Here is a 239690-nt window from a genome sequence, read left to right as displayed (position 1 = left end):
ATTAACTAATGGGATAAATTTATCATTCTACCCTGAAAAGAAGATGTTTGAACTAGACAAGAACCTCAGTTCCAGATGTTATATATCCGATCATGTCTGGGTTCAGAACACATAGGGTCGTTTGGTCAGATTCAGCTTAGAATTGGGGAAACAAATGCAGCCAAATCTTAGTTAGGTTAGGATCTAACTAATCCAACCAAACCCATAAAAAATGATCCTTCTGTACCACAAAAATGACACATTTTCTAAAAAAAACCCATAATTTGCCAAAATCGGCCCGATGACTAAAGTCGCAAATGTTGAGCATTAAAATAACTATTTTAACCTTTGCATGTACGGACCTCCCGATAATATGTGAATTTCCTCTATAACATACTTTGCTATTGATTTTGGACCCAAAAATTGAAGGATTCCAGAAAAACATAAAAAAATAACAAAGAAACTAGACATAAATACCTTCCTAATGACATTTGAATAATTGAAAAATGATAAACGAGTGCTGAAATACAACCCTAACAACGTTTCAAAAAAGGAGATGAATAGGTGCAGTTGCGCCTAGCTCAATTATTTTATGCTATTTTCTAGCCACATATGCTAGAAATTAGGAAAACAATAAAAAAGACAACATATCACACATTAGCTTTCCCGCGCCACCAAGATCGCCTTGATTTGATGAGGGTTTGGGAGAAACGTCCTCTAGAAGATAGACTTTTCGGTTGTAGCGCATCCTCTCACTAAAAGGTAGATTTACATAATTTTTTTGGTGGACCTCATGAAGTTTGCATAAAATAAAATAAAAATTGACCAATATTTGCGAGGATGATGAAGTCCGGATATATCTTATGCGAGGATGACGAAGTCCTCATATATTTTATGTGAGGATAAAGAAGTCTACATATATTATGCAAGGATAAGAAATTCTGTATATATTTTATGTAAACATCTTGAGGTTTTTCTTATAAAATATATGCAAACTTTCTCATCCACACATAAAATATATATGCAAACTTCCTCACCCTCATAAAATTTGATCATTTTCTCTTATATTTTATGCGGACTTCGTGAGGTCTGCAAAAAAAATCATGTGACCCCACCTTTTAGTCAGAAGGTGCGATACAATTGAAAAGTCTATCTTTCAAAGGATGTTTCTCCTAAACTGTTCATCAGTTCAAGGGATCTTGGTGGCGTTGGAAAGCTAATACACTGATTTGTCTGTCCTTTTTATTGTTATTCTCAATTTACAATGCAAGAAGCCTAAAAACATCATAGTAACTGAGCTAGGCGCAACCACGTTTGTTCATCTCCTTTTTTCAAAACGCTGTCGGGGTTGTATCTTAGCGCTCATTCATCATTTTTCAGTGTTTCAAATATCATTGGAAAAATATTTGTCTATTTTTTTTTTGTGTGTGTTTCTCCAGAGCCCTTCAATTTGGGTCAAAAATCAGTAGTAAAGTCCGTCATAGAAGAAATTAGCATATCCTTAGGAGGTCCATACATGGGAAGGATAAAATAGTCATTTTAATGCCCGACATTTGCAGTTTTGGTCATAAGGTGAATTTTGGCAAATTATAGGTTTTTGGGAAAGCACATCATTTTTGTCGTACAATATAATCATTTTCTACCCAATTTACCCCTTTTCATAAGAAAAATGTTTATAGGTGTGTGTGAAAGCGTGCACACACGATCGTGTGCCTACCTGCTAGTACAAATTAGAACAAGACAAGACACGACATCAAGGGCATCATGATATACTCTAATAAATGAATGTATTTAGCTTATGATACACTCTAATAAATGGCTCTTTCGAACAAGGCCGCCATTGAGTTCAATACCCGTGTGTGCATCCTTTGCCACAAGGCTGAGGTGCATCCTTTGCCACAAGGATGAGGTGGCAAGTGCAGTCAGGGCACCTGCTTGATCAACAAGGTTTTATTGGTAGAGGCCAGCACTAAGGTCGGCTGGTTTGACACCCATTCTGGTCACAACATATGAGAATCAAGTTTTCCTTTGGTATAACAAAAAAAGGACAACAAAAATTGATTGTACTATCCTCCAAAAATGGTGAGTTTTTTAAGATGCTTAGAAATATGTCAAAAATATCAAGGTGAAAGTACGCTTTCATAAAAAGGCTAATGAATAGGGAGTCATGATCACATATAAAAGTATTTCGGCATTCCATAGAGTTTCCTTACAAGGTGGTGGAAGGTTTTGACAACAGTTTTGGTGGTGTATTTGCGGTGTAAGGCCATAAAATGGGTGAACTTGGTGAATCGGTCAATTACAATGTAGATGGCCTCTTTTTTGTTGAAGGGAGGAAGGCTTTCTATAAAGTCCATGAAAATGTCGATCCAAACTCGGTCCGGAATGGGCACGGAGTGGAGGTAGCCGACGGGCTTGATTGCCTTGTATTTGTTTTCTTGAAAGGCAAGACACTTTTTCAAGAATTTCATCACATGGATTTTCATCTTGGGCCAATAAATTTTGCCCTTGATTCGTTGAAGGATTTTGAAGATCCCTTCATGTCCACCTTTTAGTGTTGAGTGAAAATGGTTGAGGAGATCGGGGATGATTCAGGTATCTTCGAAAAGTAGGAATCTCCCTTTGTAAAACATCGCTTCACCCTTTACTTGGTGATGGGGGTGTCCACTAGGGTCCTCCTCGAACAAACTCCAAATGTGTTGAATCCTTTTATCAACTTTTTGAATTTGGCAAGCCTTTTCTCATAGAGCACACATCACTATGGAAAGCATATTCAACATTGCTCCTCTTTCTCCTTGAATGGCCCTAATTTTTCAGTTGGCATCCTCAAAGCTTTTGTCATTTTTCTTGAGCCTTCGAGCACTTAGCCAAGTAGTTTTTTCGTTCCTTTTGAAACTCATCCACATTTTTCTAAAGTTTCATTGGACTTTTCCTAGGGACCGAAGCCAACTCATCCCTAGGACTACTTCAACTCCTTGGATAGGGAGTAAGTAAAGGTCCACCTTGAACCTTGAGTCTTACATCTCAAGATCCACTTTTTGGCAAACACCCATAAATTGAATTTGGTTGCTATCTCCTACCACAACCTTGAACAAGGGTTGTTCCATTATTTTGCACTCAAGCTTTGGTACGAATCTTCCCTTATAAAGTTGTGAGTAGATCCAATGTCAACCAATACATATACTTGTAGCTGGAATTGAGAATCGGGACTCTGGAAAAGGCATGGAGAGAGATTCCATGGCCTTGGTTTGTTTTCTCCTTAGATTCTTCCAAAGTTTGTATTGGGTTGTCCTTACTTGCCTCTTCTTCGCTTTCTTCCACCACATACATTTTAAGGGCTTTGTATTTATATTCTGAGCTCCACTTCTCATCGCAATCATAGCATAGCCCCTTACTAAGTTGGCTCTCATTTGGGATCTACTAACAAATTCAATTTTAATGGGAGGTCCGAATTTATTTTTGGCACCTTCTTAATTTGCGTATAAGGTCCCGACCTATAAGGTTAGACTTCTTCCATCTCTCTTTGATAATTTGTGCCTTCACAAAGCACTCTTTCAAGCTATGGGGGTCTAGAGCCATAATTTCGATACAAATCTCATCTTTGAGACCTCCCATGAATGCGTCTATCAAGGTGGGTTCAGACCAATTACCATACATGGTGCTCAAGTCCTTGAACTCGACTTGATAATTTTATATGGACTCTTTTTTTCTCAGATTTTTCATCTCCACATTATGGTTAGCATATGGAGAGAGTCCAAACATTTTCAAGAGTTCTCTTTCAAACTCTATCCAAGTCGGTGTTCCATAGCGTTGCTCAAGCCAATGATACTACCGGATTGCTTCACCTTCAAGGTGAGCAATGGTGCATCCTAACCTTTTCTTGTGGGGGATTTCTTGATTTACATAGAATCGTTTGGACTTATACAACCAATCATGAGGATCTTTCTCTGAAAAAATTGAAAAAGGAATCTTCACAAGCCGCAGTAGGGAGACAAGGTTGTTGGAAGTTCTTAAACTGAATTCGAAGCCTCTCGAGCGCTGACCAAAGATAGACTTGTGTATCTCCTCTTCATCGAAATCCTCATACTCCTCTTGATTATTGTTGCATCTACCTCTTGTTGTTATTGTTGTGGATCTGGAGGGCCTCTTGGATGGTAGTGTTGAGCTTCTGGACCACTTAGGTGAGGTTGGCTACAATAGTCTTAAGGTTGGTTATACGTGTTTCAACACCATCTATTTTAGAGTTGATGACTTTCACATATTGGTTAAAGGTTTCAAGGTTCAACTCTTGGTTTTGGTTTTAGGGCTTTTTGGAGGGCATTAGAACATTGCTCTGATACCGGTTGATGCATTCTGATGGGCCTAGGTTCAAATTTTATTGTTTAAGTGAGGTTGAGTTAGGTTTGGTTAAGTCAAGGTCAACTTTGTATAACAGTTTTGGCTATGGTTCTTGAATGGTTTAAAGAAAATGTGGGTTCTCCTAAAATAATAGTGCAATAAATGTTGAGATATTATAGCTTAGAACATGTCAGAGAAGCTTTGGTTAAAATTTTAAATTCAAAAGATTCGGAGTTGCAAAGATACAATTTTGGAAAGTTCTGAGTTTATCAATGGATTAAATTCTGTTCAATTTCTGACAGACTTTGAGAGAGTAATTTTTCTCAGAATAAAATTCAAAAAAATTACAAAAAACTGGTTATGCTAAGGACAAGTTAGCAAGGGTCTGATTAAAATTTAGGAGTCTGGGTCAGTCTGATTTGAGAATTAAAAATAAGCAAAGTCAAGACTTGGGTTTGAATCAGGTTTGGTTATGGATTGAGATTTGGGCAAAACAGGTTCCATTATGAGATTTAATTCTCCTTGACGGGGAAGAATTATGATCCAATTTTTGGAACGTAGTTTAAGGAGATGTAGGGATGACTAGCGTTAATTTTGCAAGTGTGGACTAGGTACGTTTTGGGAAAAACATTATTTTAAAGGAGTTAATTTATGAAAATCCTAGCAACAAACAGTTGGGTCCAAATTTGAGTTTAGGAGAGGTTTAGATTTAGAAGGGGGTTTAGTAAATGGGTTCTGAGGACTTACATGGTTTGGGAAAGATGTCCTAAAGTTTTAATTCTCCATTATGAGATTTAATTCTCCTTGACGGGGAAGAATTATGATCCAATTTTTGGAACGTAGTTTAAGGAGATGTAGGGATGACTAGCGTTAATTTTGCAAGTGTGGACTAGGTACGTTTTGGGAAAAACATTATTTTAAAGGAGTTAATTTATGAAAATCCTAGCAACAAAATGCTGGGTCCAAATTTGAGTTTAGGAGAGGTTTAGATTTAGAGGGGGGTTTAGTAAATGGGTTCTGAGGACTTACATGGTTTGGGAAAGATGTCCTAAAGTTTGGAAGAGGTCTGGACCATCCAGGCAAACTCAGAAACCTCGCTTGATACAGAGATAGCCCATGTTCACTAGAGAGTTGTTGCAGTTCACACGCCTAACACTTAGGCAAATTCCAGATCTTTGGAAGATTGTAACCACCTTAGTAACCAGAAGAAGAGCCAAAGATAGACCGAATGAGTTAATGGGGTAGGGACTCATAAAGGTAAGGAAGGAGGGAAGAGGGCCTACGGGCTTAGGGGCCAAGGGATAGAAGAGAGAGATAGAGAAACTTCTAATAAGGAGGGCAATTTCTTGAGAGAGAGAGGCAAACTTGATTTTATTTTTATATCCTCTATTACACCAAGTTAAGCCTTTTTTATATGCCAAGGGAGCTCCTACATAATTATATAAATTTAAGTAAAATAAAAGCAAATGACCAACTACTCTAAGCGTTAACTAATATACTAAATATAAGAGGCTCTTGTGTTTAAAAGATATAAAGGAGGGAAGCCCAAGGGTCACATGATTTTAAAGGCCTTCAAGGCCTCTTGGATGGTGCTAATTAGGTGGAACCCACTAGCCAAGAGTGGCTTCTAGAGGGGATGCCCCATATGGGTCCAACTTAGCTTTAATGAAGTGGATGCATCGATGGGGGTGCGACATGACTGAGGTGGCTACATGGCATGGATGATATGGCATTTACTTGAAAGTTGTTGCTTGTGGCTGAGGTGAATTGCATTATTTGGAGTATGGGTGATGGATCTGAATCTTCTTGGATGAGATCCATTTATATAATTTGGACATTCAGAGTTGGATTGAGCTCACCCGAATCTTGGTCCGCATCATCCCCTCCCCCTTGAGATTTGCCAAATCCCTTAGGCAAAAATCCTAGATATTTTCTTCGAAGATTATAATCAAACTCCTAAGTAGGAGTTTCTTCTGCATCCAAATCTATGAGGTGTTTCTTCACTTGCCGATTGGGTATCTTTCAAGTCTTGAGAATCCAACTTGGCATATGAGGTTTGGTCACACTGGGCTGCAATTCCTTCATGGGGGTCCCCATTGTGTGCCTTAAACCTAGACATATGGAACACTAGGTGAATTTGGACCGATTGGGGTAGTTTGAGTTTGTAAGCGACAAGTTTAATCATCTTTAATAGTTGGAAAGACCCATAATAGCGAGGAGTAAGTTTGTGAACATCTCACTCATGCTCAGGAACTTGATTTTTGGATCTTCTTTTGAGCCATACGCAATTCCAGTTCTCATCATGGAGTTGTTGCATTCAGTTTTGTGCTATCACCAAATTTTCCTTCAAGAGACGAAGGAGTTCATCTCTACTTCTTAATTGTTGGTCCACCTCATAGGACTTGGCACTTCCTTCGTCATAGGACAAGGTCTTATGTACATATGAAAAAGAATGACAAATTATAAATGACATATGAAAAAAGATACATACATACATATATATATATATATATATATATATATATATATAAAATTGCCCTTAATAAAGATAACCCTATTTGATGGGTTCTACGTACACTTGAAGGGTGTATGTTACTGGATACTCTGCGGATTATGGGTACACTTACAAAGTGTATGTTACCAAATATCCTGGTACCTAGGTACACTTGAAGGGTGTATGATCCCTGGTCTACCATGGAAGGAGGTAGGTGGTACAACCTCCAAGTGACAACGTAAGATAATCTTTGTAAGAGCAAGGTGTCTCACCAGGTCTCCCACCACTCGGGTGGTAGAAGACTTAGATTGTCAATATATCCTAAGTGGTAGGTCCTGTGACTACTTGAGTGGTATAGGATGCATCCTAGCTTTTGCCATCTTTGTGGGGTTTCTCTCAAAGAAGCTCTGCCCGCTTAGGACTCTGATTAAGTAAGTCACTTGGGACATTAAAATACATAATATAATAAATATTCCTTGTAGTGTTCTCTGGCTCGATGATTTTCCCACTGTGTACCCAGTGAAAGTGTTAAGAGAAACAAATACCTTATACTTGATCATAAAACATGTAGCCAAAACATGCCCTAATAAATGCAAACAATCAATTAGGGATATTTGCATGTTGCATGACATTAAATTGGAAGATAAAATTGTTTAGAAAGTCATATGTAAGATTATGAATTGGCTTTGGTTAAAACTATTATAACATGCATCGATTTTGAATCTATGAGCATGCAACTAATGATTCATATAATTGATCATGGTTATGTATTTAATTTTGCAATTTGATGCATGAGTAATTGTTACAAATGCTTAACTGATGCATTATGGTTATTATGATTGAAATGCATATGCCATGAATGGGGATAGTATTTTGTGTACTCATACTATTATATAAGCATGCAATGTTAGAGTACTTTATTGAGACTTGATGAGACTGACCCCATATTTAATTATTCAGATAATAAGTAGTTCATGTTTTGGTGGAATGATGGTAGGATGTAACAGACGGTGCCAAGAATCAAACATTTTTAGATCTCGAGAACTTGATTTAGAAACTAGTTATGTTTCTAAGACAATTTTATTTTGATGTATTAGGACTATTAATTCTAATTTGAAATTAGACAATTATGTTTGCTTAAAGATTGGTTTAAAATATGGTTTATGAACCGTATGATATCATGTATGTTTCGTATTCAGATTCTTTAGTTGAAACTGAATTACAAGTGGATATGGACCCAAGTCCAAAACAAAATTCTAATAGTCCCACACGGTGTTCAATTACCTGTAACCCTCCCAAGATTTCTAACAAAAAATCGAGAAAAAATATTTTTGTTGTATTCTGGTTTCTTTGATAAAAAAGTTCTTGTCTTTGTTTGCCTCTTCCTCGAAGTTGATTTTATTGGGCTATTTCATGCTAGCGTTAGAGCACAAATTGACCCTTTAGAGCTTAGTCCAATTAGAGTAATGTCATAAACAGGGTTTTTGACTTTAGATGTCTCTTTCTCGAGCTTTGTTCTATTGGGCTATTAAAAGCTAGCGATTGCGCACAAGCTGGCCCTTTAGAGCTTAGTCCGATTAGAATAATGCTATAGATAAGGTTATTATCCTTGATTGTCTATTTTTCAAACTTGGTTCTAGGGGCTATTAAACAGAGCTGATTCCTTAAAACTTAATTCGATTAGATCAATGCCATAGGTAAGGCCTCACATTAATTTTCTTGTTAAAAAAAATGGCTAAGTTTTCGGGTTAAGAATTTTAGGGTGTTACAATTATGATATCACAATTAGTTAGAACCTACTACCAAAACTATCTTTGAAAAGACAATTATGGTATCAAAGCAAAATAAAAATTTTGGTTCATGACCCATCCAACAATATGTCATCGCCAAGTATGATCTAGGTTTATTTTTTTATTCTGATATATATGTTTGATAATGAATATTGCTTGATTTATGTACAAGAACCTAAAAATGTCTAGGGATGTCACTCGATAGACACGACTACTAGGCATGTAGTCAAGTTAGACCTAGGAATTTATGATAATCTCTTTTTTGTTTTGTTTGGGTAGATGACATGGTCAGCATTACGTAACACCATGGAGAAAGACTGGGTTGCAAAGCAGACATTTCAACGAAACAAACCCGAGCAACAATCTAGTAACTCAAAGAGTATGAGCAGGAAGAACTTTGGTGAAAAGAGGTTCACCCCATCTACTAAGAAGCAGAGACCGAATCAACAACGATGCCCAAAGTATCACCATATCCACCATGGACAACCATACCCTCGCAACACTAGCGCATGCCTTTACTGTGAAAAAGATGAATCATTTCGTCAGAGGGTGTCGCATGAAGGTGGCCAATATGCTTGTGATAGCGGAACTGGGGTGGTGCTAAAATAAGGCCACCTATTGACTTTCATAAGAGTCTCAAACCATGCCAAGGCTTTATCAACTTATGAAAAGAAAATGCTCGCAATCATGCTCGTTCTCAAGAAATTGAAATCATATTTGCTCGAAAGATATTTCGTATTTTGTACCCACCACCAAAGTCTCAAGTACTTAATGGATAACATATATCAACCCCACTCCAACAAAAATGGGTGGCCAAGATGATGAGGTACAACTTCAAGCTACAATACAAGAAGGGATAAGAGAACCATGTTGCTGACACTCTATCCCGACAATTTGAGAAAGAGATATTAGAAGCCTTTGTAGCGACATCTGGAGTTGTGATTGCCGATGGATTCAACTTAGAAGATTTCTTGCCTAGTGGACTAGGCAATTTTCAAAGCGGAGTGGATGATATGTCCTCTAATGGAATTATGTACTACAGATATGTCCTTTAATTAAATTTACAAGCCTCCACCTTCTGTGATAAATAAAAATCAACCTAAAGCTACAAGCTAAGAGAATAACCTTTCCAAGGCATCATTATTTTCTTTCACATGGTAATTCTTCTGATTCATTGTTTAGATGAGGATTGAAGAACACGACAATAACTTGACCTTGCTCAATTGCAACCAGATAAGCTTAAACATGCCTTAGTAGTGGTTACTGCTTATCCAAACCAGCAGCTGACCTCGCTTAATTACAACTGATAAGCTTATACATGGCTTAGTAGTGGACTACTGCTTATAATCCAAACCAGCACCATACTTCCAAGCCTCCAGATGCCTTCTCCACGTAAATTTTGCCTTGTTTGGAAGTTTGTTTATCCAAGGCCTAAAAACCAAATTTGTGCAAGTTTCTCATATGATATCACACTTTTCATTATCAAAGCATAAAGGAGATCATTTGAGATGCCAAATTTACCTTAGAATGGGGCCTACAGAGATTGAAAGAAATGTATAGTAACCAAGGAAAACAAAATGAACGAACCAATCAAGAATTATTGGAATTCCAACCTGCATATGTAGCAAGAAGAGCTTCAAAAACAGTGGATTAACTTGTGTAGAAGACAAAAACAGCAATCACAACACAGGATAATTAACTTTCCGTGGGATAGAGTCAGTAAAAGAAAATATGCAAAACAGGCCCAAATGAAATAGAAAGGAAATGGATCAAGAAACAGTGAAAAGAAAAAAAACTTTGCACAGTTGGGAAGATTCCAGTGTGTTTCTTACATATACAATTAATATGGAATAAACAATCAGAGACCAAACTCACATATTTAGCACGAGGAAACCTTGAATTAAATAATTTCCACATGACAAGCTTAAATATTAGCATTACTGTAACAGGAAATCTTAATGTGGACACAGGATGATCACGCAAGCCACGTGCAGCTAGCTGGGACGACCCAGGCAAAAAGAGGGAAACAAACTAGTTCAGAAGACAAAAGAGGATTGTCCAACTTGATTAGGAATATCCTTCAACAAATAAACAATACTTATATTACGGGTTGTAATGATATTGCAATCAAAAGAACACTCTCAGTATCACTAAGAGCATACAAGAAAGTGCTTAAGCATAAGCCCTCAAAGGGCAAAACACAAGGCCACTAGGGCACACTCACAATGGCCCGCAATAGCACACGAGCAAACACAATATAAAAAAATAACATTTTATTCACATGCTTAAGAAAAGCGTACACACAATATGGAAGAGATCCCATATTTATAGAGAGCATAATACACAAGGGAGCTAGCCTAACTAGCTGTTGGGTTAGTCCCAATGGCTAGAAGTAAAAAATAAAAAACAAAAAACAGAAAAATAAATGTACAAAAGTGCCCCTAATGCGCATCACCTATTACAACAGAATGAAAAGACAAAAATGCCGCTAGTGGGCATACCTTATTACAAATATAAAACAGCAAAAGAAAGAATATACATATATATATATATATATATGTATGTATGTATGTATAGTATATACACATTAATAAATGTATGTACATACATATATAACTATACAAATTTAACAATCCCCCTCAAACTTACGATGTGATAACTAGAAGTTTGCCAAGAAGAAAAATGAAATGAGGTGAAGGTAAAGCCTTAGTGAAAAAATCTACCAGTTGACATTCTAACATTCAGAAGTTAACTCAATTGTTCATCTCAAATATTTTTCTCTAACATAGTGGCAGACCGTCATTATATGTTTTGTTCGTTAATGGAATGTGTGGTTGTTCGCAATGTAGATAGCGCTCTTGTTGTTGTAGCACATCTTCGAAGGAATAGAGATAACAACTCACATATCTTTGAAAAGACTTCTCAACTAAATAATCTTCATAGTTGTTGTCATAACACGATATTCAACTTTCTTTGAAGACAATCAGCCCTTTTGTCGCTTCTTGCACCTCTAAGATATTAGAGTCTCCTAAAAACACACAAAATCCAGTAGTTGACTCTACCGTTAGGATTTCCTCTCCAATCTGCATTAGTATAAGCAATTAATTCCAAAAAATAAGAGGATAAGAAAAACCTTTTAGTTATAGTATTTTTTATATATCTATCCTCAAGATGACACTTATATGCACTGTGGTTTTGAATGCAAGGCAGGCTCGCTTTATATGACTCAACTCCTTGCAATAGTGACATCTAACATCATTCATGTCACTATCAGATATCCTTAGCTTCCCAATGCTATATCCATAACTGAATCTCTGGATGAAAAGTTCCCAAGAGATTTCATGTTACTCTTCAACAATGAGCTTTGTTGGAGCATGGGTAACAAAAGGTAGGAAGGTCCTGTGTAACATGGCACCTTCACACCATCAAACTCAGGGTGAAGTACCAAAAGGAACTCTATCGATTTGACTGTGTCCCTAGAGTGATCATCAATACCTATCCATGTTCTACAATCCTTGCATTTACCACAATTCTCTGCTCCACTAATCCCAGAATCCATGCTTGTACTCTTGCATTATTCATCCTCCACTCATTCATCAGTTTATCATAATCAGCATTTGTGGCCTTTGGTTTGTCGCTAGTCCCATAAAGATAACCACCTTAGCATTTTCTTTAATCGCTACAGACATAAAACCTGACCAATATCCATAATTTGTTTTATCAAGTTTCACAGGAATCAACTGGATGGATTCACTTTTCTCTATACTCACACTAACACCCAACTAAAATATTAGGTTTTTTTTTGTACAAAAACATCAATAACAGCATACCGATATCCAAAACAGTGTATATCACGATATACAAATAGTAACTTTCACACAAATCTCAAAACAAAGGACCAAAAACACCTAGTCAATACCACTAAGCAAGTGAGAATCACCACCAAACTTCACAAAACTGGGAAACCCACAACCAGATGGCACTATTTCTATATCAGAAGTGAACCAGTACCTATTTCAGCAATATCAAGATATACAACAGTCGGCACAAAAAAACCTACCCAAATCGAAGTTAGCATCAGAAATAGAGCCTCAAAACATAAAATCACCAAAATGATACCCAAGATTGGTATCAATCACTTCCTTAGGTAAAACCAACCAGATCACAACCAAATACAGCCAACAAAAACTGCCGACAAAATCAGAATCGACAGATTACTCAAATCTGGTCATTGTTTACAACTATTTCCATAAAATCAGAGAAAATTGATAATAAATCTAAATCATGTCCATGTTCATGATTTTTTATTCAAATAACTCCTAAAATGAAACACTACCAGTCTCCTACCTCACCCAAGTGAAATCCCTCTTACCATACACAACGCCAGAAAAGAGCCTTGCAAACCGACATGGGACTGTAGTCAAGTTCTGAATAAAGCCTTCCTTCCTCTAAGACACTCACATTGCTCAGATTTGGTTTGCATATGGTTCTGATACTATATACAAATTCATGAAGCCATGAAGAACACCAGAACGAAGGAGCAATGAGAAAGGAAAAATACTTTCCCTCATTATAGAAAATAAGAGAGCTACAACATATAAAGGTCGATCCCCTTATTACAACATCTTGACTATATATGGACCAAAATGACCCTCACTTCTTGACCACAACAGATTTAGAGCTAAATTACACAAATACCCTCAAACATACATACTAATACAAGAACGGTATTACCCACAACAACACTACATAGTATTATATTCCTCAACAAAATCCTTACTCATGTACACTTGCAACAAAATAGATCATCAACCAACATGATCAAGACAGGAAATGTTTTGGCAAACTTATTAATTTTCTTTGAAACATATATGCTGAAGAAAGGTCTTTCTGAACTTAACAGTGCCAACAGGTGTAACAAACAAACACAATGCACGCACACACACACACACACACACACACACACACACACACACACACACACACACACACACACACACACACACACACACTCCTAGCTGTTGTATTTGAATGGCACTATACACAAACAACTGTTTAGCTGTAATCTGGATGGTGTAAAGGACAATATCAAGACATGATAAGGTTAATGAATGAGATGCAAGCATGGCAATATCACATGGTTACCTGCTTGAAAATAGATGGAAGGATTTGGGGTTGTTTTAGCATAACAGTTCCTAATGTCTTTGCCAGTGGCCAAAACTGCACTACATCCTGTCAAAATGTTGTAATACAAAGAAGAATTCTTAATTTCTTTCTCAAAAATGGACAAAATCTTGAAAACACAAGGAAAAACTGAGATTTAAAATGCAACATAAAATTCTCATACATGAAACCAAAGTACCTGAAGGAATGGATAAAGAACTGAATCCCCCAGATTCTGAATAAAGTTTGGAAAAAAGTCTTAAAAGATCTGCTAGTTCAGCCAGCAAACTAATCCACAAGATTATTCAGAAATATGCAAACCTGCATAGATTGGAAATTGACATAGAGAAGTTCATTTATGAAGTTGGGAGACACATCTACATTTGGTTGTGCTGACATTGCTCTTTGAAACAGCCAAGATGAGCTCAAATTTGGCTGAAAGGAAATATCTAATTAGAAATGGTTATTCAAGCAGCAAAGAAAAAAAAAATCAATATAAATCTCCAAAGAATAGAGGACATCACAAACCATATAGGGATTCAACAGTGATAAACTGGGTCCATCCAAGAAATCACCACTTACTGCCTCATAAATTCCTTGTTGAAGAAAAAATACAGCAAATTATTAGAAGATAACAATGAAACTGGATACAGATTCATCAATAGGGAAAGGAAAGTGGCATGAAGATTGGAGAAGTGTTCCAGAACTCACAGCATTTTGAAATGATGGAAGTCCAAATTCTAACTTCACTTCTATTTTATAACAAATGAAGGTTTATCATAGGGAACAAAAATAAAAGCAAACAAGGAAACCTCCTGTGATCAAATGAAGAGCAATTACAAGGGAGTTAACTAAATGACTTGAAAGAGGCACATATATCTCCACTTGAAGGCCATAAAAGTAGTTAGAACAAGAGAATTTAAAAGATCACTTAACACATTAATTCTGTGAACTGAAATCAATAAGACTTTAACTCATTAGCTCTAGTGAGAAAAAATATAAAAAGTTTTGCCTTTTTCAAAATAAGATAGTAGGTTGTTTATTTTGCCATAAGTTCAAATAAGCTACAGTAGAAAGATATAACGAAGCTATTATAGTAGAAGTATGCATATAATAAACCAATTGATATTCTAGATTGTATGAATAAGAATCTATTCATCAACGAGGAAAGTTGTGTGAAGATGTGACCTTGGAACTCATGCCCTGCAAGACAAGCAAAGAGGAGAAAGAGAAAGTGAGAAAGAATATGGTGATATCCTCTCTGTAGGGTCGTCCCTCTCATTATATTAAGAATATATGGAAATATTACAAGAATACCCTTGTACACAATAGCATAAGACAATGGGGGTATTTTATAACTCAAATGACTAGTATACCCCTATGATAGAACACACGACTTCTAACATGCCCCCTCAAACTGTACATGGGTTTTGAATGACCACAGACAGTTTACTTTTCAAAAACCAATGTCTCATAGATGTTAAAGGCTTTGTGAATAAATTGGCCACTTGGTCTTCTCCTTTGACAAATAAAAGCTGAATTTTCTTGCTCTCCACTTTTTCACGAACAAAATGCTGGTCCAACTCAGCATGTTTCATTTTTCCATCTTGAATGGGATTAGTTGAAATGGCAAGTACACTCCTATTATCATAAAATAACAACAAACGAAAAACTCTTTGATGCAAAGTAACAAGCAAATGTCGAACTCATAAAACTTCAACTGTTACCGCTACAATTGATCTATACTCCGCCTCTGTATGGACCAAGCAACAAACTTCTGTTTTCGATTGGACCATAAAACAAGATGACTTCCTAGAAAAACGGCATATCCTATCGAATTTTCTAGTTGAAGGATCACTTGCCCAATTGACATCATAATAAGAAACAATAACTAAAGACAGATTTGGAGGCTTGTCTTTGAATTTTCTATAGATCAGCCCATCTGCAATAAAGCCCTTGATATATCTTAATATCTGTTTCGTGCTATGTCATAGGGATTCGACCAACCAGGTGCCGCACCCGCATCGATGCGACGTGATGCGGGTGCGGCACCCGATGCAATCAACCCAACCCTGGGTGCAATCAACACACCTAGGGTCATAAATGTCCAAATTTTGATCTTAAAAAAAAAAAGAGCCCAATGAAATGGGCTGAGAGGAGGATTAGGGGAATTTTTTTTTGCCCTCTCCTCCCGACCTCGACGCTGCGACCCGTCTCCTGACCCCGACGACAGTGACGACTACGAGCTACCACCGTCTGGTGACGCCTCCTCTCCATCTCCAACCCAGGTATGCATTCTCTCTCTCTCCCCTCGTCTCTCAATCTCTTCAGAGAACACAAAAAACCCAGGTTCTGCCCACTTTCTTGTTCTGTCCCATTCTGCACAATTCAAAATCATAGTTTTTTGGTGTTTTTTCTCACATTCAACACCATAGATGCGATATATAGGTTTTGATTAGTGAGAACCGGCTTTTGGATCACCGGAATCTGACCTGTATACAGGTTTTTCCAGTGATTCAAAATCAATGGCTATGAAGGTATCAATTTTTTTTGCTCATAAAAACATATTTTTTCATCAAAAAATCATGATCCAAAAGTCTATTCTCACTAAATCGAGCATGCTTAACACATCTAACGGTTCAGATCTATCATAAGACACTTCAAAACTATGGGGCAAAATGAGAAATGAGGCCTAATATGTTCAGTTCTCACACATATATATATATATATATATATATATATATATATATATATATATATATATATATATATATATATATATATATATATATATATATATTGGATTCCTTTAAAACACTTATTTACATGTGTTTAATGCTTAATCCAAACCTGTAGATATGTTTATAATTGCTTACTCACTAAGCAACATGCTTTGGACTGAATTAATTTAACAAGAAATAGATAATATTTTAAAATTAATAAATAGTATTTTTTGTTATAATATTGTCATTTGAAAATATCACTAATTTATGGCAATATTTTCAAAATGTGGGTGATATTTGTGACACGCACACACACCAGTTAAAAAAGAAAGCATATTTGTTGGTGGTTTTCCTAAATCCGAACATGCATGTAGATGCATTTATCATACCTTGTTACTAGAAAATATGCTTTGATATTGAATTAATTCAACTAAAACATTTGATTTTTTATCACAAAGTTTTGTTGCAATATAAACAGTTCATTTTAATTGGATCTCTTTAGAAACCCATTTAAACATAAAAGATACCTAATTTAATGCATGTTTTTCACTAAATAGACTATGAAGAATATATTTGCAGTTCAAGTTAAGTGAAAAAAATATGTCTGCACTTATATATATTTTTTACAATCCCATGCTTAGGAGTCCACTTTAAATTAATGTTATTGTTATATATTTTTCTCGTACCTTTCAGTATTTATTTATATGTGTTACTACTATATTTTTTATAACTTATTGTATATGTTATTGATCTTGCACTCAATATTATCAATCTTGATTTCGTGCATAATTAATTTTAATATAATATTTTTTTGTTTTCAGGACAAAAATGACGGATAAAGGGAAAGGACTTGCATCATCCTCATCCCCACATGTAAGTTCTGCTGCTAGTGTTGCTGGTAGTTGTAGTGAGAGTGTTGATTCAAGTTTGTTAGCTGCAACATGTGATGATGGGGGCTACTATTGGTACATGTGGATAAGCTTGCAAAAACTGGAGGAGGTGATAGAAACAAGAGATTTCGATGTAAGCTTTGTGAAAGAGATTTTGTTGGGTCTTACACAAGAGTTAAAGCTCATTTGTTGAAGATATCAGGACATGACATTTCAGGATGAAAAATAGTTGATAGGCAATGCAAAAACAATACAAGAAAATACAAGATGAATATGAGAAGAGGAAAACAATGAGTGATTCTTGTGTAATTAATGCACCCTTTTAAGCGATCAAGAAGATGCTCAAAAAAGAAAAGAAAAATAGATATAGGAGGTAGACGAAGATGAACGATACAAGCATCATTCAATACATATAAAAGGGAGGGGATGTATAAAAAAAATAGGGAGGTATTTTTATTCTAGTTTACTTCCATTTAATGCAACTAGAAATCTTCATTGGAAGAATTTAGTTACTTCACTGGTAAATTATAATTTGAGTGCCTATATACCTCCAAGCTCAGAAAAGCTACGAACTACACTTCTTGCAGAAGAGGGGGCAAATATTGAGAGATTGCTAAAGATTAAGAAATATTCATGGGAACAAAATGGACTTTCCATTGTTTCTGATGAGTGAACATATATTCAAAGGCGTTCACTGATTAATTTCATTGTTTCTTCGCTTAGTGGCCCAGTATTCTTGAAAGCAGTTCATGCATTTGAGCAATATAAAAATGTTGAGTATTTGAAGGGGTTGTTTATAGAAGTAATAAAAGAAGTGAGTGATCAGAAAGTAGTGCAAATCATCATAAACAATGCTCCAAATTGTAAAAGTATAGCATTGAGTTTGGAGAGTTAGTATCCTCATATTTTTTGGACTCCCTATGTAGCACACATGGAGAATCTATCCCTCAAGAGCATCTGCAACCCCCTAAAGAAGAAGAAAATTCACCAGCATATGCTCTATATTCATAGATTGAGGAATTAGAAAAAAATATCAAAAGCATTAGGATTTTTGTTATCAACCACCATCAAGCTAATGCTATACTTAATAGGCATTCTGACATGAAATTGTTGAACATCGCTGAAACATGTTTTGCATCCATCATTGTGATGGTGAAAAGAATTAAGAAAGTAAAGAATGTTTTGGTTAACATGGTGACTGATGAGAATTAAGCATTCTACCGTGTTGATGATGTTGTCAAGGCTCAAGAAATTAAGAAATTCATTGTTGATGATGAGTTTTGGGATAGAGTCATATACTAAATTCAAATTATGCAACCTATTTGAAAAATGTTGAGAGAAGTTGATAAGGATGAGCACATGCTTTACAAAGTTTATGAAATGTGGGATAATATAATTGAAAAAATACAAGTTGTAGTCTTCAAGCATAAAGAAAAAAATCCTTTATTGGATGATTCATAATTTTTTAATCATATTCATTGAATTTTAGTCAGAAGATGAGATAAGAGCAACACTCCTTTGCATTGCATGGCACATTCTCTTAATCCAAAATATTAAGTAAAAAAGTAACAGAAAGGTGGTATTGGTCGTGTCCTTCCAAATTTAAACCCAGAGCTATCAAGGCATAGAAATATGTGTATGACAAGACTTTATCTAGAATCACATATTCTAAATCAAGTCACACAAGAGATTGAAAAATTTGCATCTTCGATATTACATGGATAGACATTACTAGCGAGAGAGGAGAAAAATATAAATCCTATCACATGGTGGTCAACATTTGGATCAAAAACACCTTCTCCAACGTCTTGTATTGAGATTGTTATCTCAGTCTGCTAGTTCATCCTTTTGTGAAAGAAATTGGAGCACATATTCTCAAGTCCACAACATGAAGAGAAATAAACTCACTAGCAAGTGTGCAGAGGACTTAGTATATGTTCATTATAATCTTCGACTACTTTCACGAACCAATGATGAATACAGGTACTAATTGCTCTCTTAGTTATTTGACTATTTCTTAGTTTTTTCATTTAAATATACTTATATTTAACATTTTCAAATTGAGTTTGTAATGCAGACAATGATCATCCAAATTTTGGGATGTAAACCAAGAAGAGTGTGACTCAGAGGGAAAGCATGATTTCAACATTACAAACATGGATTTATCGGAGCCCAGTCTACTTTCTTATGATGCATTTGATGATGAAGCAGAAAATTATTATGATTCATTACCTCATCGTTATATACATTGTGTAGGATATACTTTTGGTATGTAATTATGCATTGTTTGCTTCTTTTATTAGTATACTGTGTGATTTACTTCTTTTTGTTTTATTTATTTGATTGTTTTTATAATATATTTAGGTTGATTTAATTGTGATAGTTTTTATGATGAAGAACATAATTGTAGATTGTTAATTTGATTTATTGCATGCATGATGATGAATTGATTTGATGATACTATGAAAATTGTTTTTTATTTCATTAGAGTTATTGTTGTTAACTGTTAAAACTTAAAAATTATATATATACCCTCCCGCACCCCGCACACAAGCTTCTTTAAAGTGCCGCATAGCTGCACCCGTACCCATGTGACTGTTAAAATATGTACCTAATCATTTAATGTAATTTATATATATAAGGTAATACATATACATATATTAATATATATGTATATGTATCTACTTATTATATATATAAAATATATAAATTCTACTTTGTTTAAGCCATAGGGGTAGTTTAGTCTTTTCCCCTGTTTTACGCACATTCAATTTATGAATGTGATTGTAATTTAGTTTATTTTTCTTTTTCTTTTTCTTTTTTATTTCTTTTAATTCTAGTACCAAAAGGTACCTTGGGGGGCCCACTCAAATAGACGTTGGGCCCCTCCAACGTCTATGAGTGGAGCCCCTCCAAGGCTCCTTTTTGTGGTTATAAATAGGGGCTCTCCCCTTTGTATTTCTTCATGGCTTTGAGTCAAAGCCCAAGTGTTTAATAAATTGATTCTATTGTTTTTATGCCTTTGTGCATTTGTGGGTTATTTGTGAGTTGTGCCTTTGTGCACAAGTGTTCTTAAGTGTTCTTATTGTGCATTCGTGGTGGGTTTATTATCAAGAATATTAAGGTCTTGATCTTAGTATCTTGGTGGAGATACTTTTACATGATATTAGAGCCTCATTGAAGAAGGAGGATAGTGCATCCCGCCACTTGTGAAGTACCTCGGTAATCGTGCCCTCAAGTAAGTGAAGTTTTGAAGTATATCATCTTCTTCGGGCGATATTTTAGAAGCAACTTTTGTCAAGAAAAGTTGGAAAAACTCTTAAGGTACACATTATTTTCTATCATCTTACCTCTCTAATGGGTGAAAAAGACTCCCACTTCTCCCTTGGGTTTAAACTTAGTGGTTCGAACTATCATGTTTGGGCAGGCAATATGGAAGCCCATATCAAAGGGAAAGGCCTTTGGGGATACGTTCAAGGTTCCATATCGGAACCCGAACCCAAACTTTCTATCATAGAGAAAGGGGATATTAAGATTCTTGAAGGTGAAGATAGACAAAAGGCCCTTGAAGAATATTCAAAAAAGCATGATGAGTGGGAAATGAAGAACTTCAAAATTTTATCTTGGATTTTTTCGTCTGTTGAAACCAAGATCAATGCCAACATCATTAAGTTTAAAAGGGCCTCCGAAGCTTGGTTGTACCTTGAAAAAATGTATACTTCAAGGGACTTATCACACAAATATTATCTGTAAAGACCATAAATTTTATACTAAACTTAAAAAATTATGTGGATTTGGGCCTGGGATCCGTTATTAGATCCAAAAGAAAATTTCGTATATTAGAGTATTTTAGTAATATTATATAAATAATATTTAAGAAATTAGATATTTCAAAACCACTGTTGGACCCAAGTGGATCCAACTCCTGGATCCACTGCTATCCACGCGACCCGGATCCAAACCGCAATCGGATCCGGCATCGCGGGTCGTGGTTCGGACCCGACTCACACTATGTTAAATGAAAAGGGAAAAAAAAAGGGCAACCCGATATGGGTTGCCCGATAAAAAGATTTTTGAAGGGGGGGGGAAGAAACCTTCTCCCTCGAGACATCGGGTGTTAGGGTTCAGCCGAACCCTAACACATAAGGAGATGGGGAGGTGGGGGAAGCACACGCAGCCGCCGGGAAGGTAGGTTTTCCTTCCTTTTCGGGTGGCCTCCCTCCTACAAAGAGGGACCCCCGAACCCCCTTTCTCCTTCTCTCGCTATCCCCTTTCTCTCTTTTCTCTCTCTTATCTCTCTTCTCTCTCTAACCCTCGGATTCCCCTCCCCCGAGCTCGGGCTTGCTGTTTGAAGCCGTGTCAGGAGGCGCAACCGACCTCCTATCGTAGCTGCCGCAACCTCCTCGCCGGAAAATGGTAGGGTCTGTAACTTTTTTCAGGTCAATCATGGGTTGGTGGGATGTGGGTTGTCCAAAACCCAAACTGTCGAGTAGCAAATGGAAAAAAAATCTCCTATTGGGGTTGTCTGTCACCCCAAACCGAAAACCCCAAATTTTTAATTTGGGGGTTTCGGATTTCTGTTTTTAGGGATCGAGCATGTGTGTGGGGGGGGGTTCAGATTATTATGGAAAAAAAAAAGAAGAGAAAGAGGGGACTGTCCGTGTGCCACAGTTTCGTAAGAAGAGAGACTTTTTATGCAGTTTGGGGGAAATCGTGATCTGATCCTATCCTAAAATTTTTCTTTTATGGGTTATTACCTGCGTATGTCTTTTGGAATTTCATGATTTAGTTGATCTACCTTATTGAAATTTGTGATTTCAGTTGTATACACATTCCTCTGAAATTTCTGGTATATGTATATATACATATAAATATATATACATTCCTGTAAATTTATGATTTAGCGTCGTATATAACCTTTGGGACTGCATGACTTGGCTGGGACTATATTCTCTTGAATTTTAGAATTTATGCTGTGCAAATCCCTTGTGTTGAATATGAAATTTGGTGTTTTATGTTTTTAGAAAATTCCCTGTAACAGAATTGATACTTCTGGTAATTTCATGCAAAAAAGTCGATGCTTGATCCGTTATCACCAATGTATTTCATGTTTGCATCTGATATAGGTCCAGTAGCTGTTTCTTTTTGTTGATTCTGCATAATACGACATGCGGTTTAATACTTAATAATCCTGTAAAATGCAGTAGAATGGCTGAAACCATTGTTTGATGTATATGCTGTATGATGGCTGAATTGGAAAAAAAAATGTGTTTAGTTCATGCGGCTGAATGAATTTTGGTTCTATCTTTTATATTTCTGTGTAACCCAGCGTGCTGTGCATCACTTAGTTAACTTGTGGGATACAGTAGAATGGCTGAGTGGTTCATGTTGGATTTTAGAATTTCAGTATGCTAGCTGATTAATACCTAATTGTCACTTCTCTTGTGCACGAACTTTCTTGTGTTTGTATTACTGACTTAGGCTGAATGGGTTTTACAGTCTTTGTTATTTTTGGCCTAGATTCCACATAAAACTGCAAGTTCTCTTACATTCCAACTTCTACCTTAGAGTAGCAGTTGTACACCAATGATAGTTTTAAATTCTTAAGATAATTCCTTGATCTCTTCATATAGAAAATGAGTGAGACATATCAAAGAAATGTTATGTATTGACATTGTATATTGGCCGTACTCAGAGTATGTGAATTTCTTTTCTTTGGAGCATTGTGAACAGAAAGGAAATAATCTAGTGGTAACCTAAATGGGTAAATGATTAAGTAAGTCATGGTTATTCCTTTCTACTAGGGGGGGTTGTTTAGGAAACCTTGCTCAATGGGCGATACGGGTTAGGTATCTAATGTAGGTACGTGGTTTGATTCAAATATATTGGTAAGAAAATTAAATATTAACTTTTGTGCTTGAATGGTTTAAAGGCACCGGAGCACTCTGAGTGAGTTTATGAAAACAATATGGAAAATGATGGGGTTGATTCATACACTTGGGTACAATGACTAAGGTTGGGAATCTACTACTGTGGTAGTAGCAGGGTTGGGGAAGAATGCCCTACACCCTGAAAGGTTAACTAAATGGAAAGATTTACTCACTCAGATTCGGGCTTACCTTGGAGAGGGTAAGTGGTACAAAACTCCGGGGACATAATTTTTAGTTTCGAGCTAAAGTGACTCGTTGGTCCCTAGTCCTCGGAGTTGGAGGACCCCAGACTACCAATTTTGTCCTATGTGGTAGTTCTTTGTTCTTCTGCAGAAGTTAGGGATGCATCCTGTTTTGGTTTTGGCCTTTGGGAGTTTCTCTCGGTCACTGGCCGCTCCCTTGGGATTTCAGTCACGGTTAGAATGTTCGGGTTAATAAAACAACCTTGAATAATATACCCCCGAACGTTCTCTTCTGTGATGGTTGTCTTGGCCCGTGTGTACCCGCGGGATAAGAAAAGATAAACATTAACTAGAACAGTTAGGTATCATTGTGTTGGAATCATTAAAGAGACAATGACTTACTCTTTCATCATGATTTATATTCGGTGCTTATGATGAAACGACATCCTAAACTGTGTATATATTAGTTAATTGAATTCATATTAAGGATGTTATTCATGTTAGTGTAAGTTCTGCTTTAATTGCTTAATACCTTACTTAATTGTTGTAGTTGTATAAAATGCTTTTTGTGCTTAAGTATAACTGTTACATAATCTACCTTTCTATTCAGATATATGTCTATTATTGCTATTGCATCGAATTCCTTATGTGTTTATGTTTAGACTGAAATTCAAACACGGCACCCACATCACACTTGACACATGATCTACTTGCAAGAATAATTACAGTTTTCCTACTTAGACGTGGTAGTCTAATTCCTATAATTCCTATTATTTTCAGGAGAAGAGTAGTTCTATGAGCGATGCGGAATGAGGCGCTGACCAAGACTTGATCTATTTGTTCCCTGGCGGTTCTGCTTTCTTTCAGATTGAGATTTTTGTTTTGAGACTCACAATGTGAAAACTCTGATGTTGGATTTTATTATTATTGAAGTGGAAATAAATGGTGTGGTTTGCTTTTACCTTTCTGTATCGTTCTGAAATGCTTAACCCGGGAATTATTAGTTGTTTCCGCTTAAAAAAAAAAATCCTTGAAAATTTGGGTTAAATTTCGGGGCGTTACAGTTATGGTATCAGAGCTTGGGAACAATAAATCAAAGTTCACGGTCATGCCACATCCTGAGATCGCTCTGTGAGTATATTTTAGTTATTTTACTTTAGTATTCATGATAATTACATTGTTTCTCCTATATAAGTATAAATATATACCTGTAATGATTTTTGAAACACTATAATGCAAAGATAGTAAAACTGTGTGTATTGAAATGGTTATTAGATGTACCGTCGATCCCAAGCTAGTTCGAGCACGGCAAACGAATGGCAGGACCAAAGGGGTTTCGTGATGGAAACTCTCGGTAACCTGGCTCAAACCATGGACACTCAAATGCGCCACCAGGCGGAGTTAGCCGCAGCCATAAGCGAAAGGAATAATACGAGCACAATCACGTATGAGAAGTTCTTGAAGTTGAACCCGCCTACCTTCTCAGGCAAGGCCGATCCTGAACTAGCCGAGAGTTGGATTGCAGAGACAGAACGAGCTTTTCGGGTTCTGTCTGTTCCCGAGGATAAGCAAACGGACTTCGGCACTTACCGCTTGACGGAAGATGCACAGAAATGGTGGGACACAACCCGAACCATCCACTTTGCTGGAGTGGATACTATTCCATGTGAAGATTTCAAGCAGACATTTTTAGAGATATATTTTCCTCAGTACGCTCGTGATCAAAAGCATCAGGAGTTCTTGGAGCTTACTCAAGGAAACATGAATTTGGTGGAATACACTACCAAATTTCGGACCTTGGAGCGTTATTGCCCAAATTTGTTCGCGAATGATAAAGCCAGAGCAACTAGGTATGTGCGCAGACTCAAGGACGGATTACGACCACGAGTGATGATAAATCTGCCGTCGACTCTCGCACAAGCCATCGAAGTGGCTACTATGTTGAATGAAGAATGGGAGCGATCAAGGAAGAGTCAAAAGGACACACCGGGAAAACGGGGAGCCGGTCCGCCGCAGCACCACGGTGGCAAGAAGTACCAGCCACCTTACAAGAAGCAAAAGTACAATGGTGAAAATCGTCCTCCGCAGCAACAAGGACAAAATCGGGTGTGCCAGAAGTGCAACCGGTCCCACTACGGACAACCTTGCCCTAGAGACACCGGAGCATGTCTCTACTGTGGGAAGATGGGTCATTATGCCTGTCAGTGCCACAAGAAGATGGCGGATATGCAGAAACATAATGCCGGAGGAGGGCAACAGCATCAACCATCTCAGCCGCAGCAAACACCACAGCAAAATGCACAGAAGAGGGTGCCGGGATGAGTATATGCCACCACTGCGGAGGAGTTGGAAAAAGGAAATCTGGTACAAGGTACTGTAATTGTCAATGGCTGTGCTGCACTTGTTCTATTTGACTGTGGTGCTACACATTCGTTCATATCTATAGAGTTTGCAAAATTACTTGGTGCACCTACTGAATCTCTGAAACATGAATTATATGTGTATAATCCGATAGAATATAATTCGGTATGTGTAAACTACATCCCTGATGTCATAATTGTACTTGAAGGGCAGAACTTACCTGCTGACCTAATCTTGCTCGATATGACTGAATATGATGTCATATTGGGGATGGATTGGTTATATGAACATTATGCCAACGTTCTCTGTCGCTAAGGGAAAGTGGTTTTGTCCCGACCAGGATTGCCAAAGGTTGAGTTTCGGCTCTCTAGACCTGCAGTGAAGGGTCGAATTGTATCGATATTAAAGGTTCAGAAGTATATGCGACAGGGGTGCCGAGCATTCCTAGTAAATATATTCTCCTGTGAGTCGAAGGTCACACCATTGGAAGAACTTGAAGTGGTTCGTGAATTTCCGAAAGTGTTTCCGGATGAGTTACCTGGACTACCTCCACCACGTGAGGTGGATTTTCATATCGAGTTGGTGCCTGGGACGACACCGATCTCGAAAGCGCCTTATCGTATGGCCCCAGTAGAGTTGGAGGAGCTGAAGAAACAACTTAAAGAGTTGATGGAGCAAGGTTTCATTAGACCGAGCGTGTCACCATGGGGAGCACCAGTTCTTTTTGTAAAGAAGAAAGATGGTTCTATGAGGTTGTGTATAGACTATCGGATGTTGAATCAAGCAACAGTAAAAAATAAGTATCCCCTACCTCGCATTGAAGACTTGTTCGACCAATTGCAAAAGGCTAAGGTGTTTTCAAAAATCGATCTTAGATCTGGGTATCAGCAACTCCGGATCAAGGACGAGGATGTTCCTAAGACGGCCTTTAGAACAAGGTACGGTCACTACGAGTTCGTAGTTATGCCATTCGGACTGACAAATGCTCCCGCCGCATTCATGGATTTGATGAATAGGGTATTCAGAGCGTACTTGGATACTTTTGTGATTGTTTTTATTGATGATATACTTATATACTCTGAAAGTATAGAACAACATCGTGAACATTTGAGGATCGTATTGGGGACTCTCAAGGAACACCAGTTGTTCGCCAAATTCTCCAAGTGCGAATTCTGGCTCGAGAAGGTCATGTTCTTGGGTCATGTCATATCGCGAGATGGAGTCGCTGTGGACCCGGCTAAAGTTGAAGCTATATTAAATTGGGGTCAACCGAAGAATATCAGCGATATCAGGAGTTTTCTAGGATTAGTAGGCTATTATAGAAGATTCATTCAGGACTTTTCACGGATTGCTATGCCCATGACCAAGCCACTGAGGAAAGGAATCAAGTTCGAATGGACGGATAAGTGCGAGGAGAGTTTCCAAATCTTAAAGAAGAAGCTTACCACCGCACCAGTGTTGGCTTTACCTTCAGGTCATGGTGGTTTTGTGGTCTACTCAAACGCATCAGGTACTGGGCTGGGATGTGTTTTAATGCAAAATGGTAAGGTGATAGCATATGCCTCTCGCCAATTAAAGATTCATGAACGAAACTACCCAACTCATGATCTCGAATTGGCAGCCGTGGTGTTCGCATTGAAAATATGGTGACATTACCTGTATGGGGAACACTTCGAGGTATTTACTGATCACAAAAGTCTCAAGTACCTGTTTTCCTAGAAAGAGTTGAACATGCGACAACGACGATGGTTGGAGTTTATAAAGGATTACGATTTTACCATTTCCTATCACCCAGGAAAAGCAAATGTGGTAAATGACTCTCTCAGCCGAAAAGCTGGTTGCAGTTTGTCTAGTCTATTGACAAAAGGGTGGAATTTGGTGGAGGAATTCATGGATTGGAAACCGTTTTCAGATGTCGTGGGAAGTATCAAGTTATCTAATTTATCTGCTCATCCGGAGATCCTTACAAAGATTATTGAAGGTCAGAAAGAGGATCCCCAATATGAGAAATTGAAGTCACTAGCCCAACAAGAGAAGTCACATTTCTCACTCAAGGAAGACGGCAGTATCTGGATGAAAAAGCGACTTTGGGTCCCTAGTGATCCCAAGTTGAAAGAAGAACTATTGGGAGAAGCACATAGGTCCAAATACACCATACACCCAGGGGGCACAAAAATGTTTAAAGATTTACAACGAGGGTATTGGTGGAATGGAATGAAGCGTGAGGTCGCAAGTTATGTCAGGAAGTGTTTGACTTGTCAGCAAGTCAAGGTGAAACATCAGAAGCCTGGCGGAATGATGCAGCAAATGGAGATTCCACAGTGGAAATGGGAAGAAATTACCATGGATTTCGTGGTGGGTTTGCCCAAAACACGGAAACAACATGACGCTATATGGGTAATAGTGGATCGATTGACCAAATCGACTCACTTTCTACCCATACGAATAAATCAATCCCTCGAGAGCTTAGCAGACTTATACATCAAAGAGGTTGTTCGACTGCATGGAGTACCAGTTTCTATTATCTCAGATCGAGATCCTCGATTTACTTCTCGGTTTTGGGGTCAGTTGCAACAGGCCTTGGGTACGAAACTGAAGCTGAGTACTGCTTTTCATCCCCAGACTGACGGACAATCAGAGAGGACTATCCAGACACTAGAAGATATGCTGCGAGCATGTATGCTGGATTGGAAAAGTGAGTGGCACAAGCATGTTGTTTTAGCCGAATATGCCTACAATAATAGTTACCATGCGAGTATCGGCATGACTCCTTTCGAAGCTCTGTACGGAAGACCCTGTAGATCGCCGGTGTATTGGGACGAAATTGGAGAACGGTCGATAGAATCACCAATTGTGTTACAACATTACACCCAACAGATCAAGATGATAAGAGATAGACTGCTCACAGCCCAGAGTCGACAAAAGAGTTATGCAGATCAAAGGCGCAGGGAACTCACTTTTGATGTGGGGAATAGGGTCTTTGTGAAAGTATCACCCACCAAAAGTGTGTTTCGTTTTGGTAAGAAAGGAAAATTGAGTCCCAGATATGTCGGACCTTTTGAGATTTTGGAACGGATTGGAGAAACGGCTTATCGTATAGCCCTACCTCCTCAGTATGCTCAGATACATAACGTATTCCATGTATCTATGTTAAGAAAATATCTTCAAGATCCGTCGCATGTCATCCAATATGAGGACGTAGATATAAGGGAAGACCTAACAATGAAAGAAAAACCAGTGGAGATATTGGAACGAAGTGAGCGAGTCTTGAGATCAAAGACCATTCCTCTCGTTAAGGTGAGATGGCAACACCATGGCATCGATGAAAGCACGTGGGAACCGGAGGCTAATATGCGAGAAAAATACCCCAAGTTGTTCGAGTAAACACCGACAGGTAAATTTCGAGGACGAATTTTTTTTTTGGAGGAAAGGATGTAAGACCATAAATTTTATACTAAACTTAAAAAATTATGTGGATTTGGGCCTGGGATCCGTTATTAGATCCAAAAGAAAATTTCGTATATTAGAGTATTTTAGTAATATTATATAAATAATATTTAAGAAATTAGATATTTCAAAACCACTGTTGGACCCAAGTGGATCCAACTCCTGGATCCACTGCTATCCACGCGACCCGGATCCAAACCGCAATCGGATCCGGCATCGCGGGTCGTGGTTCGGACCCGGACCCGACTCACACTATGTTAAATGAAAAGGGAAAAAAAAAAGGGCAACCCGATATGGGTTGCCCGATAAAAAGATTTTTGAAGGGGGGGGGGAAGAAACCTTCTCCCTCGAGACATCGGGTGTTAGGGTTCAGCCGAACCCTAACACATAAGGAGATGGGGAGGTGGGGGAAGCACACGCAGCCGCCGGGAAAGTAGGTTTTCCTTCCTTTTCGGGTGGCCTCCCTCCTACAAAGAGGGACCCCCGAACCCCCTTTCTCCTTCTCTCGCTATCCCCTTTCTCTCTTTTCTCTCTCTTCTCTCTCTTCTCTCTCTAACCCTCGGATTCCCCTCCCCCGAGCTCGGGCTTGCTGTTTGAAGCCGTGTCAGGAGGCGCAACCGACCTCCTATCGTAGCTGCCGCAACCTCCTCGCCGGAAAATGGTAGGGTCTGTAACTTTTTTCAGGTCAATCATGGGTTGGTGGGATGTGGGTTGTCCAAAACCCAAACTGTCGAGTAGCAAATGGAAAAAAAATCTCCTATTGGGGTTGTCTGTCACCCCAAACCGAAAACCCCAAATTTTTAATTTGGGGGTTTCGGATTTCTGTTTTTAGGGATCGAGCATGTGTGTGGGGGGGGTTTCAGATTATTATGGAAAAAAAAAGAAGAGAAAGAGGGGACTATCCGTGTGCCACAGTTTCGTAAGAAGAGAGACCTTTTATGCAGTTTGGGGGAAATCGTGATCTGATCCTATCCTAAAATTTTTCTTTTATGGGTTATTACCTGCGTATGTCTTTTGGAATTTCATGATTTAGTTGATCTACCTTATTGAAATTTGTGATTTCAGTTGTATACACATTCCTCTGAAATTTCTGGTATATGTATATATACATATAAATATATATACATTCCTGTAAATTTATGATTTAGCGTCGTATATAACCTTTGGGACTGCATGACTTGGCTGGGACTATATTCTCTTGAATTTTAGAATTTATGCTGTGCAAATCCCTTGTGTTGAATATGAAATTTGGTGTTTTATGTTTTTAGAAAATTCCCTGTAACAGAATTGATACTTCTGGTAATTTCATGCAAAAAAGCCGATGCTTGATCCGTTATCACCAATGTATTTCATGTTTGCGTCTGGTATAGGTCCAGTAGCTGTTTCTTTTTGTTGATTCTGCATAATACGACATGCGGTTTAATACTTAATAATCCTGTAAAATGCAGTAGAATGGCTGAAACCATTGTTTGATGTATATGCTGTATGATGGCTGAATTGGAAAAAAAAATGTGTTTAGTTCATGCGGCTGAATGAATTCTGGTTCTATCTTTTATATTTCTGTGTAACCCAGCGTGCTGTGCATCACTTAGTTAACTTGTGGGATACAGTAGAATGGCTGAGTGGTTCATGTTGGATTTTAGAATTTCAGTATGCTAGCTGATTAATACCTAATTGTCACTTCTCTTGTGCACGAACTTTCTTGTGTTTGTATTACTGACTTAGGCTGAATGGGTTTTACAGTCTTTGTTATTTTTGGCCTAGATTCCACATAAAACTGCAAGTTCTCTTACATTCCAACTTCTACCTTAGAGTAGCAGCTGTACACCAATGATAGTTTTAAATTCTTAAGATAATTCCTTGATCTCTTCATATAGAAAATGAGTGAGACATATCAAAGAAATGTTATGTATTGACATTGTATATTGGCCGTACTCAGAGTATGTGAATTTCTTTTCTTTGGAGCATTGTGAACAGAAAGGAAATAATCTAGTGGTAACCTAAATGGGTAAATGATTAAGTAAGTCATGGTTATTCCTTTCTACTAGGGGGGGTTGTTTGGGAAACCTTGCTCAATAGGCGATACGGGTTAGGTATCTAATGTAGGTACGTGGTTTGATTCAAATATATTGGTAAGAAAATTAAATATTAACTTTTGTGCTTGAATGGTTTAAAGGCACCGGAGCACTCTGAGTGAGTTTATGAAAACAATATGGAAAATGATGGGGTTGATTCATACACTTGGGTACAATGACTAAGGTTGGGAATCTACTACTGTGGTAGTAGCAGGGTTGGGGAAGAATGCCCTACACCCTGAAAGGTTAACTAAATGAAAAGATTTACTAACTCAGATTCGGGCTTACCTTGGAGAGGGTAAGTGGTACAAAACTCCGGGGACATAATTTTTAGTTTCGAGCTAAAGTGACTCGTTGGTCCCTAGTCCTCGGAGTTGGGGGACCCCAGACTACCAATTTTGTCCTAGGTGGTAGTTCTTTGTTCTTCTGCAGAAGTTAGGGATGCATCCTGTTTTGGTTTTGGCCTTTGGGAGTTTCTCTCGGTCACTGGCCGCTCCCTTGGGATTTGAGTCACGGTTAGAATGTTCGGGTTAATAAAACAACCTTGAATAATATACCCCCGAACGTTCTCTTCTGTGATGGTTGTCTTGACCCGTGTGTACCCGCGGGATAAGAAAAGATAAACATTAACTAGAACAGTTAGGTATCATTGTGTTGGAATCATTAAAGAGACAATGGCTTACTCTTTCATCATGCTTTATATTCGGTGCTTATGATGAAACGACATCTTAAACTGTGTATATATTAGTTAATTGAATTCATATTAAGGATGTTATTCATGTTAGTGTAAGTTCTGCTTTAATTGCTTAATACCTTACTTAATTGTTGTAGTTGCATAAAATGCTTTTTGTGCTTAAGTATAACTGTTACATAATCTACCTTTCTATTCAGATATATGTCTATTATTGCTATTGCATCGAATTCCTTATGTGTTTATGTTTAGACTGAAATTCAAACACGGCACCCACATCACACTTGACACATGATCTACTTGCAAGAATAATTACAGTTTTCCTACTTAGACGTGGTAGTCTAATTCCTATAATTCCTATTATTTTCAGGAGAAGAGTAGTTCTATGAGCGATGCGGAATGAGGCGCTGACCAAGACTTGATCTATTTGTTCCCTGGCGGTTCTGCTTTCTTTCAGATTGAGATTTTTGTTTTGAGACTCACAATGTGAAAACTCTGATGTTGGATTTTATTATTATTGAAGTGGAAATAAATGGTGTGGTTTGCTTTTACCTTCCTGTATCGTTCTGAAATGCTTAACCCGGGAATTATTAGTTGTTTCCGCTTAAAAAAAAATCCTTGAAAATTTGGGTTAAATTTCGGTGCGTTACATTATCTCCAAAAGAAAGCTTTGACTCTTCAACAAAATGATTTGTCTATTCGAGAATATTTTGCCGAATTATCATCTATTTGGGACGAGCTTGTTATGCTCGAACCAAAATGGAGCGGAGAAGTTATTGAATTAAGACACAAGCAACTAGAGGAAGATCGATTTTTTAATTTTTTAAATGGTCTTAGACCCGAATTTGAGCAAATTCGGTCCTCTCTCCTATCCGCTTTCACATCCCCTTCTATTGAAGATGTCATCACCAAGCTAAGTGGTGAGGAAACACGTATGGGGATTAGTAAAAATAACCCGAGTATTCTTGCTACCCCTTCTCAAAGTGATTATTAAGTGGTTAATGCCGTGTCAAGACCCGGAAATAACTTGAAAACCTACAAACCTCCACATTTCAAGAATCAAGGGCAAGGAGGAAATGATCGATATGACAAGAGAGACTATAGCAAATTAACTTGCCATTTTTGTAAAGAACCGGGGCATATCAAACCCCTTTGTCCTAAATGGAAGAAATTTCTTGCCGCGGCTTTAGCATCCCAATTAGAAGAACGACCTTCGTCATCAAATGAGTCTCTTTCGCTTCAACAAATTGTTGATGCTCTTCAACCTATTCTCAAAGGAGGCATTTCTGGAGCCGCTATGTCATTCTCATCCTCTCTCGGTAAGTCATCTTGGCTCCTTGATTCCGGTGCCTCATTTCATATGACTCCAAGTCCTTGTTTTCTCTCTGATTATTCTAAAAATTTTCTTTCATCTTTTGTTTTAACGGCGGATGGAACACCTCTTGAAATTAAAGGAATGGGCAATTTTGAAAAACAAGACTTCTTTATCCCAAAAATTCGTCTTATACCAAAATTAAACTTAAATTTACTTTCTGTTTCTCAACTCTCGGACCATGGTTGCGATATAAGGTTTTCTTCTAATAAATGTTGGATACAGGATCGCCAGTCCAGAAAGTTGATTGGGGAAGGCTCTAGGAGAGGCGACCTCTACTATGTTGATTTTCTTAAAATTCCCAAGGATCAATTTTGTAATGTTGTTCAAAACAAAGATATTCATGTATGGCATAAGAGATTGGGTCATCCCAACATTGTTAAAATCTCTTATTTGCCCTTTATTAAGCATCTTTGTAATGAAAATTTTGTTTGTAATGAATGTATTCTTGGAAAAATGAAAAGTCTCCCTTTTCCTCAAAGATCTATGTTTACAACAAGACCTTTTGAAATTGTTCACTCCGATGTATGGGGTCCGGCTCCGGTGATATCTAAGGGAGGTTTCTCATACTATGTTATCTATGTGGACGATTTCACTAGGTTTAGTTGGATATATTTTCTTAAACATAAACATGAAGTTTTCTCAACTTTTAAAACATTTCATATGATGGTTTTAAATCAATTCAATGGAAAGTTAAAAATTCTTAGAACCGATTCGGGTGGCGAATATCTTTCCAATGAATTCAAAAGTTATCTTGAAAATTATGGAATTCTCCATCAAAAGTCTTGTCCTAAAACTCCCCAACAAAATGGGTTGGCGGAACGAAAACATAGGCATATTATTGAAACAACACGAACTTTGCTCATTTCACAAAATATTCCGAAAAAACTTTGGGCGGAGGCCGCCCTTCTGTCTATCTCATAAACAAACTTCCATCTAAAAACTTGAACAAAATTTCCCCATTTGAAAAATTATACGAAAAAGAACCTGATTATAGCAGGTTAAGGGTTTTTGGATGTAAATGTTTTGTCCTTACTGATAAAAATGACAAACTCTCCCCTAAGGCCATTCCTTGTGCCTTTTTTGGTTATTCTGAAACCCATAAAGGCTTTCGCTGTTATGATATTAAAAGTGATAAACTATATGTTTCCAGAAATGTAAGCTTCTTGGAAAATGTTAGTGGTTTCGAGAAACTTGAAACTAATGACGAGAATATAGACTATTCTTTTCTGTTTGATTTATTAACTGAAGATGATGATACTAGTGATGATGAAACAAATCAAAATGACTTGAATAATAATGAAACTCATTCTGATTCCTCAACACTTCATCAACACATCAATGAAGAATCACATAGAGATCCTATGACCTACTCTCATAGAGATAGGAATACTTTTAGAAGTGCCCTCGAAAGATATGATAATGAGCCTACCCCTTTGAGTGAAGAAAATCTTCGTAGGACCGAAAGATCAAGAAGACCCCCTTCTAGGTTCATCTCATATGAGTCATTTTCACCAAAATATAGAGCCTGTCTAAGCGCCATTCACTCTTACATAGAACCTAGGGATTTCGAGGAAGCACAAAAATGTCCGGAATGGATAGTCGCTATGAATAATGAACTTGAAGCCCTAAAGAAAGCAAAGACATGGGAGTTTCAAGACCTCCCTAAAGACAAGAAAGCAATAGGGTGTAGATGGGTGTTTAAAGTCAAAACTAAGAGTGATGGGTCTCTTGAGAGATATAAGGCTCGCTTAATTGCAAAAGGATATGGTAAAAAATATGGGATTGATTATGAGGAGACCTTTGCCCCGGTTGCTCGGATGGTCACCGTACGATGTCTTATTACCGTTGCTTCAATCAATAAATGGAACATCTATCAGATGGATGTTAAGAATGCGTTTCTAAACGGAGATCTAAACGAAGAAGTATATATAGATGCTCCTCCTGGAATGGAGTCTCCTAAAGGGAAAGTGCTTCGTCTTCGGAAAGCCCTTTATGGTTTAAAACAAGCTCCCAAGGCTTGGTATGATAGGTTTAACTCCGTAATGTTAGAAAATGGTTTTTCATCATGCTTTACTGATACTGCTTTGTTTGTTAGAAAATCTAATGCAGGGATTGTTATTCTACTACTTTATGTGGATGACATGCTTATAACTGGGAGTGACTCTAAAGGGATTAAAAGCATAAAATCCATTTTAAAGGATAAGTTTGAAATGTCTGACTTGGGTTTCTTAACTTATTTTTTGGGTATTGAGGTAGCATACTCTCATAGAGGATATTTTTTGTCTCAAACTAAGCTTGCATCTGAGATTATTGACAGGTCAGGTATTATAGATGATAAAATTTGTGAAACTCCAGTTATAGTAGGAGCTAAAATGAAGATTGATGATGGTGTTCCTCTCTCCGATCCTACTTCCTACAGGCAACTAGTAGCATACGACAAGTCAGTTTCAGCATGCACCAACTTCTGTTCACATGGGTGCTATCTTATGTGTCGTAAGATACCTAAAGAACACTATTAATAAGGGAGTTTTTTTGTCTTCTTCTTCTGAGTTAAAATTAATCGCTTATACTGACTCTGATTGGGGAGGTGACCCAAATAACCGGCACTCCACCACTGGTTTTTGTGTTTTCTTAGGAGACTCATTGATCTCGTGGAGATGCAAGAAGCAGCAAAAGGTGTCTCTATCATCAACTGAAGCCGAATATCGTGCCATGGCGACTACTACCATGGAAATTGTTTGGATTCGTCAGTTGCTGGAAGACATGGGGATCAATATTGAAGGTCCTACCAAGCTTTGCTGTGACAACAAAAGTGCGATTTATATTGCTAAAAATCACACTTTTCATGAGCGGACCAAACACATATAGATGGATTGTCACTATGTTCGGGAGGCGTATCTCAAATGAACCATTGATCTTGTAACGCCCCAAAATTTAACCCAAATTTTTAGGGATTTTTTTTTTCAAGCGGAAACAACTAATAATTCCCGGGTTAAGCATTTCAGAACGATACAGGAAGGTAAAAGCAAACCACACCATTTATTTCCACTTCAATAATAATAAAATCCAACATCAGAGTTTTCACATTTAGTCTCAAAACAAAAATCTCAATCTGAAAGTAAGCAGAACCGCCAGGGAACAAATGGATCAAGTCTCGGTCAGCGCCTCATCCCGCATCGCTCATAGAACTACTCTTATCCTTAAATTAATAGAAATTATAGGAATTAGACTACCACGTCTAAGTAGGAAAACTGTAATTATTCTTGCAAGTAGATCATGTGTCAGGTGTGTGATGTGGGTGTCGTATTTAAATTTCAGTCTAAACATAAACACCTAAGGAATTCGAAGCAACAGCAATAACAGACATATGTCTAAATAGAAAGGTAGATTATGTAACAGTTATACTTAAGCACAAAGAAACAGTTTATGCGACTACAACAATTAAGCAGGTAAGGTATTAAGCAATTAAAGCAGAACTTACACTAACATGAATAACATCAACATAACATCCTTAATATGAATTCAATTAACTAATCTATGCACAGTTTAGGATGTCGCTTCATCATAAATACCGAGTATAAAGCATGATGAAAGAGTATGCAAATATCTCTTTAATGACTCCAACATAGTGATACCTAACTGTTCTAATTAATGTTTATCTTTTCTTATCCCGCGGGTACACACGGGCCAAGGCAACCATCACAGAAGAGAATTTCCGGGGGTATATTATTCAGGGTTGTATTATTTACCCGAACATTCTAACTGTGACTGAAATCCCAAGGGAGCGGCCAGTGACCGAGAGAAACTCCCAAAGGCCAAAACCAAAACAGGATGCATCCCGAACTTCTGCAGAAGAACATGGAACTACCGCCTAGGACACAATTGGTAGTCCGGGTCCCCCGACTCTGAGGACTGGGACCAACGAGTCGCTTTACGCTCAAAACTAAACACATGTCCCCAGAGTTTTGTACCACCTACCCTCTCCAAGGTAAGCCTGAAACTGAGTGGGTTACTCTTTTTATTTAAATTTATTTCCCGAAGTACAGGGCATTTCCCCAACTTCCTTCTACTACCACGGCAGTAGAATTCCCATCCTTAGTTTATTTACCCGGGTATAAAACCATCACAATCCTTTGTTATATTTATTGCATAACCCACCCAAAGTGCTCTGGTGCCTCTAAACCAGTCAAGCATGGATGTTAAAATTTATGTGGTTATTAACCCTTTTTAACTTGAGTACCAAGGTAAAGCCTTCCAGTACCTGGTGATTCACAGGCCAGCCTTAAACCATAACAACCACACATAGATGAAAATTTATTCTTATTTATCAATCACTACCATGGTTTTCTTAAACTAAAAGAGTGGTTACAACTCTCTTTGACTGGAATCGTCATTAACTTAGCTCGGCCCTTTATAAGGATCCATGGTGATAAAATTTACTAAAATGATAATTTGCACATTCACAAACCCACTATTGATAGTTCCTTAATAGGAACGTGAGATTTCTATGCATACCATTTACAACATGTCAAAGGGAAAATAGGCATCTCCTAAAGATCTCGAACTAATTACAATTGTCGAAACTAACATATGCAGTGTCTACAGCCAATATACCAAAACAAATCCTTTTGATGTGCATCACAATACATGCCGAAAATAACAGAGCATGTAACTTATTCTACCTATTTCAGTTATATAACACAGGAATTCAAAAATAAAAATCCAATATGAATCACTCAGCCATTCTACTATATCCCACAGATTAACTAAGTGAAGTACAGTACGGTGTGTTACACAGAAAATAAAGGAAAGAACCAAGAATTTATTTAGCCGCATGAACTAAACACCCCTATTTTTTTCAGTTCAGCCCTCATACCGCAGATACATCCAACAATGGTTTCAGCCATTCTACTGCATTTTACAGGATTATTAAGTATTAAACAACATGTTGTAATATGCAGAACCAACAAAAACAAAAGAACAACTACTGGACATATACAAGACTCAAACATGGGCAGCACCTGGGTTTATCATAAGTAATTCAAACTAAAAACACAGGATTTAAACATGCATTTCCATTGATTAATCATATGAGAACAAATGTCCAGATCCTTACGGTATTCAAGCATGGTCATACGTGTACAGACTGTGTGTCAGTCTACCCGAATGCATCATTTCTGTTACTGAAAATTTTCCAGAACATAGTACACCAACCCTCATGATCCCCATTCCTCTAACATAGACAGCTCATAGAGGCTGCATATTACAGGTCATATACTGATGTAAAAAACCCTAAAACTTCCTACTTGTTAATCCAGTTACACATAACCAAAAGAACTTGTAACAATTTAATAGGATACAAATGAACATTCAAAATTATCATACCAAGGGCGTGGCTAACCTCTTTATGTATATTTTCTTTTGTGAGAAAAGCAAAACTTAATTTCTCTTACCCAACTCCAGACTGAATCATACTAGGGGATTAATTTACAACTTTTCCCTATTATAACCCATTCTGCCCCATTTCGACAGGTTACACGTATGCCGACCATAATTTAGTTCAAAGAATAATCATGTAACAAGGATTTCCATAATTTTTTTCTTTTTACTTTTTAGCATAATCGAAGTTACATCATACAATAAAAAAAACTATTTGCATAACACTGAATACAGGTTCCATAACTTTATACAATATAACGATCTGGGAAGATAAACCCCAGATTCCTAGTTTAGATTTGGGGTTCTATTTTTTTATTTATTTAAAATATTTTTTTTTCTCTCAACAACCGAGATCCCCCAAATTAGTTGATTTGGGGATAATCGGACAACCCTTCATACTTGACCCCAAACTCCCAAGAAACAATCAGGGAGATCTACTCATGGACATTGCGTTTGTAGAAATCCCCAACTGTCACCACACCACTCGTGATTTGGGGATGTTCTTTTCCCCCACTCACTCATACCCCGAGCACGCGAGCTACCTACACAGAATAAAAAAAACAGTAACCTACCATTATCCGGCGAGGTTGTTGCGGCATCCACAAGAGGGTCGGTCGGCCTGGACAACACCACCACCGGCGAGGTTGGCTCCTCACTGCAAGGCCTCGAGCTGCAGCCCGAGATCGGAGGTTGATTCGAAGTTTAGAGAGGTAGAAGAGAGTGAGAGAGAGAAAGAGAGGTTCGAGGTCCCCCTATTGTAGGTGGGTGGTCTCCCGAAAAGGAAGGAGCTCCTCCTCCTCCCGGCGGCTGCGGTGCGCTCCCCCAACTCGCATCTCCTTATGTGTTAGGGTTCGGCTGAACCCTAACACCCGATAACTCAGGGGAGAGGGTTTTCCCCTCTCAAAACTTTTTATCGGGCAACCCATATCGGGTTGCCCCCCCTTTATTACCCCTCTTAAATTTTAACAGGGGGGTGGATCGGGTCCGGGTCCGAACCACGACCCGAAATGCTGGACCCAAATTTGATTTGGGTCCGGGTCGCTTAAACAGTAGTGGACCCAAAGGTTGGATCCACTTGGGTCTGAACCGAGTATTTGAAGTATTTAATTTCTTTAAATATTTAATTCTATAATATTACTAAAATATTTTAATATCCGAAATTTTCTTTTGGGTCCAATAACGGATCCTAGGCCCAAATCCACATAATTCTTAAGTTTTTTTTGTGTAAAATTTGTGGTTCTTACATCCTTTCCTCCTAAAAAAAAAAATCGTCCTCGAAATTTACCTGTCGGTGTTTACTCGAACAGCTCGGGGTATTTTTCTCTCATATTAGCCTCTGGTTCCCACGTGCTTTCATCGATGCCATGGTGTTGCCATCTCACCTTGACGAGAGGAATGGTCTTTGATCTCAAGATTCGCTCACTTCGTTCCAGTATCTCCACTGGTTTTTCGTCCATTGTTAGGTCTTCCCTTATATCTACGTCCTCATATTGGATGACATGCGACGGATCTTGAAGATATTTTCTTAACATAGATACATGGAATACGTTATGTATCTGAGCATACTGAGGAGGTAGGGCTATACGATAGGCCGTTTCTCCAATCCGTTCCAAAATCTCAAAAGGTCCGACATATCTAGGACTCAATTTTCCTTTCTTACCAAAACGAAACACACTTTTGGTGGGTGATACCTTCACAAAGACTCGATCCCCCACATCAAAAGTGAGCTCCCTACGCCTTTGATCTGCATAACTCTTTTGTCGACTCTGGGCTGTGAGCAGTCTATCTCTTATCATCTTTATCTGTTGGGTATAATGTTGTAACACGATTGGTGATTCTGCCGACCGTTCACCAATTTCATCCCAATACACAGGTGATCTACATGGTCTTCCATACAGAGCTTCGAAAGGAGCCATGCCGATACTCGCATGGTAACTATTATTGTAGGCATATTCGGCTAAAACAACATGCTTGTCCCACTCACCTTTCCAATCCAGCATACATGCTCGCAACATATCTTCTAGTGTCTGGATAGTCCTCTCTGATTGTCCGTCAGTCTGAGGATGAAAAGCGGTACTCAGCTTCAGTTTCGTACCCAAGGCCTGTTGCAACTGACCCCAAAACCGAGAAGTAAATCGAGGATCTCGATCTGATATAATAGAAACTGATACTCCATGCAGTCGAACAACCTCTCTGATGTATAAGTCTGCTAAGCTCTCGAGGGATTGATTTATTCGTATGGGTAGAAAGTGAGCCGATTTGGTTAGTCGATCCACTGTTACCCATATAGCGTCATGTTGTTTCCGTGTTTTGGGCAAACCCACCACGAAGTCCATGGTGATTTCTTCCCATTTCCACTGTGGAATCTCCATTTGCTGCATCATTCCACCAGGTTTCTGATGTTCTACATTGACTTGCTGACAAGTCAAACACTTCGAGACATAACTTGCGACCTCACGCTTCATTCCATTCCACCAATACCCACGTTGTAAATCTTTAAACATTTTCGTGCCTCCTGGGTGTATGGTGTATTTGGACCTATGTGCTTCCCCCAATAGTTCTTCCTTCAACTTGGGATCACTAGGGACCCAAAGTCGCTTTTTCATCCAAATACTGCCATCTTCCTTGAGTGAGAAATGTGACTTCCCTTGTTGGGCTAGTGACTTCAATTTCTCATATTGGGGATCCTCTTTCTGACCTTCAATAATCTTTGTAAGGATCTCCGGGTGAGCAGACAAATTAGATAATTTAATACTTCCCACTACCTCAGCGAATGGTTTCCAATCAATGAATTCCTCCACCAAATTCCACCCTTTTGTCAAAAGACTAGACAAACTGCAACCAGCTTTTCGGCTGAGAGAGTCAGCTACCACATTTGCCTTTCCTGGGTGATAGGAAATGGTAAAATCGTAATCCTTTATAAACTCCAACCATCGTCGTTGTCGCATGTTCAACTCTTTCTGGGAAAACAGGTACTTGAGACTTTTGTGATCAGTAAATACCTCGAATTGTTCCCCATACAGGTAATGTCGCCATATTTTCAACGCGAACACCACGGCTGCCAATTCGAGATCATGAGTTGGGTAGTTTCGTTCATGAGTCTTTAATTGGCGAGAGGCATAAGCTATCACCTTACCATTTTGCATTAAAACACATCCCAACCCAGTACCTGATGCGTCGGAGTAGACCACAAAACCACCATGACCTGAAGGTAAAGCCAACACTGGTGCGGTGGTAAGCTTCTTCTTAAAGATTTGGAAACTCTCCTCACACTTATCCGTCCATTCGAACTTGATTCCTTTCCTCAGGAGCTTGGTCATGGGCATAGCAATCCGTGAAAAGTCCTGAATGAATCTTCTATAATAACCTGCTAATCCCAGAAAACTCCTGATATCACTGATATTCTTCGGTTGACCCCAATTTAATATAGCTTCAACCTTAGCCGTGTCTACAGCGACTCCGTCTCGCGATATGACATGACCCAAGAACATGACCTTTTCGAGCCAGAATTCGCACTTGGAGAATTTGGCGAACAACTGGTGTTCCTTGAGAGTCCCCAATACGATCCTCAAATGTTCACGATGTTGCTCTATGCTTTCTGAGTATATGAGTATATCATCAATAAAGACAATTACAAACGTATCCAAGTATGCTCTGAATACTCGATTCATCAAGTCCATGAATGCTGCAGGAGCATTTGTCAGTCCGAATGGCATAACTACGAACTCGTAGTGACCGTACCTTGTTCTAAAGGCTGTCTTAGGAATATCATCGTCCTTTATCCGGAGTTGGTGATAACTAGATCTAAGATCGATTTTTGAAAACACTTTAGCCTTTTGCAATTGGTCGAACAAGTCTTCAATACGAGGTAGGGGATACTTATTTTTGACGGTCGCTTGATTCAACATCCGATAGTCTATACACAGCCTCATAGAACCATCTTTCTTTTTCACGAAAAGAACTGGTGCTCCCCATGGTGATACGCTCGGTCTAATGAAACCTTGCTCCATCAACTCCTGGAGTTGTTTCTTCAGCTCCTCCAATTCTACCGGGGCCATACGATAAGGCGCTTTCGAGATCGGTGCCGTCCCAGGCACCAACTCGATATGAAAATCCACCTCACGCTGTGGAGGTAGTCCAGGCAACTCATCCGGAAACACTTCCGGGAATTCACGAACCACTTCAAGTTCTTCTAATGGTGTGACTTTCGACTCGCAGGAGAATACATTTACTAGGAATGCTCGACACCCCTGTCGCATATACTTCTGAACCTTTAATATCGATACAATTCGGCCCTTCACTGTAGGTCTAGAGAGTCGAAACTCAACCTTTGGCAATCCTGGTCGGGACGAAACCACTTTCCCTTGTCGACAGAGAACGTTGGCATAATGTTCATATAACCAATCCATCCCCAAAATGACATCATATTCAGTCATATCGAGCAAGATTAGGTCAGCAGGTAAGTTCTGCCCTTCAAGTACAATTATGACATCAGGGATGTAGTTTACACATATCGAATTATATCCTATCGGATTGTACACATATAATTCATGTTTCAGAGATTCAGTATGTGCACCAAGTAATTTTGCAAATTCTACGGATATGAACGAATGTGTGGCACCACAGTCAAATAGAACAAGTGCAGCAAAGCCATTGACAAATACAGTACCTTGTACCAGATTTCCTTTCTCCAATTCTTCCGCAGTGGTGGCATATACTCGTCCCGGCACCCTCTTCTATGCATTTTGCTGCAGTGTTTGCTGCGGCTGAGATGGTTGGTGTTGCTGTCCTCCCCCGGCATTACGTTTCTGCATATCCGCCATCTTCTTGTGGCACTGACGGGCATAGTGACCCATCTTTCCACAGTAAAGACATGCTCCTGTGTCTCTAGGGCAAGGTTGTCCATAGTGGGACCGGTTGCACTTCTGACACACCCGATTTTGACCTTGTTGTTGCGGAGAATGATTTCCACCATTGTACTTTTGCTTCTTGTAAGGTGGCTGGTACTTCTTGCCACCGTGGTGCCGCGGCGGACCGGCTCCCCGTTTTCCCAGTGTGTCCTTTTGACTCTTCCTTGATCGCTCCCATTCTTCATTCAGCATAGTAGCCACTTCAATGGCTTGTGCGAGGGTGGACGGTAGATTTATCATCACTCGTGGTCGCAATCCGTCCTTGAGTCCGCGGACATACCTAGTTGCTCTGGCTTTATCATTCGCAAACAAATTTGGGCAATAACGCTCCAAGGTCCGAAATTTGGTAGTGTATTCCACCAAATTCATATTTCCTTGAGTAAGCTCCAAGAACTCCTGATGCTTCTGATCACGAGCGTACTGGGGGAAATATGTCTCGAGAAATGTTCGTTTGAAATCTTCCCATGGAATAGTATCCACTCCAGCAAAGTGGATGGTTCGGGTTGTGTCCCACCATTTCTGTGCATCTTCCGTCAAGCGGTAGGTGCCGAAGTCCGTTTGCTTATCATCAGGAACAGACAGAACCCGAAAAGCTCGTTCTGTCTCGGCAATCCAACTCTCAGCTAATTCAGGATCAGCCTTGCCTGAGAAGGTAGGCGGGTTCAACTTCAAGAACTTCTCATAGGTGATTGTGTTCGTATTATGCCTTTCACTTATGGCTGCGGCTAACTCCGCCTGATGGCGCATTTGAGTGTCCATGGTTTGAGCCAGATTACCCTGAGTTTCCATCACAAAACCCCTTTGGTCCTGCCATTCGTTCGCCGTGCTCGAACTAGCTTGGGATCGACGATACATCTAATAATCATTTCAATACACACAGTTTTACTATCTTTGAATTGTAGTGTCCCTAAAATCATCACATGTATATATCTATACTTATCTAGAAAACAATGCAATTATCAGGCCTAATAAAGTAAGAATGATAAAAATATACTCACAGAGCGATCTCAGGATGTGGCATGACCTTGATCCTTGATTTATTGTTCCCAGGCTCTGATACCATAACTGTAACGCCCCAAAATTTAACCCAAATTTTTAGGGATTTTTTTTTTCCAAGCGGAAACAACTAATAATTCCCGGGTTAAGCATTTCAGAACGATACAGGAAGGTAAAAGCAAACCACACCATTTATTTCCACTTCAATAATAATAAAATCCAACATCAGAGTTTTCACATTTAGTCTCAAAACAAAAATCTCAATCTGAAAGTAAGCAGAACCGCTAGGGAACAAATGGATCAAGTCTCGGTCAGCGCCTCATCCCGCATCGCTCATAGAACTACTCTTATCCTGAAATTAATAGAAATTATAGGAATTAGACTACCACGTCTAAGTAGGAAAACTGTAATTATTCTTGCAAGTAGATCATGTGTCAGGTGTGTGATGTGGGTGTCGTATTTAAATTTCAGTCTAAACATAAACACCTAAGGAATTCGAAGCAACAGCAATAACAGACATATGTCTAAATAGAAAGGTAGATTATGTAACAGTTATACTTAAGCACAAAGAAACAGTTTATGCGACTACAACAATTAAGCAGGTAAGGTATTAAGCAATTAAAGCAGAACTTACACTAACATGAATAACATCAACATAACATCCTTAATATGAATTCAATTAACTAATCTATGCACAGTTTAGGATGTCGCTTCATCATAAATACCGAGTATAAAGCATGATGAAAGAGTATGCAAATATCTCTTTAATGACTCCAACATAGTGATACCTAACTGTTCTAATTAATGTTTATCTTTTCTTATCCCGCGGGTACACACGGGCCAAGGCAACCATCACAGAAGAGAATTTCCGGGGGTATATTATTCAGGGTTGTATTATTTACCCGAACATTCTAACTGTGACTGAAATCCCAAGGGAGCGGCCAGTGACCGAGAGAAACTCCCAAAGGCCAAAACCAAAACAGGATGCATCCCGAACTTCTGCAGAAGAACATGGAACTACCGCCTAGGACACAATTGGTAGTCCGGGTCCCCCGACTCTGAGGACTGGGACCAACGAGTCGCTTTACGCTCAAAACTAAACACATGTCCCCAGAGTTTTGTACCACCTACCCTCTCCAAGGTAAGCCTGAAACTGAGTGGGTTACTCTTTTTATTTAAATTTATTTCCCGAAGTACAGGGCATTTCCCCAACTTCCTTCTACTACCACGGCAGTAGAATTCCCATCCTTAGTTTATTTACCCGGGTATAAAACCATCACAATCCTTTGTTATATTTATTGCATAACCCACCCAAAGTGCTCTGGTGCCTCTAAACCAGTCAAGCATGGATGTTAAAATTTATGTGGTTATTAACCCTTTTTAACTTGAGTACCAAGGTAAAGCCTTCCAGTACCTGGTGATTCACAGGCCAGCCTTAAACCATAACAACCACACATAGATGAAAATTTATTCTTATTTATCAATCACTACCATGGTTTTCTTAAACTAAAAGAGTGGTTACAACTCTCTTTGACTGGAATCGTCATTAACTTAGCTCGGCCCTTTATAAGGATCCATGGTGATAAAATTTACTAAAATGATAATTTGCACATTCACAAACCCACTATTGATAGTTCCTTAATAGGAACGTGAGATTTCTATGCATACCATTTACAACATGTCAAAGGGAAAATAGGCATCTCCTAAAGATCTCGAACTAATTACAATTGTCGAAACTAACATATGCAGTGTCTACAGCCAATATACCAAAACAAATCCTTTTGATGTGCATCACAATACATGCCGAAAATAACAGAGCATGTAACTTATTCTACCTATTTCAGTTATATAACACAGGAATTCAAAAATAAAAATCCAATATGAATCACTCAGCCATTCTACTATATCCCACAGATTAACTAAGTGAAGTACAGTACGGTGTGTTACACAGAAAATAAAGGAAAGAACCAAGAATTTATTTAGCCGCATGAACTAAACACCCCTATTTTTTTCAGTTCAGCCCTCATACCGCAGATACATCCAACAATGGTTTCAGCCATTCTACTGCATTTTACAGGATTATTAAGTATTAAACAACATGTTGTAATATGCAGAACCAACAAAAACAAAAGAACAACTACTGGACATATACAAGACTCAAACATGGGCAGCACCTGGGTTTATCATAAGTAATTCAAACTAAAAACACAGGATTTAAACATGCATTTCCATTGATTAATCATATGAGAACAAATGTCCAGATCCTTACGGTATTCAAGCATGGTCATACGTGTACAGACTGTGTGTCAGTCTACCCGAATGCATCATTTCTGTTACTGAAAATTTTCCAGAACATAGTACACCAACCCTCATGATCCCCATTCCTCTAACATAGACAGCTCATAGAGGCTGCATATTACAGGTCATATACTGATGTAAAAAAACCTAAAACTTCCTACTTGTTAATCCAGTTACACATAACCAAAAGAACTTGTAACAATTTAATAGGATACAAATGAACATTCAAAATTATCATACCAAGGGCGTGGCTAACCTCTTTATGTATATTTTCTTTTGTGAGAAAAGCAAAACTTAATTTCTCTTACCCAACTCCAGACTGAATCATACTAGGGGATTAATTTACAACTTTTCCCTATTATAACCCATTCTGCCCCATTTCGACAGGTTACACGTATGCCGACCATAATTTAGTTCAAAGAATAATCATGTAACAAGGATTTCCATAATTTTTTTCTTTTTACTTTTTAGCATAATCGAAGTTACATCATACAATAAAAAAAACTATTTGCATAACACTGAATACAGGTTCCATAACTTTATACAATATAACGATCTGGGAAGATAAACCCCAGATTCCTAGTTTAGATTTGGGGTTCTATTTTTTTTATTTATTTAAAATATTTTTTTTTTCTCTCAACAACCGAGATCCCCCAAATTAGTTGATTTGGGGATAATCGGACAACCCTTCATACTTGACCCCAAACTCCCAAGAAACAATCAGGGAGATCTACTCATGGACATTGCGTTTGTAGAAATCCCCAACTGTCACCACACCACTCGTGATTTGGGGATGTTCTTTTCCCCCACTCACTCATACCCCGAGCACGCGAGCTACCTACACAGAATAAAAAAAACAGTAACCTACCATTATCCGGCGAGGTTGTTGCGGCATCCACAAGAGGGTCGGTCGGCCTGGACAACACCACCACCGGCGAGGTTGGCTCCTCACTGCAAGGCCTCGAGCTGCAGCTCGAGATCGGAGGTTGATTCGAAGTTTAGAGAGGTAGAAGAGAGTGAGAGAGAGAAAGAGAGGTTCGAGGTCCCCCTATTGTAGGTGGGTGGTCTCCCGAAAAGGAAGGAGCTCCTCCTCCTCCCGGCGGCTGCGGTGCGCTCCCCCAACTCGCATCTCCTTATGTGTTAGGGTTCGGCTGAACCCTAACACCCGATAACTCAGGGGAGAGGGTTTTCCCCTCTCAAAACTTTTTATCGGGCAACCCATATCGGGTTGCCCCCCTTTATTAACCCCTCTTAAATTTTAACAGGGGGGGTGGATCGGGTCCGGGTCCGAACCACGACCCGAAATGCTGGACCCAAATTTGATTTGGGTCCGGGTCGCTTAAACAGCAGTGGACCCAAAGGTTGGATCCACTTGGGTCTGAACCGAGTATTTGAAGTATTTAATTTCTTTAAATATTTAATTCTATAATATTACTAAAATATTTTAATATCCGAAATTTTCTTTTGGGTCCAATAACGGATCCTAGGCCCAAATCCACATAATTCTTAAGTTTTTTTTTGTGTAAAATTTGTGGTTCTTACATCCTTTCTTCCTCAAAAAAAATTTCGTCCTCGAAATTTACCTGTCGGTGTTTACTCGAACAGCTCGGGGTATTTTTCTCTCATATTAGCCTCTGGTTCCCACGTGCTTTCATCGATGCCATGGTGTTGCCATCTCACCTTGACGAGAGGAATGGTCTTTGATCTCAAGATTCGCTCACTTCGTTCCAGTATCTCCACTGGTTTTTCGTCCATTGTAAGGTCTTCCCTTATATCTACGTCCTCATATTGGATGACATGCGACGGATCTTGAAGATATTTTCTTAACATAGATACATGGAATACGTTATGTATCTGAGCATACTGAGGAGGTAGGGCTATACGATAGGCCGTTTCTCCAATCCGTTCCAAAATCTCAAAAGGTCCGACATATCTAGGACTCAATTTTCCTTTCTTACCAAAACGAAACACACTTTTGGTGGGTGATACCTTCACAAAGACTCGATCCCCCACATCAAAAGTGAGCTCCCTGCGCCTTTGATCTGCATAACTCTTTTGTCGACTCTGGGCTGTGAGCAGTCTATCTCTTATCATCTTTATCTGTTGGGTATAATGTTGTAACACGATTGGTGATTCTACCGACCGTTCACCAATTTCATCCCAATACACAGGTGATCTACATGGTCTTCCATACAGAGCTTCGAAAGGAGCCATGCCGATACTTGCATGGTAACTATTATTGTAGGCATATTCGGCTAAAACAACATGCTTGTCCCACTCACCTTTCCAATCCAGCATACATGCTCGCAACATATCTTCTAGTGTCTGGATAGTCCTCTCTGATTGTCCGTCAGTCTGAGGATGAAAAGCGGTACTCAGCTTCAGTTTCGTACCCAAGGCCTGTTGCAACTGACCCCAAAACCGAGAAGTAAATCGAGGATCTCGATCTGATATAATAGAAACTGGTACTCCATGCAGTCGAACAACCTCTCTGATGTATAAGTCTGCTAAGCTCTCGAGGGATAGATTTATTCGTATGGGTAGAAAGTGAGCCGATTTGGTTAGTCGATCCACTATTACCCATATAGCGTCATGTTGTTTCCGTGTTTTGGGCAAACCCACCACGAAGTCCATGGTGATTTCTTCCCATTTCCACTGTGGAATCTCCATTTGCTGCATCATTCCACCAGGTTTCTGATGTTCTACCTTGATTTGCTGACAAGTCAAACACTTCGAGACATAACTTGCGACCTCACGCTTCATTCCATTCCACCAATACCCACGTTGTAAATCTTTAAACATTTTCGTGCCTCCTGGGTGTATGGTGTATTTGGACCTATGTGCTTCCCCCAATAGTTCTTTCTTCAACTTGGGATCACTAGGGACCCAAAGTCGCTTTTTCATCCAAATACTGCCATCTTCCTTGAGTGAGAAATGTGACTTCCCTTGTTGGGCTAGTGACTTCAATTTCTCATATTGGGGATCCTCTTTCTGACCTTCAATAATCTTTGTAAGGATCTCCGGGTGAGCAGACAAATTAGATAATTTAATACTTCCACTACCTCAGCGAACGGTTTCCAATCAATGAATTCCTCCACCAAATTCCACCCTTTTGTCAAAAGACTAGACAAACTGCAACCAGCTTTTCGGCTGAGAGAGTCAGCTACCACATTTGCCTTTCCTGGGTGATAGGAAATGGTAAAATCGTAATCCTTTATAAACTCCAACCATCGTCGTTGTCGCATGTTCAACTCTTTCTGGGAAAACAGGTACTTGAGACTTTTGTGATCAGTAAATACCTCGAATTGTTCCCCATACAGGTAATGTCGCCATATTTTCAACGCGAACACCACGGCTGCCAATTCGAGATCATGAGTTGGGTAGTTTCGTTCATGAGTCTTTAATTGGCGAGAGGCATAAGCTATCACCTTACCATTTTGCATTAAAACACATCCCAACCCAGTACCTGATGCGTCGGAGTAGACCACAAAACCACCATGACCTGAAGGTAAAGCCAACACTGGTGCGGTGGTAAGCTTCTTCTTAAAGATTTGGAAACTCTCCTCACACTTATCCGTCCATTCGAACTTGATTCCTTTCCTCAGGAGCTTGGTCATGGGCATAGCAATCCGTGAAAAGTCCTGAATGAATATTCTATAATAACTTGCTAATCCCAGAAAACTCCTGATATCACTGATATTCTTCGGTTGACCACAATTTAATACAGCTTCAACCTTAGCCGGGTCTACAGCGACTCCGTCTCGCGATATGACATGACCCAAGAACATGACCTTCTCGAGCCAGAATTCGCACTTGGAGAATTTGGCGAACAACTGGTGTTCCTTGAGAGTCCCCAATACGATCCTCAAATGTTCACGATGTTGCTCTATGCTTTCTGAGTATATGAGTATATCATCAATAAAGACAATTACAAACGTATCCAAGTATGCTCTGAATACTCGATTCATCAAGTCCATGAATGCTGCAGGAGCATTTGTCAGTCCGAATGGCATAACTACGAACTCGTAGTGACCGTACCTTGTTCTAAAGGCTGTCTTAGGAATATCATCGTCCTTTATCCGGAGTTGGTGATAACTAGATCTAAGATCGATTTTTGAAAACACTTTAGCCTTTTGCAATTGGTCGAACAAGTCTTCAATACGAGGTAGGGGATACTTATTTTTGACGGTCGCTTGATTCAACATCCGATAGTCTATACACAGCCTCATAGAACCATCTTTCTTTTTCACGAAAAGAACTGGTGCTCCCCATGGTGATACGCTCGGTCTAATGAAACCTTGCTCCATCAACTCCTGGAGTTGTTTCTTCAGCTCCTCCAATTCTACCGGGGCCATACGATAAGGCGCTTTCGAGATCGGTGCCGTCCCAGGCACCAACTCGATATGAAAATCCACCTCACGCTGTGGAGGTAGTCCAGGCAACTCATCCGGAAACACTTCCGGGAATTCACGAACCACTTCAAGTTCTTCTAATGGTGTGACTTTCGACTCGCAGGAGAATACATTTACTAGGAATGCTCGACACCCCTGTCGCATATACTTCTGAACCTTTAATATCGATACAATTCGGCCCTTCACTGTAGGTCTAGAGAGTCGAAACTCAACCTTTGGCAATCCTGGTCGGGACGAAACCACTTTCCCTTGTCGACAGAGAACGTTGGCATAATGTTCATATAACCAATCCATCCCCAAAATGACATCATATTCAGTCATATCGAGCAAGATTAGGTCAGCAGGTAAGTTCTGCCCTTCAAGTACAATTATGACATCAGGGATGTAGTTTACACATATCGAATTATATCCTATCAGATTGTACACATATAATTCATGTTTCAGAGATTCAGTATGTGCACCAAGTAATTTTGCAAATTCTACGGATATGAACGAATGTGTGGCACCACAGTCAAATAGAACAAGTGCAGCAAAGCCATTGACAAATACAGTACCTTGTACCAGATTTCCTTTCTCCAATTCTTCCGCAGTGGTGGCATATACTCGTCCCGGCACCCTCTTCTGTGCATTTTGCTGCGGTGTTTGCTGCGGCTGAGATGGTTGGTGTTGCTGTCCTCCCCCGGCATTACGTTTCTGCATATCCGCCATCTTCTTGTGGCACTGACGGGCATAGTGACCCATCTTTCCACAGTAAAGACATACTCCTGTGTCTCTAGGGCAAGGTTGTCCATAGTGGGACCGGTTGCACTTCTGACACACCCGATTTTGACCTTGTTGTTGCGGAGAATGATTTCCACCATTGTACTTTTGCTTCTTGTAAGGTGGCTGGTACTTCTTGCCACCGTGGTGCCGCGGCGGACCGGCTCCCCGTTTTCCCAGTGTGTCCTTTTGACTCTTCCTTGATCGCTCCCATTCTTCATTCAGCATAGTAGCCACTTCAATGGCTTGTGCGAGGGTGGACGGTAGATTTATCATCACTCGTGGTCGCAATCCGTCCTTGAGTCCGCGGACATACCTAGTTGCTCTGGCTTTATCATTCGCAAACAAATTTGGGCAATAACGCTCCAAGGTCCGAAATTTGGTAGTGTATTCCACCAAATTCATATTTCCTTGAGTAAGCTCCAAGAACTCCTGATGCTTCTGATCACGAGCGTACTGGGGGAAATATGTCTCGAGAAATGTTCGTTTGAAATCTTCCCATGGAATAGTATCCACTCCAGCAAAGTGGATGGTTCGGGTTGTGTCCCACCATTTCTGTGCATCTTCCGTCAAGCGGTAGGTGCCGAAGTCCGTTTGCTTATCATCAGGAACAGACAGAACCCGAAAAGCTCGTTCTGTCTCGGCAATCTAACTCTCAGCTAATTCAGGATCAGCCTTGCCTGAGAAGGTAGGCGGGTTCAACTTCAAGAACTTCTCATAGGTGATTGTGTTCGTATTATGCCTTTCACTTATGGCTGCGGCTAACTCCGCCTGATGGCGCATTTGAGTGTCCATGGTTTGAGCCAGATTACCGAGAGTTTCCATCACGAAACCCCTTTGGTCCTGCCATTCGTTCGCCGTGCTCGAACTAGCTTGGGATCGACGATACATCTAATAATCATTTCAATACACACAGTTTTACTATCTTTGAATTGTAGTGTCCCTAAAATCATCACATGTATATATCTATACTTATCTAGAAAACAATGCAATTATCAGGCCTAATAAAGTAAGAATGATAAAAATATACTCACAGAGCGATCTCAGGATGTGGCATGACCTTGATCCTTGATTTATTGTTCCCAGGCTCTGATACCATAACTGTAACGCCCAAAAATTTAACCCAAATTTTTAGGGATTTTTTTTTTCCAAGCGGAAATAACTAATAATTCCCGGGTTAAGCATTTCAGAACGATACAGGAAGGTAAAAGCAAACCACACCATTTATTTCCACTTCAATAATAATAAAATCCAACATCAGAGTTTTCACATTTAGTCTCAAAACAAAAATCTCAATCTGAAAGTAAGCAGAACCGCCAGGGAACAAATGGATCAAGTCTCGGTCAGCGCCTCATCCCGCATCGCTCATAGAACTACTCTTATCCTGAAATTAATAGAAATTATAGGAATTAGACTACCACGTCTAAGTAGGAAAACTGTAATTATTCTTGCAAGTAGATCATGTGTCAGGTGTGTGATGTGGGTGTCGTATTTAAATTTCAGTCTAAACATAAACACCTAAGGAATTCGAAGCAACAGCAATAACAGACATATGTCTAAATAGAAAGGTAGATTATGTAACAGTTATACTTAAGCACAAAGAAACAGTTTATGCGACTACAACAATTAAGCAGGTAAGGTATTAAGCAATTAAAGCAGAACTTACACTAACATGAATAACATCAACATAACATCCTTAATATGAATTCAATTAACTAATCTATGCACAGTTTAGGATGTCGCTTCATCATAAATACCGAGTATAAAGCATGATGAAAGAGTATGCAAATATCTCTTTAATGACTCCAACATAGTGATACCTAACTGTTCTAATTAATGTTTATCTTTTCTTATCCCGCGGGTACACACGGGCCAAGGCAACCATCACAGAAGAGAATTTCCGGGGGTATATTATTCAGGGTTGTATTATTTACCCGAACATTCTAACTGTGACTGAAATCCCAAGGGAGCGGCCAGTGACCGAGAGAAACTCCCAAAGGCCAAAACCAAAACAGGATGCATCCCGAACTTCTGCAGAAGAACATGGAACTACCGCCTAGGACACAATTGGTAGTCCGGGTCCCCCGACTCTGAGGACTGGGACCAACGAGTCGCTTTACGCTCAAAACTAAACACATGTCCCCAGAGTTTTGTACCACCTACCCTCTCCAAGGTAAGCCTGAAACTGAGTGGGTTACTCTTTTTATTTAAATTTATTTCCCGAAGTACAGGGCATTTCCCCAACTTCCTTCTACTACCACGGCAGTAGAATTCCCATCCTTAGTTTATTTACCCGGGTATAAAACCATCACAATCCTTTGTTATATTTATTGCATAACCCACCCAAAGTGCTCTGGTGCCTCTAAACCAGTCAAGCATGGATGTTAAAATTTATGTGGTTATTAACCCTTTTTAACTTGAGTACCAAGGTAAAGCCTTCTAGTACCTGGTGATTCACAGGCCAGCCTTAAACCATAACAACCACACATAGATGAAAATTTATTCTTATTTATCAATCACTACCATGGTTTTCTTAAACTAAAAGAGTGGTTACAACTCTCTTTGACTGGAATCGTCATTAACTTAGCTCGGCCCTTTATAAGGATCCATGGTGATAAAATTTACTAAAATGATAATTTGCACATTCACAAACCCACTATTGATAGTTCCTTAATAGGAACGTGAGATTTCTATGCATACCATTTACAACATGTCAAAGGGAAAATAGGCATCTCCTAAAGATCTCGAACTAATTACAATTGTCGAAACTAACATATGCAGTGTCTACAGCCAATATACCAAAACAAATCCTTTTGATGTGCATCACAATACATGCCGAAAATAACAGAGCATGTAACTTATTCTACCTATTTCAGTTATATAACACAGGAATTCAAAAATAAAAATCCAATATGAATCACTCAGCCATTCTACTATATCCCACAGATTAACTAAGTGAAGTACAGTACGGTGTGTTACACAGAAAATAAAGGAAAGAACCAAGAATTTATTTAGCCGCATGAACTAAACACCCCTATTTTTTTCAGTTCAGCCCTCATACCGCAGATACATCCAACAATGGTTTCAGCCATTCTACTGCATTTTACAGGATTATTAAGTATTAAACAACATGTTGTAATATGCAGAACCAACAAAAACAAAAGAACAACTACTGGACATATACAAGACTCAAACATGGGCAGCACCTGGGTTTATCATAAGTAATTCAAACTAAAAACACAGGATTTAAACATGCATTTCCATTGATTAATCATATGAGAACAAATGTCCAGATCCTTACGGTATTCAAGCATGGTCATACGTGTACAGACTGTGTGTCAGTCTACCCGAATGCATCATTTCTGTTACTGAAAATTTTCCAGAACATAGTACACCAACCCTCATGATCCCCATTCCTCTAACATAGACAGCTCATAGAGGCTGCATATTACAGGTCATATACTGATGTAAAAAAACCTAAAACTTCCTACTTGTTAATCCAGTTACACATAACCAAAAGAACTTGTAACAATTTAATAGGATACAAATGAACATTCAAAATTATCATACCAAGGGCGTGGCTAACCTCTTTATGTATATTTTCTTTTGTGAGAAAAGCAAAACTTAATTTCTCTTACCCAACTCCAGACTGAATCATACTAGGGGATTAATTTACAACTTTTCCCTATTATAACCCATTCTGCCCCATTTCGACAGGTTACACGTATGCCGACCATAATTTAGTTCAAAGAATAATCATGTAACAAGGATTTCCATAATTTTTTTCTTTTTACTTTTTAGCATAATCGAAGTTACATCATACAATAAAAAAAACTATTTGCATAACACTGAATACAGGTTCCATAACTTTATACAATATAACGATCTGGGAAGATAAACCCCAGATTCCTAGTTTAGATTTGGGGTTCTATTTTTTTATTTATTTAAAATATTTTTTTTTCTCTCAACAACCGAGATCCCCCAAATTAGTTGATTTGGGGATAATCGGACAACCCTTCATACTTGACCCCAAACTCCCAAGAAACAATCAGGGAGATCTACTCATGGACATTGCGTTTGTAGAAATCCCCAACTGTCACCACACCACTCGTGATTTGGGGATGTTCTTTTCCCCCACTCACTCATACCCCGAGCACGCGAGCTACCTACACAGAATAAAAAAAACAGTAACCTACCATTATCCGGCGAGGTTGTTGCGGCATCCACAAGAGGGTCGGTCGGCCTGGACAGCACCACCACCGGCGAGGTTGGCTCCTCACTGCAAGGCCTCGAGCTGCAGCTCGAGATCGGAGGTTGATTCGAAGTTTAGAGAGGTAGAAGAGAGTGAGAGAGAGAAAGAGAGGTTCGGGGTCCCCCTATTGTAGGTGGGTGGTCTCCCGAAAAGGAAGGAGCTCCTCCTCCTCCCGGCGGCTGCGGTGCGCTCCCCCAACTCGCATCTCCTTATGTGTTAGGGTTCGGCTGAACCCTAACACCCGATAACTCAGGGGAGAGGGTTTTCCCCTCTCAAAACTTTTTATCGGGCAACCCATATCGGGTTGCCCCCCCTTTATTAACCCCTCTTAAATTTTAACAGGGGGGGTGGATCGGGTCCGGGTCCGAACCACGACCCGAAATGCTGGACCCAAATTTGATTTGGGTCCGGGTAGCTTAAACAGCAGTGGACCCAAAGGTTGGATCCACTTGGGTCTGAACCGAGTATTTGAAGTATTTAATTTCTTTAAATATTTAATTATATAATATTACTAAAATATTTTAATATCCGAAATTTTCTTTTGGGTCCAATAACGGATCCTAGGCCCAAATCCACATAATTCTTAAGTTTTTTTTGTGTAAAATTTGTGGTTCTTACAGATCTTCCATATGTCACGTCCGAATATCAATTGACGGACTTCTTCACTAAAGCCTTGTGTGCACCGCGCTTCAACTTTCTTCTTAGCAAACTCTCGGTCATCCTGCCCTAAGTTTGAGGGGGGGTGTTAAAATATGTACCTAATCATTTAATGTAATTTATATATATAAGGTAATACATATACATATATTAATATATATGTATATGTATCTACTTATTATATATATAAAATATATAAATTCTACTTTGTTTAAGCCGTAGGGGTAGTTTAGTCTTTTCCCCTGTTTTACGCACATTCAATTTATGAATGTGATTGTAATTTAGTTTATTTTTCTTTTTCTTTTTATTTTTTATTTCTTTTAATTCTAGTACCAAAAGGTTCCTTGGGGGCCCCACTCAAATAGATGTTGGGCCCCTCCAACGGTCACATTTGTGACCGTTGGAGGGGCTCCAACGTCTATGAGTGGAGCCCCTCCAAGGCTCCTTTTTGTGGTTATAAATAGGGGCTCTCCCCTTTGTATTTCTTCATGGCTTTGAGTCAAAGCCCAAGTGTTTAATAAATTGATTCCATTGTTTTTATGCCTTTGTGCATTTGTGGGTTATTTGTGAGTTGTGCCTTTGTGCACAAGTGTTCTTAAGTGTTCTTATTGTGCATTCGTGGTGGGTTTATTATCAAGAATATTAAGGTCTTGATCTTAGTATCTTGGTGGAGATACTTTTACAGTGACATAGGTTTCATGGCTTCCACATGACTTTTTCGAGGAGAGTGCATAAACTATGAAACTTGATTTACAACATAAACCAAATCTGGTTTAGTGAAGGTTAAATATTGTATCACTCTAACCAAACTTCTAAAACTTTCCACATTCTTAAATAATTCATCTCCTTGCTAGTTATTTGTTAGCTTAATATTCATAGCTACAAAGAGTCTGGGCAGGTTTGAAGTCAATCTTACCAAAATGAGTGAGCAAGTTAATTGCATATTTATGTTGTGTCAAAACAAGAGCATTCTCATTTTGATCCACCTCTACACCAAGAATGATAGTGATGTGTATCCCATAGTAGTGTACAAATAATTGCTCCATGTGACCATTATGTCATCAACATAAACAAGAATGATAGTGATGTATATCCCATCGTAGTTGTTGTGGTCGCTACCTGCAACCCCAGGATTTATGTAACGGTACATCTCAGTGGTTTGGGAGGTATAGAAAAAATAGGGTCTAATGGCTAAATCGGGTAGTGAAAAAAGTGTGTGTGTTTCGGGTCTGGATCTTATACCAGACCCGAGTCCATTCATGTATAGCTTTGTATTTTTTCTTTTATTCCGGGTCTGCATATTATACCAGACCCGAACCCACAATGTACACTCAAATATTAATACAGTCCTTAGGTCACGATTTCATTGTTGAAATCGTGACAGCCGCGGCCTCTTCCTCTTCTATTCCTTTCCATTTCTCTCAACGCAGGCTGAAGAGGAGATTCTAAGATGATATCAGAGCTTAGATCCACTTAGGGCTTGAAGGGGGTTTCCAAAGGTGCGACCAAGGTTTGAGATCTCTCCATTTCTCTCATTTTCTTCACTTTCGATTTTCTCCATCTCTCTTCATCTCTCTTCTCGTTTCTTTCCTGAAGGATTCACATCTCACGTGAATCTCTAAGTCATCACGTGAATCGTGAATCTAAAAAAAAAACTCGTCTCACGTGAATCTACTGTTTCGCGTGAATACCTGAATCGTGAATCTCAAAAAAATCTTGTCTCACGTGAATCTACTGTTTCGCGTGAATACCTGAATCGTGAATCTCAAAAAAATCTTGTCTCACGTGAATCTACTGTGTCGCGTGAAACCCTAAGGTTCACCCATTTTCTTATTCGTCTAGCATATTCAGATCTAATTGCTTTTGCATCAGATCTGGAATATTTCTCCCCTGCACATCCTTCTGCCATATGGGCTGGAATTAAACCTTTGCTGTTCAGATCTGATATTTAACATCTTTTTAATTTGCTTTCATTTCTACCAAGTGTCTCGTCTTTTTGGCATATTTTCTTCTCGTTGTCACAACTGGTACTCAATTAACAATTGTTTGACAATGTTATCTTCATCTGTTTTTGTCCAGATCTGAAAACACAATTAGTTTTCAACTTTTGTTCAACGTGTGAGGAATCTCAGTTTTCAATTCCTATTGCGTCAATCTCAGTTTTATAAAAAAAAAAGGAGGGAAGGAAGGAAAAATTCAGATCTGATTCTCTTTTGAATCTAACAGTCTCTAATCGCTAGTTCCTCGAAGGTTGCTCAGCCAAAAAAAAAAAAGGTGCGACGAGCTAATTTTTTTGGCAGCAAACTGGGCACTCCGTGAACACTCGAATATCCTTGTTCAATTCCTCTTCCTCCATGGATTCTCACTCTTCTCAATCGAGTCTCTCTTCAAGTTTCCTCAATCAACTTGTTTCCGAAAAGTTAACCACCTCAAACTTCTTAATTTGGAAGAGACAAATCATACATTTTATAAGGAGCCAAGGTCTCTTAGGTCACCTGGATGGAACCACTCCAGTCCTGCCAGAATTTGTTACGAGAGAAGAGAAAGATGATAAAGAGGCGAGTTTAATTGTGTAAGTCAAAAATGCAGAATATCCCACCTGGGAAAGGAAAGATCAATTAGTAGTTGCATACATCACTTCTACATTCAAGAGGTCTTGTTGCAATCCCCGACAACTGTACAGCCCTGTAACTTTGGGAGAAGTTGGTCTAGACGTATTCACAAGTTTCACAGACGATGATGGTTTTTATCAAGAGGGAATTTCAGCAGCTGAGAAAAGATTCCATGACCATCATGGAATATCTCAACAAGATGAAGACTATCACAGATCAACTTGCAATCACAGGATGTGCCGTGAGTGACAGTGATATGGTGCAACAAACTCTCAGTGGATTGGGACCCGACTACAATATGATCGTCACTTCACTATTGTGTCTACCTACTCTTCCTACTTTTGATGAGTTGCGAGCTAAATTGATTCAGTATGAAATGACTTTGAAGGGATTTTCTGAAGAAATACATGCTTATGCAAATTCCCAAGAAGTTTTTGCCATAAGAGTGACTTATGGTCGAGCGCGAGGGGGACAAAGGCGAAATGGACACGGAGGATGTGGATTGCTTCCCATTGAAAATATCTTGACTCACACGTCAGAGACAAAGGCCAATCCCCACTTGCTTCCTTTGTAATAAAAGGGGGCATATCAAGGCAAATTGTTGGCACAACCCTGAAAATAAAGGAAAGACTCCACAGACAACAAAAAAGAAAGCCCACTAATATCAGAGACAATGGAGAGATTAGAGATCTGTTAATATCTACCCTGTCAAAATTGAAATTAAAGCAAAATGATCAAGGCACATGGTTCGTTGATTCAGGGGCGGCAACTCACGTGACTGGTGATGCAGGTAAACTTTCTAAACCTATCCCTTATTTTGGCAAAAGTAAAATTGTCACTGGAGATAGATCCTATCATCCTGTTTCTCATGTTGGAAAATCTGTCATTCCCATGTCATATTCTACTCTTGAACTTACTGATGTCTTTCATGCTCCAAATATCAAGAAAAATATTGTCTCTGTTTCTAAGCTTGTTGATGATAATCATGCTTCAGTCGAATTCACTCCCTTCTCTGTGCAGGTCAAGAACCTTCGCACGAGGGAAACATTCGCTGAAGGAAAGAGACGAGGCGATATGTATGTCTTTGAAGAAGCCCCATGTCATCCTGTCCACCCTATTCATTTGGATTTGAAGCCTTCATTAGAGTTGTGTTCCTTCTCTTCAGCAAATGTTTTTAGTATTTCTGAATGTAATAAGCCTCCCTTATGGCATAGTCGATTAGGACATTGTGGTAGTCATTTTATTGAAAAATTTGTTTCTAATAATCTCATTCCAAAAGAAAATCTCAATGTGGATGAGAAAAGTCAGAAGTGTTCCAGTTGTCTTTTATGGAAAAGTCATGTATTGCCTTTCCATTCTATTAATAAGAAAGCTTCAAAGCTTTTTAAGGTAATATGTTCTGATGTATGGGGACCTGCCCCAGCTGCCTCTAGATCTGGGAGCAGATACTACCTAATCTTTATTGATAGCTACTCTAGATACACCTGAATATATTTCATAAAAAATAAGTCGGAAGTTTTCCTTTTGTTCCAAAACTTTCTTTCCTTAGTTAAAAATCAATTCTCCGAGTCCATCCAATTCTTCCAATGTGATGGAGGTGGGGAGTTCTCATCTAGTGACTTTATTTCTTTTCTTCAAAATAATGGGATAGGAAGAAGGGTATCCTGCCCACACACCCCTCAACAAAATGAAATTGTTGAACGAAAACACATGCATATCGTTGAAAGTGCCATGAGTATGCTCCATGATAGCAATCTTCCCATTAATCTGTGGATAAAATCTTTTCATTCTGCTATACATGTGATAAATAGATTGCCTATGATTGTTCTAGAAAACAAGTCTCTCTATTACTGTCTTTTTGAGCTCATCCTGGTTATCATGATTTGCGTACTTTTGGATGTGTTTGTTATGTGCATATTGATCGGTCCCTAAGAAACAAGTTTCAGGATAAAGCTCAAAAGTGTAGATTTGTAGGATATGATGAAGACTACAAAGGATATAGATGTTATTATGATCTCGTCAACCGACGTATCAGAATCTCAAGAAATGCCATCTTTGATAAACACAATTTTGATCACAAAACTGGCATGTGTATTGTCATGGGATTAAATTTCCGGATTTCGTTAAGTTTGGTTGAAATATCTTTATGCATGCAACAAAATGAAATTTGCACATGCTTGCATTTAGTATGTAATGGGTTACCCGAACTGGTATTGCATAATTGAATTTTCATGTGCATGAAGATAATGAAATTGATATGCTATTACATGATCATAATGGCATGAGTGTTTGTATGGGTTGATGGGTTTACACTTGGTTTGATTCGTGCCAGAGAATGACACTGCACACATGTCCAGGCTGTTTATAACATGCATGTTCATGGTAGTAATGCGTAGTCGTTTTTTATGTATGTAAAGACCAGAAACCATCATGCCTTGCATGTAGTCAGTGACATGATTCGTAAATAGAAGCATGCAATTAACCTGGATATATGTGAACTCGTGCATATGCTTATGAGTTTATTGTCTCACACACATCTCGAAAGTTTGCATACACGAATGCGCATTGAAAAAAAAACATGTAAAAAGAATGCATAAGTGGCATACTCTTTATGATTTTTGCTTATGAATGCAGTGATGATCAAATTGGATCATCAGGGGCTGGGTGAGCCTCGAGAACCGGTTGTTCTCTGTTTTAGTTATTTTGATGCATTGCAACAAATCAAATGTGATATTATTGTTTTACCGCACTGTTCTTTGTTGTCACGGGCGGTAGTCCCGTGAAGAGCTTGGCATGCTGTTTTGCAAGCTTATGTTATTAAAATTTTTACATGTTGATTTGCAAATATAAAAGAGATGAATTAATAACAAGATAAAAGAAAATAAAGAACAATGTAATTCATTTTTCTCCTTGATGTCCCTGCTTTAGCGTGGGAATCTTGGATGTTGCGGTTTGGGGGAAACCGTGAGGATACAAAAACTCCGTGTGCGTGTTGTTGTCCCTGAACCCGATATTGAGGTTCTTCTCCTTGCCACGGTTTTAGGGAGAGTCCGCCACTTTTCCTAGGGGTGGTGTGTTTTGACACAGCTGTTGTTGTTTGGTATACCAATAAAGTGGCGCCAGTGGATGTTTTTCATGGTGTCCCCGACTGTGGATGCTGTTTTCCAAGGTTCTGATGGATGGTGTTGTTTCCTGATATCGGTCGAGGGCTAAGTGTGGAACCCGATAATAAAATACAAATTGTGTGTTAAGTTACCCCGGGAACCCTACTTGACCTCGGAGACTGTACCCGTTTGATGTATCCGCGGCCAATGGTAAATTAAAAAGAGGAATTTAAAGTTGTGTGCATTTAATAGGACATGCATATGGAAAGAGGGGAACTTAAATGAAAGATAATAAAATGGTTCATGCATTGCACATAAATCATTCATATTCTTGCTATGCATTAGTTCATGCATGTTTACCTGTTCACTTGGTTGTTATATGTTGATCATTGCATGGTGTTGATTTCTTTTGCATTTAATTGCCTTGTTGATTTAAATTGTGATCAATGTTACTTACTTCGTGTTCCCTCATGTTTAATGTTTAATTCTACATGAATGGTTAATTGTCTTATGATTTGATTATAACCGTATTCCTCAAAATATTATATGGATCTTATTTATGCTCTTTTTCTTATTTGATTCATTAGGAAAACCTGTATGCAGAATTCTTCAGATTTCTGACCCCCTCATTTTATTGGTTTTTCCCAGACACAGGTGATAAGTGAAATCGACTCGCTTCTGAGGGGATACGAGGGTCACATTTACTTCAGACGACTTCACTTACGGACATAGTGCTCTACTTTTGTTTTCTTTTAGTTCTTATTTCATGCAAGTTGTTATTTCACTTTTGATATTGAGTATGAGACTCTTATTGATTCATTAATAAAAGAGTTTAGTTGGGTGGTTATGAATGATATATGTAAGTTTGTTTGTGGTGTGTGGTTATCCAACTGAAATTGGAACTGTAGGGACCCCAGGTCTCTGGGAAGTTTTCCGCAACTCTTAGAAAAAAAAATTGCATTTTTTAAAGGTATGAGTTGGGGTCGTTACACCTGAACTAGTCTCAATTGTTTCTACGATTCGTGCCTTATGCGTGCCTGCATGCCAGCTAATATCGAAACATAAAATAACATGTTCTCACTATTTGTTGAACTGTCTATGCCTGTTGTGGCATTACACTCGTCAATCAAACTGCTTACATAGTTCTTTACTTGAAATAATTAGCTACTCGTGCTAGTTAACTGCATATAACGTTACTTACATCATGTGTTGTATCTTTCCTTCAGATTAGTTGTACTTTGCATGTGAAATAAATTGCTTATACTAGAGTAGATTTACTTTCTCGCATTTCAATTACACGTTGATTACTGCCTTTAATGAAATAAATTGTTTATCTTATGAATATTCTACTTTATTTATTTTTCATTATCTATTTGTTCACCTATCGGTTTGTTATGAAACTGACCCATTTCATGGGCAGGTGACAAGTAGGACTTTACAAACGGCCGATAACGCGATGCAACATGGCTCAAGATCACTCTCTTTCTACTGGCATCCTGGCTATTCTTTGTGGATAAGGTTGGTTTGTAAGCTAACGTGCCCAGAATTGTCAACTTGTCTTCCTTTCTAAAACGAAATTGCTTCCGCTGAAGTCTTTAAAACCAAACCCCGAAATTTGAAAGGTTTTCTCTAAATGTTTTCAAAATTTACAAGTTAAAATTTTGGGGCGTTACACTCTTGCTTCCGCTCGTACGCGTGTGTTGTGCATTGCTTATGCGCTAAAAGGGCCTGCTTTCAGTATTTGCGATTACCCGAAGCTACATCGCGGGGGCCTTTGCTTCCGAGCATGTGACACAACACTTGTCATTTCGATAACAACATAAGCATTTGTCATCCAAAGGCCCACTAGTGATTCATACATAACAACTACACAATTAATATATTTAAATGACATTGCAAAATTTAAGTAGACAACAATCACACACAAATAGAAGAATACCAATTCGTATTCACGGTACATTCACCTGAGACATAACACCAATGCATATTTATGGCTAAAATCACATGCACATCGTAACCAAAATCAGATTTATAATGCCAACCGAAAATCCAATTACTAACTTGACTAAAAACCAATCTTTTATAACCAACCAGATTCAGCTTTTTGCTTCAATTAAATTCATATTTAACTCAATAACCAAAACAAATCAGATTTACATATCCAAATGGAACTTAGATTTAGTCAAACTAAATGAATTCAGATTTCTAATCAAATTCCAAAACCAGATTTTGAACACAAAATTTGCAGCTTAGTTGATTAAATTCAAGCAAAAACAGATTTGGATTTGTCAGCAAAACAAAACACAGTTTTATTTCTTTAAAAATTCCAAATTTAGTAAACTAAGAAAGACTCATGTACATTTAAATCTAAACCTGATTTAATTAATCCGGTAACACTGATTTTTTACAAGTCAAATAAGACTCGGATTTTTCTTTCTTATAAACTCTCAATTCAAATGTTATTAGATCATAAAATCAGTTTAGACTATCTAAATAAAGACGATCAGATTTTACTAAACCACAAAACCAGTTCTAATTTAATCAAAAGAAAAACTCAGATTCAATTTTTATTTAACCATACTCGAGGAAGATAATTTCACATGCATGGCTAAACAGGGCATCGTTATTACTTATTTATTTATTCTCTTTTTTTTCTTATTTTGATCCGTCTATATCTTCAAAAAAAGAGAAGAATCGGTTGACCCGATTTTTGTTATGAGTCAGCCCAAACCCAATGTGGATTGGGTTTGGACTGGTCTAGGACTCAGACCATACCCACCAAGGAAAATTGAACCGTTCGATTTCCCGTGGTGGTCCAAACCGAACCCACCAAGGAAAATGGACAACTCAGTTTTCCTGTGGTGGTTCAGTCCCAATTCCTCGTGCAATATGGGTTCAGATCAGACCGTTGGGTTTAGTCCAAAAACCTAAACCCAAACAGTCCAAAGGATCCGATCCTGACCCCTCGTAAACATCTCAATACAGGTTCAGAAGAATCGCATAAACATCATTCAATAAACGTACATGCAAAAATAGTTTATTCTATTAAAATTTAACTAGCAAAGATCAGTTTAAGCCATTATCATTAAGTCAAGTCATGGAGGCTCTTCAACCCCCCTTCAAAGTATCCATTTCCGGTGCCGCCATATCAACTTCCTCTCCCTCCAGTAAGATTCCTTGGCTTTTATATTCAGGCGCCTCCTTTCATATGACTCCAAATATTTTTTCACTTTTCGAATAAACAAAAAATATTTTACCTTCTTTTGTTTCAACCGCAAATGACGCTTCTCTTGAAATCAAAGAAGTTGGAAACTTTGAAAAACAAGATTTATACCAAAATTAAATTTAAATTTGCTTTCAGTCTCTCAACTCTTGAACCATGGATGTGATGTTAAGTTCTCATCAAATAAATGTTGGGTACAGGATCACTGGTCCGGGATGTTGATTGGGGAAGGCTCTAAAAAAAGAGATCTATACTAAATGGAGTTTCTACAAATTCCCAAATATTCTTTTTGTAATATTGCCCAACATAAAGATATAAATGTTTGGCATAAAAGACTTGGGCATCCTAATGTCATCAAGCTTTCCTATTTACATTTTGTTAAAGATCTTTGTAAAAGTGACTTCACTTGTAATGATTGTATTCTTGGAAAAATGAGAAGTTTGCCTTTTGAACGAAGCTCTATGTTTACAACCAAACCATTTGAACTTGTACATTCGGATGTATGGGGACCGACACCCGTCGTATCTAAAGGAGAATTTGCGTATTACGTTATTTTTGTTGATTATTCTAGATATTGTTGGATATATTTTCTTAAACATAAGCATGAGGTTTTTGCATCATTTAAGACATCATATGTTGATTAAAAATCAATTTAATGGTAACTTAAAAATTCTTAGAACCGATTCCAGAGGTGAATATCTTTCAAATGAATTTAAAAATTATCTTGAAAACAATGAAATTGTTCATAAAAAATCTTGTCCCAAAACACCTCAACAAAATGGTATACCCGAAAGAAAACATAGACATATTATTGAAACCACTAAAACTTTGCTTATTTCTCAAAATATTCCTAAAGGATTTTGAGCCGAGGCAGCTCTTGCATCCGTTTATCTTATAAATCGTCTTTCTTAAAAAAATTTAAATAAGATCTCACCTTTTGAAATTTTATATAAAAAACAATCAGACTATAATAGGTTGAGAGTCTTTGGATGCAAATGTTTTGTTCTTCAAAAATGATAAACTCTCACCAAAAGTCATATCTTGTGCATTTCTTGGATATTTCGAAACACAAAAAGGTTTTAGATGCTATGATATTAAAAAGAATAAATTATATGTTTCTAGGAATGTAACCTTTTTAGAAAATATTAGTGGTTTTGAAGAATGTAAACCTCGTAGAGATAATGTGGATTACTCTTTTTTATTTGAGTTGTTATCTAGAAATGATGATGTGTCTAGTGATGATGAACTCTTATATAATGATCTTAGTGATAATGAAAATATAGATAACAACTCTCCTTATCAATCTCTTGATCAACCTACCGAAGTGAGAACAATTAGTGATCCTATCACCTTTACACATGGAGATAGAAACACTTTTAGAAGTGAAATTGAGAAATATAGTGAAACTAGTGAACCAACCTCCACAAATAATCTAAATCATCGTAGAACCAAAAGAGGTAGAAGAATTCCTTCTAGATTCATATCCTATGAATCATTTTCACCTAAATATATAGCATGCCTTAGTGTCATTCATTCATATGTAGAACCTAAAAACTTTGAAAAAGCCAAAAAAAATTGTAGAATGGAGGGAAGCCATGGATAATGAACTTAAAGCTCTTAGAAAGGACAAAACTTGAGAATTTCAAGAACTACCTAGTGGAAAGAAGGCAATAGGATGTAGATGGGTTTTTAAGGTCAAAACCAAGAATGATGGGTCACTTGAAAGGTATAAAGTCTGTCGAGTTGCTAAAGGGTATAGTCAAGAATATAGAATATACTACGATGAAACTTTTGCTCCCGTTGCGTGTATGGTTATTGTTAGGTGTCTTATTATTATTGTCTCAATTAAAAAATAGAACATAAATCAAATGGATGTTAAAAATGTCGTGTTAAATGGTGACCTAAATGAAGAAGTTTATATGGATGCTCTTCCAAGTATGAAAGTTCTTAAAAGTAAAGTTTTTCGCCTATGGAAAGCTCTTTATGGTTGAAACAAGCTCCCAAGGCTTGGTATGATCAGTTTAATAACTTAATGATAGAAAATGGTTTTACTTCATGTTATACTGACATTGCTTTGTTTGTCAAGAAATCCAATGCAAAAATCGTGACTTTATTATTATATGTTGATGATATGCGAATTAAAAGTGACGATTCTAAAGGGATTAATAGTATAAAGTCTATACTAAAAGAAAATTTTGAAATGTCAGACTTAGGATTTTTGACATACTTTTAGGAATAGAAGTTGATGGAGATGTAAATCATAGGATAAAGGTTGGGTGGATGAAATGGAAAAGTGCTACTGGAGTGCTGTGCGATTGAAAGGAAAGTTTTATAGGATGCTTAGATGGATGTGTGGAAATACAATAAAAGATAAGATTCGGAACGAAGAGATACGTAAGAAGGTAGGTGTTGCACCCATTGAAAATAAGATGCGAGAAAATCGTTTACGGTGGTTTGGACATATTCGGCGAAGGCCTAATGATGCTCCAGTTAGAAGGTTGGAGAAATGGGAAAATATATTAGTTAAAAGAGGTCGGGGTAGGCCTAGGAAGACTTGGATGGAGATGATAGGAAAGGATATGAATGCTTTGAACCTCACCGAGGACATGGCGTTGGATAGAAATGATTAGAGGAAAAGGATTCATGTGGAAGACCCTAAATGAATTTCTTTTTGGTTCATATCGCTGACCCCAATTGTTTTGGGATGAAGGCGTAGTTGTTGTTGTTGTTTTAGGAATAGAAGTTGCCTACTCTCACATGGGTTATTTCTTATCCCAAACTAAACTTGCATTTTAGATTATTGATAAGTCAGGAATTACAGAAGATAAAATTTGTGAAACCCCTGAAAATGTAGGAACAAAGTTAAAAATTGACGATGGTGTTCTCCTAAAAGATCCCACTCCTTACAGGCAACTTGTTGGATCTTTAATCTATCTTAGCATCACTAGACCTGATATTTCATATGTCATTCATGTTGCAAGTCAATTCCAGCATGCTCCTACATCAATTCATATGAGTACAATTCTCCGAATTATCATATATATAAAGGGATCCTTAAATAAGAAAGTATTTCTATCTTCATCTTCTGAGTTAAATTTAATTGTTTATACTGACTCTGATTGGGAAGGTGACCCAAATAATTGTCACTCCACCACTGGTTTTTGCGTATTCTTAGGTGAATCATTAATTTCTTGGAGATGCAAGAAGCAACAAAAGGTGTCCTTGTCATCTACTGAAGTCGAATACCAAGCCATGACAACTCCAACCATGAAGATTATTTGGATCCGCCAGTTGTTGGAAGACATGGGGGTTCTTGTTCAAGGACCTACGAAGTTGTGTTGTGATAACAAGAGTGCAATCTATATTGCCAAGAACTATACTTTTCATGAGCGCACGAAGCATATCAAGATAGACTGCCACTATGTTAGAGAAGAATATTTGAAGAAAGTTATAGATTTAACTTATGTAACATCATAATATCAACTGACTGACTTTTTTACTAAGGCGCTTTGTTCTCCTAGATTCAATTTTCTCCTTGGCAAAGTTTCAGTCATCACACTGTAAGTTTGAGGGGGAAATTGCATCTCATATATATATATATATATAATACCTTCTAGGGGTAAAATTGTCTTTTCACATATAACATGCATATTCACTTGAATATGCTTCTTTCTTTTTCTTCTTTTTTTCTTTTTTTTCTTTTTCTTTTTGTTTTTCTATTGTTTGGAGGGGTCCACCATATAGACATTGGACCCCTCCAACGTCTATATGGGAGCCCCTCCTTGGGTCCCTTATGGTCTATAAATAAGGGGCTTCCCCCATGTAATTTCCAAGCTTTGTGTGCTCTTTTTCTCAATAAAAGATTACTTTTTTATGCATTTGTGCTCCTTTGCAAGTGTTTCCTTGTGCCTTTGTGCACTTATTTTCTTTGTGAATCTTATGGGTTAATCAAGTCATCTTTGAACTTGATATTCTTGAAGATATTTTCACAAATACATCACCATTTTCTTTTCATTTTTTGGGCAATAAGGGATCTCTAGGGAAAAGCAAGAAAAACAAAAAATCAGATCTATTAAACTATTACATAGACAGATATGATAAATATCCTAGAAAATAAGAAGAATAAATAACGATATAAAGAGGGATTTAAAGAAAGTAGAAGTAAAAGAAAGAAAGATTAAAGAAAAGAAGGCAGAACTAAGAAAGGAATAGATAGAAAATAAAAGGAGGAGAAGAAGATCATATTGATGTAAGAGGAAGATCAGCCATGACTCAATGAGGACTTAACTGTGTCCAGCTCGGATACCATGTGAAGACATCACCTTGGAACTCGTAGAAAAGAGAAAAAGAAAGTGAGAAAGAATAGGGCAATACCCTCTCTCTTGGGTCGTCCCTTTCATTATATTAAGAATATATGGAAATATTACAAGAATACCCTTGTACACAATAACATAAGACAATGGGGTATTTTATAACTCAAATGATCAGTATACCCTTATGTATAGAATACACGGCTTCTAATAAGTTATTGGCTAAACATGAAAATTTTCATAGCATAGCAGGAGCACTTCAGTATTTAATAATAACCAGGCCAGACATCACTTATGCAACGAATCGGGTTTTTCAATTCATGAATTCAACAACTAATGCTCATATGGAGGCTCTAAAGTTATTTTTTGGATTTTATACATGCAATACATGATTATGCACGAGATTCTGCCATGAGGTTCCTATTAATGTCGAATTTCAACAAAAATACAAAAAGAAAATTAGCAAATTTGTGGCTATTAGGAAAATAATAAATTATGATAAAAACAATGATTGCATGCAGAACATATGGAGCAAAAATAACCCAAGCTTATTAAATTGACCTTATTTTATGATCTTAATTAACATTTGCATAGAAATAAACATATTACTAAATGATACCTGTTGCAAGTCTGTTAAGGTTCCGAGTAATGCTACCAAAACCACCAAATGAAACTGGAGACTGTATGCCACTAGCATCACCAACCTGCAAAACTAGCTCAGTAAAAACTTAAAATTATGCATCCACCGGTATTACTCAAGAACTTACATAATAATAAGAGTTGGACTAGAATTAACCTAGTAGACATTGTTATGAAATATGTATTTTTTATGTCTTATACTTTTTTGGTATACACCCAAGTATACTCAAGTGTACTTATGGGTATTGTTTCTTTGTATTTATCGTTTTTTTGTATTCAAGTTATACTCATGTATACCTATTAGGTTTAGGGTTTAAATAAAGCATACTTTTAGGTTTAATTTAGATTTTATTCTTATTTTGGTCATTCTTAGGATGATCAAATAATTGTTTTACTTTTGGTCATATTTGAAATGGCCAACTAGCTGTTAGACATATAGTTGGAGAGTCTGTCATAAAACAGCCGACTGGGTGTTTATAAGATATTTTACCTTGGGCCGGCTGGCAGCCCAGCCAAACTGAGTTTGGCTGGACTGTCAAGCCTTGGTCACTCGGGTCAGCCCAGCCATGTGTTGGCTGGGCATGATAAAAAAAAAAATCCTTGGGTTGGCTGGCAGCCAGCCTAGTGGAGCTCGACCGACTGCCAGGCCTTGGAAGCCTGTGATAGGCGGTGCACAGGCCCAGTTTGGGCCGTGTGTCACCCTGCCTGGCTATGTTTTACAAGAAAAAAATTCTGAGTCTTAATTGACTTGTAAAAATCAGTTTTGGTGGATTAATTAAACTGGGTTTGCCTGGGCTGGTTCCTGTTCAGCAGGACACAGACCCAACCGACCTGGTTCGGCTGGGTGTTGAGTCCATAAAAAAAAAAGATATGTTCATATATATATATATATATATATATATATATATATATATATATATATATATATATATATATATATATATATATATATATATATATATAAGAGGTTTAAAAGAGATTTTTTTTAGACTCAGTGTTGGCTTAAACCTGGAATTCTAAAGTTATATGTATGTTAACTGAGCAAGTGCACATATAATAAAAGTGTGTTCAGTTATATGATCTAGTTTTCAGATTTTGTTGGGGTTTATCTTTATGCATGCTGACATTGAAACTTTTCACATGCCTACTTGGCTCACCCTGCTTGCTTTTGTTTTAAATGCAAATCGGCTGTCACATGTATACACAACTTCAAAGGTGGAATGTTACAATATGTGCTTATGTGGGAGTGTGTCTCATGCTTAATAAATGAAAGCATGCACATGGCATAGTGGAGCCCGAACCTCTAGCCGACGGGTCCGCAAGGCGATTAGCCTACTTCAAAAAAAAATGTGTATATTTAACACCTTGTGTTTGTTGAATCAGGAATTTGAAAGTAATAAGCATGATGATTCTTAGATTTACTATGTGGATGCATTACATGCTAAAAGTGAAAGATTTCACATGCTTGAACTTATGTGACATGCCTAAACATTATGCTATTGTGAAAGTTGTTCAATCCTGTATAAATGTTCACATGTACTTATGAATCAGGAATGAATGCATGATTGTTAAGTGATTACATGAAAGCACTTGCACATAAATGGTAAACAAATGCATATGACTGTGGTAACTCATGCACATTGTTAAATTGGTACGAACGAATATGCATTTGAAAACATGTTGGTATCATTGCATATATTGCATATTGTTATGATTTTTGCATATGGCGCATCGATGATTCAAGTGAATCATCGCAGGCCTGGAGAGCCTCTAGCACTGGACGCTCCTTTATTTACTTTTTAAATGCATCGCAAAAATCACATTTATTGCATTGTATTGCACTGTCCTATGCTTTCCACGGGCAGGAGTCCCGTGATGGTTCTCGCAGGGGTAGATGCGAGCTTTTACTTTTGCTTTTGCTTTTGCATGCTGAATTGCAAAACTCAATAATTGACTTTTAATAAAAAAAAAGGATAATGAATAAGAACAGTATAATATATGTTCTGAGATCTTACATCGGAAGAATTAGAATCTTAGAGATTCGGTTTTGGGGGACTACGAAGATACAAAAACTCCGTGTGTTTTACTTTGACCCCTGAACCTGATATTGAGGTTTTTTCTCCTAGCCACGATTTTAGGGAGAGTCCGCCACTTTACCTGGGAGTTGTGTATTCAACACAACTGTTGTTTTGGTATACCAAAAAAGTAACACTAGTGAGCGTGGAGGGTCTATGGTGTCCCGACATTAAATGTGGAGGTCTAATGTTCCGAAGGTAATTCGATCGAGGGTTAAGTTTGAAACCCAATAATAAAATACAACTTGTATGCTAAGTTACCCTGGGAACCCTACTTAACCTCAGAAAATTTTACTCGTTTGGTATATCTGTGAGAAATGCTAATTAAAAAGATGAACTTAAATTTATGCATTTAATAGAGCATGCATACGAAAAGAAAAACTTTAAGAGAAGATAATAAAGTTTTCATGCATTGCACATAAATCATGCAGAATCTTGCTATGCATTAGAACATGCATATTTTACCTGTTCCCTTAATTATTACATGTTGGTGGATGTGTGATGTTTAATTTCTAATGCATGTTGAATGCCTTGCTTAAATTGTGACCCTGTTATTTGTTAAATGTTCCTTCATGCTTAACAAATGTTCTCTGTCACATGAATGCTTAATTGAATTATGTAATTGTCATAATTGCATTCCTCTAAACTATTGCATAGGATCTTATCTGTGTTCTTTATGCTCATTTATTTCATTAAAAGGATTCATACGCAGAATTCTTCAGATTTCTGACACACTCTATTTGTGGTTTTTTCGCAGCCGCAGGAGACCAGTGAAACGACTAGCTTCTAGTAGAGCTACGAGTGTCACACTTTTGCTGGATAGATCACAGAGGGACAACGTGGCTCAGTCTTTTTCCTTATTTACTTTTATGTCATCAAAATAACTCTGATATGTCTTTTGCAATGATTGTTAGATACTCTTTCTTTCATGAATAATAAATAATGAGTTCTATGCGTTGGGATAATAAGTGTAAGCTCTATTGTGGTTGGTTGTTTTATCCAATTGGGAGTGAAACCGTAAATGCCCCGCGTTTCTGGGAAGATTTTCTCAATGGATTGTAAAAAAAAAAAATCTGCACTTTCAAGGGATATGAGTTAGGGTCGTTACACGCAGTATACCCCTTTACTGCTCAACAAACCGAAACTCCCCACATTGGCGATCCGAAATCCCCAAATCTGTCGATTTGGGGTTCCCAGCACCTCAAGCCCCCCAAATCTGCCTCTCACTAAGGATTCCACTAAAATATTTCATGGAAAGCGAATTTGCACCCTTTTTCTCACTCAAATTCAAGAGGGGAACCCGTACCTCAAACTGACACTTGGGGGCTGCTGCCGTTGCAAGAAGGGGATTTTTTCGGCCACTGATCCTCTGCCGTGAAGGGGCGATTGGGAGTGTACGGAGGTCGTCGATGATCGATGGTCACCGGGAAGCGAGGCAGTGGATATGGAGCCGCTGGAGGAGGCGGGGTGTCAGGCGAGATCGAGGATGCCACAGCGAAAGGAAAGTCGCTTCCACCAGCCTCGGCTACTCCGGCGCCGCGAAGGGGTTTGAGAGGGAGAGGAACAGGGAGAGAAGGAGAACGAGGTCGACCGAGAGAGTGGGAGGAAGGGATTCGAGGACCCCCGCTTGTAGGAGGATGCCCGAAAAGGGAGGAACTCTCCACGACGACTGTGCTTCGCCCCTCTCCCCATCGCTTTGGGTTCTCGGCTGTGTTAGGGTTCATTAGAACCCTAACACCCGATTTATCGGGCAAGCCTCTATCGGCTTCTTAAACAACAACCTTTTTTTTTATGGGCACGGCCCGGGTTCGGACCCAAGACCCGAAAACAAACCTCTAGTTGAGTCCGCGCCTTACTCATACGATGTGGATCCACAAGTTGGATCTGAATGGATCCAACAGTGGATCCTTGAGTTATATATATATATATATATATATATATATATATTTCCTATGTTTATTATTATTATTTTTTTATATAATAATAATATTATTATTTATTTATTATTATTTTTTTCTAATAGGTTTACATGACACTATACGTACATAGTACATACCCTTTTATGGATCCTGGATCTGAAAAACGGATCCCAGGCCCATTTTTCAGATTTTGCATTATTTTATTTTATAAACAAAAGTAATTAGCGAAAAATTACGGTTATTACAGTTTCTTTGTATTTATCACTTTTTGTATTCAAGGTATACTCATGTATACTTATTAGGTTTAGGGTTTAAATATACTTAAACTATACTTTCAGGCTAGTTTAGGTATTTTTCTTATTTTATATTTATTCTTATCTTAATCATTCCTAGGATGACCAAATAATTATCGTACTTTTGGTCGTATTTGAAATGACCAGCCAGTTGTTAGTCATAGACTATGCCTAATGGCTAGTTGAACTCTCATCCAAGTAGTCGTTAACATTAGGCTAACACTCATATATATATATATATATATATATATATATATATATATATATTGATAGAAGCACCAAACCCTAGGTAGAGAGAGAGATAAAGGGAAAGATAAAAGAGAGAGTGAGAGGGAGACGGCTGCACAGAGAAGAAAACACGTTAACTTTTTATTAGGGATTCTCTCTATGTTAAATAGAGAGAGGCTAAAAGAAATAATTACATCTAAGCCCATTATGAAAACATAATTTCAAATAGCCTCTAATATAAAAAGACTTAACTAGAAACCACCTATTCTCAACAATATCAAATAAACTTAAAACTTAAAACTTAAAACTTCTTAATCTCAACACTCCCCCTCAAGCTGGAGCATAGATATCAATCATGCTCAGCTTGTCACAACATTTTGAGAAATTTGGTTTCGCCAAGGCTTTGGTAAAAACATCCGCTACTTGATCTTCGAAAGATACATGATCGGTGCAGATAAACCCAGCTTGAACTAGGTCTCGAACATAGTGACAGTCAACTTCAATATGTTTAGTCCTTTCATGAAACACTGGGTTGTTGGCAATATATGTAACAGCCCTATTGTCACACATCATCAACATAGGTCGGGATACTTTCTCCTGAAGCTCGGTCAAGACTGATTTTACCCACATAATCTCAGTTGCAGTCTGGGCCATTGCTCGGTATTCAGATTCGGCACTCGACCTGGCTACAACGGTTTGTTTCTTACTCCTCCAGGTAACAAGATTTCCTCCTACAAACACACAAAATCCAGATGTTGACTTCCTATCATCGACAGATCCTGCGTAATCTGCGTCAGTGTAAGCAACCACATCCAAAGATGGATTCCATTTAAACAACAGACCTTTACCAGGAGATGACTTTAAATACCGAAGAACCATCATAGCTGCATCCCAGTGAACTTTTGTAGGTTTGTCCATGAACTGACTGATTTTACTCACGGCTAATGAAATGTCAGGTCTAGTAACAGTCACATATAGCAACTTACCCACCAAGGATCTAAAGCTGGCACTATCCACATAGTCAGACTTCTCATCGAACATGTGAGTTTTGGGATCCATTGGAATATTAGCTAGCTTAGCTCCTAGCATTCCAGTCTCTTTTAATAAGTCCAACACATACTTTCTTTGAGACAACACTAAGCCCTCTCTGTTTCTTGCAACCTCGATACCCAGAAAATATCGAAGGTGACCAAGATCTTTAGTAACAAAGTGCTTCTGAAGGTGATCTTTTGTTGCAAAAATATCTTGGGCACTGCTCCCTGTTAATATGATGTCATCGACATATACCACCATAACAACAATTCCAGTACTGGTTTTCTTGATAAACAAGGAATGATCTGAAGCTGACCTGACAAATCCAAAGTTCGACATTACCTCAAATAATTTGTGAAACCATGCCCGCAGACTCTGCTTCAGGCCATAAATAGCCTTCTTCAACTTGCACACCTTCTGACACTCCCCCTGAACCTCGAAGCCTGGGGGTTGTTGCATGTAGAAAGTTTCATGCAAATCCCCATACAAAAAGGCATTCTTGACATCCAACTGAAACAAGGGTCATCCATGGTGCACAACAACAGAAAGAACAAGACGAATAGTGCCAAGACGAGCAACTGGGGAGAAAGTTTCAAAAAAGTCAACCCCATAAGTCTGAGTGTAGCCTTTTGCAACCAACCGGGCTTTGTACCGTTCAATCGACCCATCCAAGTTATATTTAATGCTATATACCCATTTGCAGCCTAAAATATCTGCATCTGTGGGAGGATCAACCAAGTCCCAAGTGCCACGAGACCAGAGGGCATCCATCTCATCACGCATAGCCTGCATCCAGTTGGAGTCGACTAGAGCTTGACTGTGATGAAGCGAAACAGACGAGGCAGACAAAGCAGAAATAAAATTCTTCATAGATGCCCCAAGATTAGCTTCTGATACAAATGGCGTAATGGGGTAAAGAGTGCACTGTCTCTTTTCCTTGCGCAGAGCAATGGGAAGATCAACATCAGATGTAGGGCAACAGTTTGCTCAAAAATACTTACCTGAGGAGGAGGTGATGGCGGCATGGAGATAGGAGGCACTCTGTGCGTGTAGACTATGGGAGGGTTTCAGAAGCGAGACACACCCGACACTTGAACCAAGGACTGAGGAGGAAGCGACTCTAACGGAAAGGGAGGAATCGGCAGAGGAAGGACATCACCAAGGCTCTCCTATAGTCTGGGAGTAGTACTTGAAAAATACGGAATAGACTCAAAGAAGGTAACGTCCGCACTAACACTCTTTATGAGATATAGGGTCGTAGCAACGATATCCTTTTTGGTTCTTAGGATACCCAAGGAAAACACATTTAATAGACTACGCAACAAGTTTATCTCGATCTGGACCCAGCTTATGCACAAAACACACACATCCAAAAAACTTTAGGAGGGATAGGGAAGAGAGGAGCCTCTGGATGGAGAATTTGAATAGGGATCTGGTCTTCTACAGAGCTTGACGGCATGCGATTTATCAGAAAACCGGCTGCCAGAACCGCATCGCCCCAGTATGAAGCAGGCATATTGGATTGAATCATAAGGCACCGAGCAACATTAAGGATTTGTCTATGTTTCCTCTCAGCCACCCCATTTTGCTGGGAGGTATGGGGACATGTAAATTGAGGTTGAATCCCATTACCAGAATAGAATTGAAGTAAGTCTTTGGATTTGAACTCAAGAGCATTATCAGTGCGAACAATTTTAACACATACATCAAATTGAGTTTTTATCTCGGCAATTAAAGATTTAAGAATGACAGGACCTTGAGACCGATCTTTTAACAGGAACACCCACGATAACCTTGAGAAGTCCTCAACAATAACTAGATAATAACGACACTGAGACCTATTCAGAATCCTACTTAGACCTCACACATCGACATGAAGAAGATCAAACAATCCTTGACTTGACGGACTCTGACTAGAGGGGAAAGAGCTTCGACAATGTTTTCCCAATTGACATGTTTCACACTGAAAAGAAACTGAGGGAGGTATATGAGGAATGACACGACGAAGTTTGGTCACTAGAAGGTGACCCAAACGATGATGCCACAATAGAGGACTTAGGATGATATATCAGCAGAATAGGCCGAAACTTCTGGTTGGTGTAGATAATACAGACCACCTTCCTCATAGCCGCCACCAATCTTTCTCCCCGTCAGCAAGTCCTGAAAGGTGCACCCCATAGGATAAAAAATCACTCTACAATTCAAATCTTTTGTCATTCGACTGACGGATAGTAAATTTTGTGGAAACGAAGGAGCATGAAGAACATGCGACAATTGAAGAGTGGGGGTAATAGACATGCTTCCCTGCCCTATAATTGGGGAAGAACTACCATCACCAAGACGTACCCTCTTTTCTCGGAAGGAGGAGGAAAGGGGGGGGGGGGGGAAGCTCGACTTTATAAAGGAGGGGAAGCCCTACATTCAGGTTTTTGTTTTCTCCCACTCGACCTCCCTCTCTCTCTCACGATTGGTGCACACACAGTGGAGGAAGGAGCCTTCACGGCAGGAGCTTCGACCTTCCGCACCCGTCAAGGCTCTTGCGAGGATTTCCCTTCACGGCTGTAGGGGGGGAAACACCATCGGCCTGCACCTCTTCACGACGGAAGCCACCAGCCGCCGGAAATCACCGTAAAAAGGTACGGCTATTCTTGGAAATGGGTGACGGATCAAACGTGGGTTCGATCTTGTATGAGGGTTTGAGGGTAGGATTTGGGGTTTACATTAGCCCTAAACCTAAAACCCCAAATCGGTGAAATTGGGGTTTCGGATCTTCCATGTGAGGGGTTATAGGGGAAGCCCTAACTCGGATAGAAATGAGGGTTTAACTTGTCAATGTAAATCCCTGATTTTACATGCGTGCTCTACACCGATTGTGGGTTTGGTGTGTAGTAATTTAGGGAATCAGTGTGGAAGCACCTGATTTGCCTAATCTAGGGTTTCATCTGTCGATTTTGGGGTAAACACGATTCCCGTAAAGAAAATCTGATTTCTCCTGTACAGGGGTGTTGATAGAACTAAAACCATGAATGTTAAGTTACTTTATGCGTAGTATCTTTTTTACAGTTTTCATTTGATTTCAATAGTCTTGATCATGGGCTTTATACTAAGTTGCAATAGTGGGTTAAATTTTGTGTATGTATGAGGGGGTCTCATATCAGCAGCTCGGTTCACCATAATTTAAGGGCTGTGAAGTGTCATTTTTATCATGGGTCTGCTGAAGTCTATGATTTTTCTGAATTGTGTTAAGGTATTGAGGGTTGGACTCAACCAGTTATGAGTGTATCAAAATAACTCTTAAATTTCATTTACAGTTCATGAGAGCAATGGTGATAGTTGGGGATTTATAGTGACACTCTTAAGCCGATGTTTCTGAAATAATTTAAGTATACATTCTGCATGCTTTAAATCTAAAACAATTACATAATGCACTTTAAGATGTTGTTCATTTTAATGTTATGAGGATTTGCCGGGGACACCCCCTGTCAACAGATGTCTGGGTACCAATGACTGCCATTATTAACATTACTTCTAAATGCTATTACTGTTTCGCCATAATCGGCTGCTAATGGTGTGTTTTCTTTGTATAAAGACCACCAGCCGTAGGGGATTAGCCTGTTTGTTTCTTTTCTGTTTTTTTTTATGATGGTGTATGTGCAGTAATATGAGCAGGGGATGTGCTGGATGATCTCATCTAGCTAGTCCAGCCAGCAGTCTAAGTAGGGTGGACTACTTAGACAGTAGGACGAAAGGCCCGGGAATGGCAAGCCTAACTACTCCATCATAGTAGGTGCTGGGATTTACATAATTGCTGATGAATGGATGAATGATAGCATTTCATTTCATGATAGTTAAATGTGAGCTTGGTTAGTATACTGCTGTTTGTATTAATTATGAATGCTTGTTGAAATATGTGGCATGTTACATGGAAGTATGTATTGTTTAAAGCCTCATGTGCATATATGGATCAATGTGGGTTTTAAAATGTGATATCATGCATGGATTGTTGTCATGAATTTATGAACGATGGATGAATGCATAAGAGGTAGGGGGTGTCATAGAGAGACTTGTACATGGATAGTACATGCATATGGTGTGGTAATTTGTGCACTTTATTAAGGAAGCTGGTTTTGTTTCCACATTGGCTGCATCACTTACACAACGTAAGATGGTGGCATACTACTACACTGTTCACATGGTATTCGTGGGCGGGAGTCCCATATGAGTTTTCGCAGGGGTGTATGCGAGCTTTACACTTCACTTTTGCATAGGGTGTTGCAAAATTTAGAACTGAATTAAATAAACACATAATAAAGAACAGTGTAACTTTTGATCTGAGGTCATCCGTCTGGAGAATGGAGATCTTAGAGTTTCCAGTCCTGGGGAGGCTGTGAGGATACAAAAACTCCGTGTGCGTGAATTTTGGTCCCCAGAACCCGATATGGAGGTTCTTTCTCCTGGCCACGGTTTTAGGAAGAACCCGCCACTTTACCCGGGAGTGGTGGTGTTGGTCACAGCTGTGAATTTGTTTGGTACCAAAGGAAGTGGCACTTGTGGGCGTGGGGTGTCCCTTGTGTCCCCGACATTAGATGTGGAGGTCTAATGTTCCGAGGGTGACTCGGTCGAGGGCTAGGTTGGAACCCAGTAATAAAATACCAAATTGTGTGCTAATTTACCCTGGGAACCTACTTGACCTCGGGGTTTTTACCCGTATGGTGTATCCGCGGGCGATGGAAATTTCAAAGAGAAACCTAAAGTTGTATGCATTAAATAAGGTCATGCATATGGAAAGAAAACTCAAACTTAAATATAAGATAATAAGGAAGCCATGCATTTTCTTCTTTGCACTAAGTCATGCATCAATTGAAATGATCTCTAGTTTATGATATGGTAAATGTATGCAATTCATTTCTTAAAAGCATGTTGAAATGTTTTATTATTGCTATATGTTACTGTCTTACTGTCCTTTAGTCGTGAGTATGAATAATCTGTTACACTTATGCAGGATCGGATGTTGCATGTTGGTTGTATCTGCACTCACTCAAACCAACATATGAAATCTTACTCATGATCTTTGTCTCACCTAATTTCCTTGAAATAGTAGTGCTCAGAATTTTGTTCTGACCCTTCTACTTCGTTGGTTTTACAGGAAATGGAGAGCAGTGAGAGATGAGCTGTTCACTATGGATGGACGAGGTTCACATTTTGGAGTGGATAGTTCGGCAGTGGCAGAGGGATTTTATTTTTGTTTTTGACTCCATTGTTCTCTTCAGTTCTTGTACTCTTTGGTTGTATAAAGAATGGTAATAACAATTTACTTCGGTTCATAAATAAATGGTTGGTGTTACTACTCATTGATGATGATTGTCAGTACTTTATGGTGATGGGATATCCAATGGAAAGTGGAACTGTGAGGACCCCAGATCCTTGGGAAGGTTTCTGTATATAAAAAAAAAAAAAATTCTTGCATTTTTGAAAAGGAAGGAGTTGGGGTCGTTACAGGTTTGGTATCAGAGCCACCACAAAAGACTGAAAATTTTTATCATTTCTAAGTAGTAAGAGATCTTTATTTTTGTAAGAGAGCCCTGCCCGAAACATCCACTGGTTGTGACCCGTCCTCCAGAGCAGTCATCCTCACTGGTAAAGTTATTTAATATTGTTATTTAAAAGTATATGAACTATACATGATTGGTTGCATTCATAGTTCGATGTGTTTGATTAGTATGGAATTAAAATTTTAATATATTTTTTACGAACGTTCTTGTTCGTGATTAAACCCGAGAGGGTAGGTCCACTATGAGACTAATCATGTTAATAATGTGGGTGTCATAGATGTCACATTATACCCGCAGAGGTGCTTCGTCATCTACTGCTACTCCCGCAAACTGGCAGGAGCAGAGAGACTTTATGATGGAAGCCATTCACACCCTGACCGAGACTATGACGGCTCAGGCAAATCAGACTGCTCAGGCTTTGCAGGCTGCACAGGCCATGCAGGCGGCGCAAGCTGCTCAGGCAACGCAGGCTGCTCAGGCAGCACAGGCGGCTCAGGCGGCGGCGCGTGACCATCCGGTCGACATTGGTACACATGTGGGTGGTGTCTCATTCGAAAGGTTCCTGAAGTTGGACCCGCCAACTTTTTCAGGAAAATCGGACCCAGAAGCCGCCGAGAGCTGGGTCGAAGAAATGGAACGAGCGTTCGACGTCCTACCTGTTCCCGAGGACAGAAAGACTCCATTTGGCACGTACCGTCTGCAGGGAGATGCCAAGAAATGGTGGGATACCCTACGAAGGGTAAAGTTCACCGGCCAGGACGGGATTCCCTGGGAATTGTTTAGGGATGAGTTTTTGGATGCATACTTTCCTCCTTATGCTGAGGAACAGATGCAAAGAGAGTTCCTTGATCTGACTCAGGGAACCATGAGCCTGATGGAGTACACTACCCGGTTCCGGAATCTCGAGAAGTATTGTCCGAACCTCTTTAAGAGCGAGAAGGCAAGGGCGGCCAAATATGTGCACGGACTGAAAGATGGGTTGAGGACTCGTGTTCTGACTAGCCGGCCTCCTACGTTGGCCGATGCTATCGAGTCAGCCACTGTCCTAACCAAAGATTGAGAGAAGTCACGAGCTACGTTTAAGAAAGGAGGCGGCAACGAAGAAGGTTCTTCTGGTGGAACAAGGAAGAACCCACCAACTGGGGGTAAAGTGCATGGTGGCAAGAAACAGCGGACCCATGGTGGGGGACAATAGGGACGACCCCAGCACCAGAGGCAGCAGGGGAGGGCCTCGCCCGTGTGTCGTAAGTGCGGCAAGAGCCATCAACCAGGCTTCTGTCCATTGTTCAAAGGGGTTTGTTTTCAGTGCCAGCAACCGGGGCACATTGCTCCCTTCTGCCCAAACAAGCCAGCAGCCGCAGGCCAACAACAACAGAGGCCCCAACAGCAACAACAACAAGGTCCGCGCAGAACCAATGGGCGAGTCTACGCTGCTACAGCAGCCCCTCAGGACGATCAGCCTAACCTGATCGAAGGTATATTCCTAGTTGCTGATCATCTTGCACGTGTGATGTTTGATTCGGATGCAACCCACAGTTTTATTTCTTCTGCATTTGCAAAATCACTCAATTTAGTTCCTTCTAGCCTCGAAAAAGTTTTAGATGTGATGTCACCAATGGATGTTTCCCGCGATATGCGTTGTGATCGAGGGCCATGAATTGTCCGCTGATTTGGTTATTTTGGATATGACCTTTTATGACGTTATCCTGGGTATGGATTGGTTATCAAAACATAACGCGACTCTCCAGTGTCGGGGCAAGAAAGTGATCTTGGAGCGCCCCGAATTGTCTATGTTGTTTTTCCTTCCGCAGAGACCGACCAGTGGAGTAAAGATTGTCTCCGCCTTAAAGGTATCCAAGTATTACAAGCAAGGTTGCATGGTGTTCTTGGCTAGTGTATCCGCTCAAGATAATCAGGCGATACCTTTAGATCAGTTAGATGTTGTCTGCGAGTTTTCAGACGTTTTTCCTGAGGACTTACCGGGGCTTCCCCCGCAGCGGGAAGTTGAGTTCTCAATTGAGCTAGTGCCTGGCACGACACCAGTCTCTCGCGCTCCGTATCGTATGGCACCTGCGGAATTGGGAGAATTAAAGAAACAATTGCAGGAACTTCTGGACAAAGGATTTATTAGACCAAGTGTGTCTCCTTGGGGAGCACCGGTCCTTTTTGTTAAGAAGAAGGATGGTTCTATGCGGCTTTGTATTGACTACCGCATGTTAAATCAAGTGACCATAAAGAATAAGTATCCCCTGCCGAGAATTGACAATTTGTTTGATCAATTGAGAAAGGCAAAAATATTCTCAAAAATTGACCTTCGGTCGGAATATCATCAGCTGAGGATATTCCAAAAACAGCTTTCCGGTCCAGATATGGGCATTATGAGTTCTTGGTGATGTCTTTTGGACTCACTAATGCTCCTGCGGCGTTTATGGATCTAATGAATCGTGTTTTTAGATTATGGCTGGATTCTTTTGTCATCGTGTTCATTGACGACATCTTAATCTACTCGGAAAGCGTGAATGATCATAGGGAGCATCTGCGTATTGTACTGCAGACGCTGAGGGAACATAAGCTTTACGCTAAATTCTCAAAGTGCGAGTTTTGGATCGATAAAGTAATGTTTCTCGGTCACGTAATATCAGAAAAGGGTGTTGAGGTTGATCCAGCCAAGGTAGAAGCTGTGTTGTCTTGGGAACAACCAAAGACAGTGACTGATATAAGAAGTTTCTTGGGATTGGCAGGGTATTACCGTCGATTTATCCAAGACTTTTCTCGTATTGCATCACCAATGACTAGGTTGTTGCAGAAAGGGGTAAAGTTTGAATGGTCCCCTCGATGCGAAGATAGTTTTCGAGAATTAAAGAAACGGTTGACCACGGCCCCAGTTCTGTCATTGCCTTCCGGTACGGGTGGTTTGGTGGTATACAGCGATGCGTCAGGGACTGGGTTAGGATGTGTTCTTATGCAGCACGGAAGGGTTATAGCATATGCTTCCCGACAGCTGAAGGTGCATGAGAAGAATTATCCCACGCATAACTTGGAGTTGGCGGCAGTGGTCTTCGCGTTGAAGATTTGGCGCCACTACCTCTATGGGGAACAATTTGAGGTTATGTCCTATCACAAGAGCCTCAAATATATTTTCACTCAAAGGGATTTGAATTTGAGGCAGCGGAGGTGGTTGGAGTTCTTGAAGGATTATGACTTTTCCATCGCTTACCATCCGGGTAAAGCGAATGTGGTGGCGAACGCGCTCAACAGAAAGGGATCAGTCACAGCGGCAATCTTGATAGAACGTAGTTGGGATATGGTCGAGGAGTTTGTCAGATGGCAACCTTTTGTGGATAACTCTGGGCGCATCCTTTGCTCGGGGATGCAGGTACGACCGGAAATATTGGAACGGATCGAAGAACTTCAGTCGGAAGATCCAGATTTTGAGAAGTTATGTGAGGGTGCTAAGAAACCAGAAGCACAATTTCGCAGAACAGAGGATGGAGTCATCATGTTTGGGAATAGATGGTGGGTCCCGAAGGCTTTGCGAGAAGAGTTATTAAGTGAAGCTCATAAGTCTAGGTTCTCTGTTCACCCTGGCTCCACCAAGATGTTCAAGGATCTTCAGAGGACGTACTGGTGGAATGGAATGAAGGGGGATGTAGCGGAATTTGTGTCCCGATGCCTCACTTGTCAGCAGGTGAAGATCGAGCACCAAAGACCTGGTGGACTTCTGCAGCCACTAGAGATTCCAGAATGGAAGTAGGATGATATTTCAATGGACTTTATCGTAGGATTTTCTAAGACACGACGTCAGCATGACGCCATTTGGGTAATTGTGGATCGTTTGACTAAGAGTGTGCATTTTCTTCCGATTAGGATCAGCCAGAGTCTGGAGAGCTTGGCCGACCTCTACGTAGAGGAGATTGTTAGGCTCCATGGTGTGCCTCGTTCTATAGTGTCAGATCGAGATCCAAGGTTCACATCTCGATTTTGGCGGCAACTGCAGAAGGCTCTTGTTACTACCTTGAAGTTCAGTACAGCCTTCCATCCGCAGACTGACGAGCAATCAGAACGTACAATCCAAACTCTCGAGGATATGTTGAGAGCGTGTGCCCTGGACTGGGCAGGAGATTGGGATAAGCACGTGAAACTTGCAGAGTTTTCATACAACAATAGCTACCATGCTAGTATTGGGATGGCGCCGTATGAAGCTTTATATGGTTGACCATGTAGGTCTCCAGTGTGTTGGGATGAAGTTGGGATTAGAGCGGGGGAGTCTTCCGAAATCATTCAGCATTATACGGATCAGGTGCGCTTAGTACGGCAAAAGTTGGTTGCGGCTCAGAGTAGGCAAAAGAGCTACGCCGATCGGCGGCGTCGCGAGCTCAATTTTGAGGTTGGCGACCACGTTTTTGTTCGGATCTCACCTACGAAAAGTATTTTTCGGTTTGGTAAGAAAGGAAAATTGAGTCCTAGATACGTAGGACCTTTCGAAGTTCTTGGTCGGGTCGGAGAAACTGCTTACCGTATAGCACTTCCTCCTCAGTTTTCGCAGATTCACGATGTGTTCCATGTCTCTATGTTGAGAAAGTATGTACCAGACCCCTCGCACGTGATTCGTTATGAGGCAATCGAGGTACAACCCGACTTAACTACAGATGAAAAGCCGATAGCGATTGTGGAACGCCAGGAAAAAGTGTTACGCAGTAGGACAATCCCTTTTGTAAAGGTGCTCTGGCAGCATCATGGGTTGGATGAATGCACGTGGGAACCCGAGGCGGACATGCGCCAACATTATCCACACTTATTCGGTACATTCTAATTTCGTGGACGAAATTCTTTTAAGGGGGGTAGGATGTAATATCCGGAAGAATTAGGGTATATTTAGTCGATTTGGGTCTAGGACCCGATATCCGGACCCATGAAGGAATCAATAAATGGGTGTTAAATTCGGATTTTTATAATAAACCTAATTAGGAAAATACTCAGGTATTAGGGTCGGATCCACAGTTGGACCCGCAAGGATCCAACTGAGGATCCGTTAGCACAGAAAGACCCGGATCCGAGTATATGTTGGATCGGGTGTTGCGGGTCGCAGGGTTTGGACCCGGACCCGAGTGCGAACATTATGAAATAAAAATCAAGAATCGTGCCTCAAGCACGATTCTTGCATTTCAAGAAGGCGAGAAAGGTGAAAGGGGGAGGTTACGCCGAACGTAACTAACCCCTCTTTCCTCGGAAGGAGGAGGAAAGGGGGGGGGGGGGGGGGGGGGGAAGCTCGGCTTTATAAAGGAGGGGAAGCCCTACATTCAGGTTTTTGTTTTCTCCCACTCGACCTCCCTCTCTCTCTCACGATTGGTGCGCACACAGTGGAGGAAGGAGCCTTCACGGCAGGAGCTTCGACCTTCCGCACCCGTCAAGGCTCTTGCGAGGATTTCCCTTCACGGCTGTAGGGGGGGAAACACCATCGGCCTGCACCTCTTCACGACGGAAGCCACCAGCCGCCGGAAATCACCGTAAAAAGGTACGGCTATTCTTGGAAATGGGTGAGGGATCGAACGTGGGTTCGATCTTGTATGAGGGTTTGAGGGTAGGATTTGGGGTTTACATTAGCCCTAAACCTAAAACCCCAAATCGGTGAAATTGGGGTTTCGGATCTTCCATGTGAGGGGTTATAGGGGAAGCCCTAACTCGGACAGAAATGAGGGTTTAACTTGTCAATGTAAATCCCTGATTTTACATGCGTGCTCTACACCGATTGTGGGTTTGGTGTGTAGTAATTTAGGGAATCAGTGTGGAAGCACCTGATTTGCCTAATCTAGGGTTTCATCTGTCGATTTTGGGGTAAACACGATTCCCGTAAAGAAAATCTGATTTCTCCTGTACAGGGGTGTTGATAGAACTAAAACCATGAATGTTAAGTTACTTTATGCGTAGTATCTTTTTTACAGTTTTCATTTGATTTCAATAGTCTTGATCATGGGCTTTATACTAAGTTGCAACAGTGGGTTAAATTTTGTGTATGTATGAGGGGGTCTCATATCAGCAGCTCGGTTCACCATAATTTTAGGGCTGTGAAGTGTCATTTTTATCATGGGTCTGCTGAAGTCTATGATTTTTCTGAATTGTGTTAAGGTATTGAGGGTTGGACTCAACCAGTTATGAGTGTATCAAAATAACTCTTAAATTTCATTTACAGTTCATGAGAGCAATGGTGATAGTTGGGGATTTATAGTGACACTCTTAAGCCGATGTTTCTGAAATAATTTAAGTATACATTCTGCATGCTTTAAATCTAAAACAATTACATAATGCACTTTAAGATGTTGTTCATTTTAATGTTATGAGGATTTGCCGGGGACACCCCCTGTCAACAGATGTCTGGGTACCGATGACTGCCATTATTAACATTACTTCTAAATGCTATTACTGTTTCTCCATAATCGGCTGCTAATGGTGTGTTTTCTTTGTATAAAGACCACCAGCCGTAGGGGATTAGCCTGTTTGTTTCTTTTCTGTTTTTTTTTTATGATGGTGTATGTGCAGTAATATGAGCAGGGGATGTGCTGGATGATCTCATCTAGCTAGTCCAGCCAGCAGTCTAAGTAGGGTGGACTACTTAGACAGTAGGACGAAAGGCCCGGGAATGGCAAGCCTAACTACTCCATCATAGTAGGTGCTGGGATTTACATAATTGCTGATGGATGGATGAATGATAGCACTGTAACGCCCCGAAATTTAACCCAAATTTTTAGGGATTTTTTTTTTCAAGCGGAAACAACTAATAATTCTCGGGTTAAGCATTTCAGAACGATACAGGAAGGTAAAAGCAAACTACACCATTTATTTCCACTTCAATAATAATAAAATCCAACATCAGAGTTTTCACATTTAGTCTCAAAACAAAAATCTCAATCTGAAAGTAAGCAGAACCGCCAGGGAACAATGGATCAAGTCTCGGTCAGCGCCTCATCCCGCATCGCTCATAGAACTACTCTTCTCCTGAAAATAATAGAAATTATAGGAATTAGACTACCACGTCTAAGTAGGAAAACTGTAATTATTCTTGCAAGTAGATCATGTGTCAAGTGTGATGTGGGTGTCGTGTTTGAATTACAGTCTAAACATAACCACATAAGGATTTCGATGCAATAGCAATCATAGACATATATCTGAATAGAAAGGTAGATTATGTAACAATTATACTTAAGCACAAGAAGCATTCTATGCAACTACAACAATTAAGTAAGGTATTAAGCAATTCAAGGAGAACTTACACTAACATGAACAACATCCATAATATGAATTCAATTAACTAATAAATACACAATTTAGGATGTCGTTTCAACATAAGCAACGAATATAAAACATGATGGAAGAGTAAACAATTGCCTCTTTAATGACTCCCATACAGTGATACCTAACTGTTCTAGTTAGTGTTTATCTTTTCTTATCCCGCGGGTACACACGGGCCAAGGCAACCATCACAGAAGAGAATGTCCGGGGGTATATTATTCAGGGTTGTTTTATTAACCCGAACACTCTAACTGTGACTGAAATCCCAAGGGAGCGGCCAGTGACCGAGAGAAACTCCAAAAGGCCAAAACCAAAACAGGATGCATCCCTAACTTCTGCAGAAGAACATGGAACTACCACCTAGGACACATTTGGTAGTCCGGGTCCCCCGACTCCGAGGACTAGGGACCAACGAGTCACTTTAGCTCGAAACTAAAAATTATGTCCCCAGAGTTTTGTACCACTTACCCTCTCCAAGGTAAGCCCGAATCTGAGTGAGTAAATCTTTTCATTTAGTTAACCTCTCAGGGTGTAGGGCATTTTTCCCCAAACCCCGCTACTACCACAGTAGTAGATTCCCAACCTTAGTCATTTTACCCAAGTGTATGAATCAACCCCATCATTTTCCATATTGTTTTCATAAACTCACTCAGAGTGCTCCGGTGCCTTTAAACCATTCAAACACAAAAGTTAATATTTAATTTTCTCACTAATATATTTGAATCCAACCACGTACCTACATTAGGTACCTAACCCATATCGCCCATTGAGCAAGGTTTCCCAAACAACAACAACCCCCTAGTAGAAAGGGATAACCATGACTTACTTAATCATTTACCCATTTAGGTTACCACTAGATTATTTTATTTTTGTTCACAATGCTCCAAGGAAAAGAAATTCACATACTCTGAGTACGGGCAATATACAATGTCAATACATAACATTTCCTTGATATGTCTCACTCGTTTTCTATATGAAAAGATCAAGGAATTACCTTAAGAATTTAAAACTATCATTGGTGTACAGCTGCTACTCTAAGGTAGAAGTTGGAATGTAAGAGAACTTGCAGTTTTATGTGGAATCTAGGCTAAAAATAACAAAGACTGAAAAACCCATTCAGCCTAATTCAGTAATACAAACAAAGTTCGTGCACAAGAGAAGTGACAACTAGGTATTAATCAGCTAGCATACTGAAATTCTAAAATCCAACATGAACCACTCAGTCATTCTACTGTATCCCACAAGTTAACTAAGTGATGCACAGCACGCTGGGTTACACAGAAATCTAAAAGACAGCACCGGAATTCATTCAGCCGCATGAACTAAACACATTTTTTTTTTCAGTTCAGCCATCATACAGCATATACATCAAACAATGATTTCAGCCATTCTACTGCATTTTACAGGATTATTAAGTATTAAACCGCATGTCGCATTATGCAGAACCAACAAACAGAAACAGCTACTGGACCTATACCAGACTCAAACATGAAATACATTGGTGATAACGGATCAAGCATCGGCTCTTTTGCATGAAATTACCAGCAGTATCAATTCTGTTACCGGGAATTTTCTAAAAACATAAAACACCAAATTTCCTATTCAACACAAAGGATTTGCACAACATAGATTCTAAAATTCAAGAAAATATAGTCCCAGCCAAGTCATGCAGTCCCAAAGGTTATATACGACGCTAAATCATAAATTTACAGGAATGTATATATATATTTATATGCATATATATATATATCAGAAATTTCAGAGGAATGTGTATACAACTGAAATCATAAATTTCAATAAGGTAGATCCACTAAATCATGAAATTCCCAGAGACATACGCAGGTAATAACCCATAAAATAAAAAAAAAAATTGAAAAGGGACAGATCATGATTTCCCCCTAACTGCATAAAAGTCTTTTTTTTTTTCCATAATAATATGAAACCCCCAAATCGCGGATTTGGGGCTTTCGGTTTGGGGTCGACAGACGACCCCAAATTGGGAATCCCCTTGAACCACAATGCACATATACAACTATTTAGGGATTCGAGAATCCCCTGACAGGACTCAGCCAAAATTTTATCCCATTCGCAGTCCCTCACACTTTATTATACGCACTCCCCTCCCTTAAACCAATCGATTTGGGTTTTAGACAACCCGCACCCGACCAAAACCCATGATTAACCGGAAAAACAATCACAAAAACCCTACCATTATCCGGCGAGGGTGTTGCAGCATCCACGAGAGGGGGTCGGTCGGCTTCTCCCGGCAAATGTTTCGAACAACAGGCCCGAGCTCGGAGGCGATTCGAACGAGAGAGAGAAAGAAAGAGAGAGTGGGATTGAGAGAGAAAGAGGTTCGGGGGTCCCCTTTTGTAGGAGGGTGGCCACCCGAAAAGGAAGGAAGCTCCTTCCCCCGGCGGCTGCGATCTCCCCCAACTCCCAGACTCCTTGCGTGTTAGGGTTCCATTGAACCCTAACAGGTGATTTATCGGGGGAGGGGTTTTTCCCCCCCCCTTTTTTTTTTTATCGGGTTGCCCCTCCTTTTTAACCCTGTTCCTGTTTTCCCTTTTTACAGGGTGTGGGTCGGGTCCGGGTCCGACCCGCACTCGGGATCCAACCACGTGTTGGATCCGGGTCTTATTTAAAGATGTGGACCCATAGTTGGGTCCAAATCCCACCTAATAATCTATTTATATATATATATATTATTTATTTTCTTATTTACGTATATATAGATATTTATTAGGTTTATATGTATAAGGGTATCACTTAAGTATGGTTCTGGATCCGAAACTTGGATCCGTGCCCAATTCAACCTATTTTACGCATAAAACATTAAAATTTTTAATGGAAAAATTTGCAGTTATTACATTCTTTCCCCCTTAAAGAAATTTCGTCCTCGAAATTTACCTGTGGTTGCTTACTCGAAAAGGTTGGGGTACTTCTCCCGCATATTAGCCTCCGGTTCCCACGTGCTTTCATCGATGCCATGGTGTTGCCATCTCACCTTGACGAGAGGAATGGTCTTTGATCTCAAGACACGCTCGCTTCGTTCCAATATCTCTACTGGTTTTTCTCCTATCGTTAGGTCTTCCCTTATATCTACGTCCTCATACTGGATGACATGTGACGGGTCTTGAAGATATTTTCTTAACATAGATACATGGAATACGTCATGTATCTGAGCATACTGGGGAGGTAGGGCTATACGATAGGCCGTTTCTCCAATCCGTTCCAAAATCTCAAAAGGTCCGACATATCTGGGACTCAATTTTCCTTTCTTACCAAAACGAAACACACTTTTGGTGGGTGATACTTTCACAAAGACCCTATCCCCCACATCAAAAGTGAGTTCCCTGCGCCTTTGATCTGCATAACTCTTTTGTCGACTCTGGGCTGTGAGCAGTCTATCTCTTATCATCTTTATCTGTTGGGTGTAATGTTGTAACACGATTGGTGATTCTATCGACCGTTCTCCAATTTCGTCCCAATACACCGGCGATCTACAGGGTCTTCCGTACAGAGCTTCGAAAGGAGCCATGCCGATACTCGCATGGTAACTATTATTGTAGGCATATTCGGCTAAAACAACATGCTTGTCCCACTCACCTTTCCAATCCAGCATACATGCTCGCAGCATATCTTCTAGTGTCTGGATAGTCCTCTCTGATTGTCCGTCAGTCTGGGGATGAAAAGCAGTACTCAGCTTCAGTTTCGTACCCAAGGCCTGTTGCAACTGACCCCAAAACCGAGAAGTAAATCGAGGATCTCGATCTGAGATAATAGAAACTGGTACTCCATGCAGTCGAACAACCTCTCTGATGTATAAGTCTGCTAAGCTCTCGAGGGATTGATTTATTCGTATGGGTAGAAAGTGAGCCGATTTGGTCAATCGATCCACTATTACCCATATAGCGTCATGTTGTTTCCGTGTTTTGGGCAAACCCACCACGAAGTCCATGGTGATTTCTTCCCATTTCCACTGTGGAATCTCCATTTGCTGCATCATCCCACCAGGTTTCTGATGTTCTACCTTGACTTGCTGACAAGTCAAACACTTCGAGACATAACTTGCGACCTCACGCTTCATTCCATTCCACCAATACCCTCGTTGTAAATCTTTAAACATTTTCGTGCCTCCTGGGTGTATGGTGTATTTGGACCTATATGCTTCCCCCAATAGTTCTTCCTTCAACTTGGGATCACTAGGGACCCAAAGTCGCTTTTTCATCCAAATATTGCCATCTTCCTTGAGTGAGAAATGTGACTTCTCTTGTTGGGCTAGTGACTTCAATTTCTCATATTGGGGATCCTCTTTCTGACCTTCAATAATCTTTGTAAGGATCTCCGGATGAACAGATAAATTAGATAACTTGATACTCCCCACCACATCTGAAAACGGTTTCCAATCCATGAATTCCTCCACCAAATTCCACCCTTTTGTCAATAGACTGGACAAACTGCAACCAGCTTTGCGACTGAGAGAGTCAGCTACCACATTTGCCTTTCCTGGGTGATAGGAAATGGTAAAATCGTAATCCTTTATAAACTCCAATCATCGTCGTTGTCGCATGTTCAACTCTTTCTGGGAAAACAGGTACTTGAGACTTTTGTGATCAGTAAATACCTCGAATTGTTCCCCATATAGGTAATGTCGCCATATTTTCAACGCGAACACCACGGCTGCCAATTCGAGATCATGAGTTGGGTAGTTTCGTTCATGAGTCTTTAATTGGCGAGAGGCATAAGCTATCACCTTACCATTTTGCATTAAAACACATCCCAACCCAGTACCTGATGCGTCGGAGTAGACCACAAAACCACCATGACCTGAAAGTAAAGCCAACACTGGTGCGGTGGTAAGCTTCTTCTTTAAGATTTGGAAACTCTCCTCACACTTATCCGTCCATTCGAACTTGATTCCTTTCCTCAGGAGCTTGGTCATGGGCATAGCAATCCGTGAAAAGTCCTGAATGAATCTTCTATAATAGCCTGCTAGTCCCAGAAAACTCCTGATATCACTGATATTCTTCGGTTGACCCCAATTTAATACAGCTTCAACCTTAGCCGGGTCTACAGCGACTCCGTCTCGCGATATGACATGACCCAAGAACATGACCTTCTCGAGCCAGAATTCGCACTTGGAGAATTTGGCGAACAACTGGTGTTCCTTGAGAGTCCCCAATACGATCCTCAAATGTTCACGATGTTGCTCTATGCTTTCTGAGTATATGAGTATATCATCAATAAAGACAATTACAAACGTATCCAAGTATGCTCTGAATACTCGATTCATCAAGTCCATGAATGCTGCGGGAGCATTTGTCAGTCCGAATGGCATAACTACGAACTCGTAGTGACCGTACCTTGTTCTAAAGGCTGTCTTAGGAATATCATCGTCCTTGATCCGAAGTTGGTGATAACCAGATCTAAGATCGATTTTTGAAAACACCTTAGCCCTTTGCAATTGGTCGAACAAGTCTTCAATGCGAGGTAGGGGATACTTATTTTTTACTGTTGCTTGATTCAACATCCGATAGTTTATACACAGCCTCATAGAACCATCTTTCTTTTTCACAAAAAGAACTGGTGCTCCCCATGGTGATACGCTCGGTCTAATGAAACCTTGCTCCATCAACTCCTGGAGTTGTTTCTTCAGCTCCTCCAACTCTACTGGGGCCATACGATAAGGCGCTTTCGAGATCGGTGTCGTCCCAGGCACCAACTCGATATGAAAATCCACCTCACGCTGTGGAGGTAGTCCAGGCAACTCATCCGGAAACACTTCCGGGAATTCACGAACCACTTCAAGTTCTTCTAATGGTGACTTTCGACTCGCAGGAGAATACATTTACTAGGAATGCTCGGCACCCCTGTCGCATATACTTCTGAACCTTTAATATCGATACAATTCGGCCCTTCACTGTAGGTCTAGAGAGTCGAAACTCAACCTTTGGCAATCCTGGTCGGGACGAAACCACTTTCCCTTGTCGACAGAGAACGTTGGCATAATGTTCATATAACCAATCCATCCCCAAAATGACATCATATTCAGTCATATCGAGCAAGATTAGGTCAGCAGGTAAGTTCTGCCCTTCAAGTACAATTATGACATCAGGGATGTAGTTTACACATCGAATTATATCCTATCGGATTGTACACATATAATTCATGTTTCAGAGATTCAGTATGTGTACCAAGTAATTTTGCAAATTCTACGGATATGAACGAATGTGTGGCACCACAGTCAAATAGAACAAGTGCAGCACAACCATTGACAAATACAGTACCTTGTACCAGATTTCCTTTCTCCAATTCTTCCGCAGTGGTGGCATATACTCGTCCCGGCACCCTCTTCTGTGCATTTTGCTGCGGTGTTTGCTGTGGCTGAGATGGTTGGTGTTGCTGTCCTCCCCCGGCATTTCGTTTCTGCATATCCGCCATCTTCTTGTGGCACTGACGGGCATAGTGACCCATCTTTCCACAGTAAAGACATGCTCCTGTGTCTCTAGGGCAAGGTTGTCCATAGTGGGACCGGTTGCACTTCTGGCACACCCGATTTTGTCCTTGTTGCTGCGGAGGACGATTTCCACCGTTGTACTTCTGCTTCTTGTAAGGTGGCTGGTACTTCTTACCACCGTGGTGCTGAGGCGAACCGGCTACCCGTTTCCCCGGTGTGTCTTTTTGACTCTTCCTTGATCTCTCCCATTCTTCATTCATCATAGTAGCCACTTCAATGGCTTGTGCGAGGGTGGATGGCAGATTTATCATCACTCGTGGTCGCAATCCGTCCTTGAGTCCGCGGACATACCTAGTTGCTCTGGCTTTATCATTCGTAAACAAATTTGGGCAATAACGCTCCAAGGTCCGAAATTTGGTAGTGTATTCCACCAAATTCATATTTCCTTGAGTAAGCTCCAAGAACTCCTGATGCTTCTGATCACGAGCGTACTGGGGGAAATATGTCTCGAGAAATGTTCGTTTGAAATCTTCCCATGGAATAGTATCCACTCCAGCAAAGTGGATGGTTCGGGTTGTGTCCCACCATTTCTGTGCATCTTTCGTCAAGCGGTAGGTGCCGAAGTCCGTTTGCTTATCATCAGGAACAGACAGAACCCGAAAAGCTCGTTCTGTCTCGGCAATCCAACTCTCAGCTAATTCAGGATCAGCCTTGCCTGAGAAGGTAGGCGGGTTCAACTTCAAGAACTTCTCATAGGTGATTGTGTTCGTATTATGCCTTTCACTTATGGCTGCGGCTAACTCCGCCTGATGGCGCATTTGAGTGTCCATGGTTTGAGCCAGATTACCGAGAGTTTCCATCACGAAACCCCTTTGGTCCTGCCATTCGTTCGCCGTGCTCGAACTAGCTTGGGATCGACGATACATCTAATAATCATTTCAATACACACAGTTTTACTATCTTTGAATTGTAGTGTCCCTAAAATCATCACAAGTATATATCTAAACTTATATAGAAAACAATGCAATTATCAGGCCTAATAAAGTAAGAATGATAAAAATATACTCACAGAGCGATCTCAGGATGTGGCATGACCGTGATCTTTGATTTATTGTTCCCAGGCTCTGATACCATAACTGTAACGCCCCGAAATTTAACCCAAATTTTTAGGGATTTTTTTTTTTTTCAAGCGGAAACAACTAATAATTCTCGGATTAAGCATTTCAGAACGATACAGGAAGGTAAAAGCAAACCACACCATTTATTTCCACTTCAATAATAATAAAATCCAACATCAGAGTTTTCACATTTAGTCTCAAAACAAAAATCTCAATCTGAAAGTAAGCAGAACCGCCAGGGAACAATGGATCAAGTCTCGGTCAGCGCCTCATCCCGCATCGCTCATAGAACTACTCTTCTCCTGAAAATAATAGAAATTATAGGAATTAGACTACCACGTCTAAGTAGGAAAACTGTAATTATTCTTGCAAGTAGATCATGTGTCAAGTGTGATGTGGGTGTCGTGTTTGAATTACAGTCTAAACATAACCACATAAGGATTTCGATGCAATAGCAATCATAGACATATATCTGAATAGAAAGGTAGATTATGTAACAATTATACTTAAGCACAAGAAGCATTCTATGCAACTACAACAATTAAGTAAGGTATTAAGCAATTCAAGCAGAACTTACACTAACATGAACAACATCCATAATATGAATTCAATTAACTAATAAATACACAATTTAGGATGTCGTTTCAACATAAGCAACGAATATAAAACATGATGGAAGAGTAAGCAATTGCCTCTTTAATGACTCCCATACAGTGATACCTAACTGTTCTAGTTAGTGTTTATCTTTTCTTATCCCGCGGGTACACACGGGCCAAGGCAACCATCACAGAAGAGAATGTCCGGGGGTATATTATTCAGGGTTGTTTTATTAACCCGAACACTCTAACTGTGACTGAAATCCCAAGGGAGCGGCCAGTGACCGAGAGAAACTCCCAAAGGCCAAAACCAAAACAGGATGCATCCCTAACTTCTGCAGAAGAACATGGAACTACCACCTAGGACACATTTGGTAGTCCGGGTCCCCCGACTCCGAGGACTAGGGACCAACGAGTCACTTTAGCTCGAAACTAAAAATTATGTCCCCAGAGTTTTGTACCACTTACCCTCTCCAAGGTAAGCCCGAATCTGAGTGAGTAAATCTTTTCATTTAGTTAACCTCTCAGGGTGTAGGGCATTTTTCCCCAAACCCCGCTACTACCACAGTAGTAGATTCCCAACCTTAGTCATTTTACCCAAGTGTATGAATCAACCCCATCATTTTCCATATTGTTTTCATAAACTCACTCAGAGTGCTCCGGTGCCTTTAAACCATTCAAACACAAAAGTTAATATTTAATTTTCTCACTAATATATTTGAATCCAACCACGTACCTACATTAGGTACCTAACCCATATCGCCCATTGAGCAAGGTTTCCCAAACAACAACAACCCCCTAGTAGAAAGGGATAACCATGACTTACTTAATCATTTACCCATTTAGGTTACCACTAGATTATTTTATTTTTGTTCACAATGCTCCAAGGAAAAGAAATTCACATACTCTGAGTACGGGCAATATACAATGTCAATACATAACATTTCCTTGATATGTCTCACTCGTTTTCTATATGAAAAGATCAAGGAATTACCTTAAGAATTTAAAACTATCATTGGTGTACAGCTGCTACTCTAAGGTAGAAGTTGGAATGTAAGAGAACTTGCAGTTTTATGTGGAATCTAGGCTAAAAATAACAAAGACTGAAAAACCCATTCAGCCTAATTCAGTAATACAAACAAAGTTCGTGCACAAGAGAAGTGACAACTAGGTATTAATCAGCTAGCATACTGAAATTCTAAAATCCAACATGAACCACTCAGTCATTCTACTGTATCCCACAAGTTAACTAAGTGATGCACAGCACGCTGGGTTACACAGAAATCTAAAAGACAGCACCGGAATTCATTCAGCCGCATGAACTAAACACATTTTTTTTTTCAGTTCAGCCATCATACAGCATATACATCAAACAATGATTTCAGCCATTCTACTGCATTTTACAGGATTATTAAGTATTAAACCGCATGTCGCATTATGCAGAACCAACAAACAGAAACAGCTACTGGACCTATACCAGACTCAAACATGAAATACATTGGTGATAACGGATCAAGCATCGGCTCTTTTGCATGAAATTACCAGCAGTATCAATTCTGTTACCGGGAATTTTCTAAAAACATAAAACACCAAATTTCCTATTCAACACAAAGGATTTGCACAACATAGATTCTAAAATTCAAGAAAATATAGTCCCAGCCAAGTCATGCAGTCCCAAAGGTTATATACGACGCTAAATCATAAATTTACAGGAATGTATATATATATTTATATGCATATATATATATATCAGAAATTTCAGAGGAATGTGTATACAACTGAAATCATAAATTTCAATAAGGTAGATCCACTAAATCATGAAATTCCCAGAGACATACGCAGGTAATAACCCATAAAATAAAAAAAAAAATTGAAAAGGGACAGATCATGATTTCCCCCTAACTGCATAAAAGTCTTTTTTTTTTTCCATAATAATATGAAACCCCCAAATCGCGGATTTGGGGCTTTCGGTTTGGGGTCGACAGACGACCCCAAATTGGGAATCCCCTTGAACCACAATGCACATATACAACTATTTAGGGATTCGAGAATCCCCTGACAGGACTCAGCCAAAATTTTATCCCATTCGCAGTCCCTCACACTTTATTATACGCACTCCCCTCCCTTAAACCAATCGATTTGGGTTTTAGACAACCCGCACCCGACCAAAACCCATGATTAACCGGAAAAACAATCACAAAAACCCTACCATTATCCGGCGAGGGTGTTGCAGCATCCACGAGAGGGGGTCGGTCGGCTTCTCCCGGCAAATGTTTCGAACAACAGGCCCGAGCTCGGAGGCGATTCGAACGAGAGAGAGAAAGAAAGAGAGAGTGGGATTGAGAGAGAAAGAGGTTCGGGGGTCCCCTTTTGTAGGAGGGTGGCCACCCGAAAAGGAAGGAAGCTCCTTCCCCCGGCGGCTGCGATCTCCCCCAACTCCCAGACTCCTTGCGTGTTAGGGTTCCATTGAACCCTAACAGGTGATTTATCGGGGGAGGGGTTTTTCCCCCCCCCTTTTTTTTTTTATCGGGTTGCCCCTCCTTTTTAACCCTGTTCCTGTTTTCCCTTTTTACAGGGTGTGGGTCGGGTCCGGGTCCGACCCGCACTCGGGATCCAACCACGTGTTGGATCCGGGTCTTATTTAAAGATGTGGACCCATAGTTGGGTCCAAATCCCACCTAATAATCTATTTATATATATATATATTATTTATTTTCTTATTTACGTATATATAGATATTTATTAGGTTTATATGTATAAGGGTATCACTTAAGTATGGTTCTGGATCCGAAACTTGGATCCGTGCCCAATTCAACCTATTTTACGCATAAAACATTAAAATTTTTAATGGAAAAATTTGCAGTTATTACATAGCATTTCATTTCATGATAGTTAAATGTGAGCTTGGTTAGTATACTGCTGTTTGTATTAATTATGAATGCTTGTTGAAATATGTGGCATGTTACATGGAAGTATGTATTGTTTAAAGCCTCATGTGCATATATGGATCAATGTGGGTTTTAAAATGTGATATCATGCATGGATTGTTGTCATGAATTTATGAACGATGGATGAATGCATAACAGGTAGGGGGTGTCATAGAGACACTTGTACATGGATAGTACATGCATATGGTGTGGTAATTTGTGCACTTTATTAAGGAAGCTGGTTTTGTTTCCACATTGGCTGCATCACTTACACAACGTAAGATGGTGGCATACTACTACACTGTTCACATGGTATTCGTGGGCGGGAGTCCCATATGAGTTTTCGCAGGGGTGTATGCGAGCTTTACACTTCACTTTTGCATAGGGTGTTGCAAAATTTAGAACTGAATTAAATAAACACATAATAAAGAACAGTGTAACTTTTGATCTGAGGTCATCCGTCTGGAGAATGGAGATCTTAGAGTTTCCAGTCCTGAGGAGGCTGTGAGGATACAAAAACTCCGTGTGCGTGAATTTTGGTCCCCAGAACCCGATATGGAGGTTCTTTGTCCTGGCCACGGTTTTAGGGAGAACCCGCCACTTTACCCGGGAGTGGTGGTGTTAGTCACAGCTGTGAATTTGTTTGGTACCAAAAGAAGTGGCACTTGTGGGCGTGGGGTGTCCCTTGTGTCCCCGACATTAGATGTGGAGGTCTAATGTTCCGAGGGTGACTCGGTCGAGGGCTAGGTTGGAACCCAGTAATAAAATACCAAATTGTGTGCTAATTTACCCTGGGAACCTACTTGACCTCGGGGTTTTTACCCGTTTGGTGTATCCGCGGGCGATGGAAATTTCAAAGAGAAACCTAAAGTTGTATGCATTAAATAAGGTCATGCATATGAAAAGAAAACTCAAACTTAAATATAAGATAATAAGGAAGCCATGCATTTTCTTCTTTGCACTAAGTCATGCATCAATTGAAATGATCTCTAGTTTATGATATGGTAAATGTATGCAATTCATTTCTTAAAAGCATGTTGAAATGTTTTATTATTGCTATGTGTTACTGTCTTACTGTCCTTTAGCCGTGAGTATGAATAATCTGTTACACTTATGCAGGATCGGATGTTGCATGTTGGTTGTATCTGCACTCACTCAAACCAACATATGAAATCTTACTCATGATCTTTGTCTCACCTAATTTCCTTGAAATAGTAGTGCTCAGAATTTTGTTCTGACCCTTCTACTTCGTTGGTTTTACAGGAAATGGAGAGCAGTGAGAGATGAGCTGTTCACTATGGATGGACGAGGTTCACATTTTGGAGTGGATAGTTCGGCAGTGGCAGAGGGATTTTATTTTTGTTTTTGACTCCATTGTTCTCTTCAGTTCTTGTACTCTTTGGTTGTATAAAGAATGGTAATAACAATTTACTTCGGTTCATAAATAAATGGTTGGTGTTACTACTCATTGATGATGATTGTCAGTACTTTGTGGTGATGGGATATCCAATGGAAAGTGGAACTGTGAGGACCCCAGATCCTTGGGAAGGTTTCTGTATATAAAAAAAAAAATTCTTGAATTTTTGAAAAGGAAGGAGTTGGGGTCGTTACATTCCACCTCAACCGCAGATGGCTATAGGTTGCAAATCAAGATCACACCTCCAACGCGATAAAGATGTGTCTATTGTTCAGACTATCACACATCAGCCACTAAGACAACCAGTAGCAGTACTCAACACAGAATGTAATAACCAGATTTTTAGGCATTTATTTAAATATATTATGATATATGGGCGATTTGGGCTTGGGATCCAGTTTCGGATCCAAGACCCATAAAGGGGTATTTATGCTTAAATATTTGCGTTATATTAAAATAATATTAATGTTAGTAATAAAATAGAAATATACAAAAATATATATAGAGAGAGCGAATTCGAGGATCCACAGTTGGATCCACTTGGATCCAACTTGCGGATCATATTGATGGGGGTTAAATTATATGTATAAAGTGAAATTCAAATTAAATAAATAATTAATATTAATTATAAGAAAAATAAAGAAATAAACAACTGTCGGACCCACAGTTGGACCCGCAAGGATCCAACTGAGGATCCGCTAGCGTTTGGCGACCCGGATCCAGTTGTAGACAGGATTTGGTATCGCGGGTCACGGGCTCGGACCCGGACCCAATTTCACTTTTTAAGGAGGGGGCGTGAAACAGAAGCACCATTCTTGTTTTCAAGAATGGGAAAACAGAAAGGGGAGGGGGGTTACGAGGGCGTAACCAACCCTGTAACTCGCAAAAAGGGTTCGGTGGGCCGATAAAAGGAGTGGAGAGGGTTTTTTCCCTCTTCACTCAGTGAGTCTCTCCTCCCCCATCTATCTCGTCTCTCCCTCTCGTTTTCGTGCGCTCTGGAAAAGAGGTGGTCGCCGACGAACTTCGGTCACCAGCAGCCACCACAGGCCACGACAAGCGCCCTCTGTCACAGCAGCAACGTGGAGCAACACCAGCAGCTTGGCCTTCTGTAAACACACCAAATTTTTACCTTCATCCAGTGTTTGTCCATTTCATAAGTCATCACAGATCATTGCATGTCATTGCTTGTATTCTGCATAGCATTGCATGTCATTACATCTCATCTTCGAGATCCAGCACTCCTATTTCAAAACATTCAATCCAGATTTGAATTTTAAAGCTTTATTTCAAAATCAATTTCAAAATCTGGGTTTTTATTCAATACTCTGTCATTTTCCAACCCCAGGACTTTATATTTCGAAATATTTTCTCAAGGAAACAATCTGGATTCATTTCAAATTCAAATTTTAATCGATTTCAATTCACAGATGAGACCCATTGTGGTGGTGTCGCTTCTGAATTCCTCTATTCATTAAATTTCTCAAATTTTTGAAAGTTTCAGTCCGATTAGGACTCTGTCTCAGAGTCCTAATCCAGTCAGGAGTCTGTTTTTAAGTCTGTTTTACTTCCATTTTCAATCTTTTCCGTTTGCTTTCAAAATTTAGGCCATTTTACAGAGTCCAGTTAGTTCAGGACTCTATTTTAGAGTTCGGTCGAGTTAGGAGTCTAACCCTGACTGTGTTTTCTGACTTATTTCATCATTTCTTGATAAAATCTTTTGAAAATTCTTTCATTTAGCTTTTAAAATCTAAAAACTCAGAGTCCTAAGGGTTCAGGACTCTAACCCGGAGTTCCAGTTCGCTTGAGACCCTATTTTCAAAGATCTTGAATTTCAAATGTCAATTTTAACCCCTTTTCAAAGCCATTTTCAGTGTTTATTTCAAAAATGTTCAAAATTCGATGTGGGCCCACTCAGTTGGCACCATATCCAGAGGAATTCTAACTCAGTTAGGACCTTATGCCATTTCAAAAATCCTAATTTTAAGTTTACTTTTGAAAATCTTTTGAAAACTCCTTCAATTTCAAGTTTTAAAATCACTTTTTGAAAAACTCAAGTAGGGCCCACTCGGGGTGGCGCCATATTCGAGTAAGTCAGGGCTAGACTAGGGTTAGTTGATGTCTTGGTTAGTGTTAGAGGTTTAGAAGAGTCAAAACCATTTTGAAAACTCATTTTGAAAATTAGTTTTTAAAACTAGTGTTTTTAAATGTTTTTAAAGGTGTTTTAAAAACCCAAATGTGAAAGATGCCAAGTGGCATCACATTTGGGGGTTTTCTAGGTTTAGTTAGGGGCTAATTAGGGATTAATTAGAGTCCCACCTAGGTTAGAAAACCACAAAAAATCGTTGCCTTTAGTGGATTTATTAGAAAGAGTCCTAAAAAAATGAAAAACCTCTTAATTAACCCTAATTAAGTGACTTTTTGAAAAACTATAAAAAGGGACCTAAGGGGGGCCAAAAGGGGGGCTCTTTTCTCTCAAATTTTCGTGGCCTCTCTCTCCTCTCCAGCACCTCCACCTTCCTCCATTGCAGCTGCAAGCACCAAGGTAATATTTTTTAGTTTTATTTAATACTTTTTCATGTTTTAAATCAATTTTAGCCATTGGTGTCATCCCCTTCATGGATTAAACCATGGATTCAACCTCAAGAACCTCAAGAACGGTTCAAGAAAGTGATCTAACTCTTTTTTGTGGTGTTTACAGGGATTCTAATCCATTAGAATCAATTTTAGCATTGTCTTTTGTATTATTAACCAATGAAATACATGATTTACCCTTTTAATGGGTCAAATCCATGTGTTTAAGGGTGAAATCAAATTCCAGCCATTGATTCCTTGATTTTATTTTATTTATTTATTTATTCATGTTTATTTTACGTTTCCCAGCATAGAAATAATTTTTATTTGCTGTTTTATGGTTTGTTTTATTGTTTTTCATTAATTAATGCATATTTTCTCAAGTTTCTTAGATTTCTGTGTATTTTTAGTTTAGAACAGAAAAGAGCATGCTGTTTCGGATTGAAATACTAGTTGTTTATTTCTGATTTTTTTATATGTGATGCATGCATATGTGATTGAACTACTGTAAAAAAATCAGAGGTTTTTGGATTCGGGAACCCTGTCAAAAAAATCAGACATCAGGTCGGGTTTTTAAAACTTTAAAATCGTGGTTAAAATCAAGAAGGTAACTTGCTGTGATGATATTTCTCTCATCTTATATCCGATTTTAGATCTGTAAAGTGCTATGGATTCACATTGAGTAGATCTGTCTTCTGTGAAATTTTCGGATTTTTTGATCACTGTTTAATATTTTTCCCCTTTTAGAGAATCTGTTTTTAAATTTAAAGCTCGTTAGGGTTTACCAAAACCCTAATCAGACTTGTGTTAGTCATAAATCCCAAACCACAGATCCGATTTTAGATCTGTAAAAAGTGAGTATTATTATTTTTCTGTCTACTGTTCACCACTACAATTTCAGATATTTTTGTTTAGAATTGCTATTTATGTTTGTATTTTCAATCTGAAACAGCTGTTTTAATCCCTGTTAAAAGTGATATATTTTAGCTCAGATTGCCGGAAGGGTTTCTCCCTAACCGGAGATGATTTTTCCGATCTGTAAATTGGGAAATCTTTGTTTTTCTTCTTAGTTAGTCTCTGTAAAATTTCATAAATTTCCATGGAGATTTGACCCCTGGTTCAGGTCTTGGACTGAGACTGGTTGGTGAATTAGGTCAAAAATAGCATATTTTAGGGTTTAATGCAATTTTCGGATTAATTTAATGTCAAAAAATTATTTTTATAATTCTAATTCAACATTAGGGTTTACAAGTGCAGGAACCAATTTTTATGGATTTTGGAATCCATTTGATGGCTGAATTAAGCAAATTGCAAAACCGGGTTCCTGAAAGATCCAAAAACACTGCTAAAATCACAGTTTTTGTGATATTATTGGATTTTCGTGCATAAGCATATATTTTTAGGGTTTAATCATGTTCATAATCATATTAGGATGCTTTAGGTTTAATTTTGTGCTCATTTGATTTCATTTAGTGCATAAAACCTAAGCTTTTACCAAAATCTATTTCTAAAAACCCTGGTTTCAAGGCCATAGTCTTGCTATCGGGGGCAATTTGGTCATTTGACCTAAATTTCGAAATCCCTACCCCTAATTTCATATTTTTAATCATGTCATAGCATATTTGGTTTGAGTTTATTCCATTCAAATTCCAAAACTTGCATTTTATCAAAATATCTTTCTAAAAACCTCAATTTCAAGGCCATAGTCTTGTTATTAGGGGTATTTTGGTCATTTGGACCCCAATTTCGAAATTTCATATCTTATCTTCCTTATTTATTCCATTTTATTTCATACTTTATCATTTTGATTTAAGGGAATCATGGAAAATGCTTATATCTAGCAAAATCCAGTAATTTCTAGATATTACTGGATAAACCTAGAAAAGCCAACATATTTTCATTAACCAAGTTTTCTAGTTTTGCAGGTACATTGAAGACTTTATTTTTCATGTATTTAAATTTCAATAGTGATGTAACTTGTAATTAAACTTTGGAATAAGAATTTACATTTCCTGCTTAGCTTAGGTTGCATTGCATATAGTTTATTTTTTTAAATAATGTTAATGTGTGATGGATGATGATTCATGCATATTCAAACTCACTATGGTCTACACGAATGACACATGCACTAGCTTCTATGAAGTTTATAAACTTGGTGGAATTCGTATTTATGGCCATAGTCAGAATATGAATGATACCCAGATTTATGATCTTCACATTAGCCACATTCAGCCTACACTCTTAGGCTAACTTCAAAATGCACTGCATTTCTCAAAAATACAAAAAGTATTTCTCAATTCCTCAAATTCATATTCATTCATTTCATGTATTTGCCAATTCCAATCTCAATTCAAAGAAGTTCATTTTTTTTAAATCCCCTAAGTCTTATAGCAAAATCGATTTTCCCAAAAGCATTGAATTTCAAAGAATATTTCAAGTGTTTTTCAAGTTCATAAACTCAATTTTTCAAGTTATGCAGTCAATTTCAAAGTTTGAATTCAAAGAATTTCATTTTCTCAAAATTTTCTAAGTCATATGGAGAAATCGATTTTCTCAGAATATGAAAATCTTAAAGTATGTTTCAAGTATTTCCCAAGTTCAAAATTCAAATTTTCTAAGTTAGAATTTCAATTTCCAAGTTTGAATTCAGAGAAACCAAGTCTCTCAGAGTCGATTTCACCAAATGTCAAGGATTTCTCAAAATCGATTTTTATTTCTCTCAGAAATATTTTTTAAGTTCTAATTCACGATTTTCCATGTGATATCATTTCCAAGATTTACAAAGCAAACATCATGTTTTCAAATGTGCATTTTTTGAAAATTCATAGCACATGCCTGATTCTATGTGCATTTAGAAATTAGAATATGATTTAGACAAGTTGAATAGAGTAGAGCATAAGATTGATCCTTGGTTCAATTACCCCTGTTAAAGGTGGCAGGAACGGTTGAACCTCGTACGGACAGGCGAGTCCCATTCTACGGAATTTTCCCGCATTTTAAAAACGGAGGCGAGTTATTTTCAAAAACTTTTTCAAAGGTCAGTTTGATTTGCAAAAGTAAAATTTTGCGATGATAACACCTTCGCGTCTCCAGCCTTCGATCGCCGGGAAATCATAAAAAAGGTACGGTGCTTCTTGGATTTTGGGTGAGGGATCGAACCTGAGTTCGATTTCGGGTTGCGATTTGAGAGGTGGTGGTTCTTGGCTGCCGGAAAATCCTTAGGTGGTAAGGGTATTGGGTATTGGGTTTTTCGGTGGTTACGACCTAGATTTGGGGGTTTTCGTGTATAACCTTAACCCGAAGGTGGGGTGGGGGTTATGGCTTCCGAAAACCCCATTGTGTGTGATTTGAGACAATGTCCACAGGAAACCCCCCATCGATACATGTATCTTTCGTTTTTAAAAGGGTAGCAAGGGGTTTTCAGTGGTCTGGCAACCGATTTGGAAAAAAAAAATTAGAGTGTAGCCCTAAATCGATACCCCGATTTTGGGGGGGGGGGGTCCCTGGCTGGGAACCCGTGAATATGCATAAGATGAGAAAAAGAAAGGTGAAATCTCAAGCTGGAGGTTCTTGAATGATTTTAGTAAGTTGGCAGGATATAACTTAAATGGCGTAATTTCTGTTAGCCAAATCGCTTAAATCCATCTATGTAAATCTTTAAATCTTTGGATCGTTGATAGCTATTTACAGACCTGTTGCTACTCGATTATTTCGGGGTTGAATCATTACCTGTCTTTCCTATTACTGTTTGTTTATGCACTCACTGTTTTTTTTTGTTGGGACATAGTGTCTATGCCTGTATTTTGAAAGGGGGGAAAAAGGGGTTGTCTGATGGCCTGCATATAGGAAATTTTTGTTGATTTCCAATAAATTTGGAATTTGTGCTATCCTCAAAATGAAACACTGCTAGGTATACCGAAACAGGGGATAGATGTGTTGATGATGCATCTCCATACCATGATTTGTATTAGACTAAAAGTCAGTATGCGTTCCAGCTATATATATATATATATATATACATATATATACACACACACATGTCCTGATTTCTATTGGCAGGGCTGATTTCCATATGTTTTCATAGTTAGCCGAATGATGTTAATCAGACTTCCTATTTTCATAAATGAATATACAAAGTCCTAAACCATTAAAACATGAATAGTGTAATACACTGCTGCTAGGTTCATGAACTGTTAAAGTCCGACAGAATCTTGCATGCATTACCTAATATTTGTTGTAGGTTGTCTATTGGCATAAGATGGTGTTTGAGTGTGGTTATGCTCAAAGTTTGTAAGATGCACCGTAGGATCATTGCAACATAACCTGAAAATTTTCAGTTGTGTATAATATTGCTCATGTTACACTGTTTAGAGAGGATGGACACATAAAACTCTAGCTGAACATTATACTTTTGTCTAAAGTCCATGTGTTATTTAAAAGCTTGTGTATTGGATTGTATGGAAACACTTGCCGTGGAGGTTTATGCTTTCACTTGACTGTTATGATTATGGTACGCATGAGTGTGAGCATGATTCAATCATTAGTAATTCTTCTTGAACATGTACGCTTGATTATTGTGTGAAATGGTACATGTACACTCACACACTAAAAAAAAACCATGGATTTGGTTAATACCCATATGTGATGTAGGTAACACACACATATTGAAAATGCATATGAATGAATTATGACATGCATATGTTTGGGTTTATGATTGCATGAGTGTACATGCTTTTGGCACTTTGGCTTAGTGTTATAAATAAAACACTACTTTTGTTTTGTAATGTGATGCCTCGATGGCTTAAATGGACCATCATCGGCCTGGAGAGCCGTGGGTTTGGTTTTCTTTTGTTTATGTTTTTAATTGCATCACTTGAACCACATAAGATGGTTTGGCACATTACTACACTGCTCTAGTGGTTTATACAAGCTGGAGTCCCGAATGGGTCCCCACAGTGAAGGATGCGGGTTTTTCACTTTACTTTTGCATATGGTGTTGCAAACTTAAAGAATTAACTTTAATAAAGATATAATAAGAACAGTGTAATATACATTCTGGAATATCTCATCTGGAGTATGAGAATCTTAGATATCCGGTCTTGTGGAGACTGTGAGGATACAAAAACTCTGTGTGCTGTAATCTGGTCCCCTGAACCCGATATTGAGGTTCTTTCTCCTGGCCACGGTTTTAGGGAGAGTCTGCCACTTTACCCGGGAGTGGTGTGTTTGACACAACTGTTGTTATGGTACCAAGGAAGTGACACTTGTGGGCGTGGGGTGTCCCTTGTGTCCCCGATATTAGATGTGGAGGTCTAATGTTCCGAAGGTGATTCGGTCGAAGGCTAAGTTGGAACCCAGTAATAAAATACAAATTGTGTGTTAAACTACCCTGGGAACCTACTTGACCTCGGGGATTGTACCCGTTTGGTGTATCCGCGAGCAACTGTAATTAAAAAGAGGAACTTAAGGATGTGTGCATCTAATAGGGCATGCATATGGAAAGATGAAACTTAAATGAAAGATAACAGAAGAAATCATGCATTGCACATAATCATGCATTTTTCTGTTATGCATTAGATCATGCATGTTTGAATCATTCTTGATATCATGACATGATTTGGTGGTAGCATATGATTTACTTATTGAAATCATGCTGCAAGGTTTGGCTATTTAGTTTCTGATATATGGTACTGTTTTACTGTTCATGACTGGTGAGCATACGCAATTGTTGGTAGTTATGGGTATTTGAATGTTGCAAATTTTTATATCTGCACTCACTCAAATCACTGCATGAAATCTTATCCATGTTCTTTATCTCACCTGGTTTCTTTAGAAGTAGTTGTGCTCAGAATTTCGGTTCTGACACCCTACTTTGTTGATTTTTCACAGGATATGGTGAACAGTGAAGTTGGACATGCATCTGGGGATGGATGAGAGTCATACTTGAGCCTGACCGCTTCAACAGAGGACAGAGTGGTGCTTTCTTAAATTCTCCTTGCTTCTTTCCAGTTGTCGCTTTATTTTCAGTTGAATAAAACCTTGTCTTTGAAATTTTCTTACTCATTAATAAAAGAGTTTTGGTTGGTTGATATGGATGATGATTGCAACTTCGTTTGTGGTGGTTGGGCTATCCAATGGAAAGTGGAACTGTGAGGACCCCAGATCTCTGGGAAGGTTTCCGCAACTCTTAGAAAAAAAATATTCTGCATTTTACAAGGGTATGGATTGGGGTCGTTACACAGAATCCTTCGAAAAAAAATTCCCACAAACAAACTATTTTCCCACACTGTAGGGAATCACGCCTGCTGCCTAAAAAAAAAGGTAACATGCTGCTTTCACAACCCACACTTTCCAGCCAACCAGATCACGATACAGTAGGGAACCTGGGCTGCTAATATTCAGCCAACCAAATCACGACACCTGCTCATCAAATAGAATCTGAGATACAGCACACACTTTTCAGCCAACCAGATCACGACACAGCAGGGAACCTGGGCTGCTAATATTCAGCCAACCAAATCACGACACGTGATTTCCAGCCAACCAAATCACGATACAGTGCAGGGATCACGGCATCATAGCAAAAAAAAAAGTCTCGGCAGGACACGAAACCCAAACAACGACACACCATCAACAACGAACAAGGACCAACAACCAATCACGACACAGCAGGAAACCTGGGCTGCTAATATTCAGCCAACCAAATCACGATACAGTGCAGGTAATCAAGGTATCACGACAGAGATATACTCAGCAAGGAATCACGACAGGGGATCACGACATCACAGCAAAAAAAAAAGGGCAGGAAATCTTGGCAGAAATAAAACTCGGCAACAGGGAAACTCAACAAGAAGAGAGGAGCTACCAGAACTGTAGGGGGGGGGGGGGGAGAACCGCATCTTGCTTCCTTAGATCTGATGACAGATCTCCAGATCTGTCATCAGATCTTACACATAAACTTAACCAGCTGACCTTATTTACAGATGCCTTTCGATCACGCTCCCACGATAGATTGATCACGATCAATCAAGCTCCCACGATCGCCTGGCTCTGATACCATGTTGATAGAAGCACCAAACCCTAGGTAGAGAGAGAGAGATAGAGGGAAAGATAGAAGAGAGATTGAGAGGGAGAGACGGCTGCACAGAGAAGAAAACACGTTAACTTTTTATTAGGGCTTCTCTCTATGTTAAATAGAGAGAGAGGCTAAAAGGAATAATTACATCTAAGCCCATTATGAAAACATAATTTCAAATAGCCTCTAATATAAAAAGACTTAACTAAAAACCACCTATTCTCAACAATATCAAATAAACTTAAAACTTCTTAATCTCAACAATATATAGATAGATAGATAGATAGATAGATATATTAGTGTGTGGATGAGAGAAGTGAGAGAGTCAAAGAGTGATGGATGTGTGAGTTTATGTAATGTAAACATGAGATGTGTGTGTGTGACATGTAAGTATAAATATCTTGTTTATTATTAATTTTATTAAATCAAGATTTATATTTCTAGTTCTTTATTGTCCTTAAACCAGTTAATGGTTTTTTAGGCCTTTGTTAAATGCATTATGATAATGCAATTTTATATTCATTTGCAATCCTTGCAACAAAAAATTTATTATTTTGTTTTGTGCCTTGGGTTCCATGTCATTTCATGACAGACATTACACTACCTTAAATCAAGTGATTTCACAATTATCAGTGCATGTAGCAGAATAATCGCCAACAGACTCAAATCTCTGGATGCAACACATCTTCAGTTGGATTAGGTTTCATGCTGCACATCCAAGGTTGGCTTTCCAAGCCTCTTAATATCGAGATTACCAAAATAGTAACCATTATTTAACATAAGTTGAAAGTAAATAGATCATACCTGTAATATGCGATCAAATGGTGTTTGAAGAGGACTGTTAAGGTGCTCCCCAAGCATAGACAAAAGAACAAAATCAGATTGGACCAAGTCATCAAACTGATTTTGACAAATATCTAAGCACAAAAATAAATAATAAAAAAGAAGTCAAATTGTAAATAGAAAAGTTGCTTCTACATGAGAATGAAAACCGAATTGAGGGTGTACACAATCCTGAACCTGGATTGTTGAAGCTTAGCTTGATAATTAACAGACATGAGCTCAAGCAAAGCCCAAGCCTTCACAAGTTCAGAAAAAACGTACAATCATGATTCGGTCATGACCTGCTAAAAATGCTACTTTTTATGCTGAACAATTGAAAGACAACTCCATACATATTATTTTGACTTCTTAATGAGATAGAATTGTTAAAGCCAAGGTTGCTGTAAAATAATGTTGTACATGTAGGTAAATAGAGTCAAAGTTAATGAGGGTCAAATTTGTCCTGTTTTCAGTGCTTTATTCACTATTCTATTTTCACATGTTGTAACTCTTTAGCTTTTGCTTAATGAAGTTTCCAGTTTCCTTTCTCTTGTGCATACTTTCCATGTATGCAACTATGAAGCCACGAGTTTCTATAGCTGAAAGAAAGCACACACATTGTTTAAGATATGTGTAATGTTGATATTGTTTTGCATTTTTTGGATATACCCAAGTATACTTTATACTTATTGATATTATTTCTGGTATTTGTTTTGTATTACTATTGTATTCAAGGTATACTAGGGGGTATACCTAGAAGTAATTATGTTTATATAGTTTTGGTATGCTCATACTAGGTTAGATGAGGTATACTTGAGGTATACCAATGCGATAAGGTTAGAGGTTATTTTGTAAATAAGTTTCCCCTAGTGTTATTAATGGAATAACCCAGCTAGCTGTGAGGATTGTGCCCAATGGCTAGTTGGAGGAGATCCAACTAGCCATTGGGCTAGCTCTTTATATAAGAGGCAAAAGCCTCATTTGAATGTGTGAGAGAGTGATGGGTGTTTATGTAATGTAAACATTAGATGTGTGTGTGTATGACATGTGTAAGTTGTGGGTATTTACTATTCATTTTATTAAATCAAGATTTATATTTTTAATTCTTTGTGGTCCTTGAACTAGTTTGTGGTTTTTTATGCCTTTGTTAAATGCATTATGATAATGCATAATGCATTTTTGTATTTGTTTGCAATCCTTGTCATAGAAACTTTCTTATTTTTAATTTAGATTTTGTGCCTTGGGTAACATGCCACTTCATGACAAACATATCACAAAAACTGTGTTTTCCAGGATGAGTATAGATCATGGTTGCCAGTTGAGGAAGCGGGAAGCGATATGGGAAGCGGGAGCGGGAAGCGAGGCACTTTCAAAATTTTAGGAAGCGGGGAAGCGTGGGACCACTTAGGACCGATTCGGGAAGTGTCTCGGAAGCGACCTAGGAAGCGTCTCGGAAGCGAGAGGGAAGCGAAAAAAAATAAAAATAAAAATAAAAAATAAAAAATACAAAAAAATTGAAAAAAACAAGGGAAGCGTGGGGGAAGCGAGGGGGAAGCGCGCTTCCCATTAAAGGGAAACGCGTCCCCCATTAAAGGGAAACACGTCCCCCATTAAAGGGAAGCACGCTTCCCAAAAAAGGGGGACGCTTCCCCCCACGCTTCGGAAGCGCGACGTTTCGCGCTTCGGGGAAGCGCGCTTCCCCTTTTAGCTAGGCGCTTCCGGTAACCCTGGTATAGATTAAGAACAAATTTGTAGACTGAAGTGATTTCTTTGAGTAATCACATCTTTTAACTTCTTTAGGAGGGAATTCAACTTATTATATGTTGTATAGTAGGCATCCAAAATACAACCTTTTGCAAGTTGAGAATAGATTCTATGTACATGATGAAATCTATAAGTTTGTGGGTAAAAATGATGAGCACAATGGTTACATGTGTTATAACCAAGAAACTCGTAATATTCTCGTATCTGGACATGTAGCTTTGCACACAAAGCATTGCTAAATATGTCTTTATATATATATATATATATATATATATATATATATATATATATATATATATATATATATGTGTGTGTGTGTGTGTGCGTGTGTGTGTGTGTGTGTGTCTTTTAGATTAGCTTGTACATTAGGTTTTCTTTGTATTTTTAATTTCTTATTATTATTTTGTAATAGGTTATGCCCATTCAGGGTATTTTTGTCCAGGCTTATATAGTCGTTGGGACTAGCTCAACTAGTTGGGCTAGTCCAACAGCTAGTTTGACTAGTCGTGGCCAGTGGAACCTCTCTTGTTCCTCCATGTATATATATGAGAATCTCTCCCATATTTTATATGCTTTTTTCTTAAGCATTTGAGTGACAAGAAGTCAATGTCTATTCCCAGCATAACAATGAGAAACACCCATGTGCACTTGACAAGTTTATGCAAAACCAACCCATAGATGAGACCAATCTTAGAAGATCAAATCTTATATCTAAGGCCTCCTAGTAGGTTTGTATCATATGAGTCATTTTTCAAAAAACATAGAGCTTGTCTTTTAGCTATTCATGCTTTTAACGAGTCTTCGTACAAGGAAGCCAAAGACTATCCCCATTGGATAGAAGCATTGAAGGTTGAGTTAGATGCCCTCCATAAAGCTAAAACATGGGAAATTATGAACATTACTTTAAATAAGAAGGCTATAGAACGTAGATGGGTATTCAAAGTTAAAACCAAGAGCGACGAGACTTTAGAAAAGTATAAAGCTAGGTTACTATCCAAAAGATATGCTCAAGAATTGATTTCGAAGAAACCTTATGACCTGTAACTAGAATGAAAAATGTTAGGACTTATAGTTGTAGCTTCTATTAAAAACTGGCCAATTTATCAATTAGATATTAAGAATGCCTTTCTTAATAGAGATCTTGGTGAAGAAGTATACATGAACCCTCCATCTGGGCTTGATGTTGAGGAAGTTAAGTTCTTTGACTTAAGAAAGCCTTATATGGTCTTAAACATACCCATAAGGTCTAGTATGACCGGTTTAGCAAAGTTATGATTGATCTTGTCTTTATGTCCTATTATACTGATGCTACTCTTTTTGTCAAGAATGCAGGACCAAGTATCATTATTTTGCTTTTATATATAGATGATATGATTATTACTGGAATTTATTAAAAATGTTCTTAAAAAAAAATAATGTCTTTAACGCTCCAAAATCCCGAACTTGTAAACTTTTAGAAAAAAATTGAAACTTTGCAATAAATCTTTTTTCAGAGTTTAAAATAGTAGTTCAGCAGAAAACAGTGTTTGAAAGAACAAGTCAACGGACCTTAGGCACATCCAGAGTTACCAAAAGCGCCTATGCTTGAGGGGAAGCGCGCTTCCCCGATACGCATTTCGGAAGCGCGAAACGCGACGCTTCCAAAACGCACGGGGAAGCGCACTTAAGTATCAGGAAGAGCGTACCACTTTAATGGGATACGCGTACCCCTTTAAAGGGGTATGGGTGACCTTTGTTACTATTTTGCCCTTTTTTTAAAAGAAAGTTTTTTTATTAAGGGCAAAATGGAAATTTTAAAAAACTCGTGAAAACAAAACTTAAAAGAGGCTTTAGGGTTTTTTTCACGCCTCTTCTGAGTCTCTCTTCCTCCTCTCTCTCTCTCTCTGGATTTTGGCCACCGACCGACGACCTTCAGAACTATCGACGACCTTTTCTGACGTTCTGCGACCTCCACCAACTGGTGATGAGGATATTCAGGTACGCGTATCCATTTTCCCTCCATCTCTTCTCTCCTCTCTTCTCCTCATCTCGCCCACGAGATGCAGATTCACCATTCACGATTGTGCATCTGTGCATCTTCTCTCCCAGTCACGCTCCGATTTTTCCCCCCTCCACCCTTCAGCTGCTAGTGGAGTTCGTCGTGAGCGCCTTCCTCTCTACCCCTCCCCCTGCAGACCTGCTAGTGGATCGTGCTGTGAGCTCCTTCCTCTCTACCCCTCCCCTTGCAGCCCTGCTAGTGGAGTTCGTCGTGAGCTCCTTCCTCTCCACCCCTCCCCATGCAGCCCTGCTAGTGGAGCTCGCCGTGAGCTCCTTCCTCTCCACCCCTCCCCCTGCAGCCCTGCTAGTGAAGCTTGTACCCACCGCACTGATGGCCATGTTGGCCTGCCAGCAGTAGGCGGTTAGGTGAAATTCAGCCAACTTGATCCGGGTGAGTCAGGCACACACATTCTTGGTGAGACAGAGTGAGCGTGAGGGAGGAGGCTCGTGTAGACCATGGAAAGCAATTTTGGTAAGTCGCCTCCTTTTTTTCCTCTTCATTTTCGTATTGTTTGAGAGAGAAACAGTGAGACATAGTGTTCTTGTATTTGTTTTTTAACCTAATATGCTCTTTGTTCACGAATAGCATTGATCTATGACTTTTTGGAATGATAACATATTCATGTAAATAATCCTTTTCGAGCATGTGTTCTCGTATACAATTTTTGAAATTTGAGAACATGATATTTTTTCTATTCTTTGTTGACTAGTATATGCATGTTATGAATGTATAAACATGTTATTTCTTATTTATGGTCAAAATAGTTATGTCTATTGCTTTTATTCCTCTTTATTTGTCTTTCGTTTGTGCCTCGGGTTCTGTAGACTGTACCACTTCATGAAGTGGTTTCAAAGCCTTAACATGCCAATAGGCTGTGAAGCAGTTTCAAAGCCTTAACAGGGCAATGAGTTTTTCATGTTTATTTTATTTTATTTTAAAATTCTGATAGCATAAATGTGATATATATTCTTGATTTTATAGGGATCAGCTCTCAGGTTTTTAAAATTTTCAAAAAATCAATCGTGCAAAATCTTTATAAATTTTACAAAAATGTATTACCGAGCATGATTGAGCTTATCATTCATTTCTTTTTTTAATTTTGCCTGTTTTATCATAGTATATTATAGAATCATAGATCTTTCACCTCCTCAAATGATGTTTATTTTTTTGTTTTAGTAATTGGTAAATTATGAGAGTAATGATTTGTGTTCTTCACTCTTCTTCCTTTGCTGTTAATAATAGTTTTTTTAAAGTGTTTTAGACTGATTCTTATACTTTTATGATGCATGTATATTTGCTTGTTCTTTGCTTCACAATGACCATCACAAACTACGATCAAGACAATTATAATGACGATGATGATTATTTTTGCAATTTGGAGCATGTTGCAGCAGCTTGAGATAGGCACCCCCTATATCGCACGGGCAGCACTGGGAGTGCATAGGGGTATCCGTGTGTAGTGCAAATCCCCCATGGGACGTAGGCAAAGGCCTTGGGTGCGCGGGTAGGCGACTCTTGGTGCGGCGGTGCGGTCCCAACCGTGCATGGTGGCACGGGGTTGTGCAAGTGAGTGCACAACGCCAACGAATGAGTTTGGGTGGTGCTTTTCGCTATGGCATGGAATCATCAACTGGTCTTCGAACTGGGGGTCGAAAGACCTTGTCCCTTCGGTGGTGAGGTTATGTTGGGGGCGTGCCCATGGGGCCGCTATCTGCTCCATGGCACGCAAGGCTAAGGCAATTGTGCGATGTTGGCTCGGATGGCTGGAATTGAGGAGAGGTGGCTTGTAATGATGGTTGGAGGCATGACATGCATCGGTAAAGGCTTTGGGATCTGTTATGCTCCTCATGACCCGTGTTGGATGTTGGTTAAGTCGGTAGTGTTGCGAATGCATGTTTCAACTCTTGTCAATGTGCGCTTGCTTGTGGGAGTAGTAAGGCACGTTTGGCTCGACGGTTGAAGGTGCTAGCCGGTATGGGACTGAAATGAAATGGGGATCTTCGAAACACGAGCTTAGATTAACAAGAGCAAGTGTCAAGAATGACACTAAAGCATAACCCTTAAAAAGGGTATAACTGGAAACAAAATAAAAATAAAAATGTATTCATTATTGATATGAAAAACCAATTGCTTAAGAAGCATTGGAGTAAAATACAAGAAGGGCTGCACCCCTTTATATACACAGCTGAAAGAGGACTCAATAGAGCTGTTGGGCACAGTCCAACAGCTCTATTTAGAGCTGTTGGAATGTGTCAGTCCAACAGCTCTATCCAACAGCTCTATTAAGAGTTGTTGGACTGTGTCAGTCCAACAGCTCTATTGCTAGTCAAGTCTGGACAAGATTTGACTAGCAACAGTCATTCTAGTTCAAACTGAACTAGATGACATAAAGACAAAAAATAAAAATAAAGAAAAAAAATTACAGAAAAGAAAGAAATGAAAAATGTATTTATATATATATATATAATAATATAATATTATTATATATACATATATGTACAGTTTTACATTTTAACACTCCCCCTCAAACTTACGGTACAATGAGCGAAAGTTTGTCTAAGGGAAAGTGAAATCGGGGAGCAGCGAGAGGCTTTGTAAAGAAGTCTGCTAACTGATATTCTGAAGTGACATATGGCAGATCAATTATCCCGTGTAGATATTCCTCTCTGACGTAGTGACAATCCATTTCGATGTGTTTGGTGCGTTCGTGGAATGTTCTGTTACTAGCAATGTAGATCGCACTTTTGTTGTCACAACACATTTGTGAAGCCTTTGTTGCTTCAACTCCCATGTCAGCAAACAGTCGTCGGAGCCAAACTACTTCCATGGTCGTGGTTGCCATGGCTCTGTATTCAGCTTCTGTGGATGAGAGAGATACCTTCTGCTGCTTTTTACACCTCCACGAGATTAATGATTCCCCTAAAAAGACACAAAAGCCAGTGGTTGAGTGTCTGTTATTGGGATCACCTCCCCAATCAGCATCAGTATATGCAATTAAATCAAGAGAAGAGGAGGAAGATAAGAAAAGTCCTCGTGAAAGAGAGGACTTGATGTATCTGATAATACGCATGACTGCTCCCATATGAACAGAAGTAGGAGCATGTTGAAATTGACTTGCTGTATGAACAGCATGTGCTATATCTGGTCTGGTAATGGATAGATAGGAAAGTGCCCCGACAAGCTGTTTGTAAGGAGTAGGGTCTGCAAGAAGTTCTCCATCATCAATCTTCATTTTAACATTAACAACTTCTGGAGTGTCGACTTTCTTATCATCAGTAATACCAGACCTGAAAACAATATCAAAAGCAAATTTAGTCTGAGATAATAAATATCCTCTAGGAGAATAAGCAACTTCAATGCCTAAAAAATATCTCAACAAGCCCAAATCAGTCATTTCAAAATGAGATTTAAGTAGTGTTTTGATTGTTTTAACTCCCTGTTTATCGCTTCCGGTGATGATCATATCATCCACATAGAGAAGAAGCACAATGATCCCTGCATCAGAATTCTTAATAAACAAAGCAGTGTCAGTTAAACAGAATTGAAAACCAATATCAATCATAACACGACTAAACCTATCATACCAAGCTTTTGGTGCTTGTTTAAGTCCATAAAGAGCTTTTTCTAAGCGAAGGACTTTACCCTTAGGAATACTTAGACCAGGAGGGGGTTCCATATATACTTCTTCAACTAGCTTTCCATTTAAAAAAGCATTTTTGACATCCATTTGAAAAATAGACCATTTTTTGATAGAAGCTAAGGCAATTAAGGTTCGGACAGTAGTCATACGAGCCACCGGAGCAAAGGTTTCTTCATAATCAATCCCATATTCTTGGGCATAACCTTTGGCTACTAAACGGGCTTTATATCTTTCAAGAGTACCATTACTCTTGGTTTTAATTTTATAAACCCATCGACATCCTATAGTTTTCTTCCCTGGAGGAAGATCTTGAATATTCCATGTAGAAGCCTTTTCAAGTGCATCTAATTCAGCTTTCATGGCTTCTATCCATTTGATATCATTTTTTGCTTGAAAATATGTGGATGGTTCTTCATATGAGTGAATTAATGCAATAACTGCCCTATATGTGGGTGAGAAAGACTCGTATGATACAAACTTTCCTGGAGGCCTCAAGATTCGGGTTGATTGTCTAGTTGGAATGTTAGAATATTTCTCAAGTGCACATGGAGGATTAGACTCTCGTCGCCTGGAATATTGAATACTAGTATCTCTATGAACTTCTTCATTTTCAACATTAAGATTAATAATTCTTTGATCATCATCAAAGTTACAGTCAAGGTCATATTCATCAGATGTTGATGTTAGATCTAGCAAAAAGGAGTACTCAGTGACGTCTTTTAATTTTCTAAAATAAAAAAAGCTCTCCTTTTCAAGAAAGGAAACATTTCTAGACACATATAGTTTATTATTTTTGAAGTCAAAACATCTATAACCTTTCTGGTTTTCAGCATATCCTAAAAAGGCACAGGGAATCGCACGAGGGGAAAGTTTATCATTTTTGTCAGTAAATATGAAACATTTGCACCCAAATATTTTTAGACTAGAGTAGTCTGGAGAAATGTTCATAAGTTTTTCAATGGGAGTGATATTTTGTAACGAAGAAGATGGCATCCTATTAATGAGATAGGTGGCAGTTAAGGCAGCTTCTGCCCAAAAGTCTTTCGGGACTTGATTTGCTATTAATAAAGTCTTAGTGGTTTCTATAATATGGCGATGTTTTCGTTCTGCCAGTCCATTTTGTTGAGGTGTATAAGGACAAGATCTTTGATGTGTGATGCCATGCAATTTAAGATAATTTTGAAAATCTGTGAATAAAAACTCTCCCCCTGAATCTGTGCGAAAAATAGTAATATCATTTTGAAACTTGTTTTTAACCATATTATGAAAAGTTTGAAAGTATGAAAATACTTCAGACTTATGTTTGAGAAAGTACATCCACGTATGTCGGGAGAAATCATCGACAAAAAATAACATAGTAAACAAATCCTCCTTTAGAAATTACTGGTGCAGGACCCCAAACATCCGAGTGTATTAATTCAAGTGGTCTTGAAGAAAAAAAGGTTATGTTCTGAAATGGTAATCTTTTCATTTTGCCGAGAATACAATCTTTACAATCAAATGATTCAGAGTTACAAAATTTCCCTAGATTTGGAAAATGTTGGATTTTGGCTATATGTGGGTGACCAAGTCTCTTATGCCACAGTTCCAACTCTATTTTTTGAATATTATAACAAAAAGCTTTCTTCGGCATTTCCAAAAAATCCATGTAATAGAGTCCTCCTTCTCTATGGCCTTCCCCAATCAGCTTGCCTGACTGGAGATCCTGTACCCAACAACCATGAGAAGAAAAAGAAATATTACACCCATAATCAGAAATTTGAGATACAGATAAAAGATTTAAATTTAATTTGGGAACATGTCTAATTTCTGGAATAAAAAAATTTTTTGTTTTATAAATTTTTTTCAAAATTTCCTATTCCTTCTATTTCAAGAGAAGTCCTATCAGCAGTAAAGACCTTTGACACACTTTTTTTATTTTTAACACATTTGGATAGACTTTGATTATTTGGGGTCATATGAAAAGATGCACCAGAGTCAAGAAGCCAAGAAATTTTACCTAGATCAGAAAAAGATGAGGCTGCTGCGCCGGTTGAAGCTTCAGATGAGGAAGAGGCACCTTTGATGAGAGGCTGAAGAATCTCCATTAGTTGGGCCAGAGAAACTGGTGCATCCTGATCTTTAGGCTCCGATCCAGCAATTGCAGCTCTTTTTTCTCTCAGCTCCTTAAGTTTGGGACATTGTGGCCTGTAGTGTCCCGATTCATGACAGTGATGACAAATAACTTTCTTCTTATCATAGTCACCATTTTGTCGGTTAAAGTGAGGAGGCCTATATGATTGAACATGATTCCCTGGTCTAGACACGGCTAAAACGAAATCATCTTCAATTTTTAAAGAACCTTTCTGGAGACGATTTTCTTCCATTGTTAACTCTTCAATAGTTTCAACAATAGAAGGAATTTTTCCCCGGTGAAGTAGGGCCGATTTAGTGGTTTCAAATTCCGGCCTTAATCCAGTGATAAACTGGTAAAAATGTTCAGCATCGAATTGTTTCTGACGAAGCTCGATGTCTTCGGCACAATGCCACTTTGGTTCTAAAAGGGAAAGTTCTTCCCAAAGTTCGGACAACCCATTGTAATATTCACGAATAGTTTTGTCTCCTCGTGTCATCATTCGAACTTTTTCTTGGAGGTTGCACACGTGTGCAATATCTTTAAGGGAATACATATTCTTAAGGTATTCCCATGCCTTATCGGCATGATCAAATTTGGCAAGACTTGAGCATTTTTTAATGTCAACGCTATTGATAAGCCATGACATTATCTTCGCATGAGATATTCTCCATTCTTTCTATTTCTTCTCGTATGAGGCAATAGCCTTGATTTTCTCTTCTTCCGATAGAGGGACCTCTTTATCTCCCTCCTTTTTAGTAAGAGATAGCTTAGGTTCTGAATCGGAACCATCCACAATCCCCCATAAGCCTTTTCCCCATATATGGTGCTTCATGATTGAAGCCCATGTTACATAGTTCGTATCGCTTAGTTTCATAGGCATGATGGTGACTTTATCATTGTCATCCATCGATTACAAGGAGAGAAAGAATAGGGATAGAAGAGAAACAAGAAGGAAAATGAAAAAGAAAGAAAAAAAAAACAATACAACAAGATGTGAAATCTTCTCCAATGAAGTGATAAAACACTTCTCTTCAAGTGGCGAACACTTTTGCAAATGGGCACGGAAACCGAGGCAGCTTTTCCTCAAGATTTAGTACTTCCGCGGCTCTGATACCATGAAATGAAATGGGGATCTTCGAAACACGAGCTTAGATTAACAAGAGCAAGTGTCAAGAATGACACTAAAGCATAACCCTTAAAAAGGGTATAACTGGAAACAAAATAAAAATAAAAATGTATTCTTTATTGATATGAAAAACCAATTGCTTAAGAAGCATTGGAGTAAAATACAAGAAGGGCTGCACCCCTTTATATACACAGCTGAAAGAGGACTCAATAGAGCTGTTGGGCACAGTCCAACAGCTCTATTTAGAGCTGTTGGAATGTGTCAGTCCAACAGTTCTATTGCTAGTCAAGTCTAGACAGGATTTGACTAGCAACAGTCATTCTAGTTCAAACTGAATTAGATGACATAAAGACAAAATAAAAATAAAGGAAAAAAATTACAGAAAAGAAAGAAATGAAAAATGTATTTATACATATATAATATTATTATATATACATATATGTACAGTTTTACATTTTAACAGGGACGACTATGCACGTAAGTGGCGATCAGATGCACGATGGACCTTGTTTGGAAGAATTTCTTGAAAAGAAGGGTTTGCTAAGTTGACGTTCCGTTGGGTAAGAAGTTTACGTGTGGGAAACACGTGCTGTGAGGTTGACTAGGCCGTGAGGCCTAGTGCCGCACGGGCCTTCCTTGGCTTAAAATGTGAAAAATTTGGCTTTGGAAAATTAGCCTGTGACAACTGGTATCAGAGCAAGAAAGGGCAAGACGTCTTCTGATTGTCCATTTCAGTTTGAGGACAGAAAAGAAAATTGTTTTGATGAAGAAGATGAAGAAGAATATGACTTGGATGACTACTATTATGAAGATGACCAAGATGATGAACCACCTAGCATCCATAAAACAACAGTGCTATGGCGCCATGTATTGAAACAAAAGAAGAGTGGGCAAGGAAAGCAAGGTGGAACGCAGGTTTTTATGTGCAAGCACTGCAAAAATATCTATCATGTGTCATATACTCAAGTTTTTGCACATCTCATGGGATCTCCAAAGGGACAAAGTGTTGGGATTGCCTTTTGTCCTGTAGTTGCAAAAAATGCAAAATTGGCAAAGAAAATTAAAAAGCAAGTTCGACGAGTGGAGGTTTTATCAATTGCATTTGAGTTGAGGAGATCAAGAATTGATAAACCAGAGAAGCCTATTAGTATGACTACATCATTTAGTGGAAGCCGAAAAACAGTTGATATTCGTGATACCTTTAAAAAGGTAGAAAGAGATGATGTAGATCATAAAATTATAAGATTTTTGTGTGCAAATGACATACCTTTCAATGTTCTTCGATCACCATATTGAGAAGAGATGATATATGCGATTAGTAAAGTGCCTGGATATAAAACCCCATCATATGAAAAAGTGCGAACAACGTTGCTTGAGAGAAAGAGCGTGTTCACAAGAAGTTAAATGAATTTCGAGAAAAGTTTGAGGAGTTTGGAGTTTCCATTGTCTCAGACGGTTGGACAAATATCAAGAATAAACACTTGATAAATATACATGCATCAAACTTTTTTGGCTCGATGTTCTTATATTCAAGCGATTTTTCTAATGTGCAACAGTCAGCTGCAAACATTGCTGAGTTTTTGAAGACGGTACTTAAACTTGTGGGGCCTTCTAATGTAGTGCAAGTGATTACAGACAATGCAACAAATTGCAAGTTAGCAGGTGAAAAATTAAAACAAACGTATAAATATATTTTTTGGTCACCTTGTGTTGTGCACACACTTAATTTGATCTTTAAGGATTTGGCACATAAGTTTCATTGGTTGGGAAAAACATATTTGCAGAGTAAAGAAATTGTGAAGTATATCACAAATCATTCAAAAGCACTAGCAATCTTTAGAAGCAATGAAAAATTAGAGGTAATAAAGATTGCAAAAACAAGGTTTAATTCACATTATACTACTTTGAAGCGCTTACTACGTATAAGTATATTTTTTGGTCACCTTGTGTTGTGCACACACATAATTTGATCTTTAAGGATTTGGCACATGAGTTTCATTTGTTGGGAGAAACATATTTGCAGAGTAAAGAAATTGTGAAGTATATCACAAATCATTCCAAAGCACTAGCAATCTTTAGAAGCAATGAAAAATTAGAGCTAATAAATATTGCAAAAACAAAGTTTGCTTCACATTATACTACTTTAAAGCGCTTGCTTGATGTGAGGGAGAGCTTGAGGCTCATAGTAATTTCAGATAGATGGAGCAAATGGAAGCAATCATGCACGGATGAAACTATGAAAAAAGGGTTGTTACAACAAAAACAACTGTTCATGATGAAGAATATTGAGATTTTGTACGTTTAGCATTATTGATTACAAAACCCATATATAAGATCATTAAATTTTGTGATCAGGAAGGCCTTATAATTGGTGAAGTGTATGAAGGCATGGACATGTTGGGGGAAATCAAAGACAATCTAAAAGGACAATCAGATTTATATGAAATAATTCATAAGATTGTCTCAAATAGATGGGATAGAATGAATGTGCCTCTCCACAGTCTAGCCCACATGCTTACTCCAAAATATTACGAGTCAGAGTATCTCAAGATCTCAGCAGCAGGAAGAGTCAAACGAGTTTCTTCTGGTAAAAATTTTATTCTATCTATTTAATAAAGTTTAAAGATTAATGATTTAATTATTTTATTATTTCATTTACATTTTCTTGTTATAGTTATTAAACAGTTTTTTTGCAGAAAAGGATAATGATATCTTAGACGGTGCAATGTTCATGCTTGAAGTCATATCTGCTGAAAATAAATAGCTCTCTACATTTTATAGGTCACAACTTGTGGCTTTTGCATCAAGAAGTGAAAGATTTAGTCGAAATGCAGCAATAATAGATGCATTGAATCCTACAATGTTGGTGCTTAATTGGTGGCGTTTTTATGGTGGAGATACACCTGAGTTGAGAGCATTAGCCATTAAGGTTTTATCAAAACCTATTAGCACATCTTCTGCAGAAAGAGTGTGGAGCACCTACAGTTATATTCACAATGTTAAAAGAAATAGGCTCAATAAAGATCGTGTTGATACGTTGGTGTATATTCATTCCAATCTTTGATTGATTGACAGGTATAATTAAACTGTGTTGTACTTTTATTTTGGTATTTTTTTTCTTTTTTTCTATCATTGATTGTTTATGCTAATCATATTTTATATTCTTGTTATAAAAGTTGCAACAATCGCTACAAAGAAGGACCTAGCCGAAAATGGGATATCAATCCAGAACTTCCTATTGTAGAAGAAAATATGTTGAGATTAGAGGACATGCGTTGGAGAGATTTGGATGATAGTACACAACAATCAAGTACTATTTACAAATTCAAACCCAAAGATGCACAACCAAGAGCTCAATTACCTCCAATAATCATACGTACAAATGAAGCTGAAGAGGATACAAAACAATCCAACAAAGCTAGTAGAACTACAAATATACAAGAGCGACCATCAGTTCCTCAAGGCCGGATTGATCGTTTTTTTAGTAGAAGACCTAGGCAAGGTATGCTGATCTTGTGTTTTTTATTTTTACTTTTTCTATATATGTATTTTTATATTTTAAATTAAAGTTTTTGAGCATTTTCATTTTTTAACATATTCATTATAGGAAATGAAAGAAGGAGCAGAAGGCATGGTCGTGGAAGACAAGAAACACGTGATGATGCAGAAAGTTCTCGATCTATTACTGACTTGAAGGGGAAGAGAAAGATGATAGATTAATGAACTCTTGAATTCTTAATTATTCTTTTGATGATGTAGTTGGAATAGTCCCACTTAGAAACTTTAATGTTACTTTTTTTGTCATGGTCTTATAATAATTTGTTGGTTTGATATGTACTTTTATTTTGAACCTTGCATGATGAAGTGAAATAGTGGATTATGTTAATTTTAAGTTTATAGTTTAGAACTTTATAGCTTATAATTTACAGTTTACAACTTTATAGCTTAAAAATTTAACGATATCTCTATGTAATCTTTGAGTTTATTGATTTCTCATTTTCTATGTTGCAGAGAACACAAGATTTACAACAATCACAACATCAAATAACAAATCATTTGATTCATTCGTTGAAAAATGTACGTTTTTTAATCAAATTTATTTGTTTTCTTAATGCATTATTTAGTGCTTGCATGCATTTGTTAAATGGTTGCAACAAGAATGTGAATTATGATTTTTTCTTGATGTATTATTTTTTAAATGCTTGACAGTTGCAATATGATGCATTTGTTAGATAATTGCAACTTATATTATTTATTGTCTTAGATACACGTTTTATTTTGTCAATAATGACATAAATCTTATTTTTTGGTAAAATAAAAATATATAATTACATTTTTGCTTCCCTTTCGATTCTTATTCACTTTCCTTTCGCTTCTCACTCGAATCCTATGTCGCTTTCGGTTCACTTCCGAGAAGCTTCCTGGTTCGCTCCTAAGTCATCCCGCGCTTCCCGCTTCCTAAAATTTTAGAAGTACCTCGCTTCCCGTATCGCTTTCTCGACTGGCAACTTTGGGCATATCACAGGCGAACTTTCCTTTACACAATGGATTTATATCTCCATACAATCATTGAAATCACATAGCTTTAAACAAGTTTTTGATAATTAAAGTTTACACAAAAGTATTAAAAAAGAAAACCCTTATACAAAATTACAAAAAAACGTACTAAGAAGCAAAACAACAGAGACAGAGTGGGTTCTTCATATCATCACGTCATCGCGTCACCGCCTGCCGCACCAACCTAATCATCACCTGTATCCCATAAAATGGTTCAAACTTATAAAAGTCTGGTAGGTGCATAGATATCAAAAATCATAACAAGAATAACATATGCATTATTCCTTTTGCGATGTGCAGTTTCAGAATAAGTAAAATGAGCATGATAATCTTGTTTAGATAATTACTAACCTGTGGGTACGTACAGGACAAACGTAGAAACAACTGAGACTGCCTAGGGGTTTATTATTCCGTGTATTTTAGTACCCCGGACAACTAGCTGAGTCTGCTCCCAAGGGAACGGTCTAATGACCGAGAGAGAATTCTCGAGAGGCCACTTGTTATCGAGAGATGCATCCGAACTTCTACAGAAATCATTAGGATTTACCACCTATGATAATATTTGGTAACCCAGTCCCCTAACTCGGATGACCGGGGACACTGAGTCATTGCTACTCGAGAAGCATAGTTGTTAACAACTTATCCATCGGAGTTTTTGTACCATCCTATCATCTCCCTTGACAGAACCAATGAATAAATGGGTATGTCAGGTCTTATTTTATTGGACAACCCATTCAATATGCTCTGGTCTTTTAAACCAAATCGAGCATTTTGCCTGTGAAGGCGATCATCTCCATTTATGTGATTTTTCTTTTAATCACCGTGCATTGTCACACTACGAGGTTACCATAAACCTCCAGTCCAATCATCGTCGTACTAACATGTCATGCATGTCTGATAGTACCACAATGATGAGAAATATATTGGTTTCTCAGAAAGAAACCTGGACACAACATTTAAAATTTTTCAATATCTAGTGCCTTAGACTGCGAAATATTCAAGTCATTCTGGATACAGAAAGGAAGACTTAACGTACGTACCATCGAAGGCTACGTAGTCGAGGTATTTTTATTATGTTGGTTCAAGGAGAAAATTCAGTTGTGAATATGCAACATCAATATCTCTACTCCTATGAAGATATGCTGCAATAATAAGTGTTATCTATATTGCAAGCAATCACACATTTCACAAATTTACGAAGCACATAGAGATGGATTGCCACTATGTTCGTTAAGAATTCCTCAAAGAAAGCATTGAACTTCCTTATATGTCATCTGAACATCAAATTGTTGACTTCTCCACTAAAGCCTTGTCATCACCTCACTTCTTGTTTCTTCTTGACAAATTGTCCATCATTTCCTTGTCAATTTGAAGGGGGTGTTAAATGTATGTCTTATATATATTAATATGTATATATATTGCATGTGTATATCTATATATATTATATATATATTAGTATACATATATATGTCTTTAAGATTAGCTTGTATATTAGGTTTTCTTTGTATTTTTTACTTTTTATTATTTTTGTTTTTAGTATTTTGTAATAGGTTATGTCCACTAGGGGCAGTTTTGTCTAGGGTTATATAGCCGTTGGGACTAGCTCAAGTAGTTGTTGACATAGGCCACCAAGGGCACACGCAAGCACAATAAAAATTATTAATTTTGAGTGATAATAAAACAACAATTTTTATTGTGTTCATTCCTTAGTGGCTTGTGCATGTGTACACTATTGTGCTCTTGTGCTTTGCCTATTAGTGGCCTTGTGATCGTGTTCTTTCTCTTGTGATTTCATTACAAGCATAAGCAACATGGTCGTATATATTTGCATCACCAAAAAATCAAAAGTATTATGAAAGTACAGAAATAGGCAAAAAAATTAAGCTAATCACTCATTAGAGCAAAAAAATTGAACAATTCATAAGAATGGATTTTATACTGGAATCATTGCAGGTGTTCCAATTGAAAACTCAGCAAGAAAACTATTTGTGTCAACAATATGCCTCAACAAAAAGATAACATAAGCCTTTCATGATTAATGGCATCCATACCTGTCACGATAAGTAGGAAAAATTCCAAAAATAACTCTTAGTATGTCAAGGTCGCTAATATCTACACCCTAACAAATGAAAGAGAAGATACTAAGTCATATCAAAGATAAGAGGTACAATTTTGATACTCTGGAATTTGGAGCAAATGATTTTGAAAAGAAGCTACAGGTACAAGCAAATTAAAACCATTGTAACTGCACCACTTGTTGGGTCTGTATTGAATGAACAAGTTCAAAAAAAAAACTCAGTCCCATGGTAAGCAACATATTAGCATGAAGAAAAAAAGGACAGGCAGCTTGTGACTGCATCTTACAAAATTTTAAAACAGAAATTATATGATTATAGGGCATGTTTGTTTTGATCACAGGTTAATGTAGCTGCAAAAGTTGTCCTTGTGAAAGTGATTTATGTGATTCACATTCTCAAGCATTTTCTCATGTTTGCTTTTAGGTTGTGAATTAGACTTGTGTGAAAATCTAGAATGTGTCATGTCATGTCATTACTTTAATACATTCACAGCAAAGCATTAATGCTTGTGAAAGTTTTCTACACTTTTCACAAGTTTTGAGGCTTCAACATTCACAGATGAGAATCATATTCATGGGTTGCATTTTTGCATGTTTGCAATGCCCCTATGAAAGTTCTAAAATGTGATTCAGAATCGCAAAAAAACTGTGAAAGTTACAAAATAACAGGCGCTGCAAACATGCCCATACTGATCATGATCTTGATGGAACTGTTAGAATTCATTCATCGTAATTTAGATGATGCAGAAGAAGAACGTAGAGAGAAAGGGGTGGCTGCAACAAGAGGGGCGTCTTCCACACATTGGAAGTCATGCCCTACTTCATTATATATAATAAGTTGGGTTGGGTCTGTTTGTAACGCCCCCGAAATCTTAACCCAAATTTTGAGGAATTTTTTTTTTCAATACAGCGGAAACAAGTCATACCATAGGGTTAAGCATTCCAAAACATTATAGGGGAAACAAACCAAAACATTTATTTCATAATTAATGAAAAATAACATCAGAGTTTCTCACACTATCCCTAGAACAATAAATCCAAAAATCTCGATCGAAGCCTCATCCCGCAGTCGCTCCTAACTCCAACTCTTCAACTGAAAATTTATAAGAATTAGACTACAACTGTCTAAGTAGGAAATCTGTAACTTTTAATGTAGTACATCATAAATCCAGTATGTGATATGGGTGTCATGTATGGTTTTTGGCACATACAAGAATAAGTAAAAATCTATGCTACGACCGTCAACAATTTATCAGAAGTTAACTGACAGGTAACATTAATAGCAACATTTATATATCCCACAACCACAATATGAATCCATACAATTATTCAGAGAAATGCAATTATGAAAATTTATAATTCAGGTACGCATTCATACCACAAGGTACATGCATTATGCATAAAGAAACATTAAACCATACCATGATGCACAATTCTAGTACAAAAAGACATTTAACATACATTGAAAGTTAAACATAACGCATCCACCAAACATATAACAATTAAGGAAACATATAACATATCATGTTCTAATGCATAGCAGAAAAATGCATGTCTTATGTGTAATGCATGAATCCTCTTATTATCTTTCCTTAAGTTTCCCTTTACATATGCCCTATTAAATGCATTGTAAAACCTGTATTTAAAAAAGAAAAAAAAAATTATCGAACCCGAGCCGGGTCGGGTCCGGACCCGACCCGGGCCCATCGTCGTTAGGGTTTTTAAAAACCTGACACAAGGGAAAGGGTTTTGAGAAAACCCTTTCTCCTGTGCGCCGCACCCCCCACCGCGCCTTCGACCCGATAAGGGAAACCCATCGGGGTTTCCCCTTTTGTCGCCCCTCCCCGAGCTCTTTAAGAGCGTTGCGGAAGGGGAGGATCGATGCCCCGCCCCCCTTCTCGTTCCCTACAGGCGACAGCCTCGCCGGCAACCCCAACCGACGCCTCCTCCCCTTCGCGCCCTCTTCCCTCGTCTGCCTGCCGACGCCTCCTCCTGCCGGCGACCTCGAAGGTATGCCTTTTCACCGCCCTCTCCTCCTCCCTCTTCTCCTCCTCACCCCCCTCTCTGTCACCTCGCTGGGAGGCCGACAGGCGGCGCACGGCCCCCCTGCCGCGTCCTCCCGCCTCTCCTGTGCTCTTCGGAGGCCCGACAGGTGGCCTATAAGGCCCCTGTCGTCCCCTCTTCCCTCTGGGGGTGCGCCGGAGTGCCGGCAGGGGACCAATGGCCCCTGCGACACCTCCTCACCCCTGTGGGTGATAGGGAAACCGACGGGAGGTCGGCTGCCCCCTGTCACCCCCGTCCCGAGATCTCTCTCTCTGGCAGGGGTTAGCCCCCTGCTGCCTCTCAATCTCCGATAGGCAGGGGCAATGCCCCTGCCGTTTCCTGTTTCCCCGGCAGGCAGGGGCTCGCCCCTGCTGCCCCTAGGGTTTTGGCACGCAGGGGTAATGCCCCTACCGCCTTCCCATCCCAGCTGGCAGAGGCGATGCCCCTGTCGCCCTTTGTTTTGCTAGGCTGGCAGGGGCTCCCCCCTGCCGCCTCTTGGCTTCTAGGAGGGCAGGGGATATCCCCCTGCTGCCCCTTGATTCTCGGCACGCAGGGGGCTTGTCACCCCCTGCAGCTCCGTGGATTTTTCAGGCAGGGGTCGAGGCCCCTGCCATTTGTTGGTTCTTCAGGCAGGGGCTGAGGCCCTTGCCGTCCCTTGTTTCGTCAGGCAGAGGCTGGGGCCCCTACCATTCCCTATTTTTGTCAGGAAGGGGCCAAGGCCCCTTCCATTCATTTTTGTGCCAGACAGGGGCCGAGGCCCCTGCCATTCCCTGTTCTTCAGGCAAGGGGGGCTGAGGCCCCTGCCGTTCTCTGTTCTACGAGGTAGAGGCCGATACCCCTGTCCTTCATTATTCTATCTGGTAGGGGCTAAGACCCCTGCCATTCTGAGCTGGCACGCAGGGACCAGTGTCCCTGCCACTTGTTACCTTCGTGAGGCAGGGGCCGAGGCCCCTGTCGGCTGTTTTGTCAGGTAAGGACCGAGGCCCCTGCCATGCGTGACCTTGTTTGGCAGGGGCAAAGGCCCCTGCCCTTCGCTTCCTTGTCAGGCAGGGGTCGAGGCCCCTGCCATTCGCTATTTTTGGCAGGCAGGGGCCGAAGCCCCTGCTATTTTATTGTTCTGTCGGAAGGAGCCGAGGGCCCCTGCCGCCTTGCTGTTTTCGGCAGTGGCTCGTCCCTGTCGCCTAAACCTACCCATGTCCTCGTCACACCATTAATTAGATTAGCATAATTAAATGTTTCACACTCTTGCAGATTTACGCAACGGGTCCCGTTCGCGCTCCGCGGCCCGACCCTCGTATCATCTACACTCGTAGACACAAGGGGCAATAGATCTAATTAAGTTGAAATAATTAAGATGTCCATGCTAGTTGTACTTAGATTTATATTGCTTTTGCGTGGCGTATTATTCTTGTCTGCATGTTTATGAGTCGAGGTACGATTTTACTTTTAGAGTATTAATTTGCGTATTTGCTTATGTGTTGAAGGTGGTTTCACACTTTTTGCAATACTTATGCCCTTAATTGCTTGCCTATATACTTGCATGTACGTTCTTATGGGTTGATATACAATTTCATTCTTCGATTATTATTTTGCGTAGTTGTTTATGAATTTGAGGTGTGGTTTCGTACTTTTTGAAATACATATGCCCTTATTTGCATGTATACATTTCTGCCTGCATATTTCCTTTGAGTGAGGTACGACTTCGTGTCTCATGTATTACTTATGACCTTATGTGTCTGCCTATCTAAGTGGTCAAGGTATGGTTTGGCACCTCGTGTGTTATGCGTTTTTCCCTCGATGTGCGGCATCGCAAGTCGAGAGTTGTTTGTTGACATGTTATAACTTGCATATGCTCACACTCATGGTAAATATGTACTTACATAAATGTAGTCTTGTGCCTATCCTGTTATCACTTGTTTTCAAAACACTAGAAGTTGCACTTGTGCGCTATAGTTCTTTTAAAGAGGATTTCCTTCTGCAAACCCAAGGCTCTTCAAAGTGCACAACTTTTGCAAAGTTAAGTTTTAAGTCCTGTCGGATTTCGAAGTCACATATAGGCCCTCCCAGGTCCACACACTTGGGAGAAATATTTTATAACCCCGATTCGAGTTGCGACCCAATTCGAATAACCCCGATCAGGGGCATGAGCATATGAATGAGTGGGCTTCTGTTGAAGGACCCATTCTTTATTTATCAATCTAGTGTCACATGTCGATACTAAGATAAATTTTGGATGTAAGATTGATAGTGTTGTGCCTTGCGTGAATAACTTAATGTGGCATTATGGCTTTTAAGGATGAATCGTGCCAAATGAGCACTCCTATATTCTTTGGATCGTTATGAAGTTGTGTGTTGGGTGTTCCTTTTTAGAAGCCCACACACCTCCCTGGTTCAGTATAGCGTACTTTTAGACATGCACAACATGTTAAGTACTTTGTTGATCAGACGAGAGATCCGAGACGACCTTGTATCATGAAATATGCAAAATATTGTTGAAATGAATTCAAGACTTATCTTGTCAAATTATGTTGTGTTACTTCTTATGCAGATAATATATGTTGGGGTTTCTTTGGTGAAACCATATCCTTTTTATCGTAGTCGTACTTTTGACAAGTACGTTCGTACTTTTTGACAAGTACGTCTTCTTACGTTGATGAGTAGGTTGTGGCAACCTTGATGAGTGCAAATAACAAAATGCTGAGATCACTTAAATAAGTGATGTTTTCGCCTTCACCGGCAAGATACTCGAGTTGGTCGAAAGACCAGAGTATGTAGAATGGGTCTTCAGTTAACTACCCCTGATGTACTCATTCGAATCGCTGACTCCTGTCAGGAGAGAGGACAGGAAGGTACAAAACTTCGATGGACAGGCCATTAATGGCAGTTACGAGCAAAAGACTCGGCTTCCCCAGTCATCGGAGTTAGGGAAATGAGACTACCATAATTATCCTAGGTGGTAGCTCTCCATGTTTGGGATGCATCTATTGTTTATGCTGCTTTGGGGATTTCTCTCTTGGTCACCGACCGTCCCCTTAGGTGCGGACTCAGCCAGCTATCCGGGTTATCATAAAATACATAGCATAATAAACCCCCAGATCAGTCTAGGCTGTTTCTAGAGTCGTGCCTTGTGCGTACCCACTTGGCCAGTTAATATCGAAACATAATTTAAATCTGATTACACAATTTGTTGAGTTATACGCGTATGAAAGTTATGGTGTACCACCGGTTCAATACTTATGGAATTGTGTGTGTGGTTGATGAAATATTGTATTTTGCTAGTTAAATTTCTTATGCACTTCTTTGCTTGTAGTAGTTAGCCTACTTGTGCCAGTAAAATGCTTGTAATAATTTTAGCATTGTGCTCATGATAGTTTGTTCTACGACTCTGCTGAAAGTAAATTGCTATTTAATTGTCTGTCTACTTGACATATTAAATTATTCTGCTTAATTATATTCTATATTGTTCTGTCTGTGCACCTACCAGTTTTTAGTGAAACTGACCCATTTTATGGGCAGGTTTTGGATAGGTAATACAGTCTGCGATGGCACGATGGCGTGATGAGATCAAGATAGAGCTCTTTCCCTGACGTTTCGCTCATGAGGACATGTCGGTAAATTTGGTATAAAGTATCAGATTTCATATCTGCTATAGCGTTAACAGGAAACAGGGCGAGAGAGAAAGAGAGAGAGAGAGAACACAATGGCTGGGGCGGCTCACGATGCTCGACCTCCAAGCCCTAACCATATTATATATAATAGCAAAAATACAACTATCCTTGTAATATCAGAGATATTACAAGGATGCCATTAATGAGAGTAAAACAGCATGTGTTTCATTAACATACCATGCGTATGGATCTGGATCCAGATCCATACGCAAGCTATATTTTAACACCCTCCCTCAAGTTGTACGTGATTTTGGATCATGTACAACTTGTTCTTCAATAGCCAAAATTGACGTCCTGTTAACCCCTTGGTAAACAAGTCTGCCACTTGATCTTCTGTTCGAACATGACGTAGTTCTATCTCCTTCATCTCGACTTTCTGCCGTATGAAATGTTGATCAATCTCAATGTGCTTCGTTCTGCTATGCTGGATAGGATTACATGCAATGTTTATTGCGCTTTGATTGTCACATAGAAGAAAAGATCGAATAATTGTCTCCCCAAGATCACTCAATAAGTGTCTAATCCATGTGGCTTCTGCCGTGCCTGCAGCCATCGATCTGTATTCAGCCTCTGTACTCGATCGTGCCACTGCCTTTTGTTTTCTGCTGCTCCAGGACACTAAATTGTGTCCAATATATACACAATATCCAGAGACAGATCGTCTCTCATCTGGATCCCCTGCCCAATCTACGTTTGTATAAGTGATGAGTTCATGTCCTCTATGCAAATTATCGTTCTTGCGATAAACAAGTCTGTCTCCTATAGTTCCTTTTAAATAACGTAGAATACGCTTCACAGCTTCCATATGACCCCTCCGTTGGAGCATGCATAAACTGGGATACCTGATTGACAGCATAAACTATATCAGGTCTGGTAAAGGTCAAGTACTGTAACATTCCCACGAGACTTCTATACATTGTAGGGTTGACACAAAGATGACCATCTTCAGAGCTCAGCCTTTGGTGCAATACACTAGGAGTACTGACTGGTTTGCAATTCGTCATCCTGGCTCTTTCCAGAAGGTCAAGTGTATTTTTGTTGCATGAGTGTCAATGTGTCTTGTTGTCTGTCAACTTCCACACCAAGAAAGTACCTCAACTCCCCTAAATCTTTCATTTTGAAAGTTTTCATTAAAAACTGTTTCACTTCTTGCACATGATTATCTGAACTCCCAGTGATCACAATGTCATCAACATATATAAGAAGAAGTATAACAATGTCTGCCTTTTGGCAAATAAAAAGGGAATGATCCAGAGAGCATCTTCTAAAACCATAACTCTGAATTTGCATAGAGAAACTTTCAAACCAGGAACGGGATGCCTGTTTCAACCCATACAGAGATTTCCTTAGTTTGCACACCCAGGCAGTAGGGTCCTTCTCGGCATAACCAGGAGGTTGCTCCATATACACTTCTTCCTTTAAAGTTCCATGCAAAAATGCATTTTTAACATCCATCTGGCTAAGGCTCCAACCTCAATCGACTGCTAGGGATATGATGACACGAATAGTACCCATTTTGACTACCGGACTAAAAGTTTCATCGTAGTCTTCACCATATTGTTGTGTGAATCCTCGAGCAACAAGTCGTGCCTTATATCTGTCAATGCTTCCTTCAGGCTTATATTTTGTTTTATAAACCCATTTTGAGCCAACTACATTCTTTCCTTCTGGCCGAGGGACTATTTCACAAGTCTGGCATTCATGAAGGGCTTCCATTTCTTCATTCATAGCTTCAGTCCAATGACGGGATTGAAGAGCTTGAGTAAAACAAGTGGGTTCAGCCTGTTTTGTGAGCTGAGACATAAACAACTGGAAATCAAGAGAGAAGGTCTCATAACTCACCCATCGTTGAATAGGATGCTTAATGCGTGACGGCCTTTGAGCCGGATCATTGGCGATGCTTTCCACATACCTCGGCTCTGTATTTTTGTCCCGTCTAGTGTATACCTGTCCAGAGAAGCGTTCTACTGGGGTTGGCTCAACTGGAGATGATTCAACATGTATTTGTGAGTCATTCAACTCCCTACTCAAGTCGAAGGAAGGGCAATTTGTCTGACATGTTTCTCCTGTATTAGCAAAAAGATTTGCGCTCATCCATGGATCATATACTTCTAATTCTCGAGATGACAACGCTGCAGAGTCATTGACCTGAAAATTTCGTTCGTCAAAAACAACATTTCTGAAGGTCCTAATACGTTTTGTAGTAGGGTCATAGCATCGATAACCTTTGTATTCATCTGCATACCCAACAAATCTGCACTTGACAACCTTGTCTCAAAACTTATTTCGCAGAGATGAATCAATATGTACATAACATACACAACCAAAAACACGCAGCCCATCGTAAGAGGGATGTTGCCCAAATAAAGTATAATAGGGAGATTTCCGATCCAAAAGTGCCATAGGAAGACGATTTATGATATGAACAGATGTGTGAAAAACTTCTGTCCAGAGACTAACGGGCACATTGCTATCATGTAACATGCTCATCGCGCTCTCGACAATATGCTTGTGTTTCCTCTCTGCAACCCCATTTTGTTGAGGAGTATGAGGGCAAGAAACCTGTCGACTTATTCCTTTATCCCGAAGAAAGGCAATAAACTCATTCGATGAATACTCTCCTCCACCATTACATTGTAAATGCACAATATCACAAGCAAACTTTGCTTTGACCATCGAATGGAATTCCCGAAATATTTGAAAAACTTCATGCTTGTGTTTTAAGAAATATATCCAAGTATAACGAGAATAGGAATCAATAAAGACAACATAGTAACGATTGCCAGAAAGAGAAGGAATAGGTGCGGGTCCCCAAACATCGGAACAAATAATCTCAAATGACTTTGAAGTTCTTTTATTTATAATATGAAAAGGAAGAACATGGCTTTTGCAGAGTTCGCATGAGGAACATTTATTATTATTATCAGAAAATGAACATAAACTAGACTCTAGAAGGAGACCATCAGATACAAGGTTTTCAACGAAACCTCGATTACAATGTCCCAAACGACTATGCCAAATATCTGGCTTATTACAATGAGATGAATTAAAAACTGCCAATGAAGGAAAAAACAAAGACTCTGAAGGCGAAGACACTAAAGAATGCTTGGATGACTTCAACTGGAGAACTGGGACTGAAGACGAAGACACTGAAGGAATCTCCTTGAAGACGTACATGTTTCCTTGTCGCTCCCCCTTAGCGAACGTTTCCTTCGTTCGTAGATCCTTAACATAAACAGAAGAGGGAGTAAATTCGACAGAAGAATTCATATCGTCAACAAGTTTAGCTACAGAGACAATGTTCTTTTTAATATTAGGAGCAAGAAGGACATTGGACAAGTGAAGTGAGGACTTTGACATAGGGATATGTGCATTGCCAGTATGACTAATGGAGTGATAAGTTCCATCTCCCGTAACTATACTACCTTTTTCAAAATAAGGCAATAAGTGAGATAACTTACCCGCATTACCCGTAACATGCGTGGCGGCACCTGAATCAACATACCATTCGCCTTGTTCATTTTGCTTGATCGTCATCTGTGACAATGCTGATAACAAAAGTTGTTGCACATCTATGGATGGCCCTTTTGTGTCCACAGCAGTAGTGGATTTATTTTCAATTTTGTTTATTTTTCCTCTATTCTGTAGGTTGAACCAACAATCAGCTTTCACATGTCCTCTTTTGTTACATAGGAAACAAGTGGGCACTCTCCTCTGATTCCCTGTGTTAAAACCCCCTGAAATATTAGGTGTAGGCAAGATACCACGTCCTCCCTGCCCAAAACGTCCGCGGCCTCTGCCTCCTTGATGCCCTCCATTCCATCGTCCAAAACCTACAAAAGTGTCCGTGGCCAAAACTAAATGAGGACGAGTTGATTCATTTCCTTCTGCCCTTTGCTTCATAACCATCTCATGCTGGAGAAGTTTCGCTTGGAGGTCGTCAAAAGTGGGCAAGTGAGGAAGGCATGATAAAGCTGTGGTAAACATGTCAAAGTCAGGACCCAATCCATTGAGGAGTTGTTGAACTTTATCTTTATCTGCAATAGCACTTCCAACAACAGCCAATTGATCAGTAATACTCTTCAAGCGGCCTATGTATTCCATGACTGTCATGGAGCCTTTCTTCAAACTTTGAAATTCATTTTTTAAGAACATAACTCGGGATTCTGATATTTGAGAGTAAGTCTGTGACAGTTTACTCCACAGATCCGCCGCAGTGCAATCATCTGAAAGAGTAACCAACACTTCTTGAGAGAGTGTTGACGTAATATAAGCAACTAAAGACTGATCCCGCTTCCTCCAAACTGTATATTTTGGATTCTTAATGGAAATGGTAATTGTGTCACCTTTCTCATCCTTGGTTTCCTGCAAAATAAGCCGTGGTGGTATAGGGACTAAACCATCCAAATGTTCATCGAGATCCTGACTCCGTATAAAAGGAAGGATTTGCCTTTTCCATGTCAAAAAATTAGAATGAGTAAGTTTTTCTGTAACAAGCTGACTCAAGAAATTGGCAGAGGGACCGGATGATGAAGACGAAGAGTAATCCATATCAGTAGAATAATGAATAAGCAAACAAGATGAATGAAAAGAAATAAACAGATTTAAGATCACTCAATTAATCAGAAACACTGTAATAAGGCAGATACTTGTACGACCAAACAAGGTTGCACAAAGAACACTAAAACAGCAATGAAGGAAGAAAAGGAAACTTAAGGAATCAAAACTGATTTGAAATAAAAAAAAAATGAGAACCAACACAGATGATAGAGTAACAGAAAAGAGAGAACTTAGGATGAACACAGTCGATGAACACGCTGAAGGAGGAAACGTTGTTTCAGAAAGGGGAGATCACGCTGCTGCTATTCCAGAGAGTCTTCACGCTGAAGGAGGAACACGATGCTGCTGTTCCAGAGATTTCAGAGGAGGAGGAAACGCTGTTAGGATGAACATGCTACTGCTGTCAGGTGGAACACGCAGAAGGGAGTTCTGTTGTTCACGCACAGGGGGAGATCACGCTATTTCAGAACTTCTTCACGCACAGGGAGTTCTGTTGTTCACGCTGAAAGAGGGTACACTGTTTCAGAAGGGGAAGATCACGCTGTTGTTCACGCTGGAAGAGGATACGCTGGGGAAGATCACGCTGTTGTTCACGCTGAAAGAGGATACGTTGTTTCAGAAGGTCTTCACGCACAGGATGGCCTGTGCTCTGATACCATATCAGATTTCATATCTGCTATAGCGTTAACAGGAAACAGGGCGAGAGAGAAAGAGAGAGAGAGAGAGAACACAATGGCTGGGGCGGCTCACGATGCTCGACCTCCAAGCCCTAACCATATTATATATAATAGCAAAAATACAACTATCCTTGTAATATCAGAGATATTACAAGGATGTCATTAATGAGAGTAAAACAACATGTGTTTCATTAACATACCATGCGTATGGATCTGGATCCAGATCCATACACAAGTTATATTTTAACATAAAGGGTATTCCAAAATTTCTCTTTTTATTAAACCTTGAGTTACTAAAGTTGTTTTAGTAAACTTCTTCTCGGTTTCAACAAACAAATTCTCCATCATTGAAATTGCATTTCAAAACCATTTGATTTCAATAGTTGTGCGGAATTCGGCAAAGAAAAGTTTACGTTGTAATTGTAACAACCCCAACTCATCCCCTTTGAAATTGCAGATTTTTTTTTCTTCTAAAACAGTGCGGAAAACTTCCCAGAGACCCGGGGTCCTCACAGTTCCAATTCCAACTGGATAGCCATAAACCACAAAAGAACTTGCAATTAACATCCATAACTAACCATTACCTTTATTCATGAATTTAAAACTAATCTCAAAAATAAGGTGTCTGACTCAAGTAACCACTGATGACAATAAGCAAATAACAAGAACACTAGACTGAAAAACCAAAATAAGGAGTCACTCTGTCCACAAAGAAGACTGCCAAAACTCGTTGTGACTCTCGCGCCCTCGCAGTAGCTGTCGACTTCACGGATCACCTGTTCCTGCGAAAAACCAATGAAGTAGGGTGTCAGAATCGAAATCCTGAGCACAGCTACTTCTTAATGAAACAAGTGAGATAAGAGTCAAGATGAGATATCATGCAACAATTAATGGAAATACATACAAGACAGATTATAGCAATTGAGAATTTATTCATGTAAAAATCATAAATGCTAAGCATGCAAGGACAGTAAAGCAGTAGCATCTACTAAAATTTCAGCATGCAACAAGAATTAAACATTCAACACCTACCCTCATGTATTGAGTAAGGAAACCATTAAAGTATGCATGATCTAATGCATAACAGGAAAAATGCATGTCTTTTGTGCAATGCATGAATCATTTTATTATCTTCCATTAAGTTTTTTGTTTCCTTATGCATGCCCTATTAAATGCATACAACTTTAAGTTTCTCTTTTTAATTACCGTTGCCCGCGGATACACCAAACGGGTACAAACCCCGAGGTTAAGTTAGGTTCCCAGGGTAGCTTAGCACACAATTTATATTTTATTACTGGGTTCCAACTTAGCCCTCGACCGAATCACCTTCGGAACATTAGACCTCCACATCTAATGTCGGGGACACAAGGGACACCCCACGCCCACAAGTGCCACTTCCTTGGTACCAAAAACAACAGCTGTGTCAAACACACCACTCCCGGGTAAAGTGACGGACTCTCCCTAAAACCGTGGCCAGGAGAAGGAACCTCAATATCGGGTTCAGGGGACCAAAATTAGCACACAGAGTTTTGTATCCTCACAGTCTCCCCAAGACCGGATTTCTAAGATCCCCATTCTCCAGATGAGTGATCCCAGAAGGTTTATTACACTGTGCTTTATTATTACTTTTTATTAAAATTTAATTTCTTAAGTTTGGCAACATCATATGCAAAAAGAAAGACAAAAGCTCGCATCTACCTCGCGAGAGCCATCACAGGACTCCGGCCTGTGGAAACATATAGAACAGTGCAACAAAGCTGAAATATTTATGAAGCATGATCTTTGAAATGCATTGAAATGAGTAAGGGAAAATATTCTCACAGCTCGGGTTTACCAAACCCTCGATGATTCATTTTGATCACCGGAACACTAATGCAGGAATCACAATCATATGTAATGTAACAACACACATCAAGTACATTAATGAGTAAACATGTTCCAACAGTCATGTACACCACCTCAACTCCTAACATAAAGAGAAATGAGACTGTAGGTACATAATTCATGCTCAAGATTTATCATGCATCAAATGATTAGAATATTAACCTTACCAAGCACATAACCAGGGCCTGTTTTTCGATGCTAACCACCTATGTTACTAACATGGCATGATTCCCAGCATAAGAGGAGTTTTGAAATTAGCAGCTCAGCCCAGCCGACCCTATTGGCTGAGTGTGTCAGCATAGACACCGGCCCAAACAGGGGCTGCGTATGCTGTCCGGAAGCGTACCAAAAAGGGGATGCCATATGCTAATATCCCTGATTACATATATATATATATATATATACAAACATACCTATATATATATATATGTGAAAAGACTGGACCCAGCCCAGCCGATCCCATTGGCTGGGTCTGGCAGCATATTCACAGGTCCAGTATGGATCTGTGTATGCTGTCAAAACGACAGCCTATCCTATTTCGAAAACCACCATTGAATTACTTTATAGGTATATCTCTTTTTGAAATCACTAGGTACAATCCCTTTTTGTCTCAGGTTTCCCTAAATGCCCAGCTGGTTAAGCTTTAACAGTTGCTAAGCAATGATCACCAATTCAATACCATATTTACTTTCTAAGACATATCAGAATTAAACTAATGCCTATTAACATGATAATTCTGATGCAAAACTGTATTAAACAATATCAACATTATTCTGACCATTCAAGTTCAATTAAAAGATATCTATCAACGTGATAATGCTGATGCAAAACTTCATTAATCAATATCAACTTATTCTAACCATTCAAGTTCAAAATAAAAATGCCTATTAACATGATAATTCTGATGCAAAACTTTATTAATCAATATCAACTTATTCTAACCATTCAAATTAAAATAAGAATGCCTATCAGCTTGATAAATCTGATGCCAATTTCATTAAACAATATCAACTTATTCTAACCATTCAAGTTCAAAATAAAAATGCCTATTAACATGATAATTCTGATGCAAAACTTTATTAATCAATATCAACTTATTCTAACCATTCAAATTAAAATAAGAATGCCTATCAGCTTGATAAATCTGATGCCAATTTCATTAAACAATATCAACTTATTCTAACCATTCAAGTTCAAAATAAAAATGCCTATTAACATGATAATTCTGATGCAAAACTTTATTAACCAATATCAACATTATTCTGACCATTCAAGTTCAATTAAAAGATATCTATCAACATGATAATGCTGATGCAAAACTTCAATATCAACTTATTCTAACCATTCAAATTAAAATAAGAATTTGGAATAAAAGACTCAGCTAAAACTGGGTCTAGCACCCAGCCAGACCCACCCAGCCGACCCAGTTGGCTGGGTCTGGGTCACAGCCCAGCCGACTGCATACCTGGGCCCCAAATCATGCAGGAAAAGCTTTTAAATCTGTTTTTTTTTTCTTCAATACAACATGAGCACAGAAGGCGCAAGGGAGTAACAGTGGAAACTGTTCTCCATGAGATTTCCATCGACTGTTGCATGGAGATCAAATCTCCACCGATGCCCCATTTGAATCAAAAAGAGGTACCCGTACCTTTTGAAGGGTATTCCGGCTATCGGATGCTGGGGACGTGAAAACACGGTCGGCTGGGGTTGCCCCTTGCTGTTGCCGTGACAGGGACTGTCGCAGCTTTCCGGCGACCTCCTTTCCTCCGGCGTGTGCGCACCGAGCAAGCAGGAGAGATGGGGAAAGATGGGGAAGAGAGAGCCCGAGTGAAGAGGGCATAACCCTCTCTTCACTCCCCTTTTATCGACCCCAGGCCCCCTCCTTCCTTGCCGAGATGGGAGGGGGAGGTCGGTTACACCCTGCGTAACACCCCCTTCCCCCCTTTCCTTTCCTGTTAGGGTTTATCGGGTTGCCCTTTCTGTTTTAAAAGGGCTGTTATTTGGGGTGGGGCTCGGGTCCGAACCCGGGACCCGCAACCCGGCCCCAAAACAAAATGGGTCCACAAGTGGATCCAAATGGATCCACTGTGGATCCTCGAATTAAATTAAAATTTTAAAATAGAAAACTTTTCATTTATCTATTATTACCATTAAATCAAGATTTCAAATAAATAAATCCTAATTACCCCCCTTTATGGGTCCTGGATCCGTAATGTGGATCTAGGCCCGAATTGAAAAATTTGAAATATTTTTTAATAAAAATCTCGGGTTTTACAGTAATGCACTCAAGGTCCATTGACTTGTGGTTTTAAAAATATCATTTTCCGCTGAAATACTATTTAAACTCTGATTATTGTATGATTTCAAAGCTTTCTAAACTATTCTAAAAGTTACAAGTCCTGGATTTTTTTTTGGGCGTTACATGCATACAATTTAAGTTCCTCTTTTTAATTATCGTTGTCCGCGGATACACCAAACAGGTACAATCCCCGAGGTCAAGTAGGTTCCCAGGGTAGCTGTGAACACCCAAAAAATTTCAAAATATTGTAAATATCTCTTTTTTTGCCCCTGATATCATTTTCTATGCAATTAAGTCATTTTTAAATCCAAAATTCCAGTTCATTTCTCAAGTTTTATTGAAATTAAATTCATTTTATATATTTTACTTGATTTCAGATCTGGATCCATAGTCCAGATCCAAATCTGAGTCTCGTTGTCCAGCTTTTTAATTAAAATTACAGAAAATACCAAAAATAGTTTTTTAGCTCAGACAGTCCCTCCGACCTCCGTATGGATCCATTGCGTTGTATTTCTCGATTCGAGTTTGAAAACTCGAACGTTTTCTCAAAACTTGGAACCAAACCCATTCTTCTGAAGAATTTTCCCCGAAATGGTCTGAAATTCTCAGAAAAATACTTTTGTAAATATTTCTCAAAAATACAAAAAAAAAATTTATTTTAAATCCTTGTTTTTCTGTAAATTTTAAGATTTTATTCCAAAAATATCGAAAAATATAGAAAATGAAGAAAAGAACAAAAAAATAATAAAATAAAAAGAAAAAAATATAGTTTAGAAAAACCTCCTTTTTGAAAATACCCTTTTTCTAAAAAACCCCTTTTGAAAATTGCTTTTTATGAAGAATCACCTTTTAGAAAACTCTCAAAAGGAGCCCCCCCTTTTTAGAAAAATCTTAAAAGTAAAGGGCACCCATTGAAAATCCCCTTTAGGGTTTTCTCATTGGGAACCCTTCGCAAGAGGGGAGATGGCAAAAACAGCGCCGCCCTCCCTCTCTCACTCTCACTCTCACTCTCAGCCTTCCCGAACCTTCGCCCTCCTCCTTAAGAGGGGCATGACAAGGAAACCCGAGGGCACCACGTTTCACCCCCGCACCCCTCTTCTTCCAGCAGCAGATCCGTCTCCTACCTCTCCACCGTCATCCGTTCTTCTTCTTCATACTTTCTTCTTATTCCCTTGGATTTCTCCATTTTGATTGGAAGTGACCGATCTTTGCAGGAATCAAGTAAGTAGCACATCCTCTTCTTCTTCAGCAAAAGGGGGAAAAGCCAGCAATCCCTCCATTTCATCGATTCCACTACAACCCACACGAAGCTCCTTCAGATCCCCTACAAAAACCACGGTGAGTCTTCTCTCTCTCTCTCTGTTTTCTTTTATACATGTATATATATCGGGATTTCCTTTGAAATTTTCCTTATTCCATCTCATAAAGACACCCTCTATGATACCGATTTGCATATAGCAAATTCGGATCATAGATAAGCAACATTAATGGAATCCCCTGTTTCCTACATTCAAATTTTTTTTTTCTTTTTTCTTTCTTCCTTCATTCTGGTAAATGTTTGGTGTTTTCGATTGCTGGAGATTCTGGGCAATCAATCAAGCAAAATTACATAATTTTGAGGATTTGACTAATTGAAATTTTGGATAAACACTGGTGCGTTATTATGTTTCGATCGATCTTTGCTTTTATTTCCGATTATCAACCGAGACTTCGATGGTATCTGCGATTTAAGAATTCGAAATTCATAGCAGTCCGGCGACAGCATCAGATGTGGATGCTCCAACCGAAACAAAAAAAAAATGTTCATTACAAATCCAGCAACGATTTGCTGCAAGAGATCTGCCGGAATTCTACAGTGACCTATGCTGAATAAAATTTTGATTCAAATTCCTTGTTATTAAAATCTTGTTGGAATCCTGATTGCCTCTTGAAGGGTATTCTTGTTGAAGAAGGCGTCGAATATGCTATCAAATCCAGTGAATATCGGTTCCTAATCTGAAGCAGAGGTTAAGACTTGGATCAGCGATCTGGTTCTTAAATCAGAGATTAAATACTTTGTATCCCTTTACATCCCAGGTTTACCCTCTTCGCTGATTCGCTTAAGCCTTCATTATCAGTTTTAAGTTCAATTATCCAATTCTTTTATTGTTTATGTGATTAATTTGCATAATTAGTTTGCTTGATCCATCTATTGTTTGTCTAAATCACCAACCCAAACCCTGCAATCCAGTCGACCAACACTCTTTATCAGGAACATCATCTCCATCGTGGAAGTAAATCTTGGTCAAACACGTGGGCTGGAATGGTTCTGTGATATAAAGTTCTAATACCTCTCTCTGGTTAATATAAAATGCAATGTCTTGATTATCATTTTACCAAAGTTCGTTAGGCTCTGGGCAGCAATCAAAAGCTTGATGATGAGGTTAATGGTCACATCTGATTGCTTGTTTGCCTAGGATAAATCTGCTTCACGATTTATTTATTTTTTGAAATATCAGTCAGATGTTTATTTCTCATACATTGATAGATCATTGCAAACAAGATTGAACAGGATCAAGACTGCCGTTCCCAGGGATGTCTCTGAAGAATCCTGGATATTCAAAGCAAGTCACTTTGATTCCAAAGCTAAATTAATAGCTAATGTGGGCATGATATCACAGCAGAGATCACTGTACATGAAAATCATAACTTAGGGATGTTTTGAGAAGGATTAAAGCAGTTGCATTTTCTTTTCAGGGTAAGAATTCCAATACAACATATTTATGCACCCTACAAGGTTTTCTTTTCTTTTATTATTGTTTTGTTGGAATTATCAGTTGGAGCCATTTCCATAAGTAATTTTTGATTTTGTAACTTCAGCATTCCTCATTTGAACTGTGGGCATTCCTAATGGTAACTTCAGTAATTTTTTTGATTTCGTTCAGTAATTTTTTATTTTTTATTTTGGAATTATCAATTGGGTTTTAGATTTATACTGGTTTTGCTGCTTTGGTTGTATCTACTGAAAGAAACTGTTGCCTCCTAGAGGCAATCTCATAAATGTGTAGATTGTAAACCCCCCTGTACAGTTTGATTTTTCATTATCTTATACCAATCTTCTGTCATCACAGAACATCACAAAACCTGCTGCAAAAGTAACCATTCACAGCACCTACCTACCTCAATCCTCGCTCACATTTGCATATTGCTGCATCTTTCGTCTATAACCTCCTTACCATGTCATACCCATAGTTGTTAAAATTTCAGCAACATTCCTACTTGTTGCAGTATCTTCACATTTTTCCTTGTCTTCGACCCCATCTCCACCACAGTCCACATTACACCACGTTTAAATATCATGTGTCACTTCACTAAACTACACAGGTACACATGCACAGCATATCACTATGCATATTTTTACACTGCTGTGCATTTCTCACTTATGGCATACAGTCACTATCTTCAAACATGCTGTCACCACTGCACATTGCCACTTCCCTGCACCATAAGCTATGTTGCCCTTACCTCTCCCACTTCCTGTAACACTCATCTTTCACCTAACATTCCACCCTTTTATCTGTGTGCAGCCTCCACCATCTGACTACCGTCCCAATACAAGTCATTGCTAACAGTAATGTTAGAATGGCCATACAGCAAATACTATCACCTGTACCATCTTTACTTCTACAGCAATGTTGTTGTAGCTAGTTGGTAAGAAATCATCCCAATCCCACTCCAACTTCCAGTCATCATCTGTTGCATCAATAGTATATCGCTTACTGTCCTATCTCATCTTTTCATATCATATTGCTGCAAATCAACATTGTAGCCGCTTGTGATCCTTATCAGTTCAGTATCCATCCTATCTTCCCCATTCCTTGTTATCCTTCCTCTTATGTTCTTTTATACAACATTAACAAGTCATCAGCCATTACATTTAGGCTTCATCTTCATCACACTTAGGCAAATCCATTTAGGTCAGCATCTACCTCAAAGTATTGTATATACTATATAGGTTTTTCATTGTATGCATTAATATAAGGCATGTACATATATAGGTATACAATATCATTTCTCCATCTTTTTCACTATTTATATCTTGACATCCTGACCTTTGCCATTGAAATCCATACTATATATACAAATTTCCTCTATGATCATACTAATCAAGTGTTTTGCAGGGTATATGTGGAAGATATTATCATTGGGAGTTGTAAATTCAATTTTGTCGTATTGTAATAGTTAGAACTTAATGAAAATTTACATTTCCTGTTTTAGATAGAATGAATGAGCATTGTAAATATCATAATTTACTTATTTTTCATGCCTCTTTGTCTTTATTTCTCAAATTCTCACAAATGGCAACACGAATGGCACGTGCACCATTTCGTAAGAGGTAATTAATTCTAAGTTGATGATTTACATCAATGGCCATAGTCATGATGTAAACAAAACTTAGAATTTTTATCTTTTATAAAATAACACTGGATCCACACCGGATCATTTTCAAAAATCATCATATTTTTTATATTTCTTTCTTTTATTAGGGTTTAACTTTAAAATTGGCTCAAAATATATACCAATGGCCATAGTCAGGGTATATTGAGAGTTAATTTCATTTTAAACTCTATAAAAGCACAAAAATATGTTTTATTCTTCACCTGAATTTAAATATAGATTATTATATAATACATTCAATGACCATAGTCAAGGATGTATTATATTTTCAATCTTATTTCAATTCATGTAAAGAATGAAATATGATTTTCAAAATCCGATTTCAAAATTCTTCAAATTCATTCATCATTTAGGATAGAACTGCATCATATTTTCAAAATTCCTTTTTCAAAACTCCAAGTGATGTAAATATCTTCTTCAATCAATCTTCAATTCTTGTATAATCCAATTCATCTTTTCATTTTCAATTCTACTTTATTTTTAATCTCAAAGTCCAATTTAACTTTGAGATTTAAAAATTCATTTTTAAAAAATTTCAATCAGATTTCAAAGTTCAATCTGACCTTGAAATTCCAAATTCAATTTATATTCAAAACTCCAATCAAATTCAAAGTTCAAATTTAACTTTGAGATTCTTTTTATCTTCTAAATTCCAAATTCAAGCTCCAAATTCAAGTCCAATTTGACTTTAAAATTCATTTGTATATTCAAGATTCAAATTCTAAATTTCATTTTCCAAGTTCAATTCAAACTTGGAAGTTCTTAATTCATCTTATGAATTTAACAAACTCCAAATCCATTTTAGGATCCAGAACCTAGTTCCACTTTGGATCTCAGACTTCAGATCCAATTCCACTTTTTGGATCTCAGACTTCAGACCCAAATCCATTCTAGGATCCAGAATCCAATTTCACTTTGGGTCTCAGGCTTCAGATTCAAATCTATTTTAAGATCCACAACCCCATTCTACTTTGGATCTCAGACTTCAGATCCAAAATCCATCTTAGGATCCAGAGTCCAACTCTATCTTGGATCTCAGATTTTAGATCCTAAACCCATCTTCAGATCCACTCCATTCTAGGATCCAGAACCCAGTTCCACTCTTGGATCTCAAACTCTAGATCCAATTCCATTTTAGGATCCAGAATCCAATTTTACTTTGGATCTCAGACTTCAGATCCAAATTCCATCTTAGGGTCCAGAGTCCAACTCTATCTTGGATCTCAGATTTCAGATCCTAAATCCGTTTTAAGATCCAGAATTCATTGTAGGGTCGGGAATCCAATTCCATTCCCAATTCTAGATTTCAAATCCAATTTCAGATCTCATCTGAACCTTCTAAATCCGTTTCCATTTTTAAAATATCATTTGGATTTCTCAAGTCCATCCTGATTTCAAATTTGAAATTCAAATCCACTTCAAATACTCATTTCCTTCTCTTAATTCTAAAGTTTAAAATTCAAAGTCCATTTCTAACTTTGAAACTCCATTTCCTTTCATATCATTCTTTCCAAATTCAAAGATTTATTTTCCCAACTCAGATTATCTTAAAAGACTTAGAACTTCTATGATCTATCTCAAGTTCTAAGTTAGATTCTACCATTCAAAAACATTTCTTCACTCCATTATCAAGCACTTGGGAATTTTTTTTCAAATCTTCTTTCAAAAGAGCATACATCCTTGAATTGCACAAGCACGATTCTTTGTGCATTTAGATCTTTAGGATAAATTCTTAGATGATATTTAGGCAAAGCAAAAGGCATAGATTCGATCATTGATTCGATTACCCCTGGTAAAGGCGCTAGGAACGGTCGAACCTCGTACCGACGAGCGAATCCCTTCTCTCCATTTTTTCGCAAATATTTTCAAAACGGAGGCAAGTTAAATTTCTAAATATTTTCAAATTAAGGTCAAGTGAGACCGCGCAAAAGAGTTCCTCTTCTCTTTCTCTTTTCTTTCTTTTATTCTTCTCCCTTCAAAAAAGGAGGAAAATAGAGGTTAGGAAAGGAAAAGAGAAGGAAGAGAGAGAAACCACAAGAGAGGAAAAATTTTGCGATGATCACAGTTTTGGCGACCGTGATGGGACAAGTCTTCGTCCGGTCGGATCTATGCCTTTGCTTTGCTTTAAATATTTTCTAAGTCTTTATTCTTCTATGTCAGCTTCATTTCCATGCAAACATTAGAAGCCTAGACTCTGTCCTAAAGCTGACATCATTGCATATAGAATCTAAGTATGGTTTGGTAGGACCATATTGAGGAGATTATTCCATGCTCACATTAGACTTAGGTCTTAAATACAACTCCCCTCAATTTTAGGGATTAAATACAAACAATGTATGCAAGTGTATGCTTCTTTTCATTTTAATCTATCTCTTTAGGACTTGCATTAGAGCCTTCTGATTTCTTGCATGTTGATCATGTTTTTTGAAAACATCCCTACCTATATTGTCCCGACCTTCACGTTGCTGGGCTGTCTCACTGAACCATAGTTCGGGAGAGAGCCTCACAACTGGGCCACTTATTTGGGTTCGTGCCCCCCTACCACGTACCTAAGGGCCATAGTCCGAGGTATATCGGTAGGTGCTCAAGGATGTTGGGAAGCCATTACCTTAGAACCAGAGAGATATCTTTATGCCACGTACTTTGAGCTTCGGCTTGAGTATATCGGCATACCTTGATTGAAATCAGATGATCTGAACCATAGAGTTAGGATTAAGATCCTATCAGCCATTTCAAAATATTACATATAGAGTCAGTTTTAGAGAATGTTGTTTATACATCTTTGTTTGTATATCTGTGATTGTCTGATACTTTGTATCTTCCTTGTATTTTCCAAAACCCTGGGTATATATTATTCAAAATTTCCTCTTTTGTTTTTAAAACCCAGGTGTATTTTTCCTTTATTCTTCTGATTTCTTCAAATTCTTTGATCCTGCGTGTAGATTCTTCAAAAAAAAATTCTTTTATATCCTCTTTCAAAATTCCTTTTTATTCCTTACCCTCTTTTGAGATAAAATTTTGTCGGGATATGTCCCTTTCAAAATTAAATATTTGTTCATATTTTTATCCTTTTTCACAGAAAAACAATGCGGTTGTCATAAATTTTTAGTGACAACCCGATCCCTCGTAATGGGATATTTTCATCATCAGACTTTGATTTCTTCCTTTATCATAATTTTCCTCCAAAAATTTCCTAAATACCCCATTTTATCCTACAGAGAGAGCATTGATATCTCTTTGTAACAACCTAAGGACGTAAATTTTAAGTTTATTTATATGATAAAATTCACAGGTATTACAAAAAATGCATTTTTAAATGGAAACCTAGTTGAAGAAGTGTACATGGAAGCTCCTCCCGGTCTCAATATTCCTAAGAGTAAAGTCCTTCGCCTGGAAAAAACTCTTTATGGCCTTAAGCAAGCACCCAAAGTGTGGTATGGCAAGTTTAGTCATGTTATGATTGATATTGGTTTTCACTTCTGCTTAATTGACACTGCTTTGTTTATTAAGAGTTCTGATGCAGGGATCATTGTGCTTCTTCTATACGTGGATGATATGATCATCACTGGAAGCGATAAACAGAGAGTTGAAAATATCAAAAACATTCTTAAATCTCATTTTGAAATGACTGATTTAGGTTTATTAAGATATTTCTTAGGTATTGAAGTTGCTTACTCTCCTAGGGGTTATCTACTATCTCAAACTAAATTTGCTTCTGATATTGTTTTTAGGTCTGGCATTACCGATGATAAAAAAGTAGATACTCCAGAAATTGTCAATATAAAAATGAAGATTGATAATGAGGAACTCCTTGAAGACCCTACTCCTTACAGACAGTTAGTCGAAGCTCTTTCCTATCTACTCATTATCAGACCACACATAGCACATGTTGTGCACACAGCAAGCCAGTTTCAGCATGCTCCTACATCTTTTCATATGGGAGCAGTTTTGCGTATCATCGGATACCTCAAGACCTCTCTTTCAAGAGGGCTCATTTTGTCTTCTACTTCCTCACTTGATTTAATTGCATACACTGATGCTGATTTGGGAGGTGATCCTAACAACCGACACTCAACCATTGGTTTTTGTCTTTTTAGGTGAATCTTTGATATCATGGAGATGCAAAAAGCAGCAGAAGGTCTCTCTCTCGTCTACAGAAGCCGAATATCGTGTCATGGCAACCACGACCATGGAAGTAGTTTGACTCAGACGCCTACTTGCTGATATGGGAGCAGAAGCAACACAAGCTTCACGTATGTGCTACGACAACAAAAGTGCGGTCTACATTGCAAGCAACAAAACATTTCATGAACGCACCAAGCAAATTGAAATAGATTGTCACTACGTCAAAGAGGAATATCTACATGGGACAATTGATCTGCCATATGTTACCTCAGAATATCAGTTAGCAGACTTCTTTACAAAGCTGCTCGTTGCTCCCAGATTTCACTTTCTCTTATACAAACTTTCGCATATTGTAATATAAGTTTGAGGGGGAGTGTTAAAATGTAAAATATATATATAATAATAATATTCATATTATTATTATATATATATGTAATTTTATTTTTATTTTCCTGTATTTTTTGCTATTTTCTTTTTAACTTTTTGAGAGTCTAGTTCTAATAGAACTAGACTTACATTATTAGTTAAGTTCCACTTGGAACTTAACTAATAAATTAATCGTTGGACTAGTCCAACAGTTACATTTATAACCGTTGGACTAGTCCAACGGTTACAAGGAGAGCTCCTTAAGAGCTCTCCTCTCCCACTTGTATATAAAGGGGTGCATCCCCTCTTATATTTTATTCCAATGCTTCTTAAACATTTGGTGTTTCATATCAATAAAGAATATTTTTTATTTCTTTTGTTTCCCATTATACCCTTTTTAAGGGTTATGCTTTAGTGTCTTTTTAGACACCTTCTCGTGCGGATCTAAGTTCGTGTTTGGAAGATCCTCATTTCATGGACAACAAGGGACAACAACTATTTATTTCAAATATAGTAAAGCCCTAAAAATGGGTGTTCATAAACAACATGCAATTGCACATAAATTACAATAAATGCCACCATTGGTGGCATTAAAAATGAATAATAGAAAATTACAACTGCAACATTCTACCATAATTTCCTAGAAAAAACCTACTATGGAATATATCTCCACATTAATAGCACTACTCATCTATGCACAGCAAAAAAATTCAGAGTTCAAAGTGGAGATTAATCATTGAATCAAAGGCCATATATTGGCATAGGGTGCTACTGATATAAAACTAGATAAAAGCTTAGTAACCAGTTTTCATGTGAGACAAGCACAGGATTTTGAGGAGTGGAACCTCAAAGATTAAATAAGTTCACCATGGTTTTCAGTTAAGGTTGTCTGAGAAAAAGTTGATAATAGTTAAATTCAACATGCTTTTTGTAATGTGAATGTGCAGTTGCATAAACAAACCTGTGAGACTTAAGAGTATAGGAATTCCAATAAATCAGTAAAATGAATTTTAATGCATTGGAGTCCAATATGGCAAACATTTGGTAGACATTGTTTCAGTCAGTTAATTCAAGGGACTGATATGGTTTCCTGGGATGCAAATGGTTGCATGCCTTCTCTTTCTTGGTTTTCAAAATTGTATTCTGTCGAAGAATAACTGCTTGCTTTTGCAGCAGTAAAGCAATTTTTGATGAGCAGAAAATTTTTTATAGGTGCCTTCTTGCATTTTCATTCAGTGAACTATTTGTTGTCATTTAATGACTTGCAATAATACCCCTTTATTTTGTTATCCATGCTTCAAATTTATGTGGCAAATATCAATTTAAACAAAAGAAAGGAGGAATACAGAAAATCACATTGAATTTGAATTAACATACAGTAACATCCTCCATGACAACCATTTTATTACATTAAAAGAGGTCATCATATTCACAATAAAGAACATACAATAACTTTTTAAAAAATATATGAGCTGTTTGGCAAAAGAATACTACTTACTTGATAATCTGGCATCAAATCCCAGTAAACTTCAAGTAACTGCTCCAGAGTTGGGCATCCTGGTCTGGGAACAACATAAGCAAACATGTAAGTTGTTCGATCTGTAGGACCAGAACCAGCTGGAAATGCCTGCAACAGATAGTAGAGAAATACTGTTAAAAGAAATTCGTGACAAAAATCTAAACAGGATTTGTTCATATTCAGCATATGAAACATCTTTTATCCATGGTTGGAAAACTCAGCAAGTCAACTCCTGATTCAGTTGTCTCATCTCAGATCAGTCAATAGTAGGACCAAAAAAACAATATATGACTCGGTTTTACACACAACTTGCCAGAGTTCTAACTTTGACTAACTCAGTCGAGTCACAAACCAACAATGGATCAATTGAGTCAGAGTCCCTTGATGTCTCACGATTCAGGATTTTAAAGTTTTGATATCAAGACATGCCATTTTTTATGAGTCAATGTATTATAACAGCCTTGGAGGATATGCTGCAGAACAGGAAAAAAACAATGAAGACAAACATCAGCCATTTTTCATAACCAACACTGCATCATGCGAAAGAGATTATACTATGACTGAAACTCTGAGTGAGCCAGGCAAAGAATTTATTCAGTTTTATGATTAAGAAAGTGAATTTTCTTCACAAGTTGACAATCAACCTGGTGATGTAAAACCCACGTTTCAAAAAAAAATTTATCGGACCCGGGCCGGGTCGGGTCCGGACCTGACCCGGGCCCGCCATCGATAGGGTTTTAAAATAACCCGACTCGAGAAGGGGATTTTGAGAAAACCCCTTCCCGAGCGCCACAACACCCCCCCCCCTCCACCTAGAGATTATGGGAAACCCATCGGGGTTTCCCCATTCATCGCCCCACTGAGGCTTTTAAAAGCACTGCAGGGGGGCGGGGGAAGGCACACAGCCCTTCGCCCCCAGCACGCCGCCCTCGATCTCCTCGCGACGACCCCCTCCTCCTTCTCTGCGCACGCCACCGCCGCCATCGCTGCGCCCCACGCCGACGCCGGCCACCGCCTCCCAGTTACGCCACTCCTCCTTTTTCTCCTCCCTCTTCTCTTCCCCCCCCCCACCCTCTCCGTCACCTCGCCGGGAGGCCGACAGGCGGCTCACAGCCCCTGCCCCGGCCTCCCCTGTGCCCATAGGGGGCCCGACAAGTGGCCTATGGGGCCCCTGTCGTTCCCTTTTTCATCTGGGGATTCGCCGGAGTGCCGGCAAGAGACCGAGGCCCCTGCGACACCCCCCCTCACCCTGTGGGTGATAGGGAAACCGACGGGAGGTCGGTTGTCCTCCCTGTCACCTCCCATCCCGATCTCTTTCTCCTTGTCGGCAGGGGTTGCCCCCCTGCCGCCTCTCGGCTGTCGGCAGGGGTTGGCCCCTGCCACCTTCGTGCTGTCGGCAAGGGCCCCGCCCCTGCCGTCTCGTGGCCGTCGGCAGGGGCTGGCCCCCCTGTCGTCTGGTTCTTTCGGCAAGGGCTGGCCCCCTGTCGCTTCGAGGCCGTCGGCAGGGGCTGGCCCCCTTGCCGTCCTGTGTCATCGGCAGCGGCTGACCCCTGCCATCCTGTGCTTTCGGCAGGGGCTGGCCCCCGGCCGTCCGGTGCTTTCGGCAGGGGCTGGCCCCCTGCCACTTCGATGCTGTCGGCAGGAGCTCAGCCCCTGCCACTTCGTTGCTGTCGGTAGGGGCCTAGCCCCTGCCACTTCATTGCTGTCGGTAGGGGCCTAGCCCCTGCCACTTCGTGGCCGTCGGCAGGGGCTGCCCCCCCCTGCCGTCTCGTGCTGTCGGCAGGGGCTGGCCCCCTGCCACTTCGGTGCTGTCGGCAGGGGCTCAGCCCTTGCCACCTGGTGGTTGTCGGCAGGGGCTCAGCCCCTGCTGCTTCGTTGCTGTCGGCAGGGACTGGACCCCTGCCGCCTTGTTGCTGTTGACAGGGACTGGCCCCCTGCCGCCACGCTGTTTTCGACAGGGGCTCATCCCCCGTCGCCCCGCTATTGTCGGCAGGCAGGGGCTTGTCCCCTGTCGCTTGTCTGTTTTCAGCCAGCAGGGGCACACCCCTGCTGCCTCTCTCTTTTCCAATCGACAGGCCTGTTTTTCTATTTCTCCGCATGATAAATAGAGTAGCGCTGAATTCGTGCAGACATCGTATCGAACCCCGCTCTGGCTCCGCGGCCTGAGCCTCGTATCATCTACACGCGTAGACGTATGCAGCTGCACGACATCCCGAGGTAGGGGAAAGTCGCACGAAGAGTTTGTATGAACAAAATAAAATAAGACTTCTGAGATAGAATAGTTATTTTACATACCTGCTTATTCAGAGAAGTATTGGTTGGTCAGAGTTTTACTCTTTTTTATTCTTTTGAAATTGCATGCTTAATGTAAATTCTTTGGGTAGACTCATTTTAGAAAGAATCAAGTAGTCAATTGGCATACCTGTTACCTGTAGGATTACTTAACTCGTGATTGTCTGTTCTGCATGCTTATTCTTTTGAAAATGCATACTTAAGGTAAACTTTGTGGATAGACTCATTTCTGGAGAGAAAACCACTGCAATTGCTATTGTAACCGAACCTTAAGGCATGTACGGTATGAATTTTATGTGAGGTCATGGAGTATCTTAAAGTGGGAAATCAACACTTTATTGATTTGGATGTGATAATATCGGCCTCCACAGGCCAATTGCTCAAAAGAGCAATACATGTCATGTATGAACCAAAAGAATCATAAAACCTTATATGTTGCCCTCTCATCGTAGTCGTACCTCTAGGGAGGTACAACCGTACTTTTGGACAAGTACGTCCCATGTGGGTTACAATGGTTGGAGGATGAGGTTGTAACAACCTCGATGCGTGCAATTAGCACAATGCTGAGATCACATAAATGGTGACAATTCACCTTCACAGGCAAGATGCTCGAGTGGGTCTAATAGACCAGAGCATGTAGGATGGGGCGGCGGTTAAGAAACCCCCGTCGTACCCATTCGACCTTCAAGGCTCATCAAGGGAGATGATGGATGGTACAAAAACTCTGATGGACAGGTTGTTAACAACCACCCCGCGGGCAAAAGACTCGGCTTTCCCAGTCATCGGAGTTAGGGGAATTGGGATTACCATAAATTATCCTAGGTGGTAACTCCCAGGTACTTCTGCAGAAGTTGGATGCATCCATGGGCCAAAAATGCCTTTGGGGATTTACTCTCTTAGTTACTGACCGTCCCCTTAGGAGCGGAATCAGGCAGCCATCCGGGTTAATGAAAACACCTGACATAATAAACCCCCGGATCGGTCTCGGTTGTTTCTACGTTTCGCGTCTGTGCGTACCCACAGGCCAGTTAATATCAGAACTTAAAGAATATCTTCTTGAATAGTTGTAGATGATTGAGACTTACACTGCTTGAAATGCTTCAACTAACAGCTCTTTGCACATATTACACTTGTTAGAATAAATTACAATTGTATTGATTGTTTAAATATCATAACTGCTTATCTCATAAATGTCCTGCTTTATTTTCATTCTACTTATCTGTTCGTGCACCTACTGGTTTGTTATGAAACTGACTCATTTCATGGGCAGGTGAGGAGTAGGACTTCACAGACGGCCGATGGCATGGTGCAATATGGATCAAGATTTATCTTCTTTCTGCTGGCGGCTTGGCTCTGAGTCTTTTTGAGTTTTCTTTAGATTATTGAACTTTGGAACAAAATGCTCATTTTGCAATAAACTGCAGATTTTTAATCTATTGTCTTATTTCCTCAATTCCTTTAAGTTGTTGTTCATGTGAATGATGGTTTTTCAACTAACGTACCCAGGATTGTTGACTTGTGCTCCTTTCTAAATATCTTCCGCTATCGTTTTTAAAGGTTAAAACTTTAAATCTTTGAAAGGTTTTTCGATAAGGTTTTCAAAATCACAAGTCAAAATTTTGGGGCGTTACAACTTGGTATCAGAGCCAGATCAGAAAGAGGTGAATCTTGATTATTAAACATCCCATCGCGCTGTAAGTAAGTCTTTGATATTTTATAGCATGTTTAGACTAAATTATATTCTTGTTTTATTTGTAGTACCGTCGTATAGATGGATCCGTTTACTGGTTCTAGTGGTAGTCGCGGTAGGGGCACGCGTAGAGTACGTGGCCGTTCCGTAAGGGAGAGGGGCGGACATGGGATGTTCGAGGCTGGTTACTGGGTTAACCGCCCTCCTCTACCCATTTTTACGGATGAGCAAGGCTTCCCACTACCGATCGCCTACCAGATACCCTTGGCGGCAACGTGGGCTGAGGTGCATGCTCGAGAAGGTGGTTTAGCGCCTTCACACGTTCGGGTGCACCATCAGACACCACAGGAGTCATCAGGAGATTTTGTTCCCCCTGAGTTAGTAGAGAAGTGTGTTTTCTGCGAAGAATCAGGGCACACCATGGATGCTTGCCTCCACAAGGCCGAGCATGACAGCAAGATCGCAATTTTGACTGCAGGCGAGCAACCGCCACCTCCAGCAGACCCAGTGGGCGGTGTATCACCCACATACACACCTTCGACGGATTCTTCAAGTTATAGTCTTGGCTCACCGGAATATACTCCGGCGACGCCTCTCTACGGACAGGAGACCTCCTACGGGGAGTCACTTCCCTTCACCCCTAAGCGTAGATTTAGGCGCACAGGCAATAGAAGGGAATATCTTAGGAAGTACTCTAGCCGTCCCTAAGGGGAGGTAGCACCTACCCAGTTTTGTTGGAGTCTGCGAACTCATTTATAATTACATATAGAACTTTTGCTTATGTACGAGCACGGCTGGATTCAAAATAAATGACTTTAGTAATAAAATTCTATATTTTTGCCTTTGCTCCTATACTTATATCTTCTCGTGCTTCTTTAGTATTTTTGACTCTTAACCTTGGTTGCTTTTTAAGGATGACGGGAAACATAAGCAACAGCATGGCCGATGAGTTGCGTGAGCAGAGGGGATTCATGATGGATACCCTCAACTCCTTGGCAGAGGCAATTCGTAACTAGGGTCGCCCCCATCAGGATCCGAGTTCTCTTGTGGGGAATACACCAACCGCCACGTATGAAAAATTTCTGAAGCTTGACCCTCCTACCTTCTCTGGCAAGGTTGACCCTGACTTGGCGGAGAGTTGGGTCAAAGAGGTGGAACGGGTGTTCCAAGTGTTGTCCGTCCCTGACGATAAGAAGACGATGTTCGGGTCCTTTCGATTAAAGAACGACGCTCGCGAATGGTGGGACACTACCCGGGAGGTGCAGTTCCCGGGTGCTAAGGTGATTCCGTGGGAGGCCTTCCGGAGGGCTTTTCTCAGAAACTATTTCCCTCATGCGAGGGAAAAGAAGGTGGAATTTCTGGAGCTGTGCCAAGGCAGCTTAAGTCTGAATGAATATATCGCCAAATTTCAACGGTTTGAGCGCTATTGTCCTCACCTATTCGAGGATGATCATGAGCTGGCTGGGAAGTTCATTCGCGGACTGAAGGAAGGACTCAGGCATAGGGTTCTCACCAGCATGCCCGCGACTTTTTCTGCGGCGGTAGCAGCAGCCACCCTACTGAACGAGGATTGGGAGCGTTCAAAAAGTGTGCAAGCCAAAAAGTCACCTGTGTCAGGTGGTGATCAGAAGAAGACCTATCCCGGCGGCCCAGGGCAGCGACCACCATTACCAGTGAAGACTGAGGGAGGGAAGAAGCAGTTTCCTCCGACAAAGCGCCAACAACAGCAGGGCCATCCACCACCTAGGCGGTCGTCTGGAGATAACTGCCCCAGGTGCAAGAGGCCTCACGTAGGACAACCTTGTCCGCGGGACACTGGCGAATGCCTGTACTGTGGCAAGATGGGTCATTTCATACGCGACTGCCAGAAGAAAGCAGCAGATGACCTCAAGCGAACCAGCAACGTATCTCAGCCTCCTCGACCACCTCATTAGCAGCAACAACGAGCACAACCAAACAGTGTCAGGGAGCCAGATCGAGTTTATGCAGCCATGGTCGATCAATTGACAAAAGGGGATCTCGTTCAAGGTACCATTCTTGTTGCTGATCAAGCAGCTTTTGCACTCTTTGATTGTGGTGCTACACACTCGTTTGTTTCAGAAAAATTTGTAAAACAATTGCATATAACTGTAAAACCACTTGATAACGCTTTAGACGTGTATAACCCCGTTGGGAAGAACACAGTTTGCACCACTTACATACATGAATTGGACGTAGTTGTGGCAGAGCGGCACTATCCTGCTTGTGCTATCCTGCTTGAGATGACAGAATTTGACGTCATCCTAGGCATGGATTGGTTGCACAAGTATCATGCCAAGATATTTTTCCGTGATGGCAAGATCGTTTTATCGTCTCCAGGCTCTTCGAGAGTAGAATTCAGAACTCCCAGACCTGTTCGAGCAAGCCGGATGATCTCGGCGCTTAAGGCACAGAACTTCTTGCGGAAGGGATGCACTGCCTTTTTAGTTAGTGTTATCCAATCGGATCCAATGCCTACACCCATCAATGAGCTGGCTGTTGTTCGCGATTATCCCGACGTTTTTCCTAAAGAGCTGTCGGGACTTCCACCATCTCGTGAGGTAGAATTCAATATTGAATTGCTACCAGGTACGACGCCAATCTCCAAAGCACCCTACAGAATGGCGTCAGCTGAGCTTGAGGAGCTGAAGAAGCAGTTGCAGGAGTTGTTGGATCAGGGATTCATTCGCCCCAACGTTTCTCCTTGGGGAGCTCCTGTGCTCTTCGTGAAGAAGAAGGACGGGACCTTGCGTTTGTGCATCGACTATCGAATGCTCAACCAGGCCACGATAAAAAACAAGTACCCATTGTCGCGTATCGAAGACTTATTCGATCAATTGCAGAAGACTAAGGTTTTCTCGAAAATCGATCTTAGGTCTGGATACCATCAGCTCAGAATTAGGAATGATGATATTCCTAAGACTGCTTTTCGGATGAGATACGATCATTACGAGTTCACAGTCATGCCGTTCGGACTGACCAATGCCCCCGCAACTTTTATGGACTTAATGAACAGGGTGTTCAAGCCATTTTTGGACACCTTCGTGATCGTGTTCATCGACGACATCTTGGTGTACTCAGAAAGTCGAGAGCAACATCGGGAGCACCTAACAATTGTGTTGGAGACCTTGCGAAAGGAACGTTTGTATGCCAAGTTCTCTAAATGTGAATTCTGGCTCGAGGAAGTCATGTTTCTGGGACACGTTATTTCTAAGGAAGGAGTGTCCGTGGACCCTGCAAAGGTTGAGGTTGTACTTAGTTGGCAGCAACCAAAGAACGCATGTGATATCAGAAGTTTTCTTGGACTAGCGGGTTACTACAGAAGATTCATTCAGGATTTTTCAAAAATTGTGTTACCCCTGACGAAGTTGCTGAAAAAGAGGCTAAATTCTTATGGGACGAGAAGTGCGAGGCGAGTTTTCAGTTATTGAAGGAGCGACTTACCAGTGCTCCTATTTTGACCTTACCTTCTGGTAAAGGCAGATTCGTGATTTATATTGATGCCTCTGGGTCAGGCCTAGGGGCCGTGCTGATGCAGAATGGGAAAGTGATCGCATACGCCTCTCGACAACTTAAAATTCACGAGAAGAACTACCCAACTCACGATTTAGAGTTAGCTGCGGTGGTGTTCGCACTGAAGATATGACGACATTACTTGTATGGGGAACAGTTTGAAGCATTCACCGATCATAAGATTCTTAAGTATCTATTTTCGCAGAAAGAATTGAACATAAGACAACGACGTTGACTTGAATTCCTCAAGGATTACGACTTCACCCTCTCCTACCACCCAGAAAAGGCGAACGTCGTGGCTGACGCTCTCAGTCGCAAAGCACCGAAAGTTTCGATTAATGCCTTATTTGCTGGATGGAGGTTGATCGAAGACCTAGCCTCTTGGGAACCTTTCGCAATCACTCAAGGTTCAATCGGTTTATCCCACCTTGTTGTTGAACCTGAGCTACTAGCGAGGATCATCAATGAGCAGAAAACAGATGCACGCTATGAGAAGTTGAAGGCTCAAGCGATACTGGCAGATACACCTTTTCGTCTGAGGGAGGATGGAAGTATATGGTTGAAGGAGCGCCTTTGGGTTCCTGACGACCCGGTCCTTCGAGATGAAATTCTTGCGGAAGCCCACAAGTCTAGATACACAATTCACCCCGGTGGCAAGAAGATGTTCAAGGACCTACAACGCAATTATTGGTGGAACGGTATGAAGCGAGACGTGGCTGAGTATGTCTCGAAGTGTTTAACGTGTCAGCAAATCAAGATCGAGCACCAGAGACCCGGTGGGGGTCATGCAGCAGATAGAGATCCCTCTATGGAAGTGGGATGATGTCACCATGGACTTCATAGTCGGTCTACCGAGGACGCGGAGGAAGCATGACGCGATTTGGGTGATCGTCGATAGACTCACCAAGTCTGCTCACTTCCTACCTATCTGTCTCAACCAATCGTTGGATAGTCTTGATGATCTCTATGTTAGAGAGATTGTGAGATTGCACGGTGTTCCAGTCTCGATTATCTCCGATCGTGATCCTAGATTCACTTCAAGGTTTTGGGGACAACTTCAGTTGGCGTTGGGCACAAAGTTAAATTTCAACACTGCGTTTCACCCTCAGACTGACGGGCAGTCGAAACGTACGATTCAGACCTTGGAAGACATGCTTCGAGCCTCTATGATGGACTGGAAGGAAGAGTGGGATTCCCACATCAGTCTGGCGGAATTCGCGTATAACAACAACTATCATGCGAGCATCGGGATGGCCCCATACGAAGCTTTGTATGGGAGGCCATGCCGATCACCTGTTTACTGGGACGAGGTTGGCGAACGAAGATTGGAGGCACCTATAGTTTTGCAACATTATACTCAACAAGTGCAGATGATTCGAGAACGACTCTGTACCGCTCAGAGTCGGCAGAAAAGCTATGCAGATAGACGTCGACGAGAGCTTACCTTCGATATGGCGAGATGGTTTTTGTTAAGGTATCTCCGACGAAGAGCGTATTTCGGTTCGGGAAGAAGGGAAAGCTAAGTCCTAGATACGTTGGACCGTTCGAAATCCTGGAGCGGATTGGAGAAGCAGCTTATCGCGTGGCGTTACCTCCTCAGTACGCCCAGATCCATAATGTTTTTCACGTATCCATGTTGAGGAAATACGTTCACGATCCATCACACATCATTCATTATGATGATGTGGACATTAGAGAGGACTTGACATTCGAAGAAAGACCAGTGGAGATCGTCGACCGTCGTGACCAAGTGCTAAGGTCAAAGACCATTTCCTTTGTAAAGGTTCGGTGGCAACATCATAGAATTGACGAATGTACTTGGGAACCTGAGAACGATATTAGGAAAAAATATCCTGACCTGTATTTTTGACTCTTTAAGGCAATAAATATTTCGCGGACGAAATTCTTTTAAGAGGGGTAGGATGTAAAACCCACGTTTCAAAAAAAAATAAAAAAAAAATTATCGGACCCGGGCCGGGTCCGGACCCAACCCGGGCCCGCCATCGATAGGGTTTTAAAATAACCCGACTCGAGAAGGGGATTTTGAAAAAAACCCTTCCTGAGTGCCGTAACACCCCCCCCCCCTTCCACCTACGATTTCGGGGAGATTAGGTTCATCGCCCCCCCTGAGGCTTTTAAAAGCACTGCAGGGGGCGGGGGAAGGCACACAGCCCTTCGCCCCCAGCACGCCGCCCTCGATCTCCTCGCGACGACCCCCTCCTTCTCTGCGCTCGCCACCGCCGCCGTCGCTGCGCCCCACGCCGACGCCGGCCACCGCCTCCCAGGTACGCCACTCTTCCTCCTCCCTTTTCTCCTCCCTCTTCTCTTCCCCCCCCCCTCTCTGTCACTTCACCGGGAGGCCGACAGGCGGCTCACAGCCCCTGTCGCGGCCTCCCCTGTGCCCATCGGGGGCCCGACCGGTGGCCTATGGGGCCCCTGTCGTTCCCTTTTTCATCTGGGGATTCGCCAGAGTGCCGGCAGGGGACCGAGGCCCCTACGACACCCCCCCACACCCTATGGGTGATAGGGAAACCGATGGGAGGTCGGTTGCCCTCCCTGTCACCTCTCGTCCCGATCTCTTTCTACTTGTCGGCAGGGGTTGGCCCCCTGCCGCCTCTAGGCTGTCGGCAAGGGATGGCCCCTGCCACCTTCGTGCTGTCGGCAGAGGCCCCGCCCCTGCCGTCTCGCGGCCGTCGACAGGGGCTGGGCCCCCCTGCCGTCCGGTGCTTTCGGCAGGGGCTGGCCCCCCTGCCGCTTCGAGGCCGTCGGCAGGGGCTGGCCCCCCTGCCGTCCTGTGTCGTCGGCAGGGGCTGACCCCTGTCGTCCTGTGCTTTTGGCAGGGGCTGGCCCCCTGCCGTCCTGTGCTTTAGCCAGGGGCTGGCCCCCTGCCACTTCGATGTTGTCGGCAGGGGCTCAGCCCCTGCCACTTCGATGCTGTCGGCAGGGGCTCAGCCCCTGCCACTTCGTGGCCGTCAGCAGAGGCTGGCCCCTCCTGCCGTCTCGGTGCTGTCGGCAGGGGCTCAGCCCTTGCCACCTGGTGGTTGTCGGCAGGGGCTCAGCCCCTGCTGCTTCGTTGTTGTCGACAGGGGCTGGACCCCTGCCGCCTTGTTGCTGTCGGCAGGGGCTGGCCCCCTGCCGCCACGCTGTTTTCGACAGGGGCTCATCCACTGTCGCCCCGCTATTGTCGGCAGGCAGGGGCTTGTCCCCTGTCGCTTGTCTGTTTTCAGCCAGCAGGGGCACGCCCCTGCTGCCTCTCTCTTTTCCGATCGACAGGCCGGTTTTTCTATTTCTCCGCATGATAAATACAGTAGCGTTGAATTCCCATACTTTTGCAGACATCGTATCGAACCCCGCTCTGGCTCCACGGCCTGAGCCTCGTATCATCTACACGCGTAGACGTATGCAGCTGCACGACATCCCGAGGTAGGAGAAAGTCGCACGAAGAGTTTGTATGAACAAAATAAAATAAGACTTCAGAGATAGAATAGTTATTTTGCATACCTGCTTATTCGGAGAAGTATTGGCTGGTCAGAGTTTTAATCTTTTTTATTCTTTTGAAATTGCATGCTTAATGTAAATTCTTTGCGTAGACTCATTATAGAAAGAATCAAGTAGTCAATTGGCATACCTGTTACCTGTAGGATTACTTAACTCGTGATTGTCTGTTCTGCATGCTTATTCTTTTGAAAATGCATACTTAAGGTAAACTTTGTGGATAGACTCATTTCTGGAGAGAAAACCACTGCAATTGCTATTGTAACCGAACCTTAAGGCATGTACGGTATGAATTTTATGTGAGGTCATGGAGTATCTTAAAGTGGGAAATCAACACTTTATTGATTTGGATGTGATAATATCGGCCTCCACAGGCCAATTGCTCAAAAGAGCAATACATGTCATGTATGAACCAAAAGAATCATAAAACCTTATATGTTGCCCTCTCATCGTAGTCGTACCTCTAGGGAGGTACAACCGTACTTTTGGACAAGTACGTCCCATGTGGGTTACAATGGTTGGAGGATGAGGTTGTAACAACCTCGATGCGTGCAATTAGCACAATGCTGAGATCACATAAATGGTGACAATTCACCTTCACAGGCAAGATGCTCGAGTGGGTCTAATAGACCAGAGCATGTAGGATGGGGCGGCGGTTAAGAAACCCCCGTCGTACCCATTCGACCTTCAAGGCTCATCAAGGGAGATGATGGATGGTACAAAAACTCTGATGGACAGGTTGTTAACAACCACCCCGCGGGCAAAAGACTCGGCTTTCCCAGTCATCGGAGTTAGGGGAATTGGGATTACCATAAATTATCCTAGGTGGTAACTCCCAGGTACTTCTGCAGAAGTTGGATGCATCCATGGGCCAAAAATGCCTTTGGGGATTTACTCTCTTAGTTACTGACCGTCCCCTTAGGAGCGGAATCAGGCAGCCATCCGGGTTAATGAAAACACCTGACATAATAAACCCCCGGATCGGTCTCGGTTGTTTCTACGTTTCGCGTCTGTGCGTACCCACAGGCCAGTTAATATCAGAACTTAAAGAATATCTTCTTGAATAGTTGTAGATGATTGAGACTTACACTGCTTGAAATGCTTCAACTAACAGCTCTTTGCACATATTACACTTGTTAGAATAAATTACAATTGTATTGATTGTTTAAATATCATAACTGCTTATCTCATAAATGTCCTGCTTTATTTTCATTCTACTTATCTGTTCGTGCACCTACTGGTTTGTTATGAAACTGACTCATTTCATGGGCAGGTGAGGAGTAGGACTTCACAGACGGCCGATGGCATGGTGCAATATGGATCAAGATTTATCTTCTTTCTGCTGGCGGCTTGGCTCTGAGTCTTTTTGAGTTTTCTTTAGATTATTGAACTTGGGAACAAAATGCTCATTTTGTAATAAACTGCAGATTTTTAATCTATTACCTTTGTAACGCCCCAAAATTTAACCCAAATTTTTAAGGATTTTTTTTTTAAAGCGGAAACAACTAATAATTCCCGGGTTAAGCATTTCAGAACGATACAGGAAGGTAAAAGCAAACCACACCATTTATTTCCACTTCAATAATAATAAAATCCAACATCAGAGTTTTCACATTGTGAGTCTCAAAACAAAAATCTCAATCTGAAAGAAAGCAGAACCGCCAGGGAACAAATAGATCAAGTCTTGGTCAGCGCCTTATCCCGCATCGCTCATAGAACTACTCTTCTCCTGAAAATAATAGAAATTATAGGAATTAGACTACCACGTCTAAGTAGGAAAACTGTAATTATTCTTGCAAAGTAGATCATGTGTCAAGTGTGATGTGAGTGCCGTGTTTGAATTTCAGTCTAAACATAAACACATAAGGAATTCGATGCAATAGCAATAATAGACATATATCTGAATAGAAAGGTAGATTATGTAACAGTTATACTTAAGCACAAAAAGCATTTTATGCAACTACAATAATTAAGCAAGGTATTAAGCAATTAAAGCAGAACTTACACTAACATGAATAACATCCTTAATATGAATTCAATTAACTAATATATACACAGTTTAGGATGTCGTTTCATCATAAGCACCGAATATAAAGCATAATGAAAGAGTAAGCCATCGTCTCTTTAATGACTCCAACACAGTGATACCTAACTGTTCTAGTTAATGTTTAGCTTTTCTTATCCCGCGGGTACACACGGGCCAAGGCAACCATCACAGAAGAGAACGTTCGGGAGTATATTATTCAAGGTTGTTTTATTAACCCGAATATTCTAACTGTGACTGAAATCCCAAGGGAGCGGCCAGTGACCGAGAGAAACTCCCAAAGGCCAAAACCAAAACAGGATGCATCCCTAACTTCTGCAGAAGAATATGGAACTACCGCCTAGGACACAATTGGTAGTCCGGGTCCCCCGACTCTAAGGACTGGGACCAACGAGTCGCTTTACGCTCGAAACCAAACACATGTCCCCAGAGTTTTGTACCACTTACCCTCTCCAAGGTAAGCCCGAATCTGAGTGGGTTAATCTTTTCATTTAGTTAATTTCCCGAAGTATGGGGCATTTCCCCAACTTCTTTCTACTATCATAGTAGTAGGATTCTCAACCTTAGTCATTCTACCCTGGTGTATAGAACAGTCTCAGTCATTTGTCATTTTAATTACATAACCCACCCACAGTGCTCCGGTGCCTTTAAACCAGTCAAGCACACAAGTTATTATTTAATTTCCTTACCAATATACTTGAACCAGACCACACACCTTCATTAGGTACTTAACCCGTATCGGGTAGTCCAATCTGTCTTGCCCATTAGGCAAGGCACATGTCTAAAGATTGCAGCGTACACCAAGTTATGTGTTGAATCAACATCTAATATGTAACAGCTTCTATGTATGTTCAGCATAATTTATTATTATGTAGGGTCTCACTATGAAAATTTCCAGCAAACCTGGTAACTACCAGTATCTTCAATAGTTAACATGAGTTATCATAAGCATGCCATATCTCCCAACATAATACATAGACAAAAATAGGCTAACAGGAATTTACCTAGACAAGTTAGGATTTACGTAATGGAATAGTGTCAATCGGCCAGCATAAACATGCTATATGTTACAGGATGAAACCATTAGCATGTTATGTTTAACATAGGTTTACATAATAATTTAATCAACATGGGCTGATTATAAACTATGCCGAGTTCAGCATAACTTTACAGACTAAACCATCAACATTGAGCAATAACAAGAATATCAAGTGGGTGATCAGAATTAACATGGAAAACTTATAATCACAAAGCAACAGCTGTACCAATCGGCCAGCATAAACATGCTATATTTTACAGAATGAAACCATTAGCATCAGTAATTATGTTATGTTTAACATAGGTTTACATAATAATTTAATCAACATAGGCTGATTATAAACTATGCTAAGTTCAGCATAACTTTCCAGACTAAACCATCAACATTGAGCAATAACAAGAGTATCAAGTGGGTGATCAGAATTAATCATGGAAAACTTATAATCACAAAGCAACAGTTGTACCAATCGGCCAGCATAAATCAACACAAGCATGATATGTGTTTCAGAATAAGAAAAATATGATCTGTTAAACAAGATTTTTCATAAGCCTAACTTGTATTACAACATTACTTAAAAAAAATCAGCCTGCATCATCACAAGCCTGGAAGAAACCCCTCCAAATTTGGGTTTATCCACTGCTACTTCTAAAGTCATCTCTTTACGAAACTGTGAAACACGGACAATCCCCTCTTTATTTTTATCTATTTTATTATTTTTTTTTTCATAATAATCTGAAACCCCCCACATGCTCGATCCCTAAAAACAGAAATCCGAAACCCCCAAATTAAAAATTTGGGGCTTTCGGTTTGGGGTGACAGACAACCCCAACATTGGAGATTTTCCCCCCCTGCAAGTCGACCCATTTGGGTTTTGGACAACCCACACCCCACCCAATCCATGATCGACCTGAAGAAAAATTAGAGAAACCCTACGATTTTCCGGTGAATTTGTTGCGGCAGCTACGAGAGGAGGTCGGTTGCGTCTCCTGACACGGCTTCAAACAGCAGGCCCGAGCTCGGGGGAGGGGAATCCGAGGGTTAGAGAGAGAAGAGAGTGAGAGAGAGAGAATGGGATTGAGAGAGAGAGGTTCGGGGTCCCCTCTTTGTAGGAGGGTGGCCACCCGAAAAGGAAGGAGCTCCTCCTCCCGGCGGCTGCGGTGTGCTCCCCCACCTCCCATCTCCTTATGTGTTAGGGTTCGGCTGAACCCTAACACCCGATATCTCAAGGGAGATGGTTTCCCCTCTCAAAAAATTTTTTATCGGGCAACCCATATCGGGTTGCCCCCTTTTTAACCCCTCTTTTCATTTAACAGGGTGTGGGTCGGGTCCTGGTCCGAACCACGACCCGCGATGCTGGATCCAATTGCGGTTTGGATCCGGGTCGCGTGGATAGCAGTGGATCCAGGAGTTGGATCCACTTGGGTCCAACAGTGGTTTTAAAAAAAATTATTATTACTTATTTATTTATATAGTATTACTAAAATACTCAAATATGCACATTTTTCTTTTGGATCCAATAACGGATCCCAGGCCCAAATCCACATAATTCTTTAAGTTTTAGTGTAAAATTTGTGGTTGTTACAGCCTTATTTTCTCAATTCCTTTAAGTTGTTGTTCATGTGAATGATGGTTTTTCAGCTAACGTACCCAGGATTGTTGACTTGTGCTCCTTTCTAAATATCTTTCGCTGTCGTTTTTAAAGGTTAAAACTTTAAATCTTTGAAAGGTTTTTCGATAAGGTTTTCGAAATCACAAGTCAAATTTTTGGGGCGTTACAGGTGAAGTGCGCTTCATGGACAACAAATACAAAAACCATATAAGGGTAACAAGTGAAAGAAGCTGGACAAAATTGCAGCAACTTGGAAACATCATTTCATATTGGAGGTGATTAAGACAAGGGAATGAAACAAGAACTGCAGTCCAAAACAGATTCAACAGATGAAAGCAATTTGGTCAATCCATCCATTCATGTGCTGGACATACAAGGACAAGAAAGCCAATTAAGATCCACCAAGGCACACAAACCTAATGAAAAATGTGTTGTTTGAGAGTTTTACAACTGATTTTTAGATTTTATATCATTGAGAACAAAGAGCTGGTTATGTACACTGAAGTGGCAAAAAATAAGAAGTGGGTGAAAGCAATGAAGAAAGAGATTGAACTATATACTACAAATGGCGCTAAGAGCATTATGCAGTGACCAAGAGAAAAAATGTAGTTGTCTGTAAGTGGGTTTACAATCTGAAGCATAAGTTGGACAAGATTGTGAAAATGTACAAAGCTTGTATGGTGGCAAAGTGCTTCAACCAACAGCAAAGAATGGACTATGAAAAAATTTTGACCCAGTTGTAAAGATTGTTGTTAGAATAATTGCAAGTCTTTATGCAACAAACGATGGGAGTTCTTTCAGGCAGACTCTAAAAGGTATGCATGTAAGCTAAAATGGTCCATTTATAGGTCAAAACAAGCCTCAAGGTTGTCATAGATCTTTGTTTATATATAGAGGTCTGGCACTGTCACCATTCTTCTTTATGTAGCTAATATCATATAATGGGGAATTCATATGGTTTAATGCAAAAAATAAAATTGTTTCTTCATATGAAATTTAAGATGAAGGATTTGGAAAACTGAGATTTTTTCCTTGGCATAGAAATAGATATTGGAAATGATTTTGTAAAGATGTCGCAACAAAAATATGCATTTGTCATGTTGCATAAATTCAACATTAACCATGATGAACAAAAAACTTTCAGGCAATGAAGGAGAACCTTGTGAGGAACCAAAAAAAAAAAAATAGAAGCATGGCAGGTGCTCCTCAGTACTTGACTACAACATGACCGAATATTTGTGAATTCTTGCATTGGAATATGTGTTTTATCAAATATGAAAGAATAAAGAGATAGAGCAATGGAAGAACATGCACAAGAGGAAAATTGAATCACTAGAAAAGCGGGTTATAACTCACACAGGAAGTGACCCCCTTTCTAAATTTTTGTCTCCTACCTAGATATGCGCCATATATTTCTATATTTTCTTGGGTAGCACCCGAATCGATCATAACTCATGCAAGGTGATCGACAACAACGATAATACCTTCAAACAAATCGCTCTGATCATTCCGCTCCACGACCGTGGCGGCGTACACTCGCCCGTTGGTCTTCCTCTGCGCCTGTTGTTGTGGAGGCCTTTGTTATTGTTGCTACCGCTGCAGTGACTATTGGTTGCACTGAGCTCCTGGCTAGTTCAGACAGTACTGTGCAATGTGCCCTGGCTCCTTACACTGATAGAAAATGCCAGTAAAAAGTGGGCATGCACCGAAAGGATGATTCTTGTTGTACCGCCGACATGTCTATTGAGTCTTCGTTTGTTGCGGCTACCTCTGCTGATGGCGGTTATTGTGGTTCCCCTGCTGGGTATTCTGCTTCTTGGACGACGCCTCATGTGCCTTACTACCAATGGCTGGATGCTTTCGAGTTTTACTATTGTCATTGTTGTTGCTACTGTCACATGGCTTCTTGGATTGGCCTCCCTTAAACCGCTTTCATGCCTCATTCAGGATGAAAGTCGACTCGATCGCATTATTGAATATAGTAAGATGGTTGGTCATCATACGAACCCGCAGACCATCCTTGAGTCCTCGCATGTACTTTGATGCCCTTGCCTTGTCATTACAAATAGGTTGAAGCAGTAACGCTCGAGACTCCGAAACTTGGTGGTATAATCCACCAAACTCATATTCCCCTGAGTCAACTCCAGGAACTCATGTTGCATCCCCTCCCTGGAGAACAAAAGGAAATAGGCCTCCAAGAATGCTTCTCAAAAAGTTTTTCAGGATACGGGATCCACCCTGGCGAACCTAACTTTCCAGACCTTGTCCCACCACTTCTTGGCATCACCCTTTAGATAATAAGTGTCAAAGTCAGTATGTCTCTCTTTCGGTATAAGTAACACACGAAAAGTATGATCTATCTTTTCGACACAGCGCTCAACAACTTCAAGGTCGGCTTTCCCAGAAATTTTTCGTATGTTACCACACCATGGTTAGGGTTCGCTACTGGTGCAGGCTGACCAGTCTAGCCCTGAATGTGGGCAGTGGCCATCTCGGTCAGGCTCTTGAGGGCATTCGTCAAAAAGTCTCTTTGTTACTGCAAGTTCTCAGGAATGTTCGCTCGGTCACGGGTATACATCTATAAATCAACCCAAACAAAAAATTGTTATTAGACTATGCCCATAAGCCAAACCTACCCCTTTACGTTTGATCTCGTTATCAAAAAATAGTCACATCAACCACACAAATTTAATCATCATTGTTAAGATTAGTTGACCTTTAGAGGTTTTAAGCTTTATTTTTCTTAAAAGAGGGTTATTTGATATTTCATATATGAGGGACTTGTATGTAATTTTTCATTTAGGCTTCTCACTATTTAACTTAGAGGAGATTAGCCCTAATGTGAAGTTAACAAGTTTCTCTCTCTCTCTCTCTCTCTCTATATATATATATATATATATATATATATATATATATATATATATATATATATATATATATATATATATATATATATGTTCATGTGCACCTCATTAAAGTTTCCACATGGTATCAGAGTAGTAGATCTCGGGAGCGTGAGCACGTGATCGATCTACACCAAAAGGCTCAAAAAAATTGGAAACAGGTGTGCTTATTCTGTTCTTTTTCTAATTGCATAGATCTGATAACAGATCAAATGTCTGACTAATGTCATGACACAGATCTGTAATCAGATCTAAAGGTCACGGTGACAGCTTGTCAACATGATCGAGTTCTGGCAGAGTTGGGTGATGCGAAAAAAAAAAAAGAAGGAATTTTTGTGGATGTGAAGAAAACCTATATTGATCAGTAGCAGATCCAGATCTGGATGCTCAAGGATCTGGATGTCGAAATTTGTTGTCTTGCCGTAAATCCTATGTCGTGAGGAGCAATTGTTTTTTTTATATATGAAGTTGTGATTTCTGTGTCGTGCGGTTTTTTTTGTGCTCATATTAAATCATAAACAAAATGATCTTATCTTTGGTCGTGAACTTGGATGTCGTGTTTGACGCGGTTCTGGTTTTCTCAGATCTATTTTTCTGATATGATCTATCATTGTTTCTGATGTGGGTTGAATAACCTTGTGTGATCGTGAAATACGCTGATTTTTGTCTCTGTTGGCGTGATTTTATCTCTGATGTGGGTTGAACAGCCTTGTGTGGACGTGAATTTGTTTTTGATGTGGGTTGAACAGCCTTGTGTGGACGTGGATTTGGCTTACGCGTGATCATGAAATACGCTGCTCCTGTGTCAGCCGGCATGTGGTTGATGAACATCCAAAATTCTAATTATGAGTGATTAAGAGAGTGAATCTGATTTTTTTTCTGGTTTATTGCAGCAGTATTAGCATCAAATATCTCTCATACCTTGTTAGTATTATTCATTATGGGTGAAGCTCCAAAATTTGATTCCAAAAATGAGACTATTGGGGAATATAAGGCATTTGCAAATCCCTTCTCGTATGGTTCTTCTATGAGATTGAATGAAACAAACTATGTTAGGTGGTCCGAAACTTTTATGATGTCGGTATTTGAACATCGTAGAAAATATATTTTGTTGAAAACTGAACCAAATGAAAAAGTGGGAAAATATATTACTTAGGATAAAGATAATGACATTGTTATGTCATGAATCATGAATAGTGTCGAACCTCATATTGCAGATGGTCTAATTTACTATAATACAGCCAAACAGATGTGTGACAATCTTCGAGATACGTACTCACAAGAGACTAATGTGAGTCGTATCCTGCAAGTCGAACAGGAGATATATAATTTGCAGCAGGGAGATCAAACCTTGGCCCAGTACTATGTCTCCGTCAAAGCAGTGTTTGAAAGACTCAATGCTCACAGGCCTCTTTGTTGTTCGAAGCAAAAGGATCATCAAGAACAGACTATGGTTGCTCGGTTTCTCACAGGTTTATCTTCAGAATTCTCTGTTGCAAAAGTCCAAATGTTGACTGGATCCGATGTACCTACTCTTGTTGATGCATACAATCGTTTGAGTAGACTTGTGATTTCTCTTCCACAATCTCATCCTATGTCCCAGTCATCTGCTCTAGCTGTCCCATCTGGTTATGGACGTGAAAATATTCAGAATATTAGAAGACGAGGTCGTGGAAGAGGTATGGGAGGCAGAGGCAAACTTCAATGTACTTTCTGTGAAAAATCTGGATATTTAGAAGATCGTTGTTGGGATAAGCATGGACGGCCAACCTCTTCTGCATCAAAGCCTAATGTTCCAAAAGCTAATGTTACAACACTAGAGGTAGCAAATGCAAATGATAATTCTTCTGCAAGTGACCGTATCACTCTTAGTCGAGCAGAATATGATGAGTTGATAGCTCGTCGTCAGACCTGAAAACAATATCGAGAGAAAATTTAGACCAAGACAATAAATATTCTCTAGAAGAGTAAGCAACTTTAATTCCTAAAAAATATTTTAAAAAGCCTAAGTCAGTCATTTCAAAATATTTTTTGAGAAGCTTTTTGATATTTTCAACTCTCTATTTGTCTCCTCCGATGATAATCATATCGTCCACATAGAGAAGTAGGATGATAATACCTGCATAAAAAAATTTAATAAATAAGGCAGTGTCAGACAAACAAGATCTGAAACCAATATCAATCATAACATGACTAAACCTTCCATACCCAGCCTTTGGTGCTTGTTTAATACCATAAAGAGCCTTTTTCAAACGAAGGGCTTTCCTCTTATGAGTATTTATACGTGCCTCCATATAAACTTCTTCAACTAAGTTTTCATTAAGAAAAACATTTTTTACATCCATTTGAAATATAGGTCATTTTCTAACAAAAGTTAAGGCTATTAGGTTCTTAACAGTAGTCATTTTAGCAACTGGTACAAAGGTTTCTTCGTAATTTATGCCATATTCCTGAGAATATCCTTTGACAACTAATCTGACTTTATATTTTTCAAGAGTTTCATCCCTCTTAGTTTTGATCTTATATACCTACCTCCAACCTATAGGTTTTTTTCCTTGTGGAATATCTTGAATGACTCAAGTATTAGCCTTTTCTAAAGCTTTCAACTCTATTATCATGGCTTCTACGCATTCATAATGTTCTTTGGCTTAGTATAAGTTTAAGGTTCGATATATGATTTCCCTACTACCAGCCACTAACTGTGGTTTGTACTCACTCACACTTCCTATTTGCCTGTGCACCTGTCACCTCACTGCTTTCACCATTGGCACTTTTCTAGTACCTCCATTCCCCACCCGCACCAGCTCCACTTTTACAGCAACATTGTTGTTGCCACTTTGCAGGAAATCGTCCCGTCATCCACCTTTGCTGTCTCACAGCACCACCTTACACTATCACAGCATGCATACCAGTTATCTTCCCTTGTGCATGAGCTTACGCATATTCCAGCATGGTCTACCTTTATTAGCTCTTTCATATCCTATCCCCTGCTTCCTTCAAACAGCATCATACGTCCACTTTATTATACTACACTTAGGCATCATTTGTATTTCATACAATAGCACATTTTGACATCTATCCAAATGCATTTTTTTTTGCCATAAGTACATAGGCATTCCTTCCTCAACCTAGATATCATATTTAGGAGTATGTCCACATGCATTTTTTTAAGTTTTCTCATCAAATTTAGAATATTGTCGATATATCCAAAGATATATTCTCTCATTGTCACATGTATTTTATTCAGTTAGGCATAACATTTAGATCCTAAACATGCATCCCCGTATAAATCTCCCCCCCCCATCAACGTTGAGGATTCATCATATGCATTATAAATCCAATGCAATTTCTTAGTTTCTTTTTTCATTTTGTATTTTTGTTTCATGCTAACTCTGTCTTTTTGCAGGAAACGTATGGAAAATGTCATTTTTTTTTAGCTTAGAGATTGTAATCTCTATTTCAAAATTATAATAGCTAGATTATAATGAGAATTTTACATTTTTTGTATTAGATTAGGATATATAAGCATATAAATATCATAAATTGCTTGTTTTGTAACGACCCCAATCCAGACCCTTTAAAAATGCGGAATATTTTTTTTTCTAAGAGTTGCGAAAACCTTCCCAGAGATCTGGGGTCCTCACAGTTCCACTCTCCATTGGATAGCCCAACCACCACAAACAAAGTTGCAATCATTATCCATATCAACCAACTAAAACTCTTTTATTAATGAGTAAGAAAATTTCAAAGACAAGGTTTTCTTCAACTGAAAGTAAAGTAACAATTGCAGAAATTAAAAGAACTAAAAGAAGCAAAAATAGAGTCACTCCGTCCTCTGCTAAAGCTGACAAGCCCAAGTATGACTCTCATCCATCCCCAGTAGTCAGTCCAGCCTCACTGTTCACCATGTCTTGTGAAAAACCAACAAAGTAGGGTGTCAGAACCGAAATTCTGAGCACAGCTACTTCTAAAGAAACCAGGTGAGACAAAGAACATGGATACGATTTCATGCAATGATTTGAGTGAGTGCAGATATAAGATTTGCAACATTCAAAAATCCATAACTACCAATGATTGCATATACTCATCAGTCAAGAACAGTAAAGTAGTGTCATATATCAATAACTAAATAATCAAACCTTTCAACATGATTTCACAAAGTAAATCATATGCTACCACCAAATGATGTCATGATATCAAGAATGATTCAAACATGCATGGTCTAATGCATAACAGAAAAATGCATGATTATGTGCAATGCATGATTTCTTCGGTTATCTTTCATTTAAGTTTCATCTTTCCATATGCATGCCCTATTAAATGCACACATCTTTAAGTTCCTCTTTTTAATTACTGTGGCCCGCGGATACACCAAACGGGTACAAACCCCGAGGTCAAGTAGGTTCCCAGAGTAGCTTAACACACAATTTGTATTTTATTACTGGGTTCCAACTTAGCCTCGACCGATATCAGGAAACAACACCATCCATCGGAACATTAGACCTCCACATCTAATGTCGGGGACGCAAGGGACACCCCACGCCCACAAGTGTCACTTCCTTGGTACCATAACAATAGCTGTGTCAAACACACCACTCCCGGGTAAAGTGGTGGACTCTCCCTAAAACCGTGGTCAGGAGAAAGAACCTCAATATCGGGTTCAGGGGACCAAATTACAGCACACGGAGTTTTTGTATCCTCACAGTCTCCCCAAGACCGGATATCCAAGATTCTTATACTCCAGATGAGATATCCCAAAATGTATATTACACTGTTCTTGTTCATTATATTTTTAATTAAGTCCATTTCTTTAAGTTTGCCACACATATGCAAAAGTAAAGTGAAAACCCCGCATCCTCCCTTGCAGGGACCCATTCGGGACTCCATCCCGTACAAACCACTTGAACAGTGCAATAAAGTGTCAAACCATCTTATGTGGTTCAAGTGATGCATTTAAAAACATATGTAAAAGAAAACCAAACCCACGGCTCTCCAGGCCGATAACAGTCCATTTAGGCCATCGAGGCATCACATCACAAAACAAAAGTAGTGTTTTATTGATAACACTAGGCTAAAGTGCCAAAAGCATGTGCACTTATGAAATCATAAACCCAAACATATGCATGTCATAATAGATTCATATGCATTTTCAATATGTGTGTGTTACCTACATCAGATATGGGTATTAACCAAATCCATGGTTTCTTTAAGTGTATGAGTGTACATGTACCATTTCAAGAAGAATTATCAATAACTGAATCATGCCCACCTTCTTATCATGTATACACCTGTACCAAAGCAATACAGTTTCAAAAAAATCAACTATTTCCCATGTAACAAATTCTACAGCACACACACTGATGCCCCGGTACCTTTAAACCCGTAAGCACACAACCATTACGTTTAACTTTATCTTTAGATTTATCTTTCAATGTGCATAAATTATCAGCTCCAAATACCCACCTCGGTATCTAATCCATCTTGTCCATTTGGCAAGGCATGTGTCTAAATTTCTCATAAGCAATTAGAGAATTACAGCCCATTGATTTCTTAGAGAGTATGTCGTACCGATTACAAAGGTTTTTAAGAGCATGGTTATATACCCCTTCCTCAGTACCCACACATATTCCAGAATTTACACATTTAAGCAATCACAGTCACAAACTATTTCAGAATGCAAGTATTTTACTAGGCAACTAATCTTTCAAGCGTACGGCTCATTCATACATTTGAAACAGTAAGACATGCATCATAGCAGGGTTTTGAATACAAGAGAAATGTAGTACAATATGCATTTGATTACCCAATACCATGTGTAGTTAATTTCAGAAACTTTTCTTCTTACAGTCTTAATAAATCCCTGACCTAAATGAATATATATATTTACATAGTTCTTTGACCATTACGTACAGGATATCGCTACTTTCCAGCTACATTGATCATGGAATAATTAGGAGACTCATACTGGGCATAAGCCTGATTATGACATATATTTTTTTTTTCAAAGCTAACAGGAACATCATTTAAGATTTCATTTGCTCAACAAAATTACAATACACCCGAAGCATAGGTAGTGTAAAGGTAAAGAGTTCTAACTTAATTTCCTTAGATAGATACAGATGGCAATGATTCATTCGGCCAGAATAGGTGATTCTTTCTAGTACTACATGCTGATTTTATACACCTAACCTATTATGAACAGAGATCTGTACATGTGTACCGACCCTCGTTACCTCAACTAAAAAACCCCATAACCATGTTGAAATAAATTTCCAGCACTTTATTTCTTAACAGAGAAATCATAATATTATGATTAAAACCAAGAATTCGTTCTCGGATAATATAGCTTCCCAAGTTTTATTCCAAGTCTACCGAGAATCCCCACATCGTTAGATTTGGGGTTTTCTTGCAAATCCCCCTTTTTGCAGAAAAAAAATCGAGATTTGTATACCCCTTTCACAATGGAAATCCGAAACCCCCAAATCATAGATTTGGGGTTTTAGGTTTAGGGTTGACATAAACCCCAAATCCTTCCCTCAAACCCACACATGGAATCAAACCCATGTTCGATTCCTAACCCGAAATCCAAGAAGCACCGTACCTGTTTTCGATGGGTTTCCCGGCGATCGAAGGCTGCCGTGGCAAAAGCAACGAGCTGGCTGGAGTCGCCCCTTCCCTGCTGCCGTGGCAGGGAGTGTGGCTGTTGTTTGCCGCGGCCCTCGGTGGTCGTTGGTGGCCAAAGCTCGTCGGCGACCTCCTCTCCTCTGGCGCGCGCACACAGACAAAGAGAGAGACGGGGAGAGATGGGGGAAGAGAGAAAGAGAGAAGAGGTTGAGGGAAGAGAGCGAGACCCCTCTCCACACTCCCCTTTATCGGCCGAAAAATCCCCTCTTCGCGAGATACGGGGGTTGGTTACGCCCTGCGTAACCCCCCCGCCCCCTTCTGTTTCCAATCTTGAAACCAAGAATCATGCCCTAAGCACGATTCTGTTTCACGCCCCCCTTAAAAAGTGAAATCGGGTCCGGGTCCGATCCCGTGACCCGCGACGCTGGGTCCATTATTACAATGGACCCGGTTTGCCAAATATAACGGATCCTTAGTGGATCCGAGTGGATCTAACTGTGGGTCTGACTCCCTTGTTCCAAAATTTTCTCCTCTTTTTTTTTATAATTAATATTAATTATCTTTTAAATTTAAAATTAACATTATCCATATAGTTTAACCCCCATCAATATGGATCCGCAAGTTGGATCCAAGTGGATCCTGTAATGAAATATGCGGAAAAGAAATGTATGTCCTACAATGGACATTCACACATAGAAATCAAAGAACAAGTCCAAAAGAGGACATACACAAAAGCCAAAAATGGCTAGAAAGCATAAAATCTTATAAATGCACAAAAGGGCTTGAAGAAGCCACACATTACAAAGGGGGAGACCCCACTTATTTATAGGCAAGAGAGGAGTGAGGGAGAGTTAGAGAAAAGCAAGAGAGAGGGACCATTGGGAGTCCCAACAAGGAGTCATTGGGCTCCCAACGGTCACAATTGTGACCGTTGGGGGCCCAACGACTCTTTGTCGGGGCCCCCAATGGTTGTGCATTAAATGCACAAAAAGAAATAAAAAAGACAAAAAAGAAAAAGGAAAAAATAGAAAAAGAAAAAGAAAAAAAAGAAGAAAAGGAAAAAGTCTAAAATGCCGCTATTGGGCGAGATTACAAAACTACCCCTTATCGGGTAGTGAATGAGAACTATATATATATATATATATATATATATATATATATATATATATATATATAGGTATTACATATATTTTAACACCCTCCCTCAAGCTTTACGGGGATACAACGGAAAGCTTGTTGAGAAGAAACATGAAACGAGGAGCAGCAAGAGCTTTGGTGAAAAAGTCCGCCAACTGGTACTCGGATGTGACATAGGGCAATGCTATGGTTCCTTTTAGGTATTCATCTCGAACATAGTGGCAATCCATCTCAATGTGTTTAGTACGCTCATGGAAGGTGTGGTTGCTGGCAATATAGATAGCACTCTTGTTATCGCAACACATCTTCGAAGGAATTGAGATGACGATGCCCATATCACAGAGGTGACTTCTAAGCCACACAAGCTCCATGGTTGTAGTGGCCATTGCACGATATTCCGCTTCAGTTGAGGACAATGATACTTTATGCTGCTTCTTGCATCTCCAAGAAATCATAGAGTCACCTAGGAAAACACAAAAACCAGTGGTTGAGACTCTATCATTGGGATTTCCTCCCCAATCAGCATCTGTATAAGCAATTAAATCAAGGGATGATGAAGATGAAAGAAAAACTCCCTTAGTTATGGTGTTTTTAATATATCTGACAATTCTTAAGACTGCACTCATGTGCACAGTTGTAGGTACATGTTGAAACTGACTGACGGAGTGAACTGCATGAGCTATGTCTGGCCGAGTGATGGATAAGTATGTCAGAGACCCAACGAGTTGACGGTAGGGAGTAGGATTCTCAAGAAGTGTCCCATCTTCCAGTCTCAGCTTTGCATTGATAACCTCAGGGGTTTCTGTCTTCTTATCATCCGAAATTCCAGACTTGGCACAGATGTCAGCAGCAAGTTTCATCTGAGAGAGGATGTACCCTCGAGGTGAATATGCAACTTCAATACCTAGAAAATATCTTAAGAAACCAAGGTCAGACATGTCAAAATTTTCTTTTAAAATTTTCTTAATATCATGGATTCCTTGCTCATCACTTCCAGTGATGATCATATCATCAACATATAGTAGTAGAATAACTACAGAGGACCCTGCACTTTTCACAAATAACGCAGTGTCAGTATAACATGAACGAAAATTTAAGCTAGTCATTACAGTACTAAATCTGTCATGCCAAGCTTTCGGAGCTTGTTTTAACCCATATAGTGCCTTTTTTAGTTTAAGAATTTTGTTTTCACCAATGGATACTCCTGGTGGAGGATCCATATAGACCTCTTCACTTAGTTCGCCATTAAGAAATGCGTTCTTAACATCCAATTGATAGATAGGCCATTTTTTAACGGATGCAACCGCAATAAGAGTCCTAACACTAGTCATTCTAGCTACGGGAGCAAAGGTTTCTTCATAGTCTATTCCGTACTCTTGAGCATATCCTTTGGCTACCAACCTAGCTTTATAACGTTCTAATGACCCATCACTTTTAGTTTTAATTTTGAAGACCCATCTACATCCAATAGACTTCTTTCCAGTGGGTAATGAGGTTATTTCCCAAGTTTTAGCCTTTTCAAGGGCACTAAGTTCAAGTTTCATGGCTTCAACCCATTGAGGAATGTTTTTGGCTTCATTATAGTGTGACGGTTCATGATAAGAGTGTAATGCAATTAGGCATGCCCTATATTTAGGTGTTAGGGACTCATAGGAAACAAACCTATTAGGAGGATTGGAGATCCGGCTAGATCTCCTTAAAGAGGTTTCTTCTATGTTGGAATTTTGAGAATATTTTTCTAAAGCGCTAATAGGAGTTTCTTGACCACGCCTAGCATAGGTTTGAATGGACCTATTTTCAACATCATTACTTGCATTTTCAACATTACTAAGAGGAGTATCCTCTAAATCATTAGGAACATCCTCTTCGTGAGGAATCACATCTTCTTGAGAGAGAAGATCAAATAAGAAAGCATATTCGCTTTCATCAATATCTTTATTTTTCTCAAAACCGTTCTCATTTTCTAAAAGTGTAACATCTTTTGATACATATAGTTTGTTGCTTTTGGGATCGAAGCACCTAAAACCCTTTTGATTTTCTCCGTATCCTAAGAACACACATTCGATAGCCTTGGGAGATAACTTATCTCTTTTATGTGTAAGGACAAAGCACTTACACCCAAAAATTCTTAATCTATTAAAATCGGGTGTTCTTTCAAAAAGTTTTTCATATGGAGATATATTTTGTAGGGATGAGGATATCATTCTATTTATCAAATAAGTGGAGGTTAAGGCGGCTTCGGCCCAATAGCATTTTGGAATTTCTTTGGAAATAAGAAGAGTCCTAGTGGTTTCCAAGATGTGTCTATGCTTTCTTTCGTCTAGACCGTTTTGTTGGGGAGTCCTAGGACATGACCTTTGATGACAAATTCCATTGGTTTCCAAATATTCTTGAAATTCATTTGATAGATATTCTCCATCGGAGTCGGATCGAAGAATGGAGATATTAGTTGAAAATTGATTTTTGACAATCATATGAAATTTTTTAAAGAAGTTAAAAACTTCGGATTTTAAATTAAGAAAATAGATCCACACATATCGAGTGAAATCATCAATGAAAGTAACATAATATGAGTATCCTCCTTTTGATATGATCGGAGAAGGACCCCAAACATCCGAATGAACTAATTCAAAGGGTCTTTTTGACACAAATGTTCTTTTTGGAAATGGGGTGGATTTCATTTTTCCAAAAATACAACTCTTGCAAACAAAATGTTTCTCATTACAAAATTTCTTTCCAAAAGGAAAGGAGTACATTTTTGAGAAGCTTGGATGTCCAAGTCTTTGATGCCAAGTTTCTATATTTTTATCTTGGACATGATTACAAAATGAGTTAGTAGGAAGTTTCAAGTGGGTCATGTAGTAGAGATCTCCCCTCCTATGGCCTTGCCAAATCCGCTTCCCGGACTGGAGATCCTGTATAGAACAATCCTAGGTTGAGAAGGAGATTTCACATCCATGATCACATATTTGGGAGACCGATAAAAGATTTAAATTAAGTTGAGGTACTACTCTTACATTTGGCACAAAAAAATCTTTTGAAAAATCTAAGGTTCCAAAACTTTTAACTTGTAAAGAGGTACCATCGGCGGTGGAAACAAAAGAATTTTTGGAGTTTCTACATACATTGGATAGTCCATTTTCAATAGGGATCATATGAAAAGATGCTCCAGAGTCAAGGATCCAAGAAGGCGTACCTGGAGGAGAAGAAGAGGCAATGGCGGCTCCCGAAGTTGATGGCGACTTGAGTAGAATTTGTAGTGCTTCGGATAGTTGAGCAAGGGAGAAGGACTCTTTCCCTTTCATTGTCTCCTCCTTCTTTTGTGGGATTTCTTCAATAATAGCAACTTTACCTTTTGGAGGTTCATTTATCTTTGGACAATTAGGTCTTATATGACCTGGTTCTTGACAATGATGGCAAATGGCTTTCCTATAATTGCCATTATAGTTATTTTGCCTCCCAAAGTGTGGAGGCTTATATGCTTTCATATGATTGCCGGGTTTAGACACGGCAAGAACTTCATCTCCTCCTTTAATCATGCCAAGACGTGTTTCTTCTTGGCATATTTCGGCTATGGCATCTTCCAATGGAAGTGGTTTGGATCTATGAAGGAGGGAGGACCTAACTTGTTCATATTCGGGCCTAAGCCCATGTAAAAATTGGAAAAAGTGTTCTTTCTCCATTTGTTCTCTCCTCATTTCAACATCTTCACTTTATACCCATTTGGGTTCAAGAAGGGATAGCTCATCCCACAAAGGGCCAAGAGTGCTATAGTAATCTCTTACACTCATTTCACCTTGCTTAATGGTACGAATTTTTTCTTGGATGAAGAATTGACGAGCAAGGTCTTTTTGGGTATACATACCTTTCATAAAGAACCATGCTTCATTTGCTAGGCGGAATTTAGCAATGTTGGCGCAAATCTTTAACTCCACGTTGTTCATGAACCATGCAAGAATTTTCGCATGCTTACTTTCCCAATCTTCTACCTTGGATTGGTGATCTTCAATAGCTTTCATGCGAGCATTTCCTTCTAGAGCTTTTTCTTGATCACCATCAATTTTCGTAAGTTGAAGTTGAGTTTCCCTAATGGTGCCCATAACGTATCCCCAAAGCTTTTTACCTTTGAGGTTGTTCTCCATGGCGGCGACCCACATCATGTAGTTAGTACCATTGAGCTTGAAGGAGAGATCAATCTTTTGTTCTCCTTCCATTATATAATCAAGAATGGAGGACAAACAAAGAGAGATAAAACAAGACAACTAGCAATATGAATCAAGAGCACAACCAAGGCTCTGATACCATGTAATGAAATATGCGGAAAAGAAATGTATGTCCTACAATGGACATTCACACATAGAAATCAAAGAACAAGTCCAAAAGAAGACATACACAAAAGCCAAAAATGGCTAGAAAGCATAAAATCTTATAAATGCACAAAAGGGCTTGAAGAAGCCACACATTACAAAGGGGGAGACCCCACTTATTTATAGGCAAGAGAGGAGTGAGGGAGAGTTAGAGAAAAGCAAGAGAGAGGGACCATTGGGAGTCCCAACAACGAGTCGTTGGGCTCCCAACGGTCACAATTGTGACCGTTGGGGGCCCAACGACTCTTTGTTGGGGCCCCCAATGGCTGTGCATTAAATGCACAAAAAGAAAAAAAAAAGACAAAAAAGAAAAAGGAAAAAATAGAAAAAGAAAAAGGAAAAAAAGAAGAAAAGGAAAAAGTCTAAAATGCCCCTATTGGGCGAGATTACAAAACTACCCCTTATCGGGTAGTGAATGAGAACTATATATATATATATATATATATAGGTATTACGTATATTTTAACAGATCCAACTGTAGATCCTCGAATTCGCTTAGTATATATATATATATATATATATATATATATATATATATATATATATATATATATATTTCTATTTTAATACTAATATTAAAATTATTTTAATATAACGCAATTATTTAAGCATAAATACCCCTTTATGGGTCCTGGATCTGCAATTTGGATCTAGGCCCAATTTGCATATTTTAAAATATTTTATAATAAAAATTTCGGGTTTTACATGTTTCATATCATTTTCCTTTTATTTTTCAAAAATTCGCGAATGGAAACACGAATGGCACGTACACCATTCTAATAAAAGGTGATTAAATCCTAAGTTGACGATTTGCATCAATGGCCATAGTCAGGATATGAACAAAACTTAGGATTTTCATCTTTTATGGAATAACATTGGATCCACACTGGATCTTTTTCAAAAATCATCATATTTTCAAATATTTTCCCTTTATTAGAGTTTAATTTAAAATTAACTCAAAATATATATCAATGGTCATAGTCAGGATATATTGAGAGTTAATTTCATTTTAAACCCTATAAAGGCACCAAAATGTGTTTTATTCTTCACTTAAATTTAAATATGATTATTATATAATACATTTTATGACCATAGTCAGAAATGTATTATATCTTGCTCTGATATCAACTTTATAACGACCCCAAACTGACCCTTGAAAAAATGAAGATTTTTTTTTTTAACAAATACATGTTTTAAACCATTGCGGAAAGACAACCCATGGATTTGAGGCACATTACAGATTTTATATTCACCAAACCAACATCCATTCCAAAACATAAATTTATTTAAATCCATAAATTTAAACTGAATGTATTTGACTTAATAACCCAATTTAAAATTTCATAAGTTCAAAAAACAGTTTGGGCCACCAAATCATAAACCCTCATCCTCTCAAGCAAATCAGTCCCTCCATCACTTTGCTCAGTTAAGACTGAGCCTCAGCACCTGAAATATTTTTTTTAAATGGGATAAGAACCGAAGTTCTCATACGAGACCCTCTCAAAATCCAACAGTACGGAAAGAAGTATACATCAAATCAAACATATTTTTAAGAGGGATTTACCATACAATTCATACTTTTTAGAGGCTTGTAATATAAACGAATTTAATTTAAGGCAATCACAATTTTCATGTCACATCGACCAATGTGTATGCATGGACAAAAGCTTAATCGATGCATGAATCAATGCAGATTTGATGAGTGGCTTTTTGTCTAAATGTTAATCATTGCTTTTGAATGCATGTCTATACTTAATGCAACACATTTTAGTTTTATCTTGCATAAAACCCGCAGATACTAGAAACGGGTTAAAATCTTGAGGTCCAAGGTAGTCCTCAGTTGTATCTTAATCACACAATTGTATTTTATTAACTGGGTCCTACACATGTCCCCCGACTAACGTCAAGAATCATCACACTATCTCTGAACATTAACAATCATCACCTAATGTCAGGACGACAAGGTTCCACCCCCAGGCAAAGTGCTGAAAAGTTCTCTACAACCGTGGCTCAAAACACCTCTCTATTGGGTTCTTGTAGTAAACATTGTACACGGCGTTCAATATCCTCATGGTCTTCCATGACCGCCATCCAAGGATCTCACGATTTCATAGGGCACCCAAGGAAAAAAAATTTATTACACTATTTGGGTCTCTTATACCATTCTTAAATTATTAAGTGTTTTTCACACAAGAACAACATGAAAATCAACATGCATTATCCGACCGGGTCTTTACCCCCATCAATTTTAACAGTGTAATACTTGTGCTACATGTGAAATTAAACCATAAGCATTATAAATTAGCATGTCAATGCATTGCATGTTTTTGTAACTAATAGGGCACAACAGAGCCTCAACAGGCTCACAAGTGGTTTAATCAGAGCCACCCTACAATCAGTGTCATTCAAATAGAACACAGTCACACATCAATCTCTGGTTCACATAAATAGACAAGTGTGTATTCACCTAAGATGAAATAAACTCACATTCATGTTCCTGGCTAAACCCAAGTTTATGACATAGTCAAAAGAAACCAGATTCTCAACCTTGTAAAATTTTGATTTTCACTAAAAATCCCAGATTTTTCATATTTAAGCATAGCTTCGAATAAAAACTTCGATTAAGTATAACGTGTTTGACAACAGTCCAGTTTCATTAACTTTAAAATCCCAATGCATACAGATTTGTAAACACACGTATACATGATTCCCAAAAATCTAAGTACATTCAGACTTATAGCATAGTTTGTCAGATTTATAGCATAGCTCAAAAAAATCAGAATTCATAGGTAGCTAAAAAGATCAGGTTCATGAATGGATATAAAATCCGACTCACGCTAACATATTCAGATTCACACCAACTGGTTCAGAATCACAATATCAGGATCAAATTCACACAAATAGGTTTAGATTCACAATGCCGGGTTCAATTTCACACAAACAAGTTCAGATTCACAATACTAGGTTCAATTAATTGCTGTATAACTCAGATTTATTAAATCATAAAATCAGATTTAATAACTTAGATTTATCAAACGTACTTAGATTAATCAAACTTTAAAACAGACTTTAAAATTCAGTTAAGTACTCAAATTTAATCACCTGAAAAAAAAAAACTGATTTAATAACTTATTAGTCAACTGAAAACAATAAATAAAAATTCAGGGCATGCACGGGTTCTCTCTCTCTCTCTCTCTCTCTCTCTCTCTCTCTCTCTCTCTATATATATATATATATATATATATATATATATATATATATATATATATATATATATATATATATTCCCCTTTTTTTCATTGATCAGTCCATACCTGCCAAGGGAAATTGGACAACCCGATTCCCTGCGATGGATCAGTCCAAATCCCACTTGAAGCTGGGTTTGGACAGACCCTTTGGGTTTAATCCAAAAACCCAAAATTCAAACAGTCCACTGAATCCAATCCTAGACCCTCCAGACCACTTATCGGTTTGGGGTTCAGTCCAACCTGAACCCTCAAACATTGATTAAGGTTCAGTCCTCCTGAGCCTTCCAAATCAATTAATGAAAGAACTGAGACTGTATATGCAGTAACAGGCAATAAGCAATGCACAAATCCAAACAAAGAAAATTGAAACCCAAGGTATCAACATATACAAATCAATCAGTGCATGCACAATTTATAAGAATAATTCTAACAGCCACTATTATGTATTAAATCAGCACAGCCCTATGCCCAGTTTATAAAAAAAATTAAATAAATTGAACAGTATATGGATGTACGCAAAATCCAAAACAGCATTTAACGTCTACAGGTAAACACAGCATGCTGCTACGCGTGAAATCCCAACACACGGGATATCCAAATTTGCAGGAACGACACATATGCGCAGTAAACAAAAAAAATCAAACTGCACCTATGCACAGTTTATAAAAAAACAAACAGCATACATGTAAACTGAAAATATCGGATTTTTGCGTGAACTCAAAACCCATTTTGATCCCCTATCAAGACAGTTTTATTGAGTCCCAAAACCTATCGTGAGCATCGGTCAAAACAGATTTTTTTTTTAACTAAAATCCAACGTGAACACCTATTAAGAGAACAGATTTTTTCATTGTTCTAAAACCCCAACGTGAAACCCAAAACCATACAGATTTTGATTAACCTAGCCTGCTATTCAAAAAAAAAAACTCTATCAAGATCGGTTTTGGTTTTGGTTTTGGTTTCACTTTCTTAACCCCATGTTTGGTTCAACCCAGGCCAATCTCCTCATCCATTGGATTAGAGCGAAACCCGTACCTTTGGTGATGGTTGAACTGCGAAGAAGAAATGCAGGTCGGCCTGCTCCTTCACCGCCCTCTTCTTTGTCTCTCTCTCCCTCTTTCTCTCTTGCCCGCTACCCTCTCTCTCTCAAAACACGCCTTCTGGTTTGTGAGAGAGGGCCATACCTTGTTATATAAAAGGGGAACCCCCACCGCCGCTTTTTTTTGGAGACGTCCCACCTAGGTGTCGTCCCTCTTTGGCAAGACACGATATTTAAAGATAAGTGTTTATCTTTAAATATCATGCTAATACTATTATATTTTTATTGTTTTTTTTTATAATAAAACAACCATTTCCAAAATTCCCTAAATAGCTTGGAAATTTAAAATACTTACTTTGGATATTGAATCTTTTCCATAAGGTCCACGATCCGCTTCTTAGGATCAGTGCATATGCTAATCCCCTAAAATATATTTAAATAATAAAAATTATTACTTAAAAAATTGGCTTAGAATGCTATAAATTAAATTTTCCAAATTAAAAAAAAAAATATTAAGAGGTACTATAATCCTTTATCCAGCCTGATTTCGACCATACTTGCCCTCCGTGACACCATTCATTTCAGCCCTCTCAAACTGGTTATGCTACTTATGTTGCTAGTTTAGGGCAAGACATGGATGTGGTGAGTATGGTTCTTAGTCAAGCTTCTCTTCAACATGAGACAGATGAGAATCTTGGACTACGTTTAGGTTCCTAATTGAATGTTCCTGTTTGGGCAGCCTCTCCTAGTGGGCAATCTAATCCTCAAACAGATTCTCCTATGGGTAGTCTAATCTTCAAAATTCTTAGCTTGTAGATTATAGGGCAACACATCATGTTACTAGATATCCGATAAGCTCTCAGGCTTTATACCATATCATGAAAATGGTAGTATAGTCATCAGAGCGATCAGAAGCATCATCCCATCACACATATAGGCACCACCACAATACCTACACATCATGGTTGTCTTAAGTTTTCCGATACTTTTCTTGCTCCTAATATTAGGCGTAATCACATCTTTGTATCCCAGTTAGTTGATCAAAGTCATGCGGATGTTATCTTTACTCCACTTTTTGTTTTCATGAAGGGCCTTGGTACAAAGGAAACCCTTGTTGAAGGAGAAATGAATTGAGGTGTCTATGTGATCAACGAAGTTCAAAATTATTACGATCATAGTTCTTCCTTGTTCATGTTTGTAGTAGGTGGTATCAATAAAGAAGCCGAGATGCGGCATTGTAGGCTTGGTCAAAAAGTTTGGTGTCTAAATCATCACCCGACGAGTTAACACCACAACAAAATGGGGTCGCTGAGAAAAAACATTGGCACATAGTTTAAACTTCCCTGACACAATGAAAACTATGACTATTACTTCTCGTTAAGAATTAATACAACACTATTTACATTAAGCCGTTGACATGTAGGACTAAAATCGGGACAAGATAACGTTAGCAAGAACATCAGCAAAAGATGCAAAGCAATTTTTTTTGGCGGTGGGGGATGTGCGTGCACGAAGAGAATTGTAATAAAATGAGTGGAAGATAAATAAGAGCCTACTAAGGGCATACAAAAGCATGATTCAATGTGCACAATCGCAAGTTCACTAGGGACAGCCTACAAAGGCATACAAAAAATATAAAAAATATGAGACTTTATTGATAATAAGATAAGCAAAAAACATAAAAAGAATAAAGACATTGGGCGGAAGATAAATAAGAGTCTACTAAGGGCATACAAAAGCAAAATTCAATGCGCACAATCACAAGTCCACTAAGGACAATACAAAGAGCCTACAAGGGCTTACAATAAACATAAAAAAATATGATATTTTATTGATAATATGCTTAGCAAAAACCATAAAAAGAATGGGGAGAATGTGTCCCTATTTGTACACATCCACACAAGAGGCAAGAATCCTTGGGAGCTCCCATAGAGTTGTTGGGAGCTATCCGAACGACTCTAAGGTAGTTTACTATAGAGCCCCTCAAAACTATAATAATTACAATTATAAAAAATAAAACTAACTAAATTGTCCCTAAAGGACAGACATAGTTACAATAGATGAAATGACCAAAATGACCCTATACCCCTATTGAGCATTACTTATTGCAACAGAAAAATATATATATTCATTATATTAAGAATATATATATACATACTTTAACACCCCTCCTTAAACTTGTTAAAATATATGTAATCAATATATTTATATATATATATATCACACACTACCCGATAAGGGGTAGTTCTGTAAACTCGCCCAATAGGGGCATTGTAGACTTTTTCTCTTTTCTTCTTTTTCTTTTTTCTTTTTCTGTTTTTTCTTGTTTCTTTTTTTGTACTTTTTGTGCATTAAATGCACAGCCATTGGAGGCCCCAACAAAGAGTCGTTGGGCCCCCAACGGTCACAATTGTGACCGTTCGGAGCCCAACGACTCCTTGTTGGGACTCCCAATGGTCCATCTCTCTCTCTTTTCTCTAACTCTCCCTCACTCCTCTCTTGCCTATAAATAAGTGAAGTCTCCCCCTTTGTAATGTGTGGCTTCTTCAAGCCTCTTTGTGCCTTTATAAGATTTTATGCTTCCTAGCCATTATTGGCTTTTGTGTATGTCCTCTTTTGGACTTGTTCTTTGATTTCTATGTGTGAATGTCCATTGTAGGACATACATTTCTTTTCCGCATATTTCATTACATGGTATCAGAGCCTTGGTTGTGCTCTTGATTCATATAGCAAGTTGACTAGTTATACCTCTCTCTTGGTTTGTCCTTCATTCTTGATTATATGATGGAAGGAGAACAAAAGATTGATCTCTCCTTCAAGCTTAATGGTACTAACTACATGATGTGGGCCGCCGCCATGGAGAACAACCTCAAAGGTAAAAAGCTTTGGGGATATGTTATGGGCACCATTAGGGAACCTCAACTTCAACTTACGAAAATGGATGGTGATCAAGAAAAAGCTCTAGAAGGAAATGCTCGCATGAAGGCTATTGAAGATCACCAATCCAAGGTAGAAGATTGGGAAAGTAAGCATGCAAAAATTCTTGCATGGTTCATGAACAACGTGGAGCTAAAGGTTTGCGCCAACATTGCTAAATTCCGGCTAGCAAATGAAGCATGGTTCTTTATGAAAGGTATGTATACCCAAAAAGACCTTGCTCGTCAATTCTTTAAACAAGAAAAAATCCGTACCATTAAGCAAGGTGAAATGAGTGTAAGAGATTACTATAGCACTCTTGGACCTTTATGGGATGAGCTATCCCTTCTTGAATCCAAATGGGTATCTAGAGAAGATGTGGAAATGAGAAGAGAACAAATGGAAAAAGAACATTTTTTCCAATTTTTACATGGGCTTAGGCCCGAATATGAACAAGTTAGGTCCTCCCTTCTTCATAGATCTAAACCGCTTCTATTGGAAGATGCCATAGCCAAAATATGCCAAGAAGAAACGCGTCTTGGCATGATTAAAGGAGGAGATGAAGTTCTAGCCATGTCTAAACCCGGCAATCATATGAAAGCTTATAAGCCTCCACACTTTGGGAGCCAAAATAACTATAATGGCAATTATAGGAAAGCCATTTGCCATCATTGTCAAGAACCGGGTCATATAAGACCTAATTGTCTGAAGATAAATGAACCTCCAAAAGGTAAAGTTGCTATTATTGAAGAAATCTCACAAAAAAAGGAGGAGCCAATGAAAGGGAAAGAGTCTTTTTCCCTTGCTCAACTATCCGAAGCACTTCAAATTCTACTCAAATCGCCGTCAACTTCGGGAGCCGCCATTGCCTCTTCTTCTCCTCCAGGTACGCCTTCTTGGATTCTTGATTCTGGAGCATCTTTTCATATGACCCCTATTGAAAATGGACTATCCAATGTATGTAGCAACTCCAAAAATTCTTTTGTTTCCACCGCCGATGGTACCTCTTTACAAGTTAAAAGTTTTGGAACTTTAGACTTTTCAAAAGATTTTTTTGTGCAAAATGTAAGGGTAGTACCTCAACTTAATTTAAATCTTTTATCTGTCTCTCAAATATGTGATCATGGATGTGAAATCTCCTTCTCAACCAAGGATTGCTCTATACAGGATCTCCAGTCCGGGAAGCGGATAGGGCAAGGCCATAGGAGGGAAGATCTCTACTACATAAACAATTTGAAACTTTCCACTAACTCATTTTGTAATCATGTCCAAGATAAAAATATTGAAACTTGGCATCAAAGACTTGGACATCCAAGCTTCTCAAAAATGTACTCCTTTCCTTTTGGAAAGAAATTTTGTAATGAGAAACATTTCGTTTGCAAGAGTTGTATTTTTGGAAAAATGAAATCCACCCCTTTTCCAAAAAGAACATTTGTGTTCAAAAGACCCTTTGAATTAGTCCATTCGGATGTTTGGGGTCCTTCTCCAGTCATATCAAAAGGAGGATACTCATATTATGTTACATTCATTGATGATTACACTAGATATGTGTGGATCTATTTTCTCAATCTAAAATCCGAAATTTTTAATTTCTTTAAAAAATTTTATATGATTGTCAAAAATCAATTTTCAAGTAATATCTCCATTCTTCGATCCGATTCCGGTGGAGAATATCTATCAAATGAATTTCAAGAATACTTGGAAACCAATGGCATTTGTCATCAAAGGTCATGTCCTAGGACTCCCCAACAAAACGGTCTAGCCGAAAGAAAGCATAGACACATTTTGGAAACCACTAGGACTTCTCATTTCCAAAGAAATTTCAAAGTGCTATTGGGCCGAAGCTGCCTTAACTTCCACTTATTTGATAAATAAAATGATATCCTCATCCCTACAAAATATATCTCCATATGAAAACTCTTTGAAAGAACACCCGATTTTAATAGATTAAGAATTTTTTGGTGTAAGTGTTTTGTCCTTACACATAAAAGAGATAAGTTATCTCCAAAAGCTATTGAATGTGTATTCTTAGGATACGGAGAAAATCAAAAAGGTTTTAGGTGCTTCGACCCCAAAAGCAACAAACTATATATATCCAAAGATGTTACCTTTTTAGAAAATGAGAACGGCTTTGAGAAAAATAAAGATATTGATGAAAGCGAATATGCTTTCTTATTTGATCTTCTCTCTCAAGAAGATGTGACTCCTCACGAAGAGGAAGTTCCGAATGATTTAGAGGATACACCTCTTAGTAATGTTGAAAATAAAAGTAATAATTTTGAGAATAGGTCAATTCAAACCTATGCTAGGCGTGGTCAAGAAGCTCCCATAAGTGCTTTAGAAAAATATTCCCAAAATTCCAACATAGAAGAAACCTCTTTAAGGAGATCTAGCCGAATCTCCAATCCTCCTAATAGGTTTGTTTCCTATGAGTCCTTAACACCTAAATATAGGGCATGCCTAATTGCATTACACTCTTATCATGAACCATCACACTATAATGAAGCCAAAAACATTCCTCAATGGGTTGAAGCCATGAAACTAGAACTTAGTGCCCTTGAAAAGGCTAAAACTTGAGAAATAACTTCATTACTCACTGAAAAGAAGTCTATTGGATGTAGATGGGTCTTTAAAATTAAAACTAAAAGTGATGGGTCATTAGAACGTTATAAAGCTAGGTTGGTAGCCAAAGGATATGCTCAAGAGTACGGAATAGACTATGAAGAAACCTTCGCCCCCGTAGCTAGAATGACTAGTGTTAGGACTCTTATTGCAGTTGCATCCGTTAAAAAATGGCCTATCTATCAATTGGATGTTAAGAACGCATTTCTTAATGGCAAACTAAGTGAAAAGGTCTATATGGATCCTCCACCAGGAGTATCTATTGGTGAAAATAAAATTCTTAAACTAAAGAAGGCATTATATTGGGTTAAAACAAGCTCTGAGGTTATCAATGCAAAGCTAAGGCTAGAAGATGGGACACTTCTCGAGAATCCTACTCTCTACCATCAACTTGTTGGGTGTCTGACATACTTATCCATCACTCGGCCAGAGATAGCTCAAGCAGTTCACTCTGTCAGTCAGTTTTAACATGCACCTACAACTGTGCACATGAGTGCAGTCTTAAGAATTGTCAGATATATTAAAAACATCATAACTAAGGGAGTTTTTCTTTCCTCTTCATCATCTCTTGATTTAATTGCTTATACGGATGCTGATTGGGGAGAAAATCCCAATGATAGAGTCTCAACCACTGGTTTTTGTGTTTTCTTAGGTGACTATGATTTCTTGGAGATGCAAGAAGCAGCACAAAGTGTCATTATCCTCAACAGAAGCGGAGTATTGTGCAATGGCCACTACAACCATGGAGCTTGTGTGGCTTAGAAGTCTCTTCTGTGATATGGGCATCGTCATCTCAATTCCTTCAAAGATGTGTTGCGATAACAAGAGTGTTATCTATATTGCAAGCAATCACACCTTCCATGAGCGTACTAAACACATAGAGATGGATTGCCACTATGTTCGAGATGAATACCTAAAAGGAACCATAGCACTGCCCTACGTCACATCCGAGTACCAGTTGGCGGACTTCTTCACCAAAGCCCTTGCTGCTCCTCGTTTCATGTTTCTTCTCAACAAGCTTTCGGTTGCATCCCCGTAAAGCTTGAGGGAGGGTGTTAAAATATATGTAATCAATATATTTATATATATATATATATATATATTTATCACACACTACCCGATAAGGGGTAGTTCTGTAAACTCGCCCAATAGGGGCATTGTAGACTTTTTCTCTTTTCTTCTTTTTCCTTTTTCTTTTTCTTTTTTTTTCTTATTTCTTTTTTGTTTCTTTTTTTGTACTTTTTGTGCATTAAATGCACAGCCATTAGGGGGCCCAACAAAGAGTCGTTGGGCCCCCAACGGTCACAATTGTGATCGTTGGGAGCCCAACGACTCCTTGTTGGGACTCCCAATGGTCCCTCTCTCTCTCTTTTCTCTAACTCTCCCTCACTCCTCTCTTGCCTATAAATAAGTGGGGTCTCCCCCTTTGTAATGTGTGGCTTCTTCAAGCCTCTTTGTGCCTTTATAAGATTTTATGCTTTATAGCCATTATTGGCTTTTGTGTATGTCCTCTTTTGGACTTGTTCTTTGATTTCTATGTGTGAATGTCCATTGTAGGACATACATTTCTTTTCCGCATATTTCATTACAAAACTTACAGCGTAAACACCGAAAGTTTGTTTAGAAGAAAGATGAAACGAGGTGCAAAAAGAGCTTTAGTGAAGAAGTCTACAAGTTGACACTCAGATGTAACATGTGGTAGCTTGATAACTCCTCTCAGATATTCATCCAGTACATAATGACAGTTCATCTCAATGTACTTGGAGTGCTCATGAAATGTATGATTGTTGGCAATATAAATAGACTTATGTTGTCGCAACACCTCTTCGAAGGTTTGGAGATGACTATTCCTATGTCTGTGAGAAGATTCCTTAATCATACGAGTTTCATGGTTGTCGTTGTCATTGCCCTATATTCAGCTTCAGTAAATGATAGTGAAACCTTCTGATGCTTATTGCACCTCCATGAAATCAAAGAGTCACCTAAAAAAATAAAAAACCAGTGGTTGAGACTCTATCATTGGGATTTCTCCTCAATGTGCATCAATATAAGCAAGTAAATCTAATGATGAAGATGAGGATAAGAAAATCTTTTTATTTATGAAATTCTTTATATACCTCACAATGAGTAACACTCATGTGTACAGTGATTGTTGGCAATATAAATAGCACTTATGTGGTCGCAACACATCTTCAAAGGTTTGGAGATGACTATTCCCATATCTGTGAGAAGATTCCTTTGTCATATGAGTTATATGGTTGTCGTCGCCATTGCCCTATATTCAGCTTCAGTAGATGGTAGTGAAACCTTATGTTGCTTCTTGCACCTCCATAAAATCAAAGAGTCACCTAAAAAAACAAAAAACCAGTGGTTGAGACTATCATTGGGATTTTCTCGTCAATGTACATCAGTATAAGCAAGTAAATCTAAAGATGAAGATGCGGATAAGAAAATCTCTTTATTTATGAAATTCTTTATATATCTCACAATGAGTAATGCAACACTCATGTGTACGTGGTTGGAGCATGCTGGAACTGACTAGCAAATTGAACAGCATGAGCTATGTCTGGTTTGGTGATAGTCAAATAAGTGAGTGACCCAATCAATTATCTATATAGTATAGGATATTCCAGAAGTGTCTCATATTCAAGTCTTAATTTTGCATTGACAACTTCAGGAGTCTCCACTTTCTTGTCGTTTGTAATTCCAAACTTAGCACAAATATCAGTAGAAAGCTTGATTTAAAAGGTAATATAACCTTTGGGAGAGTAAATGACTTCAATACCTAAAAAATATCTTAAAAATTCTAAATAATACATCAAACTTTTCTTTTCAAATATTGTTAATTTCATTAACTCCTTTTTCATCATTCCCTATTATTATGTCATCCACATGTAGTAGAAGAATAACAACATTGATACTTATACTTTTGACAAAAAGAGCATTGTCAGTATAATAAGAATGAAAAACCAAATGACTCGTAACATTATTAATCTATCATACCAGGCTTCAGGAGCCTGTTTGAGAACATATAAGGCTTTTCTAAGTCTAAGGATTTTTTTTATCAATATTAGATCAGGGTCCATATATACTTTCTCATTTAATTCTCCATTGAAAAAAGCATTCTTGACACCAAGTTGATAGATGGACCATTTTTGTATGAAATCAACTGCTATGAGGGTCTTAACATCAGTCATCCTAGCTACACTGTAAATGTTTGTTCGTAGTCAACTTTTTATTCTTGAGAATAACCTTTTAGCCACTAACCTCGCATTATATCTGTCTAGAGTTTCATCACTTTTGGTTTTAACCTTGAATACCCATCTATAACCCATGGTTTTCTTCTCTAAAGGCAAAGTAACTATTTCTCATGTCTTGACTTTCTTAAGGGCATCCTTAATCCAATGGAAAATATTTTAGCTTCATTGTAATTAGATAGTTCATGATAAGAATGTAGTTCTATCAAGCAAGCTCTATAGTTTGGGGACAATGAGTCATAAGACACAAACATATTTGGTGGAATGGAAGCATGACTATATCTTCCAACATCGGATTCTTCTATAGCGGAATCATGATATATCTCTAAATTACTATCTCAAGAAAAGAATATTTTAATACTGCATTTTGAGGATTTGTTTGCTCATGCCAAGTATCAACATGTATATCTTTAGTAGGTCTTTCATCTACTATATCAATATATTTAGTAGCATATCACAAGGTTCTACACTTTCATCATTAGGATGATTATCACTAATAACTTCATTATTCAAGGACTTATCACAATTAGAATCATCAATTTTTTTAGAAAGATCAAATAAAAATGTATAGTCTGCTTCCTCTTTTTTATTGCTTTTATCAAAATCATTTTCATTTTCTAAGAAGGTCACCATCTTTATAAAGATAAAATTTATTATTTTTTAAATCAAAACATCTATAGCCCTTTTGATTTTCCCCATATCCAATGAAAACACATTTTATCTCTTTTGTGTAAGAGTAGAAAACATTTACAACCAAAAATTTGTAATCTTTTGAAGTCGAGTGTTATTTTAAACATTTTTTCACCAAAAGAAATATTTTGTAAAGATGATGATGACATTAGATTTATCAAATAAGTTGAAGTTAAAACGACCTCAAACCAAAAAGTTTCTGAAATATCTTTAAAAATAAGAAGGGTCCTAATGGTTTCCATAATATGTCTATGTTTTCTTTCCACTAACCCATTTTGTTGAGTAGTTATACGACAAGATCTTTGATGGCATATTCTATTTTGTTTTAAATAATTTTAAAATTCACTGGATAAATATTCTCTAACTGAATTGAATCTAAGTATGAAAATGTTGCTTTGAAATTGATTTTTGACTATGATGTAAAATTCTTTAAAGAAATAAAAGACATTCAATTTTAAATTGAGAAAGTAGACCCATACATATCTAATAAAATCATCAATAAATGTAACATAATATGAATAACGTTCATTTGATATGACCAGAGAAGGACCTCAAACATCTGAATGCACTAACTCAAAAGGTCTTTTGGAAATGAAAGTTCTATTTGGAAAAAGAATAGATTTCATTTTGCCAAGTATACAATCTTTGCACACGTCTTTTTCATTACAATTTTTTCTCTTAAAAGGGAAAAGGTACATCTTAGAATAACTTGGATGTCCAAGTCTTTTATGTCAAGTTTCAATATTATTATCTTAGACATAAGTACAAAAATTTTGAAGAGATAAAGAATCTATGAAATAGAGATCTCCCCTCCTATGGTCTTGCACAATCTGTTTCTCGGACCGGAGATCCTGCACAAAACAACCTTCAAATGAAAAGGAGATTTCACATCCAAGCTCGAAAATTTGAGGCGGAGAAAATATTTAAATTTAACTTAGGAATATCTCTATTTTTTTGAACAAATTTTTTTTAGGGTTTTTATAATCTCAAGTTTCAATACTTTTAATTTTTAAAGATGTTATCACGTTGGTAGAAACACGATAAATTTGGGTTAATGCATATATCAGATAAGGCTATTTCATGTGGGGTCATATGTGTAACGCCCCGAAATTTTAACCCAGATTTTTTAGGATTTTTTTTTTTTATATAAAGCGAAAACAACTAATAATTCAAGGGTTAAGCATTTCAGAACGATACAGGAAGGTAAAAGCAAACCACACCATTTATTTTTATTTCAATAATAATAGAATCCAACATCAGAGTTTTCACATTATGAGTCTCAAAATAAAAATTTCAATCCGAAAGAAAGTAGGACCGCCAGGGAACAAGTAGATCAAGTCTTGGTCAGCGCCTCATCCCGCGTCGCTCATAGAACTACTCTGTGCTTGAAAATGATAAAAATTATAGGAATTAGACTACCACGTCTAAGTAGGAAAGACTGTACTCTTAATGCAGATATGTCATGAATCTAGTATGTGATGTGGTTGTCATGTGAGAATTTTTCAGCCTATTAAGAATCGCACAAAGCAGACTAAGCATCAACAGTAACAGACATATATCTAAGCAGGCATACAGATTATACAGCAGTTATAATTAAGCCATTAAAACATTTTATGCAACGACAACAATTAAACAAGTAAGGCATTAAGCAATTAAAACATTTTATGCAACGACAACAATTAAACATGTAAGGCATTAAGCAATTAAAACATGTTTTGCAACAACAATAACAGTCATGCATAACATTTGTGTAGTAGTCCCAATACGAATTTGATTATCTCATATCTACACATTGCAGGACGTCATTTCATCACAAGCTCAGAACATGCTGGAAGAATATAAACCTGTCTCCCTAGTAACTCCACTCACGGTGATACCTAACATGTTCTAATTGATGTTTATCTTGTCTTATCCCGTGGGTACACACGGGCCGAGGCAACCATCACAGAAAAGAACGTTCGGGGGTATATTATTCAAAGTTGTTTTATTAACCCGAACATTCTAACTGTGACTGAAATCCCAAGGGAGCGGCCAGTGACCGAGAGAAACTCACAAAGGCCAAAACCAAAACAGGATGCATCCCTAACTTCTGCAGAAGAACAAAGAGCTACCACCTAGGATATATTGGTATTCCGGGTCCCCCAACTCCGAGGACTGGGACCAACGAGTCGCTTTACGCTCGAACAACAACCAAATGTCCCCGAAGTTTTGTAGCACCTACCCTCTCCAAGGTAAGCCTGAATCTGAGTGGGTTAATTTTTTTCATTTAATTTATTTCCCGAAGTACAGGGCATTTCCCCAACTTCCTTCTGCTACCACAGCAGTAGAATTCCCAACCTTAGTCAATTTACCAAGGGTATAGAACAGTCCCAATCCTTTATCATATTGATTGCATAACCCACCCAAAGTGCTCCGGTACCTTTAAACCAGTCAAGCACGAATGCCCCCGTGCCTTTAAACTAGTCGGGCAATAATATTATATTTTCATTTTCATGTGGATTCACATCATAACTTCGATGGTCTATGCAAGACCCTCAATACACTGGCTGGACATTCATATGTCCACAACAAACTGACCCATAAATTCGGTTATCAAATTATTATTATTATTATTATTATTATTATTATTATTATTATTATTGATTTATTCTTTAATAGTAATTTGCCACAACACCTCCATGTATAAAAGGGTGGCATGTATTAAAAGCTCTGCCAACAAGCAAAGACACTGTTGGTGTTTTTTATTGAGCATGCAGAGTAGTCCTTGAGATTTGGTAATACTACTATATACATTTCTCCCAATACACTCTCATTTAGACATTCCACAAGTTATACAGCTTATTTGGCATTTGATACTTTCAGCAATTATGTAGGGTCTGGCAATAGTACTTCAGAAAAATATACAGTTTCACATGCTTATGAACATTGGAGAATAAGCATCTTAATGGCCATTTGAACCTTCTAGATGATGTACACGTAATGAACATTGGGACATTTTAAGGAATATGCAGTTGAACAACATAAATTAGGCAGCTTAATATGCAACTAAATATCAATTTAACTTACAAGTTACTATGCAGTGAACACCAAATTTGCATGCAGCTTAATATGCAACTAATCATCAATTTAAATTTACAAGTTACTATGCAGCTTAATATGCAACTAAACATCAATTTAAATTTACAAGTTACTATGCAGTTTAATGTGCAGCTAAACATCAATTTAAATTACTAGTTACTATGCAGCTTAATATGTAACTAAACATCAATTTAAATTTACAAGTTACTATGCAGCTTAATATGCGACTGAATATGTAATTTAATATACAAGTTACACATCCCATTGTTCGGTTCTTTAGTTGGTACACAGTCCATCTATCACATTTAACTTCAGCCAACAACAGAGATGAACTTAAGCAACTATTACTGTATGCAAGAAGAACTACTTAGATTAAGCCATAAACTATGAAAAATGAAAGTTTTTGGTACAGAAAATTTCATATTCCGCACAAAAGATTTGTACAGAATAAATCCTGAAATTCAAGAGAATATAACCCCTGCCAAGTCATGCAGTTCCAAAGGTTATACACATGGCTAAATCATAAAATTTACAGGAATGTATATATATATATATATGTATATATATATATATATATGTCACATGGGTGCGGGTGCGGGTGCGGGTGCGACATGGGTGCGGCGCAATTTCAAAATTTTTGGACACGGGGACTCGGCTATATATATATATATATATATATATATATATATATATATATATATATATATATATATATATATATATATATATATATATATATATATATATAACAATAATTCTAGTAAACAATTAAAATTAAGTAGCCAAAACTATATAAGATAAAAGGATATTATCATTGTACAGATATAATTTAAATTGACTTGTAATAATAAACTTCAAGTCTGCAGTAAATTAAGTAGCCAAAACTATGACCTTAATTTTTTCGAAAGTTTCAATTTGGCACTCCCATTTCTTTATGGTAGTTCTTAAGCTAGCTTTTCTAATACTTGTGAAACTAGTATTTTTTTAAACTGGAAAAACATTTATTTAGCTACCTCAAATGGTTGGGTTACCTTTTATCGTGTTTTATACATATTTTTACATAAGTTGTGAAACAGCCACACAGATTGTGCACACAGTCTGTGCAATGCAGTCTGTGACTGTGCAGACTGTGCACAGTCACACAGACTGTGCACAGTCACAGACTGTGTGCAGTTGCACAGTCTGTGACTGTGCAACTGCATTGCACAGTCTGGTTATATATTTAAAAAAAAGATATATAAAAAATGTTTTTTTTGTCTTAAAAATGGACATTTTTGGACTCGGTCAAAGTTTACCGAGTCCAAAATGTGGACGGACTCGGCCTTGACTCGTTGACCGAGTCCGACTCGGCGTTGACCGAGTCCGGGCCGAGTCCGAAGCCGCACCCGTGTCGGGGCATGTCGACTCGGGTGCGGCACCTCCGTAGCCGAGTCCGTGTGACATATATATATATATATATATATATATATATATATATATATATATATATATATATATATATATATATATATATATATATATATATACGAAATTTCAGAGGAATGTGTATGCAACTTAAATCATAAATTTCAATAAAGTAGAACAAACTGAATCATGAAATCCAAAGAGACATACACAGGTATAACCCATGAATTTCAAGAATATTGTGGACAGGATGAGATCGTGACTTCCCTAAACTGCATAAAAGTCTCTTTTTTTCACATGTCAATCCTGCTTATACCCATAAAACAGATTAACTTATAGACTTAAATCTTGTTTGAGATTCTAAGAACATTTTATATTCAGAACAACAGAATTGCATACTCGTTACAGGTTATATTTAGGCAATAATGTAACATGCTCAACAATTTACAATAGTTCTCGGATGGTACACACGGTAACCAGATGTATTTTCTCCTTTATTTTTTTTTCACAATAATCTGAACCCCCCCCCCCCCAAATCTGAGATTTGAGGTTCTCGGTTTGGGGTTGACACACGACCCCAAATCGGAGGTTTTCTTTTCCCCAAATTGTTTTTTCGATATTAGGGTGTCCTGACAACCCTCACCTCATGCTCGACCCATAGCATACCCGAAAAAGGAACAGCAACCTACCATTTTCCGGCGAAGACGTTGCGGCAGCCACGAGAGGAGGTCAGTCGGCCTGGACAGCACCACCACTGGAGAGGTCGGCTTCTCCCTGCAAGGTTTCGAGCTGCAGGCCGGAGATCGGAGGGCGATTCAAAGGTTAGAGAGGTAGAGGAGAGAGAGAGAGAATGGGATAGCGAGAGAGGGAGAAAGAGGGATTCGGGGGTCCCCCTTTGTACGAGGGTGGCCACCCGAAAAAGGAGGAACCCTACCTTCCCGGTGGCTGCGGTGTGCTCCCCCACCTCCCCATCTCTTTACGTGTTAGGGTTCAACCGAACCCTAACACCCGATATATCGGGGGAAGGGTTTTTCCCCCTTTGTTATGTTTATCGGGCAACCCATATCGGGTTGCCCCCCCTTTTTAATCCCTCACTGTATTAAAATTTTACAGGGTGTGGGGCCGGGGCCGGGTCCGACCCGCGATGCTGGATCCGATCGCGATTCGGATCCGGGTCGCGTGAATAGCAGTGGATCCACGGGTTGGATCCACTTGGGTCCAACGGTGGATTTGAAAAGTTTATAATAATAATTATTAGTTATTTATTTATATAGTATTACTATTATATAAATACTTTAATATGCACATATAATTTTCTTTTGGATCCGGTAACGGATCCTAGGCCCAATTCACGTTAATTAAATAAATATATAGTATATAAATATAATTTCTATGTACTGCATAAAATTTGTGATTATTACAATATGAAAGGAAGCTCTGGAGTCAAAAATCCATTAGCACTCACCAGAATAAGAGGAAGCAATAGTGGCACCCGATGTAGAAGATCATGATTTCAGCATTTCTTGTAGTGCCACAGTTAGTTGCCAAAGAGTGTCTTTTAGTTCACCTCCACTTTTGTCTTCTTTTTCCGTTTTTTGTGTACATTCTTCCACGAAAGCCACCTTGTTTTTTAAGCTTTGAACAAACCAGTTTAATATGATCCAGCTCATTACGAAAGTGACAAACAATCCTTCTTGATCCTCCATAGTTGTTATTTTACGAACCATTTTGCCTCCCAAATTATGGAGGTTTATATGTCTTAGATTGTTTTCGGTCCTAGACACGACCAACACTTCATCTCCTCTTTTAGCCATGCCAAGACGAGTTTCTTCTTGGCATACTTCGGCAACCACATCATCTAAAGAAAGTGAAGATGTTCTATGAAGGAGAGAAGATCTTGTTCAAATTCTGGATGTAATCCATACAAAATTTGAAAAAAAATCTTTTTCCATTTGTTCCCGCCTAAGTTCCACATCTTCGGTTGCCACCACACTTAGGTTCCAAAAGTGTCAATTCACCCCATAGAGGGAACAAGGCACTAAAAAAATACGAACATTCATGTCCCCTTTCTTGGTTGTTCTAATTTTTTATTGCAAGATCTTTTTTAGTATACATGGCTTTAATAAACAACCAAACTTCATTTGCCTTTCTAAATTTGGTAATATTGGCACAAATTTTTATTTCAACGTTATTCATAAACCATGCAATAATCTTAGCATGGTTACTCTCTCAATCTTGTACTTTTGATTGATAATCTTCAATAGCCTTGGTTCGAGCATCTCCTTCTAGAGACTTTTCTTGACCTCCTTCTAGTTTGGTGAGCTTGAAATGAAGATCGGGAATAGTGTCCATCACATATTCCCAAAGCTTCTTTCCCTTAAGGTTGTTCCCCACATAGTTAGCAAACCCGACGAAACAACTTGGGAATCGCCCGAGTCGACATGGATCGAACCTCAACTGGGTTACCCATTCAAGACTGCCTATCAAGATGCCTCTTATGTGTTTTTTCATACATTTTGTGATTTTAGTGCATAATTCTCATAAAAGAATTATATGTTTTTAAATCATAAATATTAACAATTATGTATAGTTGAATATTTATATAGCTTAGTCATTGATGTCATGTGCTAAATTTAGTGATTATACAATATTAATTTTGATTTTTTTTCATACCTTAACACTAGAAAATGCATAGTCCTAACTTGTCCTGAGTTACCGAGTCAATCCGTTGACTCGCGAGTCAAGGGTTGGGTGATCCGACTACGAGTTGCGACTTTGCCAACTATGGTTCTCCAGAGCGAAGGCCCACATCATGCAGTTGGTACCATTGAGTTTTGCACTATGTCCACTTGCAAGCACCGTGAACACATGAACACTTTTGGATGCTTTCTCACAAATACAAACACTTTATGGCCACTTTCCACAAGACCAAGAGCACTATGGCTCTGATACCATATAATGAAATTAGCGGAAGATAAATAAGGACCTACTAAGGGCATATAAAAGCACAATTCAATGTGTACAATCACAAGTCAACTAGGGACAATACAAAGAGCCTACAAGGGCTTAACATAAAAAAATATGAGACTTTATTGATAATATGGTTAGCAAAAAGCATAAAAAGAATGAGGAGAAGGTGTCCCTATTTATACACATTCACACACGAGGCAAGAAGCCTTGGGGGCTCCCAACGGCTATATAGCCGTTGGAAGCTATCCCAACGACTCTATAGTAGTTTACCATAGGGCCCCTCAAAACTATAATAATTACAATTATAAAAAACAAAAAATAAAACTAACTAAACTGTCCCTATAGGACAGACTTATTTACAAAAGATGAAATGACCAAAATGCCCCTGTTGGGCATTACTTATTACAACAGAAAATATATATTCATTATATTAAGAATATATATACATACTTCAACAAGAATCAGATCATTTTTTTAACAGAAACATACCTGAATATGCAAGACACAAATTCAGATCTGTAGATGACAATCATATCTGAATATGCAAGGACAGATTCAGATATGTATATGACAGAATCAGATCTTATCTCAAAATCAGATCTGAATAGGTTAGGGATGGAAGATTTTTTTTTCCTTGAAAGGGCTCATGAAATAACAGTCGGGTTTTTTCTTTGAAACCATGCAGAGGAAGAAAGACAATAAAACTAGGATAAAATAAAGAGGAGAAGAAAGAAATACAAGGAATAAAATAGCAATCTGATCTGATAAATGACTGCATCTCGCCCCACTCCAATACCATGTGAATTTTTTGGAGTTAGGGCCTAGGAAAGTGCTTGAGAAAGAGGAAAGAAGGAGCTGAGAGGCTTCATGTTTTGCCAAAAGGGAACCCAACAACTCTTAGGGTTAGTGCCCCATGTGTGTGCGTATGTGTAGTGCACACACACATTAAAACAATATCATGATTATAATATAGTCCTTATATAGATTAGGATATAACCAATTAACATGATCTAAATTGAAAGACTGAAATACCATTTACCAAACAATACAAATACATAACTACATAGCTAGCTGATTCTTTAACATTCACTGCCCCTCGCATAAGAGGAACAACTAGGGCCCATATTTGCCAGTTATAGGTATTCCAGCCTATGGGGTAAGACATATTACTTAAGTGAACCGTACATTATCAAGTTTAGCAAGCAATGTGCAACATCCCTAAACCCATTGTTACATGCTTAGAACCCTTGCCTTCCTCTCAAAAAATCCATCCAACCAAAGTTGACATTATAAGGAATATAGGTGACAAACCTCCCAAAAACATTGCAATTTTGAATCACCAACCATTTTCAGAGAAGAATTACTAAAAATAACATCACTGGTTTTGTTATTCTTGAAGCCACGAGAGCAAGATCCAACTACAAGACAAACACCATCTGGTTTCTTTCCAAATCGCACCTGCCCAATGAATCACAACATATTACATCAGGAAACTTGGAAAAAGATAATCAAAAGAAAAAAATCTACATGCCTAGAAGGTACAATATGCATTGAAAGATGCCTGTGTGCATGGCAACCTTTTTGAAAGTTTTGATATTTCACTGTTTATCTAGTTCAAAAGAAGGGCAGAGAATGTGTGTGTGTGTGTGCATCTAGGTGAGTGGGCCACATGAGAGACGGATATGCATCCACACTAACAGATATTGATGTAATCAATAAGCCTATCAACACAGATGTGAGAATAAGAAAAACAAAACAAGAAAGGGTATGGAAATTGACCTGTCTCACTATTGGGGAAAAGTTTCCCATTGCATCAATAATAAGACGTGCTGAGAGCAACTTCTTTTCCGGAAAATTTATAACCTGAATATCAAAGATTACAACAAGAGCCAAGAATCAGTTTGTGTCATGAGTAACCTTTATTCCTGTGATGCAACAAACAAACTAAGCCAACTTTGTGCAGATGGGACAAGACTTCTTGATGATAATGATGAAAAAGAAAACTCTAACGTTAAGAGAACAAGTGACATGCGAAAAAAGTAACTAGGGGAAATTTAGAAGTGGATGCTTTAATTGTAATGACCCCAAACTAACCCTCAAAAATTTTGTGAATTTTTTGATCTAGACGAATAAATAATTTTAAAACATTGCGGAAAGATATCCCAGGGATCCGGGGCACATTACAGAATTTAATATACACAATCCAACATACATTCCACACATAAAATAAATCATATTATGAATTTATATTGAATTTAATTTAATAAAATAATCTCCATTTAGGGTTCAACATGTTCCCCCAAAACAAAAACTCTCAACTCTGTCAAATCTGGGCCACCACATCATAACCCTCGCTCCCTCCAACAAGCAGGTCCCTACATCATTGTGCCACAGTACCTGAATATATATATATATTTTTAACGGGTAAGAACCGAAGTTCTTATACAAGACCGTCTCAAAATCTAACAGTAAAAAAATTAGCATAAATCAAATCAAACACAAGTTTAAGAGAGTTCAACAAACATTACATATTTAGAACAAGCTTGTAATATAAGCAGTTCAATTCAAACAACCTAAAAATCTCATGCTAAATTAATCATTTAGGGATGCATGAATCAATGCAATATGCATAAATGATTTTTTAAACTTTAATTATCAGTATTGTTTTTGCATGCATGTCCCTACTTAAATGCAATACATTTAAGTTTTCACTTATATACAACCTGCAAATACTCAAAACGGGTCAAATTCTCGAGGTTCAAAGTAGTTCAAAGTGGTATCTTAACACATAATTTGTATTTTATTAACTGGGTTCTACACATGTTTCTCAACCGACATCAATAATCATCACCATTAATAAGAACATTAGGAATCATCACATAATGCCGAGATGACAAGAAAATCAATATCCATTGACGTCACTTTCTCGGTATACCAATAACTGCAGTTGAGCCTAACAACACCACCCTAGGCAAAGTGACGAGAGTTCCCTACAACCGTGGCCGAAAAAACGAACCACACATCGGGTTCTTAGGGAGAACAATGCACACGGCGTTTAGTATCCTCACGGTCCTCCATGACTGTCATCCTAGGTTCTCACCCTTTCAAAGGGCCACCAAGAAAAAAATTTATTACACTGTTTGGTCTCTTTTACCATTCTTAATCAATTAAGAGTTCTTTACACAAGAACAATTATGCAAATCAACATGCAATAACAAATTCAGACACTTGCCCTATCAATTTCAACAGTGTAATTAATTTAAAAGCAATACAACAAAATTTTGCAATGCATCTACAACTTACTACTTTATGAGCAACATGTGCTCCTGGCCAGCAAAGGCCCATTTGTGGTCTATATATAACCGCTTCATAATTTAATATTAATTTAAATGACATTGCAAATTTTTGGTGAATAATAATCACTCATATACGAACACATTTAGTATTCACAATACACAAGACATGACACCAAAGATATTCATAGATAGTGAACAAATGTAAACGTTGTCAAGCACATGAGATTTATCACATTAGCATAAAATCTAAACTTTTTATGACTAGCCAAATTCAACACTTATTAAGTTCGGATTCAATTAAATGTCTATAACCGACCAGATTTCACACCTTCAATAGCAATCAAATTTTTGGACTGCATAATACAAATTTAGTTTTCAGATCAAATTTTTAATTCATTTAACAAATCAAATTTAAACCAAATGGATGAAAAACCCAATTCCTACCCATCAAAACAGGTCTACATAACTAATTTCAAAAAAATCAAATTTTATCAGACATCACGCTTGGACATACTAAAAAAAATATTCAAGTTTAAGAAAACAAATCTCATACAAAAAACCAATCACATGTATGTAAAGCCCCAAATACCACAATCAGATTTCTTTAAGGCATGACAAACTAAATTCTAAAATCAGATTTAAAGCATAGTAAGCATATAACTAAATCTGTATAAGAAACATAGGCTAAATCATTTCATATATAGGAAAATAAACAAAGTATGCATGAACAGATCATTGGATAGAGAATCATATTGTGCATGATATACTCTAATATAAGTCATATCTAACATGAACTGCTAAATTAAGGATCAGGTTATAGGGAAAATTCGGTATGCGTGAAACAACAAAAATCAACATCCCAGCAACATAATTACTCAAAAAGAGTGATTCAGGTCATATCCAACTTGAGTCTAACCCCTTTTATTTTACCATTTTTAGGTGATGGTTAGCAGTTGCTGGCGATGGCCGGATGGGCGACGAGTCACTGAACCACACTTCTATCTTTCATTTCTTGGACTCGTTAAACTCTATTGATATGTGGGAATATTAAACACTTGAAGTTTGATTTAATATATCTCAATTATGGTTTGAATGTATTTGAAAATGAATGGAATTCGAATATCAAATTCGTTTTTTGAATATTCATGTGTAAGCTTGGACCCAAGCCCAAAGGGCTTTGGATGTAATGTCTCGTATTTTTCCATGATTTTCAAAGTATAAAATATATTTTTTAAATTTTATATTTATATTTATATTTAAATTGATAAAATCATAAGAAATTAATTAAATAGAGGAGACGTTAGCAAGGTCTGGGCATAGCCCAAAGCCCACTGACATGAGCTCTTTGAGTTTGTTATAACTTGAGAAATTTTTAGTTTTTAACCTTTAAATTCGAGCAAAATTCAGGTTGAATTCAGGCAAAATTCAAAAGCGAAATTTAGATAAGACCATTGTTAGATCTGCCTCGGAACGTAGATCTCGTAGGAGATCTGTTTTTCCGAACTCGGATTATGATTGGCCCGAAAATGCATTTTTCTAAACTGACTGGCCTCTATTTTTGAGCTTTTTCTGGATTGGATCAGACTGGATCCCCTCCATTTGATCCAAGTTAATATGGATCTGGACCCAATCTAAGATCTGGTTCAAGATAGGATCCATATAGATTTGGATTTTTTTATCCAATTTGGATCTGAAATCCATCCATAGCAATTTTGGATTTTTGGATCTAATTTTACGCGATCAAATCTGATTAAAAGAAATACTAGGAAGGAACGAAAAGAGGAATGTCACGACCTGATGTTCTAAACTGGACCTGCTCTGATACCATGTGAAGACTGTGTGCCTTGGTTTATGTGGCTCGTTACACAGAAACGAAGAGAGAAGAAAAAGAATGGGAGACAATCCAGAGGTCGTAACTCAAGCTAGGACGTCACCTCTTTATTATAATGAATGATAAAATATTAGGTACAATTACATATTTGTCCTTTAGTATATTACACATTTGCAACACACTACACAATGGAGAAAATACAAAAAAGACCCTCATACGTGAGTTCTAACAATATTTACCAATTTTTTAGGGAAATCTTTAAAAACACACCTAACATTTTGGCGCTAATAAAAAACACACCTAAGTTTTAGAAATTGTCAAAAACACACCTAAATTTATGCACTATTAATCAAAAACACATTTTTGTCCTTTTAACTTGGGTTAACATTAACCCAACTTGAGTTAAAAAGATAAAGTTACTGATTTACCCTCGAACAATAGTTTTTTTTCTTGGTTTCCCACCTACCATTCTTTCTCACTTTTACCCAACATCTATTATCCAAGACTCGAAGTTGCCTTCATCATGGATTGCACCAACCCTCAGAGGCATCTTCACCCTATTATTGGTGGTTTGCAGTGGCATTACAAATCCTCCTTTGTTGAATTGCTTAATACTGAACACTTGAAAGGAAAAAACCTTGCTCTTGACATTGGGACTTCTTGCTGCACATAGGATGAGATTTGGGTGTTTTCAGAGGAAATTCCCTATAGGTGTACGTATGCTAAGATTTGGGTCACATCATTTAATTCTATCAGCTAGTGTTCGTCTGGTTCACTCTTGTGAACTGTTGGCAGTAGATTTGTTGCTGGGGCAGTGTTCTGAATCATTAAATTTGCTTCAGCGACTGATGGGATTTTGAAGTTCTGCTTCATAGCTGCATGGTGAGGATCAAAACATAATTTAATGCATATTTAATGACAACTTTGATTAACCATAAAAAAGTTTAGGTGTGCATGTAACAATTTTGAAAACGTAGGTGTGTTTTTTAGTATTGCTGAAACTTTAGGTGCTTTTTTGAAAATTTTCCTTTTTTTATTGGAAAAAAGAACTTAGAAGCTATTTGAGATTATCCACTCTGATATTTGGTATCCAACACCAGAAGATTCTCTTTAAGACACCGATATTATGTTGTTTTTATAGATGACAGTTTGTATTTTACATGGATATATTCCATAAAACAAAAGCCATAGGCAATCCTAATTAAGAATCAATTTTTCTGTTTTGGCTATTACACAAAGCAGCCCAATTTATTTATAAAGCATTAGTTTCAAGTCATGGAGATTTTAGTTCATTATGTGATTTGACTCTGATCATCTGCTGGTCACTGTTGGAGGTAGATAATACAACAACAACAACTACGCCTTCATCCCAAAACAATTGGGGTCGGCGACTGGAGGTAGATAATAAGAACTAAAATAATTCTACAATATTTGCAAAGATTACAATAGAGCCATCAAAGACATATGCATACATTTCATACACCATGAAACATGGGCTCACCTGCAATCTTCTAACTGATGAGCAGTTAGAACAACCATTAGTTTTGAATTGTTAATACAAATCATATAAAGCAATTACTTCCACAATGTGCCCAACATAAAATTATCAAAATATCCCCATATACACTATAAAAACTTACCACAGCATCATCATATACATGTATAGTAGATATGCTACAACCCTCATAAATGATTCCACCAGAGTCTAGAAATCGTTGTCTCATGGCTTCTATTAGTTTTGCAGGTCTGTCAGTACAAAATTGTTAATAATAAATGGAGTTATCATAACTTTCTAACCAAATATTTCTTCAACTTTGTCACAAAAAAAAAACTTGAAAACAAGATCAGTTAAGAAGAAACAATATTGAGAATCAAGGAAAAAGCACAGTATTAGTTGTCTGAAGATGTACAGTTACTGTGGGAAAAAGGAAGGAAAATGTATCAGCAAAAGGTATTCTTGTTATTTGACAGTCTTAGGGATTCAAGCTAGACCTAGCATATTATTTACTTATGCCTACGTTTTTTGCATTGTCTCATATCTTAGTTGTCAAAAGTGGTGCCTAGGCGCCGACTAGTCGGCTAGGCACCGAGTCACCACCTAGGCTTTTTGGTTTCAGCAATAGAGCCATATTTTGCCGAATAGGTTGACTAGTCGGTAGTTGTCCCCGCCTAGGCAGTGAGGACATGAATGTTCTTTAAGAAAAAGAAAATTAACCAGGTTAACATTTTTTTATTATTTTTTATGGAATTATAAAGGGAAAGGGTCTGTGTGTGTGTGTGTGTGTTCTTGGCTGCAGTGACAAAGATGGAGGAGGAGGAAAAGAAGAAGAAAAAGAAAGAGGATTTTTCTTTTTTCTTCTATTGCTTCCTTTCTTTTCCTCCTCCCCTTTTCTTCTTCTTTCTTTTTCTCCTTAATTTTTTCTTTTTCTCCTATTCTCCTTTTCTTCTTCTTCCTCCTGTTCCATCCGCCTTCACTTGTATCTTTTTTTTTTTCCTCTCTTTTTCTTCTTCTTCTTTCTTTCCATTATTTTCCTTCTTTTTCTTTTTTTCTTCTCCTTTTCTTCTTTTTCTTCCTCCTCTCGCCCTTCCACCCTTTTCTTTTTCACCACTACTTCTTCTTCTTTTTGTTTTTATTCCTTTTTTCCCTTTTCTTATTTTCCTTTTTCCTTTCTTTTCTTTCTTATTTCTGTTCTTCGCAGTCACAGATACATATATACACATATAAATATGTATTTATAATATGTTTTCACAAATATAAATAACAGTTTTTAACATATGTATGATATATATTTGTGTGTTTACGACTGAGTGATATATATATATATATATATATATATATATATATATATATATATATATATATATATATATATCATAGTCACCAATATCGATGATATTGTGAAGATATCGTGAGAAATACTGAGAAATTAAAGCAGCCAATAATATTGGGAAAATCTTACGATATTTTCAAAATATCGCTAAAACAAAAATATTGCAATATTGTTCATTTTTTTTTTAAAAATATTATTTTTATATATTTTAAGTTTAGTTTTTCTATTTTTTTGTTTCTTTTGTATTTTAAAAACTTTTAAAACTTGCTTCTTTATATCTTTGTAAGAAAATATATACTATTTTTGTAAGAAATGTAATATTGTGTTGTACTATAGTCAATGCTAACCCTTTAATATATACTATTATTTATAAGGGTATTTTTGTCCATTTATGTAATATGGTTCTAGAGTCAATATTAGGTCATGTACAAAGCCAATCTCAAGCATAGAAGAGGATACAAGCAAAGCAAGAGAAAAGAGAGTGCAGCGCAGGAAACTTCATTGAACCAAAGAATAGGAAAGGAATACAACATATAGGGGTCGACCCCTTGGCTTGCACATGACAAAAATAGTTTACTACATAACCTCATGAATAAGCACAGAAATACCCTTCTAACATAATCATATGTACAAGACTAGGGCAGCACAAGATATGGTAATACACATATTACATTTCTCAACAGGTCAAAGGGTTATTTTAGTCCTATTTTAGTCAGGTTGTTAGCATGTGGGGTTCAACCCTTTAGTTGTTGTAACTCTCATTCTCAAGCAATGAAGTTTCCTTTGAGTTTTGCCTCTCCATGCATCTTTCTCAAGTTAATCTCCTTGGCATCGATAGGATGAAGTCAATTTTATATCGACTTTTGGAAAAGTAGGCTTGGTTGAGGAAAATAATGAACTAGAATCCAACAAAGATTATGAAAGATAATGGAAGTAATGAGGGGTATCAAACCAAACTGAAAATATATGGTTACTGAAGACTCATTCATCTCCCATGTTGAAGTGTGGTATGTGTGTTTTACTGTATATAGCTCTGGCCCTACTCTATGTATATATCATTGTTTATAGCGGCATTCTTGTATTTTATCAGGAAGTTATAGAAGTCAACCGCTTGTCTTGTAGTGGGTTAGAGGGAGCGACACCTTATATTTGTTCTAAGCATTCATTATTGGATAATGAAGAATTCCTTTTGCTTTTGCCTCTTTTCTTGTTACTCTCTTCCTCGCTTTTGTTCCTTGAATCTTGATATCCCACAGTGTGTTAGCCTTCATCTAGTTGCTATTCAATAAAAGCATCGACACTTTTTTATTAAATCAATCTATCACTAGATCAATATTTTCAAAACTGTCTCTATTTTTCTAGGACTATATTGAATATTTGATTGTAGAGCAAGTGTAGCTCAGTGGCGTCTATTTGTAGCTTATTTTGTTTGCTAATGTTGCATTATCTTCAACATAATATGATAATTCATAATTGGTCCTACAATAAATATCACCTTATAAGCCATCCATGAAGTAGAGGTCGTCATTAACACCTAATTGAATATGTTGCTCCTGATTAGCACATGCATTCAGCATCATATGAGGTAGGGTTGCTTTCAACCACAAACAAGTGGGTGGCTAATATTAATGAATATTCACGTTTTCCTAGTCAAAAATGTCAAAATGTGATCTCGTAAATTAAATTATCTCAATAAAGTTAGAAACTAAGGATATACCATTAGTTTGAAGAGTAAAATGTGAAAAAATACATCAAGAACTTCATAAAGTTGCTTGAAAAAACACCATGAAACCCATTTCAAAGAGAAAAATATTAGATGCACAAGGCACTAATACTTACGAAACACCGAGATTAAGAATGTCTTCAACCCAAATAGCACCTTTTCCTTCGAACCCGCATCTATTCTGTAGTACCATTAGATAAAGAAATGTTACAAAAAGTAATTAGAAATCTTACATTATTATCAGTTATATACTCTTGTTACAACCCATCATTCTTCCATGAAAATATAGGAAGCTGAATACTTACAGGATTAAACTTTGCAACAATGACCTCATCTATATCACTTTCTAACAGAATGCCAGCTTGGACCAGTTCCAATAATTCTTTCTTAGAAATATTCCACTCTTGCTCTCTCTGTATTTGAATACCATTTTAAGCATTTAGATTGATATTGAAAACTTCTTACAGTTAAGCATCACAAGCCTCAGCTAATAGCTTACCCCTTTTACCAGGTTTCGTTCAACAATTCCTACTTTAAGACCTTTAAAACTCAAAGCTGTAGCTATGAAGACCCCCAAAGTACCACCACAAACCAAGACATCAAATTCGCCTGATGTTCCATTATCTTGATCAGAATACCAGACTGAACCAGAGAGCCTCTTAACAACTTGATTAGGTCTGTTGATTTCTGTAAGCCACAAATTCACAATATTTCAGAGATTAGAAATGTAAAATTTGTGAAACTAATGGAAATTTCTCCTACTTGTGAAATTCTGAAAGATTGTCAGTGTGTGGTACAAGAAAATAAATCCTGCCAATTTCTTGATAAATTTTTCTGGTATACTTAAATATCCACATTAAACATTCTTGGATAGTTTTTTTGTTTCTCAGAAACAAAAAATATTATAGCTTGTACATTCTCAAGCATTTCTCAGTAGCAGTCCAAGTTCCCAGAAACAAAAAATATTATAGCTTGTACATTCTCAAGCATTTCTCGGTAGCAGTCCAAGTTCCCAGATTAAAAGTAACATTTCCCATGAGAAATATAATCAAGCAAAAATTCTTTCAAGAGTGAGATTTCTCCAGAACCTGCGAACGAGAAGTTAAGAGAGGGAAAAGGTGGAGGCTGCAATGAGTCACGATTTCTCAACAACAGAAATTGTGACCTATTTCATTAATAAATAGGCAAAAGCCCTAATACATAGCCTTTACAATAACCCTGATATCCGGATCCAAACTGTAAATACAAAACTGTCTAATAGTCTCCCTCAAGTTGTGCATGATTTTGAATCATGGACAACTTGCTCTTTAGAAACCAAAAACGGCACTTTGTGAGTCCTTTAGTAAACAAATCAGCCACTTGGTCTTCTGTTTTAATATAATGGGGCTCAACCTCTTTTTCTTCAATCTTCTGCCTGATAAAATGCTGATCAATCTCAATGTGCTTGGTCTTGCTGTGATGAATAAGATTAAGAGATATTTGAATAGCACTTTGGTTATCACAAAAGAGAGAGCAACTAGCAATCGGCTCTTTGAGCTCTGTTAACAAATGTCTAGTCCATGTTACTTCTGCCGTAGCAGCAGCCATCGCCCTGTATTCTGCTTTTGTGCTAGATCTAGCCACTGCCTTCTGTTTTCTACTACTCCAGGAAACAAGATTGGCACCAATGAAAACCCCATACCCTGAAACTGACTTTCGATCATCAAGATCTCCTGCCCAGTCTGCATCTGAATAAGCAATTATGTCATGAGCAGTATTCATGGATCTGCTTTTGGTATACAAAAGTCCATCTCCAACAGTACTCTTCAAGTACCTCAGTATCCTCTTTACTGCATCCATGTGTCCCATCCTTGGCTCATGCATGAATTGAGAAACTTGATTGACTGAATATGTAATATCGGGCCTGGTAAAAGTAAGATATTGAAGCATTCCCACTAGACTCCGATATTTAGTGGGATCATGATACAAGTCTCCGTTTTGCACACTTAGTTTCTGGTTAAGCACACTAGGAGTAGCAAGAGGCTTGCAATCTTTCATTCCACCCTTTTCTAACAGATCCAGGGTGTATTTATGTTGGGTCAAAGTAAGTTTATTTCCTTGACTATCCACTTCTACTCCAAGAAAGTACAGAAGGTTTCCAAGGTCCTTCATTTTGAACCTTTGACTCAGAAGGTCTTTAGTTTCTTGAACATGGTTCTCACTACTTCCTGTAATAATTACATCATCAACATATATTAACAAGAAGGTAGTAAACTCCTTACCTCGAAGAATAAAGAGGGAGTGATCCAATTGCGATCGATAGAAACCATGTTTTTGAATTTCTAGAGAGAAACTATCAAACCAAGATCGAGATGCTTGTTTCAGTCCGTAGAGAGCTCGATTTAATTTGCATACATATTCCTTTGAATCTACTTTTGTATAGCCTGGCGGTTGTTCCAAGTATACTTCTTCCTTCAAATCGCCATGAAGAAAGGCATTCTTCACATCTAGCTGACTTATTTTCCAACCATAATCGACAGCTAATGAAAGAACAATGCGAATTGTACCCATTTTCACAACTGGACTAAATGTTTCATCATAGTCTTGTCCAAACTCTTGAGTGAATCCCTTGGCTACGAGACGAGCTTTGTATCGTTCAACACTTTCATTCGGTTTGTATTTGATCTTGTAGACCCATCGTGAGCCAACAACATTTCTATCTGGAGGTCGAGGAACGACAGTCCATGTTTGACACTGGTACAAAGCTTCCATCTCTTCATTCATGGCTTGAATCCATTTTTTGGAATTAATGGCTTGATGAAAATGTCTAGGCTCAGTCTCTTTCTCAATCTGTGACAAAAATAACTGAAAATCCATGGTGAAATTCTCATAACTGACCCACCTTTCAATAGGATGCCGAGCTCTTTCAGATCGTCTGATCGGAATAGCTACTGTATTAGAAATTGAAGAAGTAATGTCGTTGGATGGATCAAGCATAGGATCTTCTTGTTCAATATCGTCCGCAGTCAAGAGTGAGTCCCTTTCTCTTCTCCTATAAACTTGCCCAGCAAACTTGTTAATCTCTGGAAGATGTTCTATTTCAAGTTCCTGTATGCCATTGTATCCATCTTGAGAGGATGTTCTTTGAGCACAGGAGGAAGGACACTCATCATTGGTTGCAGGAAAGAGCTCTGCACTGAGCCATGGATCATAAAATAGAGTATTCATATTGGTTTGGGCAGAAGCATATTTTCCATCTCCAAAATCATTCTCATCAAAAACTACATTCCTAGATATCTTAATTCGTCTATTGTCAGGATCATAACACTTGTACCCTTTGTGGTGATCTGCATATCCAACAAATCTACACTTGGATGCCTTAACCTGAAACTTGTTTCGCAAAGAAGAGTCAATATGAACATAACACGTGCAGCCAAAAATTTTTAGTTCATCATAATCAGGATGCTTCCCAAATAGGACAAAAAAAGGTGATTTATCTTCTAAAAGCTTCATGGGCAGACGATTAATAATGTAAAAAGCAGAGTGAAAAGCCTCTGTCCAGAGTCCTATGGGAGTATGACTTCCGTGCATCATGCTCATAGCGCTTTCCACAATGTGACGGTGTTTCCGTTCTGCAATTCCATTCTGTTGGGGTGTATGCGGGCAAGATACTCTACGATTTATCCCATTATCTTGGAGATAATTGATAAAATCCCTGGATGAGTATTCCCCCCCACCATCACATTGGAAATGTAGAATATTAAAAGAAAACTGAGTTTTGACAAATGTATGGAAACAACGAAAAATAGAGAAAACTTCCGATTTATTCTTCATGAAATATATCCAAGTGAAGCGAGAGAAATTATCAATAAAAGTAACATAATATTTGCTGCCAGAATTAGAAGGATTAGGAGCCGATCCCCATACATCGGAACAGACGATTTCAAAAGGCCTTGAAGCTCTCTCATTTATTGAATGAAAAGGAAGAACATGACTCTTACACATTTGACAACTTGAACACATTTTATTATCTGGTCTAGGAATCAGGCCAGACTCAGGAATAAGACCATCAGATACGAGTCGCTCAACGAAGACTCGACCACAATGACCAAGACGCAAATGCCAAAAATCAGGCTTATTACATTTATTTGAAGATTGCAAATTGAACACATGAATATGCTTGGACGACATGGACTGAGGAGATGACTTCAAGGTAGGTCGAACACAAGTAGAAGGGTCCTCCTGGAAGACATACATATTTCCTCGGCGTTCCCCTCTAGCGAATGTCTTCTTCGTTTGTAGATCCTTGAAATAAACAAAAGACGGAGTAAATTCAACAGAAGAATTGGTATGATCAACAAGCTTAGAAACAAAAACAATATTTTTTGTAATATTTGGGGCATGAAGAACATTGGAAAGATGAAGTGGGGATTTAGGCAAGGGGATAGAAACATTTCCAATGTGAGTGATGTGACCCGTCTCCAGTGACGATGTTACTTTTTCCAAAATAAGGAGATAAAGTAGAGAATTTACCCGCATTACCTGTGACATGAGTAGCTGCCCCTGAATCAATGTACCAGACGCCTTTATCATCGTGTTTCAGATCAAGTTCAGACAATGCAGCCAAAAGAAGCTCTTTCACATCACCACCAAACTTTGAAGGGTTCTCCTTTCGTCCTGACGAACTCTCACCCTTTTGGAACTTTCCTTTGTTCTGTGGATTGTGCCAACAGTTGGCTTTGACGTGACCACGCTTGTTACAGAGGTAACAGGTGGGCACGTTTTTCAGATTATAAAGAGAGGCATTCGGAGTGGGTAGTAACCCACGCCCTCCTGGGGTACCTCGTCCTCGTCCTCTGCCTGCACCAAAATGACTATCACCGCGTCCCTGGCCAAAGGAAACACTAGTAGCAAGAACCTGGCCACCAGTGTCATGTGACATCCCCTTTAAGGTCATCTCATATTGAAGGAGTTTCGCTTGCAAGTCTTCAAACGATGGTAAGCTGGGTAGACATAACAATGAGGTCGAAAGAACATGGAATTCCGATCCTAATCCATTCAAGGCTTGCCTGACTTTATCTTTGTCTGTCACTTCATATCCGACAACAGCCAGTTGATCGCTTATGTTCTTGACTTTGTTCAAGTATTCCATGACAGACATGGAACCCTTAGCGAGGAGTTGAAATTCACGCTGAAGAAAGGAAATCCTAGCCTCTGAAATCTGAGAATATGTCTTCACTAGCCGGTCCCATAATTCTTTTGCTGAGCACTCATCTGGAATTCCCACCAATACTTCTTGAGAGATAGTGGAGATAAGGAAAGCAACTGCAGCTTGATCACGCTTCATCCAATTTTCATATTGGGGATTTGGTATTCGTTGTATAGGATCAGCCTCGTTTCCATCCTTAGTTTCTTGTATGACAAATTCTGGAGGGGCTGAAATTGATCCATTTAAATGTCCAGAAAGACCTTGACTTTTAATGAATGGAAGAATTTGTCTTTTCCAGATCAAGAAATTGGAATTGGTAAGTTTTTCAGAAATGAGTTGGTCAAGAAAGTTGGATGAGAGAAAAGTTTGAGAAGAAGAAGAATCCATGACTTAGTGTGCAATCAGTATATAAATGCAGCAACCTTTTTTTTTTTTTTTAGAGCTGAGAATTCAGCGTGAATCTGATAATCAGAACTGATACCCGAATTATCAGATCTAATCTGATTTGATAAAGGAAGCTAAGACTTCTTCTTTGAAAATTGCACACAGCAAAAGGAATATCGCTGATGTACAGATGTATCAGCAGCCGATAAAACTCAAATAGATATCGTGAAATCAAAGAAATTGGCTGATTTGGTACAAATCCAAAGAAGCAAATCCAAATCGAGAGATCTACCGATTCGATGAACAAAGATATCGTGAAAATGGATTTTGGCCCAAACCCAAAACAGTTTCAGCAATCAAACTGTTTCAGCAATCAGATGGAGGAATAGATCGAAGGAAGAAACCCAAAACAGTTTCAGCAATCAAACTGAATGTAAAGAGATGTGAAGATGGAGGAACAGATTGAAGGAAGAAACCCAAAACAGTTTCAGCAATCAAACTGGATGTAAAGAGATGTAAAGATGGAGGAATAGATAGAAGGGAGAAGTACGAACAGAAGAAGTACCTGGGGCTGGGTCTCGTAGTCCAGTAGAGAAGAAGAACGAACAGATTGGAGGAAGGAGATCTGAAGATGGCAGCTGGGGCTGAGGCTCGTATTCCAGTAGAGAAGGGAAGATCTCGTATGGACGTACCTGTGTAGAAGAATTCCATCCCTTGGATCAGACGTGCTCTGATACCATGTGAGATTTCTCCAGAACCTGAGAACGAGAAGTTAAGAGAGGGAAAAGGTGGAGGCTGCAATGAGTCACGATTTCTCAACAACAGAAATCGTGACCTGTTTCATTAATAAATAGGCAAAAGCCCTAATACATAGCCTTTACAATAACCCTGATAAGCTGGGGTTATTTACAAGTATACCATTATGCTATATACAAGTAGTTTGGATCCGGATCCGGATCCAAACTGTAAATACAAAACTGTCTAATAGTCTAATAAGTATTACCCTTAATTAAAGAGCCAATTATTCTTTCAAGATTCTACAAAAGGATCAGAATATCTGTCTCAAACAATAGATTTGGACATTATTCAAAGATTGGTGGAATGCTTCTCACCAACCATCAAATATATTAAGCAGCAAGGAGAAAGAGAATGAAAAGATCATGAGATGGTGTCTAAAACACAAGTAGTCAAAATAAGACCTAGATGGGGTGATACCATATACAAACACTGAAGTAAACCCTTCAATGAGTCAAAACCAATAATTTATGCACTGGGACTGTACGTATAAATTGGCTAGAAGATGACACTGAATCTGTTAACCAGCATTGCAAGTGTTGGTCATCAATGTAGTATAAGAGCATAAGCTTTATCCCAGTTTCACAATTCAATGACTCAGCTATATGAATTATATAGTTGAAAATATTAATGGGCTGGAGAAGGAGAGTTTCCTCCTTAGAGGATTCTCTCTCTCTTTAAAATTTTCAAAACTCTATATTTTGACTTTTTCAAAGTTTCTAATTTTTTTGAAGTCCTTTCTTAAACTTACTTAAGTCTCTTTAGGAATGTATAAGGACCCCTTTTAAGAAGTCCTAAACAACCCTAAAATAAAATTCGGAATTAAATAGAATTAATTAATTATTTAGTATTAATTAATTAATAATTATGTAGAAGTTACCAAAAATAGCCAAATTAACTAGGGAGGATTTTTAACCTTAATTACCTCCAAATTGAAGCTTTTTTAATGAATTTAAAGCTATAAAATAGTTGAGCATGGATTTGGATTTGGATTTGGATCCAAATCCAAGATCCAAATCCATCTTCTAAAATCCAAATGAAATTTGGACTGGACCAAATCCAGATTATTATGGGTCTTGGATAGAGTCCAGATCCATATTAATTCGGATCAAAACTATTGGATCTAGTCCAATCCAATTCCGGATCCAAGCTGACAAATTGCTTCTTTTTCGAAAAAATGTGATTTTTGGGCCAACCGAAACTCAATTTTGAAAAAGTAACATACTGTTTCCCACGGCATTTCGAGACGCATCCAACGACATATTACACAAATATCAAATTCTGAAATTTGCCCAAAAATAACCCAAATTTTGCTCGAATTTGAAGGTAAAAAATAAAACTCTTTCTTAAGCTTCGATTGGCTCATCTCGACCTTGTCGATGAGACCTGGGCCAAGCCCAAACTCGAAAGCATCAGTTAAAAATCAAGGTTCAAACAATTTTTCTCCCAGACTTAGCCAAATTTTTGAAAAACCAGAAAAATGACTAAGTATGAAAATATGTGATATTACATGTGCAATATCTTTAAGAGAATACATTCTCTTCAGATACTCCCAAGCCTTGTTTGCATGTTCGAAATTTGTACATTCTTATTTCATTACACTCTATGCACATCAAAGATAATTAGTACAACACAAATGGCTAAACAATAATTGGAATATAAGGCATTAAGAAAGTACATATAATGGAGTAACAAGCATACATGATCATTTACCCTCACCCACACCTGCCAACTTACACCACTACAATCACTATGATAAATACACAAGCATAAAATTTGTAAGAGATCAATTAAAGGACGTTTCTTAAGGAAAGCAGTGACCTGCCATGACCATAATACATATATGTTTTTGTATTTAGAGACATATGTGGAAAGAGATGTAGGATATATGGATATATCTCTCAAGACCTTAAACACAACAAATCAACACAAACCATGGAATAAGTGCAAACTTGTTTCTTCTAATAATACCATGAAATTAGGCTCACAATGATTTTCTCTAAGGCCCCTCGAAAAATATTTAGAAGAAAAAAAGTAGGATAAAAAATTTAAGAAAAAAAGCCAAATTCCCCTACATCCAACTTTTGTTCTTGATAGATGAGCCAAAACTGACTCAAAAGTTGAGGTTAAAGTTTTTCCATACTTAATAGAAACATGGAGAAATGCATGAGTACCACTGTTTTGGAGGAAGTTTTTCCTTTTTCCAAGAGTTCATTCCTACAATCAAATGGGGCTCTATAGAATATCCTATGTCACAGGGATTCAGCCAACCAGGTGCCTTACCCGCGTCGATGTAATGCGATGTGGGTGCGCCACCCAATGCGGTCAACCCGACCCTGGGTGCGGTCAATGCACCCAGGGTCATTTATGTCCAACTTTTGGACTTGAAAAAAAAGAGGCCCACTGAAATGGGCATGATAGCTAGAAAACTTAGGAACTGGTTTGTCAACGTGCCAAGTTTCGAGACACAACTCTTTAACTTTCTTTACGGCAACCACATGTCGTAGCCAACTACCAAGGAGTCTCTTCTCTGAATCGTTTCTCTGGGTCAAGCGCAGGCTAAACCTGCGAAGGTGCCTGGTTCAACAAGAATCGATTGATAGCGGTGAAGAGATTGATTCCTTCTAGATGCAAGTGTGACTCGCCGAGCTTCTTTTGTCTCTTGAGTTGCTTCGTGGTCGAAGGAAAATGGTCCTCATCGAATTCTTCAGAGGGGATTGCAGTCAGGAGATACCTCCATCTCTTGGATAGGATGATGGTCCTCACCGCAATTTTGATGGGGAGTGAATAAGGCAATGCATTGATACTGCACCTGGTGGCTTTCTTCATCATTCTCACCTTTTACTGAAGATCTGTCACCTCTCGTAGTTGATGAGAGCTTAACTTTTCATGAAAATCTAGAATGGTCTCAGAGAACAACCATACTGTACCCTGAAAATTGAAGAGAGAACAATCATTCTGTTAAAATAGAGGATTCAAGAAGGCGAAAGGGTAATGATGCCCATGTTGGCTCGTACAGATTGCAGTCCACTGTAACTGCCTGCAAATATTAAATCAGATTTTGATTTCCTTCCGAAATATACGTTGGGCTGGAGGTTACATACTAGAAAAATTAATACAAAATATCTAAAGTCAATGAGCTGCCAGATTTTGGGGCAGGATGTAATGATCATGGACAATACAACCTTTCTTCAGGGATGACCAGCTTGGTTACCATTCAAAAGTAGCTCAGTTACGTAACTAGGAGAGAATAACTAAAAGAGTCGGATGAAAAACCAAGCATATATGTCCTTGCCAAGGGGAAAATGGGGTCTCACCCCATTTGGACCGGTGTTCGTACCTTATTTGGTTCTTTTACATGTAATCAGATATCCATCAAATCCTGATATTTGTCTGATTCAATAGCAAAAAATCAAAACCATATATGCATCTAACAGTGCTCGATTAAACTATTAAACTCGGCTCAGACCAGTAGAGCTTAATGAAGCTTTGAAACTCGATTAAGCTTGGTTAATGCAGTCTTATAATGATGAATTTTAGCATATATATAATTTTTGTATTTTAAAATGTACTCACGATAATTGTTTTTTATTTCATTAGTGTTACTGTTGTTAACTGTTAAAACTTCAAATATATATATATATATATATATATATATATATATATATATATATATATATACTTTTTATATTTTCGCACCCCCGCACCCAAGTTTTTTAAAAATGCCGCATCCCCGCACCCGCACCCATGTGACATAGAGAATATCCCATTAGATATTATCACCCATCAATTATGTTATTCTCTAATTTGACTAAATGCAAGGCATTGGAAAAGTTGATAACCCTCAAATGCTGTCATTTAAAGTAGATTGTTTGCCAATTTGTTAATGAGGTCAAGTCTACCTGGCTTTGAAGAGCAAATACTGATCCATAATTCGTCCAACCTCTTCAAGGCATCATATGAATAGCTACCTCCAGCACCTCCTGCTATTTCACCATCTGCTGGAATAGCTTCCATTATCCTCTATAGAATAAAAAAGATCATGCAATTCAAACTCACGAGTATACATTTTTGTATTGAAATAGATTGAATGAAACATTTTAGATATTCTGTATGATCAATGTTGCAAATATTCAAAAGGAAATTCATAGTTGTAAGAGAAAAGAAAAGTTTTCCTCAAAAGAGTTAGCAATTTCATGAGAATTGAAGGCACATCGAATGTTGTTGTTTCTGTCAGCATGTTAAAAGCAGTCCTATTTGTACTCTCTATATTTGAAATGGTAATGGAATTGCAACTAGTTAAAAAAACATGAAGTAAAAAGGGCATACTTACCGCCGCATGGTGTCAACATGATGTATGCATTTTAAATAAATAGCATGCAAACAGGTTTGAGATTAACCTGACTCTCTGCAAGCAGAAATAAAACGACAAAAAACTTTGTGTAGATTTGAAAACTATGGTATGGATCACAGGGTTCTATGTAAATACTTAAGACATGGGTGATAAATAGGCCTTCCGAGTGTTAAAAATATTTAAACTCTATACATGCATGAATTGACAAATATTAATGCCAAAGTGCATCTATCCGTGAATGCAGTATTTTGAACAAAAATAACAGGTTTAGAATTCATAAAATCACCCCATCCAAGGCGTAGTCCCACTAAATAAACAAAGTTATAGGTGTCATTTTTGTTCAGTATTTTAGCATGGATGCCAAACTAAGGAGAATCATCTGATAAGAACAGGAATGGTGACAGTCATATTTATATACTCAACCTTTCATTGATGTTCATGGGAGCAACTTTAACTACTTTGGCTGCTGCAAAGATCGACACAGCTGGAGTAGTTGGAAATAGTGTTGTAAGTATCGTATGATATGCAAAAATATATATCGTCACTATGGCCCATGTGATACGATACACATCGGGTGTATCATATGATATACATAACACACATGTATCATTTTAAATATGGATGTCATTCATAACATATTTTCTTGATGGTAGGATGTCCGATGTTTTATATATTTCACTATTGTTTGATATGTAATATTATGGCTTTGTTTTGTAGCTAAGACTAATGTATCTTGCATCATGAATATTTCAGTTTTTTTTTTTTGATATTTTATTAAAAATATCGATTTTTTATTATAGGCATCTTATTTTGGGCCAGACGAAGGCTGCAATACGCTTTTTACAGCCTTGGTTGCAGATACCAAAAGTTCGTAAGAAATAAATATATGTGCTTGTAAACAATGGGGACTACTTGACTTGGTGCTATATTTGTTTGTTATAAACATGCAAGGTGCCTTATGCTTAAGAGAAAGTCTGGCTATACTCAGCAGATGTGAAAGATGCAATCAATGCATTTTTATATTCCAACGTGCTAAGAATTTTTATAGCATTGAAGGATAAGACCATGATGATTACCATTTCCGAGTTCGACCCAAGTACTCCAAGATCATGAGTCATGCATCCAATATTACTTCATCTTAACAATGCTAACAGTATTTTATAGGCATAACTTATATGCAAACGCTATAATATATATGAGCATTTTATTCCCAGTGTTTTTTTTCCTAAACAACCAGAACCCTTTATCTAGTATCTTAACAATGCTGGACACATGCAAACGATAAAGGGGAAAAGGTGCTGTATGACCAAATGACCAACCAATAGGCGGGTAATTTTGGGGGCGACATCTTCCAGGTTCATCCACCTTACAAGAATGAGATTCAAACTTCATTTTCTATTTGTGATTCCATTCTTGATACAGTAAACTCGAATTTATGAGGTCCTTTAAGCTAAGCAAGCAAGGGTTTGATTCAGGTACGTATTCCAACTCTACCGGTCCAGCTATTATCCAAATTAATTAAGGTTTTCTTTCCTATCATTCTTGAACCACTCATTACAATTACTTCCATTTTACAGGCCAGGACAGAAACCGTAAGCAACGCGGCTAGGTCTCTGATCCTAGGGGCTGAGAGTGGTTTCAACGTATAAATGTCAAAAAAAAAATCTTACAGGCGAAGCCAAGTACAAATTTCGTGCTTCCCCCAAAACAAAGAAAAAGTCAATTCATCAATCTCATTTAAAAACCTCAGTGTTTCACAAAGATTATTGAAAAAAAAAGACATCTGCCATAAGCATGATAAGGATAACGTAGGATAAATAGGCGTTTCTAGACGGCCAACCTGCCGTAAGTTTATTATAAACACGACCACCTTGATAAATCATGATGACCGCCCACATATTACTATATCATGAATGACCACCTTCGTCCTCTCTTTTTTTTTATTCTTTTGGTCGGAGAAACTGTTGATTAAATATTAAACGTAAAGCAATGAGATAATGAGAATCAGAACATAGCAAGGAATACTCTCAGAGTTCTCACTTGGGTTCTTGAGGGAGTTGCTGCATGGATGAACACTCGGCGATGAGGCTTATTAGTCCTCGCATTTGCTGGAACTGCTGCTGAAAGAAAGCATGGCGGATAAGGAGAAGGTATTGTGTTGGCCGGGTGAAGCTGAAGTGGCAGTGCAGACGCCCGCATTTTTCCCGCACAACACAATCCCTCTCTCTTTTTTTCCCTCTTAATTCTGTTTATCCCTTTCCAAAAACTTCTTGGGCGTACTGCGATTTAGTTGGCATTGGTCCTTCTGGAAAACTCTTTTACCAAATGGAAGAGCATCTGGGTGCCACGTGCTTCTGAAACACAACCTTCTCCAGATAAGTTTATCTTCTCTGTTTACAGCACACCTCTGATTCATTTCAGGGCATAAGGGTGTCAACAGGTCGGTTTTACCCGGACCAAATTCTATAGGGTTTGGGTACAATAATAAATAAGAAGACTCGATTAAGACCCGGGTTTGAATCCGATGATCTGATTAATACATGGATTCCGGTATAGTTTGTGAAATTTTATACCGGTTTCGATTAAGACCCGCAATTTTTCAATGTAAAAATGATAAAAAAATATTATTTTACTGGGTATAGTCTGACTCTGGTTCATGTATTTCTTATCTGGGTATGGTTTCTCTTATAGTGGAACTGATTAGACTCGGGTCTGAACCCGATGCCATACTCAAAAATTCGGTCTAAGTCTGGTTCCACCTGCATCAGAACCAAACCCGATCTATTGACACCCCTAGTCATGTAGTAAAAAAAGAAACATAAAATGCATATAAATTGAGAAGGGACTTTTTTCTGTCGACACTAAAAAAAAATTTGGTTTCCCAGAAACTTCGGTCATTGGTCTTAGACATTATTTCACGTCATCATCGTAAAAAATCGGGATGTGTTCCTTGATATATTTGAACCTTTTATACTTTGTTATTCATTGAGAAGTATCTTTAGAAAATAAATTTTTTTTTTATTTTCTCAATGGTCACCAAGATGCACTAACATATTTTCAAAAGTATATTTCAAATATCCTATTTGATAAAATGCATTTGAAGATATATTTTCAAACTTTTTGTTGATTTTGAGTTCGTTTCAACGGAAATCTATTTTTTCTGAAAATTTACTCAAAAAATATCATCTACATCTACCATTAACCAAATGTGGAAGTTTCTAGCTTTTTAGCAAGCCAAAAATCACTTTGATCCGACGTTAGAGTGAAAAATGATAGCTAAAATGTGTTTTTTGTTTTCAAAAATACCTTGTTAAAAAAGTATAGCCTGTTTTAAAGGCATTTTTGTCCCTACAAATTTTGAATTTTGTTTCTGAGTATAAAAGAACGATCATAGTTGAGGAGGTTAGTTTTCAAATGCCACAAACTATTTGTGAAATAGATTTGCAAGTCTCAAGATACCTGTGTTTGTTCGCAATGTGTCAAAAACGGGTCCAAACTTCATTTGGATTTTGATCTGAACTCGATCCAAATCTATATAGTTTTGAGCCAAATAGTCCATTTGATAGATCAGGTTTGTTTGGATCTGACCTAACCTGACCCAGATCCATAATCATTTAGGTCAACCCCGGTTGGACAGACTGGTGTAGACCCAAATTTCTGTGAGTTTGTTTATTTGGTGCAAATCCAGGGAATTGGACCTGAAACGGATATGGACCTCATCTAATTGATCCAGACCAATTTGGGTTTGCACTAGTTGGACATACTAGTGTAGACCTAGGTTTGTGCCAATCTATCTATCTGGCACGGATCCAGATTGGATCTGGACGTGATCTAATCGGTGTAGACCTGTTTGGTTTGGTACCAATTGGACAAATTGCTATAAATCCAGATCTACGCCAGATTGTCCATCTGGCGCAAATCTAGTGGTATGGAACCTAGATCAAATATGAACCCAACCCATTTTAGCTTGATCACACATCTACGCCAGATGGCCACACTAGTGCCTTGATCTACCCTAAATGGCCATACTGGCGCTGGCCCTGATCTGCATCGGTCTACCCATCTAGTACAAATCTTGGGCAGGTTTTTGGGTAGAAAACCTATAAATGCCTCCCTTGTGACCCATTTTACACACTTCTTGAGCTTGGGTGAATTCCTCAGCTTAAGTGCTTTGGTCCTGTTGGAGAATTGGGAGTGTCCACCTTCTTTCCTTTCCTTAGCTTCGGGAAGCCGTGGTAATTTTCTATTCCTTCCTCCTTAGGATATAGATAGTTTCTGTTAGGTAGCTTAGTTCTCTTACCTAGTTTTCCTAGGTTAGCTTTAGAGAGGGTGTTGTGTGTGCCGACACACGGGGGGAAACGAGCCCCACGTGCTTACATACGTGGCGCTCATTCAGACCCAAGTACACGCACCTGCGTGTTGGGGGGGGGAGACATGTAACCTGTGTCATTAGATTTCCCACTTGGTTGGCCACCAAGTTGGGAAATAGGAATCTACCTACGAATAGTTTACTTTTGTCACTTTTTGCTTAGGATTTTCTCACGTGGGGGTGTGAAAATTCTAAGATTACTACTATAGATTAAAAAATTCTTTTCCTATCTTAGCAGAGTGGTTTTTCTTCTGAGATTGCCCTTTCCCGCATAGGATATCCGGTCAAAGAGGCGAAGCTCTGCCTAGATTTTTAGCTTACGATGGAGTGTGGAGGTTCCATCTTTTCAACGAGAATGGGCTAAGGCTTCTTGGAGCTCTAGTTCTTATTTTCTTTCCCACTTTCTCTTTGTTTTTTTCTTGTAATTTGCTTTTCCTACTCATTTTTACTAGTTGCACGCACGTGTTTCTTTCTGTTTGAGCCTTGAGTGAGTCCACCACTTAGGTTTATTGCAAAGGTGCTCAAGGAAACTTCAAAAGCTCAACTTTCTTTGGAATTCTCTACATTGGTTGGATTATCCCGTACCACTTCGGGAGGAACGATCTCACCTTGTTCCAGCAAGTACCCACATTGTTTTGAAAAGATGTTTGATTTCAAAGAAATATTTTTTCAAATAAAAAACTTTTATTTTTAAGGATAAGATTTTGATCCTACAATTCTTTTTTGGCATGCCCAATGGGACTCACTATATTCTTCTATTAAGATTTCTTATTAATTGGCTTTCTTGAGTTGGTCTTTTGAGCGTCCACACACTGCTAGGGAATTGCATGACACATAGTTCATAGGAAAACACTTTCCAACCATTAGAAGGTGTTCAAAAAATTGATTGTAAGGTAATGTGTGCTTCGTGTTTGCCTCTCTCTTCTTTATCACGTTTCTTCTAGGTTTAGAGACACTCAGCTTTTTTGTGTGCACTTGCTTTCCAACTCCCCTGTCACACATATGTGGATTGACTTGCTCATAACAGCAACATTGGCTTAGGTATATTGACAAGTGACCAAGAATCAAAAATTTGTTACACATGCCATAAGTATTACCATGCGTATATAGTGGACATCCAAAAGGGAACCCTTTTTCCCATTAGAACCTCAAAGTGAGATTGCTTGAGAAACTATTTTCCTTGGAAACCTAATTTTCAAAAATGCTTGCAAGGTGAATTGATTGAATTCTTGTTTGTTGTCTTAAACAAATGAGTAGATCTACGAAGGAAACTATCATTAAGACACTGAGTGATGTTGATATCCAAACTGAGGAGCATAGGATAGGGTACTAACAAGGGCCCAAAGGGCTTTGACCTTGAGGTATGAAGTTCGAGATGAGGTTCCACAAGAGTGGGAGGACCTACATAACTAAGAAGAAGTGAAGGGAACTGAGAGAGAAACATGTGAGAAAAGTGAGGAGTGTTTGCAAGATTTTGGGAAATGATGAAATGTTTCAAAAAAAAGGATTTGGGTGATGATGAGAGATATATGTCAAGGAAAGACATGATTCATGAGAAACGATATGACTTGGCAAAAGAAAAAAAAACTTTGAATCTAATAGTGATGATGAATATTTCCTTAAGAAATCTGTTTCTTATCCCAAATATTCTAAGGAAGAACCCAAAAAGAAAAAGAAGAGGGTGACCCTATTTATAAAGAGAAACATATTTAGAGGAAGAGTATGTTTCTAGGAAGGTGAAATCTTCTTGAAGAATTCACTAAGGAAGACATGAAAGGAACATTAAAGAAAAAATATCCAAAACTGAAGAAACTCTCAAAAGTTTGAGTACTCTTCAACAAAAAAGGAACAAAGGGTTCTAATTCATAACAAAGACAAATCTTGTGTCCTATAATCTATTAAAATTAGGGACAAAGATGATGAAAGTCCCAGGAAGGTTCGAAAGGACCCAAAGTAGGACAAGGAATGTAATATCTCATATTTTCCCATGATTTTTAAAATAAAAAACTATAAAATTTAAATTATATATTTATATAAAATTTATAAAATCATGGGAAAATGTATAAAATATAAGTGACATCAGCAAGGTCTGGGCATGGTCCAGAGTCCACTGAAAAAACCTAAATGAGTTAATTATAAGTTGTAAAATTTTTTGTTGTTAATCTCTAAATTCAAGCAAAATTTGAGCAAAATTCAAGTATGACCACCGTTAGATCCGCCTCGGAGTATAGATCGCGTTGATGACCTATTTTCTCGAAATCGGATTATGGTTGGCCCAAAAAATGCATTTTTCAAAAATGATCGAGCTTTATTTTGGACATTTTTCTAGATTGGATCGAACTGGATCCGCTCTTTTTTATCCAAGTTAATATGAACCCAGTCCAGGATCCATATTGACTAGGATTTGGTCTAGGTTGAGATCTACATGGATTTGGATTGTGGGTCCAAATCTGGATCCAAAATCCATCTATGGTAATTTTAAAACTGAAATGAATTCAAAGTTTTAAATACACTTTTAAATAAGAGCCAGAATGAGGTAGAGTTCTACCTGGGGTAAAACTTTACCCCATAAAGAGTTCCTGAAGAAGGCGTCCCCCTCTGAAATATTCTCTTAGTATACTAATTAAATAATAAAAAATCTAGAAGATAAGAGTAGAGTTCTACATATAGTAGAACTCTACCCATAAGGGGATTGATCTAGAGGGGATGTCACCCCCTTTTAGACCAAAATACACAATATAAAAAGAGGCCATAGTCTCCCTCTCTCTAGAACTCGTGTTCTAGAGAAAGAGAGAGGTGAGTGAAAAACAAGAAAGAGAAATTGTGTGAGGACTTAGAGAAGAAAAAAAGAAAAGAAAGAAAAGAAAGGAAGAAGAAAAGAAAAGAAAATATTTTTTTCAAAGCATCCATCGATTTCTTAATCTTTTTCATGCTACGAATCAAGGTACAAGTTTTTCTATAAATTCACTCGGGGAAGAAAATCGTATAAATTGATTTAAGCATGAGTTTGTTGGGGAAAGGAAAAAATTGATTTCATGTATATATATATATATATGTAATTCTTTTTTTTTATGATGGTTGATTTCCCTTATGCATCAAAGTCTGAAAATATGCATGTTGATCTCATGGTTTGTGCATCTAAATACGTATACGCATATACATATTTAGATTTGACAATTTTACATTTAAGAATAGGCATGTCGATTTTCAATTTTCATTGCTTATGCATATCAAATATACAGATGAATTCTTAATGTCGATTTTCTTATCATACATCGAAAAATATCCATGTACTTTAGGTTTATTGAAGCATTTGAAAATATATGTGTAGTTTAGTCTTGGTGATATTCTTGCTCAGTTATGCTGAAGATATATATGTTTCTATGTTCAGATTTGTCAAGTTTTTATGTTCTCAAAATATGAACATACATACATACATATATATATATATATAGTTGTCGAGTTTCTTAACAATGCATGCACATATATTTTGCGATGTAGATTTGCCAATTACTCATCTGGAAGAATATATATATTTTTTTGTTCAATTGATCATATGAGCATTCATTTGAATATATTCTTTGATTCAGAATTTATCGAGTTACATATACATGCATCTGAACATATTTTGTTGAATCAGGTTTTGCCGAGTTATGCACATAACCATGCATCTGAATCTTTTGATTCAGATTTGCCAAGTTATGCACATAACCCTGCATATGAATATATTTTTTATTCAGATTTTGTCGACCTGCACAATCATGCATCTGAATACACGTTGTTTTGAGTTAGATTCTGAATATACATATTGTTTTGATTCAGATCTGCCAAATCACATGCTTATGTAGTTTTGGTTCAGATATGCCGAGTTACATGCGTATATTGTTTTGGTTCAAATTTGCTGAGATATATGTTTATATTATTTTTTATCAGATCTGCCGAGATACATGCTCATGCATCTGCATATGTTTTTATGTTCAATTTTGTCAAGTTTGGCACTTATATATATGCAGACCAACATACTATAGTTGGGTATGTACAGGTCTGGCCGACCCATGTACATGGTCTTAGGCATGTACATGGACCAGTGAGCATGGTGTACATGGCATGTAGGGGTCTAGTCGACCCATGTACATGATCTCAGGCATGTACAAGGACCAGCCAACATGTTGTACATGTATTTATATAGGTCTGGTTGACCTATGTACATGATTGTGATAATGTATATGGATCAACCAACATGATGTCAATATGTATATTTTAGCCTGGCTGACCCTTGTAAATGGACAAGCCCCAGTTATTGGCTTGATTATCAGACCAGCCATGTATGGTTTCATGATGGCAAATACACATACATGACTGTGATTGAGTTATGTAATTTCTGAATTAATACATAAACCTGGTTCTGATTTGATCAATTTGCAATTATGCATATCTTACACATGAATCTGAAAATAAATTAATGTTTGGATGACTGTGATCATATGCATGTTTGATTGTTATGCATAAAATTGATCATGAATGGTGTATTTTGCAAGCATTGTATTCACATGTGTATGTATTCAGCTTAATGTGCATTCATTTTATGTGTTTTAAATATGTATTGTGAACATGTTTGGAAATCGTGTGTGTGTTGAATGTTCACTGAAATTTTGTAATTTTGCATAAATCACTTTTGAGATATGTTAGTGGTCAGAAGTGAACTATTGTGGGCCATGTAGGCTAGGAGTACGTGTTGCTCTAAATTTTTTTATTTTATTTATGCATTACAAAATTTATTTCTATTTTTTTTTTGTTTTTCAAATTTAGTTGTACTATTAAATTGTGAGGGTCAGGGCCCAAAATTCTTTTTGGATATTGATTTGCAAAATGATTCTTGTGTAAAGAACTTGAAATTGATTTGAAATGGTAAAAGAGATCAAATTGTGTAATTAATCTCTTCCTTGATGTCCCTTTCACATTGTAAGAATCTTAGATGGCGGTGTGAACACCGCAAATTTTCTGAAAAATCTAAAATTTCCCTTTTGCCCCCGACCTCCATCTTCTGAACAATCAAGCCAACTTCTGATAAAAAATCCATTCATTTCTCAGATTCACTGGAATCCAGATTCAATTTTTATTTTTGACCCAATTTCTGATTGAAATCGGATATCCGGATCCAATTCTGATCCTGAATCTCTTATTTTTCAAAAAAAAATCAAATTCTTCATATTTTCTCAGAGGTTTTTCTCAATTCAGTGTCCAATCTTAATTCAAAATCTGAATTCTAATGTTTTATCAAAACTCCCAGACCCAGATCCATTCTGAAATCTTATTTCCAAAATTAGCCAGGTGTTTTTCCCAAAAATCCCATTTTAGAAAATCTTGAATATTTTTAAAATAATAAACTTTACAAAAATCTTTCAAAAAGCTCATTTGAGTTCCGCTTGCTAAAGTCCTCATGTTTCCTTTATGTTTTCGGATTTTCCTTCCAAAATTCAGAAAAAGAGTAGTTCATCCACTTTATAAAAACCCCTTTTAGCCAAAACCTTTTTGAAAAGCTCCTTTTCTAAAAACCTTCTTTTGAAATTTTTGGAAAATATAAGAGACCCCTACTGTAAAAGCCATAACGGCTCGTCGTTATAAAACCATGGTCGAGGCTCCGATCATTTTCATCGCCTCTTCACCCCCGCATCCTTCTCTATTTTCACGATCATCCTTTTTCTGCCCTCTTCTCATCTTCTGATCTTCTTGCCGATGGTCTGAAGAAAAATCGACCCCACAACATAGGATTGTGGTAGGTATTCCTCTTTTCCCTGATTTTCCCGAATTTTCTTGAAATTTCTTTTATTCGTTTCTTAATTCAAGCACCCCTTGTGATATCAATTTGCTTATAGCAAAATCGATCCACAGTAGTGCAACATCAACAGAATCATTGTGTTCCAACATTTTTTCTTGCTTCTGCAATCTATTCTCCTCATTTTTTTTTTGTCTTTCTTTTCCTTCTTTTCCTTTTGTTTGTAATTTATCTTGATTTTCTTCGGTTCACATGAATTTAAATGTGTGTATGCTATTTGAATCTGATGTACCTCATCTGAACCCCTAGTTGATCTCTGTTCACGCTCTTTGTGGTGAGATCTGATTTTATTGCTGCTCTACTCAATCCCATTAGTGTGATTTTAGTAGCATCAGGTCTCGTTTACCTAACATATCAGGAATCTATATGTGGAGAATTTAATGTTACAGAGAAATCTCTAGAATTCTGTGTGTTAAATTTTTTATTTTTATTTTTTTATCTTGTTTCTTAATCATTTACCATTTTCACTGACTCGCTTGTGGTCTTCATCAGTTCATTTGTTGATTATTTAGTCCAATCAAGTGATCCTTTCACTGTTTATCTGATTCATTTGATTGATTCGTCTGCTTCATGCGTTGGTTATTTGTCCAAATCACTGATTCTCTGCAAGATCACTTTGCGTTTTAGTTAAGTCAATGGTTATCATATGTGTATCATAGGCATTCATGGCTCACATTGTGAATTTATTTTGACATGCCTCTCAGGCATGCTATGCATCACATTCATTTTCAGCATCATTTACCCCCCCCCCCCCTTGCATCTACGCCATTTGGCTCAAAGAAAGAAGTGAAGAAACCTTCAATAAGGAAGTGAGCATATGGATAACTTTCGAGTCATCCAGACAGTATATCTTGCTGGTGTCAATGCGATCCATATTTATCATAGCAATATTGGATCACCTCTTCATATGAATTTCATAACTCGAGTTGTTTCAGCTGAATTTATTTCAGAACAGGGTAGTGAATGGTAGGTTTTGGTCTTTTAGCTATTGTGGCAGGCATTGATATCGTGTTACAGAGATAAGATGAACGCTTTGAAGCTGCCACATTCTTTGCTTGATGTGCATGTAAAATCGAGAAGTAGAGGGCATGCAACAACTGGCTTTGTTGTGGAAGATGGTGGTAGTAGTGGGTTGCCTCATAACCGATGGCGGATGCTGCATGATAGCCATGATTTTAGGTAAAAAATTACAGGTTACTAAAAAAAAAAAACTGACCATGGTCAATGATCAAATTTCTGGCTAGGTTGAAGAAGACCAATAGAAATTTTGTATGGTGATTGGAAATGCTAATATGCCAAAATTTTGCTTCAGGTCTGGATCTCTCTCCCTCTCAATACCTCTTAAGTTTGTTTAAATATGCTCATCTAGTGTAGTACGAAAGGGACTTCACTATGAATCAATTTTTTATGATAAAAGTGTTTTAAATTTTTGGGGTTCTCTCGGGTGATTTCATGATCTCTTGGTTTTGGTGGGATGAAGGGTTCAAGATAAAACATGTAAATCTGCATTCTGGGTTGATATAACCGACTTTGTGTATCCAGTGGAGATCAGTTTGCCTTTCGCAAATGGATCTGTCAATGGGAGAATGAAAATTGTCTTCAAGGATCTGCCCTGTGATGTCTATTAATATGTCATGGCAAAGTTGTTTTGATATAGGCTCATACATGATATGAATGTGTGCAAATCATTTTAGTTTGATTTAAAATCTCAACACCTATGGGATGCCTCCCTGACTTATTTCTCAAGTCTGATTCCTTGTAGTAGATTATGCTTAATTAGATTTGCATCTTACATCCCACTTTTTGTCTTC

At 38.6% G+C, this 239690-nt stretch overlaps 1 protein-coding gene across 1 annotated transcript; it reads right to left on the bottom strand.

Moving 5' to 3' along the window:
* Nucleotides 1-9722: 9722 nt before the first annotated feature.
* LOC149818708 (Lycopene beta/epsilon cyclase protein) lies at nt 9723-229994 on the bottom strand. Its single transcript, XM_089985863.1, has 18 exons — nt 229715-229994; nt 227223-227343; nt 217453-217640; nt 217259-217366; nt 217070-217134; nt 214040-214145; nt 209052-209135; nt 208584-208730; nt 155297-155425; nt 129714-129781; nt 112404-112437; nt 71030-71114; nt 14293-14360; nt 14086-14199; nt 13964-13999; nt 13747-13833; nt 10123-10214; nt 9723-10032 (listed from the first exon to the last, which is right to left on the bottom strand). The coding sequence occupies exons 1-18, from the start codon at nt 229871-229873 to the stop codon at nt 9936-9938; spliced, it is 1788 nt and encodes a 595-aa protein (XP_089841989.1). The 5' UTR covers nt 229874-229994; the 3' UTR covers nt 9723-9935.
* Between the last annotated feature and the right edge of the window lie 9696 nt (nt 229995-239690).

Source organism: Nuphar pumila, chromosome 13 (assembly GCF_984573655.1).
Source record: "Nuphar pumila chromosome 13, dmNupPumi1.hap1.1, whole genome shotgun sequence".
Classification (NCBI taxonomy): domain Eukaryota; kingdom Viridiplantae; phylum Streptophyta; class Magnoliopsida; order Nymphaeales; family Nymphaeaceae; genus Nuphar; species Nuphar pumila.
Note: the sequence above shows the minus strand (reverse complement) of the source record. Positions and strands in the feature narration are given on the sequence as shown.

Bases quoted from the DNA above. Each gene is read 5' to 3' on its own strand.
- LOC149818708 (XM_089985863.1), bottom strand. From the start codon at position 229,873: ATGCGGGCGTCTGCACTGCCACTTCAGCTTCACCCGGCCAACACAATA. The intron at 129,782-155,296 runs GTAAGTAGTATT...TTCATTTGTTAG, and splicing joins ATTTGATGCCAGATTATCAA to GGTGTAGATATTAGCGACCT. The intron at 71,115-112,403 runs GTATGATCTATT...CTAGTTTTGCAG, and splicing joins CATTTGATCGCATATTACAG to GTTGGTGATGCTAGTGGCAT.